At 39.6% G+C, this 258,159-nt stretch overlaps 10 protein-coding genes and 1 non-coding gene across 14 annotated transcripts; 5 read left to right on the forward strand and 6 right to left on the reverse strand.

Annotated features, from left to right (window-relative positions):
- Positions 1-1,392: 1,392 nt before the first annotated feature.
- slc4a8 (solute carrier family 4 member 8) lies at positions 1,393-34,888 on the reverse strand. The gene is made up of 25 exons (XM_059328433.1): positions 34,653-34,888; positions 22,082-22,163; positions 18,890-19,042; positions 18,315-18,450; positions 16,954-17,114; positions 11,526-11,702; positions 10,867-10,955; positions 9,640-9,797; positions 9,467-9,554; positions 9,232-9,378; positions 9,012-9,112; positions 8,375-8,549; positions 8,129-8,262; positions 7,767-8,012; positions 7,390-7,495; positions 6,827-6,988; positions 6,154-6,267; positions 5,894-6,055; positions 5,543-5,794; positions 5,380-5,448; positions 4,150-4,323; positions 3,931-4,062; positions 3,753-3,853; positions 3,392-3,497; positions 1,393-3,211 (listed from the first exon to the last, which is right to left on the reverse strand). The coding sequence occupies exons 1-25, from the start codon at positions 34,689-34,691 to the stop codon at positions 3,206-3,208; spliced, it is 3,270 nt and encodes a 1,089-aa protein (XP_059184416.1). The 5' UTR covers positions 34,692-34,888; the 3' UTR covers positions 1,393-3,205.
- A 2,198-nt stretch (positions 34,889-37,086) lies between these two features.
- Positions 37,087-45,173, forward strand: ttll3 (tubulin tyrosine ligase-like family, member 3). Its single transcript, XM_059328432.1, has 12 exons — positions 37,087-37,119; positions 37,205-37,323; positions 37,428-37,596; positions 38,821-38,876; positions 39,010-39,138; positions 39,243-39,357; positions 40,263-40,334; positions 40,417-40,597; positions 41,485-41,633; positions 42,193-42,436; positions 43,105-43,540; positions 43,663-45,173. Exons 1-12 carry the CDS (start codon positions 37,104-37,106, stop codon positions 44,419-44,421), a joined length of 2,445 nt encoding a protein of 814 aa, XP_059184415.1. The 5' UTR covers positions 37,087-37,103; the 3' UTR covers positions 44,422-45,173.
- A 3,643-nt stretch (positions 45,174-48,816) lies between these two features.
- Positions 48,817-52,546, reverse strand: LOC131969073 (class E basic helix-loop-helix protein 40-like). The gene is made up of 5 exons (XM_059330202.1): positions 52,164-52,546; positions 51,976-52,039; positions 51,653-51,760; positions 51,098-51,221; positions 48,817-50,887 (listed from the first exon to the last, which is right to left on the reverse strand). Exons 1-5 carry the CDS (start codon positions 52,232-52,234, stop codon positions 49,971-49,973), a joined length of 1,284 nt encoding a protein of 427 aa, XP_059186185.1. The 5' UTR covers positions 52,235-52,546; the 3' UTR covers positions 48,817-49,970.
- Positions 52,547-55,437: 2,891 nt separating this feature from the next.
- On the reverse strand, positions 55,438-152,448 carry LOC131962550 (inositol 1,4,5-trisphosphate receptor type 1). 2 transcript variants are annotated; one of them, XM_059327511.1, is made up of 61 exons: positions 152,315-152,448; positions 150,455-150,568; positions 146,443-146,513; positions 132,294-132,403; positions 131,606-131,692; positions 131,103-131,261; positions 128,589-128,687; positions 126,882-126,965; positions 125,799-125,945; positions 125,563-125,658; positions 125,279-125,323; positions 122,945-123,099; positions 120,855-120,954; positions 120,335-120,495; positions 120,085-120,226; positions 119,290-119,448; positions 117,839-118,011; positions 116,946-117,065; positions 116,468-116,662; positions 116,074-116,325; positions 115,830-115,971; positions 114,805-114,958; positions 114,530-114,720; positions 113,737-113,869; positions 113,591-113,645; positions 113,336-113,501; positions 112,960-113,133; positions 112,780-112,854; positions 112,521-112,658; positions 111,305-111,430; positions 111,015-111,215; positions 110,678-110,929; positions 109,204-109,329; positions 108,971-109,099; positions 106,980-107,006; positions 105,368-105,488; positions 104,403-104,587; positions 104,172-104,320; positions 103,957-104,068; positions 102,687-102,722; positions 94,505-94,552; positions 91,975-92,107; positions 89,842-90,029; positions 85,131-85,314; positions 84,724-84,977; positions 83,150-83,350; positions 82,807-82,917; positions 82,382-82,477; positions 81,976-82,119; positions 81,733-81,840; positions 81,390-81,582; positions 78,161-78,283; positions 73,396-73,571; positions 70,523-70,687; positions 69,653-69,842; positions 69,458-69,550; positions 67,297-67,436; positions 64,863-65,028; positions 58,460-58,620; positions 57,599-57,760; positions 55,438-56,529 (listed from the first exon to the last, which is right to left on the reverse strand). In XM_059327511.1, exons 2-61 carry the CDS (start codon positions 150,544-150,546, stop codon positions 56,443-56,445), a joined length of 8,262 nt encoding a protein of 2,753 aa, XP_059183494.1. In that variant the 5' UTR covers positions 150,547-150,568; positions 152,315-152,448; the 3' UTR covers positions 55,438-56,442. The 2 variants fall into 2 exon arrangements, with proteins under 2 accessions (XP_059183494.1, XP_059183493.1); XM_059327510.1 differs by lacking the exons at positions 94,505-94,552; positions 102,687-102,722; positions 106,980-107,006.
- Positions 152,449-152,914: 466 nt separating this feature from the next.
- Positions 152,915-163,031, forward strand: sumf1 (sulfatase modifying factor 1). The gene is made up of 9 exons (XM_059329372.1): positions 152,915-153,255; positions 157,074-157,247; positions 157,394-157,468; positions 158,936-159,018; positions 159,877-159,999; positions 160,116-160,230; positions 161,114-161,227; positions 161,557-161,616; positions 162,319-163,031. Exons 1-9 carry the CDS (start codon positions 152,992-152,994, stop codon positions 162,418-162,420), a joined length of 1,110 nt encoding a protein of 369 aa, XP_059185355.1. The 5' UTR covers positions 152,915-152,991; the 3' UTR covers positions 162,421-163,031.
- A 711-nt stretch (positions 163,032-163,742) lies between these two features.
- On the reverse strand, positions 163,743-176,985 carry LOC131969181 (leucine-rich repeat neuronal protein 1-like). The gene is made up of 2 exons (XM_059330358.1): positions 176,572-176,985; positions 163,743-166,886 (listed from the first exon to the last, which is right to left on the reverse strand). The coding sequence occupies exon 2, from the start codon at positions 166,650-166,652 to the stop codon at positions 164,505-164,507; it is 2,148 nt and encodes a 715-aa protein (XP_059186341.1). The 5' UTR covers positions 166,653-166,886; positions 176,572-176,985; the 3' UTR covers positions 163,743-164,504.
- Positions 176,986-212,442: 35,457 nt separating this feature from the next.
- On the reverse strand, positions 212,443-220,081 carry si:dkey-28n18.9 (sorting nexin-6). The gene is made up of 14 exons (XM_059329642.1): positions 219,764-220,081; positions 219,501-219,611; positions 219,260-219,367; positions 217,718-217,778; positions 217,236-217,360; positions 215,117-215,200; positions 214,956-215,030; positions 214,818-214,848; positions 214,555-214,642; positions 214,374-214,413; positions 214,199-214,276; positions 213,982-214,071; positions 213,116-213,181; positions 212,443-213,003 (listed from the first exon to the last, which is right to left on the reverse strand). Exons 1-14 carry the CDS (start codon positions 219,767-219,769, stop codon positions 212,866-212,868), a joined length of 1,101 nt encoding a protein of 366 aa, XP_059185625.1. The 5' UTR covers positions 219,770-220,081; the 3' UTR covers positions 212,443-212,865.
- A 149-nt stretch (positions 220,082-220,230) lies between these two features.
- On the reverse strand, positions 220,231-226,931 carry zgc:152986 (uncharacterized protein LOC101884054 homolog). The gene is made up of 2 exons (XM_059330147.1): positions 226,201-226,931; positions 220,231-220,599 (listed from the first exon to the last, which is right to left on the reverse strand). Exons 1-2 carry the CDS (start codon positions 226,439-226,441, stop codon positions 220,295-220,297), a joined length of 546 nt encoding a protein of 181 aa, XP_059186130.1. The 5' UTR covers positions 226,442-226,931; the 3' UTR covers positions 220,231-220,294.
- Positions 223,556-223,741, forward strand: LOC131969213 (U2 spliceosomal RNA). The gene has a single exon (XR_009394097.1). It is a non-coding gene; the product is annotated as a U2 spliceosomal RNA (small nuclear RNA).
- On the forward strand, positions 226,629-232,170 carry zc3h10 (zinc finger CCCH-type containing 10). 3 transcript variants are annotated; one of them, XM_059330146.1, is made up of 3 exons: positions 226,629-226,686; positions 228,239-229,450; positions 231,227-232,170. In XM_059330146.1, exons 2-3 carry the CDS (start codon positions 228,302-228,304, stop codon positions 231,737-231,739), a joined length of 1,662 nt encoding a protein of 553 aa, XP_059186129.1. In that variant the 5' UTR covers positions 226,629-226,686; positions 228,239-228,301; the 3' UTR covers positions 231,740-232,170. The 3 variants fall into 3 exon arrangements, with proteins under 3 accessions (XP_059186129.1, XP_059186127.1, XP_059186128.1); XM_059330144.1 differs by lacking the exon at positions 226,629-226,686 and adding an exon at positions 226,951-227,123 and having other exon boundaries at positions 228,157-229,450; XM_059330145.1 differs by lacking the exon at positions 226,629-226,686 and adding an exon at positions 226,951-227,123.
- A 1,420-nt stretch (positions 232,171-233,590) lies between these two features.
- On the forward strand, positions 233,591-257,173 carry esyt1b (extended synaptotagmin-like protein 1b). The gene is made up of 52 exons (XM_059329735.1): positions 233,591-234,267; positions 235,169-235,210; positions 236,191-236,325; positions 236,433-236,506; positions 236,614-236,686; positions 236,861-236,950; positions 237,126-237,181; positions 237,907-238,027; positions 238,135-238,311; positions 238,524-238,606; positions 239,385-239,433; positions 239,528-239,617; positions 239,718-239,813; positions 240,307-240,378; positions 240,468-240,554; positions 240,652-240,801; positions 241,036-241,149; positions 241,245-241,421; positions 241,535-241,620; positions 242,383-242,431; positions 242,602-242,691; positions 242,774-242,869; positions 242,962-243,033; positions 243,144-243,230; positions 243,347-243,493; positions 243,889-243,995; positions 244,264-244,441; positions 244,533-244,703; positions 244,802-244,884; positions 246,417-246,465; positions 246,550-246,639; positions 246,800-246,895; positions 247,267-247,338; positions 248,394-248,480; positions 248,574-248,720; positions 248,804-248,922; positions 249,634-249,760; positions 249,849-249,937; positions 250,069-250,189; positions 251,756-251,932; positions 252,034-252,116; positions 252,521-252,569; positions 252,693-252,782; positions 252,919-253,014; positions 253,105-253,176; positions 253,272-253,355; positions 253,443-253,589; positions 253,686-253,828; positions 254,877-255,008; positions 255,112-255,214; positions 255,495-255,544; positions 256,374-257,173. Exons 1-52 carry the CDS (start codon positions 233,905-233,907, stop codon positions 256,399-256,401), a joined length of 5,466 nt encoding a protein of 1,821 aa, XP_059185718.1. The 5' UTR covers positions 233,591-233,904; the 3' UTR covers positions 256,402-257,173.
- Positions 257,174-258,159: the final 986 nt, after the last annotated feature.

A 258,159-nucleotide genomic window follows, 5' to 3' on the forward strand; every position in this document is an offset into this window, starting at 1 on the left:
CACACACACACACACACACACACACACACACACACTGTCTTTGCTTTTGTTTTCCCCTACTTGACCCCTAATCCAAAGTGCCTTGCAGGAGCATTCAAAACTCGTCTGAGGTAAAGAAATAAGACACTGCACTAACACATGACAAATATTCTGTAGAACAACCTCCATCATACACAATCATTAGTTCAAAGACAAACGCCCGTAAAGGGAAACGATTACACCTTGAAAAACACACATTATTGATGCCATTGCTTCAACTGAAGTGGGTCTTCTAACTTTTACAGTTTTCAGTTTACATCAGCACACAAAACTGACACCAAGTTTTATGCCCCCGAAGAGGATTTGTCTATGTATAACTGAACCTGCAATGTATTTTAAAATCTACCAAATAATCAACCATATCATCACTATTAGAAAAAAGAACACACTCATGGCACATGAAATAAAAAGACACTCTAGTAGATTTAAGGAATGATGACTGATGAATCTACTTGGATTATTAAAAAGAACCTGGTTGTTTTTTAGGAGCATTTACTCTCCGTCATGTAGTCCAGCTAAGTGTACAGTGGAGTGGTGGAACCTGGTGTTTTTTTTTCTGATGAAAGGGTGAAAAAGGAGAGTAGAGAGGTTGTTTTTGTTGTTATGTGTGTATGTTCTTCTGTCTTTGTGAGGACCATATGTCTTTAAAGCAGCTAATATTTTAGTGGACAGTCACATGACTACTTTTATTTGAAAGGGATTGCTTGTAGCGATGAACCAGCAATAAATTGTCATCTAACTCTGCAGTTCAGTATATGTAGCTTGACCGCTTATTTCAGCTCATTATTTTTGAATTTTCAGCCATTCAGTTTACTGTTTTGGTTCACTCCAAGCGCCAGTGAAGCCAATGTGAAAAATGCCTTTAACCTGCATTCTTTCTACCCCACTGGTTGTAAAAAGAAGCCTATTCGTAAAGTCATGGCTTAACATTGCCTAAAGTTGTAACTAAAAAGAATTGTCTCTTCATGTTGAATTGAGCTGCACCTTGCTAATCAAGCTTGCTAAAAAAACCCCAAGGTGCTACAGCCAAATGCCACACTAGAGCCTTCAAAACAGTAGTCCAAAAACCAATAGATGCGGTCTATGCATAGACTGTATGTAAATAATGGACGTAGTCACCGTGACATCACCCATTGGTTTGTGGACTGACCGTTTGAAGCAAGTTTGGTGGTACGGCTGTCGCCATTTTGTATTCAGATAGATATGACCGGAGTTCTTTTGGCAACCGCCATTGCAGGCTTAAGGCACTTCAGGGTTTGCTTCACTGCTCAGACTGAGAGGTGGGTCTATGAAGATCTCTCTCATAGCCTCATTTTCAGATGCAACAGGCAGCTCATTTGAGCAAAACAACTCTTAAAACCGACTGTACATACCTGCTCAGCAGCAAACACCTGACAGACACTGTGACAATCCATCTAGCAGCTAAAGAGACCAACTTTTTCAGGAGTTGGTTGAGACCAACAACGGAGCAGAGTAAATATTAGATTTACATCCATCAGGAGACCAGAAACTCAGAATGAATGTTAACGTTGATCTATCATGGATATAAAGAAGAAAGTGTTGTAAACAAGTTCACAATGTCAGCTTGGTTGATAATAATAAAAAGGTAAAAACAATCAAAGGTGATTAAGTCTTGTAATGAAAACCTTTGCATTTGCAGTCACAAGAACTGATGTTATGACCTCAGTGTCTGTGGTGACATTCCTGGAAAAAAAAACCCAAGCGGTGATAGCGGAGAGATCAAACTCGTTCTTCAACTCACTTATGAGTAAAGTGGCCTACTATTTTTGTTTTTTTAGTCTCTGCTTGCCTTGAAAAGTTCATCAGTCAAAAAGAGCAATGACTACAGATGATGACAACTGACAACAGACTGAGGTGACACTTCTGGTCTCTGGAAAGTGGGATCCAAAAACACACCAGCAATTAACGCTTATCACCATAGGTGCTGGCAAAGAGAACGACATGGAGATCTCAGAGATTGTATCTAATGCAGTTGTCTATAAACACCCTTTAGTATAACGCACTACAATTCAACAAATAATAATCTTCCAACATTACTCAGAACTTTTGAAACAGTTTCAACAAAAACTGAATATTGTAAGCATCATGTAGTCATCAGTTGTAGATCATTTTACCTAATATGATGGCAACCGTGCATATCCCTGGTTTTTATCAATACTATGGTTCAGTTCACAGCTGTGGTCACGGCCAGTTCAAGCATTTAATGAAAAATCCACCCTACCAGAGAATTTACTATGGGCTGTTTCATTGATGTTAGGCAGTAAAATCGATATTTATAGACAAACAGCAGCTGTGTCCCCATGAGCTAAAAACAAACCATCCAGACTTTTTGGCTGACATTTCTGGAGGCCGACCAGTGACACTGAATTACTGGCTGACTGACTAACTTGAGTGTTGCGAGGCAGTCTGAGAAGTTACAAATGCATGGCTCTCAGAAGTGAAAAATGGCCCCATATTAGTGAAGTCACCATGGCTGCCAGCAGCTGTCAGTGTCACTGTGGATGGAGCAGCTCCAGGTTGTGTCTCCAGATGACATTATCAGACACAAAGTCATTAAAACTGAGACTTTTCAATACTATCGAATTTAAACAGGTGAATGCTGCTGTAGGATATAATACAATATCTTAAAGATTCAACCTCACAACTGAGCCAAAGGCTGTGAACGGGCCAGAGCTGATCACTAAGGGCATTCTTCCCTGTCTGGTTAAGTAGAAAGCTGAAAGCTGAAAGTAGAAGACAATGACGGTTGAGATCAGGGTTTCCCACTTGTTAACTGGTTAAAATGGTTAACAGTGCTGAGGCTGGTGCTAGTTTATAGTCAAGGGGTCATAGTTAGAATTAGGTTAGCACTGGCTCTAATTTTTGGAAAATAATAATTAATATTAATTTCTAGTCCTCACAAAGATAGAAGTGCATGTGTGTGTCCATCTGCTGTATGTGCATGAGAGTGTATTACCTTCTTTTTGTTTGTATGTTTGTGGACAGTATAATGTATTCGGGTAGCTGGTAGAAATCATCGAGACTTGTTTCTCTAAGCACTGAAGTGGCTGTCTGTCAAAGCAGCCAAATCGCAGTATCCAGTGGTCCAGAACTACAGTCTGTCAGGACTATGGATCTCCTTTAATCATCTATGAACGCGATCCCTTCAATCCTGCAGAGTAAAAAAGACAAGCCCATAAGTAACACAGCAGACAACACAGTTTGGCTGCCCTCAATTTGCAATTAGCAGCTGGAGCAACAATTGCAAAGCACAAAACAAGCAAGTGACCACATTCTGCAGAGGGAATATTTCTAGATGATGGGGGGGAGGGAAAAGAGGGTATGGCCTTGCCTTCTTAGCAGCCACAGGACAAGTGTCCCTTTGATTGGAGTTGAGGGATTTCCACACGGTGGTTTTAGACATTTCATCAGATATGTTAATATCAGAGGGGTCACACCTGAGGAGCAGGGAGAGGAAAAGGAAAAGGAGCGTGAGAGCAGAAAGAAGATAGCACTGGGCGGGAGTTAAGGTTTTGGGAAAGGTTTCAGTTGGTTAGTATTCACAGGGTGCACTTAAAAAGCAGAACACCACACACCAAACAAGACAAGCGTACATATAGATCTACAGAAGGGTGAAGCTTAATCTTATCACTCCAATCACCTGATGGCCATCTTGTCCATTTGAGTGTGTAGTTGTGTATGTGTGTGCTCACCTGGGGTCATGTGCTTTGGGGGTCTGAACAGGCTTGCTGCTCTCCATGGGAATCTGTACAGCAGTATCTTCCGTCTTTGTACTGAGCATAACCTGTGATTCCTAGAAGAACATGTCCAGTCAATACATGCATGTTCATTTATTTTCATCTGTGTACCTCAAGATTAAATTGAGAGTACCTCTTCTATTGTTTTGGAAGCATCATCAAGGTTTTTTTTCTTCCACTCAGGCATTAAGTCATCCAGGTAACTTAGCTCCCGCTTGGAGAAACACCAGTCAAGAAGTTTGCGGACGAAAACTAGAGCCAGCACCTTCAGGCACAGGAGGAATAAATAAAAAAGCTTTAATTGAAGACATGTAGAGATTATGGAGGGATAGAGATGGAGTAGTCAACTCACCATCATAGGGAAGATGATAGCAGCAGGTGAGGTCTTGATCACCCAGAGCAGCACCAGACAGGTGAGCTGGGTGATGGTGAACAGGTGCACCTTCCTCAAGGGGACATGGCGCAGGTAGATAAAGTCTGGCTGGTGCTTTGCCGGCATGCCAAACAATTTCAGACGGTCAAAGAACTGAGGAGCAAACGCAGGTGGTAGGGAAGTTAGAAAGGGTAAAGGAGAGAGATGAATTAATGAGAACAGAGCAGATGGCGAATATGGCAAGAGAGAGAAAGTGATTATGAATGACAAAATTAGTTAGATTAGTCAAACAATTAACTGTCAGGCCTCATTGAATTGCGACGGAATTAATTAGATCAGGAGAGGGCATCACAGGGACAGCCACATTAATAAGAGGCTGGGACAGAGAGAAGGCAGAAGGAAAGCGTTTGAATTAGTACCATAGAAATAGAATAAGAGTAGAGTGGACATTTCGATTCCAATCGACATAGCAGGATGGTCAGAGCAGCAGCCATTTTTATATGTAGCCTGCCATTGCTATTACAAAGAACTTTACTGTTGTTGTGGGTTAACTTCCATGTAAACCCACTTATGGCAAGTCGCAAATTCACTGGAATGAGACTTTGAACTAATGACCAAAGACCATTGGAGTAATACGAAGCATGGAGAAGAAGCCGAGAACTTGGTAAATTTTAACAAGTTAATGCTGCAACTACATCCTCCTGTGACAGCATAGGAAAGCACATGGGGGAAATGCTCTTCCCAGATTAATGACAACTTTGGTCAAATCACTTTCTTTAACCAGTGTAGCATTTATGCATGGAAAAACTAGCATGGAGTAATTGGCTAGTTAACTAGTTACTAGCCAGCCATCAGCTAGCTTGCTATTGTAATTCCACCTTCCTTTTGCATTCATTCTTTATTTCTACACTGGTTGAACAATTGGCTACTTCATAAAGAAGAGAGCAGAATTCAGCTCTGGAATTGGACAGGCTAGCATACTAGTGAATAAGCTAGTTTCTGGGCCCACTGATGTGTGTTGTTACCATATTAACTAAAAACCGATCGCCAATTTCTTTTGAACTAGTCAAATGACCACAGCAAACAGCTTATAGTCCGTTCTACCCTCATTCTATTTCTATGTTCGCTGTAATTACTTGAGGAAAGTACATTTTAAAGTATACTCATGGAGGCTTTACAGTAAATCACAAATGTCACATTTTAAATTACCTGGATTCCTTTTAATGAAGAGACTCCCATGTAAAGGAAAACACCATACAGCACTGGCATAGGAATGAACTGGAAATAAACAACATACATCAATAAGCTTTAATGAGTATATTATCAAAAATATCCCAGCCAGAGGGGGGCAGCATTGCATAGTCTGACTGACCTGCAGGGCTCCAGTCATGAATACGGAGCAGCCCATCAGCAGGAAGATGACCAGGCCAGTGAGCCTCTGTTCTCTGATGCCCAGGAAGCGAGGCTGCTCTCCTGGAGCTGAGCTCTCCGACTCCAGCTTGAGACTATTGACGTGAGAGATGGACAGCACCGTGGCTGCTACAAACCAGGGCAAGCCCATGATGGAGCACACCGCCAGCATCACCCCAACCATGAGCAGGTCCAGGTGATACCCACAGCCCTTCTGCATGACAGAGAGGAGGACAGATGGGTACAACTGTGCAACAGTCTGCAGCTGGAAGCAACAGAGACAGGTTCATAGGGCAGATGTATTTTCTCTTACCAGCAGTTTGTGCTCTTTGCGGTTGATGATGACGGCAGTTATCTGTTGGTCCATGAAGATGAGGATGGTGCAGAGAAGAGCAGGAATACTTGCAGCCAGGACTGTCCACCATGGGTTGGTTCCTATTGGACTGATCAACCAACCTCTGTCATCTCTGGTTGGCTGGAGGATCACATTTAAGACGAGTGAGACCATGATTCAACAGTAACCATGTGGCATTTAATGTCAAGGTTACATTATGATTATTAATTCCTCTATACCTGGAACTTGCTGGGCACCTTCAACTTCTGGGAGGGCACTCCAATGGCATAATCAAGCAGAACCATGATAGCAATGGTGAGGAACACTGCAAAGTCACTAATTGTGGACCGCACCTGGGCACAGGGGATAGATCAGTGGTTACTAATGTGACAGTTCAGGTTTCCCAATGTCTGCTAACCCTTTCGCCTGGTGAGCATTCATATTGGTTCATTGGATAGCAAAAATGTTGGCATTGTACATTCCTGCAAACCACAGATATTAATCTGCAGCTTTTCCTTTTTTTGTCTGGTGACAAAGCAATCAGATGTTAAAATATGCATGGTTCCACTGTCGGGTTGGAGGGATGGAGGAGAGGTGGATGGCACCAACCAACCCTGGAATTTTAACTGGAAGACCAGTGTTTGCTTCCTGTTGTTTTGTTTCTGTGGCCTGTTGTAGTGTTTTTTTAAACTTAACCCTGTTATTTCAACCTCAACCAAAGTGTTTTAAAGTGTTTAAAGTGTTAAAAGCAGTGGCCGTCACATGTCACAATCAGAGAACGGCTTGCAGTAGTTCCGAAACATTCATATTCAACGTATTTGTGGTTTAAAAATGTAGAGATTCAACATTAGCTGTGCTTTGCAGAAACGTAAAATACCAGTATTTATTCAGGTGATTGGGTTGGTTGATTACCTTGGTGGGGAAATAACGACTTGTCTTGAATTGTTTGAGGAAGGCAGACAAGAAGAAGGTAGAAAAGAACAAGATGGTGGACCAGAAGAGAACGTCTGGGGTGTAGGGGCCATGGTGGCCACATGCCGTCCCAACAAAGTGGCCCTGTAGACTGATACACTCCTGTAGAGATTCACAGAGGTTATATTAGGATGAAACTGCCTCAGATGACTCAAGAGAAAATAGATCAAAAGACTGTTTTTTCTAAATTATCTGACAAACAGAAGTCAGCTACAAAGCTTAAAGAAAAAAGATAAAACAAAAGAAACCAGGCAAGCCTTTGGTGTGCTCAGTTAAACACACAGCAGTGAAAGGTTAATCGATTGAACGTCCTTGTCAGTGTTTGCAGAGGTCCTTTAGAGAGGTTAGCTGCTCCGGGGAAGGTGGAGGGGAGGTTGTTGAATGTTAACAAAAGTAAACACATGGAGCAAAAAACAGTGTGTGCTATCATGTGGAAGTCACACTGAGATTAGGCGTCAAAGTGTGTGATGATGTGTGTGTGTGTTTCCACATAATTACGTTACCTTGACTGTAAGGTTGAACCAGGGTACAGCAGAGGCTGTGATGTTTCTCTCACTCCACATTTCTAAGGTTTTATTATTGGGGTTATCAGGTTCTGCACACCGACAGCTACAGACAGACAGGAAAACAGCACAACACAGAAAAATATTAAGTGTTTTTTTCTGACCGAAAAATATGGGCTTGCATGCTTTCTTCACTTAAATTAGGTCAGACATAAAAATAACGGCTGTTGAGGATATGATCTGAAGGCTTGTAGAGGAGAGCAGGGAAGAAGACACAGAGAGGGTGAATCTTGCAGAGACAATGACAGCTAAAGCATATTCTTAGAGAAGAAAAAATCTGCCAGGTGAGCCAGCAGAGTGAACACTTTGCTACTCACAACGCCAGCGTGAGCTTGTCCAGATCGCTGTGTGCATTGAAGGGGTAGTGTTCTCCGAGGTGGAAGAGCTTCTCCAAGGCCTCGTAGATGAAGATGAGGCAGATAAGGGCGGCAAAGGCTTCCTCTGTGAACCGAGTTATGTAGCACACCAGAGAGCTAGCGTCAGTGGCAACCAACACCAAACACAGAAAGGCTGTCCACAAGCCGATGCAAGTCCTCAGCGACAGATAGGACAGGTTGTAGTCCCTGATGTGAAAGTGGAAGAGATAAGGCAAGGGCATGACAGGGAATACATAATCGGTTAGCTAAGGGCTGCAACGGTCAGAATAAAAACGTCTGAGACATGTTGTTGTGATACATACTTGCAGAATTTGAAGAGGATTTTCTCAAAAACCAGCACAGGACCTGTGCTGCCCAGAATGGTGAGAGGCTGACCAGCAAACACGGAGTAGGCTATTCCAGTCATAGACGCACCGAGTAAGGACTCTATGGCACTCTGCAACACATAGAAGACATACAGACAGCATGTCTTGTATTCAGTAACATGTATTATATCTATGTTATATTTACAATGTTGTGACTGTGTCTGAGTCTGTTTGTGTTCCTACAATGCGTCCTTCTGTTGCCTCCCCCAGCAGTCCTCCAAAGGTGATGACAGGAGACATGCAGGCACAGTAGAGGAAGAGGAAGGAGGCCACACACTGGAGGCTTAAACCATCCTTAAAGTCACTCAAATAGAACGGAGCTTTCCTCTTGATGTCCAGTATCAGACCACCAAACAACCTGAAATTGAGGTATTGTGGTTTAGAGGACAATGGGTGTGGTCCCCCTTAGTGTGCTTTGTTGCATCTGTAACCTATCAGTGAAGTCGCAGTTTCCTCCAGAACACCCCCACATCACTGCATCGATGTGGAGGTCAGCAAAAACAAGATTTTTTAAGGGGGACAGGAAGAATGTTTGTCTCTCAGGTTGTCACACTTGCTTAGATTGTCACTTGCTTGTCCCACCTCATCCAAATTTAGACCTGGTGGCCTCAGTCACTGACAAACATGATCAGAAGTGCTATCTCACCCCCAGGCTTCCACACATTTCCTCTGAAAACACAAGAGGTGCTAAATCTAAAATCTTTTTCACAAGACGGTTTTTAAGACACCATTTGTGTTGTATAAAATCTTGTATTTACCATGTAGTATATCAGTCATTACTGAAGAAGTCTTTTTAATCACCCTGCAAATGACAGCTTACCTTCCAGTTCTCTGCAGCTCCGGCCCGTGGTGCTCAGCATGTAGTTCTTCCTCTACCTGGCAGGCTGTGCCATTAGGGACTCCTGGCATCTTTCTCTTCTCCTGCAGGCCCCCAATAACAGTCCAAGAACAGACAAATTAGAAAAAGATAGCTTGACACTTACATAAATAAACACCAACTCTTAGTTTTAGCGCATCTAATCAAATCAGTGGATCTGTACCTGAGAGGGGACGCTCTTTGGGGGCTCGATGCGGATGGAGGGGTCCCACTCTCCTGGTGGCAGTACCGTCACCTGGTCCAGAAATTCATCTATCCCAGCCAGCAGGTCGCTTTTGTCTTTTGCCTTGTAGGCTACATCATGGAAGATCTGATTCCAGACAAAAGGCGAGACAGATGTTGAGATTTGTTCTGTGTATGTTTCTAAAGTTAGATTTTAATTGACAGATGCTTCTTACTTCATCTGTCATGATGGTCGCCATGGAACGTCCAATTTCGTGGTATTGCTGAGCCTTTCCATCTGGGCCCAGGAGAATGAAGAGGAACCTGACATTTATCAGAAGATGGTTTAGAGTATGCAAATACATCCTTCACATAATTTGACTAAACCAATGTTTATTAGGTCATCTACCTAGTAGGTATGGGGACTTCTGTGAGTCCAGTGAGCAGCACAGCAGGGGAGAGGCGGACAAAGGCCACAATGGGCCTTTCTACGAAGTCCAGTTCTCCCACCAGTACATTTGAGGCCTCTGCACCCTCTGGGATCTTCTTCATGAAGTGCATGTCCACCTGTTGAGTCAAGCCAGAAGTTAATATCAGTTAAGAATACACAAATAAAACTTAATACCTACAGTGGGACAGTGGGACAGTGGTTTCTCCTTATACGGTAACTTCAGAAACAACAGTGCAAATAGAAAGGTGTTGTACATAAAGCTGTACCTACGGTGCTGCCTCATGCCAGAGAACCAGGCTTGCATTTCAGTGCTCAGGTATTAAAGTGAACATACGTGCCCTCAAAATCCCAGGTGGAAATTAATGGCTGAATGGAAGCTTTTATCTATGTCCTATGATGCTGTACTTTTGCAGTGATAGGCTGCTGCTGTGAGATGCATTTCATAGAAGTGTAGTTCTTCTGTTGTTTCATAGGGGGCACTATGCGACCTAGTTGATGACAGCATGCCAAACATTGATTACAGATCTCAGCAGGGTGCTACAGCACATGCATAGAGCTGATGGTCAACAACCAAAGAAGATCCTACGTTGCTGTTGTCAGATGTGTTAATTATATATCTTCCCTTCTCTGTACTCATATTATATTCTGCCTGACAAAGGAAGACAGCAGTGACTACAGAAACAGTGAAGTTGAGAAAAAAAGGGTGAAATTTGAAGTTTTAAGGCTACTTACCAAAGTGTGTAACAACTATATGAGTTGTAAAATGTTCATTTTATGCTTTTATAGGGGAAAAAGGGGGAAACAAGTAATTGTAGGAAAATCAGATACTGTAGTCTGTGTTTGGAAAACCCAAAAGGCATCTACAGGCCCTGGTTGTCTTTAAGCAGGGCTAGTTTCTCTGGCGTACTTCTTTAGTTACAATTGGATTTAGCTACTGCCTTATAAACACTTGTGACATAACAATTGCGGTTATGATTTATTTTTAGCTAGGTTTTGCATGCATTTCTAAGGCATAATAGTATTTTTTTTATGTGGTAAAACTAAAATTCTGGTTTTGATCAGATTATGACCAAATGGAGTCACAGCATGTTCGCTTTGTTGGGTAGTAATGTGGTTTTCACAGCATCCAACCATATACATAAACAGTGTGCACTAAGAAACTGAACACAGTGCCTGCTTGTTTACCTTGCTGAGATCCACCTGGGTGCTGTCCTGTCCGCCACCGTTCTTAGCAGGTTCTGTAGCTGGCGGAGGCTGGGGAGATGTGGCTGACCCTGTTAGACAGAGTGGGTGTGTGTATGTGCATATGAGTGTGTATGTGTGTGTGAGAGAGAATGGCAGTTAGTACATATATCTATTTCCCTGCCAAGTGCAGTGGAAAAAAACCTATGAGGGTATTAATACTTAGCTTCCAATATATCGCCTATTTGCAAGGAACAGGTTTTGGCAGTGTGTCCTTGAAAGCAAGCGTCACTGTTTAGAGATCATGCTTGCTCTTCTACATGTCTGTCTGTTACTTAGAGTTCTTGCTTGTAGTCTGTTAATGTCTAATTTTATTCCATCATTTATCTCTGTCTATCATTCTGATCTAAAACCTTATGTAATCATATTATATCAAACAGAGCTTTTTCTGACTGAATTAATTATAAGTCTTCATTTGATCGATGCCAAGACTTGATCTGTGATAATGTTTTTTGATGATAAAAGTGACATGTTTTTGCATCATAGATTGTATAAAATATCGATGTAGCCTCTGTGATGCCACGCATATGTTTCTGAAGAGGCATTGTGAAGCACATCGTGGTGGCTCCTGGTATGTATGTGATGTACAGTGAGAAACTAACCCGTCAGATGGGTCTCTGACTGTTTGCGGGTTCCCTCAGCAATGGAGCGAACAATGGGGATCAGGTTCTTCTTCTTCTCGTTCTGGTGGTGGTGTCTCTTCAGCAGAGCCTCGCGCACCTTCACTCTCACACTGTCGTCCAGCTCATGGGACGCCTCCTGGTGGTCCAGCACCATATCTGCAACACACAAACAAACAAAGACATGCTCATGTTTGGGGAAATCAGACTTTAGACAGCCGGCGAGGCCAATGGCGCATTCAGGTGCTCCTCAGATGGTCCCATTTCCTCAGATGGGAAGTCTGTCTTCTGACTTCAGTGTGTTCCCTGAGCATTAAGATCTAATGTTGAGACAACATGGACTCTACAAAGATGTGTTGTATTTTATCGCTCAAAGCGTTTACGTTAATATCTGTTTCCAGTAGTTACGTGACAACGAAGAGCAAAGGATCCTGTAAGCGAGAAAGATGGCATAAATGCCGTCTGAATGCAGCACAAATGCCCCATCTTACTAGCCTGGCTAACACCAGACTAATCTCAAATGAGATCTAGTCTGGAAACCAGCCATTCATTTCTCCGTAGAGGAGGTGTGGTTTATGATCCTCCGGAGTCGTTTATTGGGCGCTTAGAATGTCTATCAAAAGCGTCTGTAGGTAGCTCTTAGCCAATCGCATCAGTTATACCAGATGACGTATGTAGAGCGACAGAAATGGATGTTTGTTGTGTGTGTGTCTGTGAGAGAGTGTTGCTTGCTGCTTTGCTTCTCCAGTTCTCGCTTTCTGCAAGATTATTTATTTTCACGCTTTATTCCCCCTCATGTCATTCAGCCACACACATCCACTGATTTTGTGGGCAATAAACAAGCTGCTGCGGGTCAAGGTAGCGGGGCTATTAGCCGCTAGCGGCGCTAGGCAGTCCGTGGCCAAGAGGTTAGGAATCGGGCTTGTAACTGGAGAGTCGCTGATTCGAATCCCGATACTGACAGGTCTAGGACTGAAGTGCCCTTGAGCAAGGCACCTAACCCCCCCCTCCACAGCTCCCCGGGCACAGTAATGTGCTGCCCACTGCTCCTTGCATGGTGTGTTCACTTGTGTGTAAAAAAGGATGGTTTAAATGCAGAGGTTGAATTTCCCCATTGTGGGATTAATAAAGTACTCTTCTCTTCTTCTTCTTCTAATAGCCTTGCTGCTGTAACGCTGGTGATCTCGCTACGAGCCGGGGGACAGCGGAGGCGCCGAGAGACCTTTCGCCTTTCAACTTTCGCTCTAAACTAGCGTCTGCTGCAGCCATGTTGGATCCGTAAGAAAACTACAAAACTACAAGCTTCCAAGTGCCGAGTAGTACGCGTCATCGTCTTGCCGTCCCTCCCCGTTCTGTGATTGGATCCCTAAAACAGGCCTAAGAAACCTCCCTGGTTGCCAGACTGCCTGGAGGTTCGAAATGAAATTTGAGCGCGCAAGGCAGTATGGGTATACCCAGGCTACCATCTTACAATGTTAACGGAAGATAACGTGCAACATAATTTCTGTACAACCCCCCATTTGATCCGCTCCAAAATTGAATGGGTGCTCTGTACATGCTATATCCCTCCACAAAGATTCATGAACACCAGATCAGAGATCCTTATGTAATCCTGCTGATAGACATAGATTAAACTAAAACCATGACCTCCTTGGAGGAGGTGATAAAGAACCCTAATGAGGATGCATAGAGGCCCCCTTGAACTGTAAAGTGTTTGATTTTTCCTTTGGTTTGTGTAGTTAAACTTTAATAATCTGTCAACATGTAAAGGCACCATCTGAGTAGAAATTGCGTGTTGGAAATGGTCAGTCAATATGTGTCGGACACATCGGGCCATGTGGGACTGCAGAGAATAATCACCATCTCTTTATCTCTCTCACCCCTCCTGCTCTCCTCCCTCTCCCAGTCTTCATGCTGACTTGCTAAGTCAGCACTGGATCTTTCCTTCCTTCTTCCCTTCCCTTCTCCACAGTCAATCAAAGTGTGTGCCTGACACAGACACACACATAGACTGCAGTGCCTGCATTTATTCTGGGCACACTTCAAGGCCATCGCTAATGTGTCGAGCTCAGCGCCAGTATAATCAGCCATGTTAATAAGGCCAGTGACAAGAGAACCGCCTAAAATTAAATGAAAACACACAAATTGTAGGCTACATCTACAGCCTCCACTCTCACTTCATTGACTTGAGAAGAATAACATTTAAAACTACAACACCAGCTACTCCTCCAGTGTATCACTTGACTGCTGACCATCAGGTGCTCATATGACAATGATAGCCTGGTAAGACTTCTTATCAGCTCTATAGTGCTACATGATAAGTCTGGCATTCCCTCCATTCCAGCTCACTTCAAGAAATGTAAATGTACCCTGGGCCAATCAGAAACAACGTAACCGACCAATCAGGGACTGTGTTATAGATGATGACGTAAATCACGGGCCATTGCTTGCCAAACAGCAATTACGGCTCACGGAGGAAGCAGCTGTAATGCTAGCGACAGTACAGAAAAAGCAGCCATAACTCCAGTTACTGCTGAAATAGAAAAACCATTCAAAATGAACAGGGCACTGCACTGAACTTCAGCTTAGCTTGTGTTATCCTAAAAGTGCTAACGTTTATTCATGGCTTTTATATTTATATTCTTAAATGGGTGAAGGCATGACCTGCCCTTTGTCACATCTGCCTTCACCTACCTAGGAAAAAATATCGCCTCTGAACACATTATAGTATATCCATGGAACAGTGCGTCACATATTTCGGTACACTGACTGGCTAAAGGAGTTTGTCGAGGCGTTCAGCTCCTGCCTACTTAAAAGCGTTTGGAATGGAGAAAGGCCACTTTACGACGTAGAGCCAACAGAAACATTGAGCTCACGTGGTAGGACGATCTTACCAGGCTATGACACTGAGATTCAATAAACAATATCTGTTATGTTCATAGGCAGGTATGCGGATTAGAACATGCATTTTAAGTAACTTTAAAACATTTCCTTTATACTGCCTTATCCCTGTTTGCCACATTTCCAAAAATAAACAAGCAAAGAACTGAAAAACTTGTTTTTTCTCTGTCTCTTCTATCATCTTGGCAGCTGTTTTGAGTCCAGGTGCTGTTGGCAGGAGTCACATGGAGAAGGGAGGGGAGTGATACAAGAATTGAAGAGCTGGAGAAATGGAATGATTGCAGACAACAAGGTCGTTCAGGCAGTAAACCTGTCATAATGTCATAATATGACCATGAGGAAGAATGTCTGATGGAGAGCCTTGAACCATTAGCCTGGCTAACACCAGACTAATCTCAAATGAGATTTAGTCTGGAAACCAGCCATTCATTTCTCCGTAGAGGAGGTGTGGTTTACGATCCTCGAGCCGTTTATTGGGCGCTTAGAATGTCTATCAAAAGCGTCAGGTAGCTCTTAGCCAATCGTATCAGTTATACCAGATGACGTAGTAGAGCAACAGAAATGGATGTTTGTTGTGTGTGTGTGTCTGTGAGAGAGTGTTGCTTGCTGCTTTGCTTCTCCAGTTCTCGCTTTCTGCAAGATTATTTATTTTCAAGCTTTATTCCCCCTCATGTCATTCAGCCACACACATCCACTGATTTTATAGGCAATAAACAAGCTGTTGCGGGTCTCTTGGCGGGTCCGCTGTGCCCCGGCTCGTATCGAGATCACCGCCGTTACGGTAGCACCGGTGATTAGCGCCGCTAGCGGCTAATAGCCCTGCTACCGTAACGCCGGGGGACAGCGGAGCCGCCGAGAGACCTTTCGCCTTTCAACTTTCGCTCTAAACTATTTAAAACACCATCTACAGCTAAAGAGAGTTTCGCGTCTGCAGCAGCCATGTTGGATCCGTAAGAAAACTACAAGCTTCCAAGTGCCGAGTAGTACGCGTCATCGTCTTGCCGTCCCTCCACGCTCTGTGATTGGATCCCTAAAACAGGTCTAAGAAACGGCCCTGGTTGCCAGACTGGATGGAGGTTCGAAATGAAATTCGAGCGCGCAAGGCAGTATGGGTATACCCAGGCTATTGAACCATGTGATCTGTGTCACATGTGTCTATGTCTGTGTGTGTGTGTGTGTGTGCGTGTGTGCGTGTGTGTGGTGGATAGAAAGGAACGTGAAACACAATTTGCAAATAATTATTTCCATTTGTTGAAATATTTCATGATTAAATCACAGAAGACCCTGTAGCGAGGAGCGCTGGTATATTGTTGATTTCTGTGTGTGGTGAGCGTGTATTACTCACATTCAGGGTACATTAATCTGTTTACATAGGCACATCGTGGCACTTGCCTTCATTATGGGGACAAGTCATCTCACTAAATATTAGAGTAAAGACTTGGTTTAACAATAGGATAAGTTAAGGATTTAGGTTTAGGTTAGACAAATTGTGATTAGGTTAAGTCTCCAGGACATAAATGTAAAAGAATGTAAAGTGATTAAAGTGTGTGTGTGTGTGTGTGTGTGTGTGTGTGTGTGTGTGTGTGTGTGGGACGACTTTTTGGTTGGTCCTCACTTTATCAAAGGGCTGTTTGAGAGTTAAGAAAGGTTAGAATCTGGTTTAGGTTAGGGTTAGGGTGAGGGTTAGGCATTTAGTTGAAATGGGTAAGGTGTGTCTGTCCGTGTGTCAGTCAGTGTCATTCGGTGTGTGTGAACATTTGCATTTGTATATAAATAATTTATATATCTGTCAGATTTAAACTTGCACTCACGGTTGTACATGGACCGGGCTTATCCAATCGTATGCTTGCAAGCAAATTACAGGTGCTCAGTGAATAGCATACTTGCATGCAAATGAGCGGGACCTGCAGCAGCAGCTTTGTCTAATTGTAGATTTGAATGCAAATCAGGTTCAACAAAAGTTCAGCTGCAGTATTGCAGGAATACAAAACCACAGATAACCACACAGTGTGCTCAGTGAGCCTTTTCAGCCACTGGTGTGCTGTAAGTATTGAATGACACTTGACAGGGGTGTGCTTGTGTATTTGGAATTTTTCTATGACTGACAACATGTGCGTCTGTTTCTGCATCCTGGACAATGTTGATGATGCTCCCCGTAGGCCTGCACTGTAAGTGTCTCCTCTCTTAGGAGGATAAATCGATTTGTAGAAGACATCCAGCAGGCATCGTGGCTGAGATATGGAGCATGTTTTATATCAATAAATGTGATATCTACTTAAGGACAGGAGCAAGACGTGTCTTTAGAGAGCAGGAAAGAGAAAGACAGGAAAACAAATCATGGAATCATATAGTATATTCACTTGAAGAAGCAACACCAGGCACTTACGCCGATGATAAAAACAGATTTCTTGCAACGTCCTTATGAGGAATTGTTCAGACAGAGCTTTCCTTTTTCTCTCAGAATAGACAGCGCTCTGAAACTGAGTTATTAATATGTCAAAATCCTCACCTGCAATCTCTTCTATGCTGTCAGCGTGCATGTCAAGCAACACGCTGCCATTGATGATGCAACTGCGGAGCTCAAACAGGCTGTGGAGGGAGAGGGTAGCGACATAGGGCTTGCTCCACCTCTCCCCTCCATCCTCCACGTCCTCCTCAAACTTCAGCCACCTGCAAGGTAAAGAAATGTTATATATCATATATTATATATATCCCTCACATCTTTCAAATTCTATTCATCAACATTCTTCTACTATTATAATACTATTTTAAAATAGTATTACAGATAAATAAATAGATTATTGTCTTACATGTTAAATGCAACACTTCCTCATACCTAAACAACAGCATAGGTAATTTGCCAGTGACTCCCAAAACAACATATATGACTACGCTATTAAATGTTGTGAAACCTGCATAAGCTTGATAAGCTTCAGGAAAAAAGCATGCTATATGCAAAGTCACATAACCTAGTTACGTATATAATAGAGCTCCATCCCGACTGGCCTCCTCTCGACGCAGACTTTGTTGCTCTTAATACTAGGTCACTCCTCCTTTGGTGATGTCATAATTGCTGCGGGCACCGAAGTACAATCGTATCTCTAGGTTATAATTAGCTGCTTGCAGAGATTACCTGTGCCTGTGCCTTTTTTATTTTCAGTGAGGACAGCCTGCTTTAATGCTGCTTATAATATTAAGGACTTAACAAAAATTAAATGAACTTTCAAGTTTAATTGCATTTTGGCAGACTAACACATCACTGAGTAAATCAAAGGATTAAAAGAAGAATTAAGAATATGGCAGATGCAACCTAATTCCTTGTCGCTATTTATATTGCTGTAAGTAGTATAAGTAGTCATTTGCTTGATAAATGTGTTATTTGAACTTTTTGCTCTCTTGTTGCGTCTGTAGAGCATTCATAAGTATAATTCTTAAAGGTTTGATTAATACTGGCCCAGATTAACTGAGTGCAGACAGGAAGAATGGAGCATTAGGCGCTTACAAAAAAGATGTTTTCCCACCCCATATTCACATCAGCTCATATCTTTTACTATGTGGTTTACTCCATTTCCTTCCAGGAAGAATGCTGTTGACTTGAGTGTTAACCGCACAATATGACATTAGCATGTGAAACTGAGATTTGGCATTTGAGCATGAATGAGATCACAGCAGGAGTTCTTTTTTGTCACTCCACCTCTCTTGAGGGAGTTTTTCTTTGAGCAAACCAACCAAAAAATGATCCACTAAGCTTTAATGTAACTACCGCTTGTACACGTCTCTCTTCATAACAGTACAGCTGTAGAGCTGCTGGGCTGTCAGGAGCTTTATTGCCAAGTATTGTTGCCAACAGCTCCCAGAGGAGATCCTGACCTGGCTGTTTCCTTCCACTCAGCATCCTTGCCATCCTTCACACAGATCTCATCTAGCTCAGTGAATAGCTCATGAGCCACATGTTCAGCATCCTCCTCTGTGCCCAGAATGAACTGGACCCGCTGGGATGGCGTGTCTGGTGAAGCGATAAGATGTGAAGAAGGAACGAGAGGTGAACTGTGGTTCTCAAGAGACATTAACAAACACACGTAACACTGTTGACTTTGTCATTACATGGCTTTTAAATGACTGCTGGGTCCATCCACACACAAACCCACCTCGGCATAGGCACACACACATGCAACATGCTGACTACTTCCTGCTCTGTGGTGTCTAATTAGTGGGCAAGTCAATTTTAGCCTGGAGGGCTTTATGTGTGTGCTAGTGTGTGATGTGCCCACACTATTGATAGACTTTGTTTAACAGTCACGGGAGGTGGACGTGCAAGTATACATGCATGCTCTGCACTGAGCCCTGACAAAATATCATTTTTTTCTATCTCTCTAACTCTAACTCATACATGAAAAGTAAAAAGACACTGGTGTAAGGAAAGGAATAGAGTTTTTGTGTGTTACCATGACTGGCGGTGGCTGTCTCACTTTCCTCGCTCTGTTGTGTTGCGATGCTTCCTGCCCTCCTGTCTTTCTTGCGGTGGCGAGAGCCGTGAGCCTTGTGGTGACGATGGCTCTGCCTGGGCATCCGGACGCCCACAAACAGAGTCCTGTGGCCTGACAGAGCAGGGAAGAAGAGATTTTATTTATTGTAAAATAAATATGTAAACATTTGAGTCAATGGAGTGCAACTAAACTTTAATTGACAAAATAACTGCCCAACAGAGCATTCAAAAACCATATAATAGCATAATGGTGATGTTAATGCCCATACATGTTCAGGGGAATTCAGTAATTACAGCTTCGAGAAATACAGCAGGTAGAATAAAGAGTCCTTTGATATATACGTATGAATGCTAATCTAATAAAGAACTAGAAGGGTACTAGTGTATCTGCTCCATGATTTAGATCCACTCCAAAAATATAATGGTTTCCTTCTTGGCCCATGTTTCCACCAAGGTTTTTTCGGTACCATGCTAAAAAATAGACAAAAAACCCCTGTAAAAACATAACATCCTTGGTGGTTGTAGGTTGCAACTTAAACATCATGCCTGACATTTTGAATACATTTTTCACTCTGGCCTTGAGAGTGTTGAATTCTTTATCATTATTATCAGATCAGCTCTCTGATTCTGGGCTGAACCTTTACCAGATATTGTTTTTGAAAACAGGCTTTTGCATACGTGCTAACAACTTCCAAGAAACAATCTTGTACAAACTGTTGCTACCCTCACATTTATTTATCCTGTGATTTTTTTGTCTTATTACCAGAACTTTTGGCTGATACATACTGTAGAGCAGAGGTGGGCAATTCATTTTCCCAAGGGGCCACAAGACATACTGCGAGGTTGCGGAGGGCAGGACCAACACTCTAAATTCAGAAGGAACTAAATTTTGCTCAATTTTAATTTCATCGCTTTATAAAATGCAGTAAATTATCTGGCTTTGAGCTGCTACTGGTAAGAATACATGTTACAGGATAAGACTATGTTAATGTGGAGGAAGTCAAATATAGCGGTAAAAAATAGTAAAAACTCCAATCATCATCTCACTTTTCCATTTTTGTAAACACACCATACATACAAACCACACAAAAAATATGGAGCATGTATGTTACGCAGTAAACCAGCAATTGATCAACTTTATGCAAAAAAACGTTTTATTCATAAAAAGTATTTTTCACAAGGTAACAAAGTAACTCAGTGTTTTTTGTGGAACGCAGGCACGTATGCATGCACACACATACGTAAAGTGCCTTCAAAATAAAAGCACTGTGATTGTATTGATTATTAATTTCGGGGTAACCTCATGCAGCCCGGACAGGGACAGCCAACGGGCTGGATGTGGCCCGCGGGCTGCCTAATACCCAGGTCTGCTGTAGAGCCTCGGTGCACAGATATGAAAAAGGTGCCACCATGTTTCCTACATAGGAGCAAGACAGACTTTATAGTTGCTTAGCCTCTTTCTGTTGTTGTTCTGTGTCTCTTCTGAGGTTTTACCATTTTTTCTGTGCTTTTGTTTCTCTTTGTGGTCATTTTGTGTCTCGTTGTAGTCATTTTGGATCACTTTATAGTTATTCTGTGTCTGCCTGTGGTCATGTTATGGTTATTCTGTGCCTTTTAGTTGTTTAGTATCTCTTTGTGGTCATTTCGTGCCACTTTGTAGTCATTTTCTGTCTTTTTGTAGTTGTATTATTACTTTGTGGTCATTTTGAGTCTCACGTGCACGTTGAGTCTCTTTGAGTGACATTTTCAGGTGAAGGGTTCCTCACACTTATGTAGGGTTTCTGATAGGATAATATAAAATCCTAATTAGCTGAGGATAAAACTGGCTTCTTTCTGTATTCCAGATGGAACAACTGCTGATGGAGGAAAGCAGAGTTGATTAAGGTCATTCTCTCAGCTCAGATGGTTAAAGTGACTGAAAGTGAAAGCCATTAAACTAAAGCGTTAGGTGCTGCTCCAAAACTCCACAGGGAAAATCAGGGGACAACACTCTGCTTTCCGTCCCACACTAGTCTTAACCTCTGCCATCTGTAATTATCATCAGTGTTAAATGCAACATGTGGTGATAACAAGAGACTGTATGCACATGGCGCTGACTATAATGGAGTTCTATTTGAATATCAAAGCGGAGATTTCTAAAACTAGAGAACAAACAGTTGAAATAATAAGGCAATTAATCAAATTGTTTTGGCAAATTGTTGTGAATAAAATGGAACAAGAGGTGTTTATATATTTTGAGGTGCAAAGAGAATAAAAAGCTACTGGAGCTGCAGTTGAGTTTTCCATCTCTCGTTAGGTGTTATTATCCCTCCAGGAGAGCCAAAATAGGCCTAGTGACACCCACACAAACACACACATACACCTGTCTCCACACACTGATGACTGACGGAGATTTATACACAAGAATGGTAAAAACGACTCAACCCTGCTGAAAATCCCGCTCCAGCAAACTGTTTGGTCTTATAAAATACACACAACATACAGTAAATACTCTCAGGAGATGAGCACAACGTAAAGTATAGGTACTTTTCTTAAACATGTCTTTAAGGCGTCTTACTTCTGTTACGTTACCTTTCAGTGTAAAATACATGTACCACACTTTAGTCTTTACCACATTTCTTTTAGGCTGATGGATGCAGTGTTACATGCAAAACATCTATTGAGCTCATAAAATATGATTTATGGTTAGTTTGAACTGGCCGGCAGTGTTATTATGTAGAATTATTCTTTTCCAGCCAAGATACAAACTGCAGATGTGACAGCCACTGATAACACAGTAGGCACAAGGAGCATCATTTACTTTACACAGCGGACTGTTCAGGAAAAATATCTACAATTTAAAATAATGGAGCTCTGCTATGGAGAACTTGAATGATTACAAACACTAAGCGACAATTTCTGCATTGTCAGTGAATGAAAAAAAGAAAAAGAAATGTCCTCACAGAGAATATAGTTCTGATTGAGGTGTGTTCAGGTGTGAAACATAGCTGAAAGTTTTAATCGCATATTAATGTAGTCTCATTTATCCAGTTGTATGCGAGAAAAAGCATGCAAAAAACAGAGTTGTCTTCAAGTAACTGGTATACAAATGGTCATCTTAGGTTGTGAAGTATTCCTTTCAGTATGTTTTCCATCTGCCGATGTTACTCACCTTCTAGTTCTTCCTTCTCATAGTGGATGTTCAGTACTGAGCTGGTCCCTCCCTGGTCTACTACCACCTCCTCATCTGGCCTCTGATGGACACACACACATAACACATGTAAGTATAACTTTACAGTTATTTTAGTGATATTCAGTGCAAATGACAAGTTTCTTTACAATGCCCTTTGTCTCCAGTAGCCATGCTGTTCTTATGGAAAAGTTCAACTTTGTAGAGCACCTTCAGCACATCAAGATCAGTGTGTAAAAGGAAACCTGAAAAGGTCATAATGTCCAGAAATGTCCTGTTAAAGACAAAGTACTGCCACTGTAACAGAGCCACTAATTGGCCAAACTGGCAACAGCTTTTCAACAATGCGCATCAAATTCCAGACAATCTATTCTCAGAGCGTCTGCCACAGACACACAGAGAAGGGCAAGCGGGCACACATCCACATAAACACACATACACACACACATGCCAGAGGTAAACAGAGTATGAGTCAGTTGGAGAATGTGCTAGGCTCTACTATCGAGGGGAAATCAAATCAAATCAAATTAGCAGAGAGCCACATCTATCAGGGTTGCTGCTGTGGGCAGACTGCTGCAGGATGTGTTTTACTATCCCAGCTACAGGCGTTCTCAGAAACAGTGCTGTTTGCTCAAGTGAAGCAGTGAGTGTTATCCGTGGTCATGTATCGGTCCTATGACAATGAGGGCACAGTGCTGCAGGAACCTCTACAGTGGCTCTGGAGGTCTGTGCTGCTGCAGTGTGTCTTCTTTTCAGGATCTCTTAAATGCATGAAACAGTAAATCCTTAATCTCTGGAAACCTCTAATGACAGCAATACACCACAGTATGAATAAGTCACTCCTTGTTTTCTAGCAGAAATGTTACATTTGCACTGTTTGTTCCACCAGGGCACTTTTCTGCTTTATATATGTATATATATATATATATATATATATATATATATATATATATATATTCTCAGATGTGCAATATCTGTAAAATGCATAGTTCTTTCAAGAAAACAAACACAAAAATGTATATATATTAATATTAATTATAAATGCCAAATAGCCGAAATATATTCTTATTCTGTCTTCTATATCTATGTGTCTGTATCTTGAGCTGCTGTGACAACTAGATTTCCCCACTGCGGGATAAATAAAGTCATATTTTATCTTATCTTATGTGACACAGTCAGGACGACAAAAACACTGATTGTAACATCTGGATGCTATAATACCCCTGTGAACATATGTGAGCATTGTATCTAAAAGCTGGCTACAGCTGTTGCCAATAGAATCAATAGCTACAATCTATAAATAAATGCAAATGGTTGAGGGAAACAAACAACACACACGCTGGTATATAAATGCAGCTCTACATAATGGATGCTTCCACCCACTCAATATGAACACATGATCAGTATGTACTGGGTGTGTGTATTGGAGTTTGAGGGTGGTAAATACAGACTTGGTGTTACACAAGATTGAAATATCTGCCAATTGGCGAAACAGGGGGGAAACTCATAGCTAGCTCAGAGTTTTGTACACAGGAAATATATATGTGTATGCATGTTTGTGTGTGTGTGTGTGTGTGTGTGTGTCCATCAGAAGATGGATGTGTGAATGATGACAGCCCTTTCAATAATTCTCCCTGAAAACTGAGGGGCAAACATTGGAGATCTACAGTCTCTGGCATGCAAGTCTTTTACTGTAATTGGTCAGTCCAATATCCTGTGAACAGCGAATGTAGCACACACTGCAGCTCAGGCTGCTACATGACGGCAACACGGGCAAAAATAATTGCAAGTTGTGTTCCTGGAGTGCCATTGCAACGTGCTGAGAGTTTGTATAAGTGGAGTGGAAATGAAAATGTCTTGGTCTGTCAGAGCAGCACCCTCATTTATTCTGATGAGAAATGTGTCCTGTTAAAAAGAGTGAATTGTCCCTTGATTTAACCTTCCCAGGACACTGTGTGTGTTACTACTGTAAGTGTGTGCGTGGAGCAAGAATGAGCAGTGATTTTTCTTAGTTCTCCCGGGGTTTGGCTGATAAAACACCACGCACAGTTTATTGACAAAAAACCCACTTTTGAATCATGCTGGTTTCCGCCTGCAGTTATGAAATGTAATAAATGGGGATGGTGCTTTGTGTGTGTGTGTGTGTGTGTGTGTGTGTGTGTGTGTGTGCGTGTGTGTGTATTAATCACGATTTCAGACTATATTTACACGCATATTGAAGTCCCTAAGCTTCCATCTCATTCCTTTAGCCTCTCTATGCTGCAAAAGCACTGAGCTAAGCACATTAACACAAGATTGTGATAAGGAAAAACGAATTAACATGCAGTTCCATCAGATAAATGTCTTACCTGATTACAAGCAAAAATCCCAAAAGCTTTCTGTGGTGCCAACTGCCCTAAAAGTTGTGCAGATGTCCACTTATAATTCACATAAGCGTTTTTAAACAGCCTTTATATCCCAAGACATCCACTTAATTCACAGGTGTGTGTGGCCTGATGCTGCCTTCCTGCTTCCTTTCACACCCTCTCCACCAGATCAGTGCTTTGGGATTTCTTTGTCTTTCCATGACTGAGCACTTCTTTATCCCAAGACGATTCTGTCCTTGTAAAAAAATAAGGCCACTTAATTAAGAAGTCATGCTTGGGCTAAACACAGACTTGTGGTTTTAGTATAATTATGTTTATGCAAGGGATGGAAGTGCAGTGACAGAAGAAAATGTTTTCGAATGTAAATGTATATTCAACAACAGTTTCTTGTTCCTGTCAAAGTGCCCTTAGGCAAGGCACAAAAGTGCCGTTTCATACTAACGGTGTCTACAATGGGGCTTCTACCAAGCTCTGCTATTACAAGTTAAAACATAAATCATACTGTTAGACTTGAAATTGTCTTTGTGATCTTAGTGAATATGCTTTAGTTGACCCCAAACTTTTTTTGTCAGAAGTTGGCACTATAGGCAACGCACGGCTGTAATCCTTCAGTAAAGAGAGAAGCTGAAGACAACAAACTGGAAATATAAAAGGTTGCAAAGTTTTGATTGTTCTTTCATGACAGCAAGTATTGGTTGTGTGTCATGCTTTCTGGCAATGAAGACAAATTAATGCAATATCCGGGAAGACGCCGACAAAGGAACCTGCAGATCTGTCATATCAGTTAAATGTTACCTACAGCAGAACCTATTCAGCAAAGGCTTTCCTTATCCTATTTAGCACACCAGCTCTTTTTTGACAAAGGCAGAAACCACCTTAAGTGAGCGTAATTTTGTTCTCTTGTGGGCAGTGAGTGGCATTGTGAACACAATTTTGACATATAATCACCTTTTAAGTTGATATGGTAAGAGTGTTATGGCACCCAGTTGCATATTTACATCCGGCCGATACAGAACATTATCATTGATTTGGAGATGTGTTAGTGTTCACCAGATCAATATAAGTCCATATTCACGCTGCTTTTAGCTCTGATTTTGGTCTCCACCAACTCCTGAGAAAAACTGCTTTCTAAGCTGACAAATGCTCTACTATGTTCACCAGATAACTGTCTCTTTCTGCCATTAGGTGCTAAACAGGTAGCATTCCGAACCTTCTTGCTTGAAAGGTTGTAAACACCAGAGCGGCGATGTGAACAAGACCAGTAGAACTGCTGAACAGTGAGCTGAAACTCGCTCTGTAATGTAGAGGGGAGCTGCAGATTCAGATGATAAATATCTGCCAGCTTATCACTGAGTTTCCTCACATTGTCACATTGTTTTGTTCGAATTGTCATTTAATACATTTTTATTATACAAATATCAATAACAGCCTCTTTAAAGAAAACAATCCTGTGCATATGACCCTCCACTGGGAGGAATCTGTCCCTGCTCTCACATCACATGTAACCCTGATTCAAACACGCGCACACAGTGTTATCAGTCAGTGCAGCTGTGGCTGGTGAATTAGCGCTGCTATGCAGTGTGTGGAATTGGGCTCAGGCTGGAGGCAGTCAGCTCCATTAGAACTGGAGCTTTACCAAACATATAGGCACACAACAAGAGAGAATGGATGAGAGAGAGACTCTAAAAGCCTGTGTCCCAGAAAGGATGTTAGACTATCAGATCATCAATTAGTTTGGATCCATTAGGTGCATACACACAAATACACAGAAAGAAAGGAGGAAAATCATCTCCTGAGGCTCATTCAGTATCTATAACTACAGAGTGGGAGAAATTTTGCTTCAGAGAACAACATGACAGAAAAAAATCTTCTTTTAGGTCATCTTTTGTAGGTGGATTACACTACAGTACGTCCATGCTGTGATTATGATATTCCTTCTGCAGAGTCCATGTTCTTCATAACACAATATGACTCACCGCCCGTAGTCACAGCTCACTAAAAGCACCTTCTTAATGGCAAATTCATGCAGGTATGTGTTTTCTCAACAGGTTAATGGTTCGCTGTCATTCACAACTCACCTCCCTTGTGTCACATTATGTGCCTTAGCTAATTAAAAGCTCACATGGCACTTGAAGTTTTGTTTGCTCTTTCTCTGGGAGAGCACATCGGTGACCCTCAAAGCTTGCACATGTTTTTCCACTGACGGAGCACATCATTTGTGTTTTTTGCCGCCTCTTTCTATCTCCCGGCAACCGTCCCTCTTTTTCTTACTTGTCCTCAAGCTTTGGAACAGTTACAGCGCTTGGGAGGGTTTATGGCTCAAAAATAATTTTCCACACAGATTACTGCTGCTGCGCCATAGAGGCGCTCCACAGCTAGCCCCAAAATGGCTGCCTGTCCTTGAGTTTCCGTCCTTTATGAGCATATGTGGTAACCATCCATGGGGAATGCACACTGGAGCTGCCTTGTAGCTGGATATGAGAAAAGAAGCACATGAAAGTGCCAAATCAAATGACCTGAGGATACTGTCACGCAAATTTACAAAGAGGAAAAATAGAAAAATCACATATTAAGAGAACTGTAACTCTGTGAAAGTTTGCTTTAGTTAAGTTTTGGTTTAGTGGCACATGACAAGTATTTGCAGCGCAAAACATTCACTTTGGCCCTTCACAGGTTATTAAAGGAAAGGTTATTAAAACAATGGTCAGGTGCCCGAATGAGCACTGAAACTACTTGCTTGATTAATTCCTCCTGTGGTCACAGGTCATTAAATTTCAATGAGGTTTCAGTGATATGTGATGACAGACAAAATCTACCATTTATTCATTTTTTTTTCCTTTCATTTTTTTTTCATTCATTCATTATTATTATTGTATGAAAATAATTAATACCAATAATGTAATGAAGTATAACATCAATGGGAGGTAATTACATTATCAGGTTAGCCTTCATTTCGCAAGTCCTGATAATGTAATAATTCCCCAATATTGTAATAATTTAACAGCAGACCACCCATTACTTGGGTTCAAGTGGTGATACTGTGTAGGCAACACTAGCTCAAGAGCTCTAGCGCCACCAACAGGTCAAAGTTGAATGTTTATTAACTTTTGAGCCGTTTTCATCCATTTTTCACAAACGAGGTATCCATGACACATGAATGCATTCAACAGCTTCTTGAAATCTAAAGGTGCTTGGTGTTGTACTATATTACATTATTGGTAAAAAAGTGTATTACATTATTGGGAATGCACTTTATTACATTATCGGGAAGTTATTACATTATCAGGTTTTATTACATTTTCAATGGACTCAAGTGCAGATTTTTGTTACATTATCGGGAATTTATTACATTATCAAGTTCTACATGCCCTTTTGTGAACTTTCACATGAAGTGGTACATCATCCTGGGAAAAAAACTTGCGAATCTTAGTATATAAAGACAACCCCAAGAAAAGTATTTATGCAGATGCATCTAGTGCCATACTGCTGCTGCTAAACTGCAGAGGCGACAGTCAATATTACTCTTTAAATGTAATTAGTTTGGAAATGTTTGATATTTTTCACTGATTACTGCTCCTGTTAAATCAGTGAGACCCCTCACAATGATTTTCAATGGACTCAAGTGCAGATTTTTATTACATTATCGGGGTTATTACACTATCGGGAATGTATTACATTATCAGGTTCTACAAGGGGCTTCATATCAATTGTTATCTTTAAAGGTTCCCCCTGTGTTTCCACAGACAATCAAAAATCAACTTGATTTGTCTAACCCACACTTCATATTACACAGTCACCCATAAAGTTGGAATAATTTTGTTCTCAGACACAATCCTCTGTTACTTGTAGTTTTATTTTCATTGTGATATGCTTAGAAAAGATTGATTAATAAAGTTTTGAGGAGATATACACTTTATCTGTCAAGAATAAATCCCATTGTCCCAATCATTTCATGTAAAAAGGTAAAAAATATTGTATTCCAACTTTATGGCCGATCGTGTAGCTTTAGATAAAGCTTTGGAATGTATTTTTGCACAAAACAAGTATTTAAGCATATAAGTAATTGATCTTTTAATAGGTGTATGAACAAGAGGAATAATAACAGCAACAGTTTTAATGTTTATATGGGCCTCTATTGTTAAGCTTACCTACTGTTGAAATGTTGTGCCTACAATGACACATTCTCTTTTTTTGGGTTATCGATGATAAACTCATCCAACACAAACTAATCACTGTATTCAGTGCATGAAGACTTGAGGCGCCCTGATCTAATGTCCCAACATGTAAAAGCCAAAAATAGATGCTATCACTCGACTATTTTTGATAACTCAACAAAAACAAGATAATTTTTCTGGCAGGGCACATTGTCCCAGAAAGATGTTAGATTCCCAGTGCAGAACAGAATACTGCAGTTACACACAGTGCCCTACTTACGATCCTGATAAAACTCCCATGGTGTCAATTTTTTGGGGGGTTGGGGAAGCAAATCTGCCAGGGGGTCTCTATATTCTCCTCTCCTTTCCTTTGCTCCCCTTTCCAGCGAATGTTGAGGGGTTTTGACCGGCCATTCTACAATCCAAAGACTTTGTTCGATTAGCATTGCCACCGATAAAAGACTGATGTTGATGATGAATACAGAAACACCACACACAGTAAGTTTATTTATGATTATGATTACATTTACTGATGATTATAACAGACGGCGGTGCGTGGTTGCCTGTCATAGCTAAGCCATTTTTTAATTTCTATTTTTATCAATATATTGGGAGGGATCAATATTATAGATTATAAAGTTGGGACGCTTTGAAAAAATAAATAAAAACAGAATAGAATGATTTGCAAATTCTTGGTGACCTGAATACAGTACAAAGACAAGATATCTAAAGCTCAAACTGGGAACTTTTCTCTCTTTTTTTTTTAAATAGATACACTAATCCAGACTTAATGCTTTTTTTTTTACATATATTAAAAAAATTATAACCTTGCTGTGGAATAAACACAGTGGTTTTGACTTGTCAACTTTAAGTCAAGAAATAAAGAAGAGAATCATCATACTTCTTCACATCACTGCTCTCTGACTTTTGTTATGTTTGTATATAATATATTTTTTCAGAGAGATGATGACCTTGTAGCTCAGACAACCCTTCGAAGTTGTGTGGTCAGTGAGTAGTTAAAGCTCTTTTGTAATTCCTGCATTTAATTTTTTCCTGAGATATAACAATCAGGCAAAATCAAAAAATATTGTCAAAGTGCATTACAGTGAAACCTATTGAACTGGTCATCTCCCTGAACAAATAGAGCAGCAATGATTTGCATCCCAGTCTCCGAACTGAGGGGGGCAATCAATGTGCTGCGCCAAAATGTCCTTTCACTCCATCAGGACTGTGAGGGAGCTGTGAGAGAAGCTTCAGAGGAATGAGGCCTGCAGGTTACAGTTCAGAGGGATGACTGATGAGACACATCACAGAAACTGGATTATTTCTCATGAGAAAGAAGATGATTTTTTTTTTATTGTGTAACTACATATCATGAGAGCCTTCCCCTCTGTATGGATATAATAACTGCATCAGCAGTGAGCGCTGCAAGACAGTGAATGGTAGATTCATAAAATTGCTTCCATGACTCAGCAGCACGGCGTGGGCTTCCAACCATTCGAGATGTCTGTCACTACTGACTCAACTGTTAAGATAATCTCTCTCTCGTTAACAAAACACTTGTTGAACATTTCTCTTTAGGCAACATGCACCAGTCCACTTGATTGTATTTCTGTCCACGCCAACACCACTCTCCGCTCTTTGGAAGCTGACCCCTCTCTCCTCCCGTCCACGAGCACCCTGAACTGACAGCAGGGACACAGATCCTGACTCAGACAACTGGGCCTGTCACTTCCAGACTATGCTTGGTGTCTGAGAGCTGGGGTAGGCGCTCGGTGCCAAAGCCTCTAGCTGCAGCTGCCTCTTCATTGCAGTGCATCATTACTCTGCTGTGAGAGTGCCATACTCAGAGAAAGGGTTAACATGAATGGATGAAAGGAAGAGGTATTGGTGAAACAAGTGAGACAGGAAAAAAGGGCTGCAGGAGATAGGATGAAAGGGGCGGTTGTTTTGACTGCTTCAGCCCACGGGTAGCATGAGTCATGCACACAGTTTTCAATGCCACACATGCAGTTCTGCCTCTCCACGGTCCTTGCTCTCTAATTGTTTTCTTTACAGAAAGATTACTGCGGCCTTAGTTGTTTTTGTGGGTGAACGATGAGCACATTGGCGTAATTAAAACTGTAGATTTTGGAGTTTCACCAAGCAAGCAAAGTCTTTGTCTGGCTGAAATTTGGGTTGTATAATATCTAAAAGTAGGCTACTCCTGTGAAATGCAACTGAACCTGCTGTTTAAAGACATTTCATACCAGTTCTCCTGACTGGTGGGGGTTTAAACCTCTGTGGATCTTTCACTCTAATGAGTGTGCTTTCAAACTAAATGAATCCCATTAAATGGTGGCTTTGAGCATATGTCACATTACTGTAATCGTTTTCAAAGATGATGTGGTGTATTAAATAGTTTTAAACATCAAACTGGAAATTTTGAGACACTTTTTACAGATGTAAAACTCAAGATTGATTAAATTCGATGGATTTGTACAAAACTATGGTGTTGCTCTTTAAAATACACAATTATTCATTAGCTAGGCAACTATGGATCACTCTCCAAATGGACTCCAAACTGATTAAAATGAAGGAGTGGGAGCGATGCCAAGTAGCTACTGTAAAAGGACTGAGAAAAAAGGAACTGTGACAATCTTGTGGAGGGACGGATTTATGACGTGGAGTGTCGTAAATTATCGCAAAAGTGGAAGTAGAGTCACAGTCTTACAGTATTGGGGCTGGTAGTGATGTCATCAAAAACTATTATCCAATTATACAATAAAAAAACATATCAAAACTGACATCTGTAATTCTGTACTCATAATACTGATTTAATTTGACTCAGTTACATATACCCATTTCAAAAGTGATCACTCAGGTGAATGGAGGTTATCATTGATTATCAGTGTCATAGATACAAGTTAAAAGAGGCCTGATACACCTACTACTACAGTCATGGAAAAAATGATTAGACCACCTTGTTTTCTTCAATTTCATGTTCATTGTAATGCCTTGTACAACTAAAGGTACATTTGTTTGGACAAATATAATGATAACAGCAAAAATAGCTCATAAGAGTTTAATTCAAGAGCTGATATCTAGACATCACAATAATGTGAATAGATGATAACGGTTTTTTGAACCTACTAGTCGCAGGCTAATTCTAAACAATATCTATGAGGCCGATAACTGCTAATAATGCCCATTCAATCTAATGATAACGTTTAAAAGTGGTGTTATATCACTGTTTTGTATGATGATTGCACTGTAGTATGGTCTGTGATTGTGTCTCTTTGTTTGGTTTTGATGTTTGTTTTACTTACGGATTTCTCCGTATAGTTATAAAAATACAGAGAATCAGTGTAGAACCTGAAGAAGTCATCTTCTATTAAAACACTGCTCCTCTGTGGTGCAGGTATACGATGTATACACATCAATGGCACTGAGAAGTACTGAATACAAGCTGAAAATAAAAAGGCTGTTCTGTATGTAACTGTAGATAATCACATTGTGAGGGGTCTCAGTGATATAACAGGAGCAGTAACCAGTGAAAAATATCAAACATTTCCAAACTAATTACATTTAAAGAGTAATATTGACTGTCGCCTCTGCAGTTTAGCAGCAGCAGTATGGCACTAGATGCATCTGCATAAATACTTCTCTTGGGGTTGTCTTTATATACTAAGATTTGCAAGTTTTTTTCCCAGGATGATGTACCACTTCATGTGAGAGTTCACAAAAGGGCAGTAACATTAAGTAATCATGAGGATTATTTTGTAACTAATAAGTAACAGTTTACACGATAATGCAAAAAAAAGTAACAAACTACTAAATAAAGAGAAATTAGTCATTACTTGTTTTGAGCTGTTCAGTGGCTGATTCATAGTTTATCAGGACCTACTTGTGAAGAAAGTGATCGGCAGCATGTCGATTTAGAGATATTCACGAACTTATAATTACCTAATGATTCATTTATAAAGTTTATCCTAGTCTGTCCTCTATTTACTCATCATTATCTGCTATAAAGTCAAAATAAAGTTATTCAGGAACTACTCAATGATTAATAAATTGTCAATTTGTTCCTGATACAATAGTTTGTGCCTACTCACGACTAATTCACCCACACTGATCACACACCTCCACCTTCAACGAGCACAGGCTTTTTATTCTGCTGGCTGTCGAGCAGCTCTCGATCTTAATGCAGGGGCACTAGAGGTGAAATCTAATTACAGTTAACGACTTAAAGCAATATAGAGGTAGTGGTGCTCTATGGAGTTATTTTTGTGCTTCATTCCTGTGTGTATTTGTGTGTGTGTGTGTGTGTGTGTGCGTGACGGCACATTTTGAGCACAGATAAACTTTTTTCAAGCACATAAGAGAAATTATTGTAATGCAAAGTTTGGTTGTATCTATATAAGCACACTATTATAAACATTCAACAAACAGGTCAAAGAGCTCAAAATAGATTATATACAACATATAATGTGCCTTTAGTTATTATGAAAAATTAGGACCACTTGTATCACCTGCAACATTAAAGCTGCAAAGTGTTGCTTACAATTTAACACATCAATCATTTAACATATAGGATAGGTGCTAATGTATAAAACGCAGGACTTCTGCTCATATTTCCCTCACTTTTAATAAGTGGATTTTTTAACACACAGACTTTCACTTGAAGACAAAGTATTTTTACATCTTTATTTTGCTGTTTTTACTCAAGCAAATCATCTGAATATCTTTCCCACTACTTGGAACACCTTAACAGCACTTTGGCAAGCATCTAGACTGGCTTCAGGTGGGAAAATGGAGAAGATCCCAGTTCATGCTAATTGACCAGACTGTCACAGAAATGGTGGACAGATAAACTCACAAGTTTTTTTTGTAGTGACAGTAAATTGGCAAAACACTACTGTTTGGAGAGTGATGGTGCTGGGCAATAACCCCTCCCGGTCTGACAGCTGTCTAATCAGAAGAGACTTCCCAGCTCACCTTTGGTCTTCCTCCATCAGTCTCCTGCCCCCACACTGGATGTCATTATAAATCACAACAATGACATGACTCTCTACATTGACTGCTCTGTGCTGTGGTGCTGCATGCCATGGTAGTTACAATCAAGCTATACAAACATTCATGTCAGCCAGAATAAACAAGGTGTGTTTAATGGTCCATTTGTCCTTATGGTTCCTCCTTTACCTCCATCTCATTAGCTGACCCAGGATCAGATACTGGATCACCCATCAACAAGGCAGTAAGGGTGATACCATTTTCTCCTTCAAACCTCACTTTGACCACAGGCTGTCCTGTCTCCCTGCTACCAGGATTGGCACGTGTATGGAAGAAGACGCTCAGCACTGTAATGTGGTGCACGGTGTAAGGATGGCGTCAAGGTCATTTGAGGGTAACCGAGAAAACAACACGCCGTCTAAGCAAAGAGCCCCCAGAAAACCCAGCAAACTGTCCCGTTCCTGTTTTCCTCTCACTCACGCGCTTCAGGACGAGCAGCTGACATTCTTTGTGTGTAAAAAGCATCGATATCTAATCAATAATCTGCTGCTGCAGCTTCACATTAATGCAACCAAGACACATTTGTGTGTGCTCAAGTTATTGTCAAAAAACAGATTTCCCAGTGCATCGCAATGTGACACGCTCCCAGGAATAACCGCACGTGTTAGCACCTCAGAATAACAATATAAACAACATCCTCCGCATACAGCATCATCCTGCAGGGCAAAGAAACCTTACACATCTTAGCATCTCGGCAGAACATTTACTGAATCTTCTTAAGCATAAAACGTACAAGAAGAACTGATCAATTAAAAACATTGCAACAAGCTACAGGGCATGCATGTGGAAATACAAGTTGCAAAGAAAACAAGTGATCATTTATGGCATTAAATAGTTCTTGAAACATGACACAGTGTATCATTCCAGCTGCAAATTGCACATTTCTATTGGAGAATTTCAAACTGCAGTTGCTGGAGCTTGTGTACGTCCCATACTGTCAAAGCAACGCGCCTTGCATTAGACATTTAAAGGGCACTTTACCTGGTAGCTCAGCATGCTCTCGGGGTCGTTGACGGGCATGCTTGTGGCCTTTGGGTAAACCTGCTCGGTGTTCACGGAGTGTACAGGTGAGACTTTCTCCGGGGCTGGTCAGCCTCTCAGCGCTGTCTTCGGACGTTTTGAAGAAGCAGTCACGAGCTGTTAACAGCTTCTGCTTGCGCAGACATGCTGAGAGCAAACATCTCTTCCAGATTAATTAAAACGGTGAAAAGGATAATTTTGTCCCCCCCTGTGTTATGATGATTTCCCGGCCGCGCTTCCAGCTCCCCTCCCTCCTGTCCTGGCTGTGGGAGCAGGATGCAGAGAGCATCACTGCAGCCTCAGCCAATCAGAGCGCAGAGGCACACAACGGGCTGCGACGCACTGCTGCTACCCGACACAATAAAGCCAAGACTATTATAAGCTTATAGAGCTACGTCACTCCACACAATGTCCAGTTCGGCAGCTCCTCACCTTTCAGCTGTTAAGATGTGCCGGACTCTGACCATTGTGTACAGCAAATGTTGTTGGAGCTCTTTTTTATTTTGAACATATTGCACTATGCATCCACATAGCTATTACAGTCAGAATGACTGAATATGTGCTGCCAAAACTTTATATTTAGCTTTGGTCAGAAGAAGAAATGGAGGCAGAAGTGCTGAGATTCTTTATGAAGTAGCTTTACATTAATATTCCATTATAAATCACAGTCCTCCTACTTTCAAATATTAACGACAGGAAAGGTAAAGAAATGTTAGTGGCAAAATATACTACTTTATATTTGATAACAATAGAAACATTTCAGAGGGTCATGTTGTTAGAAAATATTGTAATATTAGTCTAAAATATATTATTAGAAGGATAAAATGAAAATACAAGTGAATTATACCTCGAAATTAAAATAAAAAATATTTTTAATAAATTATACATTTCAGAGGTTCATTTGATGTCATGTTAGAATATAATATAATATTAGTATAAAATATAATATCAGTATGAAAATTGGAAATGGAAATTAAAGTTAATTATACCTCAAAATTATTTACAATAAATAATAAAAAAAAATCATAATAGATGATAATAGAATCATTATACTTACTATATCATATTAGTTAGATGAAATGGGAATTTTTAAACCAAATTTAAAAATAAATAATTATATTTACATTATTGTAATTATTTTCCCAAAATAATCTTAATATTTTCAATATTGCCTAATAAGACATGGAATGACGATATAGGCGAATAGTAAAATTTGAATGAAAAACTGAGCAGTGAGAACATAAAATGAAAGAAAGAAAACAGCAACATTATTGATCTCACGCACTTGAACATACTAGAAAGCCTTGGGTGCCATCTAGTGGGAAGGTAAACCATTGCATAGAGCAGGATATACCTTTGCTATAATCCATATGGCCTACATGGCGTAAAGCTCACGCGCTCGTCCGGCAGAGTGCCAGGTTTATTATTGAAGATGCAGGACAGGTAGTTTTACTTTAACCTCTGCTGATGATCACCTATATTAATAATGAAACGAAACACATTACACCGAGAAACCTCCATGTTGACCTGTGCATGAACTTTATACATCAAAACCAATATGCGAGTGTCTGCCTGCCACACTGTTACACCATTGATTGGATTTAGCTCAGCAGGTTGACCCCCCTCGGTCCCTGCAGTTCACTGAGCCTTCAGCACAGATTGCAATAACGTGTGTGCAGCATGTTTGTGAATCGCTTGAGTTTTCGTGCATGTCGTCTACACGTGCAACTGTGTCAGATACAGTTAAGTGATCCACTTCCTTTAACGCATGGCTAAAGGTGGGAGATTTTTTTCATCGACCTGCACGGCGTCCTGTTTCTCCTGGGAACGGTTGTCCTGGCAACTATAAACATACTGTGGGAGCATGCACAGTTGTTATGGGAACAGTCTGCGGGAGCATGAAGGCAGCAGGACTGAGCAGAGTGGTCTGGTGACAATAGTAGGTCTGTATATTAATGCTCAAAGTCATATGTCTGCTGTTTTTTTGTTTGAAATGCACGCTCGTTCATGGTAGAAAAAGCCTACTGTGTCTTCTAGTTTGCATGCTTTGTAAAAAAAAAAAAAAGGGAAAAAAAAGTGTGCATGTCTATGCAATGCATGTCTGCCTGTATGTGCGCGCATTTTTGCGCATGGGTATGTCAACGAGGAGCTATGACAGCCTCAGTCAGCTCTGAGCAGATTTAGATTCCTGCTTGACCCAATTTACATCCTTCTTCAGCAGCTACAGGAGCAGTAGGTGCCATACAGTTTAAAGTTGCATATTGTTTTCTATCTATCTATCTATCTATCTATCTATCTATCTATCTATCTATCTGCCTATACAATGTACAAGATGACATAGGCCTATTTTTGCTCCCACAGAACTGAGCATTGTGTTCCGATCAGCTGAAGAGAGATCTATATAAAGGTAACATGCAGCCAATGCCAGGTAAGTGAATAGAGATCTGCACATACAAATACACCCACATGCATGCACACTTCATACTGAAATTTGACCAAGCAGTTTGTCTCAGTGTTACAATCCAAGGTGGCTCCAGTGGAGGGAAGGTTACGTCGCAGTGTGCCAAGCCTTCCAGCGATCAAGCCAGACAGGCTAAAAACAGCAAAAATGCTGGTGGAGAAAGCAGTGAAGGTGATTATACAAACAAACCAGATATCATTGTAGCACCTCTGCATCCTCACCCACTATCCTCTGACAATATGTGTCCTTTCCATCTCTCTACCACTCTACCACAGCTGAGGAAAGTGTTTTCAGTGCAGGGCCCCTACCCAGTTATTCGTGCTGCTTTATGGGCCAGAGGGTGGGTGGAACGCCGCTTGCCCCTTCCTGTCCAGAGAGCAGCTCATTGCCATGGCAATGAGGAGGAGGATGGCGATGATGGTGATGTCAGTGCTGATTTTACTGGTGAGACAATGAAGGACAAAGTCCTGAGAGCTGCCAAATAAGATATTTATTATGAAATCAAGATCTAACTAGTCTCAAAGCTTGTTAAAGAAAAACAGCAGGATATAAGTGACTGAAAAATAAATAGATATGTCGAATAGAACCCTAGCACATTCTATAACTAAAAGAAGCAATATTTTACTTAAAACATCAAATATATAAATCAGACAATTTTACAGTTAAATCACTTGTTTTAATTATCCATATTGTATCCAAATCAAACATGGTCTGCATATTTTTTCTCTGCCTGTAGTACTATTCATCAGTCTTGATAGTTTAGGTGTGAGTTGCACAGTGTTGGAGATATGGGCTATAGAAATATCTTTCTTCTCTCAGATATAATGGAGCTGGATAGCACTCAAACTGCTGACAACATTACTGATAAGTGCTCTAATGTATTTTTCTGCATTTTGAGCAAGTGAAGTACCATCTATTTCCATAATTATTTAAGAGAAGACATCCCTCTCTCATATATATCTATATTTCTCAGACACTCTGCACCTCCAGGCTATCCTTATGAATTGTTCCTAGGTATTCCTACGAGAAACAATGCAGTAGAATTTGTAGTAACCCAATAAACTTACTACTTACGTACTATGGAAGCTACGTAGGTCCCATATTGGGTGTTGGATGCGTCAAACAAGCCCAAGGCTTTCAACCCGGAGACCGACGTTTTTCTCACGTTGGAAGTCAGAAGTTATTTTTATCCTAACCCTGTCTTTTTCCCCCCAACCTTAACCAAGTAGTTCTGTTCCGCAACATTAACACTGTGTTTAAAACAACCTCATATATTGTAGGATATCATATGAATCCCTTTTTCATGCTTTTTTAAAATAAAATCGTCCAAACCCATTCATGAGAATACATTGGCAAATCAAACTATCAAGATTGGTTGAATAGAACCTTTTTTTTTTCTTTTTCGAAGTGAACTGTCACTTTAACTGCCAAAGCTATCATAGCATGTAAAGCTATCATAGCATGCAAGCTATCATAAGTGTATATGTAATTGGAGCATTAGTTTAGATGGATGCATGGATACCCCTACACCTGATAAATGATACATTATGTGTACAGACACCAACCTATAACAAAACCCCCTACCCTTTTTACACACACACACACACACACACACACACACACACACACACACACACACACACACACTCTTTACTTATCTCTTTACAGAGAGAGTGGATGAAGGCGGGAAAGAGGAGAACCTTGATGACATGTATGACCTCATGGTAAGATTCAAGTGAACCAACATGAAACTGACTTCTTGCACAGTCTGAAAGCAATAGAATGTGCTTTGCTGTTCTTGCATTAGTTCATTTGTATTTATTCATCATGCTGTGCAACTTTTTCTCACTGTTCTAGTCTCGCATGGTTCGAAATGAAACTACATATTTCCACTGGACAACTCGTCGTGATTATATAGACTGTCGCTCCTTAAGGAATGACCAAATGACCAACCACTATGCAAATTCTGGGACATTTACGACCAAGGTCTCACCTCTTAAGAGTCTCTCATGATTAACTTGCAAGTACAAGTTTTAATTCTGGGCAAAGGTCAACTAGAACTATCTATCTCCTTTGTGTGTTTCTTTCAGGTCGGGCTCTGTGTGAACCTGCGTAACCTTCAGTGGTTTGATACAGCAGACCCTGACACCTTCTTCCCAAGATGCTACAGGCTTGGGGCAGAGGATGAAAAGCATGCATTCATAGGTCTGCTGTATGGCTCTATTAACTCAAAATGTTCCTCTAGTAGAGATGCAAAGATGCACTGAAGTCCTGAGAGGCATGTCAGAAAAAAAATCTGATGATTCATTTTCTAAGTCTGTATGTTTTCTCTCCTGTTTTTATCAATCATGAACAGGTGAAAACGTGCCAGGATAATATTTTTGTTCCTTTAAAAAATGAAGTAATAATAATAATAATCCAAGATTAATATTTTCTTCGAGGTAAGTTTTTTTTTTTTTTTTTTTTTTTTTATTTATTTATTGTTGTTTGCATTTACAAACATACAATCATAAAGAAAGAACAGTACAAGAAACAGTTAAAATGTGCAGAAAAGATTAAAAAAAAGCCCAGTGGGCTTATAAGCGACCCTCCCTCTTAAACCTTTAATAACTATACCTTACTTAAATGACATAGCTAGATGAAAATTTTTAAATGAAACTTTAAATTTCTTCCTGCAATAATACTCACCTGTAAGAAAACATGAAAGCTTTTAGTCCTGTTTAGAATATAGGTTATTGGTGCACTTCAGCCTTTTGTGGTCGAAATTAGTATTACAACACTAAGCACTTAGAAAACTGAAAAAATCACCTACGGAAACCTTTTTTTCATCTGTTTATCCTGGCAAAAGTTTTTTTCCAGCTGTTCTGCTACACACAAATAATTTAGAGATTTTAGATTTAGAAAATAGATCACCAAATTGTCCCCACTTGCCTCTCAGGGCTTCTGTAAAGACGTGTCCAGACATAAATGAAACATGGGAACTAGATGCCGGAAGTTACAAGTGGTCTTGTCACATCATCCGTCCTAGTTTTATTTGTGATGCATTATCATCGTAAAAAATGAACCACTACATGCCCTTGCTCTCTTTCCTGTTTTCTGTCGCAATTAAGAGGATTTCAGGAGGACAGCATGCACCAGCCTGCTGCAGCATGTGGTTGAAACAAGTGGATGGAGGAGAAATGGTAAGAGATGCAAAATAAATGTTTTAATTTCACCTAAGAGCTGGCCATGACTCTATAATACCAATTATTTTTCTCTCTACAGAGTCGGATATCGGGGAACATCGATTTGTTGATCCAGGAATGATCGACACGGCTTTGCAAGTGTGTGAGAAGTTTCTCAGTGTTTTAGAGCACGGTGACATCGATGTAACTGCAGAAACACCACCCTCAGTGGAGGGACAACAGTGGGCAGAGTTTCTGCAGGACTACTACAGGATTGTGCAGTGAGTATGATTTCTGGGAGCTTCCTGGCATTGCTAGAAGGAAACTTTTTATATCAGTAAAGCTCCTCCAGTGACAAGCTCCTCCATTTACGTTGTGCATTGCCTTCTACAATAATGCCAATTAACACCACAGTCAGAAATTAAGTCGTTTTAATATTCATTGAATTTAGTCATTTTTTCCCTGTGGATATTCAGTATTCCTTCCTGCACAGGGTGTCAGCACAATATCTGCCTGGAGTAAAGCATGTTGTAAGTTTAAGTGAATCAGCACATTAATAAACTCAGTCTGAGAGTCTAATGTTGTGTATAGTCAGAGATGGGCAGTATTTCAATTCATTGTATTTAAATTAAGTAATTCATTTGAGTATTTTCAATGTACTTTTGTAAGAAAATGCTTTAAGTAAGAGCTTGTATTTGTGCATTCGAAATACTTAAAATACTTCATTTATATATTATTTTGTCCTACAATAAGACACCTTTTGCTGTTATGGTCAGACCTTTAATATGTTAATATGTTGCCTAAAATTCAATAATCAGTTTCTATAGAAAGTATATTTGTATCTTCAAATTACACATTTCTTGTACACGGTCGCCTATAAAGTTTTAATAATTTTGTTTTCAGACACAATCCTCTGTAAACTGTGCTTCCATTTTCATTGTGATATGTTTGGAAGAGATTGATTAATAAAGATGAAGAAGACATACACTTTATCTCTCAGGAATAAATCACATTGTCACAATCATTTCATGGAAAGAGGTTAAAAAAATATTTCATTACAACTTTATGGGCGACTGTGTATTTTCATTAAATTTACATTTTGTCATACAAGTATTTGTGATCTGTAACAAGATCCTTTCTGATGTATTTGTGCCCACGCTGTGTGTAGTGAAGGTGCATTGATCCGGGGTAGCAGTGTGTTTGTGGATCGCTGTCAGGCCATGTTAGTCAGACTGCAGGAGGTTTGTCCTCAGCTGGATACAGACGGACTGAATAACATCTGGATCATCAAACCAGGTGCCAAGTCAAGAGGACGAGGTGGGTTCTTATGAAAATAAATAAATAAATAAATAAATAATCACATAGTTATCTTATATATTAATCTTTACTGAAATCAAATATTGGAATAAAAATTCCATATTGATTTGTGATGTGAATATTGTGGTTGCAACATGAACTGTTACATGCAGATGTTACTATTGTTTCCTTTTTCTAATTGGTTAATAAATTGGAAAACATAGAAAATTCCCCTCAGCTTCAGTCTGATAAAATAATGTTTACCTGCAATTTGTTTAAGATCAGAACCACCATGTCCTCTTCATTTTTATTTATTTTTTTTCAAAGATTTGTTTTTATTAACAAAAATACTCTTACAGTATGGTCATGGTGTACAGTAAGCATCTACAGTTTGTCACATTGGAAGTCATATTTTACAAAAGGAGCATAGACAAATACATAACTTTACAGACACACCGTACAAGAATAGTGATTTTTTTAAACAAAGAAGAATAAAATGAAAAAAATAAAATCATGTCCTCTTCATTTCATGCAGTTTTAATTTGTTTAAGTGCTTCTTTTCTTTTCCTCTACCACCAAGGAATAATGTGTATGAATCGCCTGGATGAGATTTTAGCACTTGTGGACGGTGACAGAGCCCTGACTAAGGAGAGTAAATGGGTTGTTCAGAAGTACCTCGAACGTCCTCTGTTGGTCCACGGCACCAAGTTTGACCTCCGGCAGTGGTTCCTCGTCACTGACTGGAACCCTCTGACTGTCTGGTTCTACAGAGAGTGCTACCTGCGCTTCTCCACTCAGCCCTACTCGACTAAAACCCTGGACAGGTTAGACAGCAGATCAGACCAAAAGGGAAAAACAGTATATATATATAAAGTATATACTTTGAAATGACCTTCAATGTGTCTTGTACAAAGAGTTCTTTGTGTAGGGATTGATTCAACAATGAAAGTAGCACTAAATGCACAGCAGTCCAGGGATGGTTGGCACCTATTTTATACTCTGATGTATTTCTCTGGCATAATGTACATTGGAATCATCTAACAAGCAGCAAATGAAAGGAGTTGGTTGGCACATTGTTAAAATGCTTTAGTTCCAAAAAATTAAGCAATCAATTGATACAAGAACCAGAAGAAAATAATAATATGAACATTATTTTTAATCTTTCAAAATACTCCAACAAATAATACATTACCTGTTACATTATTCAACCAACCCCAAAATGAGTGCCAACATAACATTTGACCCAACTTTTTGATGCGTTTGTGTTGGCCAGCTATTATATCAAAACATAGCTGATTTTTGTGTCTATTAACTTAAAGAAACAAATATCTTAATTTAACGTAATTTGATATGTGTTTTAACAGTGGTCGTGTTTCCTTCAAATAATTTATTTGCGCATTTTTGAAGATTTGTTCTGAAGATTCTCCCCCACTATTCAAAGCTTGTTTTACTCTAACCTTCTTGGCCGTATCTCCCTCATTATTTTCCTTAGTTCAGTCCACCTGTGCAACAACTCCATCCAGAAGCACTTCCAGCCGTCCTGTGAGCGCCATCCAGGAGTGCCTGAGGACAACATGTGGTCCTGCTCTCAGTTTAGGGCTTATCTGCAGCGGCAGGGCAGTGGGGCAGAGTGGGAGTCAGTGGTGGTCCCCGGCATGCAGCAAGCGGTGGTCCGTGCCCTGCAGACAGCCCAGGACCTAGTGGAGCCCCGTAAGGCCAGCTTTGAGCTCTACGGAGCCGACTTTATGTTGGGCAGGGATCTGAGGCCTTGGCTACTGGAGATCAATGCCAGTCCGACTATGGCCTGCTCCACCGCCGTGACCGCTCGCCTCTGCCCTGCGGTGCAGCTGGACACACTGAGGGTTGTGCTCGACCGACGGACTGATCCGAGTGCTTACACAGGAGGCTTCCAGCTAATCTACAAACAGGTGAGAATATCTTTACACTTCCTGCATAGCAGCAATAGTTGGACATTTCTAGAGGAATTCAAAAGAATAATAGATGCTACAGCAAATGCATTTATTTGTGTCTTACTTTATCACACTCCCAGGCTGCAGTTGAAGTTCCTCAGTATGTGGGAGTGAACCTGCTGGTGGAAGGAGCCCCCCTTAGGCGATCCAGACCTCATAGACAAACTGTTATTTCTAATATACCTCTCACTATCCAGTTTCCTCCAGACCAGTCATTGTCAGAAGATACCGAAACATCACATCAACCATCACATTATAAGTCCCATTCAGTCCCTTCTTTCCACTGCTCAGGCAAGGAGAACCGAGCTGTTGGCGAGAAGAAGAGGCAGCTGACATTAACATCTCCTAAGAGGGAACGTGAGGGGAGAACAGAAGTTCCCTCCTTTACCCGCAGGTCCAGTCGCAGTCTGACATGTAACCAGCCTCTGGTGGTACACACTGAACCTCAGAGGAAAGCTCGACGTTTGGCTCTGGGTTTTGGTGCCAACGGGGTAACCCTGGTCCCACGGAGCTTCTCCTTTTCCCTCAGCCCTCCTCACAGTATGTCGGATTGCAAATCTCAGGCCAACCCCAGCCACGGAGCACACATCTCCAGAGCCTTCCTAACCCAGACAGCCTTTGAGCCTCAGCACAGGACTACCCGTGTCTTTCCTTCCCTCCGGGGCCCCCTTCCTACCCTGGAGGTATTTAGCTTGCAGCCAAACATTACGGCAGGAGCCACCGCGTGTCGTAATCCAAATGTGTCCTCTAATCCCAATGTCCACAAGTTAATGCTCTGCTCTCAAAGGCAAAGTATGGCCAAACATAAAGAAGAGTTCACAGTGCAACATAAACACTAGTGGTTAATAAGTATTAGAAAGATGGAAAACAAATAGGAGCAAGTGCTAAAGAGGGGTTTTGGTATCAGTTATCAATTTATATATATTATTTTATATTATTATATTTATATATTGTAATCGCAATCCTGATTTTTTTTTTCAGGTTGAAAATTGAGATCATGATTATTTAATACATTTACTTTATTGACTTTGGAACATCATGCATGTATTGAACTTCGTAAAAAAAAACAACTTTTCAGTGGATTTTCTCAAACTTTAAATATATCAATTAAAAAAAATTGAGAAAAAAAGTTGGGATGCTGTGTAAAATGTAAATAGAGATAGAACGCATCATATTTGGAATTCAGAGCATATATATTTACAAAAACAAAAGCATGTTGTCTTTATTATTTTGTCTTGCAAAAAGTATTCTGTTTCATTTACTTTTTAAATGGCATCCCAGCTTCCCAGAACCTTGGTTAAACAATACAGTAAGATAATTGTTTTGTCTCTATCTTGTGTCCATCATCACTGGAATCCAAAACTGTAACTAAAAATCAAATTCAATTAAGCCCCTATCCTTGATTTGTATTTTAATGGGCTGGAGCCTTATGAAAAACAAATCTATTTATCACAACATATTGTGATTGAATGAAATATTATTGTGGCTGGCTGGAATCTCAATATAAGTATGTTTTACGCTTATGGTATTGACAACTGCAATCCGTACTGTGTTAAACTTAATTTGTATTAAACAAAGGAAAAACAGTGAAGATATGTGTCTCCAGTGTGGCTGATATTTCCAAGGTGACTGGGCAGAAAATAATGTAAATGATAACTGGTTCAACTTAATGGTTTTATATTAAGAGGATGTAGGTATTACAAACACCCAGCAGGTGGCAATGAAGGCTCAATGATCTAACTGCAAGTTTATGCCAGAACCTTTCAAGGAGAAGGAATTAAAAAAGGAAATCTGCAGTTTTTTATCCTTTTTTTTTTTCAGTTTTATGAAATTTGATTAAAAAACCTTTCCTGAATAACTTCGACATGAATACACATTTAACTGGCACTAATCTGATCAAATAAATAACTACATGTACATAACTACAGAATCTTTTCATGAAAAAGTTATACAATTTTTAAATGCTCCGATACTCCCAAAACGGTCTTATTACAGTCTGTTGATACATGTAGTCGGTGTTTTTTCCAAAATAAAGCACAGTATTTTGTGATGATGTCCGAAATTTGAAAAAAGTCATACATGTTGAAATTTGCCCTGAAAGTCTCAAAATGGTCTTGTTATAGTCTGTTGTAATATGTAGTAGTATAATTTTTCAAACAATCAGAAAACACCATCATTTGAGATGTCCAAAATTTGAAAAAAACAACAACAAAAAAAACAATCTTACTATAGCATGTCGGAAAAAAGTCAAAATATGGTCATTCTGTTGTTTGTCCAAAAATACCTGACATGATTTAAAATAGCTTGTTGGTCATAGTAAAAATACCAAATAAACAAACCTATACCAAAAATATGATAAAATAAAGATCTTACAGCTCAGCATGATAGAAGACTGACTAGAAGATAAAGGGTTGTTGGTTCCAACCTTGTGATGGGTGGTGAATTTTAAGGTCTAACACCACAATGAAGAAGTCAAATACGACCAAAAACAAGAGCTGTGTGTCAGAGGAGATAGATCAGGGAGATAGAAGACTGACTTGGAAACTGAAGGTTTTATACTGTCTCATTAAAAAAGTCATTTTACGTACTTGCAGATAGATAGATACTTAATTCATCCACATGGAAAAATTCAGATCTATAACCTCCTGCATCTATCTTTCAGAACCAACCGGTGGGGGTGTTTGATTTCTTACAGTGGATGTTCAGTCTCAAAACTCACTGCAGCTCATAAGGATCGAACCTACAACCTTGTGTCTTCTAATCAGTCTTCTGTCTTCCTGAGCTATCTCCTCTGACACATGGTCATATTTGACTTCTTCATTGTGGTGTTAGACTTTAAAAATTCACTTTCGGTCATGAGGTTTGAACCAACAACCTTCTGTCTTCTAGACTCTCTGCTATCACACATAGCTATCTGCGATGACACACTACAATACTTCATTGGTAATAGTAACAGCGTAAAACGTCCAAAAAAATATAAAAAACATACAATATTTTTGTATGTCCGGAAAAAACAAAAAGTTATACTATGGTATGTCGTAAAATGTCAAAAATATGGTCATTCCGTTGTTTGTCCAAAAATTACTAAAAACGATTAAAAATAACTTTTTGATCATAGGATTAGTATAATACATCCAAAAATATTACAAAAACAACAATTTTAGAATATGTTGTAAAAATTTTGAAAAAAGTCATACTATAGCAGGTCGAAATTTTTCTTGAAAAAGTAAAAGAAAATTTTAATGCACTAATACTCTCAAAATGGTCCTATTATAGTCTGTTGATACATGCAGTAGGGTGGCTTTTCCAGATTGGACAAAAAACACCATATTTTGAGATGTCCAAAATTTCCAATTTGAAAAAAAAAATTAAGCTATAGCATGTCGAAATTTTTCGTGAAAAAGTCATACATTTTTTTACATGCCTGATACTCTCAGAATGGTCTTATTATAGTCTGTTGATACATGTAGTAGCGTGGCATTTTCAGAAAAAAATATATTTTGAGATGTCCAAAATTTGAAATTTAAACAAAAGTAAAAATTGGTGAGGTGATTATTTTTTGTGACATTTTTGCCCTTAATTGGACACAAAGACAGAAATAGAAACAGACAGGAAGCATGAGGAAAAACGGGTATGACGTGCAACAAAGGTCAAAACAGAAATGCTGTGGTTATGTGGCGGGCACCTTAAAAACAAGGCCTTCAGAACCCAACTACTGAGATGAGTGTTCAAAGCATTATTAAAAAGATATACTATGCAGGATTTTCCTAAAACACAATGTTTAGACTCTTACAAAATAATCCCTCATGATAATTACTTATTATTAGAAGTGTTTGTGTCTGTATCTGCAGAGACCCTACCCTCTCTCTTCTTCTTCTTTCTCTTATCGTTTTGCTGTGTTCAAAATGTCTAGGTGTCATCCTAGCAGCGTCAAAAAAACAACAACAGCAACATGTAAATATAGCAAGGCAAAACGCCAAGCTCACAAAACTCATTCCAAAACAAGAGTGAATCTGTAATCTGAATTTGTATAAAGATAAGTGGATACACTGTCGGAGGCGGGGCCCCGTTCATTCTTATGATGATTGTTCAGTGGCACATGAAGCCAAAAACTTACACTTACTTCCCTGTCTAAAATTACTCAGATCTATTGTGGATCTTCTGAACCGTGGGGCCTACTCATCTGCAATGCAGCCAAATGAAACATTTTATTTATTATTCAGTCCACTAGATGGCGTTGTGGGTTTACAAAGAACTGACAGCACAAACAATTACTATTCCCTGAACCTTTTTGTTTCAACAAAGAGTGTCATCTATTGGGCTTGGAAAATAAAGAAATTGGTTCATGATGTTTTGTTTGCACATCACTACCATAGATTCTCATCTATGACATCTCTTTCACAATGTAAGTATTGGAAAAGTCTTTTTGGGCCCAATGGCATCAGGTGAAGTTGTGATTCCACGGCTTGGCCGAGAAATTACTTACATTACATAACTTTGTCATATTGGCTCCAAATCCCAGCGTTCTTCCTGTGGGCTTGGAAAGAAATGCCAAGTTTTAATTTTCTGTTTACAAACAGTATGCCACATTCCCTGCCAATAAATAATGGGTTTACTAAAGCTCTAAAATCAGCTTGCAAAACAACTGACTGGAAATTAACTTCAGGAGAATCAGTCTAGAAGGAGCTAATGACATTTAGGTGCAGGTTACGGCCTTTGACTTCAGTTTGCATCGGGAAACCAGATAGAGAGACACAACGCTGCTGCAGCTCAGAAATAATAGTGAAAACAACATGAGTTTGTGAAGTGAGTGAGTGTTAACACTGGCCTGTGTAGAAATTTAGAAATCTGCAGCAGAAGATAAGCCTTGTTGATCGTACGTGCAATCTCATAGCTGAAAAATGTGATTGCACAATGTGGCGATAGTATTTGTTGCTATTTCTGCATTTATAATTGTGTTTGTGTAAATATAGGGCTGTTGACAAGATGCAGATGATCCTGATTATTGCCTCAGGAGCTTAACTCAAACTGTTTACACTCATTCATTTATGTGTTGTTGTATTAGTGGGCACAGACGGTTAACCAGCAGGAGAGCTGGGCTACAGATCTGCCATTACATAAGTGTTCCCTGTGACATGAATGTTGCAGAGCTGTAAGAGAACAGATTGCGTTTCATAGCACGCACACAAACACACACACGCACACTCCTTCTCTGTCATATACAGTCCAGGCAATTTTCCACAGGAAAAAAAATACTTTATTAATACACTTATATAATGTATACCAACATTTATAGACAAAATATGTACATCAAACATCTTTCATGTAGGTCCCAAAATATAAAATCTCAAGTACCTCTTTCTATAGAAAACTAGTCTTCTGGTAAAACTTTTACATTCAACTTCTCTCCTCCTCACTCCTTTGACTCCAGTATTCATACGCAGTACAGAGAATAAACATCTGAGATTTATCAGCTTTTCACAAGTAAAAGGCAACAGCAAGAACAAACACCAGGTTTGACTTGAGCAGAAACAGATGTTGAGTATGCAGACCAGGTCCAGCACAGTGCTACAGTATGTACACAGTTTCTGAGTATGCAACGTACAGTTGTCCACACTCTGCCCAACTTCTATCTCTCTGGACGGACAGAGTGCGAGAACAGGTATCAAAAATAGAAATGTACAAGAAGTCTATGAACAGTAATTACAGAAAACCCATCTTAATTGTCTGTTTGTCAATGAAAAACAAGACTTCTCATTCAGTGTGGTTATGTGGTGGCCCATTCCTTCATCCGTGCATTGGGTGTACCCTAACTCATGTCTGTACACACTTGAGGAAACCCTTGTATCTTATGGTGCCAGGCATCACAATGTCTGGTTAAAAGGGCATTCTCAGTGATAATAATGGTGACGTAAAGGACATAGGCGACAAACTTTGGGTGAAATTACCGCTAACATTTGGTGCAACACTTTCTAAAGTACAAAGATGGCGTGTCTCTACTGCAACAGCTACAAGTGAGATGCATCAGTGTCATCGGCTTTTAGACTTCAACAGCAGCATCTAAAAAGTATCTTTCTTTACATTCAACCAAGTGTGTGTGGGTGTGTGTGCAGGGCAGGTCCAGTTTATATGATACATTTGCACTGAGTAATACCACTGAGCATTTTAACATTCAACCAGAACTTTTCATCCTCCGAGCGTGGACGGATGTTGCTCTCTCCTCCATCTCCTCTTGATCATTTCTACAAGTCCTCTAGTTTGCTGTTTGACCTCCAGACTGAAGAACAGAGGACGGGAATGAGGATGGATTAGGGAAAGGCTCAGTCATGTCTCATTCCTACTACTGTCTTTGCATTGGGGTACAGGATTACCCCTGTTCTCTGATCTCTCAGTCTTTGGTTTCCAGGTTGAGGGGTGGTACCTGTTTTAGTGCCTGAAGGAGGGCGGGGGAGTCCATGGGGGTCTGAGATATGGCTGGGGCTGGAGAGCCTCCCCTTGGAGACATCACTAGCTGAGGTGGAGGCGGTCTTTCGCTGGGCATGGAGGATGCAGAGCCTCCCATGCCGGGGTACAGCATGGGCACGGCCCCAGGGTACCAGCATTTCTCCAGCATTGGCAGGTAGGCTGCAGCAGAGGGTGGAATGAGGTAGAAAGGCATGCAGAGTGGATGTGGAGGAGGTGGATGGTTGGGGGAGACGCTCATGTAACTGCCATAGCCGCTGGAGGACGATGACGCCGATGATTCTCCACCTGAGAGCACCTCATCCTCAGATTCCGCCCGGGCTCGTTTGTGCCGCGGTTCGTCATCCTCCTGCTTGATGCTGGAGCTCTGCCTCTCGCCCAGCGCTCGCTTCAGATGGCTCTCCTGACTGTAGTAATCTTGGCGACCCTGTGGTGCCCCAGATTCCGTCTTCTCCAGCTCTCCACCATAGCCGCTGTCTGTATCTGTATCACTGCCACTCTGCTCGCTGCTTGGCGGAGCGTACGCCCGCTGGATGACGGGCACACAGTTCCTCCCATAGCCTTCGCTGGGTTTAGGGGGTAAGCTGGTGGGCATCTCTTTGTGAGGTTGGTGCTGGTGGTAGGTAGGGACTTCCTCCGCTCGGGGGCTGAGAGGAGTGCGGGGTCGCACCGGACTCTGCAGCACCTCTGCGGCTACCTTGTGGAGGTGATTGATCACGTGGGATGGCGTGAAGCCTCCGTCGGTCTCGTGATTGCCGAGATACTGAAGCATCTCCTTGGCACACATGTGGAAGCCAGAGCGGAACAGCTCCTCTGACTTCTCCTGGCTGACAGGAGGCTGCTCTGTAAACACAACAAGAAACCACACAGTGAGAATTTTGCAGTTTGATAGATGTCTCTTCGCCAACAACTATTTTAAGTCACTGATTTGCCTGTAGCTCTGCAGATTCCAGTCATTGTGTACACATAGTGGTAATTTGCATCCTGTCCAACAAAGCCATCCTTCTTCATGTGCTTATTTGTGTGTGTGTGTGTGTGTGAGCTGCAGCTTACCAATTTGCATGCCGTTCTGCAGAGCGAGGATCTTCTGCTGCTGTTGCTCCAGAAGAGAGGTGAGGGCTTTCACGTGCTTGAGTGTAAGCTCTAAAACCACAGCCTTCTCGAGATGGCCCAGAGTCTGTAGGAAACACACACAGTCAGCACATCCTTGCCTCTTATATAACACATAGACAGTATGCTTACTGCTCGTGCACTCACACTCACCCTTCATCTACAACACTACAGTGGCAACCATAAAGGCAAAAATATTGTAAAAAATATTTACTATGATATAGGGTAATATAAATGTCATAAATAGTATGCAGTCTGGAGTGGTAATTATATTACAATAACTTTTTATAGTGTTTTAGACTGAAGGGAGTTATTAAAATCCCCAGTTTGAACAAAGACACAAAACAAAAGAGACATCCTCTTCAGTGTGAGCTGACATTCATTGACTGCTGACGCACTCAGCTCAGAGGGTGTAATACCCCTAAACAGCCACTCGATGGTGCATGCCACTCAACACAGTGAATCCCAGTATCCCTCCAATACACAGCAAGAACTTACCGTGAGTTTCAGGTGCTCTGGTAATAAATCTTTCAACTGAGCGATGCACTCGTTTATCCGGTCGCGCCTTTTCTTCTCAATAAGTCTGTGAGGCAGTTTGTAGGTTTCCTGCAGGAACAAACGACACTGTTGGTTAAAACTGAGCTGAGCACCAGACAACTCTATATGATCAAAGGCAGCCACTCCGATAGGGAGGACTCCAGGAGTTATGTCATAGCAGAAATTAGGCCAACCATTTATGGGACTACAGCACTACTGCCAGCCTAATTCCTGCCTTATAGTTCACACCCTTTAATAAAAACATTTAAGGAAAATAATAATACCTTGCTCTCTTCTCCTCTCTTCATTCCTCGCCTGGGTTTATAAACATACATCGGGAAATCCATCCTAAAGACAAGAGAAAGCAACAGTGAGGTATGAGGTAATGCTTTGGTGAAGTATAAGACAGAGATTAAATAGAAAGTGCGCCTAAGGAAAGCTTTTTATAATTTTTTTATTTTTTTAAACTTACCCTTGCACGTCTGACAGATCAGCCTGGTGTTTGGACAGAGGAGGTGGTTGCGCGCTTGGAATTCGCTCCATTCCTTTTACTCCAATTACGCAGCAAAGTCGAGGTACTTTTCCAATGCAGTCACAAACACATACGCATTTATTTACGAAAAAAAAAGCAGTTAGTGAAATGCACTAAATGCTTAAAAAAACTGCTCAAGCTTTGTATTAATCTCTCATTATTTAGAATAAGAAGTAATAATGTGAAGGTTATTCAAGAATCAAGTTAGTCCCGGCGATTTCCACGCCGTGCTCCTGCCGCAGAAGGAAGGCAACCCTGTTGGTGGCGCGTTGGGAAAGTGGGGGAGGACAGAGCGACGAGTTAAATAAACCCTCTGACTCTCCGCTCCGCCTGACCTACCTCTGTCACATGAGGCTCACGTGTTAAACGGCGCTGTATCCTCGGCGGAGGGACGGCCCACTTTCTGCCGATAAGGAGCCTCAGTGGGCGGACGGCGGCTGACGTCAGAGCAGGGGGCGGCGCATGTCCGATCCCGTGTACCACCATGCTGAAGTGTATTGAAACAAGGCTGTGTGCGCCACGGCGAGAGGAACGTGCTGGCAGAGAACCAGTGCAGGAGTTCAACAGGCCTGAGGCACGAGAGGCGAGTGGGTATGGTGCCCAGTGAAAATACACAATAACACAGTTAAAATGCTATCATACTGCTATTAATATCCTACAGGATTATTATACAGAAGCCATGCTACAAAATTATACCAAATGCATTAAGGTCACTTTTTAACTGAGAGATTTATGAGTATCAACATTTGTTTTTATTTAGCTTTAAACTCAATATTTATCAGTAATGCAGGAACAAGCAGATAATCAACTTCAATTCGTGTTAGAGGGCATTCCTGTAAAACATTATAATAATAATGATAATAAACAACATGTGTGCAGCATGCAGGTAGGCTCAGGTATAAACAGCACGGTTTCGGCGGGAGAACCACGTGCACCTGTGCGTGGATGAGTGCGTGGAGTGGAGTGGAGTGGAGTGGAGTGGGTGTTTTGTTGTCATGAGGCGGTGCCGGCTGTCACGTTGATCTCCTCATGGCCCCGGGAGCCTGCTGAGCGCGCAGGGCACATCCAGCTCATCCAGCACAAGGCTGCTGCACCTGCACCTGTCTGCTGCAGGCTACAGGCACACACCATACACGTACAGCGTGTTGTTGTTGTTTTTAAATGCTGGTTTTCATGAAGTGGCCCTAGTTTTGTATTTTGCAATTGAAAAGGTGTATAAAGACATGTTTGTTGACATTTATATTTCCCTTACTATTAATGATTATATGATTACATGATTATATTTCCCTTACTATTAATGATCTATCAGTAATACCCGAAGAATAGGGTATTTTGATCTAGGAATACAATGGGGCTTAATGGGGATAATTAAATCTTTACAAGATGAATACAGAAGGACAGCTCTTACAGGTCTATTACAGTTTAATGACCTTTAATCAAGGATAATCATCCCAATACTCCTACAGTTTGGGAAGTGTGGCTTCACTTTGTAGTCACAATAATCAATTTGCAAGCCCCCCCCCCCCCCCCCAACAATACCATTAAAATCAATTATTTGTTATTAAAATCAATGTGGATTAATGACCTATTGAAGCAAGAATTATAGAGCTTTTTTGAAGCTGTAAACAATGTCTCACAGGAGGATATTATGGTGTGACTGAAGAAACATTTTCTCTTCCCCTCAAGCTTTTATTGACCACATGTCTCCCAGACTTTTGCCCTGAAATCACATGAAGCAAACCCCATGCAGTTACTGAATCATGTGACGTATGCCTGTGTTCTTTTTTGGGACAATATATTTATTTTACTTAAAAATAAATAAATTAATAAAATAAAACATAGGAGTACAACAGCAGTTTCACAGGTGAGGTGAGACTCAGGAGGCTCCATAAACTTCCCTGACACTTGGAGGAGGATATATGTAATTTTAATTTTAAAAAAGGTTCCTAGTGATAAATATGATATATCAACGTTGAATTTAAGGTTTTCTCTTCATGCTAATTGAAGCTTGTTCATTTGGCCTGTTCATCCATCTTATCTGACCAAATAGAAACAGGATGGAAAGTAGCAGCTGTCTCGAACTTGAAACTTTTCATTGTCATAAAAATATTTTTCTTAGTTTCAGCCAAGCAGTTTCTTTCACAACAACGATTCAGGGTCTTTGAGTTCAAGCACAGGTCTGGTAAAAAATTCCTCAAGGTTTGCAAATTAAATATTGGAAGGGCTCAGTAATTACAAAATGACCATAACAGCGGTGACAGTGACCCCGCTATAATTAAATAACACCAACGATGGAAAGCCCCTTGAAGAGAGTAAGGGGAAAATGTAACACAATTTAAGACTGAATTAGATTTTTTTATCCTGATAATGGCACCTTTGTTGTAGTTCACTTGTAGATCTTGTAAGATTCTTGGAAAACGTTGTGCAAAGCACTGTTTGCATTTACTTATTTTCAGCACAAAACAAAAATAAAAAGTTTGCCAAAACGTTTTTTTTTTTTTTTTTAAATATTGTGAAGATGTTAAATGTATAATCAGACACACGTTCAAGCTGTTGAAATACTGTATACACTCCTGCAACCCTGTCTCCTAAAATTACTTATAATGGAACCGTAAATTACCAGTTTGAATGGTAATGGTAAAAAAAAAATCAATCAGATCAGTCAGGTACAAAGTGTAGTTTGTTTTAAACCATATTAACAAAATAAAAACGATTCATATGGTCCCTCTGTGCTTTGATAAAATCCAAAAGGGTCAAATTCAAACTAAAAATGTACAACATGTGTATGTACTTAACATATTTCCCCATTATAAGTGCACTTCCTCATCTGTAGAGGACAGATAAGATTCATCTGTCGGCAATTTCCAGATTCACTTCTCTGTGAGGCTCTTCATTCATCTTTAGAAGAATGCCACCAGTCAAGTTGCCAGCCAATAAGCAGTTTTATAAGATAATAAGCAGCCAACATGCTCATTATCTTTAGTCTCGCATATGTTCTTGTCTTCTGCACTGATGCACTCACAGACAAATTATTTTACACACTTGTTTATTTAAATAGACTCCAAGAATGGAATGTACAATTCAGTCACAAACCACCTATTAGTATAAAAGTTCAGTTTGGTCAAGCAGCACTCCAAATGACATCTATTATTTTTTTTCTTTCTCTTCACATTCACTCAAACACTCAAACAGTCATTCTCTAGTGGGTCTTTTACAAAGTGACTTAATCATTTGTGTGCTACAGAAAATATCAGTGCTTTAGGACTAAATGTATGAAAGGAAGATTACATAAATTCAGTGCAGAGAAGAATAAATCTAAATCAACGTTTCTTCCAAAATCCTATACGTTTGGTTCAAAAATGTGACTCATTTCCTCAATGTTTTTAAGAACAACATGCAACCAGCTCCAGAGTCACATAATTTGCTCCTTCTCCACAGTAGATTCATATGGTTTGTCATCCAAAGTAATAATTAATCTAAAGTGTCCTGGAACATGTAGAAACTTCATTTGACATTGCAAAAAAAGTGAAATTAATAAAATAAAAAAACTGTATAGGTTTTTATAACAGCGTTAAGAAACTTTGGTGACCTCTTTGGGATAGTTTGTGTCCATATTACATATATAAAATCTAATACCAGTTCAAAAAAATAGTTAATTCTTATTTAGACATTGCATATCATTTGCGATTTGCTATTGCTGTCAGACAAAATGTGTTGCAGAGTTCACACAAACCTTCATATCTACATGTGACCTGAGTTTGCTGGTGCAACACTGAGGATTCAAAACCTCAATAAAAGGCCGCTTGAGAGGAATACCCCCTCAGGAACAATGGCTGAACTTTGGCTGTCAGTGTGTCAGTGTGGTACAATGCAGAAGGCATTCAGAGTAGTAAAGCTGAAGTCAGTGTTTTCATCTCCTAAACCCACAGGACTGACTTCTCAGGTCCCGAGGCACTTGGTGCACACTCCACCCACGCAGACACATCCACACTACAAGACCGCAAGTAACACACTCAGATAACTTTCACTTCGCACAGACTCTCAGAAGCACGCATGCTGTAGAAACACTTATTGTAGGAGTTTCTGGTGAAGTATACAGTCAGACATTGACCTAAATACACACTGGAGACGGACACACTTTGGCATTCTCTTGTTGAACATGTGGTGCGCTGACAGGAGTGCTCAGGCACTGCTGGTGGAATCTGGCCCCCAAGAGCCCTCAGGCAGGCTGCTGGGGATTGATGTTCATGTGAGCCGGGTGACCGAGAAGACCGATTCGTTGCTTCTGTTTCCTCTGCTCTGTCATCTGCACAGGGGAAACCAAAAAGTTTAAAGACTGGAAGCTAGCGAATATGGTTGAAAACAATGCAGGGTAAAAATATGAAATGACAAGTTGTGGTATTATAGGGGTTAATTAGTGAGCTGGCAGGCGTGTTTTGTTGCCTTTGAATAGAGCAAGGCTAGCTGTTTCCCCGTTTCCAGTCTTTGTGCTAAGCTAAGCTAACTGGTATCGATCATCTCATGTAACTCCTGGCAAGAAAGGAAATAAGTGTCTCGACTATTCCTTCATGACTCAAGTTTATAGTGTGTTCCTTAAAGAGACAGTCCATCCTAAAATCAATAATACATATTTTTAGCCAATTATTTGTTTCTACACTTGCCAACCATGTCATTGTGCAGAAGGAACTCAGCAACTGCTTACACATAAGATACTTGTGCTTTTGACGCTGAAGAAGAAAATAGTTCCTACATGAAACTGCGCACAACAAGGTCTGTCAATTGCTGTTGTATTTTTAAACTTTTTTTTTTCTTTGAGCACCACAAGCAAATGTCATCTGCTTTCTATTATATCCAGTAGAAGACAGACATCACCATAGGCGATATCCCCAGCACTTGATAATTAAAATCTAGACTGATAAATAAAACTACAGGTAAGAGAAGAGAAGTGTGTAGGTTATTTTTTAATTTGGGGGTGAACTGTCCTTTCAACAATGAAATATTTCATTCAACTTTTGTTAAGGGAAAAGTAAAGCTGTCATTTCATAATTTAACACAGTACAGTTCATTTCTAACTTGTGCATTAAACAAACCCATTCAAGGAAGAAAAAGAGCACCAAAAACTGAAAATAAACTAATTTGGGTTTCAGCTTTGGTTGACTGAGTCACCATTTCTTTTATCGTGTTTGTACAGCTGAAAGCAACCAGTCCCCAATAACTCATGTGATTGTTCATTACAATGTGGTTGTCCTGAGCAATTACAGTACTTTGGTGAAGGTTTTCAATATCTTCCCAATGGCTGAACATTAGAAAACAGACTCATCCTCTCAAGTGACTAGAAACTGAAGGAGTGCATTATTTACTGTCACATCACACACCTGCTCCTTGAGCTCGGTCAACTGTCCAGACAGATTGCAAACCAGCCTCATGGTGGACTCCAGCTTCTCCTGCAGGTTCCTGATTTCATTTTGCTCCCCCTCTGCATCGCTGCTCACCAGGGACATGGCTCGCATCCGTGGGAACCAGTCCAGGTTGTGCTCCTGTGAACAACCACAGAGTTAACAAAGCCAAGTTATGTCAAAAACGTGGTGGTAATTTTAAGGAAGGTGCTACTGTTTGGCAATTAGGAGCTTGAATTTGAACTCCATATGATGCTGGTCTGTGTTTCAAAGGAACATGTTTGCATAATATTTCAATGGGGAAGGAACGACCACAGACAGAGCCCTTACTCTACTACAATGGAAATCCTAGTGACCTGACCAGCGCTTCCTTATCCATTTCTTCTGCTTTGATCAGTTTTAGGGTTAGACCACAACTTGCGTATGGTCTCGTTGACTTCCTGTTTGTCTGCACAAGTCTGTTTGTGTCATTAAAAGTGCATTACCGGCACGTCTGTCAGTTGAGATTAGAAAAGAGGAACACATTACTGTACTCAGGTGTGTGAGGCAGGCCTGCACATGCTTAGTGTCTGAGTCAGTGGTGTGACCTGATAAAGTTGAATCATAGTTATGGCACCAAAAATGGTACACAAAGGTAAATGCCCATCTTGTTGCTAGTGATCCCTGACTTGTGGTGCAGCAATCCAGTTTCTCGGAATGGCTTTGAAATGGCGAACATTCAAGGATGAATTATGTAAGTCATCAAGGCCAAATACCGGATAGAATCTATTCACAAGGGAGAACGCCTGCACCAAGAAGGTGGATGTGTGTTTTGAGGGTGTGTCTGTGCTTTTCATTTACCTTTATCATCTCAGCCACGTAGCTCTCAGGACCTGTGTATTCAGTGGAGTCTTTAACTTTTACCAGCACGATAAAGAAAAGGTAGTGCCACATGTTGTGCTCCTCTTTGATGTGCTCCTCAAAAGTCACCGTCTTGTTGTCAAACTTGTCCCGCTCCAGGCCTGCGGAGGGGCAATAACACACAGGATTTATGGTACCAAGTTACAGCATGTTGAAGAAAAAACAGCAGCTACAAATAGCTTCTATTCTCACAATTTCTGCTTCACAATGACATTAGTGATATTACTCTCCTAGCACCACATGATAATTCTAGTCCTCAAAGAATTGTCACTAGCACTTATTGATGCACTAATTATTATTGCACTATACCTTGATTGTTTGTTTTTACTCTTCCTGTAAGTCGCTTTGGATAAAAGCGTCTGCTAAATGATTAAATGTAAATGTATTAGGAATGTATCACTTTGCAGGAATAAATTATTGATGTTAAATGTATATATAATCATGGAAAAATGTATTATTATTATTAGACCACCCCTTTTCTTCAATTTCTTGTTAATTTTAATGCCTGGTACAACTTACGGTACATTTGTTTGGACAAATACAATGATTACATAAAAAATAGCTCATAAGAGTTTAATTTAAGAGCTGATATCTAGACATTTTCCATGATTTTCTTGATAATAACCAAAATCATTATCAAGAAAACCATGGAGAATGGCTACATATCAGCTCTTAAAAACCAGAGGTGGTCTAATAATTTTTCCATGACCGTCTGTATATATTAAGGAAATTTAACTGACTTAAAAGTTTCTAGGCAATAGAAAAAAAGGCAATAAATCAAATAAACAAACTTATCCTGTCATATCAATAGGCAAAATGACATTATCTCAGTATATCAAAAATCCAATGCAAAAAAAAACATTTAAGATGCGCATAACATTCACAACAATGACTTTTTAAGAACATTACGGATGGCATAAAGAAAAGGTAAGGAAAGCAGACAAAACAGAATTAGTAACAAACAGCAGAATACACTAGTATCAATGCAACTATAAAGCAGATTTCATACAACAAAAAAGAACATCCACACTAAATTATAGGTTAAAGCTCCGGAAAATGAAACACCACCCATGCCAGGCTGTTATATGAGCGGAGCTGGTGTTGCATCTTTGAAAGAGTTGAAGCAGCACATTATTTGCTCTGCACTTTGCAGACAGCATTAGAAAGAGGAGTACACTGGGGACGTTATTTTGGGGATTTTTTTTTTTTTGGGCCGGATTTGACAAACAAAGTATATGCTGAATATGTGCTAAAGTTCATATATGGAAGTTTGCTTCCATATCTTCTGAAGTCTTCATAGTGGACAAAGTTATGCAATTTAATGAACAATATGTAAAGCAAGCAAAGTATATTAGTTGTACACCTCCAGAGTCTTGCAATACATCAATGCAAATTTCAGTCTTTGTTCTCTGTTTCTGTTTCTTTAGAAAAAAACCCTCTCTCTTTTAAAACATTTATTCAACTCTTCTTCTTGCTCAAACAGAAGTAAAACCCTAAAAGTGCTGAAAACACACATCTTTTGATTATATAAAAATGGGAGAGGCAGCTTCCAGCTGTGCAGTAATGATATTGGTGTAAACGAAGGATAGAGTACATCCAGAGGTAAAACCTTAGGGGAGAGATTTAAAGAAGCAGGGGCTGTCTCTACTATACTTAGACCAATGTTCTAGGACATCAGAAGAATAAAAACTAGGGCTGAATATTGGTAAAAATGTTTGATGCCACTACCGATAAAATTTGACCAATACCAAGAGAGTACTTTGTATGATTTTAGTTTTCAATACCTATCATGCGTATATTTCTATTTTATACAGTACAGGCCAAAAGTTTGGACACACACCTTCTCATTCAATGCGTTTTCTTTATTTTCATGACTATTTACATTGTAGATTCTCACTGAAGGCATCAAAACTATGAATGAACACATATGGAATTATGTACTTAACAAAAAAAGTGTGAAATAACTGAAAACATGTCTTGTATTTTAGATTCCTCAAAGTAGCCACCCTTTGCTCACTAGAATATAAGACATGTTTTCAGTTATTTCACACTTTTTTGTTAAGTACATAATTCCACATGTGTTCATTAATAGTTTTGATGAATCTACAATGTAAATAGTCATGAAAATAAAGGAAACGCATTGAATGACAAGGTGTGTCCAAACTTTTGGCCTGTACTGTATGTTTTTTTGACAGCGTCCAAACTGAGTACAGATCCCCTTTGACTGGAGAAGTTTCGTTACTTGTCGTTACTGGGTTATTTTGGTATCGATACCTAAAAACAAATGAACCAACTGTTGCTAGGAGCACTCTCCTTTATGTTAAATACAGGATGACATGTTCAAACAATCCACATCATGAGTTTTAATTAATAATGACAACACAGAATAAAACTGTTTTTGAGAGAGATATTTAGTCAATTCCCTTCTCCCTTTTTTTCTATTCAAGACTGAGGCTGTTGTTGTGAGGTTGAGCTTGATTTCTAGAACAGATATTATTTTAGCTACAGGTAAAAAGTAAACCTTCACAGGAAGTTCATGGCATTAATCAATCATTGGCTACAGACCCATAGGCCTAAAAACTAATACAAGATTGAGGGAAGGATCGATGGCTTATAAAACCAAGCTAGAGGATGGAGAGCCACTTAAGCCTGCAGAGGTTGGCTCCTAATCTCCGCATCTCCTGTTCCCTTGTGGTTCTCCTGGAAACCATAGAGACGACAGCTCCTCCTGTGGCCTGGTCTTCTTTAACATAAGTGAGTCAGAGCCAATAGCTGGCTGGCTGGGTGACATAACACTGTTCTCATTCCATATGTTTACCACTTGTCCTGACTGCCTGACCCGACATATGCACGCACACACATGCTCAGATACAGCATGTACCGCCGGGCTCACACACGTACTGTGAAGTCCTTGCATACACTCTGCAGCACGTACTTATTTTAGGCTCTCGCAAATATGATGTACTTATAAGGAAATGCAGATGCCGACTCACAGCGGGACAGGGTAATCAGCGAAGTGGCACAAAACATATGGTGTAAAAATTAAGTTTGTGTGTGTGCGAGTGAGTGGGAGAAAATGTGTGTGCGTGTGAGACAGACATGAATTATGGAGGCGAGCAGAGCAGTGGCAGGAAGCTCTCATGACTCAGCCTTCTTTGGAACGACAGCTAATCAAAAAAAGGGGGAGGAAGAGAGCATGGGGGACCGCAACGAACCGGCATGCACCTTAACAGACAAACCAGAAACCACAAACACACCAAGGAATCCAACACTCTGAGAGGGGAATTTGGGAATTAACCGAGCAGCATGAGCTGGATTGTGGAAGAGTACTGATGACGTCTTTGAAACACGGTGCCCTTCCAACAACGGAGCACAGCCTGACGAGGCTGGCAGGGCGCCCTAATGATTAGAGAAGTAATCCTGGCATTGGAAAGTTAGAGGTTTGATTCCCACAACAACATTGGAAAATATTCCAGCGTAAGCCTGGCAGAGAGAGCTTTGCAACATTGGATAAAAGCTGGAAGTGACACATAACCAGTCAACATATATTTGTCTGTAGTCAACTTTAGTTAGGTATTTTCTTTATCAATTGGTATTGATTGTATAGTTTCAGAAAATAGAGACCCAAATGTCTTTCATAGGCCGGATTCACAAAGCATTCTGAAGAAAAAAAAATGCTTCTTAAGTGCCACTTTTTTCTTAACTTTGCACTTAAGACAAAATTCAAGAAGATTTGGTATTCATGAAGAAATTCTTATCCTGTCTTTAGTTTTTTCTTAACTTTCTTCTTATTTTTTTTCCTAAGATAGAACTTGAGAACAGATGAGATTCTTGAAAACAAAATTCTTAGATTTCTTCTCATATTTCTTAACAACTTTAAGAGAAGCCCTCACCAGTCTTAACTCCCTTGACCTCTCCGCTGCCTTCTTTTTAACAATGGACTTTTTGGACTTTTTTTTATGGCATTGACTATCCTGCTCTCTGCCACTGCGGCCAACACCTCCAACTTCTGTTTGGAAAAGTTCTTGCTACGCTTAGCAGCGTTGTCACGCGAGTGATCTTAAGTTAAAAATCTAAGTCATAAGTGAGAAAACCCAGCTTTTAAGGACATTGGCCCTCATTTATCAAACGAGCGTAGAAGCGAGCGCAGATCTGAGTGTATATTTCGTCTTACGACAGGTTTCACGTGTGATTTATCAAATAATCGTATCTCCCCAATCACAGCGTAAAAATGATCGGCTGTTGATAAATGTGGCGGCTCGAAACGAGCGTCATTTAAATGTCCCGCCCTGTTATATACCCGATTCTGAAGACTCGCCTCCAGAGTTTACGACACCGAAGGACGCAATACAGCCAAAAATAAAACCTAATAATCTGTATAGAATCTATATAATATAAAACTATTGTTATTATTATTATTATTATGGAGAGATATTATTCACCTCTTTACATTTACTAATAATTCTGTCCCAGACAGAGAATCGTGTGTCAGCGCTGATTGGAAATGTTTCTATTGGGTCAGAACCGCTGGTGGAGGAGACGCTGACGCTCCGGTGTCCAGCTGGATAACAGTAAATAGCAAAAAGACAACAACATTTAATATCCTCGGCTGGTATTCTGGTTAAAGAATTTCACGACCGCAGGGTGTATTTATTTTTGGATTATGTTTTAATGATAAACTATGTAGTCTAAACATGTTTTGCTTTGTCACCATTAAAAAAAAACCCAAAGAGTTTTATCAGCTCCAGGCATCGATACAATAGTTTAAGATCAATACTCCGACTCAGACGTGTGGACTTCACACTGACTCAAATTTGCGTACACGAGCTGAGAGCAGACGTGAGATCTGATCGTACCCTCCGCTCATGTCCAAATTGATAAATGCCGAGGCTTGCGTAGAAATGATCTGACGCCCACTTTACGCTCACTTTCTGACATACGCTCGTTTGATAAATGAGGGCCATTCTTAGGAACTTTTTTTTTTTCCAAAGAATTTTCTTAAGTTCTATCTAAAAAACACTTTTGTGAATCCGGCCCCGATGTTTATTTAATCTGAACAGTAAATTAGAATTATCAGCTCACGGTTGTCTAGCAACCAGTCACAATGCAGTTTACATCCATATCTGTTGAGCTACATATAATTTATGACCTTGAAGGAATTTATTTAAAGACATTAAGTGTACTTTTCTGGAGAAATGGGAGTTATAACCACAACCCAGATGCATGTTGCATTATGTTTTCAATTATGTTTTTCAATCAGGGTTGTCATGTATGATTCCAGTGAAAAACATGCCGTCTTCACTTAGAGACTTTTTTTTTTCACAGAAGAGTACAAAGAGCTGATAGAAAGCTCGGCTTCGTTTTCGTCTTTGTCAACTTTTTTCATACATAATTCAGTGTTTCTATTTCAGCATGCAGGAACACATGGTAAATATGTTTACTGAGACTGGGATGTCTACACTCCCACCAAAATACAAAACACCCCGAACTGTAAGAGTTAATAACCTTATTGGGGCTGAGATGGATAAACCAAAGGAAATGAAGGCACATACCCATTAAAAAAAACCCAAAACTAACACTAAAACTAATACAAACTAAACTAAAACTAAGCATTTTCAAAAACTAAAAACTAAACTAAAACTAGCAAACTCACTCTAAAAACTAACTAAAACTAACTGAATTTGAAAACAAAAATTCACAACGAAATTAAAACTAAAACTAATGAAAAATACAAAACTATTATAACCTTGCTTCACACACATCTTCACCCCGGCAGCACAGAAGGCACCAAGTCAGTATCCGAGCAAATGTGAAATATGATGCTCATATGATGTCACAGTGAAACTGAGCTTTGACCTTTTGGATATAAAATGTCATCACTTATTTTTATTTTTTTCTTCCTGTCTGTTTTGGTGTCTGTCTCGGTTGTTTGTAAGTGTCTGTACTATATGTTGAAAAATGAAAAATGAAATAAATACTTTAATAAAAATAAAAAATAAAAATGTCATCACTTTTTATCCGACATTTGTAAGACATTTTTTCACAAATAGTGGATTCATTCTTGAATTATGGCAAAAACATATGTCGGAGGTCACCAAGATATTGATCTTTAACTATTTACCAACAAGATCGAATTCATCCTTGAGTCCAACTTGACATTTTTGCCAAAGTTGAAGAATATCCCTCAAGGTTTTCCTGTCGCGTTAATGAGAATGAGATGGAGTGGGAACCTATACATTTTTTGCAATTCTCTTTACTATTAACCATTTGTTAAAACTGTATAACATTTCTGTGGATGAACTCATTTGTTGAAACAACTAATAGTTCAGGTGAGCAGTCTCACCGCAGATGAAGCAGGTCGTCTTCAGGACTTCTTCTTTCTTCTGTTTTTCACTCCTCAGGTCAGCGAAGGTGTCAATGATGACACCAAAGATGAGGTTGAGGACAATGATGATGACCATGAAGAAGAACAGCAGGTCGTATATCACTCTGGCTGCAAACAGCGGCTCCTGGAAAAGGAACAGGAAACATGGTTGAAAGATCAAACGACAGAAACATCTGTGCAGGAAGTGTTCACAGCTAGTGACTCAAAACTAACAAGGGCAACAATAAGATTCTAGAAATTATTATGTTTTTGGTGTGGTTTGTTTGTTTGTCGGCAGGACTTTTACAACCTGGTGAAACGGTGCAGTATGTGCAAGTTTCATAATGTGTAAGTTCCATTAACATGACGAGATAGGGCGTGACCTTGATTGATGCCCCTTTAGTTAACTTTATTTGACAACAGAGTGTGATTAAGAGTAAATCTAAGAAGAGGTCATACTGTGTTGTCCTATTTAAATGTATGACCCAAAGGACAGCGCTTTACATAAACATATGTTGGGGATGATGTTATGAGTTTAAAACGAGGTTAACCTCTGTCATCATGGATGTTAATGGAAACACAAGACCGGCCACAGGTGTAACCTGCCAGATGCTACAGTAACAGAGACGGCAGAAAGCCGGTCAACCTGCTGCAGCCTGTTCCTGTTGAGGTAGGACACAGTTTAAAACAGTCCGAGAAAATGTTTTATTTTATACCGAGCAAGTTATAATGTATTGTAATGCCTAAAGAGTGTTCTTGTTAGTAGTTTCATTCACTCATGTTTCCATTTTTTTAATAAAACTTTTTTTCAATTAAAGTAATGGTCACCAGCCTGATCAGTCAAACCACATACACACGCGCCAACATTGCTTTCAACAAGATATTCCCTTAATTATATGTACAATATTTATTTTTTCAGGTTATTAGTTAAGCCTTTAATACTAAATAAAAGGCAAACTCCCCCTCTAGTTGTTCTTAATTGTTGTTTTAAGTCATTTCAAATATTGTTTGTATTGGGTTTATTTTATTGTTTGTGTGTATGCTTGTATTTCAGCAGTTTTATTATGTGTTTTATTCTTCAAACGCCCAACCAGGGACAAGGACTGTACAACCCAAAGTCCAAAAAAGTGACACTGTGAAAAACATGAAATGCAATGACGTGCGAATCCTTAGTGAGCTGCATTCATTTAAAAAAAAATTACAAAAACTTGATATCTAATTCTCAAACTGGGAAACTTTTACTTTTTGTAAATATATATGGTCATTCTGAGTTTGATTAATTCTATTTTTTTTTTTATTTACAAATGTAATGTTTGATTTTCAGAATCGGCAATGTAAGTTAGCCACAGCTGGCTAGAAGTCTGACATTGGATTGTTTGCACAATAATGAGACACCGCCTACATGTATTGTCATGAGTCAGAGTGAGTGGAGCAGATAGAAAGACAAACAAACATAACAAAAAAACATCTCAATAAAGCATCTCAATAAATTAGAATATCGTGAAAAAGTCAATTTCCAGTAGTTCAAGTCAAAGAGCTCCAACCAAGTATTGAGTCATATAGATGGACATACTTTTCAGAGGCCAACATTTCCATATTAAACATACTTTTTAAAATTGGTCTTTTATAATAATATTTTTTTTTGGAGATACTGAATTTTAGGTCTTCATTAAATGTAAGTCATAATCACTATAATTAGAAGAAGACATGAAATGTTTCATTCTGTGTGTAATGGATCTATATAATGTATTATTTACACTTTTTGAATTGAATGACTGACATAAATAAACTTTCTATGATATTCTAATTCATTGAGATGCACCTGTACACAGTTCAGAGACATTCACAGACATCACTAAACAGAATGTTAAGTTTATATTATAGGATGTGGTCTAATGGGGATGGTGGTGTGGAGCTTTGTCTTATGTTGCTGTAAAGGCTGTAGCATTTTAACTCACATCCTTTGTCATACTCACCAAACTATTTATTGACCTTGTGCACAGAAACATCTGCATACGTTCCTTCACATTTTTATCCCGGTTTTCCTTTTGCTTCCTCTGTATTTTACTTCAGTAGTTGACACAGCAGACAGCAAAGACTGTTTGGCCCGTGTTGCATTGTGTTGTGTATACATGAGGCAGTCATTCACATCCTCTTTTGACATCATTAGTGGTTTAGCCTGAATTCGGTGGAAATCTATTTTCAGTTTTAATTCTCGCACAAGGCGGAGGCAGTACAGCTGTGAGGAAACATTGTGAAACCTCCATTGCTTTAAAAAAAAAAAAAGGAATCCAGAGCACGGAGGGCTTGCAGCCAGCTCACATGACCCACGCTGCAGCTGCAGGTGCTTCACCCTCTCATCTCACACACGCACACACAGTATAATTGGAGGCCTAATCATAGTTCCACGTACCTCTTTGGAGGGCTTTCGGAGAACATCCCCGACACCCCCTCCACTCCTCAGGCCGTGACTCAGCACAGTGACGATACACATTAACAAAGAGTCGCACGTCCGCTCCATGTCGCTGTCCTCTTCACTCTCATTCCCAAAATCTGAGGAAGAAGAAAGGAGAGGCTTTTATCTCAGGGTTTGAGAGGTTGTAAATGGCTGTAAAAGTACACTTCAAAAAAATCTAGTAGGAATGTATTTGTTTACAGACCATCATAAACGACACTGCAGCACCAGAGAGTGTAATTGAGTTTACACTGTAATGTTTTATATACTGGTATACAGATATTGTGCAGGGAAAAGCATCATATACTTATGTACCTTTTCTCAATACATTAGAATATCATTAGAATATCATTGAAAAGTCCATTTCCAGTAGTTCAAGTCAAATAGCCCCAACCAAGTATTGAGTGCATATAGATGGACATACTTTTCAGAGGCCAACATTTCCATATTAAACATACTTTTTTAAAATTGGTCTTTTGTAATATTTTGTAATACATTTTTTTTTGAGACACTAAATTTTAGGTTTTCATTAAATGTAAGCCATAATCATAATAATTAGAAGAAATTGAAAAAAATAAGACATGAAATGTTTCATTCTGTGTGTAATGGATCTAAATTATGTGTTATTTCCACTTTTTAAAATTGAATTACTGACATAAACTTTTCTATGATATTCTAATTTATTGAGATGCACCTGTAAAATGTTTTTTATTATCATCATTTGAAAAAATATGGAGGTAGTATGTGTATGACATTAATGCCACTTTTATTCAGATATTATGAGGATTTAATGGATGTATATTTTATAGTGTGACACACCATGGTACATTTTATGTCTTATTGTTTTTAACATGGTGGCAAGAGTATATTATGGCATTTGATGTCATAAAATTTTGCTTATAATGTTCATATATAGTATTTGCCCAAGTGGCAAACAACAAACATGCAATGTTGAGTATTCGCTTGTTTTCAAATACTTTCTCTGATTGTAGATAATTTTTAGTAACCTGTATCAGAGTAGGACTTGATAGCCTCGTAGTCACGATGTAAATAAGGCCTCATCTGCTTTTTAAATATCCTTGGCTTAGTTGCAGAACTTGATAGCTGCTGAAACTTTGTTTACATGTTTTGGTTCACAGTGTGAAGGCAGTGAGTCAAAGCAAAAGTGTTTTTGTTTAGATGGAATGCGACAACAGCTTCAGTTGAACTTATTCTGCGGCAGACAGAGAAGCAAACATCAACATTTCTGAAAGATTTATCCAAGATGATAAGAGTTTATAGGTCACTGTAGAACGACCTCAGGTCATTTCATGACCCCCTGAAAATGTGTTTATATAAATAATTGTATAGTTTTTATGTCTGGGAATGAAACTGATGCTGCTCTGTTTTTACTGAATAAACCGGGTCACATGTCGATGTCACATGAGAGCCCTTGAGGTCAAATTGCAGTTACATGACGATGTGTTGATGGAGTCACATGAATGAAAGTGTGAAGCTGCAGAACACAAGTAAACAGTGCAAGACATCCTGTAATTTTCCTTTCACTTGCTGCCTGACGAGAATAAAGATGATATCAAGAAGGCTCTACAATGGATAATTGCCAGTTCTCCACTTCTCTTGACATCACCATAAACAATTCCTACATGATCCACTTACTTATATTTTCTCCCATTTTTTAAACAATCTAGAAACTTTGACCCAACGCTTTTCTAACAACAACTAGAATAACTACATTATGAACTGAGAGTTTTATGATTTTAGTGTAATCTATGACATGGATATGAAATCCACACAAGAACAGGCTGTATTGTTTTAACCCATTGAGGCCTAAAACTGCCTGTAAAACCTCTGGGTGATTTTAACATAAGCCCCTAAAACCTGAAGTTTTTCTAGAAATTCAACAGAAGTGTCAACGCTTCTACTAAATAATAGATTTTTCAGCCTCTATAGCAGATAGAAATTAAATTCAAAAAGTATTTGAGAGCTTATGCAAATACTACAAAACGATGTATCCGCTTTCCAGGCTTCAATGGGTTAAATGATGTTTTATGAATATTTAGCTAAAGACACATGTCTCAAGGTAAACCCATCATAAACCCAGTGATGCAGGATACATTACCTTCCTGTGGGGCTTCTGTAGTGCAGTTCTCATCAATCCCCCCTTGACACATTCCTGCAGACAGGAACTCACTGGCCAGACTTACTCCGTTTTCTACAAAGCCAGAAGGAACAGTGCATAACTTTTCTGGCCTTTTCAGATGTAAACCTCACATTTTTTTCGTTAAAACACGATAGAACAGGAATGCGCCCTCACTCAGAGTCGTGTTGGGGATACGATCCACCTCCAGGATGAAGTCGTCTTTGAAGAAAATGTAGCCAACGATGGAGAACAGGTAGACCAAGATGAGAGCCAGGACAGCAGTGAGTACAATGGAGCGTCCGTTACGAGTCACACTCTTGATTACATTCAGCAAAGTCTCTTCTCTGTACACCAGGTCGAACAACTACAGAGACAAATGTGTTGCAATAGATAAATAAAGTGACCTAATACCTCTCAGAAGACAAATCCAAAATTGCAAACATGTAGTACATTCATTTAGTTCTTCTACATAAAGTGAGACCAGTATTTGTTGCAAGGTGTATGTGAGGTTACACAAGATTGCACGAGTGCATGAAATGAGTAGGAGTGCTGGATTAGAGTTTCTTGCATCATGTGGCTTTTATACTTTTTCTCTGCGCTGAATCCTCAGTTTTCTTTGTCTGACATGAATTACACAAGTTTTCAGCATCTTGTTGTCCAAGAAATATGGAAATATGCTGCACTGCATCTACAGAGGAGCTGCTTGCGCCTGTGTGAATGGAAACATCTCGAAATACTGGCATATCCCGTTTACACGTTATAAAACAGACCTGAGGCGCTGGCACGCCGCATTGAACACCCCAACAACAAGACAAAACAACAACAGAAACACTATTACAGCACCAAATATGGAAATATTTGGCTTGAAAGTAGGATATGTCCTTAAATGCACCATGATGGAAAGCTAAGGCTACATTCAGAGAGAAAAGTAATATTTTACACATGGTTTCATTCAAAACCTGCTGAGCCCTTCTGAGTAGGTTTTTCATTGAAGCATACATTCTTAGTATGTTTGTATTTACACTGTGTGTGTGTTTCTCTCACCAGCAGACTGTAGAAAAAGACGTGGACAAACACCCCCAGAGAACAGATGATGAGGTAAAGGAGGTGGTAGAGGAACTCAAAGTCCAACACCATGGCTTTGTAGCCTCGCGTGAAGGTTCCTCGGTTCCCCACGAAACTTATCAGAAAGATGATTTTATTGCACACCTGGAAGAAAAAGTCAAGCTTTTTTTAATGATTAGAATAAATGATTGTCAACAATTAGTCATTTTTGTACTGGATAATCAAAATGGCCTATGCGTGGGGCAGAACGTCGACTTGACATAGCCACGATGATGTCATCCACTACTGCTTTGAAGCCTTGATTTTGGTAATTTGGCCATCCAAAATCAGAAGTGACCATATTTGGAAGAGAGGGTGGAGTTAAGTTCAGCTATCACTAGTGCTACTTAGCTAGCTTGGTTAGCAAGGTGCAAAAATGTACAGCCAGCCGCCTCCTAAGAGTGTCTTATAGGACAACCAAATGTTGAACAAGGCATATTAGGTGTTCAAAATGTTACAATGAACTACTTTTAACTGACAACAAACTGTTTTGTTCTTAGTACTTTGACCCTTTCATAGAAATATGCTGTGGTAGTGGCTTGTCAATCCCAAGGTATCCATGCCCAAAGCGTACCCTGATTTCTAATTGAGATTACTCTAAATTAGACCATAATTCTCAAAATGGACATCATGTTATGAAGAACTAGTGTTTGAGACCAAAAACTCATTAGGAAAATGTTTACTGAGACAATAAATCAAGTGAAAAGTAGAGTAATTTTCTCATAAACTTTTATATAATTGGACACTTTGCAACCAGTGGAGTCGCCCCCTGCTGGCTATAGGAAAGAATACAGGCACTTCCACATTGGCTTCACTCTTCAGACCCAGAGGTTGCTGGTTGATGCTTGGGGCCGATGCAGAAAACATTGCAACGTGATGATGGGTCAGGCTTTTAAAGCTTAATGAGGACACCTAAGTGTGTCTGCATGCAGATAAGTAACCGGGTTTTTGGTGGCTTTCTGCAGTAACTTGATTTCTTAAACTGTCATGTAAACGAGACACGAGGGAAGGGGATTAACAGAAACCCGGTTAACACAGCTTCTATAGAAACATACTGGAGAAACCTGACTTCTTGATTATGTTCTGACAGGCTTTTTTGTTTTTACAAGAGTGCATGTGCATGATAGAGACTTAGGGCAGGGAGGGTATCAATGTGACATGGGAGAAAGGGACAAAAGGAGAGGTCATCAGCAGTGCATCCTTTTAAAAATGAAATCGTAACTCTGACTGAGAATGAAACTGGGAAATAAAAGAGAAAAAAGCAAAGACAAAAAACTTGGTTAAAAATGTAAAAAAAAGTCAGAGAGACATCTGACTACTGACCAGCTGCATGTAAAGTGGATTTTGGAGTAACCAGGTTACTGCAGTCCATGGTAACGTGCTCTCTGATCCCCTGCATGAACCTGATCCCTCTCAATAACCTGGTTTCTTGTGTACATGTAAACGTAATGATTGAAATGATGATAGAGGCGTGTGCAAGACTTATTTTGTTTGTGTGTGTGAGATGAAGGGCACATGTAAAAAGTCTCTAATGGGTGCAGGGGTGGAGTCACACTCTCTAGGGTTCAGTGACGCACTTCACACCCCAAAGCACAGCCAGGCACTGCCAAGGAGAACTGTGGGGCCAGGGGGCGACACCACAAGCAGATGGGGCACCGGCCTGCCAAGTGGGCATGAGTGTGAGCGAGAGCTGAAAGGAGAACTGGAACCAGTGCGGTGGAGGTTTCTTAGTACATGAAAGTACAAACAGTTGTGTGTGTGAATGGGAAATAGAAATGGTATGTTTTAACATTTCTCTGGGGGAAATTATGAACAAACCACAGAGACACACTTTCACCAACAGCAGAGAGGAGAAACGCAGATAGTTTTGCCTTCACTTGATTTAAAATATTCTGAGATTTCTGCTTCTAGCCCAACACAATGGAGAAAAATTAACTGTTTGCATGAAGACAAGCTCCTCTGTAGAAAATTGTTTTAATGAAATGAAACTATCCACTGAGTGTCCAGGGACATTGTTTTTGTTTGCTTTGTTCACTGCCACTTTAACGTGTTTTTTTAGTTTGGTCTTAGTTGTTTGCTTGTTTGTATGCTTATTTAATACTGTTTATATATATATATTAAAAAAATCTTTATTCTGTTTCATATTTCATTTTTATTATTCTATTTTTATTTCCATAATCTGTCTTTACTCTGTATTTGTGCTGCTGCAACACCTGAATTTCCCCCATGGGGGATCAATAAAGGAATATCTTATCTTATCTTATATTTGAGCACCACAAACAAGATTCTAGGGATGAAATTTATAATTCTTATTATTGTTGATTAATCTATTAAGTCTAATTTCAATTAAGTGTTGATGAAAAGCAGGTTTCTCAACTTTCTCAGATCCCAGGGCAACATCTTAAAGTTGTTTGTAACAACAATCCAAGTGTATTTAGTTTAAAAAGATATTAAGAATAGAAAAGCACCATAATGCCCCAGTGAGAGTTTTCTCTGACCAATCACTGGGCTGCAGTGATTTAATTCAAGCTTATAGTACGTTTCCGACGTAGTACCAAAAAAAGTACCAGGTACTATCCACAACTTTTGTGAGAGTTGAGTCGAGTAGAGATATGTGGTACCATGCAGTAGAAATGTGGCATAATTGTTTCAGCTCAAAATTCCCTTCCTTTCCATTGTATTTGGGGGCTGGCAACAGAAATTTCAGAGACTGATATCTTAAAAGCCAGGCAATTAAAACCAAAACTAGCTGCGTGACTGGATACCACCACTGGTGTTTCTGGTGAACAGGCCCTTTAAGGCAGATGACTCACATTAAAGGCACCCAGGAGGAAGAGGGTCGGCTCCAGGCCGACAGAGAAGATGAGACGCAGGATGGTGATAATGACTAGGGCGCGGATGCCCAGCGGCTGGGGCATGATGATAACGATGACCATTGTTGCCAAGACTCCCATCCACAGCAGCGCTGATAGGTGGGGATCCAGCATACCTGCAGAAGATAAACTTACGCATTAATGCACATGCAAGCTGTAAGGAGGCCTGCTAAAATCACTCTATTTGACAGCCCTGTTACATAGTTAATTTGCCATCTGTGGAATGCTATCATGTTGAGGATGACAGCGCAGATTGCAGCTTAAATGAGGCCTTGTCCGGATAAACAGGGTTTTTAACTGGCGTCTTCTAGTTCTGCCTCTCAGGCAGGCCTCAGGCCTTCATCAGTGAGGCTGGTTACATAACACCCAAAAGTATATGACATACTTTTTGTGTGTTTGTGTGTGCTTTAAGCTTTGGTGAGAGCCTACCTGATGCTTCCCCCTGATCCGAGGGTAAATCCAGGATTAGAGTCAGGGGGCTCATGTGACAATGTATCAATCAGGCTAAAAACCCAAGACCAGGTTTGATCAGCACGAAAACAAGGCCACACCCAACTTGCTGCCTCTGTGACAAACGTGTGTGTTTGTAGGCGCTCTATCAGCACTGGTCAGAGATCAACAACAGAAAACAGAAAATAGGTGAATGATTTGATGTGAGAACGGTAGAAAAAGATCAACAGAAAATGGTGAAAGAGAGAGAAAAAGGAAAATGGCGCAGAACTGCAAGGATTAAAAAAAACAGAGTGAGTAGTAGTGGATGAGAAAGCAGAAGGGGAGTACTGCAGGGAAGGGAGCTCTCCCCTACTTCCTCTCCTCCTACCTTGCCTATCTCTGTCTCCTTCCCTTCCCCTAGATTTCTCTCCCTCCCTATCCCTGTGGAGATCACATGACAGGTGCCACTTACATAACAGCCATCTCTAAAAATACCTCAGCTGAAAGATTCATGAGGAACGAGCAGGGAGCAACACACAGCTCCAGTGATGTGGCAGACTGAAACAGCTGGGCACTCACAAAGCTCTGCAGCTACCTTGCAGGCGGATGATTGTGCGCAAACATCTGTAGAATCAACAGTTGAAAAGGCTGCATTGTTTGCGCGTGAGCATGTGTTGAGTACATGGTGCTAACCGAGGCTATTCGTCAAAAGACGATCAGTCATGCATGCAGGCAGAACACACTGACCTAGATCTCCTGCTCTTATAACCCTCATTCTAAAGCCCTGAGCAAAGGAGGGAGGAGAGCAGAGGGAGAGCAAGCACCGTGGTTGTGTGCATGTGAGTGTGAGAGGAGGCAGGGGCCCAAAGCCATAAAAGTGCCTGTTAAAGCAGGCCAAAGGTATGCTGGAGTCTCACGTGATGATGTCTTGCACACAGAAAGAGTTCCATTGCAGAGGAGAAATACAGTCAGACCTTACTCATGCTGTGCTCCCAGTTTTTATACAAGAACTACAGACAAAATGGATTTGTAGTTCAAACTTGTTCATTGGTTCACTTTGAACTATTTAAATACTTTTTAAGGGTGTAAAAGAGCTCTTATGTAATGTGCTGGTTTGAAAGGGTGGCTTGAAATTTTAGTATTTGAGGATTTTTGATTTGCAACTTCATCTTAATGTGAGCTACAGTCACCTTCAGCTAGATTATTTTAAAATTGTGGCAGATAAATGTATTTTTTTTATGAATTAATGTCTTTACAGGTCATTTTTTAGTTAATATTTATTTTCCCTTTTATGTTTCCTTCATACATGTTTCTTAATATAATCACATGTCCAAAAATTAAGCCCAAAACGCTGTCCATATATACAGTGCCTTGCAAAAGTATTCATACCCCTTGGAATTTTCACCCTTTTGTTGCTTTTACACATTAAATCATGGTCGATATAATTTGGCCTTTTTAAAAAGAATTTGCAAAAAAACCCTCTTTAATATCAAAGTGAAAACAGATTTTTACAAAATAATGTCAATTAATTAAAAATCTATAAGGTAAAATAAATGAGTGCATAAGTATTCATACCCTTTAAAGTAACTGAACTAATTCAACAGAGTTCCAGCTAGTTGATGCAGCAGAGTCACAGTTAGTGTAATGGAGATCAGCTGAGTACAGTTGATGTGTGTCAAGTGATTATAGTATAAAAAAACATGTGTCTGGGAGGTCCAGTCTCTGGTTCATCACTATTCCTGCTACAATAGTACCATGAATACAAAAGAACACTCCTAGTAACTCAGAGAAAAGATCATTGAACAGTAGAAGTCAGGAGATGACTACAAAATTTTTTTTAAAGAAATAAGAGATGGAAGAAGTATGTCACTTGTTTAAATCTGCCTAGAGATGGCCGTCCTCAGAATCTGAGTGACCTGACAAGAAGAAGACTGGTCCTGCAGCCTTCCAGGACCTGCTGCTGAGGAGCATCCTCAGAGCATGATGCTGCCACCACCATGCTTCACGCTGGAGATGGTGCGTTTATGGTGATGTGCAATGGTTGGTGTTCGCCAAACATAGTGTCTAGCCTGATCGCCAAAAAGGTCAGTTTTTGTCTCATTAGACCGTAGAACCTTCTTCCAGTTGACCCTGGAGTCTCCCACATGCATTTAGGTGAATTCCAGGTGAGATTTGATGAGCTTTTTTTCTCTCCCGCACAGCTCCGACTGGTGAAGAACCTGGCAACAGTTGTTGTATGTACAATCTCTCCTATTTGAGCCACCGAAGCCTATAACTCCTGCAGAGTGGTCCTAGGTGTCTTGGTGACCAACCTCTCCAGTCTTCTTCTTGTCAGGTCACTCAGATTGTGAGGACGGCCATCTCTAGGCAGATTTAAACAAGGTCCATACTGCTTCCATTCCTTAATGATGGTTTAACTGAACTCTGTGGGATGTCCAGTAAGTTTTTTTCTTTTTTTGTAGTCATCTCCTGACTTCTACTGTTCAATGATCTTTTCTCTGAGTTACTAGGAGTGTTCTTTTGTATTCATGGTACTATTGTAGCAGGAATAGTGATGAACCAGAGACTGGACCTCCCAGACACATGTTTTTTTATACTATAATCACTTGACACACATCAACTGTACTCAGGTGATCTCCATTTCACTAACTGTGACTCTGCTGCATCAACTAGCTGGAACTCTGTTGAATTAGTTCAGTTACTTTAAAGGGTATGAATACTTATGCACTCATTGATTTTACCTCATAGATTTTTAATTCATTTATACTACTTATGAAAGAGGTTTTTTTTGCAAATTCTTTTTAAAAAGGCCAAATTATATCCACCATGACTTCATGCGTAAAAGCAACAAAAGGGTGAAACATCCAAGGGGGATGAATACTTTTTCAAGCCACTGTATATTTTAGTAAACAAAACTGTAAAAAAAAAAAATTCTTAAAAAGGATTAAGCACCACCTGACCAATGACTGTACTTGTCCTTTTATTGAACAATGTTAACTGTTAATTCTGATTTTTTTATATTGTTTGTTTTAACTTCATAACTCAATGACTTTTTTACTTAAAATAAAGTTAAATGGTTTTCATTTTTTAATTTTTTTATTTAAGTCTCATATTCTTTGACAAATTGCATGTAAATATAATGACTATATGAATGCATGTAAAGATAAATAATGAAAATTTGCAGAATTTGCAAAATAAGCAGCATGGCAGAGATTCAAATGGGAAATGAGCCCGGTGACAGTAAATAGAAAAACATCACACAAGAGGATTTGGCAGCTGAATCACTTGCCTTGTTTGAAGTAGAAAACATGATGTAAGACTTTTTTGATAACCTGATATGTCGTGTTCGACTTTGTCCTACCTGAGCCAATGTAATCTCTGTTTATGGGACTTTAAATGACACAGGGCCCTCTTGTGTTTATTGTGGTCTCCATAGTACTGAAAGTAAATAAGGGCTCAGGCTGTGATGGGGTGAGGTTATTATATGTATGTGTGTGTGTGTGTGTGTGTGTGTGTGTGTGTGTGTGTGTGTGTGTGTGTGTGTGTGGAAGGGTGTGTCTTAAAAAAAAGATAGAGGGTTTCTCAGGTCCTGCTGCTTATCCTGGTCAGGTGATTAGAAGTCAGCAGATCAGAACATGTGCTAAAAGGAGATCAGTGGGTCAACACTGAGGCTCAGCTCTTTAAAGTCTCTGTGGGTGGGTGCGCCGTGTGACATGCCTTCCCAGTTTCTTACATAAAAGTATCAAGTAAATGTAAAAGGAAAGGTTGAAAATCCTCTAAAAACAACTGGATACACACTAAAATGGGTTGCATAATATGTCTTTTAATGCGGGATGTAATCTTACTGATCTCTGGTTGTGTATTGAGGCTTTTCCCCTGTCTTTTTCACATTTCACACTTTTTTTGCTGTAAGATGTAATATGCTGTTTGTGGCAGCAAACATTTCAGCAACAGGCCCTGTTCTTCCTGTTTTGCACATAGCCTTTGTCTGACCCTGGTTTCAAAAGAAATCTGAATGCAACAACACATACAAATACACCTCTGAGATGCTGAATCAATACAACATGCATGGAATATTTCACTGCAGAAAAAGTAAATATGTTATATGCAATAAAGAGGACCAGGACTAAGCTAATATCTACTTCATAATTACTTAAACACTGGAAACGTAACGTGAGATCTTACAGTAATATTAGTAACAGGATGTAAGCAAGACATGGGTCTGTTTTAAAAAGCCTGCTCTCACACTCAGGTGTCTTCTCATGTGACTGACCTGCATGCACCCCCTCCAGGGGGTAGAAGAAGCAGACCAGCAGGTTCATGAGCACAGCCAGGTTGAAGGAAACGTTACTCCACACGGACATGTTTCTGGAGCACCAGTACAGCACTGGTTGGGCTGAAGGGGAGAGAGACACAGTAGGGCATCAGACAACAGATACTGTGACAGGAGGTCAGAGGCTGAGTTATTACGCATAAGAAACGTTAAAAAACAATAAAAACACACACACACCCCAACGTCCAATAGGATGGAGGCTGAATCCAACTTCTGAGGGGGAGTCAGGTGCTTACAAAGCATTAAAATATTTTAAATGGAAGCTACTTGGTATAAATACCCATAACTCATCTCTCTTTGAAACTCTACTTGCAAATTAACTGACTTATTAACTTAAATTATTAAGTGAGTCAACTTGGCACCAGCAGATAAATCAATCAATAAAACCATCTTACTGCACTTCACCCTTTATAGGGCACTCCTGGAAATTGAAAATGTCAACCCTGAAGTGTTATTGGGGGATATTACAAGACTTTTTGCAAAATGTTTAATTTTTATATTGCAAATCAAGGTCAATTGAGTTATTATTATTATTATTATATTTATTATAGTCTCTTTCCCACAGCAACCCTAAATAGACAATAACACATCATTTGCATCCATCACCACTTTATCTTTTACCTTTAAACTATTTATTATCTTTTTAGACTACTTATTACATATGCGTAATGTCTGAATGTCTTTTTTAAAGCACCTTATATATGAGAAGCACACGTAAATTTAGTTGTATACTTTTTTAATACAATGACAATAAAGGAAAGCTTGAATCTTGAATGATTTACTGATTGGTCAGATGCCACAGTGTCGCTATCTGTGATGTAGAAATCCATGTGGTTCTATGAGCTCACGGAGAGCGAGGAGACCTGTTATAGATGTCCGCTCAAGTTACCAAATATCCAAATATAATCATTGCCTGATAAAGGGTTAATTGCTGCAACTGCATTTTACTAAATGCTTTGGTTACATTTCAAAGAGTTTATCCAACATTCATCATAGCTGGAAGCTCTTCCAGAATGCCACTGCTCAAATGTTGAAAATGTTCATAAATATAAACCATACACTGCTCTCATCAGGGACTGAATGAATAGTTTATTTAAGCTCTTTTAGAGTGAAATGCAAACTTTATTGTATGTTGATACAGAAAATAAAAAACGCCGCTTTGACCTTTGACATACAAAGCTGACTTTTAATAGACTGTTTCCTGTCCTGTGCTGTTAGTGGAAAAGAAAAAATGTTGCAGGGACTTTTTATCTGTCCATCCCCTCTTCTGAGTGAGAGACAAAATATGGCTTTGTGTGGGTATGCAGTCTCGTACGTGGATTAGAAATGTGATTGAGTGTGGGTGCGGGTCTGTGTGTCTATGTTTGTGTGCGTGAGCAAGCGCGCTCTCAGTTGTGATTCATAAGGTTACTGTACAACTGTTTCACGGCTCAAAGAATGTGGAAAGCCCCTGTCTGCTTTTAGACAGTGGAAACAATCACACACAAAACATGAGCGCACACAGGATGACATTGTTAGCGCTGCTGTTGAGTTGGGTATGCTTCCATGCATTTTCCAAACCAACTTACCCTGTTCAGGCTCACAGGGAATTGAGATCTATCCCGGCATGCAGTGGGCACGGGGCGGGATACACCCTGGACATGTTGCCAGTCTGTCACTGGGACACGTCGTTACACAACCACAATCACACCTACAGTTAGTTCGGAATTTCCGATTAACTCAACTTAAGCACGTCTTTGGACTGTGGCAGGAAACAATACTGTAAATAAAGACGGGTGATGTGGACATAGCCACCATGACATCGCCCATTGGTTACCCGACTTCCGTTTTAAAGCTTCATGATTTTTTTTGCCATCTGAATTGGCCATTGCCATCTTCTTTTTTGAAGCAGAAGTGACCATATTTGGATGGGCATAGTTATTAGCTATCACTTGGGCTAGCTAGCTTAGTTAGCAAAGTGCAAAAATGAACAACAGACTTTTTGAAGTCTCTTTTTGTAACTTAAAACTAAACACTGAACAAAGCATTTTAAGGGACCAAAAAGTTACAGCTAACTCTTTAGAACTAAAAACAAACTGTATGGGTAAAAACTATCAGATGAAAACACGGATTACACTATCGCAGCAACATATCAATCATAAGGTAGCTACGGGCTAAAGCATAGCCTGCTTTATCCTCTATTTTACTCTAAATGGGACTATACTTTACTAAATGAACGTCATGCTAAATTAAAGAAGACTCGAAACTAATGATTGTGACCATAACTTCATTAGGAAAATGTTTACTGAAAAAATTCAGGTGAGAAGTAGGATAATTTTCTCATAGACCTCTACACAATCTAACTTCTAACTAACCAGTGGAGTCTTCCCCTGGGTGCCTTTAGAAAGAATGCAGGTTTAACGCACTTCCACATTGACAGGGGGAGACAGAGGGGAAGACATGCAGCAAAGGGACCTCAGGCTGGATTCAAACAGGGTCCAAGGACTCAGCCTTAGTCGTAGACAGTCTACCACCGTGACGCCCAACAGTGACCAATTTATTGAGCCACCATGCTGCAACCAAGTTGCAATAAAGAGGCATGAAGTAATTTTCTGGAGAAAAGACAGTGAAGTTGTACACAACTTATCTAACTTATCAGCATCCCATGACTCATAAAATAAACGTCACATTTAAAATGACAATAAAGTCGTCATGACAACAAGCACACTGAATGCTTGTTGCTACCTGCTGCTGCACCAGCTGTGTGCAGAGAATTCTCCCACCACCTACGCCATCCCTTATTGTACTTGTTAATGGCATGTTTTGTCTGAAGCATTATGTACAGTGTTGAAACAAACAAATGAGTGTATGAGCAGCAAATTCGATATAGGAACAATTTAATATTATTTATGCAGAAAAAAAGTTTTGCTTCCACCTTCTTAAGTGTAAAGAGTTACTGGTTTATATAATAAGATTAATTTACTTTATCTTTGGGTTTGATTTTGTTGGTTAAACTAAACAAGAAATCTAAGGATGACATGTTGGTTGAGTTTGTGATGGTAAGCCAATCACTGTATTCAGAATGATTAATTAATAATGAACATAGTGTTGGTTTATCATGGGATTCCTATATTTTTCAATGGGAAGTATTGGAGCATTATTGCACTTTTGGCCAAATTCTGTGCTTCACCTCTGAGTTTCTTCTGCCAGTTCATCTCATTGAAGAGATCCTCCGCTCGCAGGAAGAAGTCGTTGATCTTGCTGCCCTGCTCGTCTCTCTCTGTGGTGTAGTAGACTCGCAGCTTTGACTCGGTGGTCAGGAACTCGCAGATGTTGGGCACGGGGAACACTATCTCCTCCATGGTGCGGTCCTGGCGCACAATCTAAATGGAGAGCCACGGTCACCTTAGTAGGTCCACATTGTTTATTTGCAGAAACCCTTCACAAAATATACATTTAGTTTTCTAGATGATTGTTTGGTAATATTCTACTACTGGGGGCTTCAACTAGTGACAAGCGTTGTGTGTCATGACCTCTATCTGAGCAGTGTGATTGGCGTAGAACTCCAGGGCCTCATCTCCCTCTCCATTCGCTCCTCCTGGCTTTAACATCATGCACAGCTCCTTATTATGACGCGCCAACTTTACAGAGGACACAGAGCCAAGAAATGAGATTGTCACAAAAAAACAACACCTAGACAACACGTGTGTCTCATAATTGTATAATATTGTGTGTCATGCTATGCATTGAACATGTTGCAGAGATGCACAGCAGACCTGGTGAGCTAAAATGTAGATGTTGTGTCCAACATTTCGGGGAGAAGCAGCATCGTGTTCCTCCTCTTCCCCGTTATCCTCCTCCTCCTTTGTGTCCTCAAACTCCACCTCTCCCTGCAGATAGGCCTTCTTTATCACCTCCACCTGCACACACACATACAGTCATGGTAAAAATAATTAGACCACCCTTGTTTTCTTCATTTTCTTGTTCATTTAAATGCCTGGTACAAATTAAAGGTACTTGAGTTTGGACAAATATACTGATAACAACAACAATGGGTTCATAAGAGTTTAATTTAATAGCTGATATCTAGCCATTTTTCATGGTTTTCTTGAAAATGATTTCGGTTATTATAAAGAAAACCAAGGAAAATGTCTTTAAGATGTAAAAACATCATCTCCTCACCAGCTCTTTAGGCCTCATATTGTACAGGATCCTCTCTGCGTTCTCACTGTCATGGCGGCTCTCCATGATGGCGAGCAGCAGCTTGGATGCATTGTTCTGGGAGTGAAAAAAGAGAAAAAGCAAGCAAAGGAAAAGAGAGTTCCAAGATAAGAACTTAGGCTCTGTCGGTCTCTACATCCAAGAAAAACAGACAGAACCCTGCTGCTTTAGGAAAATACACTCTGTAGCTATTTGTCTTGGCAAGTGAGCACAAAAGCTACTTCAGCTCAGACGAATGAATGCCCAGCTCTTATACTTGTAGCCTCTTAGTGATATTCCATCCTGCTATGAAAGAAAACTACTGCAGATTTTTTTTCTTCTCGTTTATGGCCTAAGACACAAACGCAGACCGAACCCATTCCTCCTCTTCACTCTCAACAACTCACCTTGAGCTCCAACACCAGGTCCATCCGCTTTTTCCCAAGCGGGTTGATGTCATTAAGGATCAGGGCGATTATGATATCAATTCCATTGGACTCGTGTGTGGCAATGCAGTTCTAGAAGAGACAAAAAACATGAAGAAACTAGAGAGGCGCTTGGAGAACACTGCTCCACATTTAATATGTTCTTCTTTGGTCCATGCAACATTCTTCTACTTGGTAATCTGACAAACCGACAAACACACAGACCGAACCAAAAACATAACCTTTTAACGAACGGATATATGAAAAAGACAGAGTGCCCTTGTACAGTCCAAGACTTCCCCTCTGTTGTGGTTTCTTTATTTACCTGGTTTTCATGGCAGGGGCCCTGGCAGTACTCTGTGAGACTCTCCAGGGTTTGGTTGATGAGAGCAACATTCTTCTCGTTGATGTAGAGTCCCAGGAGGCCGAGACCCCCTGTGGTGCTGCCACAGATACAGTCCAAGAACTGCAGAGTCTCACACACAAGGTTGTAGTTGTTCTTGTTGTTTTGACAGCGAAGGAAGTTCTGAGGAGATAGTATTATTATTTGGTTTGTGTGACTGGGAAATGTCGACTAAACTGGAAACAAACCAAAAATAAAACAATTACAACCCAATCTGGGAAACAATTAGCTTTCTGCCCGGCAACGATTTAGTCTCTGGGGGCAACGACAAATATTTCTGGGGTTTCGGTGCAGCCAGCAGATATCTGGATTACAGATATCAGGCAAAGACTTCCTTCCGTTTGCTGGTAAATGTTTACAGTCTGAGCAATTTAATATGAGAAAATGGAGCTGGAGTTGAGAGATGACATCAGCGACTGGACTATTGAAATGTTTAAAAAAAAAAAACATATAAAAAGTTAAATCAACGTCAGCAATAGCTAATGCATTTCAGTTAATGGCTTCCCCCTCTTTTGCCCTCCAAATGGACTGTTTATGTGCATGCAGCTGAATCCTGCTCAAACGTGATTGGTTGTTACTACTCGGACTACAAATGGAAACCAGAAGGCTTCAGATATCAAAGTCTTGAACTGTTGACTTCAGATTCTGCATATATATGCGGATATCCGTTTATGGAAGTGAATCAAAACTAAGCAACACATTAACAAAACGGTAAAGGAATAGTTTAGCTACATATTAAATTAGGATTATAACCATTTCTGCAATATAAAAAAGATGTTTTCATAGAAAATAAAATGTAGATCTTGGTACAAGATCAAGCTGAGAATTAATCATTTAAAATTTTGCGTAAACTACATCTTTCAGATAAACTGATTCCTGAATGAAAGTAAATGAGAGGATTTAATTTCAGCATTTAATGCTTTTAAATTAGCTTTGAACCACCAAACAAGGCCCAGCTGAGTCGGTACATACTGTGTGATACAAGGGGAAATACTATTTTAAGACATTGTAAGATACAAACTGCACAATCATTTTAATTATCAAGTAAGACATCTGCAGACATATTTCTTAGGTTTGCATAATGCTCTAAACCTCATTAAATTCTCCAGCTGCCTTCTTTCTGGAATTGACAGTAGGACTAAGAAGTTAAGTAACTGAAAGCAGCTCTTTCCAGGCTCAGTGAAAGAGCGTCACAGAAAAAAACAGGAGACTCTGTGAATACACGAATGGAAGAAATGAAACAGAGTTTTCCTTTCATATTTCCTTTCTATGAATGAAGATTTGCCAGAGAAGCCATCTACATAGCTTAAAGAAGTCCGGCCTGACTTCTCGTACAAATGACGATGCTGATTAAAGGATTCAGGATATGTAATGAAAACCGTGAGATATGTAATGAAAACCTGAGATATATGTAATGACGGATAACAGGTCACAACCATGGTTTAGACTACTGCAGCCAAGTGTGATTCACTCTCACAGATATCAGTCTGTCTCACCTGTAGGTCACGGTTGTGATTCTCACAGAGCAGCTGGAGGAAGCGAAGGATGGGCTGCATGATAACGATTACAAAACTCATTTCTCCCTCGTCCTGGTTCTTGTCCCCAGCGCTGGGCTGGCCATCAGCTGAGTTGAAGTGGTCCTCAGGGTCTGCTTCACGCCGGTAAGAGTTAAAAGCCTTCTTGGTGGCAGATGAGGCCTCTAAAAGCTGCTCTCTCACATCCTCCGTCATGACCACCGCAGAGTCTCTGGCTAAACAGAGACAGACACCAAGAAATGACTAAAGATGCAGTCAAAACCACAGAAATTTCTTTCTACTCTGGATTTGCAAACAACTGTAGATCATCTTTAGATGGTAACAACCTGACATCACTTCATCACACATCACAGTATGTGACCTCTGACCTTTTTTGCGAACAGGGACGTCTTTGTCCTGGCTGTCATCATCTCTCCTCCTGTTTCCCAGGTCGCTGGTATTTACTGTCACCGTGGCTTTGATCTCCAGCTGGGCCACCTTCATACGGTCGTAGAAGACCCGGAAGAACTTTTCTGATTTCTTGTCTTCCGTCAGACGGCAGAAGAACGAACGCTGGATACAGATAAGAGAGGAAAAAGGAAGATAATGGATCTTATTTTCTGCTAAATGCAATTTTGCTAACAGCCTGCTGACAGGACAAAACAACTAAATTCAAATTGGTACTTTGGAATGTCTGGGAAATTATTTTAAAAAATATATTTTTTTACAATTTCTTGACAAATCCAGCCAAAACTGATTAATCGATTATGAAAATAATCATTAGTTCAGCCCCCATATAATTAACCACATGCATCACATAGTCAACACTTTCTTTCAAGCTTGTATTATGCAACTGAGAAGTTATTTAGAGTGCAGTGAGCAAAGGTCAGAACCAGCGAACGTGATGTTGGAACAGGCAACACAGACTTAAAATTCTTTGTCTGTCTGTGAACACATCTCCCTCTACATTTTAACAAATAAACCATCAGGCGTTCACAAAACATTACATAACTACATCCAAGCAAGTCTGGATTTCCTGCTAAGGGAGCGTCTAAACGCTGCACTTATTCCTGCGGAATGGGGTCAGGCAAAATTGGAACACTGTCGAGCCTGCGAGCGCAATGATACACCGTGTCCCAACCCACAGGGCTGTTGTTTTCATTATGTAAGAGCTGTTATCTGCTGCAGCCTATGGAAAGGCTTCGACCAGCAGAAGCAGCCTCACCACACTAACAGGGTGAAAAATGACACGAGAGGTAGAAGCCTAGCCTACTTACACAGATAGAGAAACAGAGAATGTGGGGAGCGGGAAGAAAAAGAGCTGAAGGGGAAAGACAGACACCGAAGAGGGAATAGGGGAGTTAAATAGAAAAAAAGCAGCTGATCGAGAGAGGGGAAACGAGAGCAAGAGATAGGGAGGGAATGTTATCAGACAGTATCTAGGCCAGTTCTCAAAGCTGTTACATAACCTTCTGTCTTTCCAGGTTAGATGTAAAACTGGGCTACTGGAGGAAACAAATATATGATAGTCACAAGGAAACGGTTAAGCAGAACGGACAAAACGAGCATTGTTCCCGCTGTTTCAAGGACACGGTGAGGGTGTTAGAAGTGCGTTTAATGCATATAAACCTCTTACTGCATACGAAATTGATAAATAGTGACCAACCAATTAGGTAGCCAAACAACAGGGTGTATGCAGCTTATTAAGAGAACACAGAGCAGAGCTAACACGGTTCTGCAGCCAAGTTTCTTCCAAAGAAACAATGACATAACTGTGTGCTTGTGCCCTGAAGCGGATTCCAGAGCCTTAACTGTGCCCCACCCCGGCCCTCCACCACTGAGCAGCAGCCCTCCTGCACGTACACACACTGCCAACACTCAGGGACGAGGAGATAGCACTGTGGGGAGAGGGGAGGGGGGGCTGCCGGGGAGCAAGGCCATCACGCAATAAACAACTTGATGACAGAGTGGAGAGCGCAGAGAGGAGGATTAGCTGCAACACTGGCAGGCCACTCACAGCTCACAACTCACAGCATGCCCAGGGAGGAGGGGGGGCAGTAATGGTCATTCCTGTCTGTCTCTGCTCACGTAACAGTGTCCTCCAACAGGCAGCCTGGGCCTGCTAGGGGGGTGAGAGAGGTTGAGGTATGAGGCCCAGGGCCAGGTTAACACATATCAACCCCGCCTCCCTCCCTTTACCATTATATAACTCACACAGACACACTTTTACAGTACAAGCACACGCAAGCTGGAGAGCTCATACGCTAATACACCCACTGACTTTTACTCTCGCAAAACTAGGTCAGCTGTCTCCGGCACAGGCACATGCCAATTTCGAGAGGACACACCCGCATCTCACACATGCAGTATTACAGTATTCTCCCGAAAACTCTGCGACTGCCAACTTATGTAATCGTTTTCCACTGACTATCGTTTTTATTAATGTCGCAGTCCTCATCTGTGGGATATCCCAGGGTTTGAGATACTGCAATCAGTCTAAGTGTGCAGTCAGGCTCACAGTGAGGGGCTGGCAGGAGTGGCACCGTGCCTGGCAGGGGTATTTGACATTATGGATCAGGGTTAGCTGAGCTATTATATTTCACTGCAGTAAAGGTGCGTTTTTGTGATTGATGGTGGCTGCAAGGTGAATGTATTGGTCATGTTAGAGTTATTAATTATCACGCCCAGCAGAGAAAGTTTTCACCTGCAGCGGAGTCATTTTTTAAAACAGCCTGTTTCTAAGAACTGAGCAGAGTTTATTGGATCGAGTGAGTCACTGAAACAAAGACAAAGCCTTGTGCACGAAGCCGGAACACCACAGTGAAGAAAAACACCGCAGCACACTTTCATTTTATGGTTTCTTTAGAATTGCATGTAAGGTTGCATCTTACAATGAATCAGAAACGAAAAAACCTAAACTTTCATATCTAACCACACGGCTGCCTCTGTAGTGTTTTGATGCTGGTCTTTACACACCCGGTTGACAAAATCTGTGCCGCCGTATCAAGACACCATCTGTGTTTTGATATCAGTGGAAAAGCGAGGATGAGAATGGCATGATGGAGAGGGTGACGTTATGGATGAAGTAACACATGGTGGTCAAGGAGAGAATGGAGTAATAGTAAGAAAGGAGGACGGAGGAGAGAGAGAAAGAGAGAGAGCATCTCAGGGGCCCCCTGCAGTGTTGGGTAAACACTGTGCCTGTCTGTATCCATGGAGACAAACCCTGAGTGGAATGAGACGGAGAGGAGTGGGGCGAGGTGGGGGCGGACAACACTGAAAAACAAGGTCATAGCGCTTTCCCTTCTCTCCTTCCGTTCCGCCACTTGGCATCAACAAAGGGATGTTATGTAACAGCTATTTATACTCGCGCTCCCTTTCCCTCTCACCCTCCCTCTCGTGTCAGGCAGCACCACATGCAAACCAAATGCAGCTCTGCTCTCCTCCAAGTCCTTTTCCTCCTTTCCTCAAACCTGCCACCTCTCTCGTTATTTCTCAACCCGAAAGAGAGTTTTTCTCCTGAATCGTTTTCTTTTTGCAAAATCGGTTAAATGCACCTGACTGCACTGCAAGATTTTTTTTCAGGGAAACAGAACACAGAACGGCATGTGGTTACACAACAGATGGCTGACGAGTGAAATGTCACAAGTCGCCATGTCACAACACAGTTTACAGCTGCTGGAGCAGCTCTCGTAGCCATCACAGAAGACCTGGCATGTGACAGACTTAAAGAGGCACAGCAAGGAGCCAGCAAGGCTAGAAAGCAGCAGAATGCACCGACTGTAAAATATACAAGACTTTCAAGAACATGCATGCACTAGCTTGGCATGACAGCAGAACGAGAGGGGACGTGAGTGATAGGTGTGCAATCTCCAGTTATTCTGCGTGGTTTATTTCTGTGCGCTATGTAGGCCATGAGTAAATAGTTAACTATGTTACATGAGAACACGTTGTCGACAGGTGCTCAGCCCGGCATGTCAGATGAAGACACTGAAAAAAATCCTTGGAGAGCTTTGTTGATAAGAGCAGAGGGCAAAAGTTGTCTTCAATGGGGTCACTTTAAAAATGCTTGATCTTAGTAGCTTTTAGGAAATTATCCAGTAATTCAAAAGAAAACAAATATTTGTACTATGTGGCACATTTTCTAGCACTGCATACAGAGTAGTCCCCCCTTTAAGAAACCTCCCTTTTCTGAACAAACTTAAGACGGTGAGAGAGGAGCTCCAGTTTCTCTTCAATCCCCTCTGTGTTCCCCCCGTCCCTCCACCCTCTCTCCCCACTGCCCCAGTTCCGGAGGCCCAGCATGACCCAGTTTGGGCCGGCAGGAGAGTGCGAGGGAGCGGGAGAGAGGCTGGAATGTTTTGAAGGCTGAGACATTCCTCATTGTTCATTCACACAGGCCTTATGTAACGCAGACGGATCACGTGACGTAGCTCTGCAGCAGCCGTGGGAAGCCAAAGCATTATCTCCACCACAGTGGCTTCCTCGCTCTAATCTGATTATGCAAGCCCCGTGCTTACACAACACACAGACGGACAGACTGACAGACAGACAGACGGACAGAAGATCAACAGACAGAGCAACAGACAAAGAGATGTTAAAAAGAGAGACAGATAGAGATAGAGGGTTTAGAGTGGCTCTGGGTAGAGCAAATAGGGAAAAAACCTTTATTTTGCATTTGTTATTGCACAGATTAGCTCAAAGTGAGAAAATCTGGATATTTTCTAATAAACTAATCTACCGACTACTGACATGATCAGCAGCTGGCCTGACCTCTTAGACAAATGATATGAGCTGGATATACAGAGAGGGGGATGAGAGCCACCTTGGTAATGTATATGTGCCGCTATGGTGGCCCACTGACCCACATACTGTAGATCCTCTGGAATAAAAACAACCCATGGAACATTGTGTTCTTTTCACTGATCATCCTACAGATGCAGTGCAGGATAAACTAAGCTTTTACTCAGATAAGAGCCCATGAACCTAAAACACTGTAGATCAGATACAGCAAGCGAAGTAGGTAAGTGTGTCATATGTATTATTTTACAATAATAAAGATTCAGACATGTTGTCCACGAGATCTGGGGGCGAACTGACCTGGATTGTGGTGTTTCCACCTTCCAGCAATGCAATAGCCAGGAGGATGCTTTCTTGGAAGACGCGGTCACTGGTGGTGTTCATGATGAGATCAATCACCAGGTCAGAGGCTCCCTCTTTGTCCAGGTGACACTGTACCTCGGCCAGGCTCATTTCCCCACGACTCAGGCCCCCAGGACCCCCTAAAGCTGCGAGACAGAGAGAGTGTGTCGGGCCAGATAGGAGTTAGATGTATAAGGCCTATGAGGTTAATATCTTCCAATGTCTCTTCAGGTCGTTCATTAAATCTATCCCAATATTATGTAGTTGCATGTGCAAAATTCCCTGTAGTTAAACATATGTTAAAATTGCAACGGCAAATTCAGGCATTTGCACCATTTAACAAAATCTAAAAAATAAATAGCCCCAAAAACTCCTACATAATAATCCTGACAGAGATACAAGATGTTTAATGAGTTAACAACACAACAGTTCAGTGAAGGGAAACATTCATTTTGGTCTTACTTCAGTTATACAGTAATTACACATTTTATAATGTATAATGAAATGTAATATTTAATAAATAAATGTGATAAAATGAGAATTGTATAATTCTTCTATAATTTTAGCCTGCCTCTTGAACGTTATAGATAGGAAGATAGGACTGCAACTAACAATTATTTTCATTATCAATTTATTTGGTGATTATTCTCTTGATTAACTGATTAATAGTTTTGTCAATAAAATGTCAGAAAGTCATGAAACATGCCCTCTGCAATGACTTAAAAATGTCCTAAATTCCCACATTTAAAAAGCATGAAACCAATAAATGTTTGGCTCTTTTTGCACAAAAAAAATAAAAAAATTGAAAGACTAATGAGCTAATTGATTAATCTAATAACTATAAAATAACTACATAAATCTGTAATGAAAAAAATCTAGAAATTAAGATTTTGGATTTTTTATAGATTCACACTAAATTGCACAAATTTGACAAAGTCTTGAGCTCAAAAACCTCAAAGGAGCAAAAAGATATGATGCCTGTTTCCTATCATACAGGACATGTATTTATCCATGTTAAAAGATAAAGGACAGATTATGTGGCACATGCAAAGTCCAAATTTTCTTAAAAAGGCCACCACTGCCACTAAGCAGTGTAATTCATTGTACATGACTTTCTGCACATTTCCCCCCTGAGGCCTCAGCTTCAGGGAACATAAGGAATTCTCAGCCTGGCTCTTGTTTCTGCAACAGGTGCAAAGCCTGTTTCCACTGGAAGTAGCAGCCTGTCACCTAGCAACAGTGAAAAGTGGATCACACAGTGGGGAGGGGTCATACTTCCTGTTCCTGGAAGTTTGCCAACATCTTGGTGCACATGGGAGAGATGGTGAACTGGGAGCTGAGGTGATTTTCTCTGTGTCTTTGAGTTCAGCTACATCAACATTTGGCTCTACTGTATAATCTGCATAATATACATATGTTATGGTTTCACACTCGTGTTACATTGAATGTAAAAACACTGACAATCGTGCCCCAGCAGACGACAACCTGTTCTGGTTACTAGGTCAATATGGCAGCGCTGAATTTATATGAAAAACAGCTCATACCATTGGCACCGATATGTCTGTGCAGATAATTGTTACATCATACATTTTACATATCAGAAACAATAACTCAAATAGGAGTAGAAACACTGCAGGGATTTAGTATTCAGTATTTTGACTGCAGATAGTAACACAATGAGCACGTTATCAGGGAGTGATAAGACTGTTGTGCTCTGCGTGCTCAAAGGGCAGCACGCAGCACAACTCTGGAGGTGATAACCGGCTCAGGGCCAGACAGATAGAGTCCCATGCTTATATAACATTATTGAGAAAACCTTGCTTTATGGCTTCATGACTTCAGGGGAAGAAGACATTTCGGTAAACAAAGGGAAAAGGTTCATCTGGACTTTGCCCCCCTGATAGTAGTTGCAGTTATTACATGCAGCAAAGTCATGCTTCTCTTTAGCTTTTGGTTAATGCTTCACAGAAACAACAGCTCAATGTTGAAATCAGTGTTTATGTGGCCTTTTGTGCACTAACTGCACCACACTTATCACTTCCTGCTGTAAAGAATCACCAACAAACTTCTGCATTAAAACATCTGTCCCACCTGACTGGTTTTTGCCAGGTCCTACCGGACTGAGGGGGCCATTGCTAAATGACGTCAAGCTGTCCCTCCGCCCACTGCTTCGATGGAAGTTGCCATAGTAACGGTTCACCAGAATCTGTCTCAGCGCCTCGCCCTACGAGAGGGAAAGAAAGGGAAGGATGTAGTGACGTGATGTCAGCAACAGGGAGAGAGGAGATGTTGTATAACAGGCACAGCATGCATCATCACTGATATATTGTTCATTTTAGATGCACATAAACAAACCCAATGAGCTCAGGGAATGATCAGGACCATGCTCTGGTATCCATAGTGGAGGAGAAACCACAACTTTTTCGTTTTAAGTACTGAATTTAAAGAATGCTTACATTTTTATGTGTGAAAAACCTGAAGTTTATGTCACACACAACCCACACAGCCAACAGTGCTATCAGCAGCACCAGTGCCCCTGTGCAGTGAAAATGTGAGGTCCTGGTCTTCACTTAGACAGACCTGGGGCCAGCCCTCCCACACTGTGACTCATCCACCGTTGAGCAGTTTGCAGCACGACTTTGCCGTTGTTATGGCAACCGCAGCCCATAGCTACCTGACGGACCTCCCATGGGATGAAGTGAAGGAAATGAAAGAGAGGGGTTTTTTGTGTGTGTTTGTGCGTGATTATGTTAAAGTGATTTTGTCAACTGTGGGTGGTCCATGATAGACGACAGCAGCATTATGTAAGCTCCGCTGCCACAGTTATGCTCTGGAGGTCAAGATTAGTTTATGTAAGAGGTGTGAAGAACAGTGTCCTCATCAGGAGGCTAACAGTGAATTTCAAGCAATTTTTCCAGCACTTTTAAGTAGGGTCGTCACAATTTCAATTTTTGAATCAAAAATATATCAAAATGAGCCCTTAATTTTAATTATTGAAATCAAAAGCAGAATCAGCAAAATTGAAAATTTGACCATACAGTCTTTGTGTGGTACATTCCAGATACATATGGCAGTTACAGTATTGATACACTGATCATTTATACTAATTTATTTTTAGAATGTAAATTTGCTTATTGTACAGATATTTTTGGATAGTTTGTTTTTAATATTCTTATATACTTTTCAATATTTTATATGGTGTGCTTGGTGTTTGAATTTTTTAACACAGTAATTTCCAAATATGAGAAGAAATTGTACAAAATGTTAACTTTCTGTACTAGAAAATGTATTATCTTAAACTGGATAACAGATAAAGCTCCCTCTAGAACACAATGGCATAATGTTATAATAGAATAAATATCTCTTGACTATCTGACATGTATGCTGCGTGATAAAGATGACATCTTTCATAGAATATCGGACCCTTTTATGTTATACATTGGTATGAATATTTCAACCATATTTACACAAGGATTTACATAGGACTGGAACATGTGGGGTGCTTAACTGTCATTTATTTTTGTATCTATATAATTTCTGAATCATCTGTCGATATGTATTTTTCTCTGTGTCTGTGAGCCGAGTTGTAGTGTAGTATAGCCCAGTGTGGTTTTTTAAAATGTTTTATTTTATTTTTATATATTTTATTTTATTTGTTTGATTGTTCTTTGTGTTCGTTTGTTTTTCACTGTGTGCTGTGAAAACAAATAAACATATTGTTTAAAAAACCCCCGGTAATTTCCCAGTTTGGGATCAATAAAGTGCCTATCCATCTATTTATCCATCTAGATCTTTACAAATCAGTCCTCAACAGTCTCGCATTATCTTTCAGTGCTGAAAAAAAATTAATTCTGATTCGAATCATGGCCTAATATTAGTAAGTGTCATTGAATTGTAATTTTTTGAATGATTTTGAATTTTTGAATTTTTTGAATGAATGATTATGTATAAAAAGATGTAGAAGAAGCTTTTTTCAAGAAGTGTATTCAATTCAAGAATATTCCTAACCTTGATAACATAACAGTTCGAATTCGTCATTTTTTAAACATTTTGTACAGATTATAAAGGATGAAGCATTTACTTCCATGAAACCAGAAAACCTAATTCTGCCTGATATATAAATATATTTAGATTTGGTGAACTGACTATCCCCCTGGAACAGATGCAGAACACTGAGTAATATGATGAGGACTGCTGAACGGCTGTAGAACATACCTGCTTGCTCAAGAATGTTCTACTCCTGGTGATTATAATTATCTATTGATGAACTCCAATCGATTATGATATTCTGGAATATCAATATTAGAGCTTGCCTCTTAAATAAAAAACACCTACGGCTCTGTGAAGTCCCTGCATCACCATAAACAACATTGGAAAAAGGCGCAGAGGGATGTGAACGTTTTTTTTAATGACTTTCTTTTTCTTTCTTCAGTTCAACATCAGTTAGTGTGACTGGGTGGTTAGGTGTTACTTAAAGCAGTGAAGGGGAGTGGTCAGAAACACAAAAAGCAGGAAGAAGGTCACAAAAAGTCATTTTACATTCAAGATTTCTAAAACTTGATACCTCACTCTGAGTCTCTGAAGTGTTGAGAGAAGCTGCGGTGCTGCTGCAGGTACCTACCCTCTTCTGGTCCTCCAACAGCTTCTCAGGCTGGTTCTGATCCAGCTGCTGGGTGCAGTGAGGAGTGTGAGCACAGTGATCCAACAGATACAAACACAGGGTTAGTTTTCATGCAGGAAAATTGTCATTAGGCTGTTAAAGTGGCCATGCAAAGGTCTGCTTGGTGTGAGTGCCCATGCATTTACTGCTATGTTAGAAACAGAGGGAAGCAGCATTATGACCGTGGAGGGTTTGGAGAGCTGAGACAGCAGATGTAACAGTGCTGACTATCAATACCATTATTATAATGTTAAAACATCGCCAGTTTGATTTGATGTTTTCTTTATTTTCAAAATAAATTACCTTTATTTTTGTCTTCATTGTAGCTGATTTTTATTTTTCAAGTTGTTGTCTAAGAGCAAGTTAGACATTTTGGGAAAATAAACGTATTCACTCTCTAACCAATATGAGAAGATCAACAGCATTTTATGTCCCGTAAACTGCATGTAAAGATGGACGATGGATCTCCACTTCCTCCTGTCACTGCCCAAGCTGTCCCTGAACCTGATTTGTGCTACGCATGTGGAAGCTGTCATGTCGGCCATCTTTATATATATAGCCTGTGTTTCCTATGACAAATGTGAAGCTGGAGCTTCTGGATGCCACAGCTACAACAGTAGCATCCGGTTAGCTTAGCAGAAAGACTGGATATGGGGGGAAACAGCTAGCCTGGCTCTGCCCAAAGGTATAACAGCATTCCTAAAGCCTATTAATTAACACCGCTAGTTTCTTTAATCCTTACAAAAACTAAGTGTAAAAATGATAAATGTGGTTCTATTTGGGTACCGGGCACAGTGATTTCCATGAGTCTGTTAAAGTTGTGACAATGACAGAATTCTTTAAAATTTCATTTAAACTTAGCATATTAAAAATAATCCATACCACCAAGAAAAAGTAATTTATACACAAAATAGGATTTCTCTCTTGTAAACAAACAGCCTTTGCCTCCAGATCACATGTGCTATTCAAAAAATATCATGATTATAAAAAGTATACAAAATGTCTTGATACTTTCGACAACCTTCGTCACAGTGACGGTAAGACTCCAGGAAGGGATGAAAGTGAATAAGCCTTTTGCCCAAAATGTTGAACTGTTCTTTTAATATTTAAGGAAAACTGAGCAAAAACTGAAATCACACTGGAACAGTCATTTCAAGGCAGGAATGAGTAAACACCGTGGGAGAGGTTCTCACTCTGAGCCATGCACTAATCAAATGTAGACCACAGAGATCTGTTTTTCTCTGGATGGTTTTCTAATCACACCATTTTTCAGTATCAAAATTCACTGTCCCTGTGTACAGTATCCACCGAGGAGGAAAAGGAAACTGGTAAAAAAGGCAATGTTCCACATAAATTGTTATGTAAAAGGACACACTAGGAGGGGCAGGCGAAGGGAGAGGACTGGAGAGGGGCGATGGGGTTAGAGTTACATAATCACTCCAAAAGGAACCAGGTCACTAAACCAGTGACACAGAGCTGCTTACAGTGGCCATCTGTCACCAAAACACAGAGGGCAAGAGGCAGAGAAGTGAAAGACAGAGAGGGCCAAAGAGACAATAAAAACACAAGGATGTAACAAATGGTGACAGCTGAACTGGCCTCTCTCTGTCAGTCAGGGTCAAGGGCAAGATATATAGTACGTTTCCATATTCAGTATTTACATTTGGTGCGTGGTGTTGATTCTGTATGCACTAAATAAGATACCAGGGTTTATCTCTATATTGTTTTGACTCGTGTGTTCACTTCAAAGTAAGGAACTTGAGTCATTCAGACATTCAGACGCAAGACACATATCTGATGATTTCTGAAAAACTTAATCAAATTTCCCTTGGAATTTAGTTTTGGTACTTAACCTGACATGTAAACTTCCCCTGGACCAAATAAAACAACTGATGCCACTTGTTGTTCGGAGGGACTGTTGCAAAGAAAGGTAGCATATGCCTCAACAAAATTAGAGTTCAAAAATACCCCTCACTAAAACAAGTGACAACCATGCATGACAGAAAAAAGATATTTCGACATTGAGGAATAGGTTGGCATTTAAATGCAACACGCTGTTAGGAGGGCTGGGAGATACAAATGCCACTTACAGATTCCTTAACAATAAATCAGCAAGCAGCAACCTCAGAGCCTGAGAAGTAAAGCCAGAGCTGAAGTGTTTCAGTTGTAGAACTTTGACCCTTTCACAGTGTGTTTTCACCTCATGATGGTTGTGTAAAAATGCGTTGTTTAGTGTTTGGCTGGACTAAAATACACTCTAAGAAGCTCCTTGTCTTGAATAACAGATGCCCTTTGCTAACCAAGTTAGTGCTAGTTGAAAATGTTTTTCTAAGACGTTTTTTTAAATGTTTTTAGGCTTAACATTTGTGATCAATAATATTGCAGATATGTGGCCGTGTCTTAAAGAGGTAAAAGGTAAGTAGAAGAAGAGAGAGAGGGATGGAGTTTGTTTGTTGATGAGTGGGTGGGTGTAGGGAGGGTATAGCATATGAGACAGAGCGAGATTGTGAAAGTGACAGACTAAAGAGACACAGTGTGAAAGAAGAAAGGGAAAACACAGAATGCACTCACATAAACCCTTTGAAATATACAAAATTGAAATGACATTTCAGCACATATTATTTAAGGCTAAAATAAAGTTGACTGTGGATGTTGTTATTCAAAGTTTTATCACTATTTCAATGTTTCCAGTTGCAGACGAGCACAACTCAAAAGTTTATGACATGTACTCAGCTCACTTGCCTTCAAGTCCCAATTTGAGACATGACTTGGATTTTTTTTTTTCTATCAAGATGTCAAACTCAGTTTTGACAAGCGCACGAACGTATCTGATCTTGCCTACAGACGCAGCAGTGGGGCAGAGTTCAGCAGCAGGGCAGGGCCACACACTGCAGGAGCAACATCTTAAGCCTCGGCCTCACTGTCACCACATCAAACCCCAAAAGCAATATGCTGATCAGAGTAGATGTGTGCAGCTAATCGTCCCCAGTCTGACCATAAACACCACAGGGTAACCCCTCACAGCTGCCACATCCGCCCCTACCACAGTGAATTCCACCAAACTGGAAACTCCCCGGGGCAAACCCCTGATCAGTCTTACACTTCTCAGTTTGACAATATGCACACACACACACAAGCACAAAGAGTGCATTCTACTTTATGTTTCAGTGTTTTTCTGAAAGTGCGTAAATAAATATGTCTTTGCGTCTTTGCAGGCTGAGACTGAGTCATGTTTAAACCAGAGGTGAATAACATGGAGGCTGGGGTTTACCACTCTGCTGCTTGTTATGTGCAGACTAAATTAAAAGACCATAGTCTCGTCATTTTTATTGCCAGTGACCTACATTCTACACCAGCAATGTAAGATGAATTTCCGTCTTGACCAGAGTGGATAAAGTACTGCTGTGAGTGTGGGAGAAAATGTGTCGAGTGGATAAAAAAGCAAGCCAGATGCCGTCTTTAAAAAAAATAAAAAAAAAGTTGAAGAGAAGATTTTTCTTCTAAATCCATCCACCGACAAGCTTGCCAAGGGACGAGGCAGGGAGGTGAAAGGGATGAAACATGACTTACTTTCAACATGGAGGGGTTGCATAAGTGCTTTGACTAGACCACACACACATGGGGCCAGGTGAATAGGGGAGCCTGAGAGTAAAAGCCCAACACACTCTCCTCTTACATTACTGACAGCAAAGAATTTAGCTGATAATCACCTCTCTGACATTTGGTGCATTTGGGAGATCCAAAATGCATCTCATGCCATCTCTAGTTTGCAGAATACCGTGCCAGTCTAAAAACCTATTCCATGTGACCTATATAGGACATATTTCCTGTTAAACAAGCTCACACATTCACCCTGCTTCTCTTCAATCATATACTATGCTATTACTCAAAGAGCGACAGTGGAGACAAGTGCCGACTACGCACTTTCATATCACACCTACACAAACACTCACAGCCAGCTCCATTAAGTTTACACAGCGTGGGTGTGTGTTTGCATCCATATGAGAAAGGGTGTGAGTGGAAGTGGGGAGTATTTGTTGAGGGATGGTGTCATAATGATTTCGCGGGGCCAAAAGCAGCAGGGTGAGGTAGTTGTGACGGGCCAGATTGCATGTGCACACACAGGCACAGACACTGGGCTTGCAGATGTGCTCAGCTGATGAGTCTTGACGGATTCTGCACCTAAATTACACTGCAAAAAAAGCCAACTTGTATTTTTTGCCTAAAACAGTGATTTAAGTTGGTGAAAATTATTGACATTTAGGGCAATAATGTAAATTAGCAAAGGATACCACTAACAAAGGAAGCCAGTTGTCTGCTCAAAAACAAGTTTGTGAGTTGTTGTTACTTATATCTTTAAGTTGGGGTTCACAACAAGGGACAATAGTTCTGCTAACTCTTATTTCTTTGTTGTGAAATGCGGGAAATCTGTGAAATTCGGTCATTAGCGAAAGCTAGCGGCTAACTGATGCTAGCGGCGCTGCTTGTTACAGCTACGAGAGTAGCCATTAGCGTATCAATGCTAACTCAAAATTGTGGTCGCAACATTAGCTGACATTTCATAGCGGCGTTCAATCGTGCCAATTCAGCACATTTTAGAAGTAAGGATTAAAAGTTATTACAATGTAAAATTATAAATTCAAAAATCTGAATTCAGAGTTGAGCAGACTCAAAAACAAAACTTAAAATATTTAGTTTAATTGTCCAACTTAAAATTCTATCGAAGTTTGTTGCCTTGAAATTTTGAGTTCACCCAACTTTTATTTTTTTGCAGTGTACCCCCCTTATATTGCATTGTGTCACATGATTATATACAGACTTGTCATTGGACAAAATCAGCACACATATTCCCCAGCAGTCATCCCTCCGCATCCAACAAGTCCTCCAAACCAGACAACCTCACATTTCGTTTGTTCCTACAAGCAAATACCACCCACAGGAGTGTTTCCAAAAATAGCACCCTGACTTGTTGCAGGAGATCAACACGTCCTCATACGTAAATGTAAAAGAGATGTAAAATGTGACGTAAATTGTTTAATTTTGTTTAAAAAAGGGACATGAAAGCATTTCATTGTTTGAATCTGCTACTGTTCCATTCATTTCTTCCTTGTTTGTATGATAATCTTTCCCTTTTACATGTTCGAAATAAAAATGTTGAAATACCAAACAAGGGACATTAAAGCAGTTTGATCCATCCACAAACCCTCCCACCCTCCCTAAGCGGACTTTTTAAGCTTTATACTCCATTGCTCACTTCTCCTTTTGCTTTTAAACTCCTTAACGTCACTTCCACATTCACATCATTCAGAATTATGACAGCCACTATCAGACGGCGCTAACTACAAAAGTAAAAATGGCTCGTAATAAGCTGCTGTAGAAAACAACACAGGATATTTAAGTGGACAGTCTCAAAATATGAAATTATTAATTTGATTCAATAGTATTTTTTTGTCATTTACATATTTTATAGTTAATTATATAGTTAATAATAGTTCTGAGTATTTAACCACCATGTTTAATTTATCTTGAGGTCTTCTTTGAACACATTTCTGAGGTGGCGATCAGTATCACTCGCTCTCTGCCCAACACATTGTTGGACTGCCCACGTTCTCTATGGGCCCCCACCTAATGGGCCCCAGTACAACTGGCCCTGTCTGCACGGTCTATTTATACGCCTCTAGCCAAAAGAAAAGAGAGAGAGAAAGATAGAGATTGGCACATGTTGTGGGGAGACGAACAGGTTTCTACTTAACTGCCACTGTTACATCAGAGCTGCTTTTCATGTGTAGACGGACGGAGATACAACATTTAACAGGTGTGTGAAGGGATCATCTCTCTCTCTCTCTCTCTCTCTCTCTCTCACTCTGCCCCCCTCCTCCATCCCAATGATTGCAACTTGCATTTATACACACAGGTGCACGCACACACACATAACGGCAGTGTGGGTAAACAGCTCCTCCACACTTTTATTGGCAATTACTGCTGAAGGTCACACATCAGCAGAGGGTTTGAGTTCCAGGAAAAAAAAAAAGAAAAAGCCTGGTTCTTATGTAACCTCAGCCCAGAGCTGGCAGGGGCCCAGGAATCGTGCAGCTCTCAGGCAAGGAAATCTAGGACACAGCCTCAATGACTGCCACAGCCCTGCACATTCATTAATACACACACAACGCGGCACACACACAGTCACAGCTCCCCCTATTGCCGCCTGAAGGAGTTACAGGGGAAACACCCTTTAAAAGCTGAACATTGACAGACAATAAACACCTTGATAAAGAGAAAAAGAGAGGGGAGGAAGTGATGAGGCTTTTGTGGCTTTGATTTATTTTCCTTTCTTTTTTTTTTTTTTTTTTTTTTTCTTTTAAATCAGACACAAGTTTTCTCTGAAATACTGGGAACATATATGGATTGTCCAACCAATATATAATTGAGAGTTAACGATTAGTCAAAAGTTTTATTTTCCCATTTTTGTCATGTCATTGTGCCTCTTAATTTTCTAGATTTGTATTTTTTTTAATTTCTAGCTTCATGACTTCTCTTTTCATATCTGTTATTTGCAAAATAAAATCTGACATTAACTGTGATTAACTTTGAAGTAGACAGTAAATATTAGAGATGCACTGATACTGACAAATAGCTCGATCTGTTATCTGTGACAATGGGGCCAGTCTATTCAGTTTAATTAAAATGTATGTTTATAAAATATATACATTATTTACCAGAATTGTATTTTGTTCTATTTTCACACTAATAAGTTTACATTTGAACTATAATTCCTGTTAATTTTGATTCTGGTACAAAATTTATTATTTTAAGATTTAATAACAATACAGCCAGTGAATATCTACGTATGAATTTGTTTTACAAAGTTAGGAAAGCAAGGTCACAATAACCATCATTATTGAAAAAATGATTACACTTCATAGACATTTTACTTTAAACAATTAAATAATAACTGATAATGTTTACTAATGATTAGTAATGCTATAATTTATGCTATTTAATAGTTATATTAATACACACATTACAACATTGTAAATACAGTATTCTATTATATTCTATTCTATAATATTTGTGTTTATTATTAAATGTAGTCTTTAAAGAAACATCTATAAACATTTCATAAATACATGGAGCAGATTTGCAACACTTTAATTGTTAATAATAGGTTGTCACATTATTTTGATGGCTATCACTTAATGATTAATAACTGTTTTTTAAAGCATTAAGTTGCATTATTTAGGCCCCATTAAATCTTTTATTGGTGCTTTATAAAAAAAAGTGATGACATATATTTAAAAAATGCTCAAAGTCGCCTCACAAAGTAATTATTAAACTATTTAACAAGGCTTTATTATCATCAGTTACAACTCAATAATAGCAATGAAAATTATGTTTATAGGTGAAAATAATTTGGTTATCAAGTATAATTTTTAAAATGTTAAAATAAGCGCATAACTTAAAGCACTAGTAATAATTCATAAACAAAAATATTTTATTGTTAAAATTAAAATAATGTAAGTAACTAATAACTAAAACTAATAATTTACCATTAATTAATGATGGTGTTAGTGAAAGCAAAATTAAAGTTAAGCCGGATGTTGCCTTACATATAAAACAATGGTCCCAGTCACTTTCACAAAATGAGTCATAACATTTATTAATAAAAAGATGATATCGGCTGATACCCAAGCTTCAGGTATCAATATCTTTATTGGGCCTGGAGTCATGTCAGTGCTTCCCTAGTAAATACGTCCCAGAATGACTTTTACCTGATATGATGCTTACATAGGCAGAAAGTAGGACATGTAAATGCAGCGCTGGCAGTTTGCCCAGTCAGCAACTGACTCACCTTGAAACTTAGAATAACACAACTTTGTTGAGCAACACGCAGTCAGCCACAGCACTCATCTCCCTATCTCTTTCTCACCGTTTTCAGTTGATCTGCACACCGGTTGGTTAACTGCAGGAATCAGCCTACCACTATGAGTTAACACCAGCTGTGCCTAGAGCCTCCGCTACCTACAACACACAGCCACAGCAGCTGCTACAGGACAGTCACAGAACTACAACTAGTGTTACACAGACATAGCAGACAGCAGCTCGGGGGAAACAAGGGCACGAGTAGAAGAAAAAGAGAAACAACCTTAGGCAAATCCATTTCATCATCAAAGGCCCTGAGCTGAAAGAGAACAGAGGGTTTAAGGGATTAGATAACAACACAGGAAGGAGGAAGCTAAAGCAGAGGTCAATGATAAGGCATGATATGCAAGTTAGGTGAGTTTAGACTGTGGAGATACTTATCAATATCAGCAGCACAGAAGAAACTGTATTTATGAATGGGTTTGAGACACAGGGAGCAGAATTAGTGTCATACAGTGGTGAGTGTGGCTGAAAGCATGTCTGAGAAGTGTCCTGTCTTATTGACTGCAGAAGTGACTGTGACAGCAGCCTGTTCCCTTCAAAATAAGGGTACTCTTGGCAGTAATGGACAAAAGTAAGCGTGATGCAGCGATGCTACAACTACACCTACATACATACTGGGGTTGGGTGATTAATCAATGTTGGCTTCCAACAATTATTAAGCTAATAGATGTGTTGTACCATATCATATTTTACAGTAACTCTTTTGTTTTGTCTTGTGTTATAAATCAGGCACGCCTTTCTTTTACAGCTGTGTCCTTTCGCCCGTTTCCACCGAGTTTCTGTGTGTGTCATATGTTGAGTATGTTGAATATAGTTAATCAAAATGTTGAATTTTTTAAAGTAGTTTTCAGTAGGTTATGGCAGTGCACAACATATTTAATCTAATTTATTTTTCTCTAATTTATTTATTATTTTTCATATATTAAATATATATTTTTTAGTTTCCAGTAGGTTGTTTTAAACCAAATTAATTGTTATCAAATTTGTTGTTATCTATTATTTTATACATTGATTTATGTTTCGTAGTTTTGAGTTGGCTGTAGAAGTTTTAATTTATTACTTTAATTGCTTTATTATTTCATTAATATAAATTAACATATTTAAGTAGTCATTTAATTTATAGAATTCTTTTACATTATTTTTTTTTTTGTTTTCAGTTGAATGAGAAGCTAAAGTTTTAAAAAAAATCAACAAATGCATGATGTTTCCATAGTAATCGTGAAAAAATCGCACTCTTAAAATTGACCAAAAAAAATTGTGATTATGATATTTGTCATAATAGAGCAGCCATAATGGAAACATCATTTAATGACATGATGTTGTACATGTTTCATATTGCATATTTACACCTCATTCAATATTCAATAATTTTTCTTTATTTATTGTTTTCTCTGACAAAAACTTTTTTTGGGGGGGGGGGGACGACATACCAAACAATGCACAGTCATACCATGGTCACCCCACCGTGTCTGTGCTTGTGCTTTTCCTACCTTCTCTCCAAACCCTCGGTCTTTTGTCATCATTTCTCGGAGTGTTTGCAGAACTTTGATGCACAGTCGCTCCTCATTTTCCTCCAGCAGCTGTTTGGTATGTTTGATCAGCCTGCACAAGAACAGAAGTTCATAAGTCTCATTTATAATGAATGCACTTACTCATACGCCAAGAATAGACATATTTAGCTGAAGAAGATATTTTCAGTGCTTACTTGCATATAAAACCTCCACTCTCACACTTCTTGCGTGAGTCTGTGTTTTCAGGAAAGAGCAGCTCGGGCCGATGCAGCACATCGACCAGAACTGACAACTCAGCCTGCACCAGCGGGCGCAGACGGTCCTCGAGAGCTGACACAATGTCCTATGGTCCAGACAAAAAAAAAACAAGCATCTTTACAGCTTGAACGCATAGAATTAAACAAAAATGCTCAGAAATACTGTACCTGCAGCCTCTCAATGATGTTCCTGTAGTCCCGGGAAGCGGTCACCACAGAGTCTCTGCGGGCAGCATTACGAGCAGAAAGTCTCCAGCTCATCGCTGTCTTCTGGACAATGTTGTTGGATTTCACAAAGAGGTTGTTCACCTGGTTGTCCAGGTCCACAGGGATGGCTATTGCTCTGCCTTTGGCTGGCGGACACACACAGAGACACACACACAACACAAGCAGTGTATGGAGCAAGGTTATTATAGTTAACTAAAACTAACGAAATAATGAAAACTAGAATTGAAAAAACATTAGAGTTTTAAAAAAAACGATAACTAACTTAAACTGTATTGAATGGTTACAAAACTAACTAAAACTAACTAAAATTTGAGTGAAAATGTCCTTAGTTTTCGTTTTTGTCAACTTTTTTCATTCATAATTCAGTGTTTCTATTTGAACATGCAACACATGGTAAATATGTTTACTGAGACTGGGATGTTTCAAAACACCCGGAACTGTAAGAGTTAATAACCTTATTGGGGCTGAGATGGATAAACCAAAGGCAATAAAGGCAAAATTTATTATGACCTCTTTCAATCTGGCATCCAAAACATAGCCCATTACAAAAAAACTAAAACTAACACTAAAACTAATAAAAACTAATCTAAAACTAAGCATTTTCAAAAACTAAAAACTAAACTAAAACTAGAAAACTCACTGTAAAAACTAACTAAAACTAACTGAATTTGAAGACAAAAATTCACAACGAAAATAAAACTAAAACTAATGAAAAATCCAAAACTATTATAACCTTGGTATGGAAATAAATAAACTTTTGATCAAAACTTTCTTCTTAACAGTAAATGCAATGAAAAACATGACTTAACTGTTAAACCAACTGTACATGATGGACTGAGTTACACCTTAAAACTAAGGGTTTGCGAAAGCTTTGTTGCGAGTGTTGAAATGAAACGTGATCTTACCAACATCAGAGAGCACCTTGATACAGTTCTCAACAGAGCCCTTCTGGACCGGGACCAGCCAGTTACAATGGTAGACCCTGAAAACTGCCTGCAGCAGCTGCACAAAGACAGGCTGCCTGGTCTGAGGAGAGGAAGCAGAGAGGCAGCTGATTATTATATGATCTAACTGGACTATCTGCTGTAGTCTTTAAAGGAAAAGTTCACCCCACATTCAAAAATACTTGTTTATCCTCTCACCTGTTGCTCCATTCATGAATCTAAATTGTTTTGGTGTGAGTTGCCAAGTGATGAATAAATTGGCAGTAGAGATGTTTGCCTTGTCTTTAATATATCCAACTTAGATGGCACTCGGCTTGTGATGCTCAAAGCGGCAAAAAAATACATTTGAAAAGCTCAAAACAATAATGTTTCTGTCAAGAAATCATGACCAGGTTTTTCAAGACAATCACTAAACAGAATACATCAAATTTAGAATTCAGTATGTTAAACTAAAAAGTATAATCGCATAAGCATAAAATATGCTGCCTTTGTACATATTTCAATTGATTTAATTCAAGTTATCATATTCTGTTTCATTTACGTTTTAGACAGATTTTTGGAACTGTGGTTGTACATCATGAAAAAGCATGTTTTCTGGTAATTCAATAAATAAATTCAACATGAATAACCAAATGGTAGATACACTAATTTCTGTATACTTCTCAGCAAATTAAAAAAATTTGAAAAAAAAAATGAAAACTGTTTTAAATCCAGTACGCTTAACTATTTTTCTATGGTTGCTCCAGCTTAACTCCCACGTGCAAGGATCAGAACCTAAAGCTTCGTCAAAATGACAAATTATGCAGTTCAGCAGCTGGATTTTCAACTCTGCGGGAGAAACAATATATAAATCTCTTTATCGCCCAGCCCTATTCTTGCGTAACTGTAGCTCGAGTACCCAAGATTTCCGTAAAGCCACATTACTGTTGAGTTTTTCATTTTGGAGAAAAGTGCCATCTAGTTCTATTATATTTGACAGAAGACAGACATCTCTACAGCAGATGTTTCCGTCAACTTGCACCTTAAACCACAACCATCTAGATTGCTAAATAGCACAACAGGTAAGATGAAAAATATATATTTTTGATTTCGATGTGAACTGTCCCTTTAAGAGAGAGAAAGATATTCCTTGGCAACATGAAACATACCCATGTGTCAAATACAGCACCAACAATCTGGACCATTTGCCTTTTAATATCTCTCACACACACACACACACACACACACACGCACACAGACAGAGACACAGACAGAGACACAGACAGAGACACAGACAGAGACACACACAGACACACGCACACACACACGCACACACACACACACACATGCACACACACACACACACACGCACACACACACATTAATGCAGCTCAGCTGGTGTGACAGCGCCTGCAGTTAGACCAGCATGCTGACTCAGTGGTGGTTTGTTTCTTTTACAGGAGACCCATCAAAGCCCAAACCTAGCCCAGTCAAAAGCAGCTCACTCAGAATACACATAAATAAAAACACTTTCTCTTACACCCAACAAGTCTCTGAAACACCCAGTGCTGTGTTTTTCCCACTGAACAAATACCTGAAATATTTTCCCCAACAGAGAGGCCTGCAGCAGAGGATACAAGCAGTGAAGAGAAAGCAGCATGGACGCATCACAAAACAAACCTCCAAATACATTATTATACATTTCAGAGACAGATGTCATTCCTAGAGACACGTTAATAGCTTTAGAATGCAAACCTTGATCTCATAAAAACAATGTGATCACTATCAAGTGTGACATGATAGTCCAAAATGTTTCTGATTGCATCAGAGTTGACCGAAAGTTTTATTATCATTTGACTGATCACAAAGTTATTATTACTCTGAAAATCTATATTTTCAGAATAAAAGACTATTTCTGTGAATCTATGACAGTTTGCTGATGTGGTAAGAATCAGAATTTTGTATAAATCTACTGAGGAAATGATTAATCAGTCCAACAGGATGCCAAGAAACACAATCCCGAATAACTGGTCTTAACTTCGTCATGTCTGATAACCTCTACAGGACCGTGACTAACATTACTAATCAACACAAACGAACGGGAAGAGAAGGGAAACATTCATTCTCCTTCACCACTTGCTGTGATGTTAATCAGAAGAAGAAAACATTCTGAGAAACAAGGAAGAACCAATTTGTCCACTTAAGGAAGAATTTAAGATGAGAAACATTAAAGGATGGGTTGGTTCTAATCTAAAGGTCAGGCTTTTGAATAAGGGGTTTCATGGGAAGGTTGACGTTATTTAGTTAAAATGACACGGGGTACCCATTCTGTACTTACATCCTTTCTGATGGCCACCTAGAGCATGACACAAAGTGCACATTAATGGGCAGAAGCTCTTTACAAGTGGATATGAAGAGAGATTAACTTCTGAAACTGTCTATCACATACTACCTCACCTCACTTCACTTCCTTTGGGATAATCTAACAGTTTTGCTGTCGGGGTAAGAGTATATTTTGAGATAGATGACCTTTTAATGAGAGAGTGCACTGACATACTGTATGAGTCAGAGATTATGACAAGTCTATAGGAAGGTTCATAGCAACATACTGTACATTGAGTGCAACACTCATGTGCTGCTGGTACTCCCACAGCTGCTTTGGCTCAAACATGCTTTATAGCTACACACTACAGGTTAAAACTGTTGTATCAAGCAGTGGTCAATTTTGACATTTGGGCTATTTTGCTTTCATAAATGTCTTCTAAATGTCACATTTAGGTGTTTAATTTACTACACGTTGTCTGTACACATTTGTAGATTTTCCCTTACCCCACCAATCACTAGAAAATGTTTCATTTGCACATTTAAACACAGAATATCAGAAAACTTGTAAACAAAAAAATATTGTCTTAATGCAAATAATAAACTGGGGAAGTGTCATGGTGAAACATGGTATGGTAACCAAACTTTTCAGTGTCTGTCTGTCTGTCTGTCTGTCATATAAATAAATTACTATTATTATAATTATCTATATTTGGAAAGTTTTTACAGAGGACTTTGCTCTTACGTTAGTCACAGGCTGATTTATAGAACATTTTATTCCTAAAAACATTGCAAAAGTTGTTTTTGAATGACTGCTGACAGTATTTCATGATTTATGGAGTGATGAAAAAAGTTTAAAAAATGTATTCTAATATGTTAAGAAAATGAAACAATCATTTTGCACCTGGCTTCATCCAATCTTCAGATTTCTGCCCTGAAAATGTATTTTTGCATGGACATGAGCATATATTTAAAGAGATGGTGGCCATTTGCATATTTAAACACTTTAACAACTTCACTTTCGCAAAATTTAACTTAATAAAAGTAATTCATTTGATAACTTTCATGCTGACATTTATTAGTTAAAATGTAATAATGCAGTAATAATGAAACATTTCTATCCTCGACAGCGATACAAGTTGACAAGTTGACATCATTTTCACATTCACTCAAAATGATCAAGCTACTGTGTATGCTTTTAAACTTGACAGCCTTTCTTCTTGCAGTGTTTTATAACTCCTAAGACCGTTGGTGGTTACACACCTGCAGGCTGGTGCTCTGGTCAGAGAACGGCGAGCTGAAGAAAGTCGTCACGATGCTCATGACCGTCTCCGTCACATACCGCTCCAGAATGGTGTCTGCATGCTTACGGTCGCTCGTATTGTTGCACACCTGTAACCACCACAACATGAGAAAATTACTTATACTTATTTTTATCATTCCTTATTTTCTAAGTGAGTGGAATAATGTTGCCACAGAGTCCCAAAGTTTCTTACTCTGCAAATGTCAACCAGGAAGTTCTCAAAGAGTTTCCACATGTGATTAGAGGTGTAGATCTCCTTCATTTCCACCTCAGTGTCCACATAGCAGTGGTTAAGGAAGTTGATGTAGGCGATCTTTACCTGAAAGATCAGGATTAGAGTTAATTAGAGAGTAGGTAAAAATAAAATAATAATAGTAGTAGAAAAATCATCAAACAGTCCAACATTGATGCCCAAAACTGCTGAATACATTTGTTTTCATTGGTCACAGTTTAGATTTATTTTTAAATGGGGTTGTATGAGGTACTTATCATGCTTGCATCTCCAAACTTGGGGCAGGCCTACTGGCATATACAGTACTGTAGGTAAAAGAGGTGGAGGAAAAAATAGATACAGCATGGTATCGCGATATTTTGAGTGGCAATATTATATCCCTGGCCACCAAGTATCGATATTTATGGTGGGCTGTCAGTATTGTCGCCTTTTTTTCCGGAGGCCGTAGTCGGCTTACTTTTAGAAATATACACAGGAAGCTACAAGATCTAAAAAATCTTTAGACACCATATACGTTATTTTACGGACACAGCCGTATCGAAGCTATACAGAGCAGTGAAGCATAAATTTGAGGAAAGTTTGAGAAAATGCGGCAATTGTTGTCGTCCATACATGTTTGATATCAGTTAAGTTCAGTCTGACTGAATACTTTGTTGATCAGGCGCTACACGGTGGTGTAGAGGTTAGCACTCTTGCCTCTTGGTCGCTGGTTCGACTCCGGCCTGCAGCACTTCTATGTGGAGTTTGCATGTTCTTCCTGTGTCAGCGTGGTTTCTCACCAGGTACTCTGGCTTCCTCCCACAGTCCAAAAACATGCACTTAAGTTTAATTGGTGACTCTAAATTGTCCGTAGGTGTGAATGAGAGCATGAATGGTTGTCTGTCTCTATGCATCAGCCCTGTAATAGTCTGGTGACCTGTCCAGGGTGTACCCCGCCTCTCGTCCAATGTCCCCTGCGACCCGAGTGCGGATAAGCAGTTAAGGATAATGAATGAACGAATGAGTCATATTTTTTGGACAGTCTGTGGGTTTGACTTTCTCGTTGTGGAGAAATAAAAAGACTGAAGTGAGATGAATAGACTGAGAATTTTCTCTTATTTGACAAAACACTTCTTGATTGAATTTAATTTTGTGGACACAAAATGCAGTTAAACAGTATATATTGTATTATATTATATCGCAATAATCACCATATCACATTATCCTTAAAATCGCAATAATATCGTATCTCGACTCTATTATCGGGATAAATTCATATCCCTCTAGTAGTTAATACACAAAAACTATGAATAAATACCTCATACAACCTCACGTCAAGCATTTAGATGCTTTGAGAATCTGTATTCAGCTTCCTGAGTTACTTCATAACTGGCTTCCTGTTTACTCATACAGTTGCTGTGAACTACTCAGCACCGCCGTCTGACGCTTATCTCACCTCAGGAATGCAGTCCTCATGGGTCACCACCCGCACTATGTCATCCAGTGGTAACAGGGAGTTACACTTGATCTCTGTGTAGACATTCTTGCCCTCAGTGCAGACGGCCAAGAGCTCCACCAAATGTATGTGGTACATGAGGGGACTGTTCTCATCCATGCGGTCCCGCTCTGACCGCATCATCTGGACCAGCGTCTGGAAGGAGGCGCGGTCATTATAGAAGACCAGAACATCTTCGCCAGCATTCACCAGCTGTAGGAGGAAACATATAAACATGATTACACGAGGACAGAGGGAGACTGTAGTAGTAATCACAGAGGTGGTAACAAGGCATGACCTCTGCCATGACGATGTCCTGACACTTTTTGATGAATTTATTCTCTGCTTTTACGATCGTCTGCAGGAACTTGAGGTATTGGACGTTGCGGCCGTGTGTTTCGATGCAGTGGACAAAGTGCTGAACTACGCGCTCATTGATTTCACTGCACAGCTGGAAGTTGTTCATGAAGATGTGTTGCATGGTGACGGCTTCTAAAATCTGGATGCAAGAAAAAAAAGAGCAAAGCATCAGAGCAGAATTGCGCTGTTTAAATATTAACACTGCGGGTATCAAGTAGGACAACTCACCCCTGGGTTGAGGAAAAGATTGATGTGCTTGTGCAGCAGGGCTTGGTTCTGCTGGTTTCCTGCACAGAAATTCTGTAGAAACTGGTGGGCTAGCTTCATGATGTCCTGCATACGCAAATCTTCTCCCTGGAGGGGAAAATAGCCGGTGTGAAGGTTTGTCAACTACGAAAAAGCCTGCCATTGAAAATTTAACTGGAAGTTAAATTAATTGATCCAAGTTTCCCATGCTTTTTCATGGACAAAATTTAAAAAATGTTCCATGACTTTTCAAGGACCAATAACAACAACCTATAAATACACAAACAAAACTATATACTTGACTGCATTCAAAATATCACTATATGAAAATTAAACAGCAAATTTTTCAATCTCTAATATTTGGTTATGTTCATATTACTTAAAACTTACTTAAAATACTTTGAACTACAGGCACAGTAAATACATTGTCCTTAATTTAAAAAAATGAAGGCTTATATTATTTATAAAATCAATTCTGAGTGTAAAAAAACAATGCAGCAATAGTATGTATGTAGCCTAAATACTATAGGTGCACCTCAATACAATAGAACATCATAGAAAAGTCCATTTCCAGTCGTTCAAGTCAAATAGCCCCAACCAAGTATTGAGTGCATATAGATGGACATACTTTTCAGAGGCCAACATTTCCATATTCAACTCTTCTTTTGTAATATTCAAATTGTTTTGAGACACTGAATTTTAGGTCTTCATTAAATCTAAGCCATAATCATTATAATTAGAAGAAATTAAATAAATTAAGACATGAAAGGTTTCATTCTGTGTGTAATGTATATGTGATGTGTTATTTCCACTTTTTGAATTGAATTACTTACGTAAATAAACTTTTCTATGATATTCTAATTCATTGAGATGCACCTGTACATAATATTCAATATTCTAACAACAAATCTAACGACGAGAGCAATGAAATATTAAATGCACACTTGCCCAGCATTATTCAAACATATCAGATTAACATGGAAGTAGAGACAGAATGCGGAGAGAAAACTGGAGAAATGTATGTGATAGTTGTCACAAACTACCACGTGTCAGCACTTAAGAAAATTAATTTGGCATTATGTTACATCGTGTGAAAGGTTACTGTAAAAATGTTATTGAGCACAACAAAATTCAAGATTTTTCCAAAACCTTCAAGGATTTTATTAATTCGATGATTTGAAGCCCCGTTTACTGATACCTTCTCGTAGGGGATCTGTAGGAGCTCGAGGACGACAGCGTGAGCCCCCATGTTCCTCAGCAGCCTCTGCTGCTGCTTCTTGCTCTTCCTTCCTGACAAACCTTCTTGGACACAGAGCCTGCTGAGCCGCAACAGGATCTGATAAACAAACAAAGAAAATGTGAGGGGGCTGGGTATGTGGGAAAAGGTCTTTAAGGCTCTGTAACAACATTTGCGACATAGGCAGCCTGTTAACCGTACTTAGAAGTGAGAGACTTACCTCCTTTACCACCCTGTAGTTGTAACTGCTGGTGCTTTCTGCTTTCTTTGGCTTGTCTGTGCCCCCTGAATCCCCCTACAAGGTACATCAAAGACAAGGCATGAGAGGAAAAGGCCTTACTGTTGTAAAGAGACTGTGCTGACTGTCTGTAAGGTTCTTGTTTTGTACTTTATAGTGCACCTTTTTAAGCTCTGACTCAGTTGAGAGCCCCTCTCCTGCATCCATGGCCTCGTCTGGCCCCTGCCTCTTGTAGACCCAGAGCTCAGACTTCTCTACGATTGAGCGCAGCTGGTCCAGGTCTGACTTTATTTGCTTGTAATTATCCACATCTTGACTGGTGACCAGCAGCTGGACCTGTGAACACATTGTGTATATGTTACAATATAATGTAGAGTGCACAACAAATGGCAATAAGATGCTGATCCCAAATTGAAAAGCTGCTGTAAATGCATTTGTGTTTTTTGCATGCATGTGTGAAAATGGTAAAAGAATCAAATGCACAACATATTTTAGTTAAAACTGAAGGCTTTTTATTGCTTTAGTTGTTAGTGTATACCTGCTTAAAGGCCTGCAAGACCTCCTGCCTTTGGCTGAAGTGCCTGAAGAGCAGGTGGAGGGCTCTGGACACCAGGGGAGGATAGTCATGCATGGTGAGGTGGAGAAGGACCCTCAAGAAGGTACGGCCTCCATGATCGTCCAGATCCAGTGGGGTGTTCTCCTCGCTAGACACACACAGAACACACACTTAAATGAATACACATCCTCTATTCTTGAATTTCATGACTTTTCCTTGAATAAATTAAGGCATTACCTTCCACCAAATATCCCCTCTGCCTGCTCTTCTATGTGCTCAAAATCCAAAGCCCCTGCAATCAAAACAAAGATATATGTAAGCAACAAAGTCTATTTTATTGGCCCCACATTTGTGTAAAATGTTGCCACAAATGTTACCCTGACCCGGCATGTTGTTCGGTCCTTCCATTGCTCCAGTTACAGATATTTCACTCTGGGAGTTACTCTCATCAAACTCCCTCTTAAATATAGACAGCAGGCAGGAGATCCTGTAGTCCAGGCGGACATTCAAGATGAACTGCAGGGCAGGACAGAATGTTTTATGTGAATTTTTATAGGATGGCTGTACTGTATGCATGTAGATCACTGGCACCAGAACAGGCCGGAAAATGAATTTATCTTCCCACTTTCTGGTGTTATGGAAATAAAGTAGTAATGTTTTAGCTAGGTATTACTGTCACGCTCCCTTTAAGTTCAGCTTTGAAGTCAACAATCTCTGTTAGATCATCTTTCTCACTGCTATCCATATACCTGCACTATATTAAAAAATGTGGAGCTCCAGACGACATTTCTGCATTCTTGTTTAAGATCGTGTGGACCAAAAGGTTTTTAGTACAACTGTGTAGAATAATTAATCAAACGACACATTTAATGTGCACAAAAACACAAGGTTCTGTAGTTATTATTATACAGTCTGATGCAACTGCAGAAAACGTAACCAGAGTATATGTTGTACATAATTATTATACATAATTGTATTAATTGGCTTGACTGTGTGCAACTGGCAGAAGGTAACCAGTTAGAGACTGCAGTATAGTACTAAGGCACGAGTGTTCATATTTACTTACATGTTGACAATATGACGTCATCCGACGTTACATTTTTTGCCTGCTGGCGTTTACCCAAATTTGAGTCTATAGCGTACATGCATTTAAGTGTAATATTAAATGTCCTTCACCTGCAGGATCTCAATGATCTTGAGCTTGGTGTCCATGACCAGTATGTCCTGTTTCTCAGGTTCAGTCTGGGTCTTGACTGTGTCTCCATTGGTGCTGGTGATTGCAGTTGTGGGGAGGAAGCCCCCTCCTCTCAGGACCACTTGGGACATCAGCTCTCCTACGCCATGAATGGACCTCATCACATTACTGCCTGGAAACAATCACACACATAAAGACATCAACCTCATGTCCACAAAATACCTGGTCTCCTACTGTCCAACCATGATGTTCATACCTTTACTCTCATCTTCCTTCTCCAGCTTGTTGAAAGGGAAAACTGTGCTTGCATGGACACAGTCTAGGATAGCCAGCAGGATCTTTGTTAGTCTCAGCAGGTCACTGAAGTTGTAGAAGCCAAAATAAATCAGGTTTCTGGCCAGATTCACCACCTAAATATGGAAAATAGGTTAATTAGATAGGTCTGTGACACCATACTGTTACAATGCCCCTTCTTTTGTAAACGTCTGCTTATCTATGCATATATTTTCTCTTATTTTTATTAATATCTTCTTCTGTTTATTTATTTTATGGTTCATTTATTGTGGCCCTGTCAGGGAATTTATTTTCCTGTTATACACGGTAAATGGACTGCACTTCTGTAGCGATTTTCTAGTTTTTGTGGCCACTCAAAGCACTTTACACTACAGACAGCGCCCATTCACACACACATTCTTACTGGTGGCCGAGGCTACCCTGAACGGTGCCACCTGCCACCATCAGGAATTCATTCACAGACATTGGGATCAATTTGTATCTTGCCCACGGATACTTCGACATGTAGGCTGCAACGGTCAGGGATTGAACCACCGACCTTCCAATCAGTGGGCGACCATTCTACCAATCCGCCCCAGCATCTATCAATAAAGCAAGAAGCACATGTGTGTGTGTGTGTGTGTGTGTGTGTGTGTGTGTCTAGGGCATATCTCGCTGATCTTAAGTCAGACTGACATAAGATTTCGTATGTGGCTTGCACATGGCACAAAGTTGTGCATGCTTGATTCTGACATGTTGCGGCATTGCACTGTTTCCGATCGGACGCCTTTTAGGGTTTCGATTTTCCAATAATGTTCTAATAGTTACCAGCAAATATCAATGTTCAATGTGTATGTGCTGGATGGTGTGTTTTATGGAGTTGTAATGTACGAATACATACTTCCTACAAAGAGCACTGCACTTGTGAGATATAAATGAATAAATAAACAAAAAATTTAAAAAATCATGCCACTGTGGGATTATATATCAACAATGTCGCAGACTGACCTCAAAAGTGAGCTTGTTCTTCTCTTTATCTGCAAAAGGGAAACTCTGACACACCACATCTCTCAGGTAGTTCTCAACAAACTCCATAGTCTGACAGAAGCGCTCCTTAATTTCATCTTTGGATGTTCCATCATTGTCGTAGCTACAATAAGACAACAAGAAAAAAAAAAGCACAAATTAACCTACAGCATGCAAAATATTCTATAATCTAAACAGTCCAGAACTTGTTTCTCCATTTACTCACTCATCTATGGCAATCTCTGAGGGGATCTCAGACCAGAGACGAGCGTATTTGACAGGTGTGACCTGCTCCTGAGGATCACGATCCACGTGCATGTGCAGCATCATGCGGCAGAAGGAGGCTCGCAGGTCATAGGGCAGGTCTTCATCTGACATGCATCGCAGGATCAGATCCACATCCAGCTGGCCAGAGATCTTGTTGATTGCCAGGTACTGGCGGTCCAAACACATCCGGGCAAACAGGTTCAGCTGATACCTGAAGCGGTGAATACAAGCAGTGAGTCTTACATTAAAAACATTAATTAAATTATGTTGTGGTATGTTTGTTTTACAGTCACATGCGACCTATTCTGCATGAACACAAAACAGAAACTTTGAAAATAAAGCCCAGTAACTACCTGTAATAACTGATCACTTCCTGGTCCTCCTTCTGGCCCTCCTTGGCATCCTGGGCCAGCTCCCTGATGCTTTTACTACGGATCTCTTTATTGCTGTCTTTCCAGAACAACCACACCTCCTCCTCATCCTCCTCAGACTCCACAGAGTTCTCGCCGAGCGGCGCTCCCTCAATTTCAAATCTCGACAGCACAAGTCTGCAAGAAGAGGGGATTATATTCATGAAAAGGCTGATGGAAATAAGTAAGAAGGCCTTTGTGATACATTTTAACAAAAACATAAGGATTAAAATACATATTACAGTCACTCTCAGAAGCTGTAAAAATAAATAAATAAATAAAAGGATTGGACAAGCCTAATAAACACATCTGTAACGCCTTAGTGACGTATGGGAATATTACTATATCCCACTCACAAGTGATGTCTTCAAGTGCATTAAGAGGAGGATCAGGCAGAAAAAGGTGGAGGCAGACTACTCACTTAGTTTCTATGAGGATGTCTGCATTAGCTGGATCCAGCACTGCGTTACAGATGAGCTCCTGTGTCACAGGGATGGACTTATTCATTGACACACACAAGTCTGACAGGTAGTCCAGGAACCTGGACACACAGACACACACAAGATATGCACAATGAAATTACCCATGATCCTTTAAAAAACAACAACTGAAGATCAACAATCAGAGATATGTGAAAGTATAAAAGCTTTGCAGAGAGAAAAATGCACCATGACCAGACATTCACACTTTTATGTGATCAATTGAAGTTCGCTATAGGCCTTTTTTAGGTGGCTAACTATGCTTTGCTTCTGCCCCAGTCCACAGCACTACACTGCTAAGCTTCTGTCACGGTACTTCTACCTGCTTTTCCAAATTGGGGGCGTGCAGACCGGAAGCAAGCTGTGTTCTGCAAGGTAAAATTACTGTTTTTTTTTTTGTGGCTTTGACAAGAGCGAAGATAACAAAGTTTCACATGCAAAAATTGAAACAGGGCTTTCTTAAGGGAAGGCAAAGCTGTGAAAATAATAATAATCCTAAATATAGCATACATTTAAACTGTTTTTTATTTTTTAGGTGGTTTTTAGCTTCTGTGTCAGTACTCCTGCCTCCAAACTATCCCTTTAAGTGACATTTAAATGCACATCCTAAAATTGGATGTTAAAATAAATCATTCAATATTGTTTCTTGTCAGTTACTGGCTGTGGAAGTTTACACTGTTGCGTGAAAACACATGTACAGAGGATACTGTATGACCAGGATGTGCAGATTTTAATCAGAATACAAACAATTCCTGTTAACACATTCATTTGATTCTGCTTTTTCACACGGATCACTGTGTTCCTGTTGTGCACTCAGACAGATGCACACACCAACCTGGGCTCGCGGTTCTTGCGGACCAGGCTGACAAATGTGTCGATCTCTGCAGCAGTGATGTGCTTCTCCAGCAGCTTGCGGTTGTTATGGAGCAGAGCTGTGATTGTGTCCTCAGCCAGGACATCATAGCCAATCTGTTTCTGCATGAAGCGAAACTGTTTGGCAATATACTCCTGCGGGAACAGACAGACAACCAAACTGAGCGTACACAAACCAGTACAAGACACTGTGACAAATGTCATTATTTACCCAGCCACTTTATTTTGATATCTCTTTACATTCTCCAGGGGGACTTTAAGGCATAACGTTGTTACGTCTTTATTCATTACTTATATTGACTGAGGTCATTTTGACCCTCGTTTATCTGCAAGAAAACAGAGCATGTCCACAAGGAGCAGACTGCCTCCTTATTCAGCTAAATTAAATGACCCTTCCCATAATTACACTATAATGAGTTTAAGAGAAATCTATTTTTCTTGGGAAATGGGAATGTTGTATTTCACTTTGACACTGTGGCTCTGTGTATTCTTATTAGCAGACAATTTGATAAAGGGCTTAGACACATCATATCACTGTATAAGAGCTGCTGCAGAGCAAAAGCCTCTTTCACTTACTATTAGACTCAATCATGGGGATTTGGAAACCACCTTTAGACCAGCTATTCTCAACCTTGGGGTCCCGACCCCAATTGGGGTCACAAGATGATTTCTGGGGGTCGCCAAATCATTTTGGAAGTCAGCTCTGTCTCCACTGTGTTAAAGTGTTCATGTGTTAATGTGTTTTAGTCTTTTTGGTCACTTAATGTCTTTTTTGGGGGTCATTTTTTTGGAGTTTTTTTTTTTTTTCATTTTGTGTCTTTTTTCGGTCATTTTGTGTCTTTTTTTGGTCATTTTGTGTCTTTTCTGGTCATTTTGTTTGTCTTTTTTGGGCCATTTTGTGTCTTTTTTTGGTCATTTTGTGGTCAATTTGAGTCCTTTTTTGCTTAATTTTATGTAATTTGTTGGTCAATTTGATTATTTTTTGGGTAATTTTGTGTCTTTTCTGACAAATCCCAAAGTAGCAAGTTATTACTTTACAAGAAGTCTCTGGCTTGAAGCTGACTGTTACACACTCATGAGGTCAGAATGGACCTTTAAACTTATAGCAAAGGACTTAGATTAAAAGTAACAATAAAATATATAAAAAATATAAATAAATGCACAGACAGAGAGATGTTTTAGTTGTTGCCTGCTTCATTATTCGTCCAAAATTCGTTGTATCAACTGAGTTTGTATGATCTGAACTGTGCGTGTGAAATTCTGTTCAGTGAGCGGGGGTCGCGGACAACATGCATGTTAAATTGGGGGTCGCAACTCAGAAAGGTTAAGAACTCCTGCTTTAGACTACTTCCAACACAGAGCCGAAGCTCATACAGCAGGGTTGTTGTTTCTTTAAGGCCTGACAAACTGTACCTGGTTCTTGCGGTAGTCCTGCTGAGAGTGACGCAAAACCCGGTAACACAGGCGGCAGATGTGTCTGAAGGGGGCATGACGCTGGTCGGCCAGCTCCTCTAGTCGCAGCATGGGCCCGTCCCCACTGTCTGTGAAAGGAGCCTGCAGCAGCTTGAAGATCTGAACAAAGATTGTGACAATTGTAACCGGACTGAAATCCATAAGAACATGCTGATACAGATAGCAGGAGTGACAACTGTGCCACTTTGATAAAGAGATGAGGTTAACGAGAGTTCAGTGAGGTTCAAACAGGTTCATTAGAAGTGGGCGATATATATCGTCAATGATAATATCGTTAACGTTGCTTTGACGACGTGCAATTTTACACTATTGAGTATTTATAATATCTCAAAAAGAAAACAAACGAATGGTGCATTGATGGTAGAGGAGAGGTGCATGAAAGTCACTTCGTTAACAATATTAAAGAATGATAATGTGCCCCTTATTTGCTCATAAACCTGAATGTTTACACATTTAATGTCTCTACATTGAAGTTTAACTCTCTTGAATGCTTAAGTTTAAAGAAAATAAACAGAGCTGTTGTGCTGAAACATTGTGTAGATGTTCCATAGATGTCCTGGTAAGCAAGAAGAGTTTTAATTACTTTTTTTGGGGGTAAAGAAATCACATTTTAAAGGATATTGCCAGATTATCGTTATCAGAAAAAATTTTTGCCCATATCGCCCACCCCTAGTTCACATTCATTGTAAAACTGGTCTAAAGAGTGTGTTCATTATGTTACATTCCCTGTATTACCTGTTTGAGAATATTCTGTTCTCTCATGAGTTTCTGGCGTTCCCTGTTTGGTTTGTTGACCATGATCTCGAGAACATCCTGCCCGTTGTTGGGAATATCCACCACAAAGAACACCAGATCCTCCAGAAGCTTGGTAACCGCTCTGATTGCACATACAAGAGAGAGAAACACAGCAATAATGCGTAACTACTTTGTTTCCTGTCTTAATCTTAGAAATTGAAAATCTGGCACCACTATAGCCTTTTTATACCTCCTCTCATTCTGTGTGATGGTGCCCTTTTCCAGCTTTCCAGCAATAGAGGCCAACACTTTACTGGCATCGTTGGCAAAGTCAAGATCTCTCACTTCAGCCGGGGAGACAGGCACGATGGCAAAAGCCTCTTTGTCCTCTTTGAGTGCTGAGGTGCCGATCTTGAATCAGGAAAGAAATGTACAAGTTTGTCATCAATCAGAGCAAGATGAGATATTTTTGAGTACTTAGAATCAGCCCATTTGTTTTGATTCTCTCTCCAAGTACTTTAGATAACAGTAATGATAGCTACAATTTGAGATTTATTGTGAGAAAACATACAGGGCATCTTTTATATTCAATTCAGTAACACTTTCATAACTTCACAACAGGAAAAGAGTGGGTTGCACAATTCAGCTAACAAATGTTGGTTTAGATTTTCACCCCTTGGTGACTCATAGAATCTCACAATTTCACCTCAGTATCATGTACCAACAGCCATGCCGGTCTTTCATATTTGTGCAAATCAACAGTCACTCACACGCAGCATGACGGGCTTTTCCTCCTCCTTGTCGATCGGCTGGTTGGTGCTGTGAACCCACGTGTTTGTGCACAGGTGTCTAAGGCGCACGTAGGAGTTCCTGAAACACATTTTAATATTTATGATGCATGATTTGTATGTTATTTCTGGAGAACAAACACTAGACAGCACACAGTGATACTTGACAAGGTAATACTGAGCAATTTCCATAAGTATCCCTGAAATTCTTAAATATATGGACAATATAAACGTAGATATAAAGCAAAATAATTATCAGACTCAAGGGCTCTGTGAAAAAAAACAACCCTTTTGGATGTCCCTGGGACAGATAAAAATGATAAAGTTCCCTCTATGGAGGCCCATTGTGCAAAAAACCCTGTAATAAAGTGCCCTCTAGGGTGCCCTTCCAGTGGAGAAAACCTGATGCAGTGGAGTAATGTGCGCTTTTGTTAAAAAAAAAACCCTGTATTTCTTTTTTCATCCCTGCATTTCAGACATTCTGAGTCTGTCACTGTCTGCATTTATAACACGTGGCAAGACAGGCATACATGCATTTATGCCGAAACTGGGTCTGGCTCTTACTTTTATAAGACTCATCAACCTTTTATGTTTATCTCTGATTATAGAGACCAAATATGTTTTGCTTTAACCCTCCTGTTATGTGACGGGTCAAGAAAAAATAGTTAAAAGGTATTATTTTGGGATGAAACTTTTTTTCTGTTTGCTTAATAAGAGTAATAAACATATGAAAATTAAAATGGTTAATTTCACATATTTGCATACTGTCCGGGTCAATATGACCCTGAACAGAAGAGGTGTTAATTTATCAACATCATTCCATAAAAGAAAAAAAAAATTAATTAATGAAATTTTTTAAAACTCAATGTCATGTAAAACTATTGTATTTTATGTATAGGTCTTTCCAGTGTACATAAAAAAGTTTTAACATGCAGGTTTTTTTTCATGAGAAACGAGTGAATTATCCTCAATGAACCATGGGGTAAAGAACACCACTGCACTAAATATTGATTGAGATGGTAAGTAATGGAGTTATCAATGAAATATAAACCATGTTTATTGGGATTTTTTGGTTTTGGATAATTAAACATGTCAAACTGACCCATGAACATTATTTCTGTTCCTGAGAAACAAACATAAGAGGAGGATTAAATAGTTGTAATAGAATATAATTGTTTAGAATATTATTAAATTATATTTGTTTGTAGGATATGTGTTGTTATTTGTTATTGTGAGTACAGCATAAGCTAATTTCTGAAGAAAGAGTAGAGCTTATTGATAAATCAGTCTGTCAGAGAGTGAATATGTGAAGCTACAATATAAGCTCAATACAACTACGATAAGCTTGTATTTTAGTGCTCGAGTGTGTTGCAATTTAGGAGGATCGGAGAAGATTTGTATGCATAATGTATTACAGTAAGGCTGTCTGATATCTGCAGGTAATGATGAATGCCACAAAATCTTAACTGAGCAAATGAAACTGATCTGTTTTCATATGAAAAATGTTCAAATCATAACACGCCTCCTCAGCACACCCACTTACAATATCTGTTTTCAGATACACAAGAAACACAACAACTCATGTCAACTTATGTCAGCGTATGAACACATCACACCCGTGTTTGTTACAGCAGCTGTGGCTTCCTCTTCCATCACCTATTCTAGTGAAATCCACAGTTCACAGGAAAATAATGTGAGTCAATCACGTACATTGTCGTATAAAATTTGCAACAGAAATCCATCTTCCCAGCAAACAAGCACAAACAAGCGCTGACTCACAAACAAGGGTGGTGCCAGAAAACCTTGTTCATGTGACCATTCTTATCTGCATTAAAACTACAAAGAACCCGACCAGAAAGATAATGTCTATTGGGACTAACAGGAACTCACTGTGCTAACATAAATATACTTTTCACGGTTTATGGTTCTGACTTAATATACTCTGGAAGTCCCCGGCTTGTAATGTGCCTGCTGAGTAGGTTTCATTGGAAAAAGTGACACACCAGGGAATTGACTGCGCTGTTTTCTGTAACACAAGTCACAGCAAGCCCAAAACAGTCAAATGTTCCTACCTGGGTACCAGCGAGTCTCCCCCTCTTAATGTGGTTGGGTCCAGCTCAAATATGGAAGAGATGTCGTTTCCATCAGGGACAGACACCAGCGTGTACATGACTTTGTCCTGGATGTTTCTCAAACGGGCCCGTAGCGCTTCTTGCTCCGAGTCCAGCTGGAGGGAAAAGTCAAAACAGAGTATTTAACATTAGAAAACAGCCAAACGTAAAAATATATGTAGATTTTTTTATTTTTAGCAACCCGTTAAAGGAAGCACTCAGATCGTGCAGAAATACCCTGTTAGAGTAAAACGTACTGCATTCTTATACTTACTTCAGTAAAAGTACATAAGTATTAGCATAAAATTTTAATTTAAGCACCAAACATAAAATTAAAATACTCATTATGCAGAATGTCCTATTTTAGAATATGTACAGTCATGGAAAAAATGATTCTTCTTTTCTTCAATTTATTGTTCATTTAATACCTAGTGCAACTAAAGGTACATTTGTTTGGACAAATATAATAACAACAAATGTTTTCAAATGTTGGATTAATTTAAATCCATTTCATTTCTGCATTACTTAATTGCCTGATTTTATTTGTGTCTTATGTTTCAGTCTAATTCAGCCATGGTATAGAACTTTGTAAATTTGCTTTGAAAAACTCTTTATAAATTAAGTTTATCATTATAACTACTTTGCCTACTGCCAAGTAGCTCAATCCATTATCAAACATAATATCATAATAAGTAATTATTGTTGTCAGAGAAATGTTGTGGAGTAGATGCACAAAGCACAAGAAAATTTAAAGCATAATGCAAGCACTTTCAAAATTGTATAATACTTGAGTAACTGCATCTAGTTGTTTTCCACCACAGTCAGAAACTGAGATTATCTGCCATGTTAGTATCAAGATGAATAATCAGTGGCAAGATGATCTTGTCTGTGTCTGTGGAAAGATGAGTAAAATGAAATGGCAATCACTGTTCAAAGACATTTTTCCTCAAAAGCGCACAGCACTTTTCTTCTCTCTTTAGTAAATCGCATTTTCCCAGAAAGCAGACGTAGTCACATTTTTGTGACTAAGAGACTTAATCTAATCAAATCAAGCTTTAAATTGATTTCCTGACTAGAGACAATCAATAAATGTCTTGACTTTTTTTCTTTTTTATTAGGCTAATGAGATGAATTAGTTTTTCAACTTAAAGTTTTCACCTGTGACCTCTCCCATATTAAATTTTCGGGGTTTTTGTTGATTTTTTTACACACACACACACACACACACACACACACACACACACACACACACACACACACACACACACACACACACACACACACACACACACACACACACACACACACAGCTTAAATATAAATATAATATAAATATTAATGCTTAAATATCATCTTTACCGTTTTTTTTATTGTGCCCCTCTGATTAAACACTGGCCCCTCCTTGGCCCCCACAGGAAACACACACACACACACACACACACACACACACACAGACACACACACACACGTTGGCAGTCACAGCCAGCTAAAGAAAACGAACTAAAGCGCTGCTCCAGAAAGATGCATTCACAGTGAAAGGCTGCCATCTTCTGGTGACTGAGATATAACACCACCTCAAGAAGTAAAAATACATTCACCCACCTAATTCTGGACATAACAACACTACAGTAGCTGTGCAGCATTCATACTTCAAGAGACACTAAGCTACACCACCATCACAGCCTGCAGAAAAGGGAAGCTGTCATCCATGCTTAAATGTATTTATTTTTATTGGCAATTAAAGCTACATAAACCAGAACTGGGTGAGAGGTGTCCTGATAAACTGTGTAATTTTAACACCTGACATCAGAAAAAAGTACTTTCTTGCTAACATTAACAAGTTAGGTTTGGTAACCATTAGACAATAATTCAGGGCTGCTTAATTATGGCAAAAAACATAACCCCGATAATCACAATAATGTTGGTCAATATTAAATTTGCAATTATTTAACATGATTACTCACTGACTTTGCATTCTCTCAAATTTATTAAACTTTTTCTTTTGGACTAAATATAATTTATTTGAAAAAAAAAAAAGATAAACAATTAACACAATAATAAACAATTCCATTAAAACATATAGTTAAAGTAAATCATCTAAAAAATTAATTTGATCAAAATAAATAAGTATGTTGTAACATTAGTGCACTCCACAAGCCACTGAAAACTACTCAATATATATTCAACAAATAAAAAATAAATAAGACCAAAACAAACGTAATCAAATAAGATACGTTATGTTATATTAATTTTACCCACTATAAACACACAAGTCTTTCGACATGACTAACTTACTGAGGAGCGGGGCTCGAGGCACTCCTCTTCGTAATCTGGATTCACCTGCAGAAATATAAAATGCTTTAACACTTTGAAATAAACTCACTCAACTGAATATCATTTTCTGAAATATCAATATATCTTAAATGTATCTTTAATTTGTGCTTCTCCAGTAGGACAAGCTGATTTTCAATTAGGTGACAGTGACACCGAGCATGAAATGTATCAACAGAATCTAATTTTGTCAGTGTTGCCTGATGGCAGTTACACAGTGTGTGTGTGTGTGTGTGTGTTCTACTGACCTCTGCAGCCAGGTAGTGTCCAGTGGCCAGGTGTTTGAACCTGAACAGGCTGTTCCAGTAGCCGGCCCCCCCTCGACATGGATCATGCTGCACAACCTGATACCACAGGACACAGCAGTGAACCCCCATTAATGCAAACTATTTATTTGCACACAATATAGTGTAAAGTAAACGATGGTTTCCCTCCAAACACCATACAGAACCTCAACCAGCAAACCAAAAGTATTCATCCTCACCTCGATCTCCCAGAGGGCTTTGCTGCTGGTTGCCGAGGTAGCCGACTGCCGCCCAGTAGTGCGAAGAAAAACATATTGTTTTTTTCTGTGATCATCACAGGTGAGGAATTTCTCCTGCTCGGCATGAAATAACCGTACCACATCGCCCTGGAGAGACGGAGAACATTTGTTACGGTCAGAAAGATTCTACTAAAAAACAATTAATTACTCAAAATAAAATAAAAATATCTCATGTGCCCCAAGATGCATTTCTTGTGATAAACCAGAAGCTACTCTGATTAACACGGACAAAACAAATAAGATGATGTGGACAAACACCTTTAACTTCTTCACGATTCATTTATTCATTCATGCTTTTGTCAGATATTTTGAAGAGCTCATTTGGCTTGACCTACTGTAGTCGTTTCTATTTTTTGAGTTAAATGGTAAATGGACCTGCACTTATATAGCGCTTTTCTAGTCGCTGTGCGCTGAAAGCACTTTACACTACAGACTGCGCTCATTCACCTTTTCACACACACATTCATACTGGTGGCAGAGGCTACCCTAAACGGTCCCACCTGCCACCATTGGGAATTCATTCACACACCGATCGGGGAGCAATTTGGGGTTCAGTATCTTGCTCAAGGATACTTCGACATGTAGGCTGCGACGGTCAAGGATCGAACCACCAACCCTTCGGTTGGGGGCCAACCAACTCTACCAACCACAGTTAAAACCCCTAATGTAGAGCTGCTGAATAAGCAATGAAAGAATCTCTTCTTTAAACACTAAGGTGTACTGTTAATACTGAACTCAAAGCAAACAAAACCACCAGCCCACTCAGCTCTGATGAGGGACATTATACAACACCTCTTGTGAGAATATAAAAGATTGTGAGCGAGTTTTATACATTTTTTAATAAATGTTAGACTGTTGTTGGTAAGATATCCCCCCTTGTTTACCCCATTGTCTAATTTACTGATCATTTATTGTATGTGTTCATCTTTTTCATTGGATATAAATGTTTTATGAACCTTCCTGTAACAAAACAGTTTGTCAAAAGACAGTGTTTGTTGTTCTGGTAGCTACTGTGAGACAAACCCCTTTCAGGATGATCTCCTGGTTGTCGCTCCATTTCATAAACAAGACGATCTTCCAGCTGGTGTTACAGTTGACAGAGTTCACCTGAAAAACAAACATTAGAGTTTGACGTGACTGTAGGTATAATCTCCTGGAAGCAGTCCTGTACAATTTGAAAACTCTGCCAAGGTTAAAGGGATAGTTTAGCGTTTGTAGAGTTTTATTTTTTCCTCTATACCCAGAGTGAGACAAAATTAAGGATGACATTTTTCAAAGATGGGTTAGGATAAAACCTTAAACTTTGTCTAAGGAACAATATGTCGCCCTAATAAACAAAAACTAGAATTAATGCCTCATTGTAGCCTCCACTGACCGGTCAAGCTGCAGTTTTTAGTTTAGTTTTTAGTTTTTGAAGTAATTTAAAAAAGGTCTTAAGTGCATTTTTTGGCAAAACGGGGATGCTTCATCTTCAGCCCAGTAGCACAGAAGATTTTTACAATCACCACAGTTTCAAGGTGGTTAGACAAGATTAGTGTTGTCAATTCAGCATCCGACCAAATATGAAATATGGTCACAATCAAGTTAAATCGTTAAATAATTGCTAGAAAGTGTTTTTGCAAAACATTATGATGTCTCAGTGAAAATTACCATACAAATTGTCATCATTTTGTCATATTAGACATTTAGGTGAAATTTTGTCATAATTAGGCTTGTGATTGCTCAGCAGGTTTATGGGTGGGACCTCTATTGCCTGATCACTACTGCACAAACTTTGTAAGATGCATCCAATGGCTGCACCTGGTATCTGGGATATTTTGGCTTCATTTTTGTACAGGGGGAGGAAATGGAGAAGTGTCGTCCATCTTTATATAAAGTCTACAGTTCATCCTTGAGTCCAAGTGGACATTTTGCCCAAAAATTCGAAATTCCCTCCTAAGATATCACTTCCATGCCAATGGGACGGACAGACATAAATAAAGACATAATGTATTCGGTTACTGTTGTCTCTACCTCAGAGAGCATGCAGAGTGTAGGCCTCCGCCCATGCCCCATCTTATAATGTTAACGAAAGTGAAAAACAATTCCACCCTGTAATTCTGATCCGCTTAGAAATTAAATGGGTGCTTTCTCAACCCATGCTTCACCCTTCCATCAAGTTTCATGAAGGGTCCTTTCACCAGGCCAGTGTTTATTTCTGTAATCTTGCTGTGAAACAGACCGAAGCGAAAGCGTAATCTCCTTGGCGGAAGTAATCATTTAAATGTTTGTCTATTGCATGTTCTTGTAGAGAATAATAAGTGTCGGATCCAACATTGAAAAATGTGTCACTTCCTTCCTTTGTTAAGAGTTGCCACTTCATGTCATAAACATCTACTATTTGTGTTTACATTATCTCTATTTCAAATTCAGAGTCATAAATAGGGAGTAAATGAGTTTATGACACTCTTGGTAAACAGGAAAAAATGCTCAACTGCCCCGAAACAGACCACACTGTATCTGTGTGTTTTTTTAAGAACTGTGATAAAATCTGTTCTTATGTAGGTCAAAGCTGTGTTGTGTTATGACAGTCCCTAACTGTGCAGGGCAGGAAAACAATGCTGTAGTGTTTCACATCAGGCAGCTAATAACCGAGCAGCGGTTATGTGAATAAACAGGCTATAATTAGATTTCGACACTCCCACAGAAACATCTGAGGAGTGAAGATGAGTTGCAGCGGCTCAGCCAAACCTCATTGCATCCTGGATTATCCACGAGCTGGTGCGTGCTGGCGTGGAGCGGCTGGCCCGCGTTCACCGGGTTCAGGACCACTTTGTCCCCGATCACCACCTGCAGTCACAAAACAGACACAATAAAAAACAAAAATGTGAAACACGGAGGAATAAAGGTTATGCATTGTAAGCCTGGCACAAGCAGAGCTGTCAGTTAGTTATTTAGGAAAGTAAAAAGCTGTCAGGACCACAATGTTTGATCAAAACACCTCACCATAATGTACAGTACAGGCCAAAAGTTTGGACACACCTTCTCATTCAATGCGATTTTCACATATGGAATTATGTACTTAACAAAAAAAGTGTGAAATAACTGAAAACATGTCTTGTATTTTAGATTCCTCAAAGTAGCCACCCTTTGCTTACTAGAATATAAGACATGTTTTCAGTTATTTCACACTTTTTTGTTAAGTACATAATTCCACATGTGTTCATTAATAGTTTTGATGAATTTACAATGTCAATAATCATGAAAATAAAGGAAACACATTGAATGAGAAGGTGTGTCCAAACTTTTGGCCTGTACTGTACATACCGATATTTAGTTTGGACACTACAGGTGAAAACAGTAAAAATGTAAACTTTTCCAGTTTATTACTAACATCAAGACAACTATTTCTTGCATTACACGTTTTCTGAAATGTTATGTTTGAATATGTAAATGGAACATTATCTTATTCAATATATGTGCTAATTTGCATACATGTCCACAACAGAAATCTGACTGGATAAAGACAGGTTCAAAAATTCATGTTGACATGTTAAAAGTTGTTTCCAGATTGAATTTTGGATAACTGTTTATTTTACTCCAAAAAACAGAAAATACCATCAACAGCCATTTAAAAAATTTTACCGGGTTTTCAGGAGTACAATGTTCTATAAGTCAGGCTGTTGATGCTGTGTGAACAAACCTCACTGTAAAAACCTTTAGAATATAGATAGGAATAAAACCGGAAAATTCAGTGCTACTGAGGTGGAGATTTCTGGCTCAGATGATGAGAAAAAAAAATAACTCTGAGAAAATACCCTAAAAAGAAATGCATTGTTTAACGACATATATTTCCACAGCTCTGAAAGAAGACGTGTTATCGAAGCAAAACAGCCCAAAATCTCAAAAATGACCAGTGCATGAAAAAACTAACTTGCCTTAAATGTATGGAATGTTTTAATTAAACATAATTAACTGTATTGTAACTAGGTCTACTCTCCTATATGAGAGCACATATGTCCTCACAGAATACAGTGCAGCTCAATTGCAGTACTCAACCTTAAATCTCTTACGGGTCAGAGAGCATCAGTATCCATGTGTACGTCACTGTCTTCTGTCTATTCTCAGCAGGTAGGGTGTGACTTCAGTTTTTGTTTTTGTCCACGGCCTGCTGCTTAGGCTCTGTGCCATGCCTAATTGGAGAGGAGCTTTGCAGAGAAGCCCGTTCTACGCCGCCTCATTTTGTCCTTGGGCACCGGCCCACTACTCCTGCTGCAGGGAAGACGAACTGGTGCCAACAAGAGCTTTGTGATCAGGTAAGCACCAATTGGGTGCTGGCACAGGTCCACCCAGGGATAGATGAGATCAGAGAGATACCTCACACTGAGGCTGAGGGGAAGAAGACTTGTGCCCTAGAGGTCGGGACTAGGGATGGGAATAATTAATCAATGATCGATAAATGGTCGTTAAGAATTTGGTCAATCACATGGAATTTTTAATCAATCTGTGTATTTTTTAATTTTTATTTTATCTATGACTGCATATCAGTACTCACTGAACTGAGAGCATTCAGTTCTTCGGCCGTACGTGAATACAACTCCTTGACGTTAACTTTACAGTATAATCACAGTGAGTTAGTTTTTCGATTGACAAGAAGTCTCTTTTCGTCCTTTCAAAATAAAAGCGTCCGTTATCAAAACAGGTTTTTGCATAGTACTGTATATATATCTTTTATTTTTTCATGGATGCATGTTTTACACATACTGGAGTATGTGTAAAACATAGCGAATAATAGATTAATTGATTGTTAATGTTATAGATGCTCGAGTTGGCAGGTTTCTTCCAAACGCCCATTCCTAGTTGGGACCTTTATTCTGCAGTCTTAACCTTGTTTTTTGAGTTTTGGAAAAGGGGAAAAATCAACTCCTCCTGCTAAACTCTGAGGGTATCTGTAGTCAGATTTACAAATCCCATATGCACACCATTTCACCGTGTTGCTCAGAGCTCAAAGCTTGACAGGCCTTCTTCTCTTAGTAACGGTTGCTAAGGCTATGATTGGATGAGGAGCGTTCGGGAGGAGTTTTGCGAATGGTCAATTATGATTCACTAATGTATATGCAGATATGCAAAAGCAAACCCAGTTACTAAAATATGTATCATCCCAGGCTTGATTCAGTCGTTTACTTTGCCTGACATTGACTGACATACAGCATGGCTTTCTCCACAAAACCCCACTCCAACAGACGAGTCCATACGATGACTCACACTGTCCCCGATGGAGCGCAGCTTGTAGAAGGGCTGGATGTAGAACCAGGAGCCCTCATTTCCAGCCGTGTCCAACATCACCCTCATGGCGTTTTTCTCCAACAGCGCAGGCAGACGTTTGTTCACCGTCAGGTATTTGTTGCTCTTCAGGTGGAGGAGCTGAGCACAAAAACAACATGATGTAAACAAAGTGACATTTAAAAAGGGTAAGAATTCTAAAAATGAATGAATATTTGGTCGTGATGATCTGGATAGAAGTTGATTGAAAGATTTAACTCAGGGAAAGTAGAAAAAAAATACTATAATTATATGCCCGTTTTTTAAGTGGAAGCTTTTTAAGGGTTAATATTTGTCAAATCTAAGCTAAGAGGGGAGATTCAATCACCTACCCTGATGGTATGCTGTTGGAGCCATCTCATTTTCATCAAAGACTTTGTGGAAGTTTAAACAAATTTTATCTGCCTAAATACCAAGAGCATGTTGACTTCTTCAGAGGAACAAACCTGAATCACATTCCCGTACTGAATTACTGTTCCCAGCAGCTTTTTGTTTTCTGAGTCGTTTTGCTTTTTCTCCAAGTCAGCTGCATGCTGGAAGTAAAGAATTAGATAAAAAGAGGAAAATTAAGTCAGTAAATCTCATACCAGCTAACTGCAACATTGGCCACTGATTATAGTTATACACAGCACTGCGGTGAGAAGTAATCTGATTGTTAGCTGCTGAGCAAAGCATAGTGGTAACAAAGTTCTTAGCCAAAAACGTACTCTTCAAGAGAGGGGCTTTAACCAAAAAAAATTCTGGCTCACATCTCCATGGAAACACGGGAAAGATTGCAATCTTCCATTTTATGACTGTGGTCAGATTGCAGATTGCTTTAAATGGTATTGTAGCATGCAGAAGGAGAGAAAGGAGTCTAGAGGGCAGAAAGGTAGGACAGTTGGAGTGAAAGACTTTGGGAATGTCTATAAAAGGACTTTAAGAGCAGGTTTCAAAGCTATTATGCATATTTGCTGTAGTGCAGAGGGAACATTTCTATACATTCACATTGCAGCTTTGTGTTCAGTTTTGGCAACCATTTAAACTTGAAAATGACAATTAAGACTTCTGCAAAAAGTTCAGCAACTCTGTCCCGAGGACAGGTCCGTCTCCGTGGTGACTGCAGGGAGGCGAACATGTCGTCACTTCACTTACATGGAGCTTGTTGAGGAGCACTGTGTCCGTGTTCCCTCCAGGCTTCGCCGCTTTCCAGAACTGCTTCTGGGCTGAGTAGCGGTTCATGGGACACAGTCTGAACAGACAGTCTGGATGGAGAGACAGAAAATACAGAAACAAAGAGGGAGATGAGCAGAGAGAGACAAGAAGACAGATAAAATCATCATAAAATAGAGTGCATAAACAGAGAGGAAGAAAAAAGAGACGTGACAAATAAATAGACAGACAGAAACAGATCTGATCATCAATTTGAGGAGGTTAACCACACCGTTTATAAGAATGGTACTAGGTTTAAATCAAAGGAAGTAAAAACAAAAACATAAATAAGGAGAAAATATGTTGATGCATGGTGAATAAAGCCTGGAAAAGGTCAGAGCTACAGTGTGGGAGACAGGTCACAGCTTTGTTGCTAAAACAAGATGTTCAGTAAACAGAGAATCTACAACAAGAAATGAAAAATAGACGACAGGCTTAACTTAACAAACCACACTCTCTGACATGTCAAGTGATGTATTCAAAGGCCTAATAACCAAATATATAAACACACACTTTTTACACACTCCTCTCTGGGAACACTTACATGCATGTGCGTGTGTGTGTGTGTGTATTTGTGTGCTTGCACTTTAAACAACAGAACTGTGATCACTTTGAACTAAAGCCTATTTATATGGTTGACATTGGCTTATCACGGACATATCTATATCTATTGGTGTCATCATATATGTTTTTCAATTTGCCCTGATATGAAAACTTTTTTTTTTTCTGGAAAATAAAACACAGAAAACAATGCTTGGTTGTTTAGAAATGTTTTTATATTATTATAATTATTTTTAAATGATATACAATTAACTGCAAATTTAAAATACATGTTTATTTAGCTATTATTTTTGTTTTTATTTATTCAAATTGTGAGCACGGACTCCTACCAAACATACAATACTGATAGCTTTTTTTTTGTATTTTTATTTTCTCGGTTTTCACTGATTGCCAATGTAAAACATTATATGTATATATAAATATATTCTTTAATTAAAAGGCATTTGTGTAAGAAAGCAGCTTTCCGAGTACATTTTCATAGTCATATTGGTGCAAAATCCACATAGAATGGTCTAATTAAAATTTAGTTTGGCCACCATATCAGTTCCCCCCTCTAAAATCTGTGTTGGTATCAGTTTCAAAAATCCCCAAATTGTTAGGTTTCTGCTTTTAACTTCACATGTTCCACAATGGACTTAGTTTTTTCCTTCTTGTGTATATTTGTATCTGTATGTTGTCACCAGTAATGTTTCTGTTGGTGTTACTTGCCTACGCATTTTAATTAGTATTCTTGGTACCACAACATGTTTACATCTTGTATATTTTTACTGGTCTTCATTAACACTATGTCCCTAACAAATAAACCAACAAATAAATAAATATAATCACTATTCTCCTGAATGGAGATCAAAGTGCTTTGTCTGCTTCAGAGAGGCACAATGAGGGAGAAGAAAAGCCTGCATTTGTGTGTGCGTATGTGCATGCGTTTGTGCGTTTGTGTGTGTGTGTGTGTGTGTGTGTGTGTGTGCACTCCTAACATAAAATTACAGTTAGACCATAAGTTTACATTCTGGTTACATTCTGTGGTTAGACTACAGTTAGTGACAGTGCAGGAAAAACCTCTTTGTGCAAGTGTGTGTGTGTGTGTCTGATGTGACACAACAATAAGTAGTGTCAGTCAAAGTTTGTAACCCCAGCAACCATGAGACGATTCTGTCGTCAGCAGGACTCTGATTGTGCTGCTCATTTTCATAGATACCGTAGAAACTAGCCAGCGGGGCAAACGGCCCATAGATTTGCATGTGGTCACAGTTTTAGCATACCGAGTTCCTCTTCTGACTGAGAAGAGTTCCTCTTCTGTTGCAACAGCTACATTTTCACCCCGAGTCACAGTTTAGTTTAGCTTGCATTTAACCAGAGCACATTAGGAAAACTGACAATTTTCCCTGCAGAGTTAAAACTGCTGCCCATCAGCGACTCCTCCCTCTGAGTCCTGGCTTTCCTCTGACTTCACCTCTCATCAGACCAAAGTGCTCTATTCTGAGAGGAAGAAAAGAGGAGAAAAAGAACAATCTGTCCATCCTTCCCCCCCATTCACTCTCTCTCTCTCTCTCTCTCTCTCTCTCTCTCTCTCTCTTTCTAGCTGCAGTAACATGACCAAATAAGGCCAGCCAAGAGAAGGGGAGTGGGATGACAGAGGGAGAGAAAAGAGGGTGGGGACTCCCTATCTTCCCCCTCGATTTTCTGTCATCCCTCCTTCTCCTTTCTGAATTCCTCTAACCATTTCACACACCACTCTCTCCCTCCCAGTTAATCGTCTCTATCTTGCAAATCTTCCTCTCGCCCCTCCTTCGGCCCTCTCATCAGATACACTTTACTTGAGTTTGGCTTAAAATATGGTTAGAACAACAAGGAAAAGGAAGTGAAAAAGAAATGAGGAAGACAGGAAGAAAGTGAAGAATGTGAAATAGAGAAAGGGAGTAAGGGAGAGAAGAAGTGGGCCAATTCGATGTGTAAGTGGCCGTTTGTCTGCGTCCCACAGTGGATGAAACTGAAGTAAATCTGGATCAAACTACCAAGTGTAAATGCTGAATGACAAAAAAGCTCCTGTCTGTCAAGTGAGCTCCCTATAATCTGACGCAGCCGTTTTTATCATACTCTAAACACACAATCACGGCTGCAGTGTGAGTGCAGTGTGTGACTGATGATCAGCCCGCACTGAACGTTTGCCTTAAATCACAGTCAGCTGGGAGAGAAAACATGTCAGTTCAGTAAAAAACTGAAATCTGGGTTAAGAATTCCTTCTGGGGTCACTGAGCAGGAGAAGTGGCTGGACTAGTCTGCGGGGCAGAAAACTCAAATGATTCATTAATCATTAATCCCAACTTCAAACAATGTTTTGGGAACACCAAGACTGTGAACATCCCTTCATTTAGCGCTTAGATTTCTATCAGAGTTAATAAACAAAGCTGTCTTTGATAGTAGCTGCCCCGCGTGCTCTTACAATCTAAAATGCAACTGAACATAACAGCGCTGTTGCTGAAATTTGTTATTCAGGCAAACCCAAGCGCTGGAGGACAAGTCACAAGAGTTTAAAGCAAATTGCAAGCCAAGTGAAAGTTATCAGGCCTGTGTTCTATTTAAATTTCTTTTTTTTATATAGCTGTGTTTATAGTATTTGTTTTTACAAAGTAAAACAAGTTTACAAGTACAAGTCAATAAGCCTAAAAATAAAGGGCACATTAGAGCCATTAGACATTAGACTCTAAAATCACTAGTATAATGTCTGCTGTGACTCTGGAGGGAGTTTTCTGAAGTCTGAGCAAATAATCCTAATGATGTCATGATCAGTGATTTGCTGTAAAGGGTAGTGTAGCATCATTTTTGGAACTTGACCCATAGTATAGACAAAAAGTTTGGATATCTAGTCTCATACTGGTTCGATTTTTTTTACATTTATTTTTTCCAGCTGTGCAACCTAAGCCGTCCAGGTGTATATTATACTGTAAAGTGCAATATCAAATTGCAGGAGTATTCCTTTAAAGGAAAAGTTTTTCATTTTGGGAAATACACTTATGTGATTCCTTTGTGAAGGGTTAGGAAAGAAGATCAACTCTGGCACTCTCACGCCTGTTAAATATGAAGCTAATGCTGATAGCAAGTTAGCTTACCATAGCACAAAGACTGGAAACAACTCACCAGGCTCTCTCTGAAGGGAACAAAATTCACCTTCCAGCAGTGATGAAACACACTCAAGGTAAGTTGTTTAATGCACACAAGTCTAAAAGTCTAAAAATGACAATTTGATGTTTTACAGGGGTTATGTGCCAAACAATTTCCTGGCTCTAAGTAGTTTCAGGTGGATTTGAAAGTGACACCTCTCCTGATGTACGGCTGGGCAATATGACCAAAATCTTTTATACCAATATAAATAACTTCCTATGTAGATAACAATGTAAAAACAATATTTATCATCTATATGAAGTAACATATCACATTGCTCCTGCTTCCCTCCCACTTGCAGATATCAGAACGTAAAGCATCGTCCAAATGATGTAAATATTGTCGACATTGTTGATATCGGATCCAATACAATAGAAAAATAGAAAAAAAAAAAAAAAACAGGAAAATATATGACATGTTTATATTGTTTTTAATTTGTTTTTATTTAATATATTATCATATCGCCCAACCCTACACCAAAGTGTTACTTATTCTGAAACTTTGGATGTTAATGTCAGAATTTGTGTCAGCTCCAAATCAACATCAAGTCGGACATCAGTCTCGAGTCTAAATCTAAAGTTACCATTATTATCATGTGTAGTGAAGTACAGGACTTTGATCCAAAAGAGTTTCATAAAGACAGTATGATGACGCATGTTAAAAAGATGTCACGTCTTAACAATAATTAGCCTTCTTATAGAACACTGCTCTCTCTGAAACACTGCTGAGTAAAGACTCCAAACTGTGGAAGATGGTGTTTGCTTCTGGCAGCGCCTTCACGCATTAACAGAGAACAAGCTTAGTGCTTGTTACATGCATGGCAGGCGTGAACATCTTAGTGAGCAACAGGATATAGTAACACTTTCAGTCATAAAAGTCATTATTATGTGTGAGAGGGGTGAAAAAAGGATCTAAGTGCTCTATTTATGGCAAAAGTCATAGTCAAGACTATTTTGGTAAATATTGAGATGACAATAAACATGTGGATTTTATTATTCAACTGAAAAAATAAAAATAAATAAAATAAACCACACATGTCTTTATATTTATACATTTAAATACATGTGAAAAAATTATAAATTAAAATATAAAATAATCTCAATAAATAAGTCAACTATATTAATTCACTTCCACAACCAACGTTAAACTACTAAAACTCTATTCAATATATAAAAATTATTTAAAAAAACAAATTTGACCAATTCCAGTCTAAACTAAATTTGATTAATCACCCAGGCCTATAATACACAAATTAATAATAAAAGCAAGGTATTCTTCGGTGTTTAAACATGGATGAAGCTTTAAATTAGTTCTTCTTGTGGTGATGTGTTGGCATCATGAAATCCTGCTTTGCGTGGTCTTGCACAAGGGCTGCATATGACTCAGAGAGCTCACTAACACCAGCTCACAGTTCAACAAAAAGCTAATAAAAAATCCTGTCGTCACCGACAAACTTCACCAGAGTTAAGAGGATCAAGAGGAAGATGCTTGTAGCCGTGGCGACCATTAAAATGTGAGGATGTTAAGTCAACAGAGATGAATCACCTCTGAGGCAGTTATATCAGAGAACAGAAGTACCACAATAATCTGAAACTGTAAGAAGAGCAGCAACACACATGACCACAGTCCTGGTTTCAAGTGCAGAACAAGTAAAGACCCTGAAATTTGAATTTTCACATCATCTCCTCTGAACTGTTTGCTCTGTAAGAAAATAGCAGCTCAGGAACATCATGTGAGAACATGGGCGATTATGAGCGGGCCCCTGGGCACAGACATGCAAAAAGCACCAATTCTCCGACAAAGGAGCAAGAGCAATTCTTTTGGATGGGCCGATATTAGCCAATCACAGTCATATTGATATATTTTTGGAATCCATCGGTATCAGTGTATATGTTGTCCAATACTTACCCTACTATAATACTAACCCTTCTCTAGGGTTTACAGAGAATGGTCAGAAAAAGAGAAAATATCCAGTGAGCAGAAGTTCTCTGGGCCAAAATGCTTTGTTAGAGATGATAGAAAGGCAACATTAACTTAAATAACCACTCATTACAACCAAGGTATGCAGAAGACCATCTCTGAACTCACAACACGTCCAACCTTGAAGCAGATGGACTACAGCAGCAGAAGACCACATTGGAAGATTGGAAAATTATTGCCTGGTCTGATGGGTCTCGATTTCTGCTGCAACATTCAGATGGTCGGGTCAGAATTTGGTGTAAACAACATGAAAGCATAGACGGTGTCAAGGGTTCAGGCTGGTGGTGGTGTAATGGTGTGGGGGATATTTTCTTGGAACACTTTGGCATTTAGTACTACTTGAGCATGTTTAAACGCCACAGCCTCCCTGAGTATTGTTGCCGACCATGTCCATCACTTTATGACCACAGCATACCATCGTCTGATGGCTACGTCCAGTAGGATAAGGCGCTTTGTCACAAAGCTCAAATCATCTCAAACCGGTTTGTTGAACATGAAAATTAGCTCCCTGTACTCCAGTGGCCTCCACAGTCACCAGATATCAATCCAGTAGAGAACCTTTGGGATGTGGTGGAACTGGAGATGCATATCATGGATGTGCAGCCTACAAATCAGCAGCAACTGTGTGATGCTATCAGGTCGTTATAGACTGGTACTAGCAAGGTGTACCTAATGTACTGGCCTGTGAGTGTATATAAATATTAGATACTATTAGAAAAGATGGTACCTTTGGATAGTCATATTGGTTCAAAATCGGTGCACAATCCACACAGAAATTATTTGTTTTCATTCCAGTTAAAACATTCACTACACTGCAAAAAAGCCAACTTGTATTTTTTGGCCTAAAACAGTGATTTAATTTGGTAAAACTTGGAAATATAAATTACTGACATTTAGGGCAATAATGTAAGTTAGCACAACAAAGGAAGCCAGTTGTATGCTCAAAAACAAGTTTGTGAGTTGCTGTTACTTATATCTTTAAGTTGGGGTCCACAACAAGGGACAATAATTCTGATAACTCTTATTTCTTTGTTGTGAAATTTGGTCATTAGCTAAAGCTAGCGGCTAACTGATGCTAGCGGCGATGCTTGTTACAGCTACAAACGTAGCCATTAGCGTGTCAATGCTAACTCAAAATTGTGGTCACAACATTAGCTGACATTCATAGCGGCTTTACAATCGTGCCAGAGAAATTCAGAGTTGAGCAAACTCAAAAAGAAAACTTAAAATAATTAGTTTAATTGTCCAACTTAAAATTTTATCAAAGTTTGTTGCCTTAAAATTTTGAGTTCACCCAACTTTTCTTTTTTTTTTTTGCAGTGTATGTCGGCCATCATAGCAGGAATTGGTGAATTTTTTTCCCTCTGAAATCAGTCTCTGTCTCAAAAATCCCATATAAGTCACTACAAGAAACACAGACTTTATAGTTGTTAAGCCGATTTGTTGTTGTTCTGTGTCACTTTGTAATTGTTTTGGTTTTATGTAGGTGTTTTTTTCTCAGGTTATTTTGAGTCTCTTTGTAGTCATTTTGTGTCTCTTTGTAGCTATCTTACACCTCCTTGGAGTTGTTCTGTTTCTCTTTGTCATCATTTTAATGGTATGTGTCTTTTTGAGTGACAATTTGGAGCTCAAGACTCAAGACACATTTGGTCCCTGGGCCTGGTATGCCTGTTCAGTAATTTAGCCCAGTCTCAGACAAAAATCAGTGTTTAAACTCAAGCAGTGAGGCCTGCGCTTCCACCTCTGTAAGAGATCCGAGCTGCTCTTCCCTGCAATAATTAGACAACATCAGTCTGGCAGGCGACCTGGAGAAACACATTGCATAATACTTCTTCTATTCTGTGTTAAATCAACAATATCCTCAATGATCTGCCTTGTATAAACTGCTGTTCGCTCCAAGGTTCTTATCCTGTTGGAGATATAATAGAGGAAGCAACTAATCACTTGTAGTTCATCTAAGACAATAAATGGGTCCACGGGCAACAGCTTCTCTGTTTCCTGCAAGACCTCTTTTCTCTCAATAGGCAGGAAAGCAATATATGTGGTTATTAGGAGAGGAAGGGACTTAAGACAGAACTGGTCCTGGTATTTATCTCAGTTGAACCACCCAACTAGTCTGTGGTGTGTCTCTGACAGCAACACCGGATTGAGCTGACAACAGATATGTAGTGGCAAGGAGTTAATGCTCCAAAGCTTGATGATGTTTAAATGTTTCTGTGTGCGTGCAAAAGACATTTGGGGAAATTAAGGCAGGAGATGAGATGCAAAATGATAAAAGGAGAACAACCCAAGAGTAAAAGACATGCAAAATGCAGATAATGCTGTCCAGTATAATAATGGTCTTCACAGGTTACTGATTTAGCGTCATAATAATCACATCTTTTTGTCATGATTTCTTTCTGTAGGAGCAGCGGGATTTTTTTCAGTTCAGATTTCTGAGGCCTTATTAACCTTTTTACCCTCAAAGATTGCAGCCTAGGGTTGCAAATTTCAGGAATTTTCCAAGTTGGAATTAATTTCAACTAACTTTTCATGGGAATTAACGGGAATTTATGGCAATAAACCGGAAATTTACTAAATTGAAGGTTGGCCCTTAACAGGGAACTTTAATAAAGTGAGTAATATGTATTTATTTATTTATTTATGCAATAATAAACTTAATCATTTTTTGTTCAATAAAATAATTAAAACTTGATAAAGTTCGACTTACAAATAAATCAGTTGAGATTTTAATTGTAATTTAATTTTGCAACCCTAACACAGCCTCAATGTTTTTGGCCCCAAAAGCATCCATTATCATTTTTCAGCTTTGAGACAAAAGCACCCAACTGCTCCAAACATTTTGCAACAATAACCCACTCAGACAAAATCTTTTTATCAATATGTGAGCAGCCTGCTGACCGCAGACAGAAGCCGAGGATGGTGATTGATGATTCAGAAAATGAAAATGAAAAGCGGATGACATTTAAACAATGCAGCATTCAATTTGTAGTGCTACTTCAACACACGACAGAGAGAGCTGGAACCATAGCAACTTCAAACTGCTGCGACATTTAAACAACTGAGTGTTAAACATCAGAAATATTCAAAAAACAGATCATTTTAAAGAACTATAACTGTCTCTGCATGTGCTGACTGCTGGCTGCTCAGTGTAGTCTGCAGTAGGTGCACTATCGGAGTGTGTGTAGGGGTGTGCGTGCGTGTGTGTGTGTGTGTGTGTGTGTGTGTGTGTGTGTGTAAAATGGCATTTCAAATACTGTTCTGGTGCAACACAAAGCAAAGCATATGCATGCAGACTACATGAGTGAGAGTGTGATTGTGTGGAGGGTGCTTGTGTTTACATTAGGAGGAAATGTTACGCATACCTCAGTCATGACAGTATAAAGCCCTGCATGTGGACATGGCTGGTCTGGCCTAGTGCCCTTACACCGTCCACTAAGGAGGATTATCCCTGCACAACTGTGTCCCTTCAAACAGCTGAGGAACCTCCCGAGCGAAGAGGAACAGAAGAGTCTTACCTCTGCCAGAGGACACCCAGAGGACTCAAATTAGAAGTTCCCACAGAAAAAAAAATCAAATATGTAAGCACACTTAGCCAGACTGTGTTTGTGGATGTTTAAAGAAGGAAAAACCAGTTTCTTGTTTGGTTTTAGTGAGGTTTCACACTTCTTTACAGAAGTTCAAGTCTGTTAGGCAAGTACTCAATCAAAAGTCGCATAACTGAGGTTCTCAAAGTACATTATTTCTAAACCACTTGTAAGGTTGTGCTACAGAACTCCAATCATAAAAAACTGAGGGGATGTAATAGGCATACTCTTCATAAGTAAAATCCCTCACATGACCTCACCACAGCCCTGACTGCTCATGTGTATCAAGAGCTCCCAATTCATATCATAGCATGTAAACTTCTGAAAAACAAGGCGGAAAAAAATAAAGTCCGAACACTAGATAACACACAGTCACTTTCCTGGATGTGATATTAATTTATGTATTCACACAGTCAGTGATTTTTTTGCCAGCTGACCTTCCTGCAGCTGCAACTGTGTTGCTTTTAGGCTGGATTTATTATTTATTTAACTTCTTTAGTTGTCTAATATTATATTTTTGTCTTTATTTGTGAGAGTAGAGTAGACAGTAGGCTTCTCTGCGTTTGTGACTGGACATATGCTGCAACCACCATTTTCATGCTCATAAATAGATTGGGAAACCCTGGGTTAACTTACAGAGCTGTTAAACAGCACTGTAGGACCACTTAGCATTAGTGTTTAAGGTTCAGGTTAAGTGAAACCAGATGACTGAACTCGCTTTGTAGAACAGGGCCAAGGGGAAGGCAGCAACAAAACGACTCACAACAATAGAAGCAGAGACTATACTTTACACTTCATCAATACCATACTGGGCTGATGATATTAATCAAGTTTTAGCCAGTACGCATACAAACAATTTAGTTGGTATTGCGCTTCCAAGAAGTTGGGGGACTAGAACAGTGATGTGCCATGAGACAGGTTCAGGTGTGCCGTGGAATTTTGTGACAGCCATAGACCAGGGATTCCCAAAGTGTGGTGCGCGTACCCCAAGGTGTGCATGAGCTGCTGCTAAGGGGTGCGGGAGATGAAAAATGTAATGGCAGTCTGTTAATTACATTTTTTCCCCCACACAATAAAGAAGTGTAAATAAACATTTCCTTTGTAAAAATGTAAAATCAAAAACTGTAATATTAATTAATAAATAAATGCAGGCTATTCAAAATGCACTTCGTCTTAAAATGAAGCGTAGAAGCAGTTATTTTTGTTCAACGCAGCTCAAAATATTATAACATTTTCCCCGACTTATCTGCTTTCTGCCTCTGATCCTGAGCCTGTCATCATCCTCTTTGCTCTTAAAAGTGGAAGCTTGCGCATAACTTTGTTGAATTATATTGAAACTGTGTTACAGTGTTTCAGATTAATTCAAATGCGAGACCGTATTGTTGTGATCGTGATTATTTTATTACAGTATATGTGTTCTGGTCATTTGAGCATGATTAAACATGCCGCCTTTAATATGGCTATAAAAAAGCTTATTGCATTTTGGGGTTTTTTGAAGGTGTGGGGGATTGGGGGTGCGTCAACTTGGTTGGGACATAGAAGGGGGTGTGTGGCTAAAAAAGTTTGGGAACCGCTGCCATAGACTATTAATGCAGTATGACTCACAGCAGTATTGCAAAAATGAGTGCCTGCTACTGGCAGCAGGAGATCATCGTGTCCTCATACCTAAATGTAATAATATTTTAAACATGTTTTTCATGTTGTCAAGCAGTCACAGGTTGTTTAGATTTAGGCACAAAAATAGTCAGATGGAGGCACTGTGGCTTAGCTGGTTAAAGCACCTGTCTTGTAAACAGTGCTCCTGACTGCAGTCAGCATCACTTTCACCTGCTGAAACAAACCATAATGGCCCAAATGAGCCTTTAGTTAAAACGACCTTTATCGTGGTTTGTGGAGCATTATAGAAATAATGCACACGTCATTATGCATACACATATAGTTTGTGGTTGGAAAAAAAGGCTGCAGTTTCATTGAATTTAGGCTACAAAACCACTGATCTAGATTTAGGTCAAAATATTTCCTGGTAAGGTGTTATAAAAGACAGTTTAAACATAAATAAATGTACCTAAATGCTGGAAGTGAAGTAGTTAAGAGGACAACGCAACTACTGAAAGTGACATAGTTGCATTAAACTCTGGAGCACGGAAGATCAGTGATGTTATACCACATTGTTGACGTTTGTTTTCACATGGGACACAAACCTCATTCTCCTGGGTGACAATCCAGGGTCTGCATGCCCCTTGCTGGCTACTTTTCCCCACTGGCTGGCAAAAGTTTGAAAACCACTGGACTAGAAAGAGACAGATTTGTTTTTTTAAAGTAGAAAAAGAAAAAGAAATGAAAGGGTCAAAAAGGAAGCAGCAGGACCTATTGTCCCTCATACAGGTCAACCTCCAATTTCCTAAAATTTCCCAGAATGCAATGAAGAGCAAGATTTCAAAAGATCCTCCCTGCCTCCCACACCTCCACTTTGTTTGGGTTTTTGTCAGTTTCTAAGTCCTGAGATGACGCTTATGACATCATCAAGGATTATTTTGTCAAACTTGATGAAGCTCATTCAGAGCAGCAGACATTACACAGCAATTTACCATGCTGAGCAGGTACCTCCCATGATGAGTAAACCCCCATTAATGTGTAAATAAAGGAACTGGTTACTGTCAATCTCTATTACACTACAGACTCTGTACAGTATGGATTCACTATAAAGTATTCTATTGTCCTTTTCCATATGATCATCCCCACCTTTACATATTTCTACCTTCTGGTTGACATGTGGAGGCTTCTCACAGTGACATAAAGGCCTCTTGTGGTCAAGACCAGCTGGCATGGTGAAGGACTTACCAACGTGTTGTAGAGACACATACAATTACAAAACAACATCTCTTAAACACACAGCTAAAGCCACCATTTCATTCTTGTGTGTTTTGGTTGCACATATTTGCAAAATGTGGATTACAAAAACGAAAAATCTTCTACCACATGTGCAATATCCTGCAATGATTTAAAATTCAGCAAAGACATTAAGTGTCCTGCAGTAGGTCAGATTTAGAACAGGACATTCCCTTTGAGCGTACTGTAGCTTGTGATGAGTTTTAAAAGGTGAGCCAAGGGAAAACAGAGTGTGGGAGGATGGAAGATTAAATGAGGCAAAGTGATTAGTGAAAGCCTTCCTGTGTAAGTGAGCCAACAGGCAGCTCCCTCGCGACAATCACGTTTCATGCTGAAAATAGTCAGACCAACATGGGGTTGCAAAGAGTCCGAAAATTTCCTGAATTTAAAAATTCTACCTTTTAATAGTGAACTTATAATATATTGTGCACATAACAAAACTAGGTCTTATTGGATGTTTTGGTTAAAAGCACCTTACAACATTAACATTAGTTAACTTGCTAGCTAGCCAACTCACCACATGGTCCATTTCACACCGTATGTATTCAACACATCAATGAATTTATGTCTATTTATGATAAAGTAAAAGTTAGTTTCTATTTGCATGTGACATGGCAAATTCAGCCTGAGCTGATAACCTCTATATTTCCATTTAACGGCCATAAATTCCGGTAATTCAATTAAAAATGTTCTTCCTTAAATATTCAAGGAAATTTTCAAGCCTATAGTCATTGAAACTCTCTCTGATGCAGAGCAGTAAATACACACATTAGTCCAGGTAAATTACAAGTTCATTTAAATCTTCATGGCTTTTGACTCTGTTTACTGCAGAGACAGACAAACACAGCGACTGATGTTTATGCTTGCATGACTGGTTTGGATGGAAATGAACAGATGCTAGATAAATCTGCTGGCATGTTTCTGCCACTTATTCCCACCTCTTGGTCCAGTTTAGTGGAATAAACTTGAGAGTTGTTGAAAAGCACACAGCAACAAAGACAGAGAGCAAAAGACTCGTCTTTCATGTTGCTGCAGGAGGTGGAGGTATCAGTCTGCAGCCTGTGTTTATCATGGTGACAGCGATTGTCTCCAGGGGGTGATAATCTGTCCCGGGACACCAGAGAACCACTGAAGAGCTGAACTGTGTGGGCACCGCTCAGATCAAAGCTTTCTACGTTGCAATCTTCTTTATACTCTGGAGAGAGCAGATAGCCTTCGAAATACAAAGTGTGAGCATGTGTGTGTGGAATATTCACTCTCCAACAAGCTTCAAAGTCAAACTGATATTACACTCTAAAGTCAAGTTGCTTGACATCGCAAAGGACAATGTATTTGATGATTCTAAAGGCATAAAAAACATGATTTATGTCCATTAACAGTCCAAAAATGTTTCATCAGTGATCAAGAAAAATAGTTCAGTTTGTATATTTTCTACAAGAACCTGTAAGATCTACTCCACAATCCTTCAATACACCCGTATTGACTGTACAATGTTAGGCCAGGCCTCTCCCCAGAGATATAAACCAGCCTGAGAACCAAGGGTCATGAGTTCCACTTCCTGTATGGGAGCTAAAAATAGAGGGTTCACGCAAAGAGGCGTCTCAAGGCTTTTGTTTGAAAAGCAGCTTTTCAAGCGTGCTGTTTTCCTACAAATCAACATCAGAGCTTGATTCTCTCCATCTGCCTCTACCTCCACAGGCAAGGTGGATCGCATGCATCTATGCATAAGCGTACACGCGCACGCGCACACATGCCATTAACAGCCCCCCGTTTGAAGTCCAGTGGGCAGGAATATTGTGGCTGTCACCAAAGAAACACAGCATAACACATTCAGCTGCTTCGCTCTCACAGAGCCCGCAGTATAAACAGACAGCAGTTAGTGTAATGATGTCAGGCCTCAGTGTGTCTCTTACCTCTGAACTTCTTCGGAGGGTTGTTGAGGTCCCCCGCGTCAGGCTGGACGACACAGCGGTCGTCCACCAAGCTGTGGATAAAGATACATAATAACACTGTTAATCACATGCAGGTACAGTCAATCAGTGGTCTGTGTTTCAAGTTCTGTGTATTCTGTTTCTTGTATTGTGACAAATTTACAGTACATTATTGTCTTAAGAGTGTACAAATCACTGATGACTAGGGCTGGGTCATCAACATTACAGTACCAGTACCCTAAAGCGATACTGATATCAAGTACTTCATTTGATACCCTTATTCAATCCAATCCAATCCAATCCAATCCACTTTATTCATATAGCACAATTTTAGCAAACACAAGGTTTCCAAAGTGCTGCACGAACAATAAATAGATAACACAATACAAAGAGATGTCGTAAACAATAGAACAGAAAAATGCAATAACATAAAATAAATTAAAAATGGGATGAAAAATAAATAAAATAAAATGTAAAATGTACTGCCCGCACAAAATAAAACATGCATGTATACAAATAAAAACAAAACAAAAAAATATAAAATCATAAAATCACCATTCACCATTCAATACCTATTATTTGAATGGAAGAATCCAGTTACGTGAATGAAATCACTACCTCTCCATATCCAAATCCTTTTTACACCAAAATCTGTAATCAATATTATTTTACACTACTGCACATTTAATGATCCAACATTCTTTGAAGTTTTTTTTTTTTTTTTAAACTAAAATGCATTCATTGAGTGGTCCAGCTACTCAAATGTGTATACGTGATTTATTTAGTCTTCTATGACAGTATTAGTGTTATCTCTGGATTATGGATTGTTGGTCGGACAAAAGACATTCACCTTGGACTCATTTATTTTTAAATTATTCTATAGACCAAAAGATTAATCAAGAATATATAAATAATTGTTAGTTCTAGTTCTTGTGATTTTTTTAAATGAATAATTAAAAAATAAGATTAAAATGAATAAGTAAAATATAATAAATGTATAATAACAATTATTATTATAATTATTAATTATTATTATTTACTTAAATAATACTACAAATACTAAAACATGCTCATGAAAATTACTTAAATAAATCTGATTTAATTTACAATAGTTATCATAAGTGGTATTGATAAATGTTTTGGTGGTCATCATTTTCAGCACTATTATTACACATCATTGACAAGCATTTATGGAGATGAACAGAGACTTTACTCAGGTTAAGCTGGAGACACACCATACAACTTTCACAGTCTTTACAGATTTTGAAAAGACTTGGGAGTACACACTACATTACTGGTTTCAGCAGATTTTTGTATGTCGACTGAAAGACTTAACAACTGTGCCTGATCACAGACTACATGATTTGTCAAACCAACTAAAGCCAACTGAACGCATCAAACCCTCAGTTTAAAGGGTAAACAAACATACCAGTTGGTGGCGGTAATGCACCAGTTTGTTGTTTGGAAACCACCACTAAATAAATAAAATAGTTGTTTAGAAATTCCCGCTACTTCCCCTCATCTTCTGATGCCGTTTCCTGAGTCCCACCCTCTCTTTTTCATTGGCTGTTGGCTACCCAACACTACCCACTACCCAATTACGTCCATATTGGGCTCAAAATATTCAAACATGTTTGAATCTCTGCAACTGAGGTCGGGTCAGGTGTGTTCCCCTCACACACTAGCAGAATTTTGTGCCAACTAGCTATGCCGACTGTCCCCAACTTGAGCAGACTGGTGCAGACTTTGCCAAACTGGGAATCGTGGCTAAAATCTGGCAGAAAATCTTGTAGTGTGTCCTCAAATTTAGAATTACTACTGTATGCTACTGCATCCCCATAATCCCTGTTGGTATGTGTTTGTTCAGCATAGTAGTGGCCAAAACAAGTTATTCCATCAAAAGCTTCTGCATGTACAAAACTCCTCTGGCGTTTCCCATTTTTAATTATAGCCACATGAATACTCCACAACAACACCACACAATAGTGAAATCATTCTGGATTAGATGACCTGTGGGCAGGCTGGAATTTCTGGTGACAAATTTAACTTTTACTGGCTTAGAATAACACTTGTCTGGACACAGGCCAAATCCCACATCCATTTCAGGCCTTTTCCCGGGGAATGTCTACAGTTGTCCAAACAGACCTGTCTACTGCTCCAGTCTGTACACCTCAAGGAACAAGGCTGCCTGCAGTCTTAGATAAAAAGTGAGAAAATATCCGGGAGTGTTAAGAAGAAATTATTCAGTGTATGTGTGCGGTCATTTGCATGTGTGGACGATGCAAATAACCTGCTCATCCAGTTAGAAATTAAGTTTAAAAGTTACACCTTTAAACAAACAGGGCAGGCCCTGCTGAAGGCCCAATGTACAAAACAACATTTTTAACATTTTTAACCTTTAATTTGGTCCATCTCCGGTTACCCAACAGGAGGGAGGAATGCTGCTCAGCTGCAGAAGTTGTAATGTTCAAAGAGCTTTCTCTCTTCTAAATGTGATTTCTTCTTCTAAGGGCAAATGATCTGGAGAATGCTGCTGAGTTGGTGGTTGTGCATGGAGAAGATGGCTCCTGGCCAAATCTGTCAGGACAGTTTTGTAAATATGTGCGCGTGTGTGTACGTGGGAAGTGCAGGAACTTGAGAAAAGGCCACAATGTCTCTATAGTGACTCAGACTTTACTGGAGGTCATTTCATTTTCCATAAGCAGGGTCATGAGCTGATAGCATTACAGATGCTGGACACAATATACGGCACCTTTCTATAAATATATTGCTTTCTCTTTTTGCCTTTTTTGTAAATCAGTATCAGTATTTGTACAATCCAATTGAAGTTGGTAGGATGCTTTCATAAAACATAAATAAAAAACCAAATGCATTAAATTAATAATGCGTGTATATTTCCAAAAAAATATGTCTTCGTATTAGGGTTGTCACGATACTCAAATTTTCAACTCGATACCGATACTCAAGAAAATATTCGATACTCGATACCATTTTCGATACCACAAGGATAAAAACAAAGACCCTGAAATTTAACAGAAATATTTTTATTAACAAGAAAAATGCAACATGTAGAGCCACAGGTTAAATATTTATAATAAAAAACAGTTGTGCAAAAAGAAACTGCAACTGTGATAACAAGCTTCAGATACTCGATACTTTTGAAAATGAGTATCGTATTTAGTATTGATACTATTTTGAGTTTCGATACTTTTGACAGCCCTACTTGGTATTCAAGTATATAAAGTAGGTTGCAAAGGCTTTGCAAATAATTTTATTTTTATTGTGTTTTTCACAGCATCCCAACTTTTTTGGAGTCGTGGTTGTTCTCTGCAACCTTCTACAGATGGAGGACATGTTTAATATGCATCTTATATGTAAAAAAAACAACAACCCTGAACTGCTTTTATTGTGTTCCAAATATGAGGTGACGAAACGAATGCATAAAGACAACACAGAATTGCTGCGACTGTGTGGGAGAATAAGTGGCTTGCTTATAAAGGTTTACCATTAGTGTTGAGTATTGTACACAGCACCACATCAGCGGTTTTTTTCCTGCCCTTCACCCACTCCTGCCACACTCTCACAAACACTTTATCATTAACTGTACGTTTGCCGCCCATGAATTTACTTTGGCGGGGTCAGCCATAGCTGAAGCACCATTTCAAAAGGACTCCTAGTGTTTTCACAGCTTTCTCTTTTAGGTTAAGCTGCTAACTTATATCCATTTATCACTCCTTAAACTTAATCCCATTCTGATGTTTGGGAGTGATGCCCATGACACAAACGCTCATCACACAAAAACAAAATCCAGCAGAAATACTCTTTCTCATGGCACCAAATTGGTTCTCACCAATGAGAATTATTTATTAAAAACTGGCTAACAGTTGCCACTACTTGTGTGACTTCTCTTTCCTTCCAAGTACTGCTCAGCTTGCAGTGAAAGAGTGTGAAGCGAGCCCACACACATAATGTTCAGCCAATGAGATGGACATACCCCAGGGTGCTGATAAAACCATTGGTGGATCCTTCTGCATACAGGGAGCAGATGTCCCCGATGTGTAGGAAGCTGGACATCTTATCCGACATGTTGCACACACACAGGGAACACCTAGAGCAGAGGACAGGAGTAGAAATTAGACATTTTTTCACAATATTAGACATATTATAAGTACAAAGTCCAATAACGCAGCAGATGCACCTTTATTTTGAAATCTGTCATGTTAATATCTGTAATGTTTGTGATAATGATCTGCAATTATTCAGCTTCAGTTATGCAACACCGTTGATGGGTTCCCATAATTACTGAGCATGCAGCTGTGACTTTCAGTTTGCATATCTGCAACTGCAAACTGAAAGTCATACTCAGTAAATGATTAGTGGTATCACGGCTTGATATATATTTTAATTCAAACATTATTCTTAAATAAAGACTAGTTCTAATCATAAAGATAATCAGATCATTGGCTTTATACCCTCATTCACATGTTCAAACCCTTCAGGTCAACTCTCACAGTATTGAGGAGTCCCGATTTCAATTCTGAATCCAAAAAAGATGGAAATTAGCTTTCACTTTTAATTATCAAAAGAAAAGCAGGATAGGCAATATCGACAATTTGACCATATGACCATTAAAGTGAATTGTGAATGTGTTAGGACTTTTAATTTATATGTATTGATTCAGATATATGAGATGCTTTATATGACGAATGAATGAATGAATGAATGGCAGAGTATGCTTTAAAGTACAGAATACATGGATATGCTGCACGAGTGTCATGATTACAATTCTAAATCAAAAACTGATTAAAATTAAGTTTCGAATTTGAATTGCCAGTATCAGAAAAAGAATTAGCAAAATTTTTAAAAATCATATCACACTTGATACAATGCAGCCTGAATACCTTTTTAAAAAGTATTTGAATATGTGAATAATGTGAATGGCAGCTGTCAGGGCATAAAACCAATGATTTATTGATCTTTATGTATCAAGACTCAGTCAACATCGCATAGCCTTCAGTGCTTACTCACCTTCAGCTATGTAACAGCATTGATGTATCCCCATAATTACTGAGCATGCACCTGTGACTTCCAGCTTGCATTTGCAGATATGATCATGCCGGGGCACTCACTCAGCATCAACACACAGATCCATGTAGCTACACAGTTTCCAGTCAGGTGGCAGTGCAATTGTAAAAAGTGAGGGTTCCCTGAGAGGCGACACTGAAACTACTCTCTGGCTGCAGGGATTTGCATAGAAGGCACAGAGAATGGAGCTCTCTGCTGTAACGGTTGCCTGTTTGTGTAGTGGTTCAGGGTTGAACAGTTAATGATTAGGGGCTGCAGCTACCAGGAAGGTTTATCCACCTGCAACAGGTCATCGCAGCTGGGGCTGATATGTGGGCACTACAGGTCCACTTCACTCGGGTTGTCTGCCTGTTTCTGAAGCACTGCCTCTCTCTGAGGTCGACAAATCATAAAAAGATAAAGCAATAGCTGCGGCTTTGACTGACAACCATCTGTTGCACGCCTAAAATATTGTCAGACATCACGAAATGGTCAGCTAGTACACAGCAGAAACGCGCATCTTCCTTGCAGGCCCATTTGTCCGATCCAATAAAAACACATGAAACTTGAGTAAACGCGTCATTTGATTCGGTATCCGCAATCACACTGTTTCACAGTATTTCCAAATTATCATCGGACTCGCTTCCTCGGTTGTTTTCGGTCACTAAACGAGGATATGTCACAAGCGCGGGTCATGAGCTGAGCATTTTGTTAACCATTTAAGGAGAGCGAGAAGATAGAGATCGAAAGAGAGGATGGTAAACTGTACAAGTTGTGTGCTCAACTTTACCTCGGTCGTGGTAAACGCTCGGGTGTTCAGCTTTCTCTGGACCGGTTAGGACAACATGACTGTGGCTTTTCGTCTTCACCACCGGGCCGAAGGTGAAATTCAGCCGTCAGCGACTGTAATAATCCAGTTTTTTTTGTGACAGCTCTATCACCTTTCCGCGCCTGTTGGTGCTCCGGGGCTGTGTTCACTGAGGCAGGCAGCACACTGGCTCGGCTGAGCTGCCTGGCTCGCTGCCACTTCTTCTTCTCAAGCAGCCGTAGTGTTGATAGCTGGGAAATGATGTCCATGTGGTCCCATCCCATACCAGGGGGATCCACGCTGCATTATCACTCCAAACGCGGAACTGTGATTTTACTGTTGCAAATTCAAAAAATGTTTCGTATCTAATAAAAAACATCAATAATACCATATTTTTGTTTTTGTTTGAATGATTACTTTAATTATATTCTCAAATAAGTGAATGTATTTATATTAAACCACAGGAATCTACTATATTTAAATAGCCTTCTCATAATTTACAATTTAATCATAATTTTTAATATAAATAAACAGATGTTCATTTAGGGCAGGAAAGAGTTACACTTGGTTACATCGCAGCCAGCTGACTGACCACGTGATTTTGCGGAAGTGAGAGTATCAACACAACATGAGCAGAGCTTGAGCCGTGTGCTGCAAGAATGGTGCGCTGTTTTGCCTTATTTTTCGTCTTTAGTTGCGTAACCGAAGGGTTGTGTGCTCAGGGTTCATGCGGGGTTCAGTCGGAACCCGGAGCCCCGCAGGCAGCAGCCGGCTGCGGCTGTGAGAACCTGAAGAGAGCCGCTGCTGCTGTGGAGCCTGTGGAGGACAGCACAGCTCCTGCTGACCCCGCTGACAAATACTCAAAAGGCGCCAATGAGAGGCCGAGTGAGGCTCAGGGAGATGAAAAGAAAATACTGAGTCAGGTAATCTATCGCGACTAATATTTTGTAAATTTATTGGACAATGAAATGTCACAACGGCCACTATGCTGACACTTTTGATCAATGGACCACCAGGGAAGCTTGAAATGTTATTCAATAGGGCTGGGCAATATGGACTAAAAGTCATAACTTGATATATCGTCACCCTGTTAAAAATAAAAGCCTAACTCATTTTTTTCAAGTTTTGCAGGAAACACAAACACTTACTCACTAACATATGACATTTATTGATCATTTCACTCAAACAGGATGTAACAAGGATGGCTATTGGCATAGTAATAACACTGTGTGTAAATTATGTAGCTTAAGAGAAATAAATGAGTCACACAAGCCTGTCAGAAACATGACAAGTATCATGAGCATTAATGTTACCTCAAAGTGTCATGTTTATGACACGCTCATGTCACTCTTATGTAGACACCATCAAAATAAAGTGTTGCCATATCTTGCTTAAGTCACAAAGGCATGTTCAAAACATTGCCTAAGTCACATTTTATTTTGACTTAGGCATAATAAATCCACTTAAGTCACACACTTGACATAGGCCATTATCTTAAAGGGGTAAAATCACATGATCTGATCAACTGAGGATGTAGGCGATTTTACCATAGGTGGCCGGCGTCATGAGGAGATGATTTAGGCAACAAAACATTTTTGACAAAAAAAACGAGTGTGAAGATATGTAGGATGAATATCGATACTTACGATATATATATCCCGATATTTTTTTATCGCAAAGTGAGAGCAAATGTTCAGTCAAAGCCAAATATGACATGTCACAAGTAGTTTTATTGAAACTGTTTATTTAAGTGAACATAAATCCTGTATAACAACAGGAGTACCTTTTTTTGCTCAATAAAGTGCACATTTAAATAAAATAGGCCAATCTTTTTCTGAAATAAATATATTTATATGAGAAATGAATAACGAACATTACAAAAGAACTAAATATGACAAACCCCAGTAAGGGCAGCATTTATATATAAAGAAATATATTTTTTAACTATATTGATATATGCTATATGGTCTAATTCCATATCACATTTAAAAATATATTGATATTTTTTATATTGATATATTGCCCAGCCCTATTCAATATTATTTTAAATCTCAACAAAAAGATAAGGTACAGAGATCGAGAATGTCACCCTTACAGACTACATTAGATTAAGTAAACATAAGTAAATAAATAGAATTTTGGGGGAAAAGATGATCCAAGTTCCTGAAATGTTGACATCTTCAGTGTTTTTAGCCTATACACCGAGCGGCCAAATCATTAGGCACACTTGTATAATGTGATATGATCTAAAACAACATCTCTATTCATATATTCTGCCTTTACAATAATAATAGTGTTCAATTTTAATTGGCACTGTCGGAGAGTTAATAATCAAATTAAATCTTCATTATAGAGGTTGTAGTTTTCTGGACTGCGTTATATTAAGAGGTGTTTCTAATATTTTGCCCACTCAATATACATACATGTGAGTGCCAAAATATTAGAAAAACCTCTCAATATAATGCAGCCCAGTTCAACACTACTGCCAACTACAACCTCTATAATGAAGATATAGTTAGATTAATAACTCTCTGACAAAGCGATCAAAATTTAACATTATTAGTATTATTGTAATGGCAGAATTTATGGATGCAGATGTTGTATTGGATCACATTTGATTATACAAGTGTTCCTAATTATATGGCCGGTCGATGTAAGTTCCCATTTTCATCAGTTTGAATGCTGGCTCATGTATCGTTTGCAAATTTTTCAGCTCTTCTCAACCAGGCACCAAGAAGGAAATTTAAAGATACTATGTGGAGTTTTCAAAAAATCCTTGTTGTTAATGACACCAGTGGCCATTAACTGAACCGCAGCCAGCATCCTGTTGCTTGCTAATTTACTCACACTGTAGGTGCAAGCAAGCACCCTAAGCATTGGCTAAAACACTGATATGGGATCATATTGACATCATGTCCATGTATCAGCATTTGATCCATGATACTAACTAGCTTGCAGTTTGCAAATTACATCATCAGATAACATTACAATGCGACTTACACCAGATCAATGATGTGTAGCTAAGTCACAGCTGGCTGGCTAGCCTTAGCTTAGGTTCATTTAGATGCCCTGCATCGCTCTTGTAGAAGTAGTAAGTAGAAAAGTAGAAAACAAGTGTTAGTTATACAACTTTGCTTTGTACCGTCATATCATTTATTGTTGGCTAACATCAACACTGTTTGTCATTATACCAAGTTAGTTTTAAGGGTTATGGATCAGGCCAACTAATATGACCACTCAGATAGTATTTTTTTTAGTGATGATGAAGTTAAAAAACAGGCACAAAAGAGGCAAGTTACACTTTCCTCCAAAAAAGTGAGCTTGAGGTCAGTTTTGACCCCCAGATCCAAACAAGGGCCCCTGCATGGATCAAATGCTCTGCCAATATTGATCCTAGCTTTCCATCATTCTCGTTTTGCCAGGCAGGCAAAAAAGTTTTTTGTGCTTTTATAGATTTTGTATTGGGCGGCAGACCTTTGTTGACATTATCAGACACTGTTGGCGCTGTAGAGGAGCTGAGGAGATGCAAGACACACAAATGTCACACAAGACACACAAATGTCACATCCTTTGGATTTTCCCAACAAAAGTCAGGGAAGGTCTCAGTTTTCAAGTTATGTTACAATATATTCACCCATTGGATGAATAAAGAATAAAGTTACTCTTCAACAGTTTGAAACTGCTATTGTTTCAGACGGTTTACCAGAGAGACTGCATGTTTGTGGCATTGTGCATCATATCATTTCTATTTCCTTGACTATTTCCTTTTCCTAGACTAATCCCACCTGGTTCTATGGTGAAAGGACGATGTGCATTATGCTCCAGTTTGTCCCTCAACAGTCTCCACCAATTAGATCGTTATTTTTGGTTAGAGGCGCTTAAGGTCATAGTTGGGGTGAACCAATCCTAGTGAAGCAGTCTGAGTCCTCAGAGTGAGATCAGGGCATGGAAGTTCCCCGTGAGCTGAAGAAACCTCAGGCAGTCATAGACGGCAAGCCCTGTAAAATTCACAGTTGATACACAATTTAATGTTGGTGCTTTCTGGTGGCACCATCACATATAGGGAAAATTGACAAAAATAGCATTCAATCATCTGCTTAAAGCTTCTTCTTTTTTTTAAATTGAACCTTTATTCATCCAGGAAGTCCCTTGATATGAGCATCTCTTTTCAGAAGGCCAAACACCTCACCAGTAACAGTTTTCAATAGAAATAAAACACAACAGACAGGAATTACAATCATCAAACACACTAGAAAGAAGCTAAACTCCAGCTCAAATAAAGCTGTTGCATTTCTCAGTTGCATGGCATAACAATCTTTTAACATGGTTTTTAATTTTTCCATGGGGACTTGATTATTTAGCTCTGTATATAGACAACATCACCACAGTCCAGAACACTTATAATAGTTAATTTCCAATCTAATAATGATTTTCTCTCCTTCGGTGTGTAATATATATGTAGATATAGTTATAATATAATATATTCAACCTGTTTATTGCTATTGACTTTAGTATTTTAGTTAGTACATTTAGTACTGTGTTATATTGTGTGACTATAACTTTGGAGTTTATGGAGATACTGTGTAGTCTTGTAGTCTGGTTACTCCCAAATATATCTTTGCATGCAAAGTAAAAGGACTCTAAATCATTTTAATTCTGTAACTTAATTCAAACTTAAAATATTCATAGGGGCGCTGGACTGCTTGTGAAAAAGTTTGATATGTTTTTGTCCTGCACACAGATGGTGTTGATTTCTGGAGGAGACTTCTGGATGGGAACAGACAACCCAGGCATCCGTGCAGACGGTGAGGGCCCCCAAAGGCCGGTGCACGTGGACTCCTTCTACATGGACATCCAGGAAGTCACTAACCAACAGTTCCAGGGCTTCGTCAATGCCACGGGATACATTACTGAGGTGTGTATCTTAAGATCAAACAACATGCTAAATACTTTTAAATAATCAGAAATTAATTGAATTGACTGTTTTACACCTGTTATTTCAGTGTTATGATGTTAATAGGCGTCACCTAACTCATCATGTTTATATCCTTACGCTTTCAGGCGGAGAACTTCGGAGACTCATTTGTATTTGAGGGGATTTTGAGTGAGAATGTGAAAAAACAAATCGTCCAAGCAGTAAGTATAATTATTCAACTGTCAACTTACCTGTGTAACTCACTTTTTCTTCAGCTACTCCTGCATGTAGTCTTTTAGTTCCATGATTAATGGCCTTTCAGAACCCGGTAGAAATAGTTCAGATGTATATACACCTTGACAGTTGTTCTTCATTGGGAAGACACAGTCACACTGTCTGTCTGTCTGTCTGTCTGTCTGTCTGTCTGTCTGTCTGTCTGCCTGCCTGCCTGCCTGCCTGTCTGTCTGTCTGTCTGTCTGTCTGTCTGTCTGTCTGTCTGTCTGCCTGCCTGCCTGCCTGCCTGCCTGCCTGCCCGCCTGCCCTCAAAATAATTATTATATTACTAGGGGTAGTTATATGTTCCAAAGACATGAATTATTACTACTTTAAATATACTTTAAGAATTGTTGGCCTTCACAGATTTTGTATTACTATTTTGAAATATCTGGGAATATTCAAGGTGGAAGCTTAAACAGGAAAGTTTGGGAATTAATCATTTATACGGAAATAAATTGACATATAGGTGTTTACCATGTCATATGCAGATAGAAATAAACCGTTTGCCATATCATAAGCAGACATAATCTGTTTTTACCAAAGAAAATCCATTAATTTGTCAATACGTACAGTTTGAAATGGACCATGTATAACTGATGCTAATGACGAAAGGCACTTTAAAGATTTTCACTGAAAATAATATATACATATATAATATAATGAAAACTTACCTTACAGCTTATAGTCCTCTGGCTCAGACTGTGCAGTTGTGTTGGCAGTAATAATGAATTTGGCAGAAAGTGCCTAGCTGTAAAAAGGCATTTATCTAATAATATTAACATTCCTAAGTTAACAGTTTCTCAATGTGTCCTGCAAACTGCAAAATTTCCCTAGAGCAGTAAATGATTTCCATTTGTTCTTCAGGGAGGGTGGGGTTTGATAAAAAAGCACGCGAGCTGTGTAGCAAGAACAAAGTTCATCATTATTACTGATATTATTTTGATGTCCCTCCCACCATGATGTATTCTTTAGAGTAATATATGTGCTCTAAGCTTTATCTGGAAAACCTGCCATCCTCAGGTTGAACATATGTTTGGCTTTAGATAGACATGGAGACATATACTTCTGTTATTTAAGAGCCTTGAGAATGTTCACAGATTGGTTGTAAGAGGCCTGAGCACAGCAGGCCTCGAGAAGACGAAAGCCAGACAACAGGGAATTTACTGCTTCATCTCAGCTGTCATGTGCAGCCTGATCATGGGGCTGAGAAGGTGCTGTGTACCCATTAGTGTGATAATACTGGAAACCATTAGTACCATTGCAATTCTGTATGCTAAATACAAATCTAGATGGTCCAGTAAGTGTGTGTGTGTGTGTGTGTGTGTTTGTGTGTGAGAGAGAAAATGGAATGACGAGTATGAAAGAAGTATAATATAAAACCATAACGGTTGTGAACATCACTTTGTTATTAGGTGGCTGCTGCCCCCTGGTGGCTTCCAGTCAAAGGGGCCTACTGGAGGCAGCCTGAGGGTCCAGACTCCAACATCACAGACAGGTAGAAAGATGCTTTTATTCAAGTGTTTAATATCAAGGGAAGGTTCATAAGTCTGTATTAAAACATTTTTTTGTATGTTCATGTTTACATTAAAGAGTTTTTAGTTGCTGTTATTGTGGCCCGTGAAAGGGATGGGGGACAAAGTCCACCGTTATTGTTTTATAATTCAGCCAAAGCAAGTAGGAAATCAAGTGGATTCTTCTGAAGATTTGATATATTTGTCTAACACACTGTGTTACAGTGAAACTTTTGTCCTGAGAAGTTTGGATGACACCTACTTGATTAGTATAAATTGGAGCCTCATGTTGGCGTCACAGAAATTTAAAAAATGCATTTTTCCCAATCGCATACACTAGAACTACAGTAACAAGGGATTCCTTTATAACACAAATGGAGACTGCCAAAAGCCATTTCAATGTATGTATGGCCATGGGAAGGCTATACATACATTGAAGGCCACTTGCACACCAGATTAGACAGTGCAGTACAAATAGCAGTCATTCATTTGAGTGGGGGTATTGTGTTTGGGTTGCAGTGGTTATTGTGCAAGGTTTCCTGGAAAGAAAAAAAAATGCATAGGCCTGTGGCAGAAATGTTGAAACAGATTTAAGTTGTGGAGAGAATGCAGCCGGACATCATGCCGTGGTGGACAAGCACATGACCTGCAAGTCTGTGAGAGAGAGACTACAGTAAACATGTTTACACAAAAGGGCCATAGATGTGACCCTGCGGCTAATTGCAGCACCAGCAGATCCCATGTAAACGCAGCCTTATACAGACTTAAAAACATAAACTGTTCAATATCATCATTCATTATGACAGTTCTTTCTTGTAGCAAACTGTTTTTTGTTTTTTAAGGCTGGACCATCCTGTTCTACATGTGTCCTGGGCGGATGCTGTGGCCTACTGCTCCTGGGCCAACAGGAGACTTCCTACAGAGGCAGAATGGGAGTACGCCTGCAGGGGTGGCCTTGAAGACAGGTACTATATTTACTCAATATGTGACTGTAAAATCACCACTGTGTTTGCAAATGTGCTGTGGTTTTCATATAGTTTCTCCCATGTCAATTTCCTGTTACACTACCCCCTGCAAGTAGACTTTACCCCTGGGGAAACAAGTTGAGCCCCAAAGGACAGCACTACGCCAACCTCTGGCAGGGGGATTTCCCCAACCACAACTCTGCAGAGGATGGATACGTCAAAACATCACCAGTGAGTTAGAGAAGATGGAAAACATGTCATATTTCAGGAGATTGTCTCAAAACTGGGAACAGGTTTTTAATTGAGCTGCTGCCTATAGAATCGACAGGAAATGAAAGGTGCTGCAGATAAGAGCTCATTTCAGCAATTGATAAAGTCACACCAGCAGCTCGCTGCTTCCAGAGATCAAATGAATAACCATTAGATAATATTAATCGGATCTCTTTCCTTACTGGGGGGATTTTAAAAACCTGATTTAGAGGTATCAATCATGAATGTATGCACTCATATTCTTTGAGGGTATAAGCTGCTTAAGGAAAGTATGGAAGCCTATTCTAGCTTATATGATAAAAACAAAAACCTGTGAGTCATTATAATGAGAAACTTTCTCAAAATAATGAGTTAGTATCTTTTGAGAAAGTTTCTTATTATTTTTTATATACTTAGCCTTATACAATCTGACAACCTTAGACAAAAGAAACTTCCTAAAAAATAATGACTTAAGTTTTAATCTTATTATTTTTCTTTTAATGGCAAAACTTTCATAGGATTTCATAGGAAAGTGCATCTTTCTGATCCCACCAGCTGAAAATACATTTATGCTTCACGGATTCTAACACAAGTGTAACATGAGTTTTTAAAATCATATTTAAGCAGCTGAGTATGTTGGGGAAAACACACAGGACTACCTGTAAATCCAGATTGTAAACTAAATTATCTGTATGTGTAGGTCAGTTTTTGGAGAAATCCCCTTGGATTCACAGGCTTATTCTGCAAACATAAAAATATACACAAATGGCAGGAGAAGCAACAGGTGTTTATAATAGTTCGTCCTAATAAAATTCTTAATCAAACCTTGCATTAATGTGGCATTATTCTTCTTTGTACCCTGCAGGTGATGTCCTTTCCTGCCAATGGTTTTGGTCTGTATGACATTGTGGGGAATGCATGGGAATGGACCTCAGACTGGTGGACTGTGCACCACACCACAGACCAGCAAAACAACCCAGTAAGATCTATTTACAGGCTCCTTCTTAAAGCACTCTTACAGGCATAGTTAAAACATGCACCAATGTATCAAGACAGGGAGCCAATGAAGTCGCTGAAGAACATGTGGTCTGTAGTGGGAGCTGGCAATTATACAGGCAGCTGGGTTTTGGAACAACTGAAGTTTATGAAGACCGAGACTTCAAAAGACAGAGACAAAAATTGCAATAGTTAATACAGGATTTAACCAAGGTGGGAATTAAAGTGGTGCTGCTGTTGAAATTATCTTTAAGGTTTTGAGTTTTCCAGGTTTATTTTTTGCTCTGAAATCTAGTCATTTCTCTCTTTCAGACAGGTCCTCCGTCAGGCACAGACAAGGTGAAGAAGGGAGGATCGTACATGTGTCACAAGGTAAAGAAGACATGACGTTCAACATCCTGATTATTGAACATGTAATCTTAATCACCAGTCTGAATGTTTGCAGACGTGTTTGGACTTTTGGGCGGATTCATTTTGTGAACAATGAGGGCCTTTGTGATGTGACCAAAGTATTTCTGCCTTGCTGTGCAAACCTGTTTTTTCACAAGTACTGAATCCAGGCAGCAACAGCTCTGACATCAGAATTTCTAAAGGGAGAAAATATCTCTCCTATTCTTCCTTTTCTTCCTGGCTAAAGCCGTTTCTGTGTTGGTGTATGCACAGTCTCCTGTCCACTTGTCCAGCTGACCTGCTTGTTCTGGATTTAAGAAACTTAAAGTGTGAAATGGAGAGTACTAGACTCATACCAACGCATACGATACATTTACTTGATATGCAACAGCACATGAGCCACCCACTGGTGACTGTTCCAGTTTGCTTAATACTTGCATTGGTTGCCATGGGAATGTAACTAATTGCATGTAAAATAAGTCTGAAGCGCAGAGGTTTGTTTGATATGAATAAATCATGTGAGGGAGGAGAGGACAACATGCTTAATGAATGGATGAGCAAAGGAAAATTTGAAATAAAGTGTTGTTGGAGCTAAAATGTTTTTTGTTGTTGAGTGTAACAAAGCAGTTTCCACTGCTGAGAAAATTAATTTATTGGCATTAACCCCCCCCCCTCCTCCTCCAGTCTTACTGCTACAGATACCGATGTGCAGCTCGAAGCCAGAACACTCCGGACAGCGCAGCTTCTAATCTTGGTTTCCGATGTGTCTCTCAGGAGCTACGGTGACCGGACCTACTCGTCTAAAACACAGGGTCCTGGAGTCCAGGTGCTCTTTAACTCAAGTGTTGGCTGTAAAATAAACCAATGAAAGGAATTTAATAGAGCCTTTCTGCTGTGCCATCTCACTGTCGTGGAGTAAGGAATGTCTTAAATTCCAGCTGATATTCACAGGACTGTAATGTGATAAATGATATTTTTATAACTTTATCATTTTTTAAGACTTTTTTCCATAAGAAATTAATAGAAAGAATCCTTTCTGTTCTTTTTACACCTCTGAGCAAAGGTGGGGAGAGAACTGAATAACTCAAGTTATTGTTTCTGCTTGGCATCGGCAGTGGCCAGCTCAAAGAAATTTTCACTTGTAAATATCCAAAAGATCTTTGTAAGCAGCTGTATGGGTTGTCAACAAAAACACTGGCTCAGATACAGACTAAAAGTCCATGCAAACTAAAAATGCTGCTGTAAAACGACACTGTGTATTTGCAGCAATATTATTGTAAATTATTGTCATGTAATGTTTGCATCTACTGATAAATCTGTGGCAAATGGGACCCCAAACAATCTAATTTATCTTTTTCTTAAAAATAAATAATTTTCTTAACTAGCCATAATAAAAACTTGTTTTGTCTAATTGTGACTCAAAATGTTTCTCTGGGTTTATATGGGAAACTAGGTTATGACATGATATATGACATATATATGACATGATATATGACATAATGACATGAATGTGCTTTTACAAAAGGCTTTGTATTTCAATAGAGAATATATACATTTTTAAACCTATAAGAATTTATATATTCTTATCTAACACTCTTATGAATATATATTCAAAATCTACTACATCAAATGTGTTTAATTCATATCTAAAGTCCTTATAATACATTCCTCTTGTGTTGGTCTTTTATATAAATAAAACTACAGGAGTTCTTTCTCCTGTACGGTATAAAGATAAAAGAAAACTGATGTAGTTCTACTGTAGCAACCACCAGAGGGAAGCACACGCTCAAACATCTATCTGTCCATCCGTCTATCAGTCTCAAGAGTTTATGCACAGTACGTGTTTCTTTCATACTCGTATTGAGAAGTTAAGCTGACACCGTATAAGCTCTGTCTGTAAGGCTGCTTCAGAGCAGTGAGCACTGTGACTGTGTAAAGCGGATTCAGACAGTTTTGGACTGAGATGGGCTTAAGTTCTTCTAAGACATGCGATTAAGAATCCACATCATGTATCACCGTGGAGTGCGCGCGTCTGTCTGAACCTGAACTGAAAGGATAAAATATCTGTAAGACGAGAACAGGATTGGGAAAAAGAAAGACCAAATGTCTGCAAAAGAACCAAAAAGTATTTATTTTAACTTATTCAGCATACATACTGCATGTAAAAATAATAAAACTAAGCAATTAGCGAAAAAAAATCTAGCAAAATAAGTGGGGAAAGGGTCAAAAAGTTACTAGTGCACCTTAGTAAAAAGACTTAAAATGTTTGAAGAAACATTTGTATTTCTAGCATTAACATCACATTTATCAGCAAACTAAAAGTCCTATTCTCTTGCAATTTAAATCAGAAAGTTCAAAGGTATAGTTGATACAACATTACTGCACAATTGCTAACATTCAGTAGACAGTTTAACAAGTCTAAACCCCGCTGTCAGCTTTAAACTGAAGTTCATACAAACTCCATTATCTATTAGTGCACAACAGATTACCTGTTTTACAAAACAGAGAAAGAAACACTGATTTCTACTGACGCTGCAGGAAGACCGTCGGCCCCTGCTGCTGTATTATTAACTCAAAAGAAAGTGAGTCAAAAATGCACCACAGAAACAAGAGCATAGCAACTAAGACAACCTGGAGGCTAAATACAGCTGCCATCTTGGAGAGTCCAAAACAATGAAGAGATAGAAAGAATCAAACAAAGGCGATACGCTATACTAATAAAAATCCTGTCCGTGATCACTCTGCCTCTTAATAGCAAAGCTGAGAATACAAAAGAAACATTTGCAACTTTATTCGACTTTTGCACCAAAATTGCAAAAGTGTGTGTTTTTGTGCTGCTGGAGAGGCAGCCAGGCCTCCTTACTGAATCCTCACCACATGTAATAACTACGTGTGGTGTCGACAGGAGAGGGTTTTCCCTCTGCACTGCCATCTTTGTCCTTGTCCCCGTCAGCCTCCCATAGGTTGATGAGCGGAGGGTAGAGCTCGTTCAGGGGGATGGAGGAAGTCTTCAGCATGTATTTCTTCAGAGAGTGGTGGTAGTTTTTTCTCTTCCATCTGCGGGCGATGTAGACGCCCACTGTGGCGAGACTGAGGAAGGCCAGCATGGTCGCCATGACAGCCAGCACGGCTGCACTGGGGTGCTGCTCTGACAAGTCCAGGGCGAAGGTCGCGCTACGTGTTGTCACGTTGACACAGGACTTGTGTGTCTGCAGGTGGACGTTGGAGACTGTGAGGCATACCTCGTACTCAGTGGCAGGTTGAAGGTGTGTGAGGTTGTACTCATGGACGTCCACGGGGACGCGAGCTGTGTAGGTGATGTGTGGGTTGTCGATCTTCATGGTGGCTGAGGCCCACTTCAGGTTGGACGACATGACGTTAGAATTGACTTTCCAGGAGACCAGGATGGAGTGCGACTCTGTCTGCTTGACATAGATTTTCATCACCTGGGCGCTGTCGAGCAAGGTGCCATTTATACGGATGCTGGCCACCCGTGTGTCAGCTCCTTCTGTGTTCTGGGCCACACAGGTGTAACGACCAGAATCCTCCACCTGAACATGGGACAGCCGCAGGGTCCCCTCGTTGTTCAAGTGGTACCGCTCTGACACGGTGTCTATCGTGATTTTGGTCCCAAGAGGAGTCACCCAGTAGATCTCAGGCTCCGGCTCGGCCATGGCCCTGCAGTCGAGGCTGACGCTCATGCCCAGCTCGAGGTTCAAGTGGCCTGGGAATGTGTTGTGGGATATAAGGGGCAGGCACTGCTCTGAGGACTCCACCAGTTTTATTTCTCGAACTCGCTGGCCTCTGAGTTCTGGCGGGGAGGCGCAGAGCATGGCCAGGGGCTCCATGAAGCGCACGGTGGTCCTGTTGGAGCTCATCCACTGGATGACACAGTCACAACGCAGTGGGTTGCTGTGCAGACTGATCTCCCGCAGATTAGGCAACACCTCCACAGTGTGCTGGTAAAGAGCAGTGACGGCATTATTGTTGAGCATCAGGCTCTCCAAGGAGGGCATGTCCCTGAAGGCAAACCTATGCACATAAGACAGCTTCGGGTTGTTGGTGGCCTCCAGTTTTGTCAGTTCTGGCAGGTTGTCCAGAGCATAGCGGTCAATTGACACTAACTCCATCATATTGTTGATGCCGAGCTCCTTCAGGCGCAACATATTTCTGAAATCTCCCTCCTGGATCTTGTGAACTGGATTTTTGTTTAAATCCAAGAATTTCAGATTGGGAACTTTTTGAAGGGCCAGTTGGGGGATTCTGACCAGTTTGTTGTCATAGAAAGAAATGCTTTCAAGGCTATCCAAACCTACAAAAGCATTCGCTGGAACATCAGTGAGGTCCATGCCAGCCAGGACCAGACTCCTCAGGCTTCCTAGAGGCTTGAAGTTCATATCTAGGAGGCCAATAACTGGGTTCTCCCCGATCATGAGGATCTCAAGGTTAGGTGTTTCTTCAAACCAGCGGCTGTCGATGACATGGAGCTTGTTGGAGTTAAGATGAAGGCGCAGCAGGCTTCGCAGGCCCGCAAATGCCCGAGAGGAGATGGAGCTTATCTGGTTGTGGTTCATGTAGAGCTCCTGGAGGTTGGAGAGGTTGCCCAGGCAGTGGTCTGGCAGCTGGCTGATCTGGTTCTCCTCCAGATGCAGGGTGGTCAAGTGGTTCATGTTTGTGAGGCCCACAGCTTCCACAGTGCTGAAGTTGTTCTGGGACAGGTCCAACTCTGTCAAATTGAACAGCGCCTCAAGCTCTCCACTGGTGTGGGAGATTGCATTACTTTGGAGCAGTAACACCTGCGTGTCTGTGGACAGGTTGGTGGGGATGTGCGTGAGCCTCAAGTCATTGCAGTCCACCGTGGTTGACTCCTTGTAGGTCGACTGGGGAGTGAACCAAGGGCGGATCTCGCAGACGCACAAATGTGGACATTCTTTGCCATTTATGGGAGACAGACAGGAAAGAAGCAGTCCCACGCACAGCCAGAGCAGAGGAGGCCAGAGCTGCGAGCTGAGGGCCATGTTGTCTGCTCTCTCTGGTCACACCAAGCTTAGGCGAGAGGCAGTGTTCTGGAGAAAGACTTGGAAGGAAAGTTCATGAGCATTAGTCTTTTTTACTGCTAGCTGGATACTGTATGCACTTTCTTATCCAGGAGAAAGTTATTTGCAGAAGCCAGGGCAGAAGATCATCTGGTCCAGGCTTGAACTCTGCCGATTGTTTTGTCTGTTCTCACTTCCTGGCCTTGAGGTTTGAGCCTAAAAGAAGACAGAAAGGAGGTATAATGTTAAAGCCTGCAACTAGCATATACAATCTTTGTTATAACGTTTGCAGAAAGTTATATTTCACATGAATTAAAAAAACAACTGAATAGAGAATTTGAAAAGTACGATGGATGTATTTGGTTTCCCTGGAGAGGGTTACACATGAGGCAAGTGGCAGTTGTGCCACCACACAGAAATTTAGGGGACAAAGTTGACGTGTCTAACAGGGCAGAAAGAATCTGTCAAATTTGTCTTGCTGCCCTTCTGTCATCTAGACATTAATTCCCTACCTTTTTAATGAGCTCCTGCACAGTCAGACACAGTTTGAAAATAACGATAAGTTTGAGAAAGAGTCACTTTTGGATCTTGAAATAAAATTGACTAAGACCATGCATGCCAAGAACTACTTAACCCTGGTGCTTCACTAGGAACATTTGCTGATTTATTCTTTTAATTATTTTCAATTTTCAGAGTATCATCAATTATGTTATTAAATGTTGACAAATCCTAGAATGTTGAAAATTAGTATTTAGTGTGCAGAAAAATGTATGTAAGCATAGTGGCATTTAAAGGGTTAAATTCTAAAAATATGTGAATATTTGGCAGTTATGATTCAAAGATTTAACATAATAAAAGTGGATAATAATATCAATTTATATGGCCATTTTTGGGGGGCATTTTTAACAGGACATCACAGGAACGTTTTTAAAGTGAAGCACAAGGTTTAATCATTATGCTGTTTGCTTGGACATTCTCTTTTTGCAACTGTTTCCAAAGTGAAAATTAGAGATTAGCTGTTTCTACTTGTCAAGATAGTAATGGAGTCTAAAACTCTAAAGATTTATCAATAATTTGACCCTCCATTGCCAAATACTTTTTGTCCATTTACCTTGGAATACACATGAACTGGTGGGTAGAGTGAAGCAGAGTTTTGCACTGTACTTATCAGTGTCTAAGATGATATGATTGATATTAGCTGTGCTTCCCTGGTGTAGTGCCTATCCGTCTCTTCAGAGATTACCAACATGTTTTGTGCTCTCTGTGCTGGGTAGATTATCTGCATACCAGCTTGGTATCAGTGATCCTCTTGAACGAGTGTGTGGGGTGGGCACAGCCGGCAGCTCTGGCTGTGAGCCCATTACACAACAGGCTTAATAAACAGGGAGTGTGTGCTCTTCACTGTTAATCACTCACTACTTATGATACAGGCCCATGGGAAGCCGTCGTACACATGGGAAGTGAATTTGGCAAAAACGTTTAAAGAGCCAGAGCTGCGGCTGTGATGTGTGCACAGCGCACTTGTCCAGGTTTGGTCAAAGTGAGACAAGCAGAGAGAAACTGGAAGGATACCGACAGGCTGAGCCCCCAAAGGAAATGTAATATTTTACGCTTTTGCTTTCATTTGTCGATTTTTATGACACCAACTCCCAGAAACATCAGAAGGGATGACAGGTGCAGACTTAGTTTTCACAAGCAGATATGATATCATGAGCAGTGGGGATGAAGAATCAGTCATAAGTTTCCTTGAGCAAATCCTAAAATGTATCCATGTATATTAAAGGGATAATTTGGACTTTTTGATGTCGGGTTGTGAGAGGCACTTAACAATAGTCATTGTATTACCTACAGTAGATGGTGGTCCCCAAGCCCCCAGTTTGGAGAAGCAGGCAGGAGTAACAGCATGAAAGAAAAGTGGTGTACTGCTGTGGGCAGGGGCAGCACCAAAAGCCACCTAAAAAAGCTCCACCCAATTTAAAATCAGTATCAGTTTAAGTGTACACTATATTTAGAATATTTCACCATTTTACCTGTGTGCTGTGTAAGTTTACGTCGGGAGAACTGAAGCTCTTCTATGCTCTCTTCAAAGCCACCTGACTCCTTTGACAAAAACATTAATTTTAGCTTGCAGATCACAGGAGTTGCTGGTCTCCTGCTGCCCTAATTGTTAAGTTTGTTTGTGACTTTGGTGCTTTAAAGGATTAGTTGGGATTTACTAAAGTCACGAAATAACACCAACAAACTAAACAAGTTGTGATCCAAGCATCTCTGTTGTTTGTTAGGGTAGCCAGTCCGGCTGTGAGTGCATGTTGATTTTTTTAGGTGGCTAAATTCATTTTGCTGCTGCCCCTGTCCACAGCAGTACATTCCCGATATTCCATGCTAGTACTTCCACCTGCTTTTCCAAAACTGGGGGTGCGTCGACCACCATCTACTGTAGATAATACACTGACTGTGGATATGTAACTCATACAACCCCAACAATGTAAACTATCTCTTTAAACTCTTGTGCAAAAACTTTTATATATTTTTTTAAATGAAGATGAGGAAGAAAAGGCTGTATCATAATTAATTATTTCTATAACATTGTGTGTGTGTGTGTGTGTGTGTGTGTGTGTGTGTGTGTGTGTGTGTGTGTGTGTGTGTGTGTGTGTGTGTGTGTGTGTGTGTGTGTGTGTGTGTGAGAGAGAGAGAGTAATTGTTTGCAGGTGATGAGCAAGTTGTCATAAGTGGCAATTATAATAAACAACCCAAAGGAATAATAAGCTTCTATCATAGTTTGCATTAGCAAGAGGCAAAGAGATACTTGGCATTCTCTCACTAAACACAACAGTGTCAGCTTCAAGTCTGACTCACACTCATAGAAATTCACATTTATCCTCATAAATAAACTGAGGTTGAGCAGCGTGTGTGTGTGTGTGTGTGTGTGTGTGTGTGTGTGTGTGTGTGTGTGTGTGTGTGTGTGTGTGTGTGTGTGTGTGTGTGTGTGTGTGTGTGTGTGTGTGTGTGTGTGTGTGTGTGTGTGTGTGTGTGTGTGTGTGTGTGTGTGTGTGTGAGAGAGAGACAGAAAGACATAGTTGGGTGTATTTTGTTTCACATCAAAACTGACAAATTCCTCCAATATTAACATAAAACAGATACAGATTGTTTCCCCTCTCCTTTCATGTGCTGTCTGTTCGTGCCCTGCACGGCATTGACACCTCCTCACAGTTTTCCTCCGCATTTGCATGTAGAATAGTATAAAAGCAGCTCAGCAAGTACAAAATGGAACACTATGCTATGCAGGAAAACATTGTGAGATTCTTTCTAGAAATGTAAACATGCCAGGAGGGTGGCACTGTGCAGTAAAATCAGCTTTTCTCAAATACAGCACATATGCGGTAGAAAATTTAAGCATCACAGCTCTTCCATGATTCCTTCCCTTTGAGGAAGAAACGCATATGGTGCGTGGTCTCTGCTGGCTGGTCTCTGTAATGACCCGGTCACACTCAAACTGATCTACCTGATAGTGTGACTGAAGTCTGGCAGCAGGGACCCGCACCTTCTCTTGGCTCCATTCATAGATCCTAACTGCTGAACATGTGGCTCCTTCTGCCTTTAATCATCCATCACCATCATCCATCATTCATTTTCTCAAATAATCCATTCAAATGTCTTTCAATGCCTGCTGATGTACTGCGCCTTGGAATATGGAGATAAACTTGGTGATACATTTGCCTGTCCCCTCTCTTCATCTCATGTGTTGCACTGCTCGGGTATTAAATCGGAGGAGACAGGCGGAGAAATCGCTGCTTTCATGCTGAGCCCATAAAACTTAGACACCTGGCACCAGGTTTCTGGCAGACTGGCAGCACTATGGGGGTCTGCATCCGTTCCCACCTATCTCTCTGTGTGTACACTGTGTGTACGTGTTGACCTTATTGACCCAAGGAAGCTCTGCTGAGCACATATGCTCTTTTTCGCTAATGGCGTTCTTCATAATCACTGCAGTACACAAATTCATACTTACAAGCTGCCCAGTACACCCACGGATACCTATTGTTGGCTGCAGACCAGCTCAACTGAAGCTGTTGGAGTTAACTCTTGTGTTCTAAGTTTTTATGCTAAAGCTTTGCACAATACATGATCCCTCACCGACTTCCCACCAGATGGCTCTGCCACTCTGCCACAGTGTGGGTAGGATATAATTCTCTCCAGCCAACAGCCTTCCGGTTCTGTTTGTTTGTCTGTCTGTCAGCAGCAACACTGGCCTGATTTTCATAAAACTTTGTTGAAGGGTGCAGCATGGATCAGGGAAGAAACCATTTCACTTTGGACTGGATCCGAATCATAGGGCAGATACACAAATTCCTTTTCACTTTGGTTTACATTTGAGTGCCCTTCACTCACATGTTTCTGGCCTTTAAAGCACACTGCATCCATATTAAACACATCCATTCTATCCATGTCTCATCCACAATTCACTTTTCAGGAGAGCATCATCTCTTATACAGCACCTCTGTCCACTTTGAAACGGTGGTTTAAAACCCAAATTAGTAGTATATATTAGGGCAGGATAGTGGTACTCTATACCATTAAGGTATCAACCAAAATAATTCACTACCACATAGTATTGAAATTTATCGAGTCAAACGATACTTGCATTCGATCCTTTTTGTACCCAGATCGAGATAAAAATTTCTGCAAGTGTTTAAAGGCCCTGACTTTTTAAAGGTTGAGGTGCTATTTAAATACTGTGAAAGTATCAAGACACTCAATCCATGGAGAATTTCACTCAGCCCAAATTTAGAAACTGTGCCTTTAAACGAGCCATCTGGACTTCTGCAAGGTTGTGGTGTCACAACTAAACTATTTAAAGTTAGAAAGCGCTATTACAGTCATTCCCCGGCTGCAATGACAATGCAGAGATACCGGGGCACCCCGGTGGCACACCTGGTAGAGTGTGTACCATAGAGGCAACATCCTCATGACCGGGCGGCCCGGGTTTGAATCGGACTTGGAGCCCTATCCTGCTCTGCATGTCTGCCCCTCTGTCTCCCGCCTTCACTCTGTCTCTCACTGTCAATAAAGCCTTGAAAACGGCCAAAAAATATCTTTAAAAAAAAAGATATGGACATACTGACCAATCAGAGCAGACTGGGCTTTTATGGGAGGAGGGCTTAAAGAGACAGGTGCTAAATTAGTGACTACAGGTAGATGACTACAGACACTATGAGAATAATAATGTATTTTCTCTAACGTTAACACAACTAAACATGTTGTAGTAGAGACCATAAATACAAGATTGAACCTGTCATGATAAGGGCAAAGGTTGGGAAACAGATTATCTTATATATTAGCACCTATTTAATAGACAGATGTGTGTTTGTCATCATTACTGTTGGTTGATACAATCTGAAAACACAATTTTGATTTATTAACCATTCTATAACATAACTTCCTCATCGCTACTGTACAAATACTATTATTTTAGATTCTGTATTCTTGCACAGGATAGAAATGAGGTAAATTGTCTCAAAACATGACAAGAACTACAACAGAGAACACTGAAATCCCACAGGAGTGTGGTTTGTCATAGCGTCATGCCGTACAGAACCACTTTGGTGGGATGACACCTTTGTGAACTCTTGTTCTCTGGGATGTGACAGAGATTAGGTCTGAGATTAATTCTCTCACTGCAAAAGCAGGCACGGACCGGTTGTGTGCCAGCACCTGGATCCTGAAAATCTATTGCTAATCTCTTCGCTGAGGCAGCAGAGAGCAAAGACATTGTAGGGAGCATCATTTTAAATGCACGCATACATATGTGTCTACACTACACCCATTTCCACACTGCCACAAAATGCACTGTTCTGTTTCCCCACTCTGACTTGATACCAGCTGTGACACACACCCATACACAGACCACTGGAAGGAGGCCGAAAAAATCCCTCAACAGCTTGGCATTATCCAGCAGACTGTCTGAATTGAAGCCTCCAGCAGGAGGGATTTACTCTCTTTGCTCACCCAATCCTTATGAGGTTTTAATCTAAGTACACATTACACATTTAAAACACACACACACACTTCTACAAATACACACCTACAGTGGCTGATATTTCCACTGGATTCCCATAAACCTTCAGAGGATCTCGGGCCCTGAGGTTCAAAGCCAGACAACGAGATGTAATTGTGGGACGTAATGAGTTTTGTCTGCTTCATGCTAAAACCTCGTAAATTCAGTTATAAGACAGGATCTCTGGACAGCACAGGGAGCAATGAAGATAAACAGTCACTAAAAAATCACAGAGCTGCAGTAAGGCTTTAGATCTGTGAAATGTAGGTGTTTGTGTGTAGGCGGCAGTCACTGTTTTCTCAGCAAGAAGTTGAAAAACAGACTTCTTGTTTAGAAGGAATTGCTAAAATTGTGTCCTATAGCAAGGATGTCCCTCTGTGTTAAAAAGTGGTTGGGACAAATGAAATAAAAAAATTAAATTGTCTTCAACAAATGCAATTTTATGCAGTGCAGGGACGGTACAAGGTCAGGGTAGATAATTACTGTGGGGAGAAAAAATTGCATAACAGGCATAGCATAGGCTACCCCAGAGTTAACAATACAAAAAACGGCATCGACACACAAGTAACATCATTCATATGCATTGCATCCGCAGCTGCCATTGGGTCATTTTAGAAACACAAGTAGGATAATCTTAAATAACTTTTCTTTTAGACTTTTATAACTTTACTTTAAATTACATTATTTATTTTTGGACAATACATTTTCTTCCATAGTTATATTGCTTGGAATGCTTTTTTACTGTGCAAATAAACCTTTCACATAGCACTCTCATCTCTCAATATTTCTTGCTGCAGGCTCTTTTTTCACAATATTTTTTTAACAATGCTTATAAAAGGTAATGGAAACACAATCAGACAGTGTCCCCAGTATAAATTACATCTTAGGTATGTTTGAAGATATCTAATTTGACTTTACCTTACATCTTCTAAGAGTTTAGATGCTCATACTACTCTTCATTGTCGGTCCAGCCAGGAGGAACCTCACTTGATAGCACACTGCATCATTTTTCATAGGGGGCTATGCTCTTACCCCCATCTATTTCTGAGGCCCTTTTCATCGGGTGCAAAATGTAAGCAGTGTTTCTGAATCAGCAGCCGCACAACAGGCTCACAGACATGCCATCGCCATAGCAACGGCTATGCCACCGGCATGTCTGTTTCATAACCAAATGAGAAGATATAAGAAGGCAGCCATTACTGCCATCAGACAGCTAAAGGATCACGGCATCGTCAACTGCTGCTGGTGCAAGAAGGTTGACTGTAGCATTAAACCTTATATGGTAAAACAGCAGACAGCACGACCACATCATGCACAGATGCTCAGATCTCTGACCCTTATTAACTTATATCTGCACCGCATTGTGATAATATATTTCCTTTTCTACCAGTATTTCTACAATCAACTTCAACCCAGAGCTATCATGTGGTGCTGGGAAGCTAAGTGGTGCTGCCTGATGTTTTCTCCATGTCCTCACTGCGCTGGCCTGCCTGAGAGACATCCTGTTCCTGCTCCATTAGTATGCAAGCGTCTCACTTCACATCACACAGGGCTTTGGTGCAGCTGCTGATGGCAGAGGTGTAGAGCCGAGGAGGAGAAGGATGCATGTCCACTCAGTCAGAGAGAGGATGGAGAGCTCTGTGTCCTTCAGTTGGAAGGCCACAAGAGGAAATTGCTGGACTGAAAACGCAACAGAACTGAATGAGAAAAAATCCAAAAACACGTATGGAATCAAAGGGATGTTTGCTGACTACTTTTACAATGTTTCTACACACTGCATTCAAGTTTAAAAGTCACACAATGGCAAATTGCCTCTATATTTCTATTTACTGCAAATCCATATGGTGCCTTTATTTCCCCGTGGACCTGAGACGATTCTTGACACAATTTTTCTTCTCTGACTTTCAATTTTTTTCTCTCCCCTTTATGTCCCTATCCTCCCCTCCACTTCATCTATCCTTACAGTTGCAATGTCAGTGAAAAGCCAATTTGTTGTCATTGAAGCATCGATCAATCATAATGGCAGGGCCAAAGTCTACAAACTCAGGGGAATCCCTATTTGAAACAATGCAGAGGCCACGGAAGATTAACTTACACTGTTCAAATAAGCCTCGAAACCAAATAAATGAAACAATAATAATAAAACCAAGCGTCTCAGACAGAGGGTGAATACATGTGTAGTCAGATATACTGTATGAGAAAAAAACTGTTTAATGAAGTGGTAAAGCATGTGGATGTTTTACTAGAAACTCATGTATGACCCTGAAAATTACCATATGTCCTCTCTACTTTTAAATTATACGACTATGTCCAAAAGTCCATAAAGTTCATTTTCATTTTGTAGCAGATAAAAACAAAGGAGGACAAAACAGCTGACTCAGTCATAACATCTTGACGAAACCTTCCAACAATGGCCCGTCGTGTTTCCACGTTCCCCTTCAGATCACGGTCACAAAGGGAGAAGGTCAAGCTGTTGCACCCTTGTCTCCGCCACTGTGGGAACCCCAGCACCGACACATGCTGCAGAGTCAGGCCCCGTGGCTCACAATGGCTGCCACCCAAACACACACAGACACACCAAGACGTGTCTTTGTTTTGGCAGGTTCTCACACTCCCCATTACAAGCTGAGGCAATACGTCACTGTGCATTGTGAAGATTGGGGGGAAGGTGCCAAAGCCTCCTCAACTCCCATATCATCGGCTCATTGGGTGATATCCTGATCAATTGTCTGCTTTTACTCCCCAGACAAAGTAAACTACATACAAGTTGTGAAACCATGCAGTGCATCGTGGCCCTCCTGTCCTAATCAAACAGATGTGATCGTGTACTGATATTAGTGAGTTCTCAGTAACAGGTGCCGCTGTACTGCAGCAGCGGAAACAACAGAGCCCACTTGACAAAGGTGACCCCAACAATACACCCTCTCCCCCTCCTGCTTTCTCAAACTTCTGAGTAGAAATACTGGATTGTCTTTCTTTCTCCTCTGTGTCTTCATTTCAGACATCTGCCGGTTTCCTGACTCCTGGGCATGCAAATAGGTTTGATGGAGCACATGAGCCCATTGGTGCTACTCAGCTGTTTCAGCAGCACTGGCGAGTGATGCTGCAGTTTGCGTAAATGTTACACTACACTGTTTAGTTGAACCCGGTGTCACAGTGCAGTGAAATGTCAGGGCTGCTGGCAGCAGCTTTAATAATGAGCCCTTCGGAGACTCACAATTCACATTCATGTTGGCTCGTAATGGCTAAAGTGTAAGCAAATAATAAAATAAAAATGAAATATTGCAACTTAATACAGGACTGCAGTGCACTGATTTGTTTGGTTCATGTTTTCTTTTGTTTCCCTCCCTCAGCTCATATTAATAGACTTGAGAAAGGTTAATTTTAATCATATGCTGTGTATGGATTGACTGCAGTGTCCTTGCAAATAATACTACTATAATAAATGTTATTGATAAGGCTGCATACGTTGCAGATAAATGCTGATAACACATAAATGTGCAGAACTTTTTGCATCTATTTTCAGTTTAAATTAATTCTTTTGTTTGTTGCAGCTATGAAAACAAACCATTTTCCTCTTTACGGTGATAACACGCGCTGCACGAGGACCCACGCCACGAAGAGCGTTATTGTTTCATTTCAGCTTTGTTGATCGGTGCATTTCTTAAAAAACGATGACTTCATCTTTTCGAGTTTAACACTCCACACCGGACTGAAATATCCCTCCTGTTCTACCGAGCAGGTAAAGAAAAGAAAACATTTGGGATTTTTTTTTTCCCCCATACAAAGAATATGTAGGCCTATCACAATTTCATCACATGCATAAAATAAACACATCGCTCTCACCTCTGAAGCGCCGTATCCTCTGTTAGACTGCTGCAGGCTACTGTATCTGACCCATGCAGTATCCGCAGCTCCAGGATGATGCGCGACTGGGTTGCAGATTTTGTTTCAGAATAGAAAAAACACCCCAGCCTTATTAACGAGAGCAAATCTTATCTGTGGAGACACCCCCTCGGTGCTCTGATCTCCAGCGAGACTTCAGAAGTGCAAAACGCTGCAGCGCACAGCTTCCAGAGACGAGCAGCTGCCTGGTGCAGGTCAGCTCGACTGAAACGCGACTGACATCCACAGTGGTGCCCAAACCTCACCATCTGTTCTGTCATCACAAACCATGGGAACAAAAAGTCCAACCCTTCAACGGCCACGAGCTGCGAAGTGCACATTTTTATGGTTGGAGGAGCCAATGGGCACCCCCACTGCACCGATGATGAGATCTCATTGTTTGAATGTTTCTGTTGTTTGACCTTTTTTTTCAACGTGTTTGTGCTGCCTCTGCTCAGGTCAGCACGACTGGAGTTCATTCAGCAGTTAGGAAAAGGCTTGAAAGCTTGTTTGAGAAGAGGACATCACAGGACATTTGGGTGCTGTGGACACAGTTGATATAAATTTAATGACTTGCTAATTAATAATTTATAATAATTATGAATGAAATTGACTTTGAAGTGGATTCTCTTTCTCTCATACACACACACACACACACACACACGGGAATCTATGTTGAAAGAGAGATAAGGCTTTTCTCTCCTGTCACTTGTTTTGATTCTTCCTCCTCCCCCTCCCTCTCTCTCTAAAGGGAGCAGTGAAAATGACAACGTTTCATCACTTGCTGTTTGAGCTGCTGCTTTGGGAGCTGCCTGACAGGTTCTTCATCTATACTGTAGCTACAGAGAAGATATGTGATCATCTCTGTGTTGAGACAACAAAGTGAGCCAGGCAGATGTCCTGTGCAGGCTTTGTCTGTTTATATTGGAATTAAGCAGAAAGTTACATCTCGACTAAGGATAAACACATTTTCTGTCATTTCAGTGGTTTTCTCTCTCTCTTATGAGTTCTACTGAGCACGTCTGGCTGCGTCCATCCATCTCTGATGCTTTACAATTAGTCGTCCGTTTGCATAGTTTATTGTGTAGAAATGCATCCAGAAGCATGTTTCAAATTTGAACACATTTGTGCAGTTGCTCTATGCAAGGAAAAGCATTAAGAGTTGACACAGCTTTATGCATTTAGCCTAAATGTTACTTGTGAACACAAATAGCCGAACATTAAAGGGTTCGGCAAATCTGACATTTTTGGGCAGTCATAAAACAGAGTATTTAACCTGATTTAGCTTTGGTAATTGAGCTTATGGCACTGATTAATATCCTTTTTTGTTTACTTGTAAAAAAAAAAAAAGCTTTAAAGGTATTATGTGTAACAATCATTCATTAATTATCTTTAACTGCTTTTCAGAGTATCGCAGGGCTTAGTATGTAACATCTATATTTAGCTGACGTGTGTACTTATTGTGCACTTATATTATCTAATATATATGTTTCCAACAATGATTAAAAACCTAAAGAAACCTTTAATTTTGTACAAGGTAAGGGTTGGTTTCATTTAGTCACTTTAATCATATCCCATTTACCCCTTCTAGGTGCTCCTCTGAGAAAATCACAGAAAAAATATCACAGAATTATACTCAGTAACGGTGATATAATTTTATTTCAAGTAGCATCATTTTTTAAAAATTAATTGTATGCCATTTTGCAACACCGTAATCCTGTAAAGACCAAATATATTGATGAATTTTAATACTGATCAAGCCTACTGCAATGTGCTACAATGACATTGGCTCATGCGATATAACGTTACAACAACGTTCATAAAGGTATTTAGTGTGATTGTTTGGACACATAACAGTGCTGGGATACCGTGCAATTGAATTCACCACATAATCTTAGCTAGTTAGGGGACCCCACAACCTCTCCATCCCTGAATGTGACTTAACGTAATGTGACTGAAACTTTAATACATTTACTCGTCTGCAATTGTTTTTTCTGCCTGAGTCAACATCAGAGATTTTCATTGGCAATGAAGACATCAACTTTCATGATCCCATGATACTTCCTCGTGCAATCAAAGTCCATCTTTTTCTGTTGTTTTGATTAAAAAAGACCCCTTAAGAGCAGGAATTACAAACGATGCATTAAAATGTACTATAAACTTTGTGATACGTAACCTTCAACCTTTGTCTATTTGGGCCAATCTGTAATCCGATGCTGCTACGATGACTCATGCTTCTAAACTGAAAATGGAAGCATGTTACGTGTAACCTCTGCACACTGTAGTCTATAATTCACAGCACAGTACACACAGAGTTAGTAAAGTTTTAGTCATACTTTAAACCACCTGTTACAAGAGTTGAGATTATTTTGTCAATTTGACGCTAATTTGAAAAGTGTTTTTAACTTTACTTCGAGATTCAGGATTTAGTCCCGACTGAGTGCATGTGGCAAATATACTGTAGAGTAAAGCAGCCTTTCTAAATACAAATGCATTCATGACATTTAATTCATTTTGCTGGGGGCCAACTGGAACTTGTTCAAATACCTTTTTTTGGTGTCCAAAAGCTGCACTGTGGGAATCGCTGCCACCACAGAGAGCTCAAAGTTGATTCAGCAGTCACCCTGTGTGTGTTAGTTGCAACCGGCAAATCATAATTTCCCACCATTAACCTGCAGTGCTTGTGGTGTGGTTGCTATGGCAACAACTCCCTCCCAGGAAAGGCGATGCAGCATATCCACCGGTTTATTAGATCTCTGATCACACAGCTCCCTCCACATGGCCATCTGGGAAAACCAGTCACACAGAAACGTATGCCCCCAGTTTTACCTTTCGCAAGTCTTCTCATCATTTTGCCGCATTACACTCTGCCGAGGAGGAGACAAGGTGTCAGTTTTCTCGTTGGTGCTTATTTTCCTTCATAGAAGGGCAGAATTTTAAATGAGAAGTGATGAGATAAGTGTTGGAAGAAAATAATAAGTAAGCAAAGATGCACACAGACACAATATGACTTCATTGCAAGTGAAGTAAAAGCCTCCATCTTTACCAGGAGCATTTGTCTGACTTCACCCACAGTTTATTTGTTCATTAATGTTTATTAGAACAAAAGAGAACAGAGAGTTTTATTTGTAAGATAATTGTTGTTTCATTTGATTTTCGTGATGAAATTAAATCGGATCTTCAATTTCATTAATATGAACAGAACAGCTTGATGCTGTCTTCTGCTGTAAACAGAGCAGATGCCTGCCTCTAAACATTTAACACATTTGCTGCCTTGTTGTGACATTATGCTGCTATCACACCATTCCTGGTACCATCACTTCCTTCTGCCAAGCAAGAGCAAACACTGCTGACAAACTGCAGATGTTGTTTCACCTACACAGACACACACATGCACACAAACATGCTTGCGTGTACACGACAAACACTGTCACTCTCAAGAGAAAAGTGACAATTCCAATTTTATTTCAATTTCCTTTCCCCTAACCTGAAACCATGTTTGTCATGGTCTAAATCTCTGTATGTCTCTCTCTCTGCTTCAGCTGCAGGATGATAGGTGAAACAAATAAGGCTTCTGCTATGTAGGGGGTGGACACAGAAACAAAACCTCTCAATATGATGCAGCCTAACACAACAATGGCACAAACTACAGCCTCAGAAAATCCCCTCTGAGTTGAATCAGCACCTCCCAGGCTCAACACAAATTGAACTTTATGAGCTTCACTGTGGTTGAATTTATTGCAAGGCTGTTATATTGGATTTCTACAGAGAATACAGGTGGTACTTATATTGTTTCACATGTAGCTTTCACCTGGCTTAGGAAGGAGTAGTTTGACCTTTTTGGGAAATGCACTAACTTGCTTTTTGCTGAGAGATGAGAACTTTGATATCTCCTATGTAAGCAAAGCCAGAGCTAGAAGACGTTAGCTTAGCTTAGCTTAGCTTAGCATAGAGACTGGAAACAGCTAGCCTAGCTCTATCTGAAGGTAATGAAATCTACCTTCCAGCACCTCGAAAACACCATTTAGCACCATGTATCTCAACTTACTAAAATGGAAAAAGTCTCAGACTTTCTGTATGTATGTCCTTTGATTTTCTCACTCAGTAGTTGTAGTGTGGACCCAAGGAAGTGCAGGAAGTGCTAGCTTTTGTATGGAACATATCTACATATTAATGTTATTGCGTTATGTTCACACTGTGTTGGTTATTGAGAGGCGACCCTTATTAACCGTTACACTGCGAGAGTGAAGATGTTACATTTCAGCAAGTGAATGTTTTTCTTCCCGGTAATAGCCTGCTCCCGAATAGCTTACTGTTAGCCAATGACATGTATATGCTAGCATTGCTGGGGGATGCAATCACCTCGTTGCAAACAGACATGTTTTAAATGGGCACTGCACTAGTTGTGGTTTATTTCCACAGCTATGTGCATAACTGTGGAGTCAGCAGTCTCCAGGAAAGAACTGCACCCGGCCAAGAAATAGTCTGGCACATATCCCCCTCTAAAACCACAATTTGTTTGTTGTTTATTGGAACAAACAAACAAGATGTAATATGTTAATTGGTAATCATTAGAAGTGATGGTCGGCAGATAATGTTACTTTTTGACGGAGCTAGGCTAGTTGTTGTCAACTGTTTCCAGTCTTTATGCTAAGCTAAGCTAAGCTAACCGTCTCCCGGCTGTCATATTTCATAGACAAAAAACATTACAGTGGTATCTACTCATCTTACTCCCTACATGAAAGTGTATTTCCCAAAATGTTGAATGATAATGTGGTGGCCTGTTAGTCTCTTGCTCATTTTAACTGCTAAAAAACACTGGTGCCTATTTAAAATTGACATGAGAATCAATAAGTCAAATCCACAGTGAAGAAACATAACATTTAAAACAGCAATTCTGAGCCACGTTCCCATCCGCATGACACGACCCAGCCTCCCAAACAGTTTTCCAAGAGATTGCTTCAACAGAGAGGTGTTCTCATCCCAATATCGTCCTGTTGTTTCTCAACAACCCTTCGTTGACTTCCTCAGAGTTTACAGAAAGGGGGGCACAAAATATAATTTCACCAAGACCTCTTTTTCCTGGAACATCCTGTTCGGCTTTGGCTAACAGCCAAAATGAACATAATGGGGAGGACAGAGAGCAAAAAAGTTCCTCATTAAATATGAAATTCATAGAATCAAGTTATGTAATTTTCACTACACAATGTTAAATCTATGTGTGATATGTTTTTACCCACAATAATAACTGTAAGTATATTTTGACATATCTCTCTAATAAAAATTCTTGAACTCCCCTGCAAAGTATGGGGTGCTGGAGATATGTCTCAGGATTAATCTAATTAAACACACGTTAAGAACAATATTTTTACACTGAGCTACAGAAGTGGAATAGGTTTATTCTCAGGGGAGGTTACACTAAATTAAACATATTTATTTATTTAACAGCGGTGACAGTGTCAACTATGTGCCAGTTTTAGTCAGTTTTTGATGGACCAGATTTTAGAAGGCCTGATCAAGGTCAAGCCATTTGCATATGTGATTTTTGACTGATGGCTTTTCTAGAATAGTGTAAAGTTTTTTCTCATATGTTTCATATGTGGGGCAATGCTTTTCCACTGACATTGACTGTTTGTATCTTGTTGTACTGCCAAGGGCTCAAGGTGAACGTGAGTGGGGAATGTCTCCTCGGGAATTGGTCTTAATAGCCACAGAGGTGATGAGGTCCTGACTCCTGTTACACATGTCACTTTGCATTAGTGTCCACATTAGAGGCTGCCACTCCACAACCAATCAGAGCCACTTAACAACAAAATCAACAGATCCCTTTATAATTGCTCCTGAGCAAAGCAATTTAGCCGTGGCTCTTGGGAATTGGCTTTCATTTGGGTTTGTCAAACACAGGCCTTGCTTGATTTGTTTTGGCCCAATCGAAAATTTAAATAGTTTCTGAGGCGTGTGTGTGTGAGAGAGAGAAAGTTGTTTGTACTCATTTACTTTATGCAAGAATAAATTAATAAAGGTAATTGTTCTTGGGTGTGATTTAATAGAATAGAACAATAAAAGCCATGTGTTAATCAATATTGTTTATCCATCCTTTTAATATCCCACTCAAACAAGAACATTAACCAGGAAAGTTTTTTCTTCCTTTCAGCTCATTCCGACGCAAAAAAACAGACTATTAATATTTAATTGACATGTGACGTCAGCAGCTTTTACATCATGACTGTTTTGCAAAGGAGGAGAAGAAGAGAGAAGAAGAAGAGAACTACTTTGATTTGTTGACCAATTTTGTGGGTTTTTAAAAAAAACACATTTCAGACGCAGCTGGGAACATGAAAGGGAACTACCATCAAGTATCAAGTATTCTTGAATCAATTAAACTCTTTTCTATGTAATCCTTTGCAAAGTGAGACAGCGCAGAGTTAAAGATGTTTTCACCATCTGTGTTTCATCATTAAATAATCATCAACAGTATGTTGAGATCATGGAACCATAGAGGCTGTGATGTGTCTCCAGAGACTCAAGCAGGGAAAGACAGAATGAGTTAATAATGAAATAAGTTTACTTTGAGCTTTCTGTAGGTCACACCAACATAATGTCTCTGTACTTCCTGCTGGAAAGCTGCACATGTAATACTCAATTACAATTTGCACACGTTGGTTGCTCGTTATAATGCTGATGCGCACAATTTTGATTTCTCCCTTGCGTAGGTTTTGCCATGCTAGCAGCATGGCTGTGTGGATGGCAATGTAGCTTTTCCAAAAACAATTGGACAGATATTCAGATTTCCCAGAGGATAAATCCTACTGATTTTGGTGATCCTGTAAAAGTGTCAACATCTACTGTGGTCAGGAGCGTGATTCTGTACCATTTCGTAGTTCCCAGACAGTGTATCCTAATGACCTTTCCCTTGCACCACCGTTGACATTTGTATTTTTTAGTGAAATGTCACAACAAGTATTGGATGGATTGTCATGAATTGTGATGCACACATTTATATATTCCCCCCAGTATTAATTGTATTAAAGATACACTATACTGGCTCCTTTCCCTAAAAAACAATGTACAGACTCAATCATTTTGTTTTTGGACATCATTTTATGGGCATGAAGCTAGTGGGGAAAAAAGGAAAAATAAATGCAAATATAACAAGGTGAAACAGCAGACAGATGTAATTCCAAAACGAGAGTAATTCTTGGGTTTGTTTTCACTTATGTTAAACCAGGGAGGAGGGGCCGTTTCAATGTTTTGTTGACAAACAGTAAGTGACAATTCCTGCATAGTATGCCTTTAACTCCATCACTTGAAATTTGTCCAGTATTTTGTGATAAATGCCTATATATCTAATGAAACTCCCATAACCCTCACCCATACTTTGTGAGCTAGTGCTAATTGACAAAGCACACTCAACCAAGAAGGTGAACATGGTCAACAATACACCCACTTAACATTAGCATATTAGCATTGTCATTGTGAGCATTTTAGCATGCTGATGTTAGCCTTTAACACCAAAGTACCAAGTCCTCAATACAACCACATATGTCATTTGTTCCCACCCACAAACAAAACCCACTGGAGGGTTTTAACATCAGTGTACCTACTACAAGTAGGAGATCAACACATCCTCATACTTAAAAGAAAGGCCCACTATTTTAAAGGTGTGGTTGACGTTGTGAAACGGATGCAATTTGTTAAGGTTTAGGCAAGGTTAAGCTAGGGGGAATTAGCACATGGTAAGGTCTTACAAAAGATTGTTAAAAAAGTAAAAAACGTGACACATTTCACACAGGACATGGACACCAGCCTTCTGGGTCAAAATCCTGTGTCTGTTTGACTCACCTAACCTTAATGGACCTTGTCGTTCTTTATACTCCACTTCTGCCTTGGTGTTCATCATAATTACAATGACCAATAGAGGGCCCTGCTAACTATGAATATTAATATGGGTTGTTTCAAACAAACAACAAATGACCTATGAGGTCATTTTTTGGGAGGAGGAGAGTTTCCAAACCACTGCTGCAGCCTCACAGATCTGCTAGCAATGCTGTAGACCAGTGTTTTTTAGTTTTTTAAATTGCCCGCATTGTTTTAAGCTTAAGCAGAGATACATTACATGCTTAAAAGGAGTAATATGTGTATTGCACTATATTATATACCTTAGAACCACCTGAGTAAGCAGAGTAGTGCTCAAGAGCAAGCAGCTCAGGATTCTGGGTCTGAACAGGTAGAATTGTGTATGTGTATGATTAGTGGGGGAAATTTTGCTTGTCTGCTTTTTTTTGTGCTTAAACAGAAAAAAAGGAAAGTCGGCATCTCTCCCCATCCTCCATCCTTATCCCTCCTTGTTCACCCCTCCCTCTCCTGCGCCAGCTGAACAAAGACAACTGCTCTTTGTTAGCTACATGCTCTGTCTGAGACTTGGAGTCAGAACGTGTCTTTTCAGTGACGCTGGTGGCAGAGATAGCGGTGCTGCTGCTAACATGTGTGTGTGTGTATGTATGTGTGTGTGTCTACAGGCAGCTGAGATAGGGGGAGGAAATAATCCTGGAGATAATGTTCGGCCTTGTGCCCACTGGGTTTCTGCTTAGAGCATCAGCGCCTTTTTCAGACATTTTCAATAGAGACAGAGTGTGTGTGGAGCTGAAGCAGCTGTCTTTGTAAAAGCGCCTTTCCCAGCACCTTTTCTTTCTTCAAAACACTCCACCTTTTTGTTCTGCTGCTCTTGGTGCTTCAACTTGAAAATACTTCAGATTTTCAAAAGAAGAAGCACTGCACTTTTCCTGTCAGGAGAATGAGATTTTGTCAAAGATACAGTACCCACACACAGCACTTTTTTTTTAACCTCACCACACCAACGCACTTCATCCCTGCAGCCTGCCGGTGCTTATGTGCACCAAAAAATGCCCAGTGAGCACAAGGCTGTGGGTTAAATGATAGGCTGTCCCAATTGGAAAGAAACAAGGTGAATAAAAACACACTGGATGATCAGGACCTGGGGGAAAGAGGATTTGCATTGGGAAAAAAGGGAGGAGAGTAGTGGAATTTACTACCCCACCCATTTTTGTCCATATGCAGTATGACTGATGTGCTGTGGGCTGATGAAGTGGTTTACCAGTCTGCTCTCTGAGGGTATGATTCGGGCAAGGTGTGGGGGGAGAAGGGGGTTGGGTGGCCTCCTTTACTACTCTGTTCTCTTGTGAAATTCTTCTTTGTCTGCCGTTTCTCTGTTTTTCACCTTATCCTGAGAGCGCTGATGGCCCTTTTGTGCTAGTTTGTACTGGTGGTTATTTACACCGTGCCATGGATTAGGAAGAAAAGGCTGTATCGTAATGAATTATTTCTATAACATTATGATAATGTCGGCATAATTAAACTGCTATGTGCATAAGCAGTAGTCTGTGGGTTAAGATCTGTGTGTGTGTGTGTGTGTGTGTGTGTGTGTGTGTGTGTGTGTGTGTGTGTGTGTGTGTGTGTGTGTGTGTGTGTGTGTGTGTGAATGTTACAATGTACAGAGTCTCTTTTAGAGGGTAAATCCTATGGACTGTTAAGGTCACCTGGTGAATGGGATAATTTAGCTCCATTTCCTGGCTGGCTAATATCAATAGATGGAGAGTTAAAGAGCGTGAAGGCAGTGGGCGGCTATTAGCCCTTATAAATCACACTGATTCTGGAGAGAGAGCTGGAGATAGAGAGAAGGTAGTGGGTGGGAGTGAAGGGTGGCAAGGACAGAGAATCTACCTGAACAAGTCTTTTTACCCAAACACAATGAGCAACTTTCTCACATAGAGAGTGATCTGCTATTTAAACACCACCTGAGACACAAGACAAGCTATGAATTGTTAGATCAAATATTTGGCTGCCCTTGGCTGCCACCTCTTTATTTTATACACACAAAGATGCCTCATCACTATTTACAGTTTTCAGCAATAACCATTTTAGTGTCCAAATATGATTCAGGGTTCCATAAATGTTCCTGTGTTGATACAGTCTGCAGGGATCCACCTCTGCAGGTGCACGTCCACACAGCACTCCGTCAGCTTCAGGACTAATTGCAGCTGCAGGATTCAGTGCAGTAATTGGAATGCATTCGGGGTTTTTAAAAAGTCATTAAGGTTAAATCAATAGTGGTAAAACTCTTCCGAGCCTCATTACATTTGAGTAATTAGTAAATATAAATTTGAGTAAATAAACAGCGTTTCTAACCTTGACACGCAAGTCGGCTTTCAGACAAACTTCAACATCTTTCCCAGGAACATGTTAAATACTGTTTATATAGATCAGGGTAAAAAAAGAATTCAGACAGGACCAAGTCTCTGCAAAGTAATATCTGGAAGATTCTTTAAATAAAATGAGCTGGTTTTGTCATGAAGATGTGAAAGATGTCTAGCTTGACCGAAGTCCATAGTTTGTTCCTACTGTCTTATATCACTAACAGGCTTTTTTCTAAATGAATGCCCCTACCGGTTGCAGGAGATCAACACATACTTATACCTAATCGTAACCACAGTTACACAGTAACGTGCCACAGTTGTAAATGTGGTTAACATTGTGAAACTATTGCTGCTTGGGTTTTTTTTTGTTACATAACCAAAAACTCATCTTTGACTTTCCTTCTCGCGGACTTGCAACTCCAATCTCACAAATTTGCAACTCTCCTCCCAAAACACTACAACCTTTTTATCTTTAAGTATAAGTATAGTCCAAATTACATACCTAGAACTTTCAGTGAATATTTCCACGTCAACTCAAAATTACATAAGTACAATATAGACCGCCTCACTATCGTACTACCCTTGGTCAATTTTCCTTAAAATACAGAGGTACAATACTTTGCTTTATTTTTATCGTAAGTATTTTTTTTCCTATTTCATAGTTACTGGTTTTTCATTTAACTTGTGAATTTTATTATGGGTAGAGGCCCTGTATAAGCCCTTTTGGGTTTCTTGCTACTACCTTGCACCTTCCTTTTGTTATTTCTTTATCCTTTTCTTTTTTTGTCTTATTATTGTGCAAAATAAAAAAACTTCAAACTTCAACCATGCAGTCTATGTTATGTGATGTAAGTTAAGTAAGTTTCCCAAGTAAAGTCATGTACGTAAGCTTAAATAAGTCAACGTTAATGAACACATGACACAAACAGCAGCCTCATGGGTCAAAGTCCTCCTCCCCACACGGGATACTTTATCGCTTTTTATACTTTATCACCTCACTCGCTCCTTTGCTACCGTTTAAATTACTACGGCCCTTAGTGGTTGCTCTAACAGTAAACAGAAATATGGGTCACAATAAACTGCTTGTTTTTTGTGGGAAGGACAGTCTCCCCAGCCCTGTTACCCATCTCCCAGCCTCCCAGTGCTGTTGTTCTTGTCACTCATCGCATCTAGACAAACATGGAATTTAAATATTTACCAGCTCCTCAGACAAGCTAGACATACTCTCTGGGACAGTCGCACAGATGGTGGCGGCAGGTGGAAACCAGTTCAGTCAAAGTACATTTTACACCAAACAATCGTCAAACCACAGCCATCTCATTAGAGATTTACACTGTGGTGTGATTGGAGTCATATGACATGAATAAGACTATCAAGGCCAAAGGTTAGCCTTGAAAATCTTGGTTCCTCCAGAGGGAGTAGCGTGGAAAAATGGAGAATGTAGGGCTACATGTTTAATTAAAGAAATCATGTTTTTTATACAAATTCAAAGTGCTCTAGCTGGCTTACATTAAGTGAATTGTTTAAGCACTGTGGAGTTAAGTGAAAAGAGGTTTCCATTAGCCAGCTAGCCAGTTTATGATGACTTTACTGCTGAGCAACTCCGTGACCAATTAGCGACGGAGGCTGCAGGGTGATGCTGCGGGGCGTAGAGAAGCTGAATGAAAAAGAAAAGCATGACTGAGAATTTTCTTTCTGTAACTGCAGCTGAGAAAAAATGTTGAGTTCACATATGGGTTACAGTATCATTAGATTACTGTGCTATCAACCACCTCAGGCTGCAGTCGGGGACATCTCTGTTCATTTGACCCAGAGCCAAAGGCAGAGCAGTCATGCCAGAAATACTTTAACCATTATACTATGACTCCGACAGTCGCGCTGTCTACCAGTGGCATCCTGCTGCCATCATGGAAATGAAGCAGTGTGTTCAAGCATGCATGTAGTTCCCCAGTGGAGAGTATGGTTCCATTTGGTATTTAAATGGGTCAAACAGTGGTGATTTATTCATGCTCTGAGTCTTTAGTGCCACTCAGCCTGACAGGCAAGCTCCAGGCTCACCCACTCTGAACGTAAACCCTCTGCTTTAACCCTGCCCTCATACACCTCTATGCAATGTACATTTACTGTCAGGGTATTTTTTTCTTTCTCTTTAATGTGTTTGTGGTTCTTAATACCTCTGCCAAGGAAGTTATGTTTTCAGCTTAGTTTGGTTGTTTTTCTGTCAGTCAGAATAATTACCAAAAAACTTGTGGACCAATTTACATCAAACTAGGTTAAAGGGTGTAGCATGGGCCAAGAAAGCAACCTTTACATTTCGGAGTGGATCTGAATCCCAGAGCAGATTACACCAATTATTTTTCACCTTCATTAACATTGCAAGACAGGGCAGCATTGCGCTGCACTCATGTGGTGTTGGAATAAACAGAACAAATGTACCAAACTGGGAAAATTCACATGAACGCCACGTCAAGTCAGAATAACAACTCATAGTTTGGTATGCATACTAGAAACAGCTATCAGGATCTGAGCAATAAATATACATGTCACATCAATGTTGTTTCTGCTTTACAAAGCAAAAAAAACTTACCATTCGCCTTATTAGAGGTCTGAACTTACTGAGTGTCATTATAATTTCAAGACCACTCTAGTTTTTCAGCTACAGTTTAATAAACAACCAATATTACAGAACAACTGAATTGAAACTGTTAAGGCATATCTATTCCACATTCTGTCGGGCTCATTCAAATTCTTCAAAAAGTCATTCATGTATTCACACATAATCAATAATGATCCACTAAACTCATATTAAGGTAACATATGAGTGATGATAAATAGGCGACAGTTTTGATAATCGCTAAAATGGCAAAAATTATTTTGTTCCATCTTTTTAAATGCAAATATATATATATATTTTTTAAAGATTATTTTTTTCGGCATTTTTATGCTTTATTGAAAGTGATAGAGTGAAAGGGGGTGATAGAGGGGAAGACACGCGGCAAAGGGAGCTCAGGCCGGATTCGAACCCGGCTCCGCCGCAGCAAGGACTCAGCCTGAGTGGTAAGCGCTCTACCAGTGTGAGCCACCGGGACGCCCCTTAAATGCAAATATTTGCTGTTTTTTACACCCCAATGATAGTAAACTAAAGTTTAATGGTTTCTTCCTTAGACAATGCTACACTCTTCCACCAAGTTTCATTAAAATCAAGTCTGTAGTTTTTCTGTAATTCTGCAAAAAAAAAATGGACCAAAAATATAATCTCCTTGGCGATGGTAGTAATTTACTGGACAGGAAAAATAACACTTTAACATAAATGTAACACATCAAACATATAATTTTGATAATATTGGTTTGAGACTTATATTCCTAGGATGAGCGATCCAGAACAAAGAGATGAGAAGAATGTACTTAGCTGCACCTTCTCTCATGTGACCTTGGCTCCATACTGGACCTATGTTTGTATTTCCTCCATCAGCAAGCTTTCAGACAGTGCTGTCAGATGTGAGAGGTACCCAGACCCTCTCAATCTCCCTTTGAAATCAGCAGGCTGGTGCTGCTTTCATTGACTCCAGGTCACCTGTATCAGTGAGCAATACAAAAGAATAGGAGCATTATTCACCGCACTCAGATTCAAAAATACTCCTGAGACAAACATATACGCACACAGCCACTGACACACAGTGTTGCATTGTGGGCTTTCACTCCTGGGAGGTGTAAATGATGGAAAGAGGGAGAAAGGAGAGCAGAATGACAGCAAGAGGTTGACCCCTGATTTGCCTCCGGTGAAGGTCCTCACAAAAACCCTCTCACAGTGTGACAAACAGGATGAGATTCTTATCAAGGTCACCACACTGCCACGCTAGCTTCAATATCTTACACATTCAGAGCCTATAGAAAGGTAATTTCTCTTTGTATCACAATGGTGTCTAAAACTATCTTGCACAAAAGACTGCCCACATGAAAATATACAGAATTCTGTTAAAGTAACATTATTATACTGTAGCATAATCTACATCCACCCTTTAAATAAGATTTGTCCTGAAGGCTTTTTTTGGCTTCTTAAACTTAATGTATGCAAATTTCAGTGTCTCTGTGGGTCTTTATCATCTATGCTCTGTTGTATCAACGACACTGTGTTGAAACCATAGACTGTATAAATAATAGACATATCACCATGACATCACCCTTTGGTTTGTGGACTGCCTGTTTGAGGCATCAAGTTCAGCGTTACACTCGTCACCATCTTGTGTCGCCATCTTAGGTCAGTGAAAATGGACCTCTTCTAGAACTCCTAGAACACATAGACAGGAAAAACAGGGAGTTTTTAGCTTGTAACATATTATGAGGCGTCACAAATGACGAAACATTTCATGCAATGGCAGACATGACCAAATTTGAGCTGGTTCTAACCTTGCTAACAGGACTTTAACACATAAATGGGCAGTAACTCTTCCACTACTGGGAAACAGAAGCATCTGATTTGAGTGTCACTACAACACAACCCAATACTCCCACAAAACAGACCCAGCTGCCAATATATCACTGCTTGTTAGTACAGTATTTTGATAGTGTTTTCATTTGGACCAGATTTTTTTAAGGGTGCTTGTGTACAGACAATTTCTTTTTTGGGGGAGGGGGGCAAAGGAGTAAAAACCCAATTTTTTCAAAATACCAATGCACTTATGGACTAGGCCTCAGTTAAAACTTAATCCACCTGCAGAAGCTGGGTGCAAAGGGGGACCCAGAGAGCACTGATGCTATTTTTTAGGCCTGGGAAATCCACAGTAATTACACTAATACGGCACCCTCTCAGCAGGCTCATTTGTTCAGCCTCCAATAGGGCCGACCAGATGGTCCCCTGAGCCCTGCTGTCCTCCATATTCATGAGACAGAGTTTGACCCTACCACCTCTGAAGGGCTGACCTCTAACCTGGACCCTTTAGGACATCAATAGGATATGGAAGAGGGCAGAGGGAGAAGCATCACGCCAGGCACACCAACCCCCACCCACAGTCCCTTGGGTGAGCACCCCACCCCTCTGGCTGAAGGCTTTGGACATGTGTGAACACCAGAGTGAGCCGAAGCTGAGCGAGCCTTCACACGAGTTCCCATGCTCCTGCGGGGGCGTCGTCTTTGGAAGTGAGCATCTGTCCCAACTACACAGAGTCCTATACACGAAGGGGTGGCTGCCATTTGGAGTGCAAAGACAAAGCCAGGGAATCAAACTAATGCTGTCCCACCATATCCCACCACATGACATCACGTCACCCCGATTTTAGCTTCTTTGCACTGGCTCCCTGTTCATTTTAGGATTGATTTTAAGATTTTACTGATCACTTTTAAAGCTCTTTTAGGTCTGGCTCCTAGCTATTTAACAGAATTACTAACTCCATACGAGCCGACCTGGGTCCTTAGATCCTCGGGTGGTGCCCTTCTGACTGTTTCAAAGTCAAAGTTCAAAACAAAAGGTGACTGGGTTTTCTCCACCACAGCGCCCCGACTTTGGAACGGCTGCCCGAGGAAATAAGGCGCACAGAGTCAGTAACTTCTTTTAAATCACTTCTTAAAACCCACTTTTATAGACTTGCTTTTATGTATTGCTGTCTATCTCACCACTACTTTTTACTTCTTCACTTTTTACTTTTCTACGCCTTTTTTTGTGTATCTGAGAATGTCTTGTGATGGTTCCTCCTCTGTCTCTTATTGCTTTTCTTTTAATGTAAGAATTGTTTTTAGCCTTATGGCATCATTCTCGTTGTGATTAACTGTTCTCTGTCAAAGCACTTGGTAAACTGCTGTTTTTAAAAGGTGCTATATGAATAAAGTTATTATTATTATAAGTTATTACGTCAGAGCATGGCAGTGAACTCTAACCTCTCTGCAGGATGTTTTCATAAGCAGATCCAACCTCTAGGAATATTCAGTCAGTTAAAGTAAACATAGTCACTGTAAATTAATGGCCTGCATGATTGATGAATATAGAGTGAAAATCTTAGCTGGCCTTTTCCACTTTTAGTTGACATGGTTGTTCTTCCTTCTTTGTTCTTTTGAAAGGGGTCGTTTCAGTATGTTTTTTACACTTAAAGAGAGCAGTGTGACATTTATAATGAAAAGAACAAGACAGAACTACACTGCATCTGAATCATCAAATGACGCACATGCTGTGCTTTGTTGTGAAAGAACAAAAATAGTTTCAAATTATAGCCACAGCACCTGAAAGAAAAGCATTTAACATGTGAAATGTTTACTCACAAATGGTGTAATAAGGCCCTTTATTTAAAGTTATGGACAATCAAAAGTTAATTGTAGTTTTGTAACTCTTTCTTGCGTATTCACATTTGTAAAGTCTATTACCTGTTAATGTCAACACAAAATTATGTTTGATCAAAATGTTCCAAACAAAGTGGTGGTCTGCAAAAGTGAGAAAAATCTAAAAATATTGAAGAGATAAATATATTTGTTTCCCTCCTTAAATAATCCTTAAATACTATACAGAAAAACACCATTATGGGAGCTCCACCATAAGCTCAGCCAAAGCCAACCCACACAGACATATTGTGCGGTGGCTCTCCTGCTGTGGAGGCAGTGAACTGTTGACATAAATGTATAAGAAATACATGCAGCTTCTGTTTTTCATTTTGAACGCAGCCAGAAGCCAGTTTTAATGACTATGTCTGTTTATCCGAAGCCACTCTGCTGTCACTCATTCATTCCACATCATCTGCATTTTCAGTGTGTAAATCCCAGACACTGTAGTTACAGCAACTGTACCAATCAGAAGAACTGCAACAGAATGACGCTTAGTAACGAATTAATTATATATTAATAGTTTCTTTTATAATTTCTTTAATGTGAATCCACTCAGGCAAACACTCCCCAGCCCATTAAAACCATTGTATAATGTCTTCTCTTTCTCTGGAGGAGCTTTGTCAAGTCTATTTGTTAAATTATTGATTAAATTAACAGGAAGCTTGTTCTAAAGTGGGGTGTGGAGCTTGAGGGCCATAGTGTGGTGATCTAGTATTGTATTATGTGAAATGTAGGATCTAGGAACCTCAAAGCTGTGTTTAGACAGAAAGTGAAGCCAATGTGGAAGAGATTTTAACCTGCATTCTTTCTAATGAGCAGTAGGGGGCGACTCCACTGGTTGCAAAAATAAGTCCAATTGTACAGAAGAAGATGAGAAAGCGACCCTACTTCTCACTTGATTTGTTGCCTCGGTAAACATTTGTCTAAGCATCTGTCAGATTTCTGCTGCATCACATTTGTTTTCAAATCTGTCTCTCTGGATTCCCTCAACTTTATAAAAGTGTAATAGTAAATTGCTGGAGAAGCCCTAAAGATGTGTTTTCTAAGACATTCTCATTATGGTCCATGACATGAACAGAAAAAAACAATAATTTGACTTGTGTGTATGTGAAATACTTACTATCTAAACTCGTAATTGAGGTATCAGGTAAAAATGATGTCATTTTTATAGCAGTGTAAGAGAGCGTTGAGGCTACAGAAGCATTTTATTGCCCATTCAATAATGTTTCAGTTTTGAATGCTACTAAGTGATATGATTAGATGAGAGTATATATGACACCACACTATGGTAACCTCTGCTTTTTCTCTTTCAGCTGCTGTGATGGTAGAAATATCAGCATGGTTGTTCTTTATTACTGATGTTATCTCTGCCTATTCGGCCGCAGTAGTTTAGAGGGACTGTGTGCCTGTGTAGTGGAGATGAGCCAAAGTGAAGATAACACTCCACATCCATCTGACTAATTGGCTCTACAATGCAGCCAGAGGGGAAAAAACTCTGATTTATTGGCCTTGAGAATGCAGTTTCTCGCTTTAAAAATATCTATCCTTCTCTATCAGCTTACACTCAAGTCTGAATTTAGAGCCCATTTGCCAATTAAAAAATTTGGTCCATGATCTCATTTAGGCCATTCTGTCTGCTATGTCCAGGTAATATATGTCCCCGATAGAGACTTCTATTGCTCAAACTCAATGTGGCAATTCCACTGCTTGCTGAGTGTGTATTGTAAAGCAGAAAGGAGACACAACCCCGAGCGATGCCACCTCTGGCAGGCTAAAAGCCTTCAGAGAGGGTTTGTACAAAAGAGATTCATCCGTATAAGCCGATTATGTTCCTCCCAGAGATGATCATGTAACACTTTATTTTGGATGGCCACGAATTATCCACAAATTATGTGCACAATGGGATCTAATTAACTATTCATTCATAATTTGCGGCCTCTCTCCATTATTGTCCTCACGCTCGATAGGCTTTAGCAGGGACATTGGCGGTTGTAGTGTCTCTTTCACGCAAACTGTGCCCCCGGGGGAATATCACACACAGTGCTGACATACTCTCTCATGACACAGGGTAGACAGTCCTGTCGAGGCCTGTCACACTCCTCTGCACTGCCACCGCCGATACATGTCACAATTTCCACCATCACACTCGTCACGGGGATTCTTGCCACTGTCGATACAGTCCTTGTCACAGCAGATTCAGGAAGTGACAACAAGGGAGTTTGAGGGAAATGAAAGTTTGATAACAGTGACATTTGAATATGGACAGTGTCAGTACTGTATCATAAGATGTCAGATCACAGAGTTATACAAATAAGTACCTTATTGTTGAAGAAATAATACATGGCATGCAAGCTTTCATAAACATTTCCTTCATGTTTTCCTGAGCTGAACCTCACATGCAGCTACAGGCTGTTTCCAGAAGCTGCTGCACATGAACTGTACTTTGCTGTTGCACAGGCTGCTGTAACACACACCATTTGGAGTGCAATCTTACCAACAATTAAGCCATTCTATTTCTCTCTCAGAAGCTTTCCATATAACACTTTCTCTGAAACATTACCACTTTCTAACAGGAAATGGTTTAAATGGCTTTGTTAAGGAATGGGAAATACGTTCATTGTTTTCTTGCCAAGAGTTAAAAGAGAACATTGATATATCTGAGCATTTTGTTCATTTCTGTTGTGATATACAGTAGTGTTCAAAATAATAGCAGTCCAATGTGACTAACCAGATGAATCCAGGTTTTTAGTATATTTTTTATTGCTACATGGCAAACAAGGTACCAGTAGGTGCAGTAGATTCTCAGAAAACCAACAAGACCCAGCATTCGTGATATGCATGCTCTTAAGGCTGTGCAATTGGGCAATTAGTTGAAAGGGGTGTGTTCAAAAATATAGCAGTGTGGCATTCAATCAGTGAGGTCATCAATTTTGTGAAAAAACAGGTGTGAATCAGGTGGCCTCTATTTAAGGATGAAGCAGCACTTGTTGAACATGCATTTCTCTTTGAAAGCCTGAGGAAAATGGGTTGTTCAAGACATTGTTCAGAAGAACAGCGTACTTTGATTAAAAAGTTGATTGGAGAGGAGAAAACTTATAAAGAGGTGCAAACAATTATAGGCACGGTTAAAGGAGTCCTGTTTGGTTATCCGGAAGAGCAACAATCCTCATCCTTCTTTTATTCTTGTGGCATTGCCAGTGAGTCACAGGAATAATCTGCCTAAAATTCATCCAAATCACTCATTGAAGACAAACTTCCTTTAGTTATTTTTTTCACTATTTATTCAATTGTACAGTTTTATCAGTTGCTCTGTTTTGTTACTCATAAAATGTGTCACTAAGGTATTGTTGGCTTACTCAATTATAGAAAACCGTCCCTTAAGAAAATGTTTTCGAAACAGCTGGCTTAGTGTAGCTCCTCCTGGAGTATCGAGTCAGCATCAGTAAAAATCCACTTTCTCTAGGGGCAAATATATACCACAGTCCTTAATAAAGGGCCCTTGAACTCACTGTGACTCTTTGGTAAAGCAATAACGTGTAGGTGTCCATGCAGACATTTCACCTCGGAGTAAGACTCACTTCTCTCTTGCAGGGATCAAGTGCTGCACAGTCGATATCCCACAGATGGTTGGGAAACAATGTGATCCACTCAGCCATCAGGTGCCTCTTGACTCATTACTGGGAATGGGAGGCCTGGGGTAAATGGGGAAAAGCACAAGGTAAAGAGGTGGTAAATGATCCCACAGCTGTAGGAACAGGAGACGCTGCATTAGCCCTGTAATGAAGCACTGAGAGGCTGCAGCCTGCAGGAAGCTTTCATTTCAGGGGGAGGTTGAAGATATGGGGACGGATCGCTGCGTGATGCTAAAAGTCTCAGGTGTCCACTGTCGCTGAAATGACACTTAAGGGTAGTTCAATCAGCAGGTCAATAAGAAACGTTGACCCTTGACCTCACCCCATAACTTCCATCATTTCCTCTGCCATCTGACTGGCTTGCCTCATTAAGCTGTGGAGTTGGTTTAATCAGTTTAATGACAATGAAACCATTAAGGAAAATGCATGTGCTTGTTTTGCATGTAATTTATCATCCCAACAAACATCCTGTAGTGATGCCATTAGTTTGTCAGGCTAAATGTATTCATTACATTTTGTTTACCACAGCTTCAAATATACCAGCACAAGTAACGGTGCATATTAATTACTGCAGAGAAATCAGTGCAAGGTGACTGTAAAGTGTTACAAATGCAGCTTTCTAACACTGTAAAGGTCAGCTGACCAACAGCAAATCCTTATGGTCTTACATCGAACACACACACACACACACACACACACACACACACACTGAGCTGGTACTGTACATACTGGCGAGAGCGACAGACCTGCCTGCCAATCATGTGGTAGCTCTATGATGATTGATTGGTTCCACTCAGTGCCCCCACACCATCAGTCAGAGGGAGGAGAAACTGCCTTCATCAATATTAATTTTTTTTCTCATCTATATTCATATCCTCATTCATATTCATCACTGGTTACACAGAGCAGATTAGGGAGCTTTGTGTGCATTTCTGCGGATCATTGTTTTAGATGAAGAGGTGGAGGACTGCAATGGTCTGACTGACACTGACAGCAACTCGTGTCTGCAGGTCACAATCAACTTTTTTTGTTTTTGTTAATTGTACTGGTTTATCTACTCACTTCATGCCTTATATTATACTTCATTCATTTGTGCAGTTTTCTCATTGTTTGATTATATTAAATGTGTCAAATGTGTTTTTAAAAAATCAATGCACCCTTATATATTTACTATTTGTTATATTGCTACTATTGATTATGCTTCAAGAGAGACAAATGATTGGATTAACCTTAGAAAAAATCAGTAAGAAGGGAAGGGAACAAATGGAACAAAGTGTGTTGTGTGAGAGTGTGTGGGGGTGTATAGCCCTGCTGCTACAGCACCATCAGTCTACAGTCAGCATGCTGCTGCAAAGGCATACCCTATCTTCTGACTTCAGGTTGTGTTCACAAGGTTTTTCTCAGTTGGGAACTACATTTTTTGATTATTCCAACACAACGTGAATGCAGCACAAAAGCCCTATCTCACAATGAAAGTGAAAAATCATTAGTGCACTTGTTCAGAGATTCAGTTTTGTTTAAAAATGTAATGGATTCTTCCTTGCACGAAAGTCAGGCAAGTAGTTTTTCTGCATGCAGACAGAGAAAGTCCCTTGTCAGAGGTACTTACCACTACCATAGTACAGTCGAGGCAGGTATTTGGTCATAAATCAAAGTTTTAGTCAAATTAAACATTTGATTTGATAGTGGCAGAAGTTAAATAGTCAGAGGATCACCAAAGTTATTACAATTCATTCTGAGAGTGACATAATGTCTGTGCCAAATGCCAAGACAATCCATCTTCTTGTCAAGACAAGTCACTGAAAACCATAAATGTCATTTTGACGCTAAATGAAAAGTCACAGGATCACAAAAATCACACAACTTCATGCCATTCCACCAAGTCCACTGTAGTGAACAGATGAACAGTTGGTGTTGTAGCCTCATTTTATTATGTAAAATGATTTTAAGAAAGTTCTAAAACTGTGTTTTCTGTTTCTTTCTCTCAGTAAAATGATTTGTTTGTTTCATGAGTACTGTCCTAATTTTTGAAGTGGGGAACTTTTGCCTTGTCGGAACAACCTGGCAGTAAAACAAGGTCTCTTTTTTTGTGTTATCATAATAGTGACAGATGATTAAGATTAACAACCTCTGAGAAGTGGCTTCTTGTGTACTCAGGGGTGGCTGCCTGGCCATCGGCTGATAACTGAAGTACTTAAAAATCCCCTTTTGTGTAAGATCATATCTTTGGGAAAATAGTACTTGAGCAACCACATTTAGTTGATTAAAAATATGCCCAGGGAATGAAACTCAAAACATCAGAATAAGGGGGACAAGGGGTTCTGGCCAATGGGCAGCATTGTCTGGGTTGTTTAAACTGGGGTATAAAATGTTTTGGGGACAAAGAGGAGTATCTGTTTTCTCTCGAGATTGCCTGTGTGTTTGCTTTCTATTCTGTACTATTCATTAGGCCGAGGACTAGTCACTGGAGCTGTAGATCACTGTGGCTACTTTTTAGTGATCTTGACAGTTATTGCAGATAGACTTTCTTTGATTCTCATATCAAATTGAACCTAGCAAAAGTATTTTTTAGCAGCTTGAACAGGGCTAATTATATTTTTTAAAGAAATGACCACCACTTCAGGATCACCAAAGTGATTTTAAGTTAAAGGGTTCACCCCAAAATCAAAAATGTCTATCTTACCTGTCGTGCAATTTTATCAAGCTAGATTGTTTCAGTCTGAGTTGTCAAGTGTTGGAGATATCAGCCACGTAGACGTCTGCCATATCTAGAATATAAAATCGGTTTGTGGTGCTCAAAGCACATAAAAGATACAGATCTTCTTGTGTGCAGTTTCATACAGAAGAGAATTAGGGCCAGCTAGGAGAAAAAAGTAAATCATTAATTAAGTTTGAGAAAAAGTCGAAATACAATATCAAGAATAAAGTTGAAATACAATGTTGGGGAAAAAAAATTTATATAATATATAATATAATACAATATATGTCTAAAACATTCACATAGATTTTCCGTAAAACAATAGTTATAGTAGCCTACTACCAAGAATAGCTCATTTATGTGTCGGGGTATTTTAGTACCACTACACCCTTAAAAATTGTGGTTATTGCTCATTTTATGATAATTATGAAAATCAGGTTGTAGCTTGGAGTCTACCTAACTGTTCAGATAGACACCATTTCTTTGAAAATAGTGTTCATCTGATGACTTATTGACACAATTCTGTGAATATCTTTACAACTTTACTGAACACAAAAAGTTTACTTTATTCTCCTCATTTCGACTTTTGTCTCAAATTGCATGATGAAAAAAAAAATCCTTCTCTCATTTTTTTTCCTACCTGGCCCCAATCCTCTTCATGTTTCATGTAGAAACTACACTGGAAAGAAAATTGTTCCTATATAAAACCATCTAGTTCAATTCTATTTGAGAGAAGGCAGAAATCTCTACGAGTGATATCTCCAACACGGGTAAAAGACTGACTAATTCCGGAAGAGGACTGAGGGAATTTTTTTGTGAATTGTTAAGACATATTTTGTATTATATAAGTAAATGGTAAATGAAGTGCACTTATATAGCACTTTTATCCAAAGCGCTTTACACTACACTAGTTTCGACTTTTTTTCTCTACATTGTACTTCGATTTTATTCTCGTAATTTCGACTTTTTTCTCGAACTTAACAATGATTTATTTTTTTCTCCTACCTGGCCTAATAATCCTCCTCCGTAGACAAATAGATCTAAAGGTATGAGAAAAATATACATATTTTAATTTGAAGGTGAACTGTCCCTTTAATAGATTGCTTTGTTGTTAAAAGGTGCTATACAAATAAACCTTGCCTTAATAAGCCTCCCTTATTTTTGGCAAATAAAAAAGGGCAGGACAATGTAAGTTGTCAGGTAGTCTCCATTTAAAAATATACAGTATGTCTGTATGCTAGTTTGTCACAGTAAACACATATCATCATTTGCATGTGGGTGTAGAAATGATGGCCATCAATAGTAATTCAGATGTGACCCATGTAGAGCTGCTGCTGCTGTTGTATTCCCCAGAGCTCAATAACTCTCTGCGTGGAGGAAGAGTTAATCTCGGCACAGAGCGAGCCCATTCAGACAAGACTGGACATATTCTCCCTCATCATTCATTATCACTCCCTGAGAATAATTTGCTCAGCAGTCTGACTTTGATTAATAACAGCGCAGCCATGTAAAAAAAAGAAAAAAAGGAAAGGTGAAAAAAAAAGATCCGGATTCTTTAAAGATGGTCCAATTAATTTCCCCTTTTTTGAGAAAGGTGTGTGTTTTCCCTTTGCCGTTCTATTGTTTATTCCATCCTTCTCTCTTCCCTTCTCCTCTCTTTGCCTTTTCTAACCGCCTCTCCTCTAATTTCCCCTCACTTCTTCCACCTGGACTGTTCATTTTCTCCCAATCAGCCTCTAATTGGCTGCTTCACACTAGGAGAAAGCAGAGATAGAGCACACAGACAACAGACATGTGTAATGGTGGAGAGAAAACAGGAGCGTGGCTAGTAGCTTGTTAAAAATGTGCTATTGTGCTCATCAATTTAAATGACTTTGTTCTCTCTCACTGTGCTTAGTTTGATAATGCTCTCTTTAATAGTTACCATACATGAGACATCTTAATCGACTGAGAGATTTTGTTTGTACATCTGCTAAAGCAAAGGCCTCACTCCTGTGTGTCCTTGCTGTGTGTGTTTGTTGTGGATAAATATAAAGTAAAGAATGTATAGGTTCTTGTATAGAAAATAGATAATTCAATAGGTCTTTGGCCCTCTCCTTTGTCTCCGCACCTCCTTTCTGTAGATGTGCTGTAACTGCTGTAATCAGCAGAACATTTTTTTTTATCGGGTCCAGTTACAAAGCCCTCTGTCTCTCCTCAGCTCAGCTGAAGGAGACAGAAAGAAGAATTGCTGCTCAGGCAGCAGGTGAGAGGAGCAGCACCGTCTCACTACAGGACACAGAGCCGTAAACAGGCTCTTCTTCTGAGACTTTAATGCACCTAACTTCCACACTGTGCTCTAATGTAATCTTCTCTGGCTTAATATGCCCTAACCTTTAGGAAAGAAAAGTCAAGTTTGGGAATAATGACTGAATAATTTGACCATGCAGGGCTTGATTTTACAAATGCTGTTCCTAGCATGTGGACATGGATGGATTACTGAATGGCCAGGCCCTGGGGCCCAGAGTGTCAGAGGCATCGCCAACAAAATGTCAATCAAAGATACACATACTAACTAGGAAGAGACTCAAAATGACCACAAAGAAACAAAAAAAAACACAAAGAGACACTATATGAAAAGATCCAAACAACTACAGAAAATGTAAAAGTGCTGCAAAGTGACACAAAGAGACACAACGTTATTAAAATTAGATAAAAATACAAACAAAAAGCAACAACAAAAAGAAGCTAAACAACTATGAAGTCTGTTTGTCTTGCTCCTACGTTGGAGAGGTGGTGGGAGGTCTTCTGCATGCCTGTTCCCTGGGGTCCATTGCCTCATAATCCGTCCATGTGTGAAATAGTAGATAGTCTTGCTCTGCCACACTTAACAAACCTTATAAACCCCTACGTCCCTTTGCATGCTTTAAGACTGCAGCAGACAGGCCTCCCTGTTTCCAAGAACTAAGAGAAATCCTCTGGAAACAGAGTCTCTTCCTACCGTTTCCCCTCTCTTTGGCATAAAGTCCCAGCTGCTGTCAAGGAAGCTTCCCTCCTTACGATTTTCAAATCCAGACTTAAAACCTATTTATTCTGTCTGTCTAAAGAGTGTGCATAACTTTCTAAATTTGATGCTATTAAACAGTCTCTACAGTGCAGTTAACGCTCAGCTCAGGCATGTAGCTATCTCACTGTTGCAGCTTTGGTGAATCATTTTAGCAGTTGTTTCAAAGGATGGGGCACACAGTCCAGTTAACTTTCCCACTCATGTCCTCATACCTAAATGTAAATGGTACCAGTTTTACACACATAGTTAACAATTGTGAAATGGTCGCAGGAATAGTGCCCCCTGTGTCAGAGTCCTTTGTTTGTTTGACACATCCAACCCGACTTCATCACGGACTTTATCGTTCTTTATACTTGTATTCACGGCTGCCCATGAAGGAGGAATCTTTTTTTTTTTTTACCCCTTTCCATGAAATGATTGAGCCAATGTGATTTATTCTTGACAGATAAAGTTTATATCTTCTCAAAACTTTATTAATCAATCTCTTCCAAACATATCACAATCAAAATAAAACCACAATTAACAGAGGATTGTGTGTGAAAGCAAAATTATTCCGACTTTATGGGCAACTGTGTATTACTACATGTTTTAGACATTGCCAACTAACAATTAATACAAATGTGGGTCATAATAAACTGCCTGTACAAATAACCTATGGGGACATTTTTGAGGACAGCCTCAATTTTTAACCGAGTTATCCTTGAATTAGCTGTGCTTATATTTCTTCTATAACCTCCTTTCTTCTTTTCCTTTTTGGTGGTGTTGTTTGTTACCAACTGTCTCTTTGTCTTTGAGAGTTTGGGCTGATATTGTGGCCACTGTTGATGTGCCTTTTAAAGCCTAATTAGACGTTGTTGGGATATTGGACAATAAAAATAAACTTGATTTGACTTTGCTGAGCAGGATCTCCAATACTATGGATAGAGGCAATGAAAAATCACAGAGTCTGGACAAGCAGGAAGCACAGAGACAGCTGCTGACTCCTCTCTGGTCCTCTCCATGATACTTTAAAAAGCTCTGTACCATCTGTATGGAAAAACACTAGTTATTTAAATATCAGGCAAAACTATACAGTGGGTGGTGGCAACAAACAAACTAAAAAAGTTTGTCGACACACTAATTTAAAGTACCCCAGAACTTGCATCCACATATGCACACACACAAAGTTACATGACCTTACTTGTTTTGTTTCCAAGATACTCCATAGCTTAAAGGGAGATTTTAGCCCTTTATAAGTTTACACAGAGAAAAGCTTGTATAAAAACAGTGAATGTATAAAAACAGTTAATGTAAGCACCATGACATCACCCATTGGTTTCCATCTTGATTTATGGCCAGCGTTTGAGATCATGAACACAAAGTATTAACTGAGGTAATAAATCAAGTGAGAAGTAGGTCATTTTCCTATTGACTTACATACAAACTGACTTATTTTTGCATCCAGCGGTGTCGGCCCCTGGTGGCCACGAGAAAGAATGTAGGTTTTAGGCAATTTGACATTGTCTTGAGGTTGAAGCTCTTCTATGCTCAATTTTTTTGTTTGTTCTTCTATTGTGTGACTTTGGTGTTTTAAAGGGTTAGTTTGCATGTATACATGTATTGCATGCATTTTGTAAATACAGATCACTGGGTCATTAATTAATATAAAACAATGCTTTGAAAATCATCAATATGATGTCGCTGATCAAGAATGCACCTGAGAACTTAAACTGTGCTATATGAGTGTAAAAAACACAAATATGTATTATTGCTTATAATGTTTGAAAGCACTTAAATAGGGCAGACTCTCTTTTTGCTTGTACATTGGTTTGTGCTCCACCAAATTATTCATTTCTACAGTCACACAGTAATAACACTGAAAAACAATTCCATTTAAAATCCACTCTCATATACTTTCATTATGCCAAAAACAATGCACAACAATTTCACTATTGTCCTTAGAGAGAGAAGAAATTGTTTCTGCTTGCTCAGCGTGTTTTGCTTTGTTCTGTCTTTTTTTCCCCTCCTCTTAGCTCCTCTTGTTTGCTCTGCAGCAGGAAGGATCTGATTAAAAACACAATCAGCACGGCGGCAGGCCGCGTGCCTTCTAATCAAACCATAATGGGAGTTTACCATACATTATCTCTGACTGGGATTTAATGAGACTTTAGCATGCATTATCTCAAAGTGAAATTTAATAGCAGTATCCAGGGGGCATTCACAATCCCATCTGTATCTCTTTGCCAAGTCAGAGGCAACAGCAGCAGGAAAGGTGAGGCGAGACTTGTCTTGAGCTCCGGAGTGGGCTTGGATACATCCCTGCAACAGATGCTCAACCTCTGTTTGCTGCCGGGCTTGGGATGACTTTCCATCTGCTTGCTTTGCCCTTGTATGTTTGTTTGGAATATCTGGGTGGCGTAGTGAGCAGAGAGAGTCTGTCCTTCAACTAATGTGGAAGGCCCTGGTTGGAGCCCCTTTGGCAGCAGGCATCACCCCGCTGAGGTGTCCTTGAACAGAACTGTGAATCCTGTGCAGCTCCAGGGGCACAATAAAGTAACTGACAGGTGAACTTTTTTTTAAAAGACACAAACCTCTCCTTACATCATTAAAATAATTCTTCACCCCCAAAATGATCATTTGTAAATCAATTACTGACCCTGTGTTTCATTGAATTTTTGAAGAAAACATTTTCTCTCATGCAAAACCCAGAACTTTCTAAATTGAAGTAAATGGGCTGTATTTAATAGCAGCTGAACTATATGAAAACATCTGTTCACAAACTGTCACATAACTCGTGAAGTATAAATCAAAGTCTCATTTATGCAGTCGTGTGTTCACTATTATCCAAACACATGCATTATCACTAAATCATAAAACGTATTCTCATGAACATATTGGTATGATAACTGTCGTGGCAATTTTGACAACTGGACTAAGTTATTGGGTGAGCTTGCCAAACACAAAGCACTCAATACTCTGTTCAGCAAGTTTTATTAGCACATTCGTATTCCATACACCGCACAATCCCGAATGGCTCTTTTACAGTACAACAAAGTCCCATACACCGCTCCACTTATATCTGTTGTATTTCCCAACATTGATTCTTCAGCAAGTCTCAATGTGGTCCTATCTTCCTGCCCTATACATCACATCAGGACAGAGCCCACTGGTCTACATGTTCCCCTCTCTCTTGGTGTTATCAGAGTTAAGTTCACAGAGTGAGTTCCCACAATGCCTTGCATCTTGAATATCAAGTAGGTCGCCGCCTACTTCATGTCCCACCATGCAGGAAACACCAAATTTCCTTCACATATCTCAAGAAAAACGTATCCACAAAGGGTTGTATGATATCTTATAAAATAAAATTTTATTTAAGGCTGTGGAACAGTCGCATGAGCGCTGTTTTAAACACAGATTTAACATTGTGAAACTGAACTATTTGGTTAGGTCTATAGGTGGCAAAACTACTTGGTTAAAGGAAAAAAAGTCATGGTTTGGGTTAATGTTTATATACATATAACAGTGTTGACTTTTGGCTTTAAATTGGTAACTACTGTGCCAGCACCCAAACAGTCATTACTGTTCATAATTATAACTAAGACAAGTGAATGACAACAGCCTCAACTGTACTATTGAATACACTTCTGCATAAATGGTCTCATGCTTGCACAGGCGCGGTTCTCGTCCATGGAGACTGTTTATGTTGTAATGTTTCAAATGGTGGGTTTTGCTAAAATATATGTGTTTGGGAAGAAGTGAGCATACGACTGGATAAATTAGACTTGCACTAGACTATGTGAGAGATTGTAAACAGATATTTTGATGTATTTTAGCTGTTGTTAAAGTGGCCTCCATTTTCTTTCATTCACCAAAGAGACATACAAGAAAAGCAATGTTTTCTCACCAATTCAAGGTAATACCAGCTGAGTAAATTATATATAAATGATATTTTGGGGGTGAAGTATTTCTTTATATCATCATTTTTAGTTCAAGTACGATTAAAAACAACTTGAACCGGGATCTCACTAATCTTTAAAAACACAAGACTTTCCTTCTATTTGCTGAAAACAGAAAATGTGCCAAGTTCTTTCACCTCGGCCTGTTGCAGTGGTCATAGAAAACAACTGTTGCTATGGTAGTATTTTATAGTAACCACGTGTCATCCCATGCAGCACACAGTGGGCTGTGGGTTACGCTGCGGGTGATGGAGACTGAAAAAAACAAGCCCACATGTTGAAGACATGTGACAAAATGACCTCTGGAAGGGAGAGCCTGATTGTGTGTGGGTGCCCTCGTACTCTGGTCCAAGCTGTGGTGGAAAAAATTGATGAATAATTGATTTTACTCTAATGGGTGCATTTGTATCTCTGTGGGTGAGTGTGCTCTCTGAGTTGTGTTCTTTTGTTTATATTTACTGTGCATGACAAAACATAACCACTATTTCTTAAACAATGTGTTTCCTTCTTTAATACTTAATGAGAGCTTTTTTTGTGAGAAAAAATTATGTTGTGAAATCAGGTGATGGACAGTTTTTCTTCCCTGCCGCATGACGTCTGTTAGTGTTTTCCATGTTGCGGTATATTCTGAGATCTCTGTTGCGTATTAAGAATGGCAGGAAAGTCATCACCTCAGCATGTCAGCCTGTCCAGAGGTTCACGGCTGACATTATTCCTGCAAACCTAATTAACAATATCATACCATCACCCGCAATCCCTTCAACGCATGACAAGCAGCCAGTGTGAAAGTATTAATATTTATGGCTCCATTCAGTAGTGAACAGAGAAGTAAATTAGCAAGTCTAATGCTTTGCAATGCTGTAATCCACTGCAAGGGGAGAAAATTGATACAGTATCCACTATCCAAATCACCGGTGGAGTGCTGCCATTAGGGTTGATTTTAGGGCTGAGAGGCTCTATTTTGTAGCATTCACCTTGTGATGTGCTGCACATTCAGAATGGGCTGAGCCTTATGAAGCTGTATAAACTGCAGATGGTTAGGGCATCTGCATTATGGCATTCGTCTCTTTCTCTCCCTCTCCTCCTGTCTCATTCTCCATCCTACAAACTTTTAATGAGTCATAATCTGTGTACGGCAGTGATTAGATTTAATGAGGTGCCAACAACCTTGGGTTGACTCAACTCGGCTGCAATACGCTCACTAATTTGCGATGGAGCACAGCCGAGCCTCGGAACCTTGTGACAGAAGCATCGGATCAAAGATTAAGGTTCTCAAAGTTTGTTTGTTTCTCTTCATTTTCTTCATTTTAAGACCTGTGTAATTGGCGGGGATGTCAAGTCTTGATCAGGAAGCTGGAAACGAAGAAACTTTCATATTAGCATTTTGTTGTCTAAATTTGTTCTTGCTGCTTCCCAGATCAAAGATGGCTGTGAAGATGGAGAAGAGCTGCGTGGACATCAGAAGGAGAGAAGGAGAGTCAGGGAGAGACAAGAGAGAATTTTTGATCTATTGCATCCTCAACTCAATGCAATTATGCACGTAGACATGGTCAGGACGTTCTGTACTTCAAACAAAATCAGATTTGAGAAAAAAATTATTTAAAGGGGACATATTGTGGAAAAACTCACTTTTTCTGTTCCTGCGTACACAGATTTGGGTATCCAACAAACTGTGAAATAAAACAAAAAAGTCATTTTTATGGGCTGCCTACATTAGAAAACATGAGATTCAAAAAGCCTTTAAGATATTTCTCCCCTTCCTAAGTCACATGCAGAGGCTCATTAGAATATTCACCCCCAGCTGAGTATCTGAAGAGTCTCTCAAGCCAATCAGAGTGGACTGGGCTTTTGGGGATGAGGGCTTAAAGAGACAGGCCGGGTGAATACAGGTATATTAAGACGGACATTAGTTGAACATTAAAGCATGTAAATACAGTCATGGGAAAAAAATGTAGATCACCCTTGCTTTCTCCTTGCTTTCTTGTTCATTTTAATGCCTGGTAATGGTGGTAATGGTTTCTGGATAATGATTTTGGTAATTATCAAGAAAACCATGAAAATGGCTAGATATCAGCTCTTCAATTAAACTCTTATGAGTTATTTTTCGTTCTTATCATTATATTTATACCTATTAGTTGTACCAGGCATTAAAATGAACAAGAAATTGAAGAAAACAAAGGTCTAATAATTTTTTCCATGACTGTATTTACGATTTAAATCCCTACCTGAAAATTAGCACAAAATATAATCAGGTGACTTTGAACGTGGTATGGTTGTTGGTGCCAGACAGGCTGGTCTGAGTATTTCACACACTGCTAATCTACTGGGATTTTCACGCACAGCCATCTCTAGGTTTTACAGAGAATGGTCAGAAAAAGAGAAAATATCCAGTGAGCACCAGTTCTCTGGGCAAAGGTCAGGTGGAGACTGGTCAAGCTGGTTTTTGTCTTGCTGCCTATAATTTCTAATGGCTGACCTGGTTATGTCACAAAGCTCAGATCATCTCTAACTAGTTTCTTGATCATGAAAATGAGTTCACTGTACTCAAATGGCCTCCACAGTCGGCTGATCTAAATCCAATAAAGCACCTTTGGGATCTGGTGCAACAGGAGACTGGCCTCATGGAAGTGCAGCCAACAAATCTGCAGTGATGCTGTCATGTCAATATGGACCAAAATATCTGAGCAATCCAGCAAAGATTTAAGGGAGTTCTGAAGGCAAAAGTTGGTCCGCAACCTCATGGTGTACCTAATAAAGTGAACTGCTGAATGTATAAATCACCCAGTGTACATTTATGACTTAAGAAACCAAAGCAAAGATAAAACAACTTTTTTTGATTGAAAACTGCTGATCAACTGTGGCTTGAATAATTTATTTAATGATCAAACAGACTGCCGCACTCATCAAACTGGTATCGTGCAGCTTCGTTGGGACGGCTGAGTCATGAGGCCTCTTCACACTGAGCATTCAAACAAGCTATTGCCTTCACATCACACTTGACAAGCTGGTCTCTGTCGGGCCACAGGGCGGTTTGCTGAGTGCTGCCTTTCCGCCAGTAATGAGCTACCTTCGCAAATCAGCTCCATGTGTATGTTTTCAATGGGATGCGCACACACACACACACACACACACACACACACGCTCAACACACGTACACTCACAGAGCATTGCCATGATCCCTTCGTCCGTGATCTGGGTCATGCTTTCAGCAGTTGAGAAGAGCTCTCATTAGTGTGTGTGTGTGTGTGTGTGTGTGTGTGTGAGAGAGTGTGTGTGTGTGTGTGTGCAGTTACAATGTGTGCTAGTTAGCTGCTGCAACCCTCAAAATGAAAGCAGCAGACACGTGGCTCCCCTGTTGTGAAATTCATCTGGTGTAATGCAGTCACAAACAGCAGTGATGGAAGCATCACAGTGTTGGATAATAACAGAGAGAATAATGTTGCAATATATAGATTCCTGTGGAAAAATACTTATTTATGTATTTATTTATTTTACAGTTTTCTGTTTGTGTTGCTTTCTGTTAGTACAGCATAATGTTTAGCTCATCATCCCACACACCTCACCGGCTCGTATCCACAATGTTTTTCTCGATAGAAGCGTTCGGATAAAGAAGTAAAACCAAAGAATCATAAAAATGGTCCATAAACTTCTTACATTCAACTTTTACTGTGCCTCATTAAAACCAATAAACCACAAAAATGTAGAGCAAAACCTAAATTGCTAGATTAATGATCAATAAATGTGTGTACTATGAGGAGCATGAATGTCTTTTTCTGACTTCCTCGACAACATAAAACGGGGTATAAAAAGCCAGACAGGCGTTTCAGTGAATAGCAGGTGATCTGATATAAACATAAAATTTCCTTCTCCAATAAATTAGGAGACCTGCACAGCATAGTGTGAACAATATCAAGCTGCTAAATCTGTACTAAAACATAGTAAGTTCCTAAAATAGTCATCTCTGCTTTGTTTTAAGCTGTTTTAAACAGGTCAAGCCCACAGTGTTAGAGCACACCCTTGGGGACTACTGCTTTGTTGTGCACATTTTTAATTTGTTCACACATTTACACGTATGGGACTCTCTTGGGATGGTGATGTTGATCCGACATGGTTCCCTGAGGATGAATCCTACTGCCTTTGGTGGTAACCTGACTTCACAAACATTAGGTTCATATTTGCGGTGATGGGTGAAGAAGATGGTTGTGAAGTTTGGTACATACATTTATGTCCATCTCTGATGAATTTCAATCATTTTCGATGATCCCCTGACTTTTTCTCTTGTGCCACCAGCAGTTTCACATTTTCGGCTTTTGTTTTTGTCATGACAAATACTGAATACAATCTGTAGACTAGTATATTCATTGTGCCCAGAGGATAAGTGACTTTGGTGATCCTCTGACCTCTGCTCTTGCACCACCAGCTAGTCAGAATTTCAATTTGTCCAATATTTTGGTTTGTGACCTTGGTACACATTGTTTCTGCTTAAAGCAGCATGGCTTAGGATTCATTATTTCTACAATTTAGTGCCCCTCAGTGCAGCTTGGTCTGCAAACTTTTACTTTATAGAGTTCTCTAAAAGCCAGTCAAATTTACTTTTGTCCAGCAGCCTCTTGCACTGCCACTTTCTTCGCTCTTTTGGCCTTTGTCATGATATCTCTATAGGCTGCTAAACCCAGTTCTGTTGTCCACTCGCCTGGCTCTGCTTCAGACACCAGTGATGCTCCCTGGCAGGTCCCTCCTGCCCCCGGCCTGATAACTTCCTCATGTGAGTGGTCCAAAGCTGCTGTGCTAGCGGTGTAAACACGGACAGTGCCCCGGAACTCTGAGCAATCCTGGCAGCATTGCTAACTGAGCTAACTAGTTAACAGAAACTAAAGTTAGCAGTTGTTTGCAGTTAGCATTACTTTAGCAAATCAGGAAGCTGTAACTCAATGAGAGTTGAAGCAGAACAGCATCAGAAGTAAAAAAACAAAAAAAAACAAAGCATTTTTCTGCATAAAATATGACCCAGTTTCACCCAATTCAGTGACATAGCTGGTGGTGTGTTCATGCCGTAAAGCCTCTTCTCGCTGCAGTTTGTACCCGCAGCCCACAGTGCAGGAACAGGAGTTTGGGGCACATTTTCCCTATTAAAAGTCAGATTAGTATCAGTGATTTTGAAGCTGTTATTTTAAGGTAAAATAGTTGCATAATGTTGCTTTAATATCAGCATGAAAACATGTTACCATCAGAGCCGCTGGTGTGGCTGCAGACAGAGTTTCTACCCTGATTAAATTGGTAAAATACTAAATAAAAATACATTTATTTGTTGTTTGAGAGCATTTTGTGATTCTATCCGAGGCTGAGGAAAAGCAGCAGTTATGAGGGTGGAAGATATAAAAATGATGTCAGGTCACAAGACCACGAGGGGAATATGTGTCCCAGGGGGAAGACATATGATGCCCAGAGGAAGCAGCCTTTAATCTGAACCAAGACTATAGCAAATGATTCCCTTCATTAACGCATTCTGTTTGGGTGGGCAGTCCATGGCATGATTGCCCTTTATCTACTCCTTCATTGTCAAGTGAGCCAAACCTCCTCTCCACCCTCTCTTCTTATGAGACCAGTCATCTATCTCTCTCTGACTCATTCCCTCAAATGGGAACCACTCCTCCTTATTCACCCAAAGGAGAGATTACAGGCCGGAACAGATGAGATGGAGCGAGCAGCAGTGCTGAGATATGGACCTACAGTCCGCAGCAGACAGAGAAGGGGAAGATGACATTGTGCTTATGTGCAGAAATTTTAGTTAAGTGTGGCATTGTTTTATGCCAGAACTCACTATGTGTTTTATACAACCATGTAGACAACAGAATGATTGTAACAGATATTTATAAAGCCAGAGTCGTTTCAAAAGCCAAACAAAAAAAGGCAGCAAAGAGTGTCCTTGCTGCCACGTCCTTGCAGGAGCAGTCAAACCAACTGATTAATGATCCAGGAGTAAGAAACATACACAAAGGCAAGCAGGTACTTTGGGAATCAATTCATCACACTTTATTTTGTGTGACCCAGCTTGATGTGGTGGTTGCAGAGCAGCACAATACGCTCTCAGCACAATCGTATGAGTGTAGTATAAAAAAATACACACACAATTGCCTCACCAGGCAACAAAAAAAAGAAAGAAATCAAAACCATCATTTCTACAGAGGGCTTTACTGGTGGAGTGTGATTGAGGAGAGAGTGGGGGAAAGTGAGTGTGTGGACAAATTGAAGGGTTTGCTAACCTGGAAGGTTTCCCCCTTTCCCTTTTACTTACATTTCTTTATTTACACTAATTGAATCCACTGAAGCATCGGACTGCAGCACACCAGGGTGAAGGACATGTTTGGGTTATCCGATGCTATGTTTAGACATACTGAGGATGCTTCATTAAGAGTGGGGGTCACTAGGCCATCCCTCTAAAGGCCTGCAGGTGCTGGTCGAACTGGTCAGCACTTTCTTTGGCTGTAAGAATCTGCTTTTCACACCACTGAACCATAGCCTGCTGCAACAACTCCACACGTGCACCCTGGAATCGCGCAATCTGGGAGAAACACATCACAGGCATTTTTAATGCATACTAAATATCAACAAACAAATGAAACACTTGAGACAGGTAAGGCATGTGGAAATGGAAAAGGAGAATCCAGTTTTACCTCCTTTTTAGCCACTCCACTGATGTGACCAAACTCTGTCTCTGCTGCTTTCTTCACCTCCTCCATCTGATGAATATGGAAAGCATGTCATCGAAATTATATACTTCATACAGATTACACTTGCATCTGACACCCTTTCAGCTTTCTCAGCCTGTCATCAACTATAGATTTACATCTACAGAACGTTACTGACACCTGCTGGTCATCAGGAAGCATGCACATGAACTCGCAGTGCGTTCTGAACTATGGTTCTGAATACACGCCCTAAATTCAAATTAAGTGACATATTCTAGATACTATGATTACATTTGGAGTACTTCAGAATATCCCTGCTGAGCTTGTTGGTCTGGGTCTTATATCTCTGTGCCAAAAACACTTTCCTCAGTGCCCTCTGCTATTGTTGGCAGGTGACAGGTGCACTGTGCTTGCCCAAATTGTTGCAGTCAAAATTTAAAAAATCTGTTCATTGGAATTGTGTCCCCCTCCATATGAATTGAATATGAATTTTTTGGTATTGTTAACAAAAGCAAAATATAATTAGTGTATTAGCCCTGTGATTCAGAGCCACCTCAAAATTTAATGGGCTCTTCCTTGGCCGATGCTACAACCTCACACTAAGTTTAATGAAAATCAGACCAGTACTTTTTCAGTAATGTAGCTGACAAACAAGCCAACAAACAAACTGAACCAAAATCATTAAAGGCAATACAGTAATCCCTGCAAGCAATCCATTTTAAAAGGAAGGAACTGTATTCAGAAAAATGATTAATTTCATCTGTAACTGTAATGGAATACAGTTAATAAAAAAAACTTGTATGACTTGTTTTATGTTACTCTCCAGCCGTGGATACATTTTACACACTCACAGCAGCCTTCTTTACAGGTTTGGCCTTCTCTGCATTCTTTGTGGCGGTCTCTAACTCCACCAGTTTGCAGGTTCTCCTGAAGAGCATCTCCTGCGTTGGACACAATTGTCATGTTACATACAGTCATATTAGTCAGAGTTTTCATTACAAGGTCAGGATTCATGGTGGATGGAGGAACATATGCATAAGATGAACATAAAATGAAGGGAAGACAGACCTTTTCTGCTTCCTGGTAGCGTGACTCCAGATCCAGGCCGAGCCCAAGAGTGTTCTCAGCAACACTTGCCATATTTTTCTGCCCACACAGAAGCACATTATGTACAGTGTGTTTGGCAAAGCAATGGTGCATTGCTATGTAAGCGTATTCCTGTTTTAAAGGTCAAACAACTTACCTTCATAGAATCAAAGACTTCTGATAATTTCGCACAAATCCTGCAAGAGGAAAGTGATGTCAGTGAGTCTATTTTTTTAAATTAATTGTGCTAATTTTACATAATTTGTACTCAGTGTTCAGAGGCATTCAGTTTAAGTGCATGTGATATTGGCCTTGGACCAATGCTATTATTGTCTCACTTAGTGAAAGCCTGTTTTTCAGGCTCATCCCCTGGTTCCAGGCAGAGTTGCAGAGCAGCTGAGAAGTGCCCACAGGCCACGGCTATCTCTGCAAACGCATAAAACATTGAGTGCATTTGCGTTATAATGTGGATGCACAGTTATATTCTACATATCAACCGAAAAGATTTCAACCGTTGAATCAAAACAGGACAATCCTAACAAACACCAAATGATGACAACTTCCTGTCCGTCCTCACAACCTTTAAATAAAGTTTTCTTACTTTGCTCAGTTTGCACCACATCCAGGAATCTCTGCAAGAAAAGTTCAAATATCACACAGGACAGTGTATCTGGTTGTGTGAGAGAAGAAAAAGAGGGAGGAAGACCAAACACACAAAACAAACAGGTGGCTGGCTCACCTCTGCTGCAGTCTTGGCACAGCTGGTGAGAACATTATTATGATCCCGTTCAGTTTGAAAGAACTCATCCACATCCTGCACACACAGACATTATAGCATTAAAACCTTACATACAGGTGTTTAGGCTGTAAATGCTGTTTGTATGAGTCCCGGTTGTGCACCTTATGGCCTTCCTTCCTCATTCCTTCCACAGCTTGACTCAGCCGGTTGAATATGTTTTTCCTTGCTCTGTGTCTGCCTGGAGGCTGAACACAAGGACACACATAAACATTTGTCAAGGTAATGCTGTTAAAGCACAATGTGTACAGTATATGCAATCTTCACAACATGAGAGGAAGTCTATAAAAGCATCCATAGATGTTTTTTGGCCCACGTTGCTGTAAAAGATGCTTGTGCTGGATACACAGCATTCCAGTGGATGAAACACAGTCAGACAGGAAAGCACTTACTGCATAATCAGCGGCACCTGAAACACGTCCAACACAAACTAACTTTTATACAGTGAACAGGCACTATTACTCAGTGTGTGTAGTTGCCTACATATGTGTATGTCTGTATGAGTTCTCATCAAAACTGTATGTGCCACATGCAGCATCCCAAAAACACTTTTTAAGCCTTTAACACAATTGTTAAAGGCTACAGTCTGGCATTGGTAATATTTTGGTTTTATTTAAATAATTGGTATGTGTTTCTTTGACCACAAGCATCAAGTGAGATCTTTCGCCTCTTCTTGTTATTTGCAAGAGAAACTGAGCAGATTTGTTTATTTTGCGGACCTCACTTCTGTGAAATAGTGCAATCAACTGTTGAGTCTGTCATTATTGTTTATACTGTTCCTAATTTTATATTTCTTATTGGTTAAAATGTAAATACTTTTGATATTCTCCTTGCTTAAATTGTTAATACATTTATTTTCTTGTAAATATTCTTGTTTCTATTTATTGTTATTTCATCGATGCGTCTTTCTATTTTTGCTGTACACTTTGCTGTATAATAAATAAATAAACAAATAAATAAATAAAATTAAATAAAATTAAAAATTAAATATAAAAAATAAATGTAAAAAAAAGTTTAAAAAAAAAGTAAAGAAGTAAAAAAGACAGTGGTGGAAGAAGTGTTCAGATCCTTTACTTCAGTAAAAGTACTAATACCACACTGTGAAATGACTCCACTCCGCTCATTTTAACTACCTAATAAACTTTTAAGTGGTTTAATTTATAAAAATGGGTAATCATTTTAAATATATCATGTTTTTCATTTTACAATTTATGTCTCAAAATGTAGTGGAGTAGAAGTATAAAGTCACATAAAATGTACATAAAAGTACCTCAAAATTTTACTTTAAGTCCAGTACTTGAGTAAATGTACATAGTTACTTTCCACCATTGCTACCTGCCTCTTCTAACTTATACATATCAGTTAAGAGTCCTCCTTCAGACACTGTATGAGGTATAAGGGATAGTTTGTGCATTATTATACAAAACTTGGTACAATTATTGTCAATGCCCTCCTGAGGATAACCCTTTAAGGTTTTATTGATCGACCCCTAGGTGGCACTGTGGTGGCAGTCTAATTTCATATTTGGTACCGTGGCCACACTATAACACTTAAGGCAATGAAATTCATTATCATTATCATGTTTTTTCATCATTTTTATCATGTTTTTTTTTATCTTTTTATCTATGTTATTTACTTCATACTGCAAACAAAATCTACCTCGCAGGTTGTTGCCTGCTCGGGCCCTAAATATCCAATCTTCTGAAGTTGGTCTTGTTTGCTTATGTAGGTCACAAGGCGGCATCAGTAATAAACTGAGACTGTTTCATAACCAGTTAAAAACTCCTTGTAGTTGCTTTTATGTTTTGTCCTTCCAGTCGTCTATCTGAAGGTAAAGCTCCTCTTTAGCTTTGTTCCACTTCAGGCACTGCCTTCTTTAAAGTCCACACCTGATACACTGTCACCTCGTAAAGGCGTGTTATATATTTACCATCAACGCAGTATTGTTGGACAATTAACTGGTAAAAAACTGTCTGCTGGCTATTCACAGGGGAACTTCCTGGTGTGCAACTCAAAGCTTCATAAGAAGAAACTTGCCTTCAGTCACCATTTATTTGGACGGTACTTTATATTCTCTTCTGAAATAATGTCAATGAACGTTTAACTATTTGTTATCTGCTTCTCTTCTAAAAAGACTTCACGTTGAACTGTTTTCCAACATAGATTCTAACAGTTATAAAGAGGATTTAAGAAAAACCAGGCTGTTTATTTGTGTCCACTTACATCTGAGCTCGTCAGGAAGATCTCCACTGCTTTGTTTTTGCTGAGTATGCTGTGTGAAGCAATCTGCCGGAGGAAGGTTTCCAGTGCTTTACAGTATGGCAGCCACTCTCCTAAACCAAGGATACCTACAGAAAAAATCTGAAACATCAGCGCTTCATATCCCACTCAACACTGTAACAGTCAGAAATGGAAACTACAACCGATTAGTTTTACTTTTTTTTTTTTTTTTAAAGATATTTTTTTGGCCATTTTTCAAGGCTTAATTGATATTGAGACAGATAGAAAGGGGGTGACAGAGGGGAGGACATGCGGCAAAGGGAGCTCAGGCCGGATTCGAACCCGGCTCCGCCGCAGCGAGGACTGTAGCCTCTGCACATGGGGCCTGTGTAACCCACTACGCTACAGACCACCCCAGTTTTACTTTATTAATCTTATTTTAGATTCACTTATTTTTGTATGGAGGTGGTGTCAGGTGTACTCACCAAGCTGTTTCAAGACCTTGGCAGATGCGTTCACCTGAGCTTTAACAGGAAGAGGAGGAAACTTGAAGAAAGGACAGAGTACAATTGTATTACTCCATATTGTATGTTAAAGCAAGATTTCTTCTATTGTTTTGTTTTTTAGAAATAAAACTGTCTTCATTAAGCACTTTGCATGGGATAGAAGCATAAGTTTGAGATACACAGTGCTTGGATATACAGTATGCACACATAATGTCCTGGATGAAATATTACAGTGTGTGCTTGTAACAAACACAACCACGCTGCACACAGTCAAAAAATACTTCCTGCTAGGATACTGTTGCATTTTCTTGAGAAAAAAAAAATCCAGTCAAACGTCTTCTTAAGTTTCCACTGTACTGAGGCCAGCTGACAGAATGGCAGCAGTGAAATCAACTTCCTGTTACCAAGGAAAGAAGGATGTGAAGAATAGAAAGGAGGAAGCCGTTCAAAAAAATGCTCCAGTGATTCAGTCATTGTATGAAGTAAACATTTTGTTTTGGTTTTGGTCAAAACATCATTCTGAATGACATATTGTGGTGCTGCAAGAACAACTTACAGTAAAAAAAAAATGCTGTTCTACAAACTTATATGAAGAGAAAATCTTTGGTATCATTTTAATGTATTTTTTCTATGATGATAATTTGCTCTGATATTGTATTACAATTGCAAATCGTGCAGCCCTGTTGCACTACGATTGATAGGGTCCAATTGTGAGCACGCCCAATTCAGCAAAGGGGAAGCTACAGTAGCCACAAAATACAACATAAAGTAGCATGCACACCTCTGAAATGAGGTTTTCAACTTGTGCATTTTCTCATCTACTGTCATTGTGTTGTCTTAAAATATTGTCAATTGCCCTTGCTTGCATGTGTTTTGTTTTTTTAAGCTTCATCTCTTGTATGAAAAGTTATTATTATTATCATCAACAACCTTCTTGTTATTGTCAGAAAAGCAGTGGTGGGATGTAACTAAGTACATTGACACATTAGTACTGTACTTAAATACATTTTTGAGGTATGTGTACTGAGTATTTCCATTTTATGTAACTTTATACTTCTATTTCACTACATTTTGAGGCAAATATCCACTTTTTAATCCATTACATTGAGCTGCCAGCTTTAGTTACTTTTCAGTTGAACATTTAACATCAAAACATGATACTTGTAAACCTCATAAAAGTATATGAAGTAGTTTAAATGAGCCCTATCTTGAAAAAATTAAAACAGTGTTTACATAAATGCATCAATAATAATACTCCAATAATATATTTAGAAGATATTGAAGAATGTGAGTGGGGCCATTCTGCATAACGAGTACTTTTAATACTTAAGTACATTTTAATGCTGATAATTTGTACTTTTACTTAAATACGTTTTGAATGCAGGAATTTAACTTGTAGTGGAGTAAATTCATAGTGTGATATTAGTACTTTTACTTAAGTAAGGGGTCTAAATACTTCTTCCACCACTGTAGAAAAGTGTGCATGAGTCGAATTAGAGATGGCTGAAATAAAGTACTGACTATGACTCCCTGGATCCCAGGCACATCCTCCTGAGAGAACAGGTGCTGCTGCAGCCATTCAAAATCATCATAGGTCCGGTGGACGTGGTATTCCCCCGTCCCAGACAGCTGCCACACACAGAGACACAACATGTCATCTGAGCAACACCTTCATACACACAAATCATCTAGTTCCCAGCATTAATTAAGTTTTAACATTTTTTTTGCAGCAAATCACAAGCAGAAACATTGTTTTTATTACCTTCTGAGATACAATAAGGAAGGTAAGTGTGTCCCCCTCTTGTAACATCTCTGTAACCTTGACATTATGACCATGGACACTCAGACTAGGTGTCCCTTCATTTACTTCTTCCTGTCATGATCAATAGAACAGTAGGGAGTGAATTGACAACAGTATGCAAGCTAAAGGGAATTTAAAACTTCACTGACTGTATATGTGGCAGGAGAACAAGTCACATGATGAGTCAGATGTTGTCAATAAAAACATTTTCAAGGAAAACTTACCATCATTTTCAAGCTTGTACGTAAAAGACTCCAGTCCGTCTTTTATCTGCCTCGTAGAATCCTTAAGTCTCCGTTTATCTGAATAAAAGTGCATAAAGCTGCAAAGATCTTTTGTCTTGTGTTGGCTTCAGTGCGCTCACGCTCCAACTGCTGAGAAGGCACAGGATATCCTCTGGGTCAAAGTGCACACTGGTCCTGTGAGAGATGGAGTAAAACAGTGCCAGATCTAAAGTGCTGGCTCAGGGAAAAAGAGGACTAAATGGTGTGTTAGTCAGTAACTCAGGAGCTTCGACACACTGAAACAGGAAAAGTGGCATAACGGACCAATCAGTTCCCCCCAGCTGTCAACTGCAAAACCACAGAAACCTGTAAACAACCACTGGCTGTACAAGTGAGAAGAGGCAGGACAGACACAGCGGACTTTTTAACTGAACTTATACATACTGAATACAAGACACTGAGATAAGTTAATAAGGAGAATTTATTATCAATAAAATACATTACAGGATACAGGACAAACAGACTGGATATCTAGAAGTAGTAGTGATCTTCTTCATTTTCATCCACATCACCAAAATAAAAGCTGAAGCCAGGATCTTCAAAACGTTCATATGGACCATCCTCGTCCTCCCCGTCCTGATGAAAGCTCCAGTGGGAGAATGGCTCCTCCACAAAGGGACTTCCATCGAAGTCATGGAACATGTCTTCAAAACTGAAGTGGAAGTCTGTCTCGTGTTCGTCCTCGGGGTCAACAGACGCCTCATTTTTTAGGAAAGTCTCATGGCCCTCAGTGTCATACAGCTTCCTCTTCTCCTTGTTGGAGAGCACCGTGTAGGCTAGGGGAGGAGGAAACTGAGCTGTTACTTTAACTTTGGTTGAGATGAAGTTCTAAAAGTACACCCACATACAAGTTCAGTATAGGTACACCTAGCTAAAAGTTATACAGACTGCAATGACTTCATGAAGGTTGTGTTCTGGAAAACTGTACATTGTGGTGCTGGTGTTGAAATTGTATTGCATTTACTGTATACATTCAATGATGGAATGTAACTAAGTACATTTACTCAAGTACTGTACGTAAGTACAATTTTGAGGTACCTGTACTTTACCTGAGTATTTCCATTTTATGTAACTTTATACTTCTACTCCACTACATTTTGAGGCAAGTATTGTACTTTTTACTCCACTACATTTAGCTGACAGCTTTAGTTACTTTCCAGGTCAAGATTTAACATGAAAAACATGATTAATTAAAAGTTATAAGTTATGATTCAATTTGTTTAATCAAACCTCAGAACAGTATATTAAGTAGTTAAAACGAGCCCTATCTTCACAAAAAGCGTATTATATAAATGCATCAATACAAATAATCTAATAACATATTTAGAATTTATAAAAATATTTTAAGTGAGTCCATTCTGCGTAACGAGTACTTTAGTTTTACTTTTGATACGTTGAGTACATTTTGATGTTGATACTTTTGTACTTTTACTTAAGTAAGTTTTGAAAGCAGGACTTTTACTTGTGGTGGAGTAATTTCACAGAGTGGTATTAATACTTTTACTGAAGTAAAGGTTCTGAATACTTCTTACCCCTCTGTATACAATCCCTTGTTTTTACATTTTCCATACCTTTTATGCCAATCAGGGTAGACAAGATATTCAAAACACCTGTCTGAATAATGATCATCGGCCTCCAAAATAAAAACAAAATTGAACATTAAACCTTCTTCAGCATTTGATTTATTGCAGGGCTGTTTGTTTATACAGCATTACAGTATTAGCTGTGTCTGCCTTAGAATATATAATATAATATAATATAATAACATAAACACAGCTGTGGAAGAGCTATTCAGATCATTTAACGTAAAGGCATACTATGCAGGAATTGTCACTTACTATTTGTAAACACAATATTCAAGCTTGGACCCTCCTCCCCGGCTCAATGAAAGTGAAAGCAAACTCACATTACACCTGACTATGTTTGTGTTATTAGACATTTTTTAAAGCTTCAAGCCCAAAGGCCAGAAACATGCCAAACGCAGCAAAATGGAACGAAAAGAAAAAATACATGCAAACACCACCACACATTTCTAGTGGGTCACAAGTGATGATAAAGAGGAATTATTTTGTATAAACCATTACATTGTGTTTCAGGAAAATCCTGCATAGCATATCTTTAAGTAAAAGTATTAACACTCTCTCAAAATGCTCCACTACAAGTAAAAGACCTTACTTAAGTTGAAATATAATGGGTTTTTTTTTATTAAAATGACTAATGCATTGATGTGTACGTTGCATTTTACTGCTGTCAATGTTTAAGCAGAGCTGCCAAGTGTCACGCTTTGACAGTCACGCAATTTGACCCATTCTCACACCACATGCCACACTTGACATTTCTCACGCTTAAAATGGAGGAGAAACTTATTGTTGCGGTCTGTGGGCTTCCCGAGCTTTTTGACACATCATCACCCTCCTACCGCAACTGGAACCATAAAGATCTTGCCTGGAGGAGGGTGAGTGAGGTCACCGGTCTGCCTGGTAAGTTGTGACAATGTGATTTCAGCTATCTGTTGTAGCTACTTCTCTACAAAGTTAGCATTAGCATTAGCAGCCTTCGCCGGCCGGCATATTTATCTGTTTGTTTCTTGTCAGAGGAGGTATGCCTCAGGAAGTTATTTACTCGCGCAAGTGACGCGAGTAAATTCAACTACTCGCGCGATCAACTCGCGCGAGTAACGCAACGCGAAAATTCGCTACGCGTCCGGTCTGAACACACCGTTATATTTCCCCATTCAATACTCTGTATTTCTTTTTTTCATGATAATAAACTTTCGTCCTCGCGGCTTGCCGTAGTTCGAGTAACTCTGATTGGCTGACCGAGATAACCAATCCCAGACCAATCCATCAGTCTAACTTTCTTTCACACACAAAAGCGCCGACATTTAAAATCCACTCGACATTGATAGAAGACAGATGGTAAGTAACTCATCAATTTCGTTGACAGTTGATTCACTGTTTCTCCTTGAGTTTCCTAGTTAATATGTACTGTTTTAAGGCTGCTATAAGTCTATCACTGTCCTGTATTTGTTGCAGAGCTGTGTAACATTTATTTGCCTCTTCTCTTGACCAGTTCACACTTGAAAAAGAGACTCTAACGTTAGTCTCAATGTGTGTGTGTGTGTGTATGTCAGAGTTACAGACTTGTCAATATCAATTTAGACCCCCCTAAAGCAGTGTTTCTCAAAATTCTAAATTTCAAGGTCTATCCTTAACTCTGACAGTGTACAAATGGAACCAAATTAGCTTTATTGGCATGAATGGTATCAACCTTTGTTGCCAAAAGCAGAACATACATACAGACATGCAATTCAATTACAATACATTAAATATTAATACAAATATATTAAATATTTTACATTAAATATATTTCATATTACATCTCTCTCTTTCGCGCTCTCTCTCCTTTGCGCTCTCGCTCGCTCTCTCACTCTCTCTCTCTCTCTATTGGCAAACATGGCGGAAGGCGGAGCAGACACGCCCATAGACACATAGCAGCATTGGCTGCTGTGACGCGACAAATTCGGCCGCCATCTTGGAGTGGTGATCCGCTCCACTCAGTAGCTGTGTCCCAATGTCAAGGATCCTTCCTTGGTAGGATCCTTCCTTCAGAGTCGGGTCCTCCGAAGGCAAGGCAAGAGTCCTTCCTTTGACTGGTGTAATGCACAAATGGGACAGCCTTCGGAGTGTGCAGCTGTGCGTCATTGCGTAATTGGACGTCCTGCTTAACTTCAGCGCCGCTCTCGGACCTTTGGCTAAGATCAAGTGTAGTATCTGTTCTTATCAGTTTAATAAAAAATAAATAAATAAATTCAGCGCCGCAATTTCAAAATCAGTTCACGACATGAATGTGTCTCTGGCATCAGCACTCTGACACATATTTGTGAAAATGGAAGAAGATGCTGAAGGTTGAATCTCCACGATTTATCAAGTAAAAACCATAAAGTGGATTAAACCTGAATATTTAACTGATCCTGGCTGAATTCGGCCGCTACTTAGTGTCATGAATGCAGCGGCGCATAATTCATCATGGAAATATATTCTGTGATTTTTTATTTTTTTATTATTTATTATATTATAAATAACAATAACGGATAATAGCGGACTTTCGGTCCCTGTAAACACAATAAAGAAATGTATAACTTTCTGAATGGCACAGTTGCACATAGTACATCATCATGGACACATATAAATTAATAAACAATAACTTTAGCGACTGAGACGGCATTAATTAACTTAACCGGCAATGTATCAAGATGACGTTTATTATCTTTAGACAAATATTCTGGCATTTGTTTATGTTTATGTTTTTGCTTGACTTTGAACACACGTTTTGTAAGTTATGTGACAACATTCAGTGTAAACTGTAAATACTTATTTAAATGCATATTGCGCCGCTAGCGTCGCTGTTTCTGCGCTCGCCATTTTTAAATCTCCCGGTAGACCGGTGTGCGCAATGCTTTATGGGTAATGGGAGCGCACGGAGGATACACACATGCATCCTCGGAATTTGGGCAGAAGAAGGATTCTGTCCTCCGGAGCATCCTCGACATTGGGACAGTCCTTCGGCGGATGTCGATGACGTGGCATCCTTCAAATCCAGCCGTTTGAGCATCCTTCCTTGACATTGGGACACAGCCAACGTAATTGACCTATGGCTAAGCCACACCCCCAAACGCGATGAGCCAATCACAGTGCGCATAGCTAACTCAATTCACTCGGACATTCTCTGCTTCCACATCCATTGAAATGCATTGGAGTTAGTCCGTTTTCAATAGTTTTTATGTGTTTTTTTGTTGAGATTTTAAGTTTAAAATGGCCAAATGGTGTGCATGGGGTACATGCAACTCTGACACAAGGTATAGCCCAATAATATGGGAGCAGTAACCCGGTTCCCTATGGCAGTGATTCCCAACCGTTGTTCCGCGGCACACAAGTGTGCCGTAAGAAATCAATATCTATCAATATCAAATCCAGCGACTCCGTCTTAACGAGCACTAACGAGGTCGGCAGGCTCGTTAACAAGACCCTCTTGTTAACGAGCCTGTTAGCGGCAGTTAGCTACAGTTAGCTCTGTAGCAGTACAGTGTGTATGTGCTAACAGGCTAACAGTTAGCTCTGTAGCAGTACAGTGTGTATGTGCTAACAGGCTAACAGTTAGCTCTGTAGCAGTACAGTGTGTATGTGCTAACAGGCTAACAGTTAGCTCTGTAGCAGTACAGTGTGTATGTGCTGCTGCTGCAGGAGGTGTTCACTTAGCGATCTCTGTTTGTTTACAACAAGCACCGGAATGAGCGGTGTCAGTGGGGTGAAAAGACGAGTGAAAACCTCTAACCTGTTAATGAAGACCCTTTTGGTGACTTCCAGATGATATTTCATTTTTCTGTCTCCAAAAATGATTAATTGCCTCCTGTGAAATTTCTCTGACTGTCACAGCTGCCATAGCGCCCTTCACCAATGTTGACAGTTTGTCCAGTGAGTGGAGGGGGCGGGGCTTAGCCATAGGTGAATTAGTTTGACAGGAGCATATTATAACTGTTAGTGCATTTAACTAATCTTACCTCACTGAATACTACTGATTTTCATGCGTTTTTGTCATACGTGTAGCTATGATAAAGGACACATGTTTTGGCGTGTTTTATTATTCATAGTTGGCTTAACAGTAATTGAATATTCTTATATGCTATAAATGACCAGATGTCCGAGATTAAAAAAAGACACAAAATAACTAAAAAAAATCACACAAAATGACAGAAAAAAACCTAAATTACTTTAAAAAAAGAAACAAAATGACAGAAAAAAAGACACAAAATAACTAAAAAGGACACAAAATGACCAAAAAAAAACCTTAATTACTTAAAAAAGACACAAAATGACAGAAAAAAAGACACAAAATGACAGAAAAAAAGACACAAAATGACAGAAAAAAGACACAAAATAACTAAAAAAATCACACAAAATGACAGAAAAAAGATAACTAAAAATGTAGGAAATGGTCTGCTACAATATATTTGTGTATGATTGTCAGTGTCACACAAAATGACAGAAAAAAACCTAAATTACTTAAAAAAGACACAAAATGACAGAAAAAAGACACAAAATTACTAAAAAGGACACAGAATGAACAAAAAAAGACACAAAATAAAGATTTACTAGAAAGAAATTTAAGCGCTCAGACAAATGTAGTGGAGCAAAACCCATAATATTTGACTGTAACATGTAAATTTGCATAAAATTGAAATACTCAAGTAGAGTACAAGTACCACGAACTTGTAGCTACTAAAGTTAATGTAGTCTACCTAGTTACATCCCACCACTGCATAAACAATATAGATCTCCCTATAAAAAGGGGTCCACTGTGTTGCAGGCGTGCTTTACCTTCAGCAATCTCTCTGAAAGTCTTCTCTGCATCGCCGCTCTTGTTCTTATCTGGGTGGTGTTTTACGGCCAGTTTGCGGAAAGCCTTCTTTATCTGGCTGTCAGTTGCTGTTGGCTCAACATTGAGGGTATCATAGTAATTCCTGCTTGTCTCTGAGGCGGCAGGCTTCAGGGCTTCAGATAAACAGAGCAGCAGGACCACGCAGGCTTGCATCCAGTGGAGAACACCTTGCACAGCCATGCTGGGCGTCCTGAGCACGGATGAGGAACTCAGACACACAAAAAAGTTACCTGGAAGTATCTTGCGGGTTGACCGCTCATCTTCGTATGTAAATAAGACTTTTAGTCTACGCGTCAGCAGCAGCAGTAGGCACGTATGCAACTCTGTCCAACCCCAGGCAGGCACACAGAAAAGTTTACAACTCAACTGACAGGTTTGAGTCTCAAGGTGTTCCGCCTTTTCCAGCCGAGCTACGCACAAACATGGTGGTTAAAAATATATCTTATTAAATGTAACCTCTTCCACAGCTGTCATTTCTAACTTTGTTTCGCCATGGTGCTGTCTCTGTCGTCTATGAGCATTTAAAGTCGTGCTTTAGTTATTTAATTCCCGGTGAAAAGGAAAACAAAGTGAAAACACAACTTCAGTGCAATTCGGCATTATCGCCACTGGAGGGCGTAAAAACACTAGGAAGTAACCGAGAGGAAGAGTGCCGTTCTTCTTCGTTGGTAGCATAAGATGCATCAAGGAATGTGGTAAACAGCACCTTGGCCTCGTGGAATTGCCAAAAACAACCAATAATACAAGCCAGGTTGTGGTTGTTAGCACAGACAGTTGTGTTAATACCAGTGAATCGGAGCAGGGTGTTTCGGCGTAGGAGCCCCTCGGCAATTCTCTGCATCCTGCTTCTTGTTTCTCTTTGGTAAGACAACATTAGCATTTAGCCAGTTAGCTAGATAACGCTCGCTAGCTAATATAAAACTAAAATGGGAACGACTGTGTGTGCTTTATTAACCAACAGCTGCCATGTGTTTAATGAAGCTTCGCATGATATGAATCCAGTTTTTCGTTATTTTAACGAAGCACTGGCTGCTGCTCCTATAATCCAGTAACAACAACAACACTGCTACTTATTGTTTACCAGGTTACACCGTTGTCACGTGCTAATATCCAATGTCCACACGGGCGTTGGAAACACTTGAAAACACTAGTTTTAATGTGGTGTTTGCAAGGTTTGAAAATTACTTTGATTTTAGGTTATAGTAACCCCTTTAGAATGCTGTCATGAACCATAACTTGGGTTGTTTGTACCACAATAAAATCTAATTTAGTGTTATAATGAAGTGAAATAATCATTATATTGTATATACAGGTGCATCTCAATACATTAGAATATCATTGAAAAGTCCATTTCCAGTAGTTCAAGTCAAATAGCCCCAACCAAGTATTGAGTGCATATAGATGCCTTTTCAGAGGCCAACCTTTCAATATTAAACATACTTTTTAAAATTAGTCTCTTGTAATATTCAAATTTTTGAGACACTGACTTTTAAGTCTTCATTACATGTAAGCCATAATCATTATAATTAGAAGAAATTAAATAAAATAAGACGTGAAATGTTTCATTCTATGTGTAATGAATCTATATAATGTGTTATTTCCACTTTTCTGTGATATTCTAATTTATTGAGATGCACCTGTACTTTATGTAGTCTATTAAGTTTGGAATTTACAAAGCTGTGATGTGCTCGAGGAGCCAGAAAAAATAAAAATCAAAGCATGAAATTTGCCCAAACTGACTTGGAAAAAGGTATAGGAACCCTGTAATATGTCATCCCTAGCCGTATCCAGTTGAACCACAACAGTTACATTCCCTTCTGGGCTAAATCGTATCCATATTCTCCTGTACTTCTATAACTAAAATCTAAACTTGGGTTTATGTTTTTGTCTTGCAGATCTTTGAATAAGAAAGTGCAGTACTCCAAGGAAAAAAAGCTATTTATGACTTCTTTACCTGTGTATGTGAATGTTTGGCAGGTCACGTCCGCCCCCCCCTTACACACATGAGTGCTGTTTTCTCCTTGAGCTGGGCCAAGCGCCATGCCTGACCGGGACAGCTCCTACCTGTCTGGTGGCAGTGGGAGTGGTGGTAGTCTGGGAGAGGAAGGAGGACCTGGTTCTGGTTTGGCGGGGGGCTCCGTGGAAGGCAGAGGGGTCTCAGGAGGAAGTCTTGGAAGCAACATCTCTGGCTCTGGGAGCATGGGGGGAGGAGGGGCGCTTGGTAATGGCAACGGTTGTGGGAATGGTGGAGCTGGGGGGCAAGGGGCAGGACTGGCGCTGGGCGGTGTGTGCAGGGACTTCATACGCAACGTCTGCAAGAGAGGAAAGCGATGCCGCTTCAGACACCCAGACTTCAACGAAGTGCCAGACCTCGGAGTGCAAAAGAATGAATTCATCTTCTGTCATGATCACCAGAACAAGGAGTGTATGCGCTCCAACTGCCGCTTTGTCCACGGATCTAAAGAGGATGAGGACTATTACAAGAAAACAGGAGAGCTACCCCTCAGACTAAGAGGGAAAGTTGCAGCACGGCTGGGGTTGTCCCCCATGGATCTCCCCCATAGCCGTGGGGAGGTCCCTATCTGCAGAGACTTTCTGAAGGGAGAGTGCCAGAGGGGCAATAAGTGTAAATTTCGCCATGTCAAAAAAGACTTTGAATATGAGCCTTCAAGGGCTGGGGTGGGTGGTGTTATAGGGCCAGGTGCCAGTGGAATGGTGAATGCTGGGGGCGGGATAGGTGGTGGAGGAGGCGGTACCTGTGGAGGAATGCAAGGACTTGTGGGGGGTGGAGGTGGAAGTAATATGATGGGGATGGGTTGCCCCAGCCTGGGTGGTTGTAGAGATCCAGGTATCACAGGAGTTGGGGGGGTAGGTGGAGGTGGCATGAGCACTTGTCTGTCCACAAGTTCTACAGGGCAGCGACGTTATGACAGGAGCTCGTGCTCCGTGTATGACCCTCTGCTTGAGAGCGGGCTGTTTGATGTGAGCTCCCTAGAGGCCTCTATGGACCACACTGCTCTACAGCTGAAGAGGCGGCGGTTGGAGGGGCTGCGCCTGGCAGATATGACTGGAGGTGCACATTATGAGCTAGGAGTTCAAGCCACGTTGCCGTCACGTCCTCTGGAGTACAGGTTCCTGGAGGAAGAGAACTCCCTGCTGAGGAAGAGAGTAGAAGAGTTGAAGAAGCAGGTTAGAATGAGACATTGAACTAAAATCAAAAGTTTTACACTTCGTCTGGTAGTCCTTTCCTACATGGATAGCATTTGTATTTCAGCCAAATCTTGACATATTTGTGTGTTTTGCAAAGCAATTTGTTTGTTTGAAACAACTAATCCAAGATAAACCAGGTACATTGGTGTTTGACAGTATAATGCAATAATACGATATAATACGTGTTAAAGTCAAAGTCTGAACAGATGATTTCATTTATAAACTAGCTAAAGGTAGAATTTATTGTAGGCTTTTGAATCTCACTTTGTATGCCTTCTGAATAAATTAATATAGTCATTTCACACGATTGATGTCATGTGAAATTACTATATTATGTAGGGTCAAATTAGTCACAAGAACTTCAGTTGAATTTTGTATCTCACTGCCAAACCCTCAGGCAAAATAAGTCTCTGAGAACTGTACAGTGGAGATTTTAACAAAGCAAACTATTGTCCTTTGACACATCTTAAGTAACCACAGTATCTGAAGATCAGCATATCAAACAAACATCTTGGATGAAATGCAAAAGCCAACTGAACAAAAAATCTTGCTCTAAGGGCCGGAAGTTTGGATAAGAGCTGAAACAATTACTCAATCGATTAATTAGTCGGTCAAGAGAAACTGTTGTGGTAAATTATTAATGACTGCTTTTTTCTTTCATTTATTATAGTAAATAAAATATTTTTGGCTTTTGGACTGTAGGTCAGACAGAACAAGCAATGTGAAGATTTGACCTTGGGTTTGGGAAATCCAACCTTTTTCATAGTTTTCTGACATTTTATAGACAAAATAATCAATCCAGAAAAAAGCAATGCAGAATAACCAAAACTAATCTAATGAAAACTACTGAAACATATCTCTAGTTGCAACCACAGTAAGAAGTACAGTTAAATAGTTTGGCAATCTGAGGTATTTAGGTAAATATATGTAATTGAACAGTTAATCATTAGTTTATAACCTGGTTATGATTATGACTTACTGCTGTGTGCAGAAAATGTATAAATATAAACCTTAAAAAACTTGGGAATGTGTGTACCTGTGTTTAAAACAAGTGTGTCAGAATGATAGCAGCTTCTAAACCAGTGTTTTGAACTTTGATTGCAGGACACTTATTTTGTTGACTCTTGGTTACAAACTGTACTCGTAATGTGAGGGGAGCACTGTCCACACTACTTCTGCAATAACAAAATGTAATGATTTAATATGGACCAATTAGTAGTTTTGAGTACTGGAGGAAAGTTGTATTTAAAGATAAAACAAAGTTGAAAGTAGTAGTTGAATCGGTTATGATAAGAGATGGAAGCATAGGAGAATAACATTGTAATGCATACACTAATGACCCTTAAAAATCAGAGATAATGTATCTGACATACAGAATCTGTGAAACCCAGATGAATATATGTGGGAACATTAAAAAAAGGCAAAGGACATTCTGTAACATAATAATACAGACAAAGTCAGGGGGGAAAATGTACCAGGTGCTTGATTATTCTGCACTAACATGTGGTATCAATAACTGTAAAACCTTCAAAATGGTAGTTAGTGGACATTCTAAATGTTAAGAAATGATTGCTTGAGTTTCTTTTTACTTTAACTAGCTACAATGGTATATGATGTATCAAAAGTACCATTTTATAAGAACTTTCATCTTTCTGCTGGAAAAGCAGGAAAAGCAGAAAGATGAAGCCAGAGTTTCTGGCAGTGGACTTTCATGGAGCCCAGTCCTCAGCTAACCCATGTCTCTCTGTTTCTCAGGTTTCAAATCTCATCGCCACAAATGAGGTTCTGCTGGAGCAGAACGCCCAGTTCCGGAACCAGGCCAAGGTGATGACGCTGTCTTCTACTCCTGCACCCACTGAGCAGAGTCTGGTGCCCCCTGTGGGTGCAATTAGTTCCTACAATCACAGCATCGCCCAGACTCACACCACCCTGAGCAGCGCCGGACTGCAGCCTCGGCCCGTCACTCAGCAAGACCTGGTCGCTCCTTCCGGTGCTCCTTCGGCTCCCCAGACTAACAGCGCCCCACCTTCTGCCCCGCCGCCTCACCTCAACCCCGAGATCACCCCGCTGTCGGCCGCCCTTGCACAGACCATTGCTCAAGGGATGGCGCCACCTGTTTCTATGGCGCCAGTGTCTGTATCTGTGGCCCCGGTGCCGGTGTCCATGACGCAGCCTCTGCCTGGCATCACCATGAGTCACGCCACCACCCCGATGGTGTCCTACCCCATCGCGAGTCAAAGCATGAGGATCACCACTCTGCCTCACTGACTGATTAAGTGTAGGACTGTAGTATGAAAAAGACTGTAGCATCCTTAACTGTGATTTTTAACATAGATGATACTCTTTTATGTGTATGAGACTTGACTGATGATGGAACAATGAAGTACCAGTACTTCTACACCAGAGGGCAGGACACACACTCTCTGGTGTGTGGCAGCAGTACAAGGACATCTTTCCTCCATACTGACCTGTGAGCAGTTTGTGTACCAGAGGGATTTTTTTTTTTCAAACACAGGCTCCAAAAATGGCAACAAACTGAAAATATGCGAGGGCCTCCATAGTGTTTGAACCATTTCTGCAACACTGTTGTGTTGTCCTTGTTGGGACTTTGGAAGCAGTTTGTGTTCATATTTTTGTTGATTGTTCTAGTGTAAATTAACTTTTGCACATTTAAAAAAAAAATAACAGCCACTCAACAATGAATATTGTATTATCTGTCACTTTGTTCCCAGCTGCCTTCTTCAGTTCACAAGGGTAAGATACACACCCAGACGGAGACGGTTTCTTGTGGCTCATGTTTACATCCCACTGCTTGAGTTGTCGGGTGGAGTCACGTTGAGTAAACTGAATATAATACCCACTGCTTCTTCAGTAGCCTCATATCCGTGTGGCTCTTTAAACAAGTGGAGTATTTTGTGTTGGTGCACCAGGGGAATCATGACGCTGGGCTTTTGCTTTCATACTGGATTTAGGGGATTGAGGAGAATGCACAGTCTGCTGTTTTAAAATAAACTGGAGCAGGAGAAATATTGACCAGAGGTGCTGGGGGATAACGATTTGACAGAAAACAGTGACTATATGTAGTTTATTTATTGTGCTTCATCCAACAGGTACAGTTACATTTTTATCAGTGGTGGAAAGTAACTAATTACATTAGTAATTACAATTTGCAAATTTACAAATTGCTTCAGTACAATTTTAAGGGATTTACTTGAGTATTTTCTTTTCAGGCCATTTTCTACTTCTACCCGTTACATCTCAGATGGAAATAACATAACATTTTAACATAATTACATTTATTTGACAGCTTTTGTTACTTTACAGATTTAAATTTTACCAAACAAAACATGAAGTTTATAAAAAATGTCATAAATTAAACCAACAGTATATGCAGGAAAAGCTTTGTATTAGTCATTTAATCAATTACTGACAGAAAATTAATTGGCAACTATTTTGATACTTAAGTCAAAAACTGACATTTCATACAGTATTTCCAACTTCTCAAATGTTAAGATTCGCCGTGTTTCCTTTCAATTATTTTTACAATACAAACTCTCTTAATAATGTTTAGGTTTTCACTTATAGGACAAAACAAACACCGTGAAGGTGTCACTTGGGGTTCTGGGTCGTTGTGTTTTTCTCACTATTTTTTACAGACCAAACAATCGATTGACAGAAAATAATAAGCGGATTAATCATAAAGAAACAATCATTAGTTCAAAAGTTTCACCTCAACCAGCTTCAACAGTAAAATTATTGCATGATTATTAAAAATCGTATACAAAATAATATAATGTCAGGGGACATTTGTTATTTTTCTACTTTTCTTAATTAAAATGACGTACTTTTACTTCAGCAACACTATCAATACGTGACATTTACTTGTAACAGTATTAGTAACGTTAGGCCTACTACAATGTGGCATTAATATATATTTTACGTAAAGGCTCTTACTATTTGCTTTGGTTTTAACAGGCAAAAAAGCTTCACTTTAATAATCAGCTGAAAATCTCGCTTTCCCGATTATGCTGCAGTAATAACTGTAATTACCACAAATTGAATTACTGCCTTGACGCAGCAACTAAAGAGTCAAAGATGCGTTTTTTTTATTCAGACAGTGGGCGTGTTTCATCCAGATAACGGGACTGGCTGAGAGACAGAACTTCTGTCGGCCTCCTCTTCTGGACCCGTCAGTAAAACTGCTCCGGTTCAACAACAACAAATCCGTTTTAACGACGTTAAAGATGCGACACGGGCGAACGGAGATCTAGCGACGGTACAAGCGACGTGTAGCGGTGCTTTCTATCCAAACGGTAGCTCGCTGACGTTAGAGATGAAACGTTAGAGTAACTTAGCCGCGAGCCGCTTAGTCCTTTAACACTTAAACTTAAATTAGTTAACGGTAATAGGTTGTTTTTTTAGAGGATACCACCATGCAAAGCGACAAATCCGAGCCTAGTGAAGTCAAGGGCGCCGAGGGTGCGAGCACAGGCGACGCCGAGAAGAAAGCGCTGAGCACGGTGGAGGCAGAAGCTCCTCAGCCCAAAGGGATCAGTGCGGTGGCGGTGCTCTGGACGTTTGGGAAATGTCTGGGTGCCTTGCTGCCCGTCTACCTGGCCGGGTACTACCGTGTCAGCACCAGCCTGCTGGTGTGCGGGATGATGGTCTACACGGGATGGAAACATGCCCGAGAAGCCAAGGAGGCACGCCTGAGGTCAGCTATACAGCTGCTCAACAACGAGGAAGAGTACACGTCCAGGAAAGTGTCCAAAATCAAACGAGACCTCCCAGCGTGGGTAAGAATCGACCCCACAACTGTTACTATATCTCCTATCAAAATCCTCCTTATGATACGCCAGCTCTTTGTTGCCAGTGTTGACCTGGAGTAACCCACGCTACGTAGCCTAGATAACAGGGCAAAACGTAGTCTTATACCCTATAATTTCTGCTATATACAGAACTTTGTCCCCCCAATATTTCTGATAAGACAGTTGGCAAATTTGCTGCATCTTTTTGTATTTCTAGACTAAACTCGTTTGAGCATTATGTGGGCTTATACGTGCATTGCAACTAATACCCACTAATCCTTGGTGCAATATTAACTGAAGGTGGCTGGAAAATGTGCATGAAGTATAATAGTCTTGATTTGCAAGTTACAACTCCTGAGAGTATATTTCCCCATAAGGGAAATGCTGAAACCCACATGGGCCTGTTTTGACTCAGAACATCTGGCCACACCCAAATGAGGTTCCTGTGTAAACTTGTTTCATTGAGTGATTTTTAGAGATTGCTTGCAGAGGCAAGCAGCATGCATACTTCTCTATATAAAAAGTGGCATCTCCATTTTGCTCTCCCTGTGCAAAACAAATGACACGTGTTTGGAGAGTTAATAAATAAATGGGGAAGAGATTTTAAGCACTTACTGTATATTGTGAGTATAGTCACAAGTGAAAGATAAACTGCACAATAGTGGGCTTTATCATTCGAAGAGATCTCTGAATTGACAGATGTTGCTCTTATCTGCTTTTCCTTTTCCTTTTGAAATATTTGCACAGTCTTAAACTATTGATGCAATGCTATTGATGACATTTCCAGATCTGCATCGGCTATGGCTGAATCATTTCCCCATCCTGTTGTGTGTTTATCAGGCCCTATGCATAATTTAACAATGTTGTTCATTGTTTTTGTTTCCTTCAGGTCAGCTTTCCAGATGTTGAAAAGGTTGAGTGGCTGAATAAGGTAACAAATCAGTAGTTTCATTGTTTACCATTAACTTCACACAAAGAAACTAGTGTTTACTCCTTTATTAAGCCCACAGCAAACACACGTCTGTCTGTTCAGCTGTTGTGCTGACTGACACTTTGTGCAGTATGCCAGGTTAAAAGCTAGTGCTAGCTGATAGCACTTCTGCTGCTCTTGCTGCTGCCATGTTCCACAAAGGCTACTCCCCCATTAGCGTAGCCACTCTGTCTGTACTGCAGAGACAGGCCCAGTGCCAGGCAACCCTCTCAACATTTCCATTTCATTACAGCCTAGCTGACAGGAAGGGGGAGGAGCTGCCCAGTCCCCCAAACTAAATAAAACTGCAGCCATTGTCCCCCCCACCTCCTTCACTTTTCTAGCCCAGAGAAACTAATACAGTGCAGACATACAGTGATAACAGTATTCATACGAACAGGACCACGAGATCGAAGAGTCAGAGAGCCAGACAAAGCAGAGATTTGAGACTTCTAACTGGAGGGGCGGTCAGCAGATCCCTTGTTGCTCAGGCTGCATCTCTCACAAGAGCAGGCAGCAGATGACTCACTCTCCACTTATGCCAGACTGAAACCAACTTGGGGTTTTTTTACACAATCACAGAAGCACGCAAACAAGCAGTGCCTCTGCTTCTTGTTCTTTCCCTGAAGTAATAAAACTAATGTAGCAACATTTTATCGAGTAGGAACATGTGAAGCACAGCATTCAATGTTGTACATGTACAGACTCAAAGAAGACGACCAACAGCTGAAGAGACTCAACTGGCAACAGCTGTCTTTGTCATTCTTTGTACAGCTTATGCAACCCAAGGCATTTGGCAGATCGTTTTGTGACCATGTGGCCAACATGACAAACTTTGCTGATAGAAGTAGTCCCTAGTTGCATTGGTGTTTGTTGTATAATGTGGTATGTGACTTGTATATAAAAGCAGCTTATAACCATGTCATTGTCGGCCTGCCCAGGTGCTGCAGCAGGTGTGGCCATTTGTCGGCCAATACCTCGAGAAGCTGCTGGTGGAAACCATTGCTCCTTCTATCCGAGCCTCAAGCACCCACCTACAAACCCTCAGCTTCACAAAAGTCGACATGGGAGACAAGGTGATGCCATTGATAGCTTAGCTATAATATGGCACTGCTGTACAGAATCACATAAATGATGCATATTGTTATGTTGTGCAAACAAATGTGCTTTCTGGTTGCTGCAGGCCATGAAGGTTGTAGGGATCAAGGCACACACCGAGAATGACAAAGGACAAGTCCTGTTGGATCTTTATATAAGGTGAATTTGTATCCATTGCTCTTTTGATTTATGAATCAACATCACCTCTATATTAAAGCTTGTAGAAGGCATTATTGCACATGACACGTTTGTTCTTGTGTCCCCAGCTATGTTGGCAATGTAGAGATCAATGTTGAGGTGAAGAGATACTTCTGCAAAGCTGGAGTCAAAGGAATACAGGTTTGTCTTCTTTTCAAGCTGAAAATATTATTTGACTGAATTACAGAGTAATGTAGTATTCAAACAAAGATATTGCTTGTCTAAAGAGATTACTGAAATATATGGACAAACTGCCATTCTGTTAGCAGTTTTCCAGGGTTTTCACCAGCATCCTTTCTGCTTCTCTGTTCTCAGCTTCATGGGATGATGCGGGTGATTCTGGAGCCTCTGATTGGAGATGTGCCCATCGTGGGAGCGGTCACCATGTTTTTCATCCAACGGCCTGTACGTCCATTTACATTCACCTCTATTTGTCCTTTCCTTGTTGTCTCTCAACCCCTATTCCTGTGATCAACATGTAGCTCAGTAGAGTCTTGTATGCTTTTCATGTTATTGACTTCACATCAGTTCTGATGGATTTGCTACAAGCAGCACATTCCTCTGTCTTATCTCTTCCCAGAAACTAGACATCAATTGGACTGGACTGACTAATATGTTGGACATCCCTGGACTGAAGTGAGTCATACTGAAATAACCTTTCAAGCGGTTAATGGTAATGAATGAATGAATGGTTTACACATTAGTAATAGCCACAACCTTATAATATACAATAGCCTGTTTATAAGAAGAGGACATAGCAATGGATACAATGACATCATCATGGTGTGTGGACTACAATTTTGAAGCCTCATGTTTGGCATTTTGGCTGCTGCCATCTTGTTTTTTTTGGAGCCAGAAGTGTCCATATTTGGATGAGAGGGTGGCGCTTAGTTATCAGCTAGCACTAGAGAGCTAGCTAGTTTGATTAGCAAGGTGTGAAAATTAACAGCTGGCGCCTCAGAGTGTCTTTTAGTACCACTGAATGCTGAAAAATATATTTTTTTGGCAACTAAAACATTAAAATTAACTTTAATGAACTGAAAAGAGTGTGAAAGGGTCAACGGAACCAGGTGATTGACATTGATAAAATCATTAGGAAAAGAAGAAGTAAGGTTTTTTTTCACAGACTTCTATACAATCTGACTTCTTTTTGCAATCAGTGGAGTCGCCCCCTGCTGGTCATTAGAAAGAATGCTAAGCACTTAAGTTTTGGCTTCACTTTTCAGACCGGAGGTTGTTGCTTCTAAACACAACCACACAATATATTTTTAATGAGTGGGTTTTATTGTACAGTGAATATTAAATGATACAGGAAATAACCTCAGTACATTTCCATTAAATTTCCATTTGTTTTGTCTCAGTGTCATGTCTGACAGCATGATTATGGATGCCATTGCCTCCTTCTTGGTGCTGCCCAATCGCCTGGTTGTCCCTCTGGTTCAGGGTCTGCATGTGGCCCAACTGCGCTCTCCTTTGCCAAGGGTAAAGCCTGAATGTGCACCTACAGCTGGAGAAAGACTATTAGAGAATGTCACATCTCAGTCGACGCCAGTGTATCACAACTTGGTTCCTCTCTTTTTCTTCCTTAGGGTGTGGTGCGGATCCACCTGCTGGAGGCGCAGAATCTAGCAGCCAAGGACAACTATGTGAAAGGGGTTATGGCCGGCCTGTCTGACCCCTATGCCATACTGAGGGTCGGCCCTCAGACCTTCACCTCCAAACATGTTGACAACACAGACTCTCCCAAGTGGGAAGAGATTTATGAAGTAAGAAGAATGGACAGTTTTATGAGAAATTTGTGTCATCATTGCACAGTTTTTGGAAGACTCAATCATATATCATTTCACTTTGTTCTGTATTTGAGGGATTAGACTGTTACAGCACTGGGGATGTTCATTTTCATTCATGAGGCTGCAGCCAGCATCCATACAACTCCCTCTGTCAGTCTTCATGTCCTTGTGTGTGTCTGGTACATCAGGTTATAGTCCATGAAGTGCCTGGTCAAGAGTTGGAGGTGGAGGTATATGACAAAGACCCAGACCAGGATGATTTCCTGGGCAGGTACATATACATATTCATGTCTCTCGTGTGCCTACGTTGAATCTCACATTATCATCTTTCATCTGTCACTTTTCCTGGCCAGTTGGAAAGAGTACACTGCCTTTTTTAAGCATGTAAAAAAAAACGATGACTAAACTTTTTCATCAATTACCTTTTTATGCATGACTAAGACAAGATGATGATGAATAACATAATTTAATACTAACTGCGTGAACATGGGTTAGGGTTAGGATTATATCATATTTTTGACAAAAAAAAGAGTAAAATGGATTTTAAAAATTTTACAAAAATGTTTCAAAAATCTTTATTTTCGCTGACAGAAATGACAAGACACAAATATTGAAGACTGTTTTGTTTTTTCAATGCAGCAAATCTATTTTCCTGTGCTGCGAGCACCATAACACTGGCAGCATGCAATAGTTAGTGTCTGGAGGACTTCATCTGTTCCTTAAACTGAAACCATCAGAACACTGGATAAGACACTTTTCATCAGATAACAAAAAAATCAAATATTATGTAAAATAAGTTTCACTTAAATGACAAAATTATTGTTTTTGGCTAGACTTGATCTAATTGGATGGCTAAAAAATAATGAAATGCAAGCGGTTTAACTGAAGCATAATAAGGTAACTTGACGTATAAAAATGGCTGAAAAAAATACTAACACTGACGTCTTTGTGCTTTAAAATTTCGGCATCTGCTTTCTATGCTATGATCCTCTTTTTTTCAGCAAAATATTGGCTTATTTTTATGAAATTGTGTCTTTCTCTCCCTATAGGACCAAATTGGATCTGGGCATTGTGAAGAAATCCATAGTCGTCGATAATGTAAGTAAAAGGCCGTTATCACCTTAGTCACAGTTTGTATAAGCAACTTTGTAACATTTGTATTGTAAATAAATGCCTGTGTCTGTTTCCCCAGTGGTTCACTTTGAAAGAGACTCCATCCGGACGGGTTCATTTCAAACTGGAGTGGTTGGCGTTGCTACCAAACACTGATCGACTAGAGCAGGTTTGAGTCATGATGCATTACTTTTTGGTGCTTCTGGAGTATAATGGATTTTTGTGTTATTTTTAAAGTAAAAATATAACTGTTTTCCATTCTCCCCCAGATCCTGAAGAGGAATGAAAGCGTCACTAGCAAGACTGCGGATCCACCTTCCTCAGCCATCTTGGTTGTATATCTGGACAAGGCTGAGGCACTTCCTGTGAGTCAAAACACTCTACCCTGTCTGCCACGCTCGTGCTCAGCACAGAGCTGCTTCCTGAGTGCGGTTAAACTGGGGCAGAGCTGTATCTGCCATCTGTCTTGACATTCCACAAATTTGTTGCCTTGGCCTCTAACCCGCGCTCTCCATTGCAGTGTGTCTAACTTTATCCGAGGCTGTTAAACACATTTGCTACAGTGCTAATTTCTGCTGTCATATCTCACACAATAGGGAACAGCAGTAACGGTCTTTGGAATAGAGCTCAGTCTTTGTGGTTTCTATCGCTGCAGATTTATACTTCCTGATTATGCCACGCTGTATGGTACTTCCTGTCAATTGTTTGTGCCGTTGTTATGGTAACCCTATACACACCATTATTCACATAAACCACATGTTGTCATCGTGGTAGATAAAGTCTATTTATTCCTCAGATGGTCATTGTTCACATTCCTCACGGTGTATTCATATTTCTCTGTAACTGTGTGTCTTTTAGATGAAGAAGGGAAATAAAGAGCCCAATCCCATGGTGCAGCTGTCTGTTCAGGACATCACTAGAGAGAGCAAGGTATATCTTCTAGAAAGCCCATAATACAACTACAGTTTCATAGATTTTTTTTTCTTATACATGCAAACACTATGTATTCTTCCCTTTAGACTTGTTACACCACCGTTAATCCTCAGTGGGAGGAAGCTTTTACCTTCTTCATCCAGGATCCTCGCAAGCAGGACATAGACATTCAGGTAACGGCTCATGAGATTCGCTTCTCTGCACTGAACTTTGTGTTCGGTATTCTGTTGTAGTCTTATTTTGGCTTTCATTCATATTTAAATTACCCAGGTGAAGGACGCTGACCGTGTGCAGACACTGGGCAGTCTGACCATCCCTTTGTCCCGTCTGCTGTCCAATTCTAACCTCTCTCTGGACCAGTGGTTCCAGTTGGACAACTCTGCAGATGCCAGTCGCATCTACATCAACACAGTTCTCAGGGTAAATGGCAACGAGAAACATTCGATAATCCTGCGCTGTATTAGACCAATTTATTACCAATAAATACACTGAAAAAACAGTGGAGGAGATTTTAACCATCAAACCATAAAAAAATTGATTTTTATTGACGTATAATGGTGTCTCAACTGAGATTAAATCAGATTCCAGATTCTTGGATTTTAGTCACATTTTTATAGCTACTTTCTGTCTCTTCTCTTTCCTCTTGTAACATAGGTCCTGTGGTTGGATGAGGACCGTGTTCAATCTGATGTGTCCTCTAATCTGGAGGCCGGTATATCCAAACAGCTGCCCCAGCAGACCTCCGCTCACTCTAGCTTTGCCACAGAGGTAATGGAGGACAGTGCAATAGTGATTTTAATTTATGATTGTGTTATCTTAAATTTCACATGCTTATTCTAATGTGTTTGTAATTTTGTTTCCAGGGACTGCTCAGAATTCACCTGTTGGCAGGGCAGAACCTTGTTCCCAAAGATAACATGATGGGGGGCATGGTGAAAGGCAAGAGTGACCCCTATGTCAAGATTAATATCGGAGGTGAAACATTCACAAGTCAGGTTATCAAGGCTAATCTTAACCCCACATGGAATGAGATGTATGAGGTAAATAACAGGGTTATTCGTTGAAATAACACATTTTGTGGCTGAAGTCTGCATGTATTTATAAACGCCTGCTGTATAATCAGTTTGAGAGAGTTCTTTGAATCTCCCCTCAGGTGGTTCTCACTCAGCTGCCTGGCCAGGACCTGCACGTGGAAGTGTTTGATAAAGACATGGACATGAAGGATGATTTCATGGGCAGGTACGATGGCTATAAATGATTAAATTATGACATTAAATGAATGGATTTTTTTTTGTAATTATCTTTTTATTAGGAAATCTCACATCAATTGACAAGTACAAATTGATTTACAGTTGTTACCATCAAAATTGTACAGAGCCAAGGGTTTTGTATCAATAGCTTCTTGTTCCAAATGTTCATTGTCCATTCCCTTTTAATAATATGAATATGCAAATGTAAAGAAAAAGAAAAAAAACAAAAACATACAATATCACTTTTTACATCCAGAGGGGTATAGAGACAAAAAGTAAATACATACTATGAATAAATAAATTTAAATGTCTGTAGGAATTGGGCATCATTCAGTTGTATTCACGTCACAGAGATACAGTGGGAACCCCCCACTTAAAGGGCTGATGAACTGAACCCATCATTCCTAGTGTTTCATAAATATGTCTAACTCTAGGTTGAGAGAAAAAGTAACCTTTTCCATGGTATGTATATCTATTGTCACATTTATCCAATTATTAATTATAGGTCCAGTCTGCAACATCCATCTTTTAGTTAGGACCTTTTTTCCAGCTGCCAGTAATGCACCCATTAAATCTTTGTCAATAGCACTCCATTCTGGGGGGATACAACCTAAGTACAAGATTTTGAAATCAAATTCTATATGTGTGTTAAAAATATCCTGTATTGCTTCATGTATATATTTCCAGTAACTTTTTATGTAAATGAATGGATTTAAAGATGCATTTTAATCTCACATCTCCCAACGTATAGGCTGAAGATCAGTCTGAAGGACATCATCGATTCTCAGTACACTGATCAGGTGGGAACTCCCTCGACAAACACCTTCCTGTTTACCTCTTTCCTGTTTTCCATGTTTACCTTTAAAGAGTGATATCAGAAAAACTTTGATAAGACACTATACTCTCTCCCAATATATCTGTAACATATATCACTCTCCCTGTGTTAAAATTATTCCATTTCTTCTCTCAGTGGTACACTCTCAATGATGTGAAGTCTGGCCGAGTTCACCTGATACTGGAATGGGTCCAGACAGCCTCGGAGTCAGACAGACTGGACCAGGTATTCCCAGATAAATCATGGATTAATGGACCGTTGCTGGTAAATTTGATCCGTCCTCACTGCTTCCTTCCTGTGTCTTCAGGTGCTTCAGTTCTACTCCAGGCAGTCCTACCAAAACAAGGCGGTCCCCTCAGCAGGCCTACTGTTCATCTTTATAGAACAAGCAGATGGCTTACCAGTGAGTCTTTTCCTACTGATGTTCAGAGGGATGTAAGATGTTTACAACGCTACATATGCTTTTATTGTTGTTGCGTCTTTGTTTCTCTACAGGTTAAGAAGAGCGGCAAAGACCCAAAAGTTGGAGCAGAGGTTACTATTGGAAAAAAGTCACGCAAAACTACAGTAAGACCGCAAACTTTAAGCAGTTTAGAATTCATAGTTCTATGTTTTAAGATACTTGACTTGACAGGATATCTGTTGACATTAACTGACTTTCTTTTGCATCTCTGCAGGTGTGTGATCGTACCACGTCACCTCAGTGGAATGAGGCTTTCTGCTTCATGGTTCGAGACCCCAGAGAAGATATTCTTGTTGTTAAGGTACGCTGGCTTCAGTGCATAAAGTGGAGCAGAAAGAGGGTCGGCCATTTAGATGCAAACACTGTGAGGCCTGAAATGTTCGTACTACTTAAACACCCTGCATTGTGTTGCTCCAGCTCTCCCACACCTGGACCTTGCCCATTGGTTCCCTGGTGGTTCCTATCAGAGAGCTGCTCTCCGAACCAGAGCTGGTCCTGGACCAGTGGTTCAATCTGGATGGAGCTTCCCCTGAGAGTCATGTTCTCCTGAGGGCTGAACTCAAAGTAAGAAAACTCTGTCATTGCTCTTTGTCTTATTTGAAATATTTGATATGTGTCTTTTAAGTTTCTTTTTTCTCTATCCCTTTCACTTTATATCCCTTTCTGTGAATCTTATCTATCTGTGTTGCTTTCTGCCTACACTGTATATCTTACTCTTGTGTGTAACTGTAATATATCTTTGAGACTTTCTCTTTCTCTGTACTTCTTTTACTCTGTGTAACTATGTGTAATTCGTTTTTAAGTTTTTTTTTTCTTATCTGTATGTCTCTGTCTCTTTATCTTATTTAATTCTCATAAGTGTTTGAGGCAGACCTTTAACTTTGCACTTGCTCTGCTGATATTGATATATACAGCTCTGCTTAATGAAGTGAAACAACTCAATATCGACTCAATTATAGATGCTGATTCCCAACAAATGTCCGGGTGCCACTGCTCAGGCTAAGGTCGCTTCAGTGTCAGACCCTTCTCCTGCTCAGAGAAAACAGGAGACAGACACAGTGCTGAGGTGAGATTATTCATTAAAAAAACTATGTTTGTTTTGTTTTTGTATATTTTGACTATAACTTTGGTGTTTTCATTTATTTTGTACTTGTACTTATTTTGCCTAGTCTATGGATGTATTGGATAAACTGATGTGTGCTCTGACAGCTGATATAATTATGCATCCAAGGAAAAACCAATAAAAATAATTTTGAAAGAAAAAAAAACTATGTATGTGTAAGTTTCTATTTGTCCTTTTGACGCTTCATTTCTTTTACTTTTCGTGTTATTAGGTCCAGTTCAGTGGACGCTCCTCCTGTGGAGACCATCGCCTCTTCAGTGACCTCACATGAAGACGCTGACATCAGTGAAACAGTCGCTGATGTGACTGAAGAGATTGTGGAAGAATCACAAAGTCCGGCTATAGCACTGCCTCCTCATACCTCCCCAGACCTCAGCTTTGCCAGTGAGGTAACCTCACAGAACAGTGATCTACAGAGGCACGACACAATCACATTTACTAAGGAAAAGATATTGATATAAGGTTGATTTCTTCCCGTAGGGACTGCTGAGAATCATCCTATTGGAGGCCCAGAATCTGGTTGCTAAAGATAACATGATGATGGTGAAGGGCAAAAGTGATCCCTATGCCAAGATCAATGTGGGAGCGGTCGCGTTCCAGAGTAATGTGATCAAGGAGAATCTGAACCCAGTCTGGAATGAGATGTATGAGGTGCGTATGAAGGACTGTAAAGTCTGATAATAATACTTCATGTTAATCACTTGTTCTTTTATTAAATTAACTGATTTAAATGCCCTGTGTTCTCTTAGGTGGTGCTGCAACCTCAGTCAGGACAGGAGGTGCAGATAGAGCTTTATGACAAAGACATGGACAAAGATGACTTCCTGGGCAGGTAACACTTAATGAGGAGGTTTCTAGTTGTCTGACTGTGACAGGGAGGCTTTAATGCCTTGTGCTTTATTGCTTATACCAAATTACTTTTCAAGAGATTTCACTGTTGCAGACAAATTTCCAATGTCGGAATAAAAAAACGAGTTTTGCTGGAGTTGTAGTGCTCTCCCACGATCCTGATTGTTTTATGTGAGGTGGTCATAAAACAAGCTGTGTTATGTCGTATCTCGTCTTCTTATAAAAGTCAAACATTTATTATTTTTACATTTTTAGTCCTGGTTCTTTCTAATAGTTTAATCTTTTATATGTGCATATTTTTGCAGATATGTAAGGACTTGCTAATAATGTTTTTTAAAGGAAGTCTGGAATATCTTCCACCAAGAGCAGAATTGGAAATAACCTGAGAAGGAATCTAGTTGTAGTCTTGCAAATAGTGACAATGCATAATCCCCAGTCTTTGCAAAATGTTATAATCTGTAAAAAAAATAAAAAACCCTCACCTTGCTGAGCCCCTCTCAACCTTTAAGAAGAGACAGACCCAGCTCTTTACTCAACACTTTCACACATAATCGACGCATAATAATGAAAAATTTAATTAGAATAAAATTTAAAAAATGTTTGCACTGTCTTCATGCACAACCTTAAAGCACTTACCCCAAATAGGATTCATTTACTCGTGTGTGTGTGTGTGTGTGTGTGTGTGTGTGTGTGTGTGTGTGTGTGTGTGTGTGTGTGTGTGTGTCATCTTTGCTTGTGTTGGGTTAACTCTCCAATGTACGTCACTTTGGATTAAAGCGTCAGCTAAATTATATTGTAGAATTGTAGTAGATGTGGGAGGGTGCCACTCTTTGTATGTTTATAGGTCCAGACTGTAGTTATCTGACCATAGAGATAAATTACAGGTATAATACTATAAAGTGAATATTTGAGTTTGATGATGGATAAAAAAAATCTGTGTTTCTGAACTCATTCTAGTTTTTTTTATTCCTTGTTTACTAACATTACTCATGGAAATAAACTTTTTTTACAACATTAGAAAATAGAATATGAATTTAAATTGAATGTTTTAGGGCATTTTAAGCGTCTGGGCTTCATTTTCATACAGTACAGGCCTAAAGTTTGGACACACCCATCTCATTCAGTGCGTTTTTCTTTATTTTCATGACTATTTACATTGTATATTCTCACTGAAGGCATCAAAACTATGAATAAACACATATGGAATTATGTACTTAACAAAAAAAGTGTGAAATAACTGAAAACATGTCTTGTATTTTAGATTCCTCAAAGTAGCCACCCTTTGCTTACTAGAATATAAGACATGTTTTCAGTTATTTCACACTTTTTTGTTACGTACATAATTCCACATGTGTTCATTAATAGTTTTGATGAATTTACAATGTCAGTAGTCATGAAAATAAAGGAAAAACATTGAATGAGAAGGTGTGTCCAAACTTTTGGCCCGTACTGTATATCGTGCATGTAACTTGTGCAATTGTGTAAAATGTGCAAAAATGTTTTGATTGTAAACAGATACAAAATCAGCGTGGCAGACATCATCCGTTCCCAGTACACAGACCAGGTCAGTATGCATGCATTACTAAAGCTAAGCTATTGCTGTGGTGTAATCATCAGCTTTGATTCAGTGAGTGTATGTGTGTTTCAGTGGTACACTCTAAATGACGTGAAGTCTGGACGTGTTCGCCTGATACTGGAGTGGGTCCCAGCAGTGTCCCATAATGACACCCTGGACCAAGTTAGTACAATGTTTTTATACACACACGTATATTTATAATCTTAATAACTCGAAATGCCTTTACCTCCCACATTTGAATTATTCTAAATATAACGCCCTGCTGCTAAGTTCACTGTGCTGAGTCATTGTAATGTATTTTTTATTTGATTCTCTGCTGCAGGTGATGCAGTTACAGTCTCTCCACTCCTACAAGAACAAGGCCGTTCCCTCTGCAGCCATGCTGTTTGTTTATGTGGACAGTGCTCACTCATTGCCTGTGAGTCCCTTGTAATTTTGGTACTGAGAAACACTATAATAACTGAGCTGAGTTAAATATAGACGGTGAACACATATTGATAAACAGATTATCTAGGGGCGTAAAGTGAAAAAAAACCCTTCTACTCTGTAAAACACTGTTTTTGTCAATAATCACTAGATTCAAATAAATAAAGACTAGTTGCTAGCTAGTGACCAGCTAATAGTTGCTGCTTGCTGAGCAACAATCACTGTTGTTGGATAAATTAGGCAATGATGTGATTCTGGAATGTTTTGGTCAGGAGACAGAGTTGGATCTCGGCCCGTTGTTGCCTTAATTACAGAGAGTGAATATAAACTTCTTACATAATGTTATTTGCTTTCTGTGTTCAGTTTAAGAAAAGTGGAAAGGAGCCCAAGGCCGGAGCCGAGCTCGTGTTTGGTAACACAACCTACAAAACCAAGGTATGAAACTGATGAAAAAAATATTAAACAAACACACTTTGGCTATACCAGCCTGGACTACAACTCATAAACATTTTTGTTATATAATTTAGTCAATAAAGTGTCATGATGAAGTCCCCATCACACTTTCCCAGAAACCAAACCTTTGTGTGGGAAAATGGTTTATAGGATAAATGACTAAAAGCTGTTCAGAACTTGAAAAGGTTAAACTCTGGCGCCCCCCACTGGTGGTATTTAAAAAAATACACATGGTTGACAATAGTGCATGTAGAAGCTTTCCTTACGCTTAGGCCTGTCACGATAACAAATTTTTTAGGACATATACAGATAATTTCCCAGAAACTATCACGATAAACGATAATATCGTTATATCAATGTTGTTTTAGTTTTATAACGATATTAGAGCATAATAAATCCAGAATAACATCCTTTTTATAGGACAGTTCATTTTTTAATCTCGAGAATATAAAACATTGGAATTGAAATGTGGAAAAGAAATTTTAAAATATCCTAGATAAATAAAACAAATAAGTAAACTTATTAGTAGACTTTCAAGCTCTGGTATCAAAACATTGCAACAAGATAATCATTATGTTTAATATTATTTTATTACATTACATATTATGACAGCTGGGATAGGCTCCAGCCCCCCCGCGACCTGATTGCGGATAAGCAGTTAATGGTAATGAATGAATGAATTATTTTATTATTAAAATAACATCAGCTGGAATGGCTGCTCGGGAAATATCTGGGTTTTTTTTGGCAATTCTTACTACCTGTTTATATTCTTACTACTAACATTTGCAGCATTTCTTTAAACACAACACAAAAAAAGCACAAAAAGTCACACATGTCAACAACAATATATTGAGCCCAGTCGTGTCCATTTTTATATATCGAACGATAAGTCGATATATTAATTATTGTGACAGGCCTACTTACGCTGAAGAAGAGAATAAACAACTTAATCAAATACAATGATCACATAGATGTTGTCATTTTATTCCCAGTTTTAGGAACCACCAACCTTTCCCCTCCTCTTTTTCTTTCTGAAGGTGTGTGATCGCTCCAGATCCCCTCAGTGGGGTGAAGCGTTCTACTTCCTGGTTCAGGACCCCAGTGAGGAGATGCTCATAATGAAGGTGAGTGTACTGTTACTGCAGTATCTGAAACCTGCTGCCTGCTTAAGAACCATCTTCACCGCGGACTAAATAAATAAATAAATGTCTCTGTAGCTGTCGAGCGCCTGGGACCAGCCGATGGGATCTCTTGTACTCCCTGTGAGAGAGCTGTTCTCTGAGCCACAGCTGGTCCTGGACCAGTGGATGACTCTGGATGGAGCCTTACCTGAAAGTCAGATCCTACTGAGGGCTGAACTCAAGGTATGAGAAGACACAAACACGGGATTATTATTACCATTGTCAGTGATAGACAGAGCAGCCAACTGGAAATGTGTTGTTGACAGGTCCTGAGCTCAAGGATGACTGAAGCTCCACAGCCTTATGTGACGGCTTCAGAGAAAGTGGAGACAGTTCTTCCCACAGCCACTGAGGACAAGAAAAGCTCGGAGCTGACAAGAGATGAGTGAGTGTTGTGCGCCCGATTTAATAATACAAACATCAAAACTCTGCAGACTGAACCTTGGTCTTAGGCAGAAAACAAGGAAACAATACCCCTTAGTTCCACTCGCAGGGTTCCTACGGGTACTGGAAATCCTTGAAAACACTTGAATTTTAATTAGGTTATATAAGCTGCCAGGTATTCACAAAAGGTGATTTTTTTTTGTGTGATTTTGAAACAGGACATTTTGTTGTGTTTTCCTTTAAATTTGTCACCCTTCTGTAAATAGCTGTCATTAAACATAACTATGGCTGTTTATAGCACAATAACTAATATCATTTAATGTGATAAAGAAATGAAATAAACAGAAACATGTATATATTGTACACACTGTATATACACATGTAATTTACTAAAGCTGTAAGTTGCTGGCAGACCTTGAAAATCCACCTTAAAAATACTTGAAAAAAGCTTGAATATGAATTTGGAAAAGTGTAGGAACCCTGCACTTAAACATAAAGAAAAAGTAAGCAATAAATACACATTTTAAACATAAACACACACTAATAAACATGAGACGTTTTTTATTCCCTGTCAGTGGGATATAGAATCAGATAAGGTCCCATAAAAAGTGATTTTAAAGTATATTTATAGCTTAAAAACATGTATTTATCATTGTCAGCTCCAGTCAGGTGTCTGGCTGTGGTGTTAGTAACATCAGTGTGTATTCCTCAGATCGCTGTCAGTATCCAGCCGGTTTAAACACTCTGAAGCAGCGGGTGCTGCAGCCTCCACAGAAGATGTTCCTCCCGCTGAACCAGCTGCCATTCACACTGCACCCGATACCTTCCCTGCTGCTGCAGTGAGTCGGAGCACATTATGTCCAATCGTTATTATGTTTAACCTGTCTATTTTTACCTCAATAACCTTCATGTAATTGTGCTCATCAGGTGGAGGAGCCGACAGATCCAGAGGAGCAGCCCAGACAGGCAGACACAGCCATCAAAGGAGACTTTGAACCACAGCAAATACACACAGGGTGAGTTCAACATCACAGCAAATACGACCATATTTTCTTTCCTTTATTGCTGCTTAAAAAAAAGGAAGAATAGAATTAAACCTAACAAGATATCTGTATAAATGTCTGCACCGTGTGTGTGTGTGATTTAGTGCTGGTTTAGGCAACCTTGCTCAGGCCACAGTGACTGGTCTTCCCGAGGTCACAGAGACCCCCAAAGCTGAAGAAGTTCTTCCACCACGCACCACCCCAAGCCAGGACTTCGGTGAAGAGGTGGGTTTAGTCTTGATTAGCAGAGTGGCAGTTAGATAATTAGCTTCCACAAACTCTATGGTGGTATACAGTCATGGAAAAAATATTAGACCACCCTTTTTCTTCAATTTCTTGTTCATTTTAATGCCTGGTACAACTAAATGTACATTTGTTTGGACAAATATAATGATAACAACAAAAATAGCTCATAAGACTTTAATTTAAGAGCTGATATCTAGCCAGTTTCCATGGTTTTCTTGATAATAACCAAAATCATTATCAGAAAACAAGGGTGGTCTAATAATTTTTGGTAACGCTTTATATTAAGGTCCTTATAATAACCATTAATTAACAAGTAATAAGGCCCTTGTAAGTCCTTACAAGATGCTTATTAACATTATTGTGTGTTTATAAGCTTATATAAGTGTTAATAATGGCATTACAAACACCCATGACCCACCCATTATGTCTTTGCCATGCCTTTATTAATATTTTTTGTTTGCTTATTGATATTAAAATATACTTTATTGCTCATCTATTATAAGTTAACTATAAGTTAACTATGCTTTTTGCAACTACCGGATCTAAAGCGAGAACAGTGCCTTATTACTTGTTAATTATTGGTTATTAAGGACCTTATTATAAAGCGTCACCTAATTGTTTTCCATGACTGTATGTTTTTTGTCACTGCCCCTTAATCATTTTTGTATATTTCCATTATTTGAAATGATAAGAAAAAACACTACAAAAAAACACTACACAAGAAAAACACTTATTTTAAAAGTGTATGCCAAGGTGCAGGATCATCCACCCCTCTGCCAAAGTGAACATTTTGGGTTTTATCAATCAGGAAATAAAAAAAACAACCTTAATATCTAAAGATGTCTGAACTAGGATTCCACCAAATCTATGTGTCTAATAACAATAATATCTTGCCATTAGGTTATTCATTGCATTCCCTATCACTACATACCCATTACTGGTGAACTGATGCTGCTGGCATTATCATGTGGTTTTTTTGTTCATAGCTCGAGCCTTTTTCCAAACGCAGTGACTGTGCCACTTCCTCTTGTCTTTAAATATCACATTAAGAGATTTCAGCTTCCTCTACTGATTTGGTGGATCTGTTGCATGATGTTCTACTGAACTTCTGCATAGGTAACTGTGTCATGCCAGCTAGAATAAAAAGAGGAATTTCCAGACAGGAGGGGCAAAATGAATCGTGCTAGTTATTATATCATTTATACAATGTACAGAAGTCTGGTGTGAGGGAGGGACCGTTACTCATGAAGTTGTCATAAAACAAACTTAGATTCCAAAACTTGAAAAGATATCCTTTATCTTTAAATTTGACCCACTGAAGTGACATAATGTGCTCTTCAAGGCAGTACAATGTCAGATTTTAGGGTCTGTTTTAAGATGCAAAGGTTTTAATTTCATTTTTAAAGAGATTATTCTGACATTTTATGTCAGGAAACGATGACCAGTCTTACTTCTATGTATTAGCTTCTCATTGCAGAGCTACATATGCTGTGTGCTCAGTGACTCCCTGTATGTTGTGTAACATTTCCAGTCCTCCTCCTGCAGGGGTTGCTGAGAATTCACCTGCTTGAGGCTCAGAATCTGGTTGCCAAGGACAACCTGATGGGGGGCATGGTGAAGGGCAAGAGCGACCCCTATGTCAAGATCAACATCGGGGGAGTCACATTCAAGAGTCACGTCATCAAGGAGAATCTGAACCCAACATGGAACGAAATGTATGAGGTATGAAGTATGCACCGTTAAAATGTTGCATATTGTTTGCATATTTCACTGCATGTACAGTATTTTGTACAAATATTTGTTTTTTTGTTTGTTTTGAACAGCTGGTTCTGAGCAGGCAGAGCGTCCAGGAGATCAAGATTGAAGCATTTGATAAGGATTTAGACTCTGATGACTTCCTCGGCAGGTGTGTGCTTGACTCCATAGTTTAATCAATAACTTTTATTACTACTCAAGTTAAAAATTATAGAGACGTGTACACTGATCTGCATGATAAGAAACAGACAACACCTGTGACTTAACATCATTTTGCACTAACTTTGCACCAATGCATATAAATCAATTAATTATGTAATGTCTCCAAGACAATGGAAGTTAGTCTCCAGTCTTGTACCAAACATCAACATAAACTGAATATTTAATGTGGGTGAATTTATAAAATATTTACACAAGGAATATTTACAAACACCGGTAAATGTTTAGCAATAATCTGATTATTTTTCTGCAGTTTTTTCATAACTGTCAACATTTGTTCCTGGTATATAAGACATTAAAATCTTGTTAATCACATATCTGTTTGCATGTTCACAGGTTCAATATTAAGCTAAATGAGGTCATCAGATCCCAGTACACAGATCAGGTTAGTCAATAATTCATGATCTGAAGTCGTGCCATGTGATTTCTAAACTTCGTTCTGTGTCACTTCCTTATATAAAAGGTGTTGCCCTGTTTCTTGAACTGACTTTGTCTGTCTGTGTTGCAGTGGTACACTCTGAATGATATCAAATCTGGGCGTGTTCACATGATACTGGAATGGGTTCCTACAGTGTCACATTCAGTCAGACTTGACCAGGTCAGTCCACTGTTGACCTTTCCATAATAAATCAGCTTCCTAAATAATCCCGTGTAGTCACATTCCAACATGCTGTGTACACTATTCACATTGCAAAATAATCATGGGGGCTAACAGGCTGCGCTACATGTTGCAGGTGCTGCAGCTTCAGTCTCTCCAGTCTTATCAGAACAAGGCTGTCCCTGCAGCTGCTCTGCTCTTTGTCCACATGGAGAGAGCACATGCATTACCTGTAAGTCACCTGCAGTTTGTTTACATACTGTGCCGTAAAAAAATCTATCTCGTATATAATAAAACTTGATTAATGTCTCTTCCTTGCTAGTTAAAGAAGAGTGGAAAGGAACCCAAAGCAGGAGCTGAGCTTGTTCTGGGTGAAACAACCTACAAAACCAAAGTGAGACTCTTAATACATGCTGCTCTATTGTCAGTGTGATACAAATTATTATTATTATAATAACTCTATCATGTCTTTTTATTATCTCTCTTAAGCTGTGTGACCGCAGCACCAGTCCTGAGTGGAATGAGTCTTTCTACTTCCTGGTCCATGACCCGAAACAGATGCTTGTAGTAAAGGCAAGACTCTTATTGACATTAATCTAAATATCACCTTTAACATCAGTTCTGTTGAGTGATTGTTTTTATTCTCTCTCTGTTCTCCAGTTGTCCAGTGGTTGGGACCAGCCGATGGGATCTCTGGTGGTTACTGTGAAGGAGCTGCTTGCAGAGCCACAGCTGGTCCTGGATCAGTGGTTCCATCTGGATGGAGCCGCACCAGATAGTCAGATCCTGCTGAGGGCTGAACTCAAGGTGACCAACACTTCTGCTCACACGTGCATGTTGTAGAGCATTAAATAAAAACAAATCAGTAATGACTGTTTGTTCTTCTGATTTTAAATTCAAAAGGTTCTAGACTCCAAAATGGTGGATATGATCAGTGCAGAGACTCTGCCCTGTGCTTCCTATGGATCAGGAAACGGGCAGGTGAAGTTGTCTCTCTCATACGCGTCGCAGGAGAGGCAGCTCATCGTCATCGTTCATGCCTGCAGGTGTGCTTCCTCAAATAATGTTTTTCAATCAGTGTGTTCTCACCATTGACAAACTGTTGGTATAATAGTTATTTGAGGCTTGGTGTGAGGAAAGGCCTATTGTGGAAAAAAAAAGCTTTTATTTTCATGATCTGGAAGCAATAGTTAGACATATGTTTTACTGGAAAGTCAGATGTTATCGTCTTTACTTTGCACATCTTCTTACTGTTGATGTGGATGTTGCATGAAGAAGATACCACTACAACCTGATAGACTTAGTTTGACTCTTCCATCCTTCCATTATCTTTAACTGCTTATCCGAAGGCTGGGGCAGATCCCAGCTGACATTGGGCGAGAGGCGGGGTACACCCTGGACAGGTCACCAGACTATCACAGGACTGATACATAGAGACAGACAAACATTCACACTCTGATACACTCCAACTGGCAATTTAGAGTCACCAATTAAACCTAAACTGCATGACTTTGGACTGTGGGAGGAACATGACACCCGGAGAACATGCGAACTCCAAGAGCTGCAAGCTGGATTGCTGTGTTTTGACTGATTTATAAAATACTTTTTGTTCATAGTAACACTGAAAAAGGCCTGGTTTAAAAAAAAAACATAGATCTTCACATTGTTGATGACAGCTCTAGTTTACAAAAATGCATTATGCTGCTCTAAAATACTGAAACATACGATAAAAAGCAGCATCACCAAATTGGCTAAAGAGAGGGAAAAGTGGGGGATACTTCCTACCCCCCTGCTTGCAGCGCCCTTATTTTGATCTCAACTACACACCTGTAAAGCTTCGTGACTGCATCTTGCACGATTGTGATGCTTTGACAACATTTGTCCACAGACATACTGTATAAACACCTGGCAAAGGACTCAAATCTGCTCATGTGGTAGTTCCTACTGAGGTCTATTTCTCCTGGACTATATTTTTGCTATGATGACACACACAGACTCACAAGGTGCAACCATACTGTACCAGCCTCATGCTGAGTTGACTGGTAAATAGTCTTTCATCTGAACAAATATTTAATAGGCTTTGTCTGTGTACAGAGGCCTGCCGTCTCAAAGTAAGGATGGTGTCGACAGCTACGTCTCCCTCATGCTGCTGCCAGACAAAAGCAAAGCCACCAAGAAGAAGACAGCAGTGAAGAAAAGAGACCTCAACCCAGAATACAGCGAGAGGTAATTAACTAAACGTCTTTATATTCCTGTGCAGGTTTTTTTTGTCATATCTCAAGATCTTTGTTGGTGTTCACATGTAATAATCTTTGTCGAATTCTTCAAGGTTTGAGTATGATCTGTCTGCGGATGAGGCGAGATTCAAACGCCTCAGTGTGTCCGTGAAAAATAACTCTGCCTCATTCAGGAGCCGCGACGTGATTGGACAGGTCAGTCTGAGACCTCCACCTGCAACTCTGCTATCACTTAAAATGTTCTTCTTCAAAAACACATACAGCAGCTAAAGGCTAACACGTAACACCAGGGTTTCCAAATAATGTCACAGGAACATATGGGTAAATCCATACTTGCACTGATGTGGCCAGGCTGTGAACTAATGCCCGCCTAGTAACTGTTGACTGTTTTGTAGTGTGTTCCTTGCTTTGAAATGATTTCACTTTCAGTTCACTGAACACATAAAGAAGTTAACATGTCATTCCTGTTCTGCAGGTGCAGATTGAGTTGGCCCAGGTTGACCTGACTTCTGGTGTCACACAATGGTGAGCAGAGCAGACTGTATATACAGTCATGGAAAAAATTATTAGACCGTTGTTTTCTTCAATTTCTTGTTCATTTTAATGCCTGATTAGCCTGGGTATATCTTGCAGAAAGCGAGAACTGGAGAAGCAAAGCAGCAAGCAACACTCTCACAGACACACACACAACAAACATCAATTTCTGTTGCTCTACTGCGTCATCTGGTATAACTGATACGATTGGCTAAGAGCTACCTACAGACGCTTTTGATAGACATTCTAAGCGCCCAATAAACGGCTCCGGAGGATCGTAAACCACACCTCCTCTACGTAGAAATGAACGGCTGGTTCCCAGACTAGATCTCATTTGAGATTAGTCTGGTGTTAGCCAGGCTAATGCCTGATACAACTAAAAGGTACATTTGTTTGGACAAATATAATGATAACAACAAAAATAGCTCATAAAAGTTAAGTTTAAGAGCTGATATCTAGCAATTTCCCATGGTTTTCTTGGTAGTAACCAAAATCATTATCATGAAAACCATGGAAAATGTCTAGATATCAGCTCTTAAATTAAACTCTTATGAGCTATTTTTGTTGTTATCATTATATTTGTCGAAACAAATGTACCTTTAGTTGTTCCAGGCAGTAAATTAACAAGAAAGCAAGGAGGAAACAAGCATGGTCTAATTTTTTTTTTCCATGACTTTAAGTTTATGTGACACTAGACTTGAAAGGTGGCTGCAACAACATTAAAGCATACATAGAAATTTCTCAAACCAAAGTGTATTATCTAAGTAATTTCTGATGATGTTACTCACTGATTCAATCTTCATATCTGTATTTATTCCAGGTTCACCCTGAAAGATGAAGCTGAATAGTCGTTCTTCTCGCTGATGTCGTAATGCGATGACAATGATGTCATCACTTGGTCTGGCTTCGTGCCACACGCTGCAGCTCACACTGATGCCTTCTCCTTCCCACATTTGCGTACAGCACCACCGTGGCAGCCTTACCTGCATCCACCCAGCTCTGTGTATAAATATTTAGTATAGAATTTGGACTGTACTATATCTTCACATACATCAATACTCTCACCAAAGATAAGTAGGCTGAAGTAGCTGAGTTGACAAGGATAAAGTGAAAGTTTGTACTGACTGAAGGTTACTTTACCATATGAAGAGATAATGGTGTTAAGATGGAGAGGAGCAGGTCAAAGATGAACGGGTCCAAAAAGAATGAAGTCATATTTTATTGTTTTGTTTTGTTTGCTTTTTATGTGCTGCCAGAATATTTTAAATCAAGTATCGTGTTTGACGTGCAGTAATATTGTCATCATAGGAGCATAGGTTTTTTTAAAAAAGTATTGCTCATGTGTGCTCATGCCATTTCAGTATTTTGGATTTGTTTTATGAAGGCTTTCATTGAAGTTATTTTATGTTTTACAGCACCTTGTAACTTTTGTGTTTGAAGTTCCTTTTTAAAATATTTTATTTGAGGGTTTTTTCTACAAGACATCTATTTGTTACGCTTAGGCCACAATTGGATCATGGTATGTTTGATTTTGTGTATATTTGCTAAGATTATGGATCAGATCCTATTCTGTTTGTCGAAAGATGGTATAACAAAAATAAACAGATTTTGCACAGCTCACTTCATGCTTTTTGGGGTCTAGACTTCAACTGTGTTATTTATGCTTTTCTTATCCATTGTTCTACCAGTTTTATAGTGTATACTTTTATTACAGCTTTCTCTTACTGTTTAATAGAGCCTTTATTCAGTGGATGTCTTTCATATTTAAATATCAGAAATACTGTGGGTATACTTTAAATGAAAATATCTTGCCACTGTTAACTAAAGATAAAAATAAAATGTGTTTGCAAATATGTAGAGAAACCTCAAATGTAGGAGATTGCCATTAAGAAAAATGTCCATGACAGGTCGTGAATTTTTTTCTTTTCTTTTGAAAATGGATAAGAGGTTTTCTTGAATTCTGCATTGCCGGCAGTGGTGGAAAAAGTCACAGTATACCTTTTGGTAAATAATAATAATAACAACACAGTGTAGAGAAATCTTCTAACACTTAGTTTTGCATTAAAAATCATACTTGAGCATTAAAAATCATACTTACTGCAGGATTAAATATTTACGACTTTATTCTCGTAATTAATTCAATATTTTTGAGTTAATTCTCATTCAATATTTCGATTTTATTCTCCTAATTAATTAAATATTTTCGAGTTTATTCTCGTAGTTAATTCAATATTTACGACTTTAAACTCATAGTTTATTATTTTTTCTAAATGTGGCCCTAATACTCTGTCGTAAGAACTTAAATAGTAGTAGCTCCAAATTGTACTATGTAGTGAAGAAGAACCGTCAAGTTAAGTAAAAGATAATAATAATAATAACAACAATAACAATAATAATAATATGCTGTTTAAAAATTAAAGTCCGCCTACATTGATGACGTCACGTGTCTCGCGAAGCAACAACACTTTCAGTTTCTTTTATCAGGAAGAAGCAGCGTTTCAAGTGTAGAGCAGACGAAGGTGAGTCCTTTTCGTCATTTTCATAATGTTTTACGTGCTGCACGTTTGGTTAAAAAGTAGACATACAGTTCCTGACGTGACGTTGCG

This window comes from Centropristis striata, chromosome 3 (genome assembly GCF_030273125.1).
Source record: "Centropristis striata isolate RG_2023a ecotype Rhode Island chromosome 3, C.striata_1.0, whole genome shotgun sequence".
In the NCBI taxonomy this organism is placed as follows: domain Eukaryota; kingdom Metazoa; phylum Chordata; class Actinopteri; order Perciformes; family Serranidae; genus Centropristis; species Centropristis striata.

Coding starts and splice junctions, on each gene's coding strand:
- slc4a8 (XM_059328433.1), bottom strand. CDS start 34,691: ATGCCCGTCAACGACCCCGAGAGCATGCTGAGCTACCAG. Junction 11,703..16,953: donor CAGCATAGAAGAGATTGCAG/GTGAGGATTTTG, acceptor TGTGTGTTGCAG/ATATGGTGCTGGACCACCAG. Junction 8,013..8,128: donor ATCCTCTTCAAATTCTGCAA/GTATGTATCACA, acceptor CTTTCACATCAG/GGACTACAACCTGTCCTATC.
- ttll3 (XM_059328432.1), top strand. Junction 37,597..38,820: donor TGTCAGTGCTGATTTTACTG/GTGAGACAATGA, acceptor ATCTCTTTACAG/AGAGAGTGGATGAAGGCGGG. Junction 42,437..43,104: donor TCGACTAAAACCCTGGACAG/GTTAGACAGCAG, acceptor TATTTTCCTTAG/TTCAGTCCACCTGTGCAACA.
- LOC131969073 (XM_059330202.1), bottom strand. CDS start 52,234: ATGGAGCGAATTCCAAGCGCGCAACCACCTCCTCTGTCCAAACACCAG. Junction 51,222..51,652: donor CAGAGCACCTGAAACTCACG/GTAAGTTCTTGC, acceptor TGTTTCCTACAG/ACTCTGGGCCATCTCGAGAA. Junction 50,888..51,097: donor GCAGAACGGCATGCAAATTG/GTAAGCTGCAGC, acceptor TTGTGTTTACAG/AGCAGCCTCCTGTCAGCCAG.
- LOC131962550 (XM_059327511.1), bottom strand. CDS start 150,546: ATGTCGGATAAGATGTCCAGCTTCCTACACATCGGGGACATCTGCTCC. Junction 111,431..112,520: donor TACAGATCCCCTACGAGAAG/GTATCAGTAAAC, acceptor TTTCCCCTCCAG/GGAGAAGATTTGCGTATGCA. Junction 102,723..103,956: donor ACCGAGGGTTTGGAGAGAAG/GTAGGAAAAGCA, acceptor GTTCTCTTTCAG/CTCAGGGCCTTTGATGATGA.
- sumf1 (XM_059329372.1), top strand. CDS start 152,992: ATGGTGCGCTGTTTTGCCTTATTTTTCGTCTTTAGTTGCGTAACCGAA. Junction 157,248..157,393: donor CCACGGGATACATTACTGAG/GTGTGTATCTTA, acceptor TTACGCTTTCAG/GCGGAGAACTTCGGAGACTC. Junction 160,231..161,113: donor GATACGTCAAAACATCACCA/GTGAGTTAGAGA, acceptor TGTACCCTGCAG/GTGATGTCCTTTCCTGCCAA.
- LOC131969181 (XM_059330358.1), bottom strand. CDS start 166,652: ATGGCCCTCAGCTCGCAGCTCTGGCCTCCTCTGCTCTGGCTGTGCGTG.
- si:dkey-28n18.9 (XM_059329642.1), bottom strand. Junction 215,201..217,235: donor TCTTCCTGACGAGCTCAGAT/GTAAGTGGACAC, acceptor CCTTGTGTTCAG/CCTCCAGGCAGACACAGAGC. Junction 214,277..214,373: donor AAGTCTTTGATTCTATGAAG/GTAAGTTGTTTG, acceptor CTGTGTGGGCAG/AAAAATATGGCAAGTGTTGC.
- zgc:152986 (XM_059330147.1), bottom strand. CDS start 226,441: ATGGCTGTGCAAGGTGTTCTCCACTGGATGCAAGCCTGCGTGGTCCTG. Junction 220,600..226,200: donor TTTCAGAGAGATTGCTGAAG/GTAAAGCACGCC, acceptor CTCCTCCCCTAG/CCTACACGGTGCTCTCCAAC.
- zc3h10 (XM_059330146.1), top strand. CDS start 228,302: ATGCCTGACCGGGACAGCTCCTACCTGTCTGGTGGCAGTGGGAGTGGT. Junction 229,451..231,226: donor TAGAAGAGTTGAAGAAGCAG/GTTAGAATGAGA, acceptor TCTGTTTCTCAG/GTTTCAAATCTCATCGCCAC.
- esyt1b (XM_059329735.1), top strand. CDS start 233,905: ATGCAAAGCGACAAATCCGAGCCTAGTGAAGTCAAGGGCGCCGAGGGT. Junction 237,182..237,906: donor TTGGACATCCCTGGACTGAA/GTGAGTCATACT, acceptor GTTTTGTCTCAG/TGTCATGTCTGACAGCATGA. Junction 246,896..247,266: donor ACAGTGCTCACTCATTGCCT/GTGAGTCCCTTG, acceptor TTCTGTGTTCAG/TTTAAGAAAAGTGGAAAGGA.